We start from the raw sequence: 264,676 nt of genomic DNA, 5'->3' as shown, positions 1-264,676 counted from the left end.
GCTATTTTGGACCTTGTAATTGTTGGCAAATCTTGAATTGTGTGTCACACTTTAATCCCTAATTGTAATGTCAGAATATTTGACTTTTCGGGATTTTTTTATTTTTCCTGCAATCTACTCCTTAGGAAATAAAATATCTGTAATTTATCTTCCTGCTTGATCCTGTATCCTGCACCTCAGGATACAGTTGGCCCTTTTGGATGTCAGGGCACACTGCTGACTCATATGCAGTCATGTTCTATTCCTTTTGTCCCTAAGATGTTGAAGGCATAGAAAACAGATTCCTCTAAGCCAGTAGAGCAGTTATATCCATAATAGATTAAACAGGAAAAAACTTGATAAGCTGAAGGTGTCTTTCAGCATGTTCTTTAGTTAAGCATAAGTTTTGAACTTTAAACTTGGGTTTATTTTTCTGTAGTCATGCTTGAGTGAAGCAGGAGGATGTTCATGGTAGCCTGCTAGAGATGTGTAGAAACATGTCCAAGAAACAGAAGGGATTTGGGTGAAATTACATGTTGATTAAACTGGGGTGAAAATCACTCACGGGAAGCTCAATAGGCTACTTTGCATGTTTACTTTACCAAATCTACATCTTTCATCTTTATCTGTGAAAAACCATCACTGTTTGCTTGAACTCAGTTTGCGCTCCTCGGCTTTTACGTCAATTTTGTTTCAACTTGTAGGTGTCATGGTACACATATTCAGATACAATAACCATACTGTTCTTCCCTTTCTCCATAATAATGGCCCTACCTGTCAAGTTAAACATTTGTGTCATAATGAAAAAATAACTAGCTGGAAAATGACGGACATTTCTGTTTGTTTGGTACCTGTAGTAAGGAAAATGATTCATGCTACGTTAATGAATGCCACTATTTATCTCCTTTAAAGATAAGAGAACAAGAGAAGATTCCCTTTTATACTTTGGGAATTTTTCTTGTGGCTTAGACCTAGACAAGAAGAAAGGGCAGCTGTGAACATTTTTATTTCTGCTCACTGTTGTATGAAGAATGAAGTGAATTGTTAGAGCAGCAGATTTCTCCTGCAGTTTCATGATTTTTGCATTGTCTGTGTGCTGTGCATTATAACACACTCTTCACTTCACTTTGCAGGGATCCGAGCAATTGAAGGATACTCTCCATGGACCTAGCCATCAATTAATTCCTGTTTCAGTTGCCTATTTTAGGAAATAATTATGTTTCATTTTGCAGCTTTGGTACCCTTTTAATTTCTTCACTGTCAAATAAATTACAAGCTTACATATCCGAGGAGGCTGTTTGCTTGTGCAGATGCTTCTACTTGCTGTGTTACGTCCCAGTCTGCATTAGCAGCTTGCATTGACTTTGGGGAGGTTTCAGCAGACAGCAACATGCTGTTTCCGCCTCCTTGCCTGGAGAATAGGAATTACTGCAGATCCCTGGATTGATCAGGAAGAGAAATCTTCTTAATCTCTTCTGAAGTTTGAAACTTTTGGCTTACTGTGTAAATTTCAACCTCATTCTAGGATACTAGGAAAGAATTCTACAGCACCTTTGCTATTCCTTTGAAGTAACAATGCACAGATTCAAATGAAAATAACATTCAAATTCCCCCCCTCCCCCCCCACCTGCAAGAGTATTTAGAGAAAGAACTAATTTGTAGTTATTTTAGAGTAAATTCAGAAGTTAGTTGGTTGCACCCAGGGAAATTAATCAAATGTTTTAATACCTTGCATTTCCCTCTTGACAATTACAGCTTTTTCAGGTAGGTTTGGAATCTTTCCTCTGTGCATTCATGTTTTGAACCTACTATAACTATCACAATCTTCAAGGCAGGTGGCATCTTACTCAAACTCATAACAAGGGCTAATGATTCTAAGTGACTCCCAGGCTGGAGGAGAAGAAACATTTCTGGATATGCAAACTTGTCTGAAACAATGCTCTAAAGTACCTCCTTGGCTGCTATCCATATGTATTTGTATGCTTTCTGACAGCTGCAGACAGGCCACAAACAGAGGGTCAAGGCCCTCTTACTGAAGTGGATAATACTCATAGAAGAGGAGTGATGATTGAAATTTACCTGTCAGGGCTGTCTCAAATATTATTCATATGGCTTAAGTTTTTAGTGTAGTCTGAGCTGAGAGAGGCATTTCAGCCGAAGACTACGTTTAAGCAGTTGCAGGAAGATATCTTTAGTTTTGAAGACAATCCATACTGTGGAGGGTAGAAGAGATGAAAGAAAGTCAAAAGAAAGGAGTCTTTTCCACCTGTGCTTCATCAGCATTCTTTGTGTAGCATTATCTCCATTTTATTCATTATCAAGGAGTGTCTGGGTTTCTTTAAGCCATAAAATATGAGCAGATGATCTCTGACTATGTAATTGTCATAGGCAAACTCTGAAGGAAGTAATACTTCAAAACTTCAATATTTTATAATGCATTTAGAAAGGGAATTTTACTACTTGGACTTCCTTTTAAAGGAAATGCATATCCCTGTGTGTGTGGGCCCACATAAAATCTCTGTATGTGCAGAGATGGGCTGGTGAAGACCATCTGCTTCTTTTTCAACCATGTTTGTTACAGCCTTTCAGATTTTGGCAACAGGATGAACAGGGGCAGGCTTCTGGATTCCCCTGCTGAAGCTTCAACATTTCTGCTTTAATGTTCGTGTTTCGGTGTGTGTGTGTGTGTACAGGCACAACACTGGGGGAGGCCTGGGAGAAACCTGCCCTGATTACATTTGAAGAGAGTAATTGCACCATTGCATCTGTTGCTCAAACACGAGTGCTGAGACAGGTGCAATGATAGCTGGGAGCAAATCCTCTTGGCTAAGAGAGATACCCTGAGGAATCTGTGAAGCAATCTTTGGGTGAGAAAGCAGCCTTCCCTTGTACCTACCTCATTACAGTATTTTGGGGCTGTGGAGGGAGGAGGAGTTGTCTTGTGTGAGAATAATTTGTCCAATGCACTTGAAGAGGTTCTAAACATTTTTCTTTGTTAAATAATAAAAAAGACAACTAACCAAGTAAAATCTGAAATTGTTGCAGAGTACTTAACTTACGGATAAATCTGACAGTCTAGAAAACATGATAGTTGGACTGATTTAGGCACAGGCTAAGCTGTTATCTTTCTCAGTGCTTTTCTAAGTGTGAGTCCAGTTTAATTTTTAGGCTGTCTGATATGGTAATTGTCCTCCTGTGGATGTGCGCTATATATAGCCCAGTAGTGTGTGTCTGTGTATACCATTGAAATTGAAGTAGTCATGGATGGTAATTGCCAATTTAATTTCAGAATTGTGGCATCAATGCCACACAAAATGCCGTCCCTAAAATAACAACAAACAAAACCCCAACCAATCAACCAAAACCCCCCTCCTGATCAGCTGTAAAGCTCCACTGAGACAAGAGTTTGCCTAAATAGTGGCAGAAAGTGACATTAGAAGAGGAAAGCAGTAACTGTGGAGAACTTGGTGACAAAAGAACTCTGGATTCTTGCATACTGAAAGACTGGGAGTGTGGGGAGTGTTTGTTTTGTTTTAGGTTCTTTTCAGTTTTAGATTAATTAAATACAGAAAAATGTGGCGTTGTTATAAGTGACAATTTTTTACCCATAGCAGCCGCAAGTTCTAATTAGAAGCTCTAGAATACATTCTTTTGACTCTGCAAGTTTTAGGGGTTTCTTCTGAAGTTCTTGTGGTATTAAAAATAATTGTTTTCATGTGGTTTACCATTATTTTTGTGGTAATTTAGAATGCTTGGCTGGAGTTTCATAATTGCAATTTTCTTTGCGTGAAGTATGCAACTGCTAGGTAAGTTTTCTGGAGTAGGTGCCCCTGTCACCAACACTAGGAGATGTAAAGATGGCCTTTTTGGAGGCTCTCAATCATGTGAGAACGATATCTAATTTTCTTCTTCCTGAATTTCCTTTTTTTCCCATTTTTTTTCCCAGTTAAAATTAATTTCAATGCACTGAAAAAATTAGTGACCTAGTTAACCAAAACATTTATAAACATAACAATGTTTTTTTAAAAAATGGATTATATCTATGCATAAAAATGTTATCATTAGAATTCTGAAGGACATTCCAAAGATGTTCAATTGCATAAGTTTTGTTTCAGATGTAGGTTTATGTAAATAACAGAGTGTATGCATAAAGATTATTTTGGTACTGACCACCACTTTTAAAGTAAGAGATAATTTAGTAAGAGGTCATTTATGTGTCAGCTGTTTAAATAATTTGAGGAATTTCTTATCTGGCAATGTGTAATCAGGTTTTACAATCCCAGAAAACCTCGACTCACCTCACCGTGAATTCCTAATGATTTGTGTTATGTCTGAAATCCTTATACAAGCAGGCCTTTTCACAATGGAGGCATATTTGGGCTTGAAAGAAATCTTCAACTTTTTTTGAAGCCTGTGAGGAGTCAACTTACCGAGAAAGAGTTAAAATTTTATGAGTTTCTCTCTATCTTTCTTATACTGGTTGTTTCCTTGCTAATATGCAAAGGGAATGTAGATTTCTGAAATAAAAATAGTGCTGGGACTGTCCACAGAGGTGCCAAGAGATTGAAAATATTAGGACAGCAGCTCAAACTACATCTTAAAAGCTGCCTTTGGCTTCCAGCGATAATGTGAAATATCAGTGAGGAAGCTCTTTGTGTTCATGTGTCTCAGGTTTCCTGGGGCTGCCTCACCTCTTTCAAGTAATCAAACTGTGAGAAGACATAAAAAAACAACTGACCACACAGCAGAAAGCTGAAGCATCTCTCAAAAGTTCACTAGCAGTCCTGGCTAAACAGGGAGGTTCCAGCTGGCTGGAATTCAGCAAAAGTGTCACCTATCTACAAAAAAGGGTTGGAAGGAGGATTTGGGGAACTATAGGTCTGTCAGCCTGACCTCAGTGCCAGGGAAGGTGAGGGAGCAGATTGTCCTGAGTGTGATTGTGCAGCGCGTGCAGGGCAACCAGGGGATCAGGCCCAGCCAGCAGGGGCTTGGGAAAGGGAGGTCCTGGTTTACCAGCGTGATCTCCTATGACAAGATGACCTGTTCAGTGGATGAGGGAAAGGCTGTGGATGTTGTTTACCTTGACTTTAGTAAAGCCTTTAACAGCATTTCCCACAGCATCCTCCTGGAGAAGCTGGCTGCTCATGGCTTGGACAGATGTTTACTGGGTAAACAACTGCTGAGCCTGGAGATGGTGGTGACTGGAGTTATATCTGTGCTGTCAAGCATTGGAACAGGCTGTCCTGGGAAGTGATTGAATTGCCATCCCTGGAGGTATTAAAAGACATGTGGATGTGGCACTTAGAGACATGGCTTAATGCTGGACTTGGCAGTAGTAGATTTACATTTGGACTTGATGATTTTGGGGATCTTTTCCAATTAAATGGTTGTATGATCTAGTTCAGCTACTTGGGGACATTTTAAAGATTCCAGAAATTAGAGTGAGAGATATTTTACCAGAAAACTAGTTTTGTTTTCCTTGTGCTGATTTCACAGTGCCCCTGTACTGTATCTTAAATAATAACAATTTTTCCTCCACTATAAATGTGAAGTCTGGATGTTCCTGATATTGAGCTCATTCTGTTTGTGATTGAGATGATCTAGAGGCACTTGGTTCCTGTTTGTTAGACATAGGTTTTGAAATCTCAGCCAGTTTGTGAATCTTACTCTTATGGCAAAAAACTCCACAGCCCTGTTGTCTCCTCCTCTGTAAGCCCAGGCTGCTGTCCCTTCTCAGTCATTAGGTCCACTTCCCACTGGCTCTGGATGATCCTTGCTTCTGCTGTTTCTCCCTGAAGTTATCTCCTTACCAGCCCTGTGACAGAAACTGGTTGATATTTATCTTCACAGTTCTGCAAAAGGAGTAAAGTAGTGGCTTTAAGTAAGAATTGGTGACTATTTTCTATATATACGTGTGTGCTGTTGTATTCATTTGCCAGCCAGAAAACTCTTTGACTGGTTTGTTTTGAGCTAAGTACTGAAAGCCTGTGAAGCAGGGAGAAATATTAAGATTACTTTATTTCCTCCTTTGTAAACTATTCATGTAATCCAGCAGGATTTGCCTCTCCTTCAAAAGAATTCCTTTGTCTATCCATAAACTGGTTTAATTCTTTTAGATTCACTAATGTAGGACTCATTAATACCATAATGCGTTTTACATTTTAGAGCAGGGTGCCTCTGACTGTCGCCGAATCACTTTGTTATGAACTTCACTGACTGATATATAAAATACATTGTTGAAGCTAGCATGGTATATTATTTTCTTTTACTGTTTTAATTTTTTCTTTACCCCTCAAGCCATGCTGTGATTGTAGTGGCCCTTTACATCTGATTTAAAAAAAAAGCTACAGGAATAGCAGACAATAGTTGCTTTTCTGTAGTGGCAGCTGGAGACCAGGTGGGATATCCAAAGCTGTATAAAATAACACAGAGGCTTGCATGTAAACAACAAACTCATCACTAAGTTTCATCACTAATCACAGAGAAAAAACACTGTTAGGTTTGGACTTGCCATTCCTTGTTTCCCTAGAGAATAAACTTGAATGATTTTTGTTATTGAATGTTTGTTTTTTTGACAGGACCTTTGTACTTTCACTGTAAAAGGTAAGAGGTAATTTTGAATGCTGTTCTCAACTGGATGACAAAGCATTTGCTGGAAAACAGCTTGATTTTATTATTGTTCTGGTAGGTTTCAGAACTTTCATAGCAGTGAACTGAATTTCAATGGAATAGAAACAGGAGACACTTTCGTCTTCTCTTTTGATTAAATCTCATCCCAATCTTCAGCATCAACTACTGTTATCTTTAACTTGGAGATTTGGATCATGACTCAAAGAGGAGGAAAGTTCTGTCTAATAAGTCCTGGCACAAAACTAACTGTATACAGATGACTGTTGAGTTTTAATTTTAGGTGCCCAGGAAACTCCAAACTTCAAACATAGTATCACCCCAGATTTCCAAGGACTGCCTGCTCACCAGGTGCTTACCAGATGATTTACTGACACATATGAAAGAAAACACAGAAATTTTTGAAAATCAGGAACTGAAAAACATGTAACTGCTACTAAACTGTATAAGGTATGTGCAAACAGTAAATTAGAAATGTGCTTTGATTTCATATTGAACATGTGCAGCCATGAAGACAATAATCTTCTGTATTGAGTATTTAGAGTAGAAATAAGAGTTAAAATTAAATACTTCTCCTCAGTATAAGTGCATTGCATATTAAATGAATATGAAATATAGATACATTTTCTGTATGATTTTTTTAAATTATTTTCTTAAATTAAAAAAGCCTTCAACCTAGACATAAAAAAGACAAAAATCTCACTAAAAGTATACAGACTTTTTGCAGCATACATCACTTTCCAAAACCTAAGGATAATTATCTAGGTATCTCTTAAATGCTTGCATGTACACAATAAAACATTTCTTTAGTGAATAGTAGGCTGACACTGGGGCAGGAGCACAGCAGGGGAGAAAAGCAAGAGATGCATGTACATGTTGGGGCTGATTGCAACACAGCAGCTTTGTTGTCTTAAACCAAGAACATCATCAAACCAATGCCTTTGATCTTAAACACCAAAGCAAATTAATTGCTATAAAATGCCACACAATGGATTTTTTTCCACTACCATTCCAGCTGATTTGGAATAAGAATTAACAATTAATTAACACTATTGTAATTCAAAGTTAGGTAATTAAGTCTGTAATTAGGTCTGATTTTTAGAACAGAAAAGAATGCAATTTTGACCGTATTCCAAGGAAGATAAATTGTCTTGAGGGGGAGTACCTGCCAGCAATAGATAGAAGATTCTGGAAGGAGACCATGCTAAGAGGGTAATGGATTTCCAAGGAGAGAAACATGCCAGAAACTGGAGATGAATAACAGAAATGGAGGTGCAGGTGACCTGGCTGGCACTGTAGGAAGCAGAGCAGGTCTGGGGAACCAAGGAAGAAGTTTGCTTTAGTGTTGTTCGCTGTCCATTTGTGTATTCCCTATGGGAACACTGTGCTTCAAAGGTTTTCTGCCTTTACCTTCTCCAGCCACGTTATTCAATTCTGTCATTTCAGAGAGTCAAGTTTCTTATCCAGTTATCAACACCTTGTACGACAGATTCTTTTATAAAATTGCTCTTGCTGTTTAGCTGGAAGAAAACATAATCTGGATTTTACACAAAAGACAATCTTTTCAAAATTATTAACAGTAGGGTGGGTATTTGTGAAGGAAAGAGTTTCTCTATAATAGCTAAATTCATGTAATTGTATGTCATCCCTAAGTTAAAGTGATTAACCTCCAGTGGGGGTAATCATTCATTCTTTCTGGAACTTTGGAAATGGTTGCAACTTTCCAGGCTGAATTTCAACAGTGTTTTGTTTATCATTAATCTGCCAGAATTTTAAGCAGCTCTACCCTCATGTTCTGATGTTAAAATATTCTTTAGCACCTATTTCACCAAGCAAGTTCTGTTTAATTTGCTGTAAAATAAGCTCTGTTTTCAGGATTGCACCAAAGGGTGTGGAAAACTGTCTAAATATGCCTGCACTGGGGACAGAAAACAGAATGACGTAGGAGGAAGAGAATTGCTGATACCTAAGACTGTTTAAAAAAATCCACCTACTAACTTACTATATTACCTTCTAACAGCTGGAGTGATGCAGAGAAGGATGTCTGGAAAATGGATCATTTGCAATTAAGTATTGGACATAGATACAGCACTCATAAGTTTTAAAGTTCTAGTATGGAGAGAAAGAAACAGGAATCAAAGCCTGTAATACAACTGTCCCCTAGATTTGGAAGAAACTTAGTTCTTGTTGTGATCTGAATTTTCCACAGGGTTTTTTTAAATCTTCAACTCATAATAGAAAAAAAACCATTTACTATCTTAAGCTTTAAGAATGTCAGGGTTTCCATCCTTGACATTTACATCCTCTGCCAAACCACCAAAGTAACTGTTATCCTTGAAACAGCAGATTAATTTCTATGGCAGTAAATAAGCTAAGGAAAAGACAGCAGTATATTAGAGAAAGAGTCAACACTTCTGTATTGCACTGAGAAAAGTTCCATTGTGCTTTGTAAATAATATGCTCCATCTCTAATGTTTACTACAGTGTTACTGTGTGTCACTGATTCATTATTTGCCGTCTGTTTCTGAGAAAGAAAAGTGTTGCCATTGCTCTTTGTCTCAGCAGCAGAATTGTTATAACATGCCAATCAATGTGTTTCTAACAGCACAAATGCACTTGTTGAAACTGTGAACACCAGCCTCCTCTCTGCAGTTTTCATAGACTCCAGAAAGAACAGAAGCTTTGCTGTGCTGGGTAAACTTGTGGTGGTCAACCACAGCATTGTGACTGATGACTGCAACTAAAACAAGGCAAGAGCTATCAACTCAATCTTCCACTCAGGGGTCATTGAAGTCAGGAGTAGATAGCCAGAACAAGGGGCATGTTTCTGCTGAATGGAACCAGAGAATGGTTCTTTGGTAGTTAATGTTTTATTTGTATGGAAGTAACCATAAGGCCTCTGTTTGCAGATTGCTTTGCAACACTACTTGTCCTACCTGTTCCCAGCCCTTCCAGTTGCAGCAAGCTGTGTGTACCCCCTGTTCTATTTTCCAGACTGCCTCATCTTCTTTTCTTATATCTCTTTCCTTACTTTCTTCCCTTGAGGCAGTTTTCTTCCTTTGCTCTGTTTCAGCATCTGTAAGTATTTCTCTGGATGGGTCTAATGCTTATGTGATGACACAGTACCTCCAGAGGAACCATGGTAAATCATAAATGCAATATTGCTGAAACCCTTAGAGGGATTCAGCAAAAGACATCATCTTTATAAATTTCTGCAGAATAGAACTCTTAAAGAAAACCACCCTTTTTAGGGTGCTAAAATGAATTTCTGAGGCTGTACATTGCCTTGCAACAGCCTCAGGTTGACCACGAAGTCAGTACAGAGAAAAGATGCAGAAAATAATCCTGTTGAGCATATTACTTGCAGCAATGTCCTTACCTGGAGAAATAGCTCCAGAATTATTTAAATTCCTCATGAAGCTTCTCAGATTGCAGAAAGTAATTTGTTAAGAAAAGCAGATTACAGACTTTGGACCCTGTCGGCAGCTTATCTCCTGGAATAGACCCTTTGGGTGTACATATTTATAATTACAGATTTTCAAATAAAAATGTGAAAATGGCAGTCCCAAAGTTCAGGCCTACATTCTCCTTCTCTTAAGCTCATTAGCAGATGGAAGATGAACAATTTTTTTCACCTTGCTGTGGATGCAGCTGCCTTGACAATGGCCAATGGCATCTTCAGGTGTTCTCTTACCTAGCTGACCAAGCAAGTCTGTGGTTATTGTTTCATATTCTCTCCACTACCTTCTTTTCTGAAAACTGGGCCTGTTTGCAGAACTGCAAAGCTCTTTTCATTCAAAGCTCTTGTTTTTTTCCAATGCTGATCCAGGGAATGGTTAGCAGCCTTCCACTGTATTGCAGCTCACCCATGGTACAGTCAAAAGCCTGATGCAATGTTCTGCCTGCTGCTGTGCTGCCAGTTCTGTGGGTTCATCCAAGCCTGTGGGTGACCTTCACCTACAGCAATCTAGACCACTATTTTGTTTACTTTCTTTTGTACCTCCTAGTGTCTGAGTATAGAGGTAAATTAAGTTCTCTGTCGACTCTTCTGAGTGCAGAAATACACAGGTGCAGAGAGCTTAGGTTCACTAGAACAGGAGTTCCAGTCACTTGTTTTGGTCTAGAGATTTAGTCTAGGAGATAACTGTTCACCTCTGCATCCTGTACTCTGCAGTGTGGTATGACAGATGAGCTAAAGTAAAACAGGAACAAGACACATGAGGAATCTATTCAAAGTTATACATAGAGGTGGGGAGAGGGAGGGAATTTTCCAGTGATTACACCCTGGCTCATGAGACTTAATTATCCAAAACAGTCTGATAACTAATGAAATTTGTTTGCATAGCTAACTCCCCTGATTAGTTCTGAGGAGGTGTGTGTCTTTCTTTCCACTTCAGGGAATTTCTTGTGTAAGTTTCTTCTGAAGGTGACAAATACTGTATTTCCCTAACTGCAGCAGGCTCTGAGAAACAAGCTCTGTGTTCATCAACTGAATTTTCAATTTCATATTGTTTGATAGTTTCATCTGCTACAGAAGTTTTTCTCCTTTTCAATACATACCTTGTACAAGTTATTAGCTCACACTTCAGCCTAATAATGTCTTTAAAGTACAGCTTTTTCAGAAGAAACCTATTCAGTTGTGACACCTCTTTCCATAATTTATCTATTCAAATCTCTGGCAATCTCTGAGAATTATCACAACCACTAGTTTAAATGGCAAAACCTCTTTGGAACACCAACCTTTTTGTCCAAACTTAACTGGATTGTCATCTAAATTTGAGTTTGTTTTTAAACAGATCAGTAAATTGTAGTGTTCATGCATGGTGATCTAGACTATAAATTGTTCAATACACAGAGCAGGTGTGTACTCTTGACAACACCAAACTCTACAGGTCAATTAGTGTGAGATCTCTTTAGTAAAGTAATTTTTAGGACCTTCTATTTTGGTGTTTGTTTTGATGCTCTAAACACATTTCTAGAGACTTAATGGAAGAATATTTTTCCGTCTGAAAGTAAAGGCCTCAGGCTAGCATGGCAAACTGAGTGAAATCAAGAAGAAAAAAAGAACATTAATAGTTCCTCTTTATGCTTGTTACGTCTCCTTTGAAAGTAACTATTTGAAATGCTGACTGCAGCCCCATATTAACATGAGGACAGAAATAGAGATGAGTTAATCCTCCCAACTGACTTCATGTCATGCTGGACTAACTGCATTTTAACAAACAGAAGTCATATTTTCAGGATGAAGTGTGCTGCTGCAGTTCACCTACTTTCCAGACATGGACATTTCTAATTCAGACAATGCGACATTTGCTGCTGTCTGTGTGCTTGTATGTTGTGTTTTCTGCTTCCTCAATAGAGCTATGGGATAATAATCAGGAGAGTACACTCTAGTGATATTTTTTTGACTTCTCACCTGAAATTGCCACTAGTTGTGGATATAGAAGGAAAGAGTATTTCATGAAATCTAACAAAACTCAGGAAGGCTTTTTTTTTTTTTTTTTTCATTCTCAAAGGCATAAAGAGGAAGAATCCACTCATCATTAGAACAGGATGCAACGGTCCTCAGACTGGGATCAGAGGTGCATGCAAGGAGGCTTCTCATTCCAGTGAAATCTTGTGGAGTAAATGTTAGCTACACATGAAAAAAGAATAGAGGTTTTTGTCATGTTTTTATTATGATTGTAAAAGTCTTGCCTGATGATCTTTGAATGCAGAAGTTGATGTTTTCTTATCGTCCAGCATCTGAACATTATGAAGGGGAAAATGAGACACACTTGACTTTCAACACTCATCTTTACAGATTTTGAGATAATATGTGCTTCCTTCCGAACACGGGAACCAATTTACTGTTTCTTTCAGAAAGAAGAGACTTTGGTGCATGCTCTTATAAGAGATTTTCCCACATATATTTTGCACACATCTGTCCCAGTACTAACAATTATATTCCTAATTCATGCCCTAGGATTTCTTAGTCTTTTGGGATGTCAAAACTACTGAAATTCTTGGAAGCTAATGAGAGAAGTCTCAGATGAAAAAAGAACATCTGGACATTAAGCATCCTGCAATACATGGACAGTTGAGCTAGAAGTCAGTCTGGTTGTTCAAGGCAGAATTATAGCGGCCGGTAGAAAAGTAATTCTTAAATCTGGCCTTATTTTCTGTGCTTGGAATTCTACTTTTAGTCATTCCTTAAGGTATATGAAAACTTGAAATTCCTGATTAGAAACCCCCTTCTCGAGTTCATTTGCCCTTTCAGTCAGGATTCTGGCTCATTGGGGAGTTTTTAGCATTCATTCTTCTGAAAGGAAATCTGGTATAGATTTGCTCAAGAGTAAGCCTTTGCCTTATTAATTATTACTTCCTCTAAATAAAAATTATCTTACTGTTCAGTTTTGGTCCAACAGTAAAATCAGTATTTCCCATCAATGGTAACAAATCTGATCACACTTTTAACTTTCATGATCTTGGTGAATTTCATAATTGGACTTTCTGAACATATTGAGTAGTGGGAACCAAAATCATTTAAAGGACACAAGCCATAGATCTAATCTCTCTCAAAGCTGAAATTAGATTGTTGGCAGTCACAGCCTTCAGCTGAGACCTCCCTGAATCCTTCCTGGTTTTTATGAGTCTGCTTTGGTCAGATTCTTTGTAGGCATACGTTTATCTCTTGGGTTTGCTGTCTAATGCTGAATCAGTGTTCTGTCATTTTAGGTCCTAGAGAAAAGAAGAGCCAAATATTTTTTCAGAGAAAATAGACATAACCCTTCTGCCTGCAACCTGGTTTTCAGTGGGAAGTGATGTCTCCTGCAAAAGAAAGGTGTAAATATCTATCTTCTTTCTTTCAGTCATAATACTTGATGGGAGAAGGTGGAAGTGTTGTCTTCTAAATGATTGACACCACTTTCTACGGGTGTTTCTTTATTAAGTGTTCTTTATTAAGCATCAGAGAGATAAACATTTGAAAGTGCCAGAGGAATTGCAGCACACTGTGGCTTCACTATCAGTCTGTCTGGGTGTAATAATCCTGGCCAAAGATGACGTGTGTGTCAGTGAAGGAATTTTTCAAATACTGAGTGTGGTGGTTCACAACAAGTGAAGCCAAGGGAAGCCTTGGATTGTGAGGAGCAAGACTGAGATAATAGCAAAGCCTGCGTGTATGGGTTGCATGAGGATGATTATCCCCCTGCCACAATGTTTTCCATGATTATACTAACATAGCTACAATCCACGCAAACGTTGTCCTGCTATAGCAACATGACTCATTTGTTCTTTTAAAGACATTTTTATTACATCAGGGAGAGAATTTTTGGAAATCTGATAATTTTCACTGAGTCATTTAACTGTCTTCTCTTTTCCAGATGTGTCTGGTTATCTTCTGAGTAAGCTTGGAGAATGTGAGGCTGAAAGACTCTTGTTGGGGTCTGTCTGTCTACTGGCAGAAAATACCCTGAGTAAATACCTGGTTTGTATGACGTGCTGGTATTATTCGTGCACATACTAACTAGGAAAGAGAACAATTTAGCAAACCAGTAAATTTTTTTTTGTTCATTTTTTTGTAGTTTTTGAGTTTTTTTTTTTTTTTTTTTTAGTAAATTGAAGAATGCCCTTTAAGGAAGAGGGAACTCCTCTTTCTCAACGGACTTTTCCAGGTTGTTTGTGCTTGGAAAAATAATTTTTAAATTGGTACAGAAATAACTCTGTGACGGAACTCCAAGTACTTCTTTGTGTTATATGAATTACACGTTATGAAAAAGCAACTTCTTATCACAACACATAAATCATAGCTAGTAAGCTTTAAAGAACTTTAAATGTTGATATGATAATATGAAGTTGTCTATTATCATGTTTTCTATTTCAAAATTATTTTTCTTATAACTATACAGTCCAGGGTATTTTCTCTGAAATTTTGGGAAGTTCTTAGCTAAAGTTTTTACCTGATGTCATCAAAAGAATTTGGTTTTATATCTATTTCTATGTATGTATCATTTTATTGGAGAAGTTTATAATAGAAAGTTATCTGTATGAGAGCATATTGATGTGTGTGCTATTTAACAGAAAAGACAGATTTTCTTGTTTATGAAACACTGAGCCCGCAGTAGTCATTTGATATAAATCAGAGTAAACAAACAGATAAACAAATCCCACGGGTAAATTGAAAACAGTCCTGCCTGCATGCTGCCCATATGATTGTGTGTAAATGGACAGTGATATATCATTGTAACTGGAAAATATAAAAATTAGACTAAGACAAGGCTAGGTTTATTTTTTTAAAACAAATATTTTCTTAAAATGGCTGTAAGGATAGGCACCAATTTTTAAATACTGTTGTTGTTTTGTTGTTTCACTGACATAACTATTCTGCAACAAAAAAATTCATGTGCTGAAGAGGAATTCAGCCAGTTCTTGTTGTAATTCTCGGTTTCAGGTAAATCTCAGCCTAAGTACTTGTGGAATGGCTTGTGACTGTCTCGCAGTGGTAAGTGTTACAGTATGGAAAGGGAACAGCAGGGAATTCCCCAGCCTTGGTGTGTGGTAACATAGAAAAACAGATTCCCTTAATATAAATTGTTTTAAAAGTGTCTTCTCCATCTCTAAAAAACTGTGTTATGCGAGCTTGGAGCCAGCAGACCACTGCAGTCTCGGGGTACTCTGATGTGCTGCTGGCACTGTAAACATTCCTATAACTGACTGTGGAGCTACCAAGTAGGAGGTTTGCTCAGGGTCACAGCAGGCAGGAGCAGCTGAATTAATGACTGCTCAGCTATTAAGGCTGCTCTCACAGGATCACCATAACTAGCTTCTGAGAAATAACATGCCTCAGCTTGCTGGGTTGCCTTTAATTTTACTTTCCTGCTTGCAAAGGCAGCTCTTGCTGCAGCAAACAGGAGCGTTTGGGGCTTCAGTTTAATCTCAAAATACACACAAACTTTTAAATTAAATGATTCTTTCAAACTCTTACTTTATTTTATGACCCTTTAAATTTTTTTTTTTTTTCTGTTTGCTTTTACACAAAATCAGAGGAACCAAACCCCTGTGAAACCTGAAACAAGAGTTGCAACTGCTCACAGTTATATGGTGTCTGCCTGGCATTTAACTGCAGGTAGGTCAAGATTAAAAATAACAACAGAGGTCCTAATTAACACATAGGTGCTGTTTTGGCAACCAGGAGCTCTTAAAATATGAATTCACTGGATAAAGCACTCTCAAATCTTGTCTCCCCTGTACTCCAACTTTATATGATAGACGCATCTGCAATTTGTTTTCTGCATTTGTCTGTACCTCCACAGAATTTTGCGTGCAAATCATTTAAGGTTCAATTTTTCTAGGCATTGATTGATCACATTTACCTGGTGTTTGGACATAAAAGAGCAAAGGATGAGTTAAATCACTCTGGGTTTTGTTATGGGGAGGGTACCACAAGCTTTAATCCTTGCTGATGCAAGCCTAAAAGAGGACACAGAAAACACCTGGAAAAAAAATAGCATAGGAAGTGCAGGTACAAAAATGTCTATGCATATGTCTGGGGGTTGGTTTTGTATTTCTTCAAAGTGAACTTTGTTTGAAAATATTTTACTGTGGAAAAAGACCAGTTAGGATCTTTAACACCTGAGAAAACAATCACTTGTTTCCTACATATTTTCTCCTTTTTTTCCACTCAGGGCATCATAAGCTTGTTTTGGAATTTTTTTTATTTTTTTAATCTTTACTGGAACAGGCCAGAAAGAAGCAGTAATTATATAATGCATTACAAAATAAGATACTGTTGAAACCAGAAAAACAGCAAAGCAACCTGCTTGTGGTTTATTTCTTGGGTGAGAAAAACAACTTAGGGTGTGACTGGGAAGAGAAGGTTTATGCCATGGAAGTGTAGCAATCACCACCCATGAATACAGAGCTGTTGAATGATGGACAGTGAATTTTTGGGGTGTAGATGACCAACACTGGAACTAATTTCATTCTCTGCATCCTGCCCATGATTCTGAGAAGGGTCTTCCATGTACTTTGCCCATCTGGCTCTGCATCTGGTTTTAGCCAGGATTAAATCAGCTGCACACAGAATGCTGATGATTAACTTGCTGTGACTCTACAATGGACATTTCTTTGCATTTAAGAACAGGACCCAGAATTCTTACCAGATTTCAAGTCACCATGTTCTTCCTCATTAGATTCTAACATATTTTTGTTGTTTTTCTGAAATAAACAGTTGTCAAAACAATATGCTTTCAATCAGTTGCTGTATTGCAGTGACAAATTTATCCTCAAATGTAGCCTGCAGTTCGAGAGAATTGATGGTGATGGACTGCCAAATAAATAGGAATTGTTGTCCATTATAAGTGCCCATAAAATAAGCATTGACTAGATATTGCTGTGTAAAAAACTTGGTGGATGGAGAAAAATGAAATTGATGTGGTTTGTATTTTACTTGGTAATTTTATTGTTGAGATGTGAATTATGTAGTATATCTGATATGAATGCCAAACAGTATCCTAAGTTAGTTTACTTCATGCCAGTCAAAAGGTAACAGCAAAATCCTGTGCTTTATTAGGTATAAAATAAGACATTAAAATAAAGTTCAGGTCTCTTAAGGAGACAAAACTGGTGGTGCTTGGAACATAGTGATCAGGAAATTAAAAAAAAAAGAAATATTGCTAGAATGGAAAGTAAACCTAATAGGAAAATGAACTTCGCTATTAGAAGCTACTATGTTAATTAAATTTCTGATGAATAATGCTGGATTGGCAGCTTGCAATGCACAGGGATTTTTAATTAAAAAAAGAAATCCTGCTCACTTGAACAGTACTTTAGAAATGCCATTAGATCACTAATATTGAGCTCTATAAGTAGAACAGATTAATAGCTGGATTTCTTGATTCTTGGTACTTGAAAGAATATATGTTGCCAGCTCTTCTTCTCTTCCCTATTAGACTGCCACATTTTGCTCACTTGAGATATTACATTAGATGATCCTCTAACTTCATTTCTTCATTCCTTTAAAACTTCAGATTTTTATACATGCCCTACAGGATTTTTTGTGGAAGTCCTTGTATATGTGAATCATGGAATCTTTACTAATTCATGTTTTCAGTGGTTGTCACCCATATGCAACTTGATTGATCTGCCTTTAGTGGATGCTAATTAAGGGGGAAAATATTTAAAACATCTGCAGAACCTAGGATTTTCCCAGTTTGCTGTAATTTCCCATTGTCAACTTAAAATCATTCTGTTGCAATATGCTGTAGTAACAGACAGCTAATATGCAATCAGATAAAATTTTTATTAATAGTCCAGAGGGCCTTCCTTAGTTTCTCTCTCTGTTTCTCTCTTGGCACATGTGATCTGCTGTCTCTGTCTTCTTGTGACTCCCTAAGATTAAACTTCCTGCTAGTTGTATCAGGGCATTCCCCAGTTGATATGGGATGTTGGAATTGGAAAATACCCACTGTGGAGCAGGAGAAAAAAATCTTCCACAGTGAGGCATGATTTTATTTCTTTGTCAAGGATTCCCTCCCACTGAGCAATACAGGATTCCTCCGGTACTGCTCAGTAGGAGGAAATCCTTGGCAAAGAAATAAACCAGTATATTTACTGGATTAATTTTTTTAAGAGCCCAGATACTGTCGAAAAATACTGCAGCTGAGGTATTAAAGTGGCATTTTCATTTGAATGGGCCTCTGCTGCTCTGTCCTGAAGTGGTGGCTCACAGTGAAATTGGTGTTTGGAGGAGAAAATCACAGCAGAATTTTCTAGGCTTGCTTGGAGATGGGTGTGTGCTGGCAGAGCAGTTCTAGCCCTTTCCCAAGAGGTTATAATTTATTCTAGATGAAAGAAATAAGAAGCTGGTGAGAAATGCTCCAATGTGTAAAAGTGGTGTCCATTCGATTCTATCTTGTTAGTAGAGGTTCTTAAAGGAGCCAGCCAGTTTGATGGGATAGGTTCTCATGCTTAAATGTGAGCTTGGTAAATAATCCAGAAATGCCAGGGAAAATTGAGGATTCTGAGGTGTTCTTTATTCATCTCTCTCCTTAGTAGTCATATGTAAATATGCACATCTCAATTGCTTAGACTCATCACTCTCTCACCCTCTTGCTTATTTCTGTTTTCCCCACTGTCACTGTCTTTAACCTGACAATAGATGACTCAAGGTACCCCACTAAGTATCCCAAGAAACCATTTGAAATTAGCTGGAAAAGGAAATAAGCTGATAATTTCTTTCCCAATAAACTATTCGAAATTAGCTGGAAAAGGAAATAAGCTGATAATTATAGATATGAACTTTGAAGAGAATGTTAAGGCAGTCCCAAAGCCAAACATTCAAGCAGCAGGAAATAGCAGGAGCAGGTTTATCTGTGCTTCAATTTTTAGCTGCTTTATACATCTGATTACAATCCTCTTTTTCAATGTATATCACATGCTTCCTTCACTCTTAACCCCCCCAGGACCCCAGAGATGTTTACTGCATGACATACACAGTGCTACTCACTTAACAAGCATCTTCTCAGTATTTTGCTTATGCCTCGTTTTTCTATGGTTGGTGTTTAGGGTTGTGTCTGATGGCCAAGATGTGCTTTGAGATGACTTGTGCTTTTCTGTAGTGCCTGAATGCTTCAAAAGGAGTTTGTCTTCACAAAGGCCCCTGAGACAAGCAAATCTTATCACCTCCAGGAGGTTTTATGATTAAAAGAAACAATTAGCTTGATTTGAGACAGTGTAGTTCTGACAAATCTGAAACATGCAGGAAATCTTGTTTAAGAATGTGTAGGAGTAAACTGAATTTCATACTTTCAAAGTAGATCTCTCTCAAACTTCACTTGCAGCTGTGAACCAATGAGATTATTTCTTTACTGGAGCTGCAGCTGCAGTTCAGATACTCAGAAATTAACATGCAGACTTCACTTGTTTAAAAAAAAAAAAAAAAAATTAGACCAAGCCACTTCTCTAATTTCAGGCAGAAAATATGAGGCAGAGAGAGGAATTCAGTTTAACCTTTAATTCTCAACCCTGAGCACACCTTTTTCTCCTGCAGGCCCTTAGTCTAACTGCTGTGTACCTCTGAGTCTCTGTGAGGATTATGGATGCTACCACAACAGTAATCACTTTAGAGCTTTCCTGTCTTCCCAGAGTGTTTTGTAGTGTGCATGTGAATAAAGTATTAAGTGTGAAATTGTGAAGGTGGTTTCTTTAGGCATATAAGGAACTGATGCATTAACTGATCTATGAATATACACCAGTGAATGCTGATATTTCCCCATTTTCATAGAATCATAGAAAGGCTTGAGTTGGAAGGGAACTTAAAGATCATCTAATTCTGACATCCAGCTGTGTGCACGGACACCTTTCACTAGACTAGGTTGCTAAAACCCCATCCAACTTTGCCTCAAACACTTCCAGAGATGGGGCATCCACAACTTTTCTGGACAACCTGTTCCAGTGCCTCACCATCTTTTGAATTAAGAACCTGTTCCTAATCTCAATCTCTCCTCTTTTATTTTCAACCATTTTCCTACCACTATCTGCCTGTGTAAAGTGTCACTCCCTATTTTTATAAACCCTCTTTAAGTACCAGAAGGCATCTCAGGGGTCCCCCTGGAACCTTTCCTTCTCCAATTGAGTTTTTATCAGTCCTTGCATTAACAGCTGATGCTTGCAACCAGATCATCACTAGGAGGAAAGTGAGGGAGGGGTATCTGACAGTGAGGCTATACTGTAGAGTGACCATATTTCTGGAGGGCATTTACTGTACATCTAGTGGGACATCATTTCTAGCAGGAGAGAAATAGTATAAGTGTGGACACAGCTGCAATATTTATTTATTTCAACAGAGATGAGCTTTTCTATTCTTTCTGTTCTGTTTACACTGTAATCTCCTTCTTGTTCTCTGTTCTTCCTTCCTGAGTCAGCCCAGGTCTTCTCTCCCTGCCAGGTCTTTCCACATGCCTCTTTTTGCAATCTACTTGCATGTAGGTCAAGTCTTGTCCTCTCCTTAACTCTGGCAGCTTCTTTATTTCCCAGGAGTTTGTGTGGCTGCGTGGATTTTGGCAGATTCAGGGATAGTTGTGTTTAGCCCGTTGCTTGGGCATGGCCTGTGGAGATGGAATATTTGATAATCATGGCTGCAAAGAGCCACTGGGAGTCATGGGAGTATAGGGGAGTCAGCTTCTCTTAGAATTTTAGCAGCACTCAGAGGATTGGAATAAAGTATAATCCTGGTGCAACAACCACTACCATGTAAAACTGTAAAGTATGTGGGTGTTGGAAGAATTGGGGAAAAAAAAGAAGTATGGATATTTGAATAAAACACTAGATTTTTCCAATGTTATGCTCTGAAAAAAATCCCCACCTATTCTGGCTGAAATTTTCCAAACCCTAAAGTTACTTTACACAGCCAACACACAGAAAAAAATTCATTTTAAAATTTAGCAGACCTAAAAATATGATTTTTAAAATAGATATTGTTATATGACTTTAACAAGTAGAGCTATATATATGGTAGCTACTAAGCCACCAGCAAATGGAACTATGCCCCTATCTACAGAAGATTGACCTGGAACCCATGAATAATCTAAAAATATAAGACTATGTTTTATTTTCAATCTCTTAAAATATATTTATTTCAGGATTTTCTTTCTTCACTAGAAGGCAGTTCCCTACATAGCCTGTCTTGTCTCTCCTGCTTTTCTTCCCCTTTCCCTTCTCTAATGAATTGTTTTTCTTGATCTACAGCATTGAAATGAAATTGAGTCCTGCCAGGCATCCTTCAAAAAGAGAGATGTAGGAGGATACTGGAGCTATTAGTAAAACCTCATATATAGAAATTTTCATTCTTTTTTAGCTATGCTTTGTAATTTTTTTAGTGTTTTTATTCTTTGTAATAACGTGACCTAAAAGTACTTCACAAAAATAAAACAACTAGATACTAGATTCTTGAATGGAGGAAGAAAAAGGAAATATTCTTGCAAAGTTCTGAAACATACAGGCAGAGGAAATGAACCAGATTTCATTCCCCTTTGGTAGTTTTTGTTTCAAAGTGGTGGGCAAAGATAAAAAGAGTCTTAGAACTTCTCCAGGTTTCTTAGGATTTCTGTGAGCAGCCAATGTTTCCTTTGGATTGCCTGAAGTACTTTCAAGGGAGTGCTGTACACCCTTGCACCAAATTAAGTCAAATATACAATAGTGCTCATAGTGCATAACTCTGGTATCTGTTGCACAGTTATTGTTACCTAAATGTACTCTAGTGTTAAAAGTCACTGGAAAGATTTTATACTTTCTCCCTTTGATTTTTTCCCCCTTCTCTTATTCTCCGACATTTTTTCTTCTTTTTATTTTTTCTCTCTCTCTTTTCCACAACTCTTTACCTCCTCTTTACTACTCATTTTATTGCTCACGTCAAACCATAGATTATATTATTAAGCTTGTATGTCATTACTTGTAAGTCAAAAGAGTACCTCTTTGTTAAAAAGGAAAAAAAAAAAAGGACAAAAACCCCACTCTCCACCATGTAGAAATTCCCTGTAGAGCTTTTGAAGAATTTCTAATCCCTTCTATCCCATTCACAGAGAGGCACATGTGACATCTGTTTTCATGTCCGTGAAGGAAAAGATGGACTTGTTTGGAAGAAAATAGATTCAAAATGCTATATTCACAGCTGACGACCACACACTTCATGGTGAGTATCTTAGAATGTGACTTCCAGGTCTTGGGTGCACAGTAATAAAACTGCAAGGAAATTCATAACAAAAACTGCTGTGTGAGAAAAGGACAAAGAGGGCCTTTCTAATATTCTCTCTCTTCCAATGGCTCTGCAAAGGAAAATTAATTTCTATTTGTAGTCTTTTTTTCTGAGATTAAGAAACTTGGAACACTTAATCTACAAATCAGCACTGCAGTTGGAGGTTAATGCAAGTCCATAGGCCCTCTTTTTCTGAGTGAAATGGTCTTCATCAAATGCTGCTAAAGCCAGTTTTCTCTCAGTCTTGACTTTTCGTTAAGATACCTAATACTTGTTTGAGCTGTCATTATTATAATTATTTAGAAACTCATGATAAGAACAACCTCTGAGATTTGAAGTGCAGATTTAGAAACCTTGGATAATTGCACAGTAACAAATCGTTTATGATCCTTTATACTGTGTAGGTACCAAACCACCTTTTTTGTACCTTTTTCCATCTCAAGGAGTAGAAAAGAAACTCAAGAAAAAAATCCCCAGTATTTTATTTTCTAGATATATACAAGATACTGTGCTGCATGTTCTTTTCTGTTTAGCTATTGTGGTCCCCCTAAAGCATCATTTTATACATTTTATGATGTATGACACAGAGACATCACAGAAAAAGATCTTTCCTCATCCCCAAAGTTGCACTGTAAGAAACAAAGCATGACCAAAGCTTGAGAGGGAGAAAAAATCAAGCAGTGCTTAAGTCAGTTGTTGTGATAAAGAGTATTACAATTCTATGGCTTCATTCAGTAATGAGACTATAATTTGTAAATATGACAGTGAAAAAAAAATCAGCATTACTTTTAAATAATATGTGTTTGGTAAGGCTCACATAAACTGCAAAAATCCTAGAGTAAGCCATGGCAGCAAAATTATTATTGCCTGGATTTGGAAGGAAAAGTGAAATGACAGCTCAGAGGGAATAGTGATAAGATTCTGCAAAAGCTGAAGCCAAAGAAGGAGAATTTACTATGATGTAGAGAAAGTACTATAAGAATTAATGACCTGAAAAATTTGGAGGAAGTTTAACTATGAGACTGCAAAATTCTTTAAAGTAGACTTAAAACAGAAGACTGGGCACAGGTCTAAAAATTATAGTTCACGAACCAGCCTGAACAGCAGAGCTGGATATTCTATCTGAACCTTATAGACTTCCTGCCACAGTGTTTTTCTGCTAGTAACCTCAACATTTGTACAGAGCTGATATGTTTCCCTTCTGCCTGCTATATTGCTGATCATGAACTGTTCTGTGGTAGGCCATGTGAAAAAAGGGATAAAGACCTAAGGGCTGACCTACTAAAAATAATCTTTAATTCAATACCAGGAGAAATCTCTGCAATGATAATGAGAAATATGAAATTTAAACTGAGGAAGAAATAAAGACTCAGTGGTTCAGTGTTTACCAAGGGCCTAAATCAAGTAAATAACTTTACAATAAAATGCAAAGGAATATGACCAGTGGACAGAAAGTCAGCAAAGGGAATATGCAGATGAAAACAGGGAGCAGTATAGGTACTGAAGAAGCTACATGTCATCTCACAGACTGGGTGTAGTCAGTGAGAAACCAAATATTTATACACCAACACCACAGCATAGTAACGCAGGGGAGGAAGTTGAGCTGGTGGGGGAAGTGAAACTAGACGAGTGGAGGACAAGAGGAACATGGAGTAAGAATCATGTTGGTACCAGTTGTTGGCTCTGAGATGTGTGCCATATGCAAACCCCATTCTTCATACATTGTTAAGGCAGATGGAGAATGCAACACACTCAGAATACGATCAGAAACAAACAAAAACAAAGTAGTGTGGCTTTAGTGGAGTAGGTTTGAATTGAAAGTAAATCTTTTAAAATGCTAAAATACTGTGTGCCCATTCTGAAATATGTATAGATTTTTTTTCAGATTTTTAATGTTAGGAAATACATTTGGATATTGTGGTGATTGGATATTTTTAGGAAATACATTTGCATAATTGATATTTTTACCTTTCTTGATAAGAGTTGGAAAATATGTCCTACTTACTATGATGAGCCTTAGAAATTCTGAGATTTGATAGTTAACACATCTCATCACATACCTGAATTAGAAAAAGGTGATGTAATTTAGCTTGTTTTGGGTGGATAATAAAATATACTGCAAATATACTATATAGAGGAGTTGGTCACAGAATTTACTTGTGACTTGAATTGTGTGACTTGATCTGCTGTAAATTAAGGGAAAGATAGAAGATCTGTGACTAAGGCCTTAAGTTTTGAGAGAGAAAAAGGAATAAATTTCTTGTATGATGAATGGGGGTGAGTTAGTCAAGTTATTTGAGCTGGAAAGCTGAGAATCTTGCATGTAGACAATACCGACCCTTGCTTAATTAGAAAGTCGTGGAACCATCAAGAATTTCTGTGTCATGCCAGGAAAAACTTAAGACACTCTGTACCTAACCAGATTATAGGTACCTCCAGAGAGATAAATAGGGCTGGGAAAGCATGGAAAATGTTCTGCTTGCCAAAAATATCCCATGTCTTAGACATGAGGTATATGGCTACAGGAAGAATCAACAGAAAGCCAGCTGAGACAGACCTTGTTAAGAACAGAGTAGATTTCAAGAGATCTTTTAGCCATATGAACTGAAAAGTTTATAATAAAAATGTTCAATGCAGTGATGATGTGGTCAGGAGTACAGCTATTTCTCTATTATGATTCAAAACCTAAATCAGTGCCCAGTCTTTCACAGTTGGCTGGCATGCAAAAAATTGTGAGGCTGAGTTGCATTGTTTTATTATACAATGGTCATAACATTAAAGACACATATGTTTTCATCAGCAACTACAAAGGAAGGGGTATATTTCCATATCTGTAAGTACATTGGATTAACCTGGAATAGAAAAAAACCTTTAAGAGCAAATTTGAAGGAGGAGATTACTCAAAGATTCAAAATAAGGATGCATTCAAACAATGATTTTGCCAACAAAAAGTTGTGCCACATAAAGATTTATCTCTTTCTCTAGAAAATCAGAGAACTCTTTAGCAGTGGGGAGAATCTGACTTATTTGAATTAAATGCAACATACATAGGACTACATTAGAGGCTATCCATGCAGAAGAGAATGTGTGCAAAATTTGAAGTGGAGAAGAAGCTGGTAAAGGAGAAGAGAGGTAAAGGGGCATCTTGCGAGTGAAGAGTTGGACAGATAATGACAAAGGTCAAAAAATCTGTTGCCATCACAATTACACAGGTAGGCTTGATTGCACTGGGTACTGGAACAATAGAAATGAGATAAAATTCAGCAGTACAGCAGAGAAAAGCACTTAATGGAGAGACTAATCACAAAACAACTCTGAGTTGGCACTGCCACAGGGGTAGCGGGCAATTACAGTGGCTTAGAAGAAAGATTAATTTAGGTGAGAGAATGGACAACTATCAGTTGCTGACAAGATATACAACCCTGGGCAAAGACAAAAGTCTTAGGAGATATCATCCAGAGCATTTCTAGTAATGATGGTGGGTATTTGAACAACTGATGGAAGCTGGAAGACATGCAATTAAGGGCACAACAGATGCTTAAGGGAATGGAGACAATCAGGAGAAATTTGTATTCCTTGGCTTAGAAAGATAAAGAAGAAAAGGGGATATTGATGAGGAAAACCAGTACCAAGAGATGACATATTACACCAAGGAACACATGATCAAACAGATAGAGGTACTTTGTCTGTATGGAATCTGAAAATAAAAACAAGAAGGCTCTGGAAGAGCCCTTCATTGGAAATAGTCCAGAGTACTCATGGGACTTCTAAGATAGAGATCAGAAAAAACACTTTTGTGCCTAGGTGACTGTTTGAACAGGAAATTGCTTTGTGTGAGCTTGGAGAATCTTTCTCAACTTGCAGTCTAAATATGTATTAAATCAATTGTGAATAGTTAGCCTCTGATTCTTCTCTCCAGTTCCCTTAGTCTACAATGCAGAAACTGTTTAGTTCTTCCATATAAACACACTTCTCAGTAAACACTTCCCCAGATTCATCCTTGTTAACACAACGGTGAACTTATTCATAATTTTGGTTGGTTAAGTAGCATCTCCAGTAGTAGGCAAGGAGAAAAAGCTACTCTTTTTTCACCTTTATCAATGCTATGGGGGTCCTGCAGGTAAAAAACCCAAATCCTTTAATTCTGCTTTATTTGAATGGTCTGTCATCATTTTAGATGCTATAAACCACCAAAACACTGTCTCCTCAGAGAACTGCTGTTCTGCTGTGTCTGAGGAATTGCACAGGTCAAAGTTTGAGAAAGGGAGCAACATGCAAATTTCATCCTCCTGAGTTTATTTAAATTACGAGCAAAAAATGCCCTTCTTAAATATTAACTAGGTATTCATTTTATACTACTCTTCTTTTACACATCTCCTTCTCCCCCATTTCATAATTGGAAAGATTGTTTTACTCCTACGAGCAGTCAATGTGTGGCACAGGGTGTCACCATGTATAACTGCGCAGATGGTGACACGACTGGCTTTGCTGCACCAGCAGAGCCATCCTGCCCAGCTGAAGTGCATAGAAATCACGTGCTAAACTCTTGCCTTCCATGGACCAAGCTCTGTCTCACCTCTTCCATGTATTTATCTTGCTAGTGTAGGTATGTAGAATATCATGTGGAGATGTGGTGTTTGGGGCTCCAAGGGCAGCCAGAGTCCTGGTTGGAGAAATCCTGTGAAGTTCACGATTTTAGGAGGTGGCACTTCACTGTTGGCCACACGCGACTGGGCATGAACGGTGGCCTTTTTCCATGAGAGAAACCCTCATTCCCCCAGTGTCTTGGGGTCAGCTCATAGGTGGTGTTTGGGGCTCCAAGGGCAGCCAGAGTTCTTGTTGCTGGCAGCTTTGGTTTGGGAGAAATTCAGCAGTTTGTGATTTTAGGAGGTGGCATCCCACTGCCAGCCACATGTGACTGTGCACAAATGGTGGCCATTTTCCCTTGGGAAAAAAACCTCATTCCCCCAGTGTCTCAGGGTCAGCTCACGGGTGGTATTTGGGGCTCCAAGGGCAGTTTGCCACTCTTAATGTCCGAGTTAATGGCATATCCAGAGTGGCTACATCAGCCAGGAATTTTTATGTGTAAATAGTGCATAAAATGATATATCGTATAGGAAATAATAAAATACATGTACTGTTGATCTAGTAAAGTAAATATTACATTATTGTTCATTATCATTCTTCAGTTCACTTTAGAAAAATCTTGCAGAAGATTTCAGTTTGCAGAGCATTACACTGTCAGGAAGTGGACATGCCACAATTTAGTTTTGCTGTGCTGGATGCTGAATGGGGGAAGCAGTTATGGCAGAAAATGAGAAAGTATTAGAATTCCACAGAACTATCTAATGCCTTCCATGTAGGAAAGTCATAATCAAAGGGAAACACACTAGGATGGTTGTGGAGAGGCTTGAAAAATACAGGATAGATAAAGGGGAGGGAATACAGAACAATGTACTTAGTCTCACCTGCTTTGATATTCCATTTTGTGTATCCTAGCCCAGCAAGGGATTTAATAATTTCACTGGCGATGTCTTAATTTAAATCTTCAAACCCTAAGTTAGAAAAAAATCTTCCTTTTTACAATGCATTTTACTCCTGCAAAAGCAACACATTGCTCATTCCATAAAGAGTATGAATTGCCATAAAAATTGCTTTTTCTCTGTGAAATTGAAAACCCTGAAATTCCTCAGGTTTCAGTGTAATAAATTTTATACAGGAGAAGTAACTAAATTTGTATGTTTAAAAAGAGAAAAGCTGTGTCAGAAATTCAATATTTTTTCATCTGTCTACTGAAAGTTTTCTGGAAACCATTTTAGAGGTTTTGAATGATAAAACTAAGCCATCAACTTTCTGCTCATTGAGAGCAAGCAGTGAAAGAGACACAAAAATAAATTAAATGTTCTTGTGAACATACAAGTTATAATTTCAGTGGGTTTGTGTTTATAAATAGTGCCTAAGTTCTTTGCATGAATCTGCATAGCAATAGGATTCGATCATACTTTCAGCTGCTGCATTCAGACATGTTTATTGGTTTTGTTTCAAAGTGGTTGCTTTATTATTCTGTAGTACAAGTTGTAGTTTAAAATTAACCTTCAGTCACTCTCTCAGGTCCAGAGAGGTTGATAGAACTCATTACTATACATTTTTGATAGAATTTGCCCATATCATCTCTGGCCCATTTATGTCATATGAACCTGTTTCTAAACCTGGTTTTAAATGTGCCTTGGTTAAATGCCATCTGATTATGTTGGTGTAAATTTGGGCTTCTTCATGGACAGTGACTGTTGTCTAGGTCATTTGGCATAGGACAATGAAGCATAATGCACGTTCAGGCTCATCTCTGAGTTGGTATCCTAAAAGACTTTGCATTTCTGGTCTTTTTTAGAAACTTGATTGAAGTTGGAATAGATCTCTTGAGATAATTTAGTCTATCTGCTTTGCTCTCCTAAAATATCTGTGATGGTGTATATTTGTATATAAAGAGACACATGGCATGAAGAGCCAGGCATGAGGCTTAACAAACTAAGAAGTGCCAGTTGGGTGCAGAGCAGTGAGGGTGAGCAAGGCATGCCTTGCTCCTAAAATCCCTCTGCCTGTTGGACTATTGCCTATATCTGGAATGCTTGTACTATTGCTTGTAGTTTCCTACTGGGCACAAACCTAATTGTCCTTCTTTGAGGTCCTGCTTCCCAGGATTGATGGAGCACAAGTGCAGGGTAGAAGACACAGGCAACAGAATGCTTGAAAGAAACTAGTGGTGGAGGTATCACCAAAATACAGCAGAAGAGACTGAGTGCAACATAGAGCTACTTCTACTTCCTGCTGCTTACCAGTGAAATCAGCCTGGAATAACCCAAAAGATGCAGCAGTGGACATGAGCCAGAAGTGATAGAGGTTTCTGGTTTCTAGACTGTGCTCCTGTATAGTTGTTAAGGGAGAACTTTTCTAGTCTTGACCTGTACTCATTTTTAATATCATTTATTTGAAGGAGTTCTGCATGCAAACTTTGCTGCTTCCCCCCCCCGCCCCCCCAAGCTGCAGTAATTTTTGAAAGAGTATTTTGGCATACTATTGAATACTATTTGGAATACTATTCATTGGAATTCGAAGCGTATCTGAGTTTTGGAAGTTTCGCCACTAGTCTAACAGATGTGGAAAGCAATTATTACATGCTAAAATTCTACCCTTAACCTTAACCCTCTGTTGTTTCTGGGTGGGTTTTTGGACAGAGGACAAATTTTTTTTATTTTTATGCAACTGTGGTAAAGAACTTCTGATCTGTTGCCAGAACATTATAGTATGTTCCTCCTCGGGATAGTAATCTTTTAGGTTTTATAGCTTATATTTTTGCATAAACAATTTGTAGTTGCAGAAGTGCACAAGCATAGTCAATTAAAATCTGATTAATATGGGGCAATATAAGTGTGAAACTCAGACAGCTTGTGGTTACAGAAGAGATAATATAGATTGTTAATATAGATTGTACTGTACAAATTGAAATGTGGCATAAAGCCTCATTCTTCCTTTGTCAGCTTCTTAGTAATCTAATCACATTTAATTAGACCTGATAGAGATGGCAACACTTTTCACCAGTAATTTTTAACTAGGAACAAACTCTGCAGTATTTTTTCTATGTTTGAACTAAATAGGAAAATACAGTGTGAAGATTCAGTGTTTCTTGGGTAGCACGTGGGGGGGTCAGTCATGTGGTGAGGGAGAGATTTAGCCTAAGTATTATGGTCCCAATCCACTGAAGGTCAAAAACATGAATTACTTTCTTCCTTGGCAGAGCACCAGTACAATGAACGGTTCTTTCATGCATTTGTGGAGTGAAAGCAAAAAACTACTGAGAGAATGCAGGAACATTCTCTGTCTTCGTTTAGAACATTGTCTGCCATCAGTTAAACCTCAGCTGCATCTTTGTGCTTCATGGAAAAAGTACTTGTTACTTCCCAGGGTGGGAAGGACTGCAGTGACAGAGTTCTGATGATTACACATCTACTGCATTTCTTCATGGAAATCTGGGAGAAAGTGTTGTTCAGGTGTGTCACTATTGTTTTGCCTTCTGTAGGCATTTTTAAGTTTCTTCTAAGATTTTTGATCAATGAACTAGAAACATGAATTCTAGAGCTACATTATCTAGACCTTTGATGTAGAGGTGTGAGAGGAGTGATAGAGCTACACCCCAGATGTCAAGAATCAGCCTCTTCATCTATTAGCTCTAAAAAGCCTTTGGTTGCTATGGCAAGGTAGTTTCCTCAGGAAACCTCACAAGTTCATTGCCTCCTTAGCCTGGTGTTCTTTATAATGGGAGCAAATAGTCTTTATGTCATTCAACTTCTTTTTGCTTGGTTCCTTCTGTTCAGCTTTACAAACCACAGAAATGGGAAGTCCAATATCCGAGAGCAGTTTGTTGATAAGAGTTTTCTGTGAGATCATGTTAAACATAAATACACAGAGTAAAGCAAACCATCTGAATTGTGTCCTCAAATGTGTAAGTTTGACATTTTTTGCAATAAATTTTAGTGAATTCAACAACTGAAGAGAATAAATAAGAAAAGGGGAAGGAAAGGAAAGGGAACTGAAATATAGAAATCAGTCAAAAAGAAAAGTTTTAGTTAAATAAACCCTGCTGCAGTTGAATAGACGAATTGTATGAATGAAGTGGCTTACTTTAGTAGCTGGCAGGAAAAAAGCTGATCTGCATTGCTTTCTCATAAACAGTATTTAAGGACAATTTAATTGAGAACTTGCTGAAGACCTAGCAGATAAAAGCATTAAAGCATTCAAAAATAACTAGAAAATGTTTTTAATATAGATTATCACGATATTTTAATAAAGTTACAGTGTTGATTTTCAGACTGAATTCCCAATCCCTTTGATAAAATTTTAATACAACCTTTGCCAACCTCTTTTCAGTGACTTTGAGTGAAAAGATCTGCTGTATCTTCCACAGGTACCTACTGAATATGGGAGAGAGCTGATACCATCCAGCTCTTATATTAGCGGGTGGTAGAGTGTTTTGACATATAGCAGGAACAGCATAAAAGCACATAGAGTTGAGATCTGAGCCACTTCATTAAAACTTGGGAGAAAATGAATGGAAGAGATCTCACAGATGTAGCACATGTGTGAAACAAAGTCTGACTAAATGAGGTATCAGAAAAAAGTAACTGTAAAAAGAGACCCATTAGAACATAGAAAAGTTTCTAGAGGACTCTTTGTTTTCTTTCCTCACTTGTTATTTAATATTTTCTTCTTTAATGAGTATTAGAATATAAAGCCATTTCCAATAAAGTTTATTGAGAAGAGGATGCACTAAAAAATGGTCAGACAGATCCATTATACAGATTCTATTACAGTTCACATGGTTGGCCTGTACCTTATATTTTAGTACAGCTGCATGTGGTATTTTAGAACTGTGAGCAGAAAACCGTTTACTAGACAGGAAACTGAATCCCACAAACAGCAATGTGCATTTCTCTTTTTTTTATGATTGATGACTAACTGGAAATGTGGTATAATTTTTGCCTTAGACCACACCTACAGCTAAATCATTATTCTCTTTTCAGTTTCTTTTCACTCCTATTGATTTGACAATAGGATCTTCTAAACAAAAAAAAATCACACAGTGGCATTTGAATTGTTTCATCCTTCCAAATGTAAATATTTTGATTTTTTTCCCTTCCTGTTTCAACACTGCATTGTTCCAGACTGATTCAGCTGTTTCAGTTTGCTCAAAGTCTTGCTCAATTAAGTAGAAGCTTTACTTCTAATGCAAAATCCTCACTTTCTTAGAAGTGTGTCTGTAACTTTCCATCTTTAGGGTTGAATCATTAAAATTCTTTTTCCCTGATTGCTTGCAAAAACAAGACCAAAAATGCAGTACCTTTTAAGGACCATCTCCTACTAATTGTGGGAGGTGCTTGTTGCCCTGTTTGACAGGTCCAGGTAGCATTTAAGCTGACCTTTAGACCACATAATGTTTTCTCCAGGAATTGCAGCAGAAACAAAACACTGAAAATGATGGGCAGACTGGGTAAATGAGACAGTAATGTGACCTTGTGGTTTAAAGCCCAGCTGGAAATTAAGCACCCCCCACCCACTGTGGAATGGAGCGGAGAATCAAAAGTAAGGCTTGTAGGTTGAGATGGGAATAGTTTGGTAACTGAAACCAAGGTTAAAAAAAAAATGGGTGATGCACAATACAACTGCTCACCACTCATTGACTGGTGCCAGACCTTGTTCCTGAACCCAAATTGTCCTTCTCGCTCCTCCCTTCATTCCAGGTCACTCTCCCCCCCAGTTTATATGCTGAACAAGACATTCTATGGTATGGAACATCCCTTTGCCCAGTTCAAGTCACCCTTCCTGGCTATGCTCCCTCCCAGTTTCTTTTCCTTTGTGTACCTTCTCATTGGCAGAGCATGAGACACAAATGGACAAAAAAAGTTCTTGACTTCAGATAAATGCAACTTAGCAAAATCCAAGCCTTCAGTGTATTATCAACATTATCATCATTTTGAGTCCAAAATACAGCACTGTACCAGCTACTGAGAAGAAATTAACTCCATCCCAGCTGAAACCAGGACACCTTCCTGCAAAGAAGGTGATGATGTCTTGGGCTACATCAGGCAAAGTATTGCCAGCAGGTCAAGTGAGGCAATCCTTCCCCTCTGCTCAGCACTGGTGAGGCCACAACTGCAGCACTGTGTCCATTAACAGGTCTTGGCTTCATGGAAATTACTCCCTTGTCCCAATATTTAATTCAGTGAAAATACAAGCTTAACAAATTTTGATCAAATATATGTCCTCCCAGACCATCAGATATAATTAATGATGGACAGAAAATCAGCACTGATATATCAAGACTAAGGAGCAATGCATTATGCATTCACTTGACATTGAGTGACATGAAAATAAATAAGATAGCATAAAATAATCTGAAGAAGAAATATAGAAATCCTGGAATTTAGCATGTAAGTAGATTATTTTCATCTGTATTGTTTTAAATTTGAAATAGAAAGATAATAATACTTCTCTGAGATCTGCTGTGAGAGTAACTAAAGAAAGCCTCACACATAGTCTTTTTAATTGGTAATATGGTCTTTCAAATTACTTCAGTTTACCTTACTGAAAGCAAATATGATGTGATTACTACAACTGGTTAAACTCAGAACTTTAATAATGTTCTGGGAAAATGAATGTATCAGTATCATGCACAAGCATTTTTTATATTAAACAAGAGTGCTAAACAAATATCATAGAAAAGCAAAAATGTGGCCATATAAACTATGAGAGCTGCTTTGAAGCAGTAGTTCTGCTGTTGCTGCTCTTTTGGGTAACTGCAGAATCTTTGACTAAAACCTTATAAAGCTTTGATTCTTCAATTTAAGAGCCCAGATGGATGTATATATTAAAAGGGAGTTCATTCTGGGTGGCAGCCACTTCATTTGTGAGACCAAAACCTGTGTGATGGAATTGGTGCAAACATTGGATTTCCCTATAAAACCTATTATTTTTGGCTTTAGCAAATTTTTGTGGGCTTGTTTGTTGTTTTTCCTGAAATGAATATAACAAAGGCTATCTACACCTTCAGTGGATGATATACGAATTTTTAAATCATTACTGACTCTTGTTATTTAGAAAAATACCAGCTAACTCCAAGGACATCTTACTGTGGAAAGACTAGGTTTGTTCCTGAGACTTTTTGAAAAAATGGTTGCATCCTTGGCCATTGAAAATACTTAGTTTCGCTTAATGCAGGCTAGTAGAAAAAATGTATGAAGATTGTTAAATGATCATTTGCATTAGTATTTCTGTAGAAAACACTGTCTGTTTATAAGCCCCTGATCTTCTCTGACCCCGTAGAAATAATTTCCTTCATTACCATAGAGGCAAACCAGCAAAATTCCTGCAAGCACTGCAGTGCATCTTCAGATTTTCTCAGCAAAGTAGTCTATCTATTTTAGCTCATTTTTAAATTTGACATCTCTGCATATGGCCAAAGCAATGTGGCTTAAACAGGCAAATTAATTTGTTGATCCTGGTAAAGAAAAATATTTTCAGTATTCTGAGTTACCCACTTCTTTGCTGGGCTCTATTATGTTTGTCATTCTCTTTGCCACTGTGTAAGAAATCAACTCTCAATGCCTGAAATTTTTTCTCAAATGGTGTGAAATTATTGTCCCTATGTGCACTCCCTCTCAAGCCGATGGGGCCACATACATCAGCACAGAGCACAAAATAATTTATTTCCTCCTCTTTAAAAGTGCTGTGAAGGATTTTTGCAATACTGACCCATCCAGTTATTTCTAATTGCAGTAAAATATAATTTCCTTTCTCTGGCCAATATAAGTAAGAGAGAGCTGATGAATAAATAATTTAACTACATCTCTTCAAATGAGAAAATCCATTTTGGAGGAATGATTTTGTTTTCATCGCACAGATGAATATCTAGGCCTACCCTTTGAAGGAGAAACTATTAGGCTCAACAATAACATTTCTGCACTGATTATCACTGCTTTACTTTCCTGGTTAATTTAATACTTTCTTACATTAAGATCTGAATATTCATGGGAACATAAATGTAAACACATATTCTTATAAATATACAACCAATTCAATTTCTAGGTCAGAATTGCAAACTTCCTTAAAATAGAGTTCTAAGTTGAGAGATCCTTGGGAGGGATTTATATCCACTTTGCTTTAAGTGCTTAGGGAAAGAGATATTTTATGCTCAGATTTTGTGTTTTAAGCCAGAAGAATTGAGGAAATAATAAAAAGCAAGAATGTTGTAAGTAATGGAAAAGGAAAATCTTTAATTCTGGTTGTGATCTCATGGGTGGTGGAAAAGCTGCAATCATTGCTGCTTTGGGAGTACACGTCTTACTCTTGCTAAGTGTGGGGGGAAATAATCTCATCACTTTTCAGTAACTCCTGCTCTGACCATGTGTTCTGTGCAAACACAGTAAATGGGTCTGCCCTGAAGTGCTGTGAGAAAATATAGTGGGGAAAAAAATTGTCTTTCTAAAAAATTATTTTGACCATGGTGATAAGGAAGTATCCTGTTTTATACTATTCAATATTTACGAGTTTCCCAAATCATAAAGATACATTCTTGTGTATATATCTAAAGAAAAGTGAGGGCATGCAAGATGATTTTTTGGTTTAGATTTAGTTAATCAGGAAGATAAAAGGGCAACAGACTGGGCACAAAGTTTCTCTGAACTGGCATGTTAATACAGCTGCTTTATTTTATTTTTTTTTCTCTTTTGACATAATTCGCCTTAATCCAATGAGTAAATTGGAATAAAAAAGAGTTGTCCCATTGTTGAATGAATGGAAGCACAGGCAGGAACCACACTACCTTCTTCTACAAGGTGATATTATGAAAGCTAGCCAAGAGTTATGTTTCAGAGATTCTTTAGAAGGTCAGCAATTGTCTTTCTCTTGAGAATTTCTTTTTCTCTTGAGCACTTTTATTTGTATAATGTGTGCAGTCATCAAGGGTTTCCCAGCAGCAGTTACAAATAAATGAAGCTGCCTGGAGTATGAAATAGGCACTTAATGAGCCAGGATCATGAGCCATTGATGACTGCACAGTAATACAGGAAGTTGCACCCCAGAGGGAATGTGACAGAACATGTCTCTGTATCCAGTACCTGCAATGATGTGCTACCAGTCATTGCAGATATCTGGGGGATTACCACATGCTGAAGTGAGGCTGCTCACTCTCACTCTGTGGGAACACCAGAGAATATGGGTTGCTCACTGTTGAACACATCTTCTCTTAAAAATTTTAAAGAATTTTTCAAAGAGAATTTATATGGACTCAATTTTAACCTAATTTCCTGCCAGAAAGAAAAAAAAAAAGTTTTAACATGAGTTTGGTAAAATCTAACTAAAGACCAAAAAATAATGACACACTGACTTCTAAAATCTAGGCAAGATTGTTGGGTACTTTTTGTGATGGAAGTGATGAGATTACTCTTACTTGTCACGGGGTGAAGAGCAAGGCCTTTTAGGGAGCAGAAAGGGGAAATTCAAAAATCAAAATAATGAGATTTCAGAAGTTCCTTCAGTGAGCTGTTAAGAAAAGCTACTGGACAAGAATGCATATTTTAGACCTCTTAGACAAAAGGAAAAAAAGACCAAACATGTGCTTCTGTGTAGTTTGTATGGCTAGTGTGGCATTATAGATTCTAGTGAGACAGGGACAGGACCCTGAAACACAGGGACATTCTCTGTGCTTCCCACTGCACTAGACATTCAGTTTCTCACAGCAGAAAATTGGAGTAATGTGGTGTTATAAAAGGAAAACTTATTTTACTGTATTTCGAGTCAGTGGCAGAAATAAAGACTAAATCATTGTAATTCCTTGAGGCATGCAGATTGGACCAAGCCACACCTAGGTTCCATCAGGAGTTTAGAAAGCAAGGGGGTCTACTCTTGTGACTCAATGAGATCATCTCCCTTACCTTTTGTATCTTTTGTCTTTGTATAAATCATTCTAAGTCAATGCTAAATCAATTTTCCTTTGTATGTTTCATCGATGTAGTAAGCAATGGATGGGACCTTGCTATCAAGCTTTGTTAGGTTGCATTTTTATAAATTTCTATTAAAATAATTTTTTCTGATACCTTTGATAGTGATTCTTTGAGCAAGTCTAACCCACTCTTCTATGACAAATTGGCATACTTGGCATCCTAATTGGGGAGTAACAACAGATATAGAGAAGTGATTTGGATTAATGCTGGATTCTAATAAAATCCTTCAGGATTTTAATGTATTTTTCTTCTTTCTGCTTTTCTTGTAGTTTTACTCATTAAATATGTGATGGGTTATTCACAAAGTTTCTGGTTTTATATACACTCACAAACATACATAGTGCTAGAAATATATATATATATCTACACATAAACAAGTATACTTGGACAACTGCATGCTACTGTAGAGGTTTCAGCCTTTATTTGCATCCTGAAATAAAAATAGATATGAAGAAACCCGGTATCACAAAAAGGTATTTTTTCCTTTTTCTTTTTAAGGATCATTAATGTGACGGACATTTACAACCACATCAGAAATTGTATTTCTGTTAACGTTTCTCTCCTTTTAAAAGAAATGTTTCCACAGAAGTGAAACACCATTAATCGTTGCCTAGGAATTTAAACAGCATAGTAACTGTGCTGTGAGCAGAGAGACACAGAGCAATTTTTAAACCAACCAATCCTTGAATGCCAGTCTGACCCTTTCTGTAATCTACTTGCATAGCTGAGACTCATGTCTCCCTTAAGAGGATGCTAAGAATTTCTTCAAGTTTAAAGTAAATTGTAACTAAAAACCACCCAAATAAGCAAACAAACAAAAACCTAACTAAAAAAAAACCCAAGAAAACAGCCCAAACCCCATGTAACACATTGTTCTGCAGCTTCTCATCTGATGTGCAATTTATTGACTGTAATTGAGAGAGTTAATTGCAAAATACCTGGAATGTTATTTATGACTTTCCTTTACTCTTCATGTAGCCACTTGCAGAAGAAAGAAATTATTGGACTAAGGTAGAAGTTGAGAAATAAGTATTTATTACTTTGGAAACTGGAGTTTGTTTATAAACCCCACACATGGCTTCTGATTCCAATTCAAAACCTTTTAAAATAATTAAACAAATGTGTTTGATGCCATTAAAAAAATAAAATTAATAAATTAAGTTTTGTTTCTCCAGAATTAAAGTGGGTAGAAGGTGGTTACATGCAAATGATTACTGATTAAGACAACACTGTCTTAATTGCTGACTGGAAATTAGTTCTCTGTCTATATTGTGGCTTTTATCTCCTTCTTAGAGCTTGAGATTTTATGGCTTCTGGTTTCTGAATTCTCTCCAGACTCCTCTTTTCTCTGCTTTGCACAGCTCCTCTGGTTTGCACCTCTTTCCACCTCATAGCAGCCATCAGAGATGCAAATTCACTTGTGTCTTTGATTTAACAGAGAAGGCAAACTAAGATTTATACAAACTCTTGAGACTATAGAATTTTTTTCCCATCTAAAATCTTTCAGGTTTTAGGGTATACATAGGGAGAAAAGTCAACATAGTATTTGGTCTGGCAAAGCAGATTGATTTACTGAGCATAATCCTACCTTTGTAAGTGTTCAGCCTTAGGCATAGGTTTAAATTCCTGAACAAAGCTATACTTTACAACTGAAATTGGGAAAACCAGCTCCTTGACTTCCAGCATAGAAGGGACTAAACTTCTAAGAGTTTAATTTGCATCTTATTCTCCTCTTATTTTTAAGTTTGAGGTCATTGACAGACACTGGTTACCTTTTAGGTTGGTCATAATTTTTTTGAAGATGGGCTGAACATCTGAATTCAGACTGCTTTCCATGCTTGAAGACTGGCTGATTGACAGTACCCAGATCTCAAAATGCTGAAAGGGTTCAAAGTGTCAAAATGGTGTTTGTCTTGGAAAATGCTATTTTTACACTGAGACAGAAAAGGAACCTTTACTCAAACCAAAAATTACTTTTCTACCTCTAAAAAGACAAATCTGTCTTGAAGTTTTTTACGTTCAGGAGCCAAAGCCTAAACATAGATAGGATCAAATTCTGGCTCATTTTGGGACTATTTAGGAATAGGGAAGGCATAGGCTGGAACAAAAAATCCGGTGAATTTGAGTCTCTGCCTGCGGAAAAGAAGGGCTGAGGACAGTATTACTCTGTAAGCCTGTGGTCTATCTCAAGACAAAGAAGCCACCATCATGTGAACTGCTGTAATTCCCCCTTTTTCATGTGAACTTCTGTAATTTCCCCCTTTCCCCCTCTGTTTTCTGTAACTTCTCTTGTGACTCCCAGATTTATAAAGATGCTTCAGTGTTGTTTGTATAATTAGTGTTGCATGGCTGAAACTGTTCATGAATGATCATTGTAAAGAGTCATCTGAAGAACATTTATATAAATACATTTTGCTTCAGATCTCTGTCTCTCTAGACTTCGTATTTTCAGTGACAACATATCTCTTGACAGATCTTTTACTTTTTCCTTACTTCACTACCATACTTATAGCAAGAGATCATTATATATTTCATGTTTCTGAGCTGCAGCTCCGAAGGGATATACTGACCTCAGTAGAATAATGTTAATAAGAAAAGAATGTGTTCAGCCCAGTCCTTATTCCCTTGTTTCAAATCCTGTGTCCCTCTCATTTGTAATTTCTTTTGCTCTGTACCACTCCACTCGCAGGAATTTCTGAAACAAGTCAGAGCTGCACAGTTATTAATTCCAATATTCTTCTAGAACTGCCTGCCATTCTATAAAGCAAATATTATTTGCAAAGTAATAGCTCAGCATGCAAAGTACTGGAGAATGTGTAATAGCACAGTAATGAGAGTATACTTGACCTAGGAGATCACTATATGTCTCTTTGTGAGAACTTCTTTGTACAAATGTTTTTCTTTAAAATGCCTGTGTCTTGAACTCTCCATTCAGTCATGCATCAACCCACGTTTTCTCTTGTGTTAGAAGCAATTACTGAATCTGTGAGGGAGCAGAAATTATTTGATCCTGTGAGGTTCTAATGGCATTGCAGAGCCCAGAGCATAATGCCTTCTTTCCATGACAATGGCACTGATTGGAGTGAAATGTAAATAAGTTGGTGTTTCTGTTGGAGTAAAAAAGTAAGAGATTATTAAAAATGAATCTCATAAATTCATACACAGACTATTCCACAGTCAGTAATTCTACTGATAATATCCCATTCATCAGGGATGTTAAATGGATAACTGAAAAATGTAAGAGCAGGATGTCTGTGAGATGGTTAATAACACAAATAGAGAAGAGATAGGTTAAAATACAAGTGTTCTTTCCCATTAAGAAATTAACCTGTGTTCAAAAAACAGAAGAAGCTACTAGCTGAGTTTTAGTCTGAAATCTGTATGACTGAAAGCACCCCTTGTCTGCAGCAAAGTCCCTAAGGAGTGGCAAATCCTACCATGGTGTGACTAATTCCTAGTACTGGTTGCAGTGACTGTTCAGATGTTCCAAGTATAGCATTTGAGATGTGGGATCCTCTTAAGTGAATCACAGAGTCATAGTTAAAAAGCTCTAGTCATTTCTTCTATTCCTCTGCAAGGGTGAGCATGTTCTCAAAAGTTATTCTACTATGTTGCTGGTCTCACGACAGGACCTTCCTAAAGTTCAGATTAATTTCTTTCCTGTCTGAATTTTACCACTTACTCCAGTTAAGCATCAGGAGAAATTTTTAGTAGTCTTGCTTGGCCAGACTTCCTGCTTGGCAAAGAATTTATTTGGCAAGACCAAAATCTGTTACTGAATAGGCTTTACAATCTGTTGGCTTTAGGCTTTAAGTCTATTACCGATTTTGGGCTCCAGTCAAAATCCATACCACCAAAATCCGAAATCGTGAAGATTCTTGCCAAAGAAAAAGAGTAGGGAGGTGGGGAAAAGCACAGACAGCTCCTTAGATATACTCTTTCTTATCTGGCAGGTCACAAGCTATCTTACAGGTGACTTGTGACTAAATCCTGCAATGAGATGTGTTCTTTAGGTAAGCTCACCTCAAAGCATGATGGACATGACTTCAATTTACAGTAGAAGAGAGTGAAGAGCTGTACCCAGCTGGTACTTCCACATGCTGTAATTACCAGGTATGTAAAGACACGAGTTCCTGAAAGCCATAGATCACTTCCAGAGTGTAGCTGGTCCTAGCTAGTTAGGCTTATCTGCAAGGCTAATTAGCTCATATGCAATGCCAAACTAAGGAGGCTGCAGTGTTTTCAGCTCTGAGGCAGGCTCAGCTGACAGCAGGCTAGAGCTGCTTTTGCTATGCAGATGTGCAAATACATGCTAAGCTGCCTACTCCCTGAAGGAAGGAGGATCTCAGTTCTCACACAAGAGTGTCAAACAAAGCCATCAGCCATAGGTTTAGTTTCTTTCTCTGGCCTAATTTTTCTCTGTTTAAGCAAAATGGAGCAACTTCAATGTGACTGCTCAAGAGACACCCAGAGGACCAAATGTCCACTAGCAGCTGTGGTTGGAATGTTTATAGCAGGTAAAGGCAGCCTCAGCCTCCTTGGGCACCCAGTAAGGCCTTCTGGCTGCTTGTAACTAGCAGTGTGTGCTGTATTTTTACATTTTTATTACTCAGGTTTCTATGAGTGCTTAAGTTAGTTCTCTAAAGCTAGAAAAAGTGTAAAATATTCTGGAACTGCTAAGTTCACCAAGGACTGGGCCGTGTGAACTGTATTTCAGATATATCTGTCTGTACAAAACTGTGTGATTAAGAAGAGAGGAAAAACTAGCTAGACTGGGATTGAAGAACCAAATTTGAATATGGGAGGAGAAGTTAAAAAGGAATCCTTAAATAGTTGAGATAAGCTTTGGTATCCTTCTATTTGTATTTGAACTAGACTCTTGAACATTCATAGCCTATCTCCCATCTGTGCCCCTTGAGATAGGCCTTGTTTAATTCATCACTTAGGGAGTAATATATTTGTCAGAGATCATGTTGATGTTGATGCAGATCTATCCTTCCTGGGCCAGCAAGCAGCGACTCTTCTCCTGTATATGAGAAAGAATCTTTGCAGGAGTGCACTCAACACATTCCATTTTGTCTCAAGACTCTCAGAAAGCTGTTTAGTATGATTCACTTTCTGTGGTATTGTCTAGCAGTTCCTGCTTGCTAGAGAGTAGTGTGTGGAGCTTATTATAGTACCAGATCTATCAGACTAGCAGAACAGCTTTTTATTCCTTCTATTATCTCTGCCTCTCTACCCATTCCCCTAGGGAAAATTTTCATTAAATTATTGCAACAATTATGGAAGGGTTGGTTAGAGAAAACAAAGTGAGGGGAGTAGGAACCTCAGATAAATCTTCATGTGTACAAACTTCTTTATCTTAATGTGTCTTGCAAAGGACAGGAAGACGGAGTTTTGCTGATGAGACTTTGGTTACAATGGACAGCAGATAAACTACAGATTCTCTTGCTAGTTTTCATATCTATTTGTATATCATGGAATCTGGTCTCATACTGTGTATCTCTGAAATATCAGTTGACTCAGACATAGATAATTTCTTGTAAATTCAGTGCAAGTTGGCTGAAACTTTAACATCTGAAGGAGTCTTAATAGCTTTCCAGATCTGACTTGTTCAAAAAGCTGTTCAGACATGACCTGCTTAATTCTTCCAACACTTCAGTAAAATATTTAGACAATATAAGTCATGTTTTAGGTAAACTAATAACTTATAATGTATTTATTGCCAGTTGTATTTCTGCAAACAAAATGTTTGTGAACACATTGCAAATATTGTAGACATGCACTATTCTGAAGAACTGATGAATTCATGAACAAATGTTTTCTTTATCAGTGAAGCACAAATTATTGAAAAAGGAGTTTCCAGGAACCAGAAGATGATATGGAGTTGCTTAGCTATGATGATCATGTCACATGTAAATTGATGATTACTGTGTTTCTATAAATCACTAGCATACTGCAAATTTTGTAATGTACAGTTTTGTAAAACATTGAATTTCTTTTTTTTTTTTTTTTTTTTTTTTTTTTCTGTGTAGAATTTCTGTCTGGCTAATATCTGCTGCTGATAGATACTGTCAAATATCCCTCAAAAGGTAACCCAAAAGGACTGCAACTGAATGCAGGCACATTTTCAAAATCATATTGAAAGTAATATGTTTTCTTAAATTTAGTTAGTTATCATCACTCAATATTATTAAAGAAAAGATAAAGCAAATAAACCAAATTCTGGTCAGTAAAAAAGGTACATTTTCAAACAGAGCTGTGTTGTTCTAGGTATGAATTTCTTGCTAATGAGAGAAATTTAATCCATAACTGAACTTATACCAACTATGTAATAATATCCCAAGTAAGTGTTTATTTTCTAAAATGTTGGCTTTCATTGTTACTTAAGCCAAGTTGTTAAGTAGATAATGAACATACAGTCTGATGTGACAATTCCCAGTTCCAAGAAAAGCTCATTGTCTTGTAATAGCACTCAGCTCCTCCCTTACCTATTTCTATAGCAGAAATTCAGGCACATGGAGATGTGCAAAACCAGAGTTTCTGTCTCACTAGTTTTATGAATTCTATTTTCTGTGTCTCTGCCCCAGCCTTACACAAAACTCCTGCCTTCAGTCACCCAGAATTACCTTCTTTCGCTTGTTTACACTCCACAGGAGGGAACTTCCCTCAGAAGTTGTAGGTTTTTCTACTTGACAATTCCAACACAATTCTACATAAGGTATTATGTAGAGCTCAGAAATAAGGCTCCAAGGGGAAAAACTGGGAGGAGTTTCCTCCCTTATGCATTGTTCATCCAAGGTGGGGACACTAATGTCACCTGGACATGAGACACCTCCTCAGGCTCCCTGTTTTCCAGTTGAGCTCAGGGACACAGCAGTCCTGGCTTTGCCTGGGTATATCCAGGTGGAAAGGATCAAACCATAGCAAACAAGATGCTGCTGTTGCACCAATTCGTTCATTCCTGGCTATGTTTAACCTGCACAACTTACAGGGTTTAGCTGTACACATAACTTACAGCTGATATCTGCACATCCAACAAGGCAAAAGGACTACCCATTTGAGGAAGAAGATGCCACTGCTGTAGCAATATGTTCCTTAAAAGTCTATGAAGGCCAGACTGCCTTGTATGTATTTTACCCAGTGAGTTCAGTGTTACAAAACCTAGCACTGCTATGCCTGTCAGCCTCCTCGCCCGGTTCATCCTATATGTGTGCACACCTGCACCTTCCCTCCTAGAGCCACTCTGGAAACAGCTGGAACACTTGCCTCTGAAAACAAACATGCTTATTATGGTCTAAAATTAAGATGCTTTTCCTTCCCTTCCACCTTTCAAAGGAATCATAAAACTGACTAACAGACAGACAACTGAAATTTAGTAAGTTTCTGTTTATATACAGACAGGGTCTGGTTTTAGTGCTCTTTGTAACTGAAAAAGATAGGCTTAGCTGCTTATTCCCACACTGCTATGTTTAAGACGCAGTCTAAATGTGGATATATTGTATGTGGCTCTGGCAAGAGTGGCACAAACGGATCTGATGTGAACAGAAATTGTTCCAGCTAAAATTCAGGGTTTATATTTGTTAGGTGGGAAAATATTTTATCAGTGGCTATAAATCTGATGTAACCCCTTTATCCTCTCAGAATATATATATATATATATATTATATATATATATATATATATACACACACACACACACACTGGGGAAACACGTAATGCAGTAGGCAGAATTACCATAACAGAGATACTAGGACTGAATTAAACAGTGTTTGCAGCTGCCTTGATTCAAAATTTCTCAAAATCAATGGAAAACCTCCCGTGACTTTGAATGGCTCTAGTCAGGTCTGAATTAGACACAAGAGCCCCTAAGAGTTTATCTATATGTAAAATTTTGGTTATGCAAATATGAAGTGTTTCCTGAGTTTCCTGAACGTTTGCCTTTTGTAAAGCTCACCTGCTCTTCTGAGGCTTTAAATGTTTGATTTATCAATTCCAATATGCTGTATGGAAGTGAGAGTGGATGAGAAAGAATGGGGGGTAAGAAAAAGGAGAAATTAGTGGAGATGACAGACAGAAGTCAGGTAGAAGTCACGAAGCAAAATCAAGTAGAAGAAAATGGAGAGACTTCAGGGAGGAAAGAGTACATACAGGAAATGGCTTAGTATAAGCTTGATTCACCTCTTGTATAACTGCAAACAAAAGAAATAAAAGTGTGAGTACGGAACACTGAGCACAAAGAGGACAGCTCATGCTCACCATTCTGTATTCCACTTTCATTTCTTTTGTTCGGATATATCAGTTCCAAGGACTTCTGGCATAGTGTGTGCTGGGAAGGCCAGCCACGGGAAGGGGGGACAGAGACAGACAGAAATCACCTACAGAGAATATGAGTGTGCCCTTCTCCCCTCAGTTTCCCCTGTATTCCCCCACCCCCAGCTACACAGCCGCCGGTGACTCGGTGGGTCACTAATGCATTCTGTGTCTCTGCAGCAGGCTGGGACAACCGGTGGCCCTGCTGGGGGCAGGTTTCCAGCTCCATCTCCAACAACAACTTAGTAACTGAGGAGGGATGGTGGTGTCAGAGATGTGCCTGGGGACTGGGACTGTGATTTGCTGCCCATGCACTGCTGGCACACGAGGGTCAGCCAGGGACTACGTGCACTGCAGTGGTGCTGGGAACAAGACAAATGATGGGGCCACATGGTCTGACAGAATTCCTTAGAGCCAGCTCGAGCCATGCCAGCTGTGAAGGTTTCTGCCTGTGTTGGATTAGTGAGTTGTTTAGGGATCTGGGGCAAACCAGTAAAACAGGCTGATGAATCCACACTGTAGGTGCCAATCTGGGTTGCTGCCTTTTTTAGGAGTAAACAACTAGGAGCCATTGTTCATCTTCCTAACTCTCTGCAGGACACAGGCTGTAAATTACATCTAGGAACAAAAGCTTGATGGGAGCAGAACCGGGCGCTCAACTTTGCAAGGGAGTGCTTTGCCCTCCAGCCAAAGGAGCAGCTTTTCTTGCTTAGACCAGCACAGGCTCTTCTTATGCCTTCCCATCAGCACTCAGAGCCCAAGAAAAGTGTGCAGTTCGAGATTTGCCACACTGGACCATTTACAACCGTTGCCATTACAAAACCTTTTTTCAGGATTGATAATGAAAATTAAATCTACTCTGAAATTGAATTCAGTCTGAAATGCAGGAAACTAGATTGCAGTCTAGGGACATGGAGGAAATCTTATTAAAAATAGCATATTTTATTGATATTATAGATAAGTGGGTATGAAATCCTCCCTGCTCTCCCAAATCTGATTTTCAGCCAGTCTCAGAGATCACCCGTAGTCTATGCAAAATATACACAGCCATGACCAGAACTACCTAATGACATTTGTGCTTTTAATATTCACTAAGACCAGTTGCTGTTCAACTTCCCGTAACAAACTTGAAATACTCACCAAATTATGCTCAGAATATTATTGTTTTAATTTAAAAAATAGTATTTCTGCTGATAATAGAAAAAATTAAAATTAGGGGCTGTATATTTTTAGAAATTTTAGAGTTTCAGAAGACAAATGCCAGCTATTTTCACAGAAACAAAATTCCATTCTACCCTTCTCTCAATTTCTCCCATTCAATAGTGAAATCAATCTTCATTGATACAGTTTTTTCCATCATAAGTAGAGGTTCATTCAGGTACGTCCATTTTCTTGTCTGTCCACAAAATAAAATCTAAATATTCACTCTAGGGAGAAGCTGCGCCACTGAGTTCAGTAGAATTTTGGACTTTCAGTTAAGCTAGGCCAGAATTTCATCCTCTATGTGAATTCCTGCAAAGAATCCCAACTTTTTATATCACTCTATGCTATGCAGGTTCCTTTTCTAGGGCTCCAACATATGTACTCCCTATTAGGATTTTTATCAACATTAATTAGTGCTGCCTACAGTTCACATATGTGATAAAATCACAAATGAGTTATTTTGGGGCTCCTGTACTATATTTTACCATCACAGAGTCAGTATTCACTGTATCAAAGGCATCACAGAAAAACACTCTTTTAAATGCTGGGGGTTTATCAATTTTCAGTCTTATTGTTTCATTCTCTTTTGAAAACTTAATTCTTTAATCATGTTGCAAATTTTTGGTGCCAGTAGTTTAGCTTCTTGTTGCTAAGGAAGTAAGCAAATTCCAAATCTCAGATATTTAACTCTACTGATAGGCTCAAAAGAGATGCTCTCCTGCATTTCTTCAGCTGAAAATTTGCTTCAGGACTTTTCTGTTCCTATGCAATAAGGTCTTCCCAATCTAAAGGAGAAGTTATGTATTTCTCACAAGGAAATCCCCAAAACAAAACCAAGACAACCCCAAAAACCAGCCCCCCAAAGCCAACAGTTTTCCAGAGTCATACATCCACTTTGACTGAATTTTCTGAGCAACATTATACCCTGCAGCCAAGCTAAATTGGGACTGCTGTCTACGTGAGACTGACATAAGCTGACCATGTTTGTTTGGGAAAGAAGGAAATATTTTTGTGTCATTTTTTGGTTGGAATGCACATGTGTGTCCTAGACATGTAAGCAGGCAGATGGCACAAGGAATGGCCAAGCTCACATGTCACATACAAACAGCTCATTACCTATTTTTTGTGATTTAGCACATGAAATGGTGTTGTGTTATCCATTATTTTTCTTGTGTAGATTTGTCTTTTCCTTTTGCATTAGGTACTAGCACCTCCATGCAGGTGGTCTAAAATCTTAGCCCAATTTTTCAGGGCAACAAGCGAGAGAGAGTCTTTCCAAAGTGGAATACCACCCACCCTTGCTGAACACATGCAGAACTATTGAAAAGACTGAGGTGAATAAGAAGTAATATTTTGGTATCTGGAAAACAGCCTATTCATAATTAGTTGTCAGAAGGGCTGGAATTAGAAATTTCAGATCGTGAAGAGACTAGCAATTTCCACTCCTGATTAAATAAGACTCTGCCTCTATCCCTAAAATGGACGTTTTTCTCCCTTTACCTATACGAAAGAAAACTTTTTTATTTAAATTCTGTATCGTTACGAATACAGGATATTAATGGAGAAGCAATTTATGTTCATTGAAAATAGGACTTAAAATTTCCTGAATTTTAATTAAATATTTAAGTATTCTGTTTCATTCATAGGCTGTGAATTTTAAAAGTAATTTCGCAATTGAAGAAAAAGATAAACTTAGTAAATTTAAAACATTCATTAAGTGTGTGCCAGCATTTTGAAATCCCACTAAACTTTATTCATGAATTTTGATGCCAAAAATATTAGATATAAATGTACAGGATTTTACAGAACTATTTCTCTCTCCACTGAAGACAATAATGTATATAGGAGACTGCTTTTTAATTGTTTCAAAAGCCATTTCTTAGAAAAGTAACATATTCACTAAAGAAAATGTGTTTTATCCATAATTTCAAAGCTGCTGGCTTTGTAATAAAAAAAGATTTCCTGTGTTTAAAGGACAGATTTTTCCATTTAACTTTGTCCCATCAGATATTTTAGACCTGTAGGAAAAGCCTGTTGGAACCTGTTGCTAAGAATTTGGCTGGTTGAGGAAAGGCTAGCTGGCCATCTCTAAGTCAAAAGACAAAAAAAAGGCAAAGTCCTGAAAACCTCTTTATGTGACCTTCTTGTGTCTGTGTCTGGAGAGACCTGTCTGCATTTTTCCATTGTTTGTGTTAACGGAGATTAAATTAATGAGAAAATTCTTTCAAGTGGGAAGATCGACAAAATGGCAATCTGATATGGGACTGTTCATTCCAGATTTGGCAAGGGAAACTGAAATCAGGGCAATTCTGGCTGTCAGTCATCACCATATGCTGGTTGTTATAGGTGAGGAGTGCTGGCTTTGGTGATAACCACTGTTACAATTGTCCAGCTCTGAAGAGAAACCAGTGCATGGAGACACCATGGGAAATCTCCAAGGCATGCAAGAGACAAGCCTTTTGCTTATCTACAGAGGCCTTGAGGTTTTCGCCAGAGGTTTCATGAAGAGCCAAACAAAGCCACACACTGCAATGAACATGTGTCCCTCAGGAACTGAGACCTTGTCTGAACCTCAAAGGTCTCGTATTTTTTCATCCTGTTTCTCTGCTTGGGAATAGGAGGAAAATTTCCTTCTGTACCTTACACCATCAATACAATAAAATATCAGCCTTAGTCCTCAGTGTCACTCACTTCTGGCAATGGCATTATTCATTACTCTTGTTCAGTCATTATTCTTGTTGGAGCAGCCTGTGCAGGGACATCAAGGGTAGAACAGGCTGTGGGAAATTGAATTGCCTCAACTTACCTTCTGCATGATGTTATCCTCCAGCAGTGAACAAAAACATTGCAGAAAGCTTCACTGCAGAGCAGGCATTTTACTTTCTCTTAATTGAACTGCAAAAAGAGAAAATATTGAGATAGGAATAAATAAGCAAAATATTTTTGGGAAATACCCAGGTTGTTAGAGGTTCTTTACCAGGGTTCAGAAACATTAGTGCTTTTATGTTCACTTGCTTTGCAATAATGAAGAGATTTTAAAATGCAGGAGGAAAAGCTTATAACTAACAGGGCATTTCTGAGGTAACTCAGGAGAGATTACACAAATTTTCCTACAAGCACACTAAGTACAACTTTTGACTAGACTTGTGTAAGAGGAGAAGGTTCAGTGGCTCTTTAAAACTCAAGTGCCTGCTTAGTCAGTACTAGCTCTCCTTCCACTCCCCCTTCTTCTGCTGCTCAGTAACTTTTGTTGCAATATGGGTGTGACTTTTGATGGAGCTCCCCCCTCCCAGTTATGTCATACTTCAGTTCCTTTGAATCAGAATAAAAAGTGCAGCAAACTTCAGACTCATTGACTGCAGGCTTAACAAGCGCCGGGGCTTTTCTTCTTTCTGCAGCTTGCAAGGATCTTTGGATTTTGCAAAACAGTTTCAAGAAAACAATGGCCAAGCTCTCCTTATGGGCAACTTTTGGATTATGTTTGCTGAAGCTCTGTCTAGCAGAAACAGGTAAGATTTTAATGAATGAAAACGTTTATGATTGTTAAGTTAATGCTTCAGACAGCAAGTGAGTTTCTGCTAGATAGTTAACAGCTTTCTTGCATCAATATACTTTTATTATTTCAGGTGTTATCAGAGATGTTTTAGGAGGGTAATCTCAGTTGTGCTGGTCTGTACAATCACAGAAAGCTGTGTATTGCTTGTAAAGGGCAATTCCAGATCTATAAAAACTAAATTGCAGAACAGTAAAGAATGAAGTTTAAACTAAGAACAGCACTACATTAGGGAATTGGGGATGGCTCTGGTAAAGCTCAGCTCGACAATGTGACTGCTGTTACGAACGCAGTTTGCTCTCCCAGCTCCGCTTCGGACTGCGGGGGAAAGGGGGGTGGAGGGAAGGGGGTGAGCCCCCCCAGTTTATAGTTGTATTCTGGAGTTTATGTGAGCTGAGCCAACAGCTGAAACAAACTGCATTTGGGCACAGCCTTGCTGAACAGGAGAAAAACTGCAGGGATCTCTGCTGAAATTTGGAGAGCTTTTATAGCAAGCATGCTTGCTCCTGGCTTTCTAAGATCTCCTTGGGGCTAACTGATCAGCTTTTGGAACAAAAGGGGTGAGAAGTGACAAAATTCAGTTTATTGCTTACCTTCCTGCGGCTTGGTTATCTCCTTACAATATTTGTATTTAAAAATTTAAGGTTAATACAGAGAAAATTAAAAAATTATGTCCAAAGTGGCAAAAAGCTTTTGAAATTTCACATGGTACAAGCTCAACCATGTTTTAGAGGAATGAACATACTTTTAGCAGACTCTTACTGTGACTGCAACTGCCTTGAGGCAGTTGTGGTTAGGGATAACAGTTGTGCTTCTATATTGTTTTTTGTACTCATCAGTTCCAGGAGTCTAACAAAACGCATTTCTTTATGGCCATTGTTACCCAAGGGCTCTGTGTGTGTGTGTGTGTGTGTGTGTATGGTAAATATATGTCTCATTTGCCTGAGCAGCAGGGGATACTCCTGTAATGGTTGCAGCGCTGCCAGGCTGTGAATGGGTGTGTCAGAGAGAACAAGTTCCCAGTGCTTCTGTGATAGCTAAAGCAGCCTCATTGCTTTTCTCTCTAAAATCCTGTGTCCATTGTACCAAAATGCTCTTGCTAAGATCAAGTATATAGACAAAGCCTTAAGAGAAAAGACAGGGCTACTGTAGGCAAATAAGGTAGGTCTAAGGTGTTAGTAAATCCTTGTCTTGGTCCACGTCTGTGCACTGTATAAATATTATACCTGCTTGATTGATTTTTACTTCTATGAGCTGCCTGCAGTGTCCTAGAGAGCAGGGTCTGCACTGACTCTGGGGGTAATGTGTTTTATAGTGAGACAGAAAGCTCCATAATAGAGCCTGCAGCAGAGTTACAAAAAGTGTGTCAAACTTCACATATGCCCTCCAGGGAAGTTTCTTTACTGGCTTAGTAAGGTATTAGACTATAGCTACAGTATATTTTAGTTGGTACACAGTACATTCCAGCATGACTTTGTAGTCAGTAATGATTTCAAAACAGCAGTTGATGGTGGTGTTTTCTTTTCTTAGCCAGTGATTTTGCTGTGTATCACAGACTAATGACTATTGCTGCTGGGAAACTCCTGAACTGGTATTTTGGTTCTTTTAGTACAGAATTTTATTGAATTAAAGAGGACCTGGAATTACCCTTAATGTGATTTCAGAAGGAAAAACGAGATACAGAGAAAGCTGAAAAACTTACTCATCTTGATTTCTGTGGTGATGTGACTGTACTGTCACTGATATATTTCTTACTTATGGTGTTGACATGACTTGTCTAATGAGTCTGGATCCCTGAGGATATAGATGCTGACATCTTGGTTAATGATGTTTTTGGAGGAGACTTTCTCCCATGAGCATTTTTTATTTGTAGAAATATTTTTCTCAAAGATTTTCTTGATTAACACAAAGTGAATCCTAGAATTTTGACCCCTAAACTAGAAGAAACTGGGACAGAAGTAGTAGTGGTAAAGATGAAATGGAAAGAGGGAGAATGAGTCTGCCTGTGGGAGGAAGGAGCTTGGCTGTTAGCACTGGAGAGGTTGCCAGAGCCCCATTACAAGGTGAGGCTCTTAGACAAGACTCCTGCAGCTGCTGGTCACAGAGGAAGAGACCTGCCTGCCCCTTGGTTTACACATCTATAGTGTAAATTTGTAAATAAAGCAGTTTGAAGAAGCTCTTTGTGCTAGTTTGTTTTCACTCCATCCTTACAGTGTGTATCTTGGCAGTTTTCCAAAGCTACAAAGTAACTAGACTTTATTAAGAGTTCACTTGAACTTTCCATCCTTGTTTAGTGGAGGGGTTATGGAGCTGCACTGGAAACACACACACAGAGCCAACAAACCATGGCAGGGGATTGTTTTGCAGTCTTTGGATAAATGTTGGAAGATTCCTTAGGTACTGGTGTTCACCACAATGAAGAGCCATTACCTTGAAAATAGGAAGTCGGAGAAAGGCTTAATGAGGACAGATAGCATCGTACAATTGAGGAAGAACTTTTCTAAGTAAATGCTTTTAAAACCACTGGTAGCTCTAGCCAAAGTTAAACAAAATGTTCATCCATGTGTGGTGTATCTTTCCTTCCAGAAGAGTTCCCATGAATTTTATAAGCCTGAATTGAAGATAGTGTGAATATTGCAGTTATTCATCTATCACCTAAACATGCATGAGTTTTGACTGTATCAAGAATGTGCCAGCAGTCAGTGATATCACGACATGCTGATAGACTGATAAACACCAGAGAGAACCATGAGCTCATAACTCCTAAAATAGCTGATGAAAAGATGTGATGATATTTGATAATATTAGTTCTGAGTGTAGTTGACTGATGGTAAAACACGTTGTAGAGAAGCAGAGAAAAAGCAATGTAGACTTCCTTTATAAGGAGAGAGTAAATCAAAGAATTTAAAAGTTTTTTGACATTCCAAACATTGTAAAAATGCTTCTCCATCTGTTTTCTGGTCTTCTTGCATCCCATTTTTGTTCCAGAACTAAGGGATAAATGTTTGAAAATAAAGTCAATATGGAAGATGATAATTCTTCCTTTATATATCACTGTTTGGTCTTTTATTTTCAAGAGAATACTATGTGAGAGAGCAAGGGAAGGAGTTCTGTGAAACTCACCTCTGAAATTGGTTTTCCAGGACCAAGGCTAAATGTACATCGTTATCCATGAAATATAACTTTACAGAGAGGATAACTGTGAAACAAACATGACCCATCACAGTAATCTTGCCTGCTTTGAAAACAATGCAACATTGCACTGGAACAATTAATGATGTTCAAAACACATCATATTTTAGAATCAGCTGGCATCTGGGAGCACACTGATTTAATTTGTCAGCATTAAACTGAATTCTTAAAATAGAGAAACAGAAATTTCCAACTTGCTAGAAAGTAGATCACATCCACAGTGTTTTGCCTTTATCTGACGGGGTTTCTCAAGTGATAAACCTGGCGGTTTGGACCGTTCTCTCTGTGTTATCCATGACTGTAGGTGAGAAGCCAGCTTGGTGTAGTTGCTGGTCATTCTCCAGGAGTCCATCGTCTCTTAACAGACAGTCATCTCTCCCTTCCAGAGAGGTAATAATATTTTCAAAGCTATCAGACACTGTAATTATCAGTGGCCATTATGAGTGCTGCTAATAGTAGTGACAGAGAGGATTGTGTCAGTGCTGTGTGTTTATCAGTTTCCTCCCCGCAGTGCCTCGGCAGTAATATCAGTAGCAGCTGGCTGTGATTTCCCTCCCTTGCTGCAGCTGCCAGAGCTGCCCCCGCCCAAGGGACGGCACAGCAGCTCATCATATGAATAAAGAGTTTGCAGGCAGTAATGTGAAGTGGCAACTGAGAAAAAGAGGGGTTTTCCTTGGAGAATCTTTCCAGTCAGACAGAAAGTTGAGCTAATTGCAATTTAAAGTTCAAGCCTCCATGACTGTTTCCTGCCTAACGAAACCTACAGTCATTTTTTGAGTCTGTGCTTTCAATTAGGAACATAATTGAACTTTCTTTTGCAAGCAATGGCTTTGGGACTTTCCAGTTCCTCTACATGACAACACTGGCAATTTTTATATAACACAGCAATCTTATTTTGGTACAATAACCTTCAATTCTCATATTGTAAAACATTAAAAAAAGCACCCCACCCCCCAAAGAAAAAAAAAACCAAAGCAAAAAAACTGAGTTGAAGAATAACCTACAGTTTTAGCTGTTAAAAACATGAAAACACAAGCAGGGTATGCCAATTCAAAGTAAAATTCACAGAGAAGACCTGAATTCTACTTATATTTGGAGTTTGAAAAATACTTTGCTTCACTTTTTTTTTTCTCTTTTCTGTTGATGATTGATGTAGCTCAGTAGCTGGAAACTCTAAGAGAATGTGTTGTGTCTTAAAAAAAGAAAGATAAAAACCCCTGCCAGACATGCAGCAGCTGTGTTAGAACTTCCATCTCTCTTTCTGCTAATGATACTGTTCCAAAAGCAGTGTGAGAGGGTTGTAAAAGAGGTTGCCAGGGTAAATACTGACAGCTGCCTAGGAAAAGGGCATTAGCCTGCAATCCTCAACTTCACAATTAATGTCTGTTTTACCTGCTTTCGTAAATAAGATGCTCCCTCTGACAGAACATGTAATAGTAAAAAAGAACCTGCCATGGCATAGCTTTTGTTAATTATGTATGTGTCACAGTGACAGCATGTTAGCAAAACAGGTTCTCAGAAGTACATTTCCCTAGGGGTCTTTTTTATTGTTATTTTTGTTAATGGATAGGTGTCTGTAAAGAAGCAGGGTGTGGTGCGTGTGGGTGGTTGTAATGAATAGTTTCTTACAGATTTCCCATACAGAAGTGAGAGGATAACTGAAGCCCAGTGGATATTCCCTGGGCACCCAGACCCCTGTAAGCAGATGTGGGAGAGCACACAGGCAGCAAGCAAGCTGCTGACCAAACTGGTGTCTCAAAGTCGAGCACCAGCCTTAAGCTGGCAGCCTCTCAGAGAGGACAGGGCTTTCCAGCAGGGAGGCGCATCGGCAGGGATTGGGATGATGCGTGCCAGGGCGGCGAGGCTGCGGCTCCGAGCCCACATGCCCACTCAAAACAGACTCAACAGGCTGGAATATGCTCCTGCAGCATGTAAATGCAATAGTTCAGCCGTGCTGCAGGGGTGGTTGTGATGGGAGTGATTTACCTACTCTTTGCCATTGGCCAACTCGCATCTTTGAGACAAGGTGGAGTGTCCCTATCACGAAATGAGGAGATGAGGGAGTGACACAATATGTCACTGCTAAGGACAGCCAGGCCTTCCCAGCTCCACCCTGGTGCTCTGGCTAAAGATGCTGCACAAGGAATAAGGAAAGTTAACCAGGCAGGTTCAAGGGAAAGTAGTATTTCCCAATTATAAAGAAACATGATCCATTAAGAATGAAGACACCGAGGGTGCGGCCTGAACGCATCTTTCACTCACTTCCTTATTTTTCCTCCTCCTGCTTGATTAGCTGTCCTTCATTATTTTCTGTCCTTTCCCTTTTCCATCATTTACGCGTGTGTAAATGTAGGAAAAAAGCTCCTTTTTATAGTGGGTCTTCATATTTATAAGTGTTCCTATATGTTGCTTATGCATTAATTTGACATATAGGAACACTTAGAACATGGAAGTGAAATAACACATATTTTGTTTAAATCAATTTTGCCAGTAGCAGTGCTGTAAAAATCAGATAAAATTTTATTGCTTTGACAGTTTTATCCTGTTTACTTGTGTGTTTGCTACCTACATACACAGACTGAGGACTGTCAGCTTTTTTCAGTTCAATAGCAGTTGTTTCCTGGTAGACAACAGTAAATGTAAAGTAGAGCTTCCTTATAGACTTCTTATTCCATGCTTATCTTTTTATGATTAGAGATGTTTGAAGCAGTTTGCCAAGCGAGAACTGACATCTTTTGCCCTGCTGTCAGAGTTAACACTTCTTTAAGTTCAAAAACTTTAAAATTTATTTAATAATTAGCTTAAGAATAGTGTCTTAAATTAGTCAAGTTTTGCTCCTGTTTGAACAAATACTTCCTAGTGATAAATATCTACTGTCTTATTGAGATTTTGGAGGTACTTGTACTTAAAGCTTGATGCTCTGGGAAAGGCTGTTGGGCTGGAGTGTCCAGTAGACTTTGGAAGATTGGTATTAACAAAATACCACTCTTCCATTGCACTAGTCAGAGTAACTTTGTCTTCTGATGAGGAGCAAAATCTCTTCTAGCACAGAAAATAAAAATATTCTCTTTAAGATTGTGTATTGAGGTCTAAACTTTTAAACTCCTCTTTTCCAGAATGTAACCAAATCATTTTATAGCCCACTGAGAAGAGATACTTGGTGGTTCCAGCTCATCATGAGCAGGCACAGCTAAGGTTTTAGAGAAGCACTTATCCCATTGACATTAAATTCTTGCATTAAAGTAGTAACTGCCAGACATTTTGAGCATGTGAGACACATTCCCATGGTGGCTGCCTAGAGAGAAGTTTCTTTCCTGCTTTTGTGGCTTGCCTCAGTAAAACCCTGCATCCATTTGCTCCCTGTTGTGGTATAAAATATTGCAAAGCTCTTCTAAGAGTGTCTATGATGATTTTTGTGTCTTGTGACATTTCTACAAGATCAGTTCTATTCATTCCTTTTTTTTTTTTCCTTCCCTTTTATACTTATGGCTTAATTTCCTCACTGCTTTTTGAATGGGAAAAGATTACAGTAGTTTTGCTTTATTTTCTCAACATATTTTTGACCTGCCAAGTCTCACACATTATCCAGTAGTGATATTGTTTGTGCTCACACTGAACAGAGCACAGCATTAACTGTTTTTTAAAACAGTGAAGTAGGAGCAATGTTACCACATCATGGAAGAATAAGATCAGCACAATTTTCCAGGTGATTTTTCAGGGCATCTCTAGGCATGTAAACTAGGCAGTGTTTCTGTCTCTGTGTGCTCATGTGGATTAGAAAAAGCCCAATTCTCCAGTATTCCAGGAGGAGACGTATCCTATGAGTAGGTGATTGTTAAAACCAGTGATGGAATCTGAACTTGTTTTCTGATAATGCTTTGATGGGAGTCTATTTTAATTCAGGTAGTACATATAACAAGTAGTTTATGGGGTTTTTTTTCTGGAGCTGGAGATGATTTTTCTTATTTTTTATTTCTTAAGAACTGCTATTACTTATATTCAATCCAGTGGGGACCAGACCTATTGTAAATTAGTGCAGCATAAACAATATATTGCATAAAAAACAGTGCAAGACTGGTAAGATGTTGCAACAGTGCCCTTAAAGAACAGTAGAATTTCTGTCCAAAATTTTGCATTTGCAAATGAATAAACTCTTTAATTAATTTCTTTTGCTGAGCAAAGGAGGAAAAATTTTAAAAGCTCTCTTTGCCTGACTAGGCTACAATTCAAAATAAAATGTAAACAATGTTATTTGCTTCAGTTGCTTCTGTGTTATCACAAACCTATTAGAAAAACAGCATAGCCAGAGCATTGAAAGTGTTGGGCTCAGCAAGGTTTGTCTCCATTAATGACCTACAAAAGTATCTATTGATAACATTTCCTTGATACACATCCAAGACTTCAAAGCTCAAGGTGGACATTAGTAACAAAACCAAATGATCTCTCCTCCATATATCCTTGAGTACCTTAAACATTCAAACATTTTAACTCCAGCACATCTGAGGTGCATTCCTCCTGTTTGTCATCTTCTGGAGTCTCCTGATTATTGTAAAGAAACTTGAATTCTTGAAACAGATTTGACATCTTAGGCTTTCTCAGTGTATCACTTCAGTAATAGATGGTGTTTCTGTTGAAATTTTGTTCTGTTTTGATTTTGGTTTTGGGTTTTTTTGTCCCCTTGCATTGCACAGAGTTCACATAAATATTACTACATTTGGTCAAGAAGGAGTTACCTTATCTGGTGGATTCCATCAACACTGTCAGCAGAACTGGAGTCAGGCTGAATGTATTTAAATTACCCTAGAACTAAAAATTTGAAGTCTAGACATAGTAGTATTTAACAGAGAAAGAATATTCCCAACTAGTGAGAAAGAAGTGAACTGACAAACATGCTGCCAGCAGAAAATAATGATTTGTGATTTTTGTAGCTCATGGGAAGCCCGGTGTTTTTATCTCTACCTCATAGGTAAGACAACAAAGAGACAGCAATGCAGCTGTGAATAGAACATCTTCTCCAAAGTCCCAGCCCCTTGTCCCACCGAGATTAGTGCCTCTTTTGATTCAGTTTCAGAAAACAGGTATGATTTCACATACAGGGCTATTTCAGATGAAAGAAGCATTATGATTAATTGTAATAAAAATGTTCTTGTGCAATATTATTCTACTGGATGGGAAGTGAACAGGACCACAGAGGACCAGAGCATTCTCTGAAAACTGTTACCGTAAAAACAGGAAGCTCTCTTCAGTTACTGTTTGGCAATCCATCACTGAGTCTGGCTGTGCAATCCTTCCTTCAGCCAAGTAATATGTGTGAGAAAATACTCCTTATGAGTAAGAGTAAGTGTTTACCTAATTTTTGAAACACCCAATTTTTTGTAGACCTACATTGAATTTCTTAACAGTATCAGTCTTTTGCCTGGCTTTATTACTCATAGTGCTCAGGTCATGCCATTTTATCAACACAGTCACAATCACATTACTGTTGACTCACAGCAATTGCAAGGCAATGTATTGACACCTTTTTTCCACCCCGATGGAATATAACCACAAGTATATCCACAGTGATAGTCATGGCAACATGACTAACTGAACCTATCTTTTGCTTTTTCACCTACTGGTTTTGGTATCTTGGATTGATTTCCATATTGGGAAGTAGTCCAGTATCTCCCACCCTTCCAGAGAAAGTAGTTTTATGAGTCAGGTGAGTTAGCAGTTTGTTATAGCAAGGTGTGTCTAAGGCAGGTTTTTAGGCTGTTGAAGGAAGACAAGAGGATCTATGCACAATGATTAGTAGCAAATCACCTGGAAAAGTGGTTTCTCACTGCATCAGCTACTTCTGCTATTTCTAAGGCATCACAGAATCACAGTATGGCTTGGGTTGGAAGGGAGTGTAAAGACTACCTCATTCCAACTCCCTGCCATGGGCAGAGATACCACCCTCTAAATGAAGTTCCTCAGGACTCCATCTAACCTGGTCTTGAACACTCCCAGGAGTGGAGCTTCTCTGGGCAACCTGTTCCAGTGCCTCCCACCCTCACAGAAAGGAACTTGTTCCTAACATCAAATCTAAATCTTTTCTCTTTTAGTTTAAAACTGTTTCTCTTGTCTTATCACCATCTGCCTGTGTAAAAAACTCTCCCTCTTTAGAAAAGAAAATCCTTTATGTACTGCAAGGCTGCGGCGAGGCCTCCTTTGTGCCTTCTCTTTGCTGGGTTGAAGAATCCCAGCTCTCTCAGCCTCTCTTTGTAGGAGGTGTGCTCCTGCTCCTCCAGTCATTTTCATGGCCCTCATCTGGACTTGCTCCAACACGTCCATGTCCTTCTGTTGGGCACCCCAGAGCTGGATGCAGCACTCCAGGTGGGATCTTACAAGGGCAGAGTAGAGGGAAAGAATCACTTCTTTGCCCTGCTGGCCACATTCCCTTGGACAGCTCAGGATGCTGTTGGCTTTCTGGGCTGGGAGCACACACTGGTGGCTCATATCCAGCTTTTCATCTGTGACAAATCCCAAGTCCTTATTGTCAGGGTTGCTCTCAATGAGTTTTGCTCCCAGCCTTATGTCCTAGATGGATGCTTTGTCTAGTGCTCTTCATAAACCACTTGATGAATTTTGCTTCAAGTAATATCCTTGGTGGGGGAAAAATACTGTAGTGCTTTATTAATTAGTAACTATCTCAAATTTTGTATTTATTAAGATAGCATATTCCCAAACTGGTTTGAATTGACTCTTGCTCAAAATGAATCCAGTGTCATAGAACTCTCTGTACCTGAACTGAGGTCTGCCACTGTATCATTTACCAATCAAATGTGGATTTAGCTCTGGATCTTTTTGTAAAATCCAGCTCTATCTCATTAAAACAAATTACTGGAATCAGTGAGCATCACAACAAGGTCACGGGCTTCACAATAATTCCAGCAGTTTTGGGAAACAATGGTGCTTCCCTATTTGAGAATGATTACATGCAAGCAATAGTGGATTGTCATCTTCATTGCCTAAATGTATGTAGGATTTCATGTAGTATTTGAAATCACAGAATATCAAGGCCACAGTGCAAGTGCTTCTTTCCCATTCTTCCCTCAAGCAAGAGAATCTTCACTACCTTTTATGAATTGTTAAATTTAAATAAACCTTTTTTAATAGGAAAATATCACTATTCCCACCATATTTGTCATAGTAACAGTGTTGTGTACATACTAATGTTTATTGCAAACTCTAGTTATTAAACATGCCTTTTTATTAAACCAGTTCTAAAAGGTTCATAACTAAGACTGTAAGAATTATTAAAGAAATTTAACTGCTGGTGTAGGTTAAGGTATGAATAACCTGCATACATCTTAGGAAAGTTACTTGCTAGTCAGCATTTTCAGTATACATCTCAAGATTCTTGAAACTCTAGCATATACTGGGTGGATAAAGTCACAAAGAGTCCAGAAAATGGAAATATTTTGCCACCAAAAATTCCAGAAGCTGCCTGCTGACCTAGGCAATCTGGTTACAGGCTTTGGGATCCCTGTCATTCTTGTATTAAGGGGAAAACAAAGGGAGTAGTGGATGTGACAATACTCTCTTCCATCAACAGAAGCTTGCATAAGAACTTTCCCTTTGACTTCTACAGATTATGTCTTACATTGTGAGGCATATTCTGAGCAGCCTTCCTTTTTTCAGTATGTCTACCAGAGTAATGTTATCTTTGTTTTAACTGGCAGAGCTTTTGAAAAGATTCCTGAGGTTCCTTTCTTTGATTGGATAAGTGACAGAGCAGCAATTAGGAATAAGGCCCTTTGGGCTCCAGGCTGGGGATCTGGCTGCTGAGCCACTCTGTGTGTCAAATGTTTTTATCCCAAATAACTAAATTGGTCAAACAGTGAAAATCAGACTTCAGCTATTATTCTCCATCTTTGTTTCATCTCTTTCTTCACCTGGGCTGCATGGAACTGATCCCAACTGATTCTCCTCACAGCCCTTGTTACTCAGCCTTTGGGGTTAGTCTACTCACTGTACAGCCTGGAGCTCTCCTCGTATCAGCAATGACGATTATGTTTTCATCATTTCGAGGGGGGCATATCAGATAACTAATTGCAGACTATGATATCACTGCCTGCAATTTTTCCCCCGAGGTGCTACGCAGCTGTACCACGTTCTACTGGAGTCTGAAAACTTTCAGTTCCCCATTGGGTGAGACTATTACAAAAAGACTAATATTAATGTCAGCAGCAAGGAGGTTTATCATAAGTGATGACACAGTATAGGCTCACTCAGGATGTTTACCAGAGCAACAGTTGCCACACAGATAAAGTATGATTGGAAGATGCATTAGCAGATTCTTTTCTTCCTACAGCAGCTGCTGAGGACTGAAGCATATTTCTTGTACTTACTTGCATTTTGAGTGACTCTGTGAATGCTTGATTTATTAATAGCACTACCCCCACACCCATTGTTTTAAAGCAGTAGCCAGGAGAGCTGTCAGTTAAGAGACTGGAGATTTTTGTCTGTCAGTAAACAGATGAAGAGACAATGACTTTGATGATCAGTAGGCAGAATCATTAGGAACAACAATTTAGAAGAAAGTCAGCAGCGTAGGCTTTGTCCCACATCCCATTTCCAGCGTGCACTCCCAGGAGTAAGACAGAAATGCAAGGAACATTTGCTAATTTTTATTGGAGAAAGGAGAACCACCCACAATGTTGTATCCTGCTCTGGCCTCTGTGCATACTTCCAGCCTTATTTCTTTTTCTCTGCACAGATCCACATCAGCCTTGGACCTCAAGGTTCACATGGCTGTCTCATGACTTTTCATGCAGTGAGCGGCACACAGGAAAGTGAGAAAGCTACACTCTTATTTGCTTTTTTCAGACTGAATTACTAGGTACCCAAATATAACTGGGTAGTAGGAATAGCTTGGGCACAACTTCAAAGAAAGTTCTCACTTTATACCTTTGGATCTATGGAGAGTCATCTTCATTTTCTTGTCACCACACCCAACTACTGAGAATATGTTGTCTCTATTTATAGAAGGAACTCCTTGCAAACATGCCGGTAAATCCCTTTTAGAGTGTTTTCCTGGACATTGCTGTCTTTAAAAATCCAGGTGTGCAGAGAATTTTTCCCTCCCTGAATATCAGCTATCTATTAGGGATATAATTACATTAGGGTTTTTCTCTCCCATTGAAATTTTCAAGGCATAGAACATACTTCTATGCCAAACTGAAATGAAAATATGACTTTTTAAATTTTGAAAAATCCCTGAGGGAAACTTGTCTGTGCTCCTTAAACCACCTACATGTATTGCAGCCATGTATGTAAACATTTAAACCTAACTTTCTTTAGTGATTTTATTTTAATTTGTGCAAATGAATTATTTTAATTTCAGAATTAAGGGTAGTTTCAAACTGAAAAACAAACCTCTTCTTTTGCTTTATTTAAGTATCCACAAAGGATACTTTGAAAACCAAAAATATGGTTTATTGCCTCTAAATCTGGAAATATATCTCCTATAAATAATTGTAGGTTTCACAACTTGGCAATATTCCAAGGAAAGTATTTCATCAGACAGGTTCCAAGGAGCTGTGAAGATTTATTTTCACTGTCACTATCTGGAAAAGCCTTCCTTATGGTGCAGGTAGTCTATTTCTAGATTTGTAGTAGATTTCCCTACTTTCTTTAAAGAATGGTGGTTAGCAGAGCAAGAACATCATAACTGGAAGAACACAAAACCAGCCACACTTAATGATGGTCCATGTGGCTTGATCCTTGGCACTTTTATGTTGGGACAGTAAAGGATTGCTTGCTTCATTCAAATAGATCTTGCAAATTTGACTTCTGAATTTTGATCACTGTGTAGTCATCCCAGTTTTGAGACCTACTTTCCCAGAACAGTTTTCCTTTCCTCATCAAGCCCTGAGGGATTCAAGTATAGGTGTGTTTTAATGATGTCTACACGTGTCTATTAGTGACTGTGGCTGGGATTAATGAATCATTTTACATAACCTAGCAAACAGCTATCCAGTGGTTTTCATCACTGACTTGGGCTTTAGTCCAACTTCTGACATAAAGGTAAAAACCTCTGTATCCTGCTACAGTTGCCTGGGCTGCGAGTTGCTTGAGTGAAGTTTTTTACTAACAGACTCCAAAAAAAAGGTGGAATACTCAGCAAATAATGCCTTCCAGGCCCATGTGTGTTGTAGTGTATTAGGTAATCACTGAACAATATTTTTTGTACATTTAAGTTCTCGCAGATGTCAAAATGGCAGTAATCAGATTAACTTAATGTACTCCTTGACAAAATGTTTTGGATCCTGAAATGTTTAATGAATCTATCCCATATGAAATTTTGTATTCAGAGGCCATTTCCTCAAGTCAGAAATAAAATATGCATTCTCATTTAGGCATGAAGTAGTTTTCATGAGAAACGATTAAAAAACCAGCATAACTAGAGATAGGTCTGAACTGCGAGACAAGATCTGGATCATCCAGACCTCCTCAGATTTTAGGACTCATATGGCCCAATTCATAGATTTGCCTGAAGAGGAATTGTAATTACTAGGATTTTCTTTTAAATGTATTTTAATCTGTTTCCAGTATGTTACTTTTTCCTACTTCATTACCAGCATGAGTTTAAAGCAGGTAGTAATATTCAAAATGTAGGTATCAATGCTAAGCTGGTGGTTGTTCCTGTTCAGAAGTGTCAGTACAAGATTCAACAATCTGTGATTATAAGGAAATGTCTACCTGTGTATATCTGCAAAAAATCAGTTTAATAAATTTAGAACCAAGTTCTTACAGTAAATGTAAATCCTATATTCTATTGAAACTAAGAGAATGCAAACTATACACACTGTCGAACCTCTAGTTCTGTCCCTGCTGTCAGCTCCAGTTTAGCACATCCTGGTGACCTATCAATCATCTTGAACCGCAAACTGAAGAGGAAAATCCCCACGAAAACATCCCCCTAACATTTCCTGGTTGCCATGCAATGCAGCGTGCGGTTTTACCGAGAAGTCTGTTAACATGTACAAGTCTTGCACACGCTTTCGTTCAAGTGGGCAGGCTGTTTGCAAACCTTCCTCTTGGTTTGCTTTGATGTATCTCTGCAGTTGCTGAAAGAGTTGCTTTGCCTTTTTTTTTTTTTTTTCTCATCAAATACAAGACAGTGTCCACCTTGAGAATGAAACCCCCAGGTGTTGTCTCAAAAACAATGAAAAGCAGGGAGTAGTGCATGAGACATCCATATGGTATAACAAAAATCTTCATGGAAAATCAATTCCAGTGGGAAGAGTGAGCATGAGTCAGTGTTACTCATTATACATAAGGGTTGCAGAATCAGGGTGGAAATGGAAATCGCACCTGGTTTCTTACAGTGACAGTTTCTAACAAGCCTCTCCTATAAATTATCAGGGTGTAACTCACACTTCTCTGACAGAACAATGCTCTTTAGTCTGTGTGAGGCGATTCTACCGCACCAGTGGGCTCTAGCTAGCAAATTGTCTGGGGAACCAAAGTTAGTGATGTTGGCTGACAAGTATTAATTGAACCTGGTTTAGATATGTGAATGAGGATAGCAGAGAAAGGTTTCCATGCAGCTGCTTGAGAGAGAGCACGAGAAATCCCAGAAAAGATGGGGAGAAATGGTCTATGTGGAAGTTTATGTTTTCCATGCTCATAAAGCTCAGCACAGAAGGAGCATTCCATGGTTTGTGTCACCCAATTTCATGGTCTAGGTGAGATTGATGATTATGACAATTCAGATATATTAGTACTGTTTGCCTTCTTCAAGGGCTATTATTAAACAGCTGTAGCAAATCATGTGGATGAAGGAAGAAAGGAAAGATTGTGTCCTGTCATGCCCCAAAGCCAGACAGCTCTAAGAGGAGGAAGGAGGGAAAGTTTGCGTGCTGTTGGTGATTTCACTGTGAGTCCATTCTGAGTCAGCCCCTTTGAAGCTTCAAAAATGTTAAAAAGATCAGCAATAGTTATCACGCAGAATGAGTTTTACATTGTCTTGGCTCTTGGAACACAATAAAATTCCATGTTTTGCGTTACTGTGTTAAAGCCAGCCAAGTAACATCAACATAAAATTAATGCATCTGACCTTCCTGACATATAAGAAAAGGTGAAATATGTTTTGATTTAAATTTGACAGTCATGTTTCTTCCTTAATTCAAGATTATAAGCCTCAGCATGGGAAAAAAAATGTAAGGTGTTAAATCAGTTTAGATCCCATTATTTATTTTCGATATGGTATTAATTGGTGTGATCCGAATTTTTTATTAATTCAGTTAAAGTTCTCCATTGTGTGAACTTTGAAATCTGAGACTATACAGTAAAAATGCTGTGTTCCCTGATAGCTCTGGGATCGTATTTTGTCATTTTTAAAACGTGGTAATTACTGCCTTCAAAGAGTAGATGCTGAATTTACGCAATTTGCTTAGACTGTGAAATACCGCATGAGTTTTGGGCACTGCTTTGGTCCTTTTTCCATACTCAGCTCTTCATGAACAGAGTGTCTCTGCTACAGCAGTGGTACTTTTGGAATAGTGGGCGTAGAAGATATCATCAAAGTGAAAACAAAGATGCTGTCTCAGCATCACTTTAGGGCACAGTGCCAATGAATTGGATGGCCTCAAACCCGGTTTGGAGAACTGGATTGCCACATTTTTTGCCTGGGGTTTCCTGGACACCCACGTGATCTCTCATGCTGCACAATCAAGGCTTCCTGTGCGTGCATGCAGTGCAGTGCAGTTGGGCAGCACACGTGCAGTAACCCTGGTACCTCCCAGCAGTGTCCTGGTGTGCTGGGTACACTCAGGCTGAGCATTTCCATGGAAAATGTACACGTGTGTAGACGTGTAGCCCACATGTAGTTCCATTAAGCTTATTTGTGTAAATAAGCCTACTTTTTTAAACAGCAGAAGTCTAAGTAATTGACTCTCTAAGTGGAATCCTGGCTATGACTGAATCTCAGAGTGGTAATGAAGCATAAACTGTAGTGTTTAAAACCAGGAATGGCCTGAGGTTTGATGATAGCTAAATCAACTCTAAACAAAAGTGAACATCACTTTATAATTCAGTGAATCTGGGATTAAATGCAATCAAATGGAACCCAAAGCAAATGTATGTGATATCTACTTTCACAGCAAAAGCTTTTTAGAAATTAGCCTAAAATTATCAGAAAATATGTTGATGCTCCAAGAAAATTTATCTCCAAAATCACTGACCCTGTTACTTTAAAGTAATCAAATACAACTTCATGATCTGATTCCCATATTTAACAATAAATCTTGGGCCTCACAGAGTGTGTTTTAGGAAGAGAGAATCAAGAAGAGAAAACTAAAGAGAAATCTTTTTCTTGTCTGGGTCATTTATGCTTATTGACTGGACAACTTCCAAGACAATGAATATGAAATATTCATTGAATATGAATTATTCATATGAAATATTTGGGTCCAAAGCAGAAGTCACATGTATGGCAGATATGAGAGCAGCTCCATCCCACAGCAGTAGTCAAGGAGTGGCAGAAGGGCCATATTTTTTTTTTAATGACATATGATAATAAAAATATCAAAAACACTAAGAACTGTAATCAGCAAGGCTGTTAAACAACTCTGAAATACAAATTGATTTTGCCTAAATTAAATGTTTTTGTCAGTCAATATACTGGGGAAGGGGGAACAGTTGGAGAAGAGGTATTTTTTCTGTTCTTTTTGTGGAAAGGCTATCCAAATAACAATAATGATTAATTCTGTTGCCTGTGGTAAAAGTATTCAAGATTGGATGCTCAACATTTGAGCTCCTTTGGACAAGAGACCATCAATACTATTGGACTCCTACCTATGCTGTGGTTGTCCTCTCATACATCACCCAGTCTGCATCTAATTGGTTATTTTATCTCCTTGAGTGTTTCCTCTGAGCTATGGAAAGGAAAGTTCCTTGTGGTTTACACTGAGCAGATACCATGTACATAGAATAGTATCAGTTTATGAATGGACAAAAGTAATTACAGAAAGAGTGCCTGCCTTGATTACTACCATTTACTTACTCATCTATCCTATAGAACAAAATGGGCTGTCAAGCAAAAGTTGCATTAGGAAAGTTGCTCATTATTTACAATGTGTCAATGCAAATGTGCATGAATTGCATTTTGAAGAAGAGTTTTTATATGTCATCGTTCTATTCAAATAGATGGTAAGGACACACCCTTTTAATATTGGAAAGGACAGGTCTATTTTTCCCTTTCTTGCTCATGGAATGTCCATTAAAATTAAGATAAAAATGAATCATGCTCCTCTTTGCACTGGAAATAATACTCCTGTGAAGTGTCCTTTGCAGTTGTCGTTCTACTCAGGAGTTGCAACTGCTTTTTTTCTCTTGAGGGAAATGTGGGGCAGAAGCAAATTAATTCACGTTGCTTTGAAGTGTCCTGTTGTTTCCTCATTTCTCTCTATGCACATGATTATTCTTATTTGTGTTGATATTATTGTTATTATTATTAACCCTTTCTTCTGCTCTTTACTGTTAATGGTATGTTAAAAGTCCTAGATACCTCACAAAAACATGTTGTATTGCTAGTTTTGGGAAGGCTGAAGATGTGGCTCATGCCTGAGCCCAAAGAGGGGAAGTATGAAAAAGGTGACTGAAAGTGGTAATGCTTTTTCTGAATGAATTGGTAGCTGTTACTTGCTTGTTTGCTTTGAAAGCATTATACTTGAAAATAAATAATAAAATAAATATTTTCCAGGTCTTCAGTGAAGCATTATATCTTAATTTTTTTTTTCTTTTCCTTTGATAACAGAATTCAATGTAAGTTGCAGATATGGAGGAGTTTTTCATGTTGAAAAAAATGGTCGCTACAGTCTCACACGATCTGAAGCAATTGAACTCTGCAGAGCACTCAACAGTACCTTGGCAACACTAGAGCAGCTGAAGAGAGCTCATGAGCTTGGATTTGAAACTTGCAGGTAAAGAAATTCTTGAAAACACAATATATCATGACGCTGCTAGTATAATAATTACATTTGACTTACTGCAGATGTAAAGATTAGTTAAATAAGTTATATTCTATAATGAATGAAACATCTTTGTGTATGTGTATGTTTACTCCGAGTCCAGTAATAAGTAAGTCCTTGATGCATATAGTTTTTACCATTTATCATTTAAAAAAAAATCATAACCTCTCACAGATAAAATCTAAAGGTAACAAAAGATTGACAGTATAACAAGCTAATTAGGAAGATGTTCAGATCCCAGTGTGTCACTGAACAATTGGTAAGATAAATATGTGAAAAGTAAGGACTCAATATGAGGTCAAAGGCTGAGGATGCAGTGTGTAGAACTCGGTCTTGCCAAGGAACAGTAAAAAGCATCAGGCAGTACTGTGAGGGATGAACTCAACATCCCAGTGATAAAATGACCACAGTGTTAGTGTGTTCTTGTAATCTGTGAATGGAGATGTTTCAGACGACAGCTACAGTTATTAAAAATCCCAAAATCTCGTTGTTGAGTGACCTAATAAACTGCTACAATTAATGATGTACAGGGCAATAAATGTGGATGATGCAGACTCCTTAGTTTTTTAAAAAATAACTAGACCAAGAGACTAGAAGTTACAGAAAACTTTTAATTAAAAAAATTAAGTGTAGAATACTAGTGTAGAAGTAAGAGAGGCTGAACATTCCAATTTTTTCTCAGTGTTTCCTCATAGCAGAGGTGCTTTGTCCCTCTGATCAACTTCATGACCCTCCTCTGGACTTGCTCCAACAGGTCTGTGTCTTTCGTGTGCTGGAGATCCCAAAGCTGGACACAGCACTTCAGGTGGGGTCTCAGCAAAACAGAGCAGAGAGGAAAAATCTCCTCCCTTGACCTGCTGCTTTGGATGCTGCTTTGGGTGCAGTCCAGGATGTGTTTGGCTCTCAGGGCTGCAAGCAGGCACTGCTGGCTCAAGTCCAGTCTCTCATGCAGCAGTACGTCCAGGTTTATCTGGGCAGGCTGTTCTCAATGTGTTTATACCCCAGCTGGTATTGGTACCCTGCTTCCACTGCCTGTGCATTTCCTTCCTGTCCTGTTGTCCCAACACAGCCCTGCAGGTCTCTTGGCATGGTTTCCTGATTTCTTAAACTGGCACCAGGAGCTCTTGCATTATACAGAAGGAATCCTTGAAGACCTGCCATCTCTGTTCTGCATCCTTGTTCCTGAGGGCAGTTTCACAGGAGGGCCTATTGACCACCTCCTTAACTTCCCTAAAATTTGGGGTTTTGACTTTATTCTTCTCCTCACCCACTTCTCTCAGGACTGCAAACTCCACCACTGCATGATCACTGCAGCCCAGGAGATTCATGGTGGCATACCATTATCGAGTTTAAATAAATGTCAGCAGATTTTCAGCTTTTTACAGTCTAACTTAAACAGCAAACATGGAGAAATGGAATTTGTCTTCTAACTGGCGCAGAAAAAATTCAGTGGACATTTCTCAAAAATTTTAAGACTTTCACTCTGGTATTATGAGGAACAGTACTGACATCAATACTGCTTTCAACTCTTGTCTGTTCTGGCATGTTCATTTTGCAAGTGTTGTAGTGGTGGAATATGTGAACAGAGAATTCTTAGAGGATTCTTCCATCAGAGGTGGAAATGTAATTTAGAATTGTACCACATAAAGGCAAGAAACAGTTCTATACTTTGAGGGGAAAGTCCTTCATAACACAGTAGGCATGTTCTTTTTCTGACATTAGCACATGAACATATGCAGCATGCTGAATTGCCCAGCACTACACAATATTTAGAGATCAAATCCTAAATAATGCGTAGGAGTAGAAAATTCTATGCAAGCAATTATGGGTATTCAAATTATGGAAAGTATTTTCTAAAGCTAAAATATAAGGCAATTGAAAGAAGAAGTGGGATTTTATTTTTCTAGGGGGAAGCTGTAATTTGAAATTAATGTTACAATTTTCCCTAATTCACAATTTACCAGAGGACAGATTTGGACATGTAAGCCACATAGATAGGATTTCTTCCTCCCTTCCTTCTGGCCAGCCCTCCCACCCTATTACTTTCATTTGTTGATCCTGTGCTAGATGTAGTCCTTGTCAGTAAGCTTTAGTTCTTATTAAACAGAGAGAAGGAGAGGGAAAATATGCTGCATATAACCATCCAAATGTATGTGAATATGATGAAGCAACAGATCATAACACAAGTGGATCAGTAATGGTTTGTAAAGTGTCAGCATTGTAAGATTATTGGGAGTGTGAGTAAAGTAATTTATGATTTCACCTTCAAGAGAGTTTCAGAATTGCAAGTATCTGCACATTAGACATGAAACTGGAATGATGTTCATAGATAAAAAACTGCAAAGCTGTGACATTTACTCCTCCCTGATAAATCATTCCTCTCAAGAAGTAAATCAAAACCCAAACCAAACCCAAGTTCTTGTTACCGTGCTATCACATCTCCAGTTAAATACATTGGAATCAATCAGGTGTTACAGGACTGCAAAACAATAATAATGTATTGTACCTTATGTAACTGCAGTCTTCACTGAATTATGTGAGCTCTGTGCACAATAATCACACTGTTCAACTGAAAGATACAGTAAGGATTTGTGGATGAATGATTCTTATATTTGAATATTTTACTAGAATGTCAGTCTTTGTAGAAAATGATGTGTGTTGCAATCATTCTTTAAACTTGCTCAGGTACCATAAATTGAGTCCTCAACATTTCTGTGTGAAGTGTCACTGAGCAATGCATTATGTCAAAGCAATGAAAATTTGAATCCTTAAAGAATGGGAATGTAGTGTCAGGTAATGCAAACTCACACTAAACAAAATGTGCACTCACCTCCCTCACTTTCACTCCCTTTCTCTGGAACTGATCCCCTCAGCTAGCTAATAAGATGCATATTTAATTTAGATGGGTTTAAGTCTAGAAATTAAACACAAAATAATGTTGAGTGACAGGAGACTGATGTATCTGCATATGAGAAAGGAACACTTGAATGAAAAAGGAACAGAAAAGCAACAAAACAGTATGAATAAATGCATGCACTTTTTAAAAGTAATGACTTCTTTGTAGCTTCTTAATATTTGAGATGACATCTGCTGGAGTAAGTAATGGTTTATTTACCTTTCTTCACAGGTATGGTTTTGTGGTGGGGCATATTGTTATCCCACGGATCAATCCCTATCATCTTTGTGCAGCAAATAACACTGGCATCTTCAAAATTTCAGCAAATACAACTGCTCGGTATGATGCATACTGTTACAATGCCACAGGTAAGGAGATGATTTTATGATGCGTTTTAGAAACAGATTAACTAAAAATAACATATGTAATCTCCTATTTAAGGTTGGAATGAGGGCTTATATAATAAACACAGCCTGTTTTTCAGCTGAGAAAAAATTAATTTTGTCAGCCTCTAGATATCTATCTGGCATGTGAGCAGTGACCATTTTTTTATCAGTGTGTTTTGAACAAAATTATTTTTTCTGGCCTTGGGACAAACTTTGCAGCTTCAGAACAGTTCATTATAATGGCCTAATGAAGTGAACCACTGCTGCAGCAAATCTGAAAGACATGAGTGTTGTCAGCCATGGTACTCAGCTCTTCTGTTCCTGCAAACACAACCTTTACAGCCAGGAGCAGTTTTTTGTGTTTTAGGAGTGGATGCCACCTGCAGCAGCTCCAAGGCCTGTGCTGGCCATCCCAGGAATCTGCTGCTCTCCTGTTTGCAGATTCATCCACTATTTGCTCAGGCAAATCTCCATGTAGACATGAGGCAGCTGGACAGCAATGTGCATCAGCAGCAGACCACTTTAACCTAAAGTTTTAAACTTTTAAAAAGTTGGCCATAGTATAGTAAATTACCAGGAAAGTGTATATAGATGACAGACGTATATTTGAAAATAAAATCTAAATTAACTTCAAGGATCTTTAATTTCAGTAGATTGTGACATTCATAGTGGAAATAGAGAGTTTTTACAGAAAGCTGTAGGAAAAGTTCATTGATGATTTGAAGGCAGTGATAGTTTTTGATTTTGTTCTTGCCAGTGATATAATGAAAAATCTCTGCATTGGCATAGTATCATGTGAGTTGCCATTGTCTGTCACTCACAGATGATTATTTACAGGTCACTACTATGGTGATGTCCATCCTCTCCAGATCTTTGTAACTCCTCCCAAGTGTTATTCCCTACCAGCAGTATGAGCAGGTAGCTCCTACACCAGCCCCAGGTGAGGGCCTTGAGCCCACAGGAGCCAGCAGTGCTCACCAGAGCAGGGTACACGCTGCCTCTGCACAGTCTTCCATGGCTGGACAGAGTCTTGCCTGCTAAAAAGGGTTAGAGTTGCCACTGCCACAATGACAGGGGTCTGACTGCATTGAAACTGGGTCATAAGGCTGTTTTAATTGGCATTGATTGCAGCAATTTTCTGGAATGGTTATGGAAATGGAGAATCTCATTGTTATCTGACTGAACAATCTTGAAGTGCCCAACCTGGGAAAGTGGTACTTTAGTGAATAACATTTGTTTGGAAATTTGTTTTCAATCCTCCTCATCTGAAGCTGATGTTTTGTCATTATGTACAATTGATGTGATTTTTTAATCCATTTTTTTTCAAACTAATACTTTCTATTTTCCTTCTTTCACAGAAACAGAGGAAAAATCATGTGAACCAGTTGCAAAAATAGATACTTCTTTACTCAGTAATCAGGATGAAATAGGTACTGTACTGATTAAAAAGACCTGCACTTGATCAATTTTTAGTAACTGGTTACCTTATTTTTACATAAAAATCACTACTAATAAAAAAAGACAAGCGAAACACAAGAAAAATAAGTTAAGAGATATTCAATAGAAATTAAAGCAGCTAGTCACTTGTCTTCCCCTAAAGCCTATGGACTTTGGTCTATATCAGGGTACCAAAAATATTTTTATATAGGTATTTGACATTTTTGGCCCCTCAGAGCTGCTAATATCCCTTTGACATAAAGGAATTTGCTTAAGACTGCAACCTTCCTACATCTGATTTGAGCTGTTTGTCACAGCTACAGGAAAAAAGCTACAGGAAAAGCTACAGGAAGCTTTAAAAAAGCTCATAACAATTTTTTTCTTCCAATTCTAAGTTCTGATTAACTTAAAACATGCCAAGATTTTATGTTCAAATCAAGCAGTTTGATAAAAATACATGATGCCTGTCAGGCCCTACAGGTGTGACAAATATATAAACTAGCATATACACATTAGACATATTTTAGTGATGTATTATCTAGGTTAGATAAGAGGGCAAAAATGGGAGAGCTGGTATTAATTCATAGGTGTTACCCTTTATTATAGCTGTGTAGCTCTTTGATATGAGCTGTTTGATTCCTTTCCACAGTCATTGACAACGCAGATGGCTCCAGCTACAACCCAGATGGCACACGCCATACTGGTGGAGAGTCCTCAACCTCAGGGGTGGATGATGAAAATGCAGGGAGTGGATCAACTCATGAGACAACTCCCATGGATGCCTCCATCAGGAGGTCCAGCCCCTCATATTATGGGAGTCCTACTCCAGTATCACAGCTGCCAGATCATACTTCTGGAGGAGGTGAAAAAGAAATTCTTGGAAAAGATTATGGTAAGGGCTGTAGGCTGACAATAATTTCTTGGGGCCCTACCAAATACAATTTCCATATTCTTTTCTAATTATTTTATTTACTCTTTTATGTTGCTTTTGTGGCTGAAATTATCAGAGGTCTGAAAGACTAGCTCTCATTGAGCATTAGGGATACAGATATAAGTCATCCTCTAAATACAGTAAAGCTTTCTGTGTGACTATAGGCTTTTTATCAAATCACCAGTAACTTATCAGTGAAAAATACTACTATTTTGCATCATTATCCTCAATACATACTGAAATTATTTTTTCTTTAAAAAGCAAGAGCATTAGGATTATAAAATGATTTTTCACTGGTGGTACGCTCATGGCATGTTATGCTTGTTTTGACATGTAGCTAGCACTATGAAAGGTAAATCCTAAGATTCTCTTGCTAAGAGAACTAGGATCAGAAACATTCCCCACATTCCCCAAGGTGTGTGTTGTGTATTTCTATTGGTTTCCATTGCAACTGTTACAAGCTCTGCTTGCTTGCATAGTCTAGATTTTTGGACTGAACCTCAGAATATATCTCAGCTGAAGAGAATACGAATAACTTTATTCATTGCTCTAGGATCTCTGTCCTCATGGCACACAGCTACAATGAGGTCTTGTATCACATGAACAGGTGATTGCCAGAAAGTTCATTATCACTGTGATACATTCTCCTCTTTAAATTATCTGTTTGAGTGATATCCTTACTGTGTCAGTAAGGTAAGCTTACGTGGAGTCTGCATCTTTCTTCTCTCTCGGACCAATAAATGAAGGAATGAAGCTAGCAGGATAGAATAGTTGAAATACTAGTGAGTACTATATTGCAACTGAGCTAATGAAATAGTAATGATTTATCCATCACCATACAGATGATGAATATCCATCTGTGTCACCTGGCGACTCCTTGGGGACAGTGGCTGGTGATTTCCATGGAGATGGCGGATGGTACCCTGCAAGTACTAGTAAGATTTATGTTTCATAATAACTACATTTCACATAGATCACATTAAAACTGCTTTCTTCTTCCAGAAGGGCATTCTGGTAAGCAGTGAAGTATACAACACCTCAAAACTTGGAAAGACATTGAAATACACTACTTTCTGGACTGGTTAAGTGGGAAATGAACTGCACTCTCTGAGACAAGTGGAGTAAAATCATTTACAGTATGTTTCCTTTAATGCTTGTACCTGAGCTCGGAAAGATTGTTGTTTTGAGTTTCCCATGGGTGTTTTATCACACCTATTTACTCTATGAGGCATCACAAATTAGTACAACCTATTATCACTTGAAGTCAATTTACTTCTGAGGTAGAAAAGGATATTTTTGTAGATTCGTGATGTTATTCTAATATATTTATGGTTGTGAATGTAGGTAATCCATGTCAATACCATGGCCTTGCTAAGCAAGGCAGTGCTTTATGTGGCAGTTCCAACTGCCAAGCCATTTGTGCACTGCAAAAACTAATTTAATCCTTGCTGTTGGCAATATGCATGAGAAAAAACTGGGGACTGTGGTGGCTCCAAAGTCTTTGAGGACCCAAAAGAACAGCAGCCATTTTATCTTCTTTGTCCTTAAATAGCTTCACTGAGTTGGAAAAACTGCTTGTGATGTTTTTATCAGGTATGTAGTGCACAGCAGCTATAATAAATAAAAAAGCTTTTGAAGTCCTCTTCCACATTTTAAAGTGGAAATAATGTACATATGTTCACACTAGTTCTTATGGTTAAAGTGATAAAGATCTTTGCCTCAGAAAACAAAGTGAACCTAAAGGGAGAACATTTTAATTATACAGAGGAAATCTACAGAGGCATGTTGTAGTAAAGATCAAATTGATAGAAATGAAAGGTTTTTCCCACTGGCTCTTTTCTCTTTTTTTCCCCATCAGGGAAATCCATGAGGAATTTGCTTGATTGTCTATTGGTTGCTGATAGTTGGTCAAATGGTCTAAGTGACTTGGAGAAATGGTGCCCTCGTCACTATATTTATAAATCACAGGGGAGATGAAGAATGACTGTATGCATTACACAGTTAGCAAAAGCTTTGCTAAAAGACAAAAATTATTAAACCCAAGCATGTTTTCTCAGAAGACATGAGGGTTAGTAACATCTTAGTAAGTATGTAGATGGAAAAAGAAATATTATGTTGATTTTACCCCAAATGTTGAAAAAAAATAGAGAATTTTCTGGTGCTTGTTTCCAGTGAAAGCTTTTGTTACAAAAGGTTGCCTGTAAGACGTGGAAGGTGCAGAAAATCCCACCTGGTAATAGTAGGAAGTTTGGTTGACTCCAATGGTGATTTTTCCTTCCTATGAGTTTGCTTTTGTGTGCACGTGTGACTTAGTGTTTCCTTGTATTGGTGTTTCTGTACCCACTGTAAAAATCTGTGCATTGCGTCTGTACAGGAAAGCTTTCTGTTTTCATTTTAATATTTGATTATCAAATGTATTGGTCCTAAATGTGTATGTCCCTTCCTGTTGCTTGTGGTCCTATCTCATGGGCAGGACTGTTTTACTGAGAGAAAACTAGAGATAGTTAAGATCTGAAAAGATCAAAGAAACTATAGAGCAATGTGATAAAATGCGTCAAATACTGATAAATGTGTATTACAGAAGTGATAGCATTGGCATGTTTGTTTACAGGGTTAGGATTGATAACTGGTTCTCTGAAAAAAAAAAAAGATAATAAAAGTAATGCACCTGGGCTTTTTTGATAGCTTTGGCTGTTACTCAGCAACATCACTTTAATGCTGATATGTTTAACTAATTTAGTTTAATTTTACAGTATTAGAAATTAATCAGTAACCTAGCACTCCTTTCAGAAAGAGGTGAAGTATAAGCTGTCCATCTTTCTGAGAAGTCATCAAATATTCAGTAGCACAGGAGAAAGTGACATGGAGAGCAGTCTAAAAAAGAAGATAAAGCCATGCCCCAATGTCTGCTATTCAGCTTGTATAGCAGTACAGGCTCAGTGGAATATCCTGGCCACAATTTAATTTCCCAGAGAAAAGCCCCACAGACAGGGAAGCAGAAAATCAGGAAATAAGAAAAGTATTTGTCGTATATCTTCAGATAGATGGCTCAAAATCTGTCTATATAGTTCTATAGTGTGTTAAAGTGAGAAACAAAATTGGTGGCTCTCCACCTGTACTACAATTCATTTGCAAAATTAAAGATTTTTAAGAAATATCTAGCTTAATCTGAAGAATTCTTTGCTATTGTCTGAAATGAGCAATTGGCATAGCTTCTTGTTCTTCATACACATGTATTATTTCTCTGGATTTGGACATCACTGGAAGCGTTCTCCATCAAGTTAATGGTCCATATTAACACACTATCAGCACTTTACCATTCACCTTCTCTCCTGGACAAAACAGGTTCTACTCTTTCTTGAATATTATCAAATTATGCTTCATCCCTAAGTATGCCATGAATCAGATGTAGGACTCTGAATTGATTAATGAGCTACTTACATGAACAATAACTCTGATTTTTTTCATCCATGTGTGATAGACAGATTTATATCTATTTGCATGCCAATAGCTATTTGGATGCACAGTGGATAAAGGGTTGTAGATTCCTGTAAATTTTCTAAGCAGAAACATCTTTCTATTCAGAAATATCTATCACAAAGATGTAGAACTTATTATTTGATTTGGTGTGTTCTGGGAAAATGTTGTGGATTGTTAATATGATACAAGTAAAGCTGCGCCTCTCTCCCTGTGATATACTAATGCCTACCTGGAAAGTGGTTCTGGTGTAAAACGAGCTGATAGCATCAGGCCAATTGGGAGTGCATGTGCCTTCTGAATGGAATGGCCTCAGTTCTGAGCTCAGGTTCTTGGCAGTATTGGCTTTGTGGATACTTCTTTCATCTTTTGAATTTGTGTCATCTTGGTGTATGTTCCTCATTCTGGACTCTATTTCAAAGACTCTCAACTCTCCTGCTCTCAGAGCCTGTGAGGAACTCATTAACCTTATGGAGCGTGGAGGACTGAAAAGTCCCACAGGGCTTTTTGATGGCTGCTCTCAAGAGAGCATGTTCTTTCCTGGGACTGACACAATGCTTGCATCTTGCTACATATTGGAGGAATGTAATGACACCGTGGGTTCATACATTCGCCCTGCTCTCACATCCATCTCTGGGCATGAGCATGCTCAAGGTGCTGGTGCTGGGGGACTTGACTTTGCAGGAGGAAAAGTTGCTTCTCAAGAAATAATCACAAGATCTTAAATGAGCCATGTCCTAACAGCTCCAGGGCCTCATCATGACAACCTGGAGACGACCACCACCACAGCTTGGTGGAATCCGCTCTTAGATCACTGGTTGTGGTCGAATCTTGGAGAGAAGACACAAGAGCCCACACCAGCAACCAAGGGTAAAGAATGCCATGCTGAGAGGCTGCTTTGATTAGGGGCTGAATTAGCAGAGACCAGGGCAGCAAGGTCCCCAAAGTCTAGGTGGAATGGGGAGTAAATGTGTGGCATTTATCAGTGCTGTTCATTAGACTGTGCTTGACGTACAAAAGGCGAATTCCTGGGCTCTCTCTCACAGACTGTACACATGGTTGCAATAGAGCAGTTGTCCACACTGTCCATGTGCTATGGAGGCATTCTGCCTGTCTGAAAGGGGATGAGTTTGGGAGTCATTATGTAAGGCATGACCTGAGTCTTTCTTTTTTCCTGTTTGGAAGCAGTTTAGGAGCAAACTGTTCCAATGAGAAGTACTTGTAGGAGAGAGGAAGGACAGGTTTTCAAGCCAACACACTCTGCTCTCCCTGCTAGAGGAGGACAGGGCATGGTTAGTGCTGTGAGCATGCAAAGGGTCTCAAAAGGTATCTAAGAGCCTTAGTGGGGCAGCTTCAGCAGGGCCGTGGCAGAGTGGAGAGCCCCTTGTGAGTGAAAAGGCCAGGAGCAGCTATGGCCCTGGGAAGCATGGGGCTGTAAAATCTCTTCTGTGATTGTTAAGCTGCGAGTAGGGGAGGCAGGAAAGCTGAACTGCTGCTAGCAGAAGGCCTTGTGGGTTAAGGCTTCATGGCAGATTTAACATCATCACAGCAGATGTGACCTCCAGTGGCAGTGATTCAGATGATGAAGACTCTTCTGAGGAGGTGATGTACCCCACAGTGTTTCCAGGCTGGGGCAGGAGTGTGGCCAAGGACAAGACTGCTCCAAGTACGAGTAAGAACTTCTGTTGTCTTTGGCTGGCTTCTTCCTTGATTTTCCTATCTTACCTGATGTTCCTTCTCCTTTCCCATACATATATTGTGTGGAAATTGGATGATTTCATCAGCTCTTTTTCAAACACATCTCCCATTTCACAAAAAAAGCCCCATTTAGATTGTGTGGGCTACATAGAGCTAAAAGCACCACCTTCTTGTTTCTTGAATTGTTGTCTTCATTCCCATCTGGTTTCTGGACTTTCCTTGTGACTTCTTGGGACTCAAGGACTGATTTCTCTTTGGAGGGAATTTCCAGCCTCCTACAAGTGACTCAATTATTTCACTTTGCCTGCCAACAACTACTTGGCTTTCCTAGCATGGTGGATGAAAAGACTGTGGATTCCTATAAATTTTCTAAGCAGAAGTCTATTTCCATCTGTAAATGATGGGCATAAGTCTTTGTATCCTGCTATTTGATATGCTATGCTCTGAGAATAGGCTGTGCACTGGTAACGGGATACAAGTAAAGCTGCTCCTCTCTCTCCATGCTGCACTGGTGCCTACTCTGAAAGATGTTTCTGGTATGCAATTAGCTGACAGCCCAAGGTCAAGGGGAGTGCATGTGTCTTTTGAGAGGAAGGGCCTCAGTTCTGAGCTCAGGTTCTTGGCAGTGTTGGCTTCGTGAGGTTGTCAGTAGAAGACCCGTTTGCTTCTCTGGGTGTGCTTATCTCCAGGTGTCCTTTTTTGCCTATCTTGGATACTTCTTTCATCTTTTGTATGCAATCTTACGTCATCTTGGTGCATGTTCCTCATTCTGGACTCTATTTCAAAGACTCTCAACTCTCCTGCTCTCAGAGCCTGTGAGGAACTCATTAACCTTATGGAGCGTGGAGGACTGAAAAGTCCCACAGGGCTTTTTGATGGCTGCTCTCAAGGGAGCATGTTCTTTCCTGGGACTGACACAATGCTTGCATCTTGCTACATATTGGAGGAATGTAATGACACCGTGGGTTCATACATTCGCCCTGCTCTCACATCCATCTCTGGGCATGAGCATGCTCAAGGTGCTGGTGCTGGGGGACTTGACTTTGCAGGAGGAAAAGTTGCTTCTCAAGAAATAATCACAAGATCTTAAATGAGCCATGTCCTAACAGCTCCAGGGCCTCATCATGACAACCTGGAGACGACCACCACCACAGCTTGGTGGAATCCGCTCTTAGATCACTGGTTGTGGTCGAATCTTGGAGAGAAGACACAAGAGCCCACACCAGCAACCAAGGGTAAAGAATGCCATGCTGAGAGGCTGCTTTGATTAGGGGCTGAATTAGCAGAGACCAGGGCAGCAAGGTCCCCAAAGTCTAGGTGGAATGGGGAGTAAATGTGTGGCATTTATCAGTGCTGTTCATTAGACTGTGCTTGACGTACAAAAGGCGAATTCCTGGGCTCTCTCTCACAGACTGTACACATGGTTGCAATAGAGCAGTTGTCCACACTGTCCATGTGCTATGGAGGCATTCTGCCTGTCTGAAAGGGGATGAGTTTGGGAGTCATTATGTAAGGCATGACCTGAGTCTTTCTTTTTTCCTGTTTGGAAGCAGTTTAGGAGCAAACTGTTCCAATGAGAAGTACTTGTAGGAGAGAGGAAGGACAGGTTTTCAAGCCAACACACTCTGCTCTCCCTGCTAGAGGAGGACAGGGCATGGTTAGTGCTGTGAGCATGCAAAGGGTCTCAAAAGGTATCTAAGAGCCTTAGTGGGGCAGCTTCAGCAGGGCCGTGGCAGAGTGGAGAGCCCCTTGTGAGTGAAAAGGCCAGGAGCAGCTATGGCCCTGGGAAGCATGGGGCTGTAAAATCTCTTCTGTGATTGTTAAGCTGCGAGTAGGGGAGGCAGGAAAGCTGAACTGCTGCTAGCAGAAGGCCTTGTGGGTTAAGGCTTCATGGCAGATTTAACATCATCACAGCAGATGTGACCTCCAGTGGCAGTGATTCAGATGATGAAGACTCTTCTGAGGAGGTGATGTACCCCACAGTGTTTCCAGGCTGGGGCAGGAGTGTGGCCAAGGACAAGACTGCTCCAAGTACGAGTAAGAACTTCTGTTGTCTTTGGCTGGTTTCTTCCTTGATTTTCCTATCTTACCTGATGTTCCTTCTCCTTTCCCATACATATATTGTGTGGAAATTGGATGATCTTCTCATCAGCTGTTCCCTTCAGAAATACCTCTTTTGTGACTGGAAAATAATCTCAGGTACATATGATAAAAATAATGTCTCTTATTTCACTCCTTAAAATTAGCATCTCAGCTTCAGGTTTGCATTTTCTCATGATTTTCGAAGACAAAAGAAGTTTATCTTTCATTCTATTAATTTTTTTAAGTGTTAAAAATACATGTTGTATGTAACCTACAGCTATTCAATTGCAGACTTCCTGTTTGTGGGAGATGCTCAGGCATAATTTAAAATGGCCAAACCCCTAGTCCCTTTTTCATTGGGAACTGTCAACAAAACAGTCTCATGTTTGCTACTTTCTGCACACTTCCCATGCAGTCTTCTAACATCATCTCATTTGTTTTATGATCTCAGATGTCTAGGCATCATCCAGTATTACAATTGAGATATTTTATTATACAGCCTTATTTTCCTGATATGAATAGTCCCACAGTGATCATCTGAGAACTCTTTTTTAATTCAAAAGCCATCCGTAGATGAAATGATTTTGTCTGAAAACCAGAATAACACCATATATGAAGGTCAAAGCTAAATGCTATGTTGTCACCGCAGTACACAAACTGCTACTTGGCTTTATGACGAGGGAATGGCCCCAGTCCTGTGGCTTTATTTAGCATAGATATTGCTGTTAATGAATATACTCTAATGCTCTTATTTGTACAAAGATATTAGTCTGTACCATTTCTGTAATTTTATTTAATTTAAGTGCATCTCAATGTGTCTGTTGTCTGTGCTCTTATCTACTCAGCAGTCACTGTTCATAAGCCTTTTTTTTTTTTTTTTTTTTGAAGATAGTGCAGTATTTCTGTTTTTTCAGCAGTGGTTTCCATTTTTAGTAGAAAATGCAAAATCAGGAATTCATCTTGCTTTGGGACTTCTTATTTTTTTTTCCTGTGCTTTGGATAGTTTTGGTGTTCATTTGTCTTTGGGACTCTGCATTGGTAACTTATCCCACAGGTGTACTGCATTCCATACCTTTGATGGCTAGTGGTGTCTGCATGATCCACGGGTGAAGTGTATTCAGTCTGTGGTCATAGACTCTTGTAGAAGTTCTGTTTTATCTTTTTAATTGTATTATAACTTTCTTGACTAATACTGGCTTCCTAGTGGTTTTCAAGGTGCTCTCATTTTTTTGCTGACCGTCACTTTTTTGCTCAGTTGGGGATATTCTAATATGGTTCCTCTTGAGTACTTCTTGAGTACTTAGCAAGCATGCTTTACATGTATTGAGGTATCTGCCATATTCCTTAGGTCCAGCATTATTCTTAAATCATAAGTTTACATTTCTACAACTTCTGTCATGGTTTTTGCATTGTTTCTACTGTACATTATTCTTCTGCTGCTTGTTTTTCCCATTTTTCTCGGGAAACTTTGCATCTGTTGAATGCAAAGAAAAGAACAACTGGTTTGATGTGAAGGGATTGGATAAGAAGAGTAAAGAAACTATAGCTAGACTATGCAAAACCTTCCAATTTTCATCATCTTTATGGCACACACAGAGAGTAGATTTAGAGCACAGTCAGCATCAAATCCTCCATTGTCCCAACAGCTGTGGACTCACAACATGAAACACTTCTGGAAATCACCACCCGAGACCATTGGAACCCCACCTTTACAGATGAAGAGGAGCAGTATCCTAGCTCTGCTAGCAAGGGTAAAGCAATCAAGTATTTCAGATAATACTCAGATTTCTGATATAATTCAGTGAAGTATGATACTTGGGATGCAGCTGTTTGTAATACCCATACCATTAGCCTCAGTTCATTGTAATACCTTCACATAATTTGTACTGGAGCTCTCAGAGGTGGCATCTGTAACATTCATCTGTCACTCCAAGTCTATCTTACGCATCTGAAGTTCACTTCTTGCCACTTTTCCTCACATCTCTGGTATTTTAAAATTTGCACTGCCAGTTATATTCATACATTGATTAATATTACCTCTTTTTTTTGTAAGACAATATATATTTATTAGGTTTAATTTAAGAATAATGAATTGCATTTGCATGAGTGCTCTCTTTACGAATATTTAATTTCCTGAATATGAAGATAAATTCCTTCAGTTTTTCTTCTTGGGAAATAGTGTACTTTCTCTGTCTGGTGACTTATGGAATATATAACACCTCCAGCTCACTCTTTGCATGCTCTAATTAAGGACCTTAGCTTTAATTTTATGTATCACTCATGGAAATGTTTGATACTTAAGGCAAATATATTTCCAACTGAGTTCTTATGCTCAACTTATGTTTATTGATGTATCTTTTCCAAATCTTCATTAGAACATCTTTTATGGTGGTGGTACTTCAACTGATTTCTGACTGCATCTTCTGCTGTGTAAAGAACAGCAAGTTAAAGAGTAAGCAATTCATTTTATTGATAAGAGCTTTAATTATTATTGATTTCAAAATAAGTATGCTTCTCTATATGGTTCTTATATCAACCTATTTATTTAATTCATCCAGTCTCAGAAGAAATCACAATTTCCTTAGAGCCAGCTGTGTACTTGTGCAGTTGAGATAACTCAGAAGAGAAAGATCATCAGTGTTTTACTTTAAAAATCCAGAATACACAAACTCAACAGTTAAGTTAGTATTAATCAATATTAAACAGAGATGCAAGCTGTTGCTTCTATGAGCTCTTCTGCTTCTTGGATATCTTTTATCTTCCACTGGTCATTGGGATCCTTTTTCATTTACTTAAGTCTTCTGCTGCACCTGGGGATGCTTTTGGGTGTAAAGGTGTCTGAAGGACCTTTTTCTTTCATCTTTCATTTCACATGAAATGCAACAACAAGAAAAAGCCAAAATGCAAAAGCCAAACACCTTTGTTATGTAGACCATGGCGGTAAGGATAATATTGATATTTTGATCCTTATTGATTCAATCATCATCTTATCAGCACTAGTTACAAGTGAAAGTGAAAAACATCAAGAACCAACCCGGCATCCACTATTACACAGCATTCATTCTGGAGAGATCAGTCAAGAACAAAATCCTGCAAATACCACTGACAGTATTGAACAACATGAATTTACTACCGCAGGTGAAAATTATTTTGGAAAAGAAACTTCTACAGGTAATATTACAGGTCACATTTTAGTAAATTTTCAGTGTTTTCTAAAGATTAAGTTTTAAGATTTTTTTACTAACATTTTTGCATTCTGAGGCTGTAACACAGGTTCTGTGAATAAACCTCAGCAATTTTGATGTTGTATATATTTTTTTAATTAGTCTATTCTTCAGACTTTTTCCTGGATGTTTCTCTTCTATTTGTCTTGCATGTCAAGACTTTTAATAGGTTAATTCTGTAACTGTCTCCTACGTTTTGTGTTGTGTGTCATGCAGTCACAAGCTTTCACCAAGCTAGCTACTTCTGTTTTGTCTGTAGGAAACAGAGAAGGTTTAAATGGAAAAATAATAATGTGTGCTGCATTTTTCACTCCTTTGGGGACTTCCAAATGGAGTGTTCACTCCCCTGTTGCAAACCATTATTGGACCTGGGAATTTTTTTTCCTAGTTTTTGTTAATGGCAGTTATATCTAAAAAAAAATATCTAAAATGTCTACTCATCTCACTTTTGAACTATGGCAAGATGATACTGGTGATTTAGGGAAGAAAACAAAGTATAATGTAGGCTTCTCTCTTTCATTGGTTGAATGAATTGAAACAAAAAAGATCAAATTATAGAGGTGGGAGCTGAAATTTGATATATTTTAATTTCTGTTCCTGTGAACATACCAAACTTACAAGTTGATGACAGATGTGCTGTATGAAGCACTGCCAACAGTGAATGCACCACAGTCACCATCTGCTCTTGTGGATTATCAAATACAGGTCTGATAATCTGTAATACTACACTACTATAGCAATGTATAATGGCCTAATCTCAATTAAAATTGTAACACACTGTAGCACATTTCTTGCTTATTTTCCCCCCTTATTGCATTGAAGGGATTAGGAAGGTTTATGCTTTTTACAGGATTTGGGTACCGTTTTGCTGCGATTGTCTAATAAAAAGTGCAGGTTGGTTGATATGAATAGTGTTTTTCTAAAAATATACAATATCAAATATTCTCCAGCTGAATGCTGTCTTATTAATTGTGTGAACAATCTGTAGCATGACCTAGAATTCCTCTTTGTCACACTGCCTTGTCTGTTTTTCTGGAGATGCTGCAACTAGTGAAACAGTGAAATTTTGAAAAGAAAAAATTGGATATAGTCAACACACTGAAATTATATAATTAAAATCTTATTGATGGGTCATATCCTTACAGTTATTTATGTCTTTGACATTTTTAATTCTGCATCAGTGAATTTTTGTTTGGTATTCAGCAATACAAAGTCAACAGGAAGATTCAGAGAAATACTTTTGAAAAACAGTAAGACACCTTGATTCTGAAAAGCTTATGCTCAGTTTGAGGAAGGAATTGGTCCTACTTCTGACAGTAGGCAGCTTTTCTAAATATAAACCAAGATGAGAAGCAAATCTACTTTACGTCTCTTTGCCATTAAATGTAGTAGACATGAGAGCAAGGCCTGTCATAGAGACAAGAACTGAAGAGGAGAATAATGTGAGAAATGGAACTTTATATACTGAGTTCATAATTGCTTCACCATCATCATAACAGCTGTGGTCCCCAGCCGTGGGGCCAAACAGAACGACTCAGCACAAGACCCATTCATGTATCCGGGCTGGGATGAGAGAGAGGATTATGCCACACAGCCTGCTGTAACGGATAGAGTTATTCCTTCCAGAGAGAACAGTCATGAAACAGAGTCTTCCACTACAGGTACTAGTAATAATGTCTGTTCTGTGTGTTGCATCACTTCTATCACTCAGATGGCCTCTCCTGGAAAGATATTGCTTGAACTTGTGGACAGGAGTAATTACCGATCTCTTAAAATAATGACAAGCTGTAGAGTGATTAATTTTCTCTGAGCTCTGTCTGAATGGTGGTGAAACAAAAGATTACAATTTCAGCTCCATATAAAACATTTGTTCTTTACTTGCCAACACCACTTATAGGGCTTTTCATTCCTTAGTGAAGTATGGCTGTGAAATTGCATCCAGCTCATGGCATAAGTTATATTATTTGGTGCTGCCAGACTGTCTTTATCATAAAGTCGAATCCACAATTATGTATATTTGTACCTCAAGAGGTTAATCTATTTAATTTGTGGATATTCACCTGACAAAAGAGTGTTCTTTTCATAGATGTTATTGAAATATTTATCCCTCTGGTTCATTCATAGAATAATGAGAGGCAGGAATCTATAAAACTGGCATGACACAGTATCATGATGCATCCTCATATAACACAATATTCATAACATCTAAATAATGTTCTAAAAACATGGTATGATCTCTTCTTCTGGAGGTCTCCCCTCTCCATCTGCCACTGAATCTGTATATGTTGCCAGCATCTTGCTCCAACATGCTGAGCTTAAATATGGAGCTTAAGGGTCTCTCAGAAGCCAGTGACAGTGTGGAGGAGGAAGCAGAGGCTTTCATATCATCTTGACTGTCAGTATTGATACCTGTAATGTGAAACACACTGTAACAGCAAGTGACAATCACAAGGAAGCTGAGACTCTGTAGGTAGCCTGGGATGCAGATCAGGGAATCCTGACTGCTGCCTCTGTGTCTTTCCCTGTCTCCACTGCTCTTGGGAATCTTTTTAATTAAGTAAAAAAGCAGATGAGAATAGCAAATGGATATGTCTTATCAAAACTGTGAGAGAGCAGTGATGATGTACAGGACACAAGGTCTCACTTCTCTGCCCTTTTTGTGGAGAGAAAAGGGTAACAGTGCTTTAAGGGGAACAGGAGGCTTGGATGGGATAGTAATGGGAAGGCCACAACAGCACACACATGGAATTCACAGCTAATAAATAATCTGTTTAAATCATCTGTTATTAAACCATCACAACAGCTGCTGTCTCTCCTGATGGTGACCACCACAAAGAGCCAGCTCAAACACCTCTGCCTTGGGATAATGAATCAGAAATGAGCACTGAAAGCATCATGAATCCCACGAATGCCCCTGGGGATGAAGTTCTCCACAGGACCACAGGCACTATGACCACAGCTGGTAATGACTCTCCTCTGATGGGTACCAGTAAAAATAATGGATTGCACTCATTTCTCACGTCTGGTGTGAAATGAGACATTATTTCTTCTGAAACTGGCTCTTTTCCCTGTCTTTCTCATCTTCAGTGTCTGAATTCTTGTTGTGAAATTGCTGTGCAAATGTTATTATGATTTTGTTGCATGTGAATATCCCAACAAGAATTCCTGTCTGTTTAAGGGTATTTTTTTTTCCTGCGTCTCCTGACTTTGCTCAGCTGTATTTTTAACTGAGATAGCAGTTGCTTTTTGGAGGTGGCTGGTAGTGTAAATGTTAGTTTTTCATATCTGGTCATACCTGGTCTTAATATTTCAACATATTCTCTTAATACTGTAAATTTTTTTTTCTTCTCACTGCATAGTCTACATAGGCTAATAAATTAAAAAAAGGTAGAGATTACTAAAATGAAGAGGGATTAATATGTAAGGTGCATTTTAAAAATGTTTTTGAAGTTAACTTAGCCGTCATCACAGCAGTCACAGCCTCCACTGACATTCTGGCACCAGAAGATATAACCCAGGAAGCATGGGCACCTCATCTTGAGGTAACAGCCACTTCCTCTCCTGATGATGCCCACCACAAAGAGCCAACTCAAACACCTCTGCCTTGGGATGATGAACTGGAACAGGGCACTGGAGGCATCACGAATCCCACAGATACACCCAGAGATGGAGTCCTCCACGAGACCACAACCAGTGTGACCAAAACTGGTAATGACTCTCTTCTGATGGGTACCAGCAAGAATAATGGATCATACTCATTTCTCATGTCTGGTGTGAAATGAGACATTATCTCTGCTGAAGATGCCTCCTTTCACTATCTCTCTCATCCTGGGGATCTTCCTTCTTAGTATGGACTTGCAGTGAAAATTCTGTCACAGGATCTGTGAACAAGGCATAAGGGACTCCTTGCTGGTGCATTTGGTGGTTTCTGTCCTTTGCTGAAGCCTGTTTTTGGGTGATCTCCTTAATGTTCTACAAGACATGCACTTTGGTGATTCTGCATCCCCAGCCTCATCTTCCTTTCTTGTGCATCAATGGGATCAGACTGGATATGCTTTGGCACCATGACTGGTGTGGTGGAGGTGCTCTGGCAGATTAATCCAATGACTTGGTCCTGTGACTCAGCAGCAGCACCATCACTGGGGAGTGGAGTCCCAGTTGTGAGGGCAGGGCATTTGTAAAAGAATTACATCCCTTAAATTCTGCCATCAGTTTCTTACATCTCTTCCCCTGTGTATTGCCAGGCAAGACCAACAAAGGTGAGGCTGCTCACTCCTGAATTACAGGGTCAGGTTGTTGCTGCTGAAGTCTATTCTAAAGGTCTCTCCTTTTCCTCTGTCACTGGGATCTGTATATGTTGCCAGCATCTTGCTCCAACATGCTGAGCATAGATACAGAGCCTAAGAGTGTCTCAGAAGGCAGTGACAATGTGGAAGAAGGAGAGGCCTTCATGTCTTCTCCTTCTGTGCTTTGCATGAGGAAGGTGAAGGTGCTTTCTGGCTTGCTGTGGCCCAGGAAATGACGTGGGTGGTGGTTTTTGTGAGTGCTCCCTGATCTTGGCACCATCATGACAGTTGTAGAGTCTGTGGATGATGCTGACCAAGAGAAAGCAACCGAGGAGCCACCAGCACCTGCCACTTCACCTGGAAGGGAAAGTGTACCAGCAAACACCACAGATGAGTCCCATATCCATGGGATACCTGGAGTTTTTTCAGACATTGAGGACCGTTTTATTCCCTTGCAGACTCCTGTTACTACCAGTAAGAAAAATGAATTATAACCATTTTCATTTATCCATCTAGTTGTTATTGAGGACAATGGCTATTGTCCAAAAATATGTACTAAGCATAATTTTAAATGCTTGTCATATTGTGATTTCCTTTTTGGGTTTTGTTATTGGTTTTAACCTGCTGATAAGGTGTCACAAATGGTATCTCTATCTGGTAAAAGCATTAGCTAAAAGGCTGAAAATTGTGTTAATGAGCTTTTCTTATAGTCCATTATCAGCATGTGGTAACACAACTATTGAAATGAAGAAGTGCAAACTTTCTGCTTGTGCCCATGCATTTGTGATAGCATTTTTTTTTCTTTTTTTTTGCTGGCCACAGATGACAGCTATGTAACCCCTAATTATCTGTCACTTTTCCCCAATCTGTAATGCCTCTACATTAGATGAATATATACAGGAGAAATGTGACACCATTTTTTTTCCTAGATATATGTGCTGTTGGTATCTAACTGATATTTCATTTGTAAACAGCCTTGTTTTTTAAATGGTTGTTCTTCTGATCAAGTTAATGCAGTTAACAGTGTTTGCTTATTATACTCCATATAGCCTTTGGTATTTTTTTCTGTGTGGTCATGTGCTAATAATACAGGAAATGAAGGGACTTTTTCTTATTCCCAAATGTAGTTTCCATACAAATAACCATCCTAACAGTAAGGGTTTTTTTCCAATTCAGCTAATCCAAACACTGTTTTCAGGCACTTTCTTGGAAGTTAGTGGAACCATTCCAGAGTAGAATTTGGCCAATGCTCTGTGGGCATTCATTGCACATAAACAAGATTATGTACCTATATTTTTACAGCATTATACAGAAAACACTTGAAATCTAATTCCCTTAATAATTCATTAATATTAATTAATCTATTATAAAGTAGAACTAGGGCTAATTATTTTTAAAATAATTTTTTATAAACCAGAAAATTCAACTCTAAAAAATTGCCTGGTTATAGTCTTTTGACATAGGCATAGCACTGTAGATGCCAAATATGTATTTGAGAGAACTTTATTTGACAGCTGAAGCTGTTTCTAATAATATCTTCCTACTAAAACTCATTTCTTTAATTTCACAGGCCCTATTCACTTAATTAATCTAAGCTGCCTTCTTAATTTTATGTGCAGACATTACACACTATGAAAAAATGTTTGCTACCTTCCTGTTTTGAGCACATAAAACCTGTAAGAACTAGTTTGAATCTTTTTCAGTGGGAATATCTGCATTGAATCTTTGCATTGTCAGTACCCTGGCAAAAAGCTCAGAAGGCCATTTTCTCAAACTCGTTTTTTTTTTCATTTACCTTCTCTTGATGAGTTTTAAGGACACAGTATGTGGGAATTACTAAGACACTACCATTGTCATCAAGAAGTTTGTTTATTTATTGAAGGGTTCATTCATTTGTAATGTTGCCCAGTACAGGTGAAATGGAATGGAAAAATTAATGATTGTATTGTTAAAGTCCTTCTCTGATCAAATGAATGGTTTGATGAATGGTTTGAAAACCATACCACGTTTTTTCACTTGCTTTTTTTCCAAAACAATGTTTGACCTGTGGTCAGACATCATACTAAGTGTCCAAATGTCTACAGAATAACAGTCCTTCAGTCCACTGAAGGAACACAAAAAATAACTGCCCATAAAGAAAAAAAGTCTAGTATGTTACCAAAATGAATTGTAGAGAGCTTTTGATGATCCCTTCCTGCCACTTGCAAGCACCTCCCCAGAGCCAGAACAGCAGGGAATGTGGCTGATCCCTTCTTCTTCTCAGTGCTCAGGGGAGCAGCAAAAGTAGCAGGTTTCTAAGCACAGAAATTTTAATAAATGTCTGAATGCCTTTCTAAGGGATTTTGTGGAGGAAAAGCTCTGGAATTTTTCAAAAATGAAATAAAACACTTAAAAAAAGTCTGCTGAGATGTAGTGTAGACAAGTGAGTAGGTCCCTTTGGTCAGCATTCTTTGGCAGTAGATCAAGACTCTTCATTGTTGAATTTGGTCTCTGTCCTTTGTTGTGAGATAGCAACAAACAACACTCAGTCAATAAGTTTCTTGTTAATAAAAATAATAAAAAAATCTGGAAAATTCATGAACTGCTTGCTGGCTATACTTCACAGAGGAAATTAAACATGCTTCTCAGTTTTGCATTTGCCAGCTGTTACTAGGAAATGAGATCAGAAATGTTGGACAGAAATTAGTTGTAATGTGTGTTAAAGAAAAATAACTTCACAGCTGATTAGAGTTAGTGTTTAATTTCTTAGAGTCTGGAAGAATTCAGAGAGGTGGAAATCTGTAATATATTTTTTGTAATGATAATGAAGCAGTGGTCCCAAATGAAATTACTGTATCTACAGTCTGCTGATAATTTTCTACTTGGGATACCCTTATGGTAATAGGATGGGCTAGGAATGTAACTGCATAAAAGTTTAAGCAGTATGGACAGCACAGAAAATATAAGAGACTGATTTAAGATCTAAGACCATCTTGGAACCAAATTACACACCTTATTGAAAGGGACAAGAGGATCCACATCTAAGTTTGCAGAGAACAATTTTTCTCATTAGGAAAAATTACTTTTAATTTTTAGAGTCCCACTCTGTAGCTATCAAAGTCACAAGCATTCAGAGAACTATCATTCTATTTTATGACAGCATTAGAGTTTTAGGTGCTTAGTTTTATCCTGGGTCATAATAGAATTGAAATATAGGAGGGAGACAAGAGGGGGAAGCCATGAGTTTTGCTTCTCAAAATATTATAGCTAGCCATAGTTCAGATGAGTGTCATGCTTATAGTCTATGTGATAGTTTTCAGTATAAACACTCATTAATTGCTTCAGCATGGACTTTCTGGAGTATGATTTTTATATTGTTAAAATCACAGTCTTTGCACGTTGCTGTTAAATATTCATCAAGCATATTTGGCCTAATGGGTGGGGCTTTTTGTTCTCTAGGCTCTACCTCTAGTGAGTATGATAACCAAGGACCACACAAAGGACATTATGAATCCACTACTTCCCCTGGAGAGGCCACCACAACGAAAATAGCTTCACAACCCAGGCCGTCCCCTGTACCAGGTGGGTTTTCAAAGTCAAATATTTGAAAAATCCAAATACAGATTTGCCTTCATATGAACTGAAGTAAGATGCGAAAATGAAGGTCGAATACAGCTGTTCAGGTTTTGTTCTGAATCAGATAAAATTCAGCATTTCACATGTAGTCTGAAAATGGAGCATATTGTAACTCATACAATTTTTCAGCAATATTAGGGTGAGAGAAACCATGCATTTGGAGAATGGGATTAAGATTCAATTAACTTTTATGAAGTGAAATTAAATCAGGCAAAACTGAAAAAAGTTATCTGCATAGTATCATATCCATGAGAATGTTCAGCAAAAATAACAGCTGAGATAAGCTCTCCAGAATAGAGCTTGTAGACTAAAACAGAATAAAGAGAAGCCAACACTGTGATACAGCTGCAAAAGAATGCAAATATATTCTGGAACTTATTAGTGGTAAACTCATTTTTAAAACAGAGGAAGTAATTATCCCACTCTACTTAGGCCTAGCAAGTCCAGAGCTGAAACTCAGTGTTCAGTTCAAGGCATTGCATTAGTCATGTGGGAACAAAATGGGGAAGAGCACACAGAAAATTTTGGAAAGGTAACCTTTGAAGCACCTTTTGAAGAACTCATCATTTGCAGGGAAAACTGAAGGGAAATGTAAGAAGAGCATGCTATGAAAAGAATGCCTATCAGTTTTTCACCATGTTGTACTAATTATTAACTCATTAGAAGAGGTAATTTGCTTCAAATGAAATGTAGGAGTCTTGTTAAACAAGGGACAGTCGTTTCAAACAAAGAAGACACAGGACATAGCTCTTGGGAGATGATCCCCATCTGTAATGCTAGTAGAGCTATAGTGGTAGTAGAGAGTAGGCTACTGGGAAGGTTTTAAAACCTGCTTGACTAAAAATGAGCTAAAAGTCATTCTGCTATTGTGCTTGAGATTGTACGTGTATCATGCTAAACTTTTTCTTTTGGAGTAAATCAGTGAAACAGCTCCTCTTCACCTATGCCCACCAAAGTGCTTACAGGTGACAACAGTGATGGGGTATTTAATCTGAGCTGGCCCGTGTATAGCTGAATGATGAAAATGTGTTTGATTTGCACAGAAAGACTTTGTAAACCAAACAAATATTCATGGAAACTAGGAAAAGAGTGTGACAGCTTAAAGGAAGTAGAAGAGATTGTGTTTTAGCAGTTCTGTGAAGTGGCAGAACCACATAAGATACATTCATGTGCTCTCTTCCTCTCCCTCACCTGTCCCTGCAGACTGGCTGATCATCGTTGTAGCTCTCGTGGTGCTTGCACTGATCCTTGCAGTGTGCATTGCTGTTAACAGTCGCAGAAGGTAAGGCCACACCTTTACATTTCCAAAACACACTGCTTTACTTTTTTCTTCCTTGAGAATGTCCAAAGCTTTGTCAAAGAGCAGAGTAGCAAAACACAGGAAAGAGCATCCTCTGCAAAGCTGTGTGGCTTGGAGTGTGGGGACCCAGGTCACCATGTCCAGCACAGGTTACACATCAGCCTTCACACTCACCTGGAACCACTCACATGAAGTCAGCAGCTATGTGAACCATTTGAAATGAAAACTAAATGTAAATGAAAACTAAATGTAAATGAAAACTAACTGTATATAGATCACACAAAATTAATTACCCTCCATCTATTAGTTATTAATGAGAAAATTAATGAGAGCATGGAAGTTGTGAGATAGACAGCAACAACCACAAGATGAGCCAGGAATGATCCTCCACCATTAAAATGTTTTCTGTGTGCATGTGAAGGGCTGCCTGAGACAATCACAGCGATTCTGTGAAAACCTGTTCATCTGTTCCTTCTGAACAAGAGCCAGTATCACAGCTGGCAGTCAGTCACAAGCATATATGCTAACATTGCTCTCAGATCTCTCAATAGCTTTATGTACTCCATTTTACAGATGAGGAAGCTGAGGAGTGAAAAGTAATGCAGTGATCTGTGCAGGGTTAGCTGGGAAATTGGAAAAATCCTAGCCTAAAGGATAGGCTTTAATATTCTTACCTCTTCCTTTTCTCTGGGAGCTATTCTGAGTTTGCTTCCCAATTGTCTTTGACAGCTTTTTGCTACTTGAATGTTAAAATTAAGCTTTCTAACAGAGTAACTATTTGCTACTTGAATGTTGGATTTTAAGTCTTTTTTTATCAGAATGAGCATATAATATGTGGAGATTTTTGTTCAGGAAGAAGTGAGCACATTTTTTCCAAGTCTGTTGGTTGCAGAGCACTCTGAGCTGCTCTTTTAAGAGGCTGTGGAGCTCCACAGCTCCTTGCTGGCATCTTTAGGCATTTTATGGCTGCAGAGCAGGAAATCATTCCCAAGGGTGTGTGTAACATTAGCAGAGTGAACTGAGATACTTCAGATAAAATAACCCTCATCTATGAGTCAGTAGGGATGAAAATATGGTATTTCAGAAGCATAATAGTAAAATTGAACAGCCAAATTAGTAATTCAGGAAAAAAATATCCTTTATTTAAGAAGAAAGCACTTAAAAGTCCAACTTCACAGACACATTGTCCCTCTTAGGCATGCTGGGCTCTGCATATTCAGTTTACACAAGGCTGTTTGAGGACGAGTGGGATGTCCAGCACTGTGTACCCAGAGAGTCATCTAAACAGTAAATCTGACAGCTGTGTTAGTACTTTTTTACTACACTGAAGGATATCCAGCCCAAGATAACCAGCGTGCATCAGCTTTGGACTGGTGACTCTTTAAAAGATTGTGTGTGTGTGTGTTTTAATCCAGAGTTACATATGAAGTTTATTGGGCAGCCCTGCAGTGAGTGTAGCTTTAAAAGCACAGTACCTATTTCCTACCTGGGCATCCCAAGGAGCTCTGCTGCAGAAAGCAGTAAGATTAGTTCTCCATATTTCCTTATTGTTGATTTGCTTCTAAGCTTGACTTGCTAATACAAAGAAAAAAATAGTTCTGTTTAATGAGGTGAGAGCTTGATCCAGATTTTCCACTTGCTTAAGAATTTATGCATTTTCAAAGCTGTGGTCCCAAGCCTGGATTTAGAAGGTGTCCTTATAGTGGGAGTATTTACAAAGTTCATAAATGTGGATATATTCAAATGATAGAAAAAAATTTCTAGCATTCTGGAATGTTATTGCTATATGTAGTAAGAATAAATATGAATTAGATAAGTGAGCTCCTGATAAATTTTATGCATATAATGGTGGACACTTTCAGAAATAAAATATGCAATATGGAGAAACTTTACACTTTATATGGTAGAAGCCTGCACTGGCAGACACAAGTTTAATTTCCAATCACCTTTTCCTAAATATTGACCTTCAGTTTTTTATTATTTTTGTTAAACTCTACTTATAGCGTTTTATTTTTATTTCTTTCTAGATGCGGGCAGAAGAAAAAGCTAGTGATTAACAATGGCAAAGGGGCAGTGGAGGACAGGAAGACAAGTGAATTAAACGGAGATATCAGCAAATCACAAGAAATGGTTCACTTGGTTCATAAAGAACAGTCAAATGACCGAACACAAGCATGTGATGAATTCCTGACTGTTAACGAAACACAAAATCATCACGAGTTTGACATGAAGACTGGAGTGTAATGGTACCACACTGCCAAGCAGATCAGGGCTGGGGAAACCAAAATCATGTGGAACTTGAACAGGAATTCACAGATGCACTGTGCTACTGATGTCTTTTGAACATAAGCATAAGTTCTGTTTCTTTTTAATCACTTTGCAATGATGCCTGAGTTTAAAAATTGACATGTGCTTTCTGAAATACTCCCCCAAGAGTTGCATAATGCTTTCAGTTCCCAGTCCCTTCACAGAGGACTCTCATTGTGTCCTGGATGGTAGGAAGCATATGAGTTTACATCATTACTCCCCAGATGGAAGGTCTTCACTGTGTGGAGCTAAAGAAGTATCCAGTCACTCCATCCTACAGATATTTAAAGTATTAAACATGCCATGGTATAGAAGTAAGTGAGGAAAAATGTCAAGAGTAAAAAAATCAAGTTTAAACCCAAAAGGCATCTTCTACAATGTCTGCAACATCAGAATCCTTCAGAAATGCCTTCCAGCCAGGAATAGCAGTGGGTACATTCAGAATCTGCCAGTATAAACAAAAAGTGACATTTTATAATTATGTGTGGCTTGGTCTGCAATGAGGGAAGCCCAGAAGGACAAAATTTATTTATCTCTATTTTTAAATATCTATGGACATACAGCAGGTCTTCTCGGGAGGGGTAATAAAGGCATGAAAACATGAGCTGAAACATAATAAACTTGTATTCTTTATTATCCTAGCAACCTGTACAATTATCCTTCAGTTTTTGTGATGTTCATTGCTCTTCTCCCCGCTTTATTCATTGGTGCAAGTTTGTGCATGTTTTTAATGAGACTGTTAGTTAAGATAATGAATAAAACAAAATGACCCCAGCTCTACCATATATGCACAAATCAAGCAATTGAGATCACTAGGGAAGCTGACAGTATTTTGTTCCTGAAAATAGGTCTCTATATTGTGCTCCATTTTACTAAGGTGATGCTGAGCTTATTAGTTTTTTCCCCTATAGCTATTATATTATATGAGATTACTGATATTTTAAAAGTCGCTTTTCTATGATCTCACTAATTTCCTCAGAACTATGTTTCATCTACCTTTTTTTTCCATCTGTTTTTTAAAAACACCAAAAAGAAACATTGCTTGCTTTTTGGTACCAGAAGTTCACTTTCTACAGAAAAGATGAAAGCAAATGAAAGGAAACTCTTCCCAGCCATGTAATATAGTAGAGTAGCTGAGCTGCATTGTTACATGCTTTTGTTATGTCCTTTTGTGTCTGTTATGTAAAGTATTTGTATTAAGCTATGATGCTGTGCATTATATTGATATGAATTGTCAGGAAAAACGTTATTTACTACTAGTGGTCTGTGCCATTTTTAAGAAAGCTTATTGTGATGGAGGGAGAATTGTAACTTCTAATTGGACTGCCCCTTGGAAAAGCAGGAAAAACATTGGTCTGTGTGAGCTGTGGGGTGTGGATGGGCTGTAGCAGGGTTATTCAGGAGTTCTGTTCTCTGACCATAGCCCCTGTCTTTGAAAGTGTTCTGCTAAATTATGTTATTTCATGTTCTTCATCTGAAGCAGTTTGGAGGATGAATATTCAGCTGGCTATATACTGACTTTAGCTAGCACTGATCTTTACTGGAACATGAAGCGCAAGACTGTTGATTATATTTCTGAGTCACAGCCCTCCAGCAGTTTCCCATGTCCTTCATGGAAAGGCTCAAGTGCCCTGGTATCTGCTGGCAGATCTCCTCAGGGCAATTTACACCTGGGCAAAAAGTCCCAAGACAAGGTGATGTTTTAAAATCCACATAGGATGTTTTCTGACCTTAAGTCGGTCAGACACTTCATCTGTCAACAGTGCATTGATTTTTTTTTAATGCTTTTAAGCACACATTTTTGTTTGTCATTAGAAATCAAAATGGTCCCTTGAAGGCTGTGTTTAGATTGGTGTTTGGTACTCATTCCACTAAGTATGGAGATCCAGAGAAAGAACTATTCCTCTCTTTAAATCCTAACTGAATGTAGGTCTCAGTGAGAAGGAGTTATTTCATTGTCTTAGAGGCTAAATTTCTCTTTTAAAAAAACAAAAAATTTGTGGCGTGTTATTCATCTCCCCGTTCAGACGTTGAATGAAGAAATCCACAGACTTCTTTGTAATTTATCCTCTAGTTAGTAGCTATAAAAGCACAGACAACACTGGTTGGGTTCTTTGTATATTTTTAAATGGGAGATGCTCAAGAGGCAATGCCATCATTTTATATATGCTGATTCTTTTTAGATTATGTCCTGTGACTTATGTGTAATTGTTTCATTATAGTTTCAAAACTAGACAGCCATTTCATATGTGTAATACAGTACCTATTTTTATTAATCTTGCTTTTATTATGACGGGTTGTTTGTTGTGTGTATGTATTTTTATAGAGAGCACTTGATATATTTGCATATTTATTTAACAGATTAATCAGAATGAAAGAAAATGCCATCTCTAAATTGTAACTAGAAATAGTATTGCTAAAAAAAATATCGGACTTTAAAATAAGCTTCCAAAATAAACCTGATTCCACACTGAGGATAAAATGTAAGTCCAGCTGTTAGTGGGAGAGAAGTATTCAGCCAGAGAGTTGTGTTGAGTACTGTGATCATTTCTTCTGCTTGCAAATTCCAAGCCAGGCTGAGGTGAATGCTGCGTGACCTTGTCTGCTCTGCTGGCCTCCCATGGGCTCCACAGATGTTCTTGGAGTTAGTGATGAACTCAGCTTTCCCCCAGAAGCAGACAACAGCAACAACAACTTGGTTCAGTTTAAGATCAGCCCAGTAACATCTTGATGACCATTCCTGGCTCATTGAAGCAACAGTATTTGGAGAGTGCAGCACCCGTCAAGATCCAGCCCTTCCACCTGGGTGCTGACAGACAAACTGTGTCTTGGTCTGTCCTTGGTGCCTAAGAAGAATGAGAATCACCCCTAAAAATGCTAAGGAGGTCAGACCCTGTGAACAGCTTGTGTTATTGCTTTGTCTTGAAAAGTTTCAAATAAATGTGATCTAGACCAGTGGAAATATTTCTAAAGCAGCAAGCATATTTAAGAGAGGCTCTGTATGTTTTATGGGAATGTAATATTTTCATGAAGCAATGCAGGCTGGTTGTTTCATCTGTATTATGTTGAAGTTCTGAAAAGGAATATTTGATTAAAGCAAAGAAAGGATATACAGCTGTCATGTCTACCTTTGTGGATGTGAAACCCTTTCCACAATACCAGTTCCAAAATTGTACTCTTGCAGTTTTTCACATGATAGAGACGGTTTTCGTGTGTCCCTTGTCAACAACAACAGCCTCTACACTAATTAGTTGGAAGCATGTTGCCTGGAATATTTTAGGAGACAATTGCCAAGTGTCTCTTTAGCACATATCATTCTGGTTAGGGCTGATCCTAATTATTCTTTCTGTAGATGAAGGAAATAAATCCTCTGACAACTGTGTTCTGCCTCCACATACAAAGACGCCAGGGTATTTTGTAAGTCAGCAGTTAATGGATTTATTTTAAGCTATATTAGGCTATTAGACAACAATTATTTCTTAATCTTTATTAAAGAGTTCAAGGGTCTGATGCCTCTGAGTCTCTGAAAGAGCTCTGATTAGTAAAACACCAGCCCTTTTGGTAACCAGTGGTTGTGACTACTTCTCTGTAGAGGGAAAAAGGACAAAAGGTGGCAGGAAAAGGGCACTTCCTTGGGGTGTGGTTCCAGCTATGTGGGAGTGGGTGATAAAATTCCTCTTCCTTAAGGGTGGAAAGAATTGTGCAAAGGTGTTTTGGGCATGGAACTCTGGGGAATTCAGGACAGAGGGTGAACACAATTTCTGGGAAATGATGTAAAGGGAAAGTGAAATTTATAAGAGCTTGAATGAGGATATGGGACTCCAGGCGGCTCTTTAGAGGTGCTGTTTATTTCATCGATTGAAGTCTCAGCAGTCATGGGCTGTGGGTAACAGAGCCAAGCCTAGAGCTGCTAGCATCAGCTTATAGGAAAAACCTGAAGCCAAGTTAGTTCTGGTTACAATGCATTATATAGTTTTCTTTACTAAGCATCTGAATACATAAAACCCAATCAGCATCATACACAATACCTTTACTATTACCTCTAGCCTATCATAACTACTATCATTGTCATATTATGTTACTGTTTAAGCTCAAAGTTGTTTTTCTGTGTTCTTGTAGTGGAAAATTCTTAGATCTTTTTTTCTACTTGGTAAAAGCATGTTTTTGTTTGTCTGTAGTATCTTTTGCTTTTCTTGAGACCTCTTTATGCTTGCTAAAAACATCTTCTTTGTTTGTGGTCAACATATCCTTTGCTCTAGCCATAAAACTTCTTTCCAACTCAACTTTACCTTTGCCTTCTTAGTTGTCCAGTAATGACTGGCTCAGCAATCCTAGCTTTAGACATCCTTTATTCTTCTATATCAGAACTTGCTTTCATTTCTATTTCACTTACAGGTTCCACATTCAGATAGCCTTCTGTTAAACATTCATATCTGTAAAACTTTCCTGTAAACTTTCATCTTTTCCAACATAAATTTCTTTGCTACAACTGGGAAAGTACCTTCAACACCCCCAGGACTCTGGCACTCGAATGTTTCACAACTTTGAGTGGGAAAAAAGAGCCATTTCCTTTGAACCTCCCCCACCTCCAAGTCATCCTCTACATCCACCACCTCATTTGAAGACTGGTTTTGAACTTTCCCCTAGTAGCATATTTCTCACTATTGCTATGCCCTGCTGCATGTGGCATCCCTAATACTAGGGGTAAGCACCTGTGGCAGAGGAGAGGAAAATTTAGCCAAGATAAGCAACAGTGTCTTTTGTACAGCACAGGGACTGCACTTTTTGTCTTCTCTTGCCCCTTTGGAGTAAGGTTAGGAAAGGTAAGATTTCAAAAACATTTCTGAGAGGGACTGATTTGGTTTTTATTTATGCCTTAACATATGTTACACATGAGGTGAAAAATTACTATAGAGGCTGTACATGTGCTGAAAGCCCTAACATGTTCCAGGGGTTAAGGATGCCTGGGAAAAAAATGCCCAGGAAATGGAGCTGTGGGAGCAGCCTTAGCAGATAAAAAGTTACTCTCTGCATCTTCCTTTTTCCCACTCTGGTCAGAACCATATCCTTTCTCTATCAATAAGTGGTTCTCAGGTACAGTATTTGCTGTATTTTCATCTGAGAAGTCTATCAAATGAATCCTCCCCAACTCCTCTTACAGTGGGATGGGACAATTCTACTTCTTGCTTATCTTCCTGTATTGAAAGTGCAATACTGTACAGACCTTCACATTGGTCAAAATGAGCTGCTGCATAGAGGTTTTTTAAACGTTAAAACTGTAGAAGAGAATCCACCATCAAAGCAGCTCTCCTGAACTCAAGACAGTTGATTATTAAAGTGCAGGTAAAGCAGGGCCAGTGAAAGCTGTAAGGCTTTAAACACAGCCTTCTTTCAATTTTGTCTAGATGGTTCCAGAAAGCAATAGAAAGGTTTTGTCTGAGTGACACCTTCAAGGAGTCTAAGACTTTATTAGAAAAAGTCCTTTTTATTAAAAGGAATTTATTAATTTATATCCTACTCTAGAGGCAAAAGAGTTTTGGATGAAAAAGTGGGGGAATGAGACCTGTCTTTATACATTCTCTGCCATGAAAAGGTGTGCATTGAACACTGATGTGAATGTCTTTGGCTTTTCTATTAAAAAAAAAAAAAAAAATGGATCAAAACAATTCCACAAAAACTGTCAAAAAAGAAGATTACTTTTTTTCTCAGAATCAGACATAGTTTTAGCTCGTTTTAACATTCCAGATAGAAGATACAGCTGTAGAAATTTTGTTTTGTTTTGTTCTGTTCTGTTTGGTGGTGGTTTTTTTGCGGAGGTGGCGGGGAAAATTGTCCATGTCTAATACATAATATAGCTTTCCCTTTGTACTAAAATGAAATTCTTAGAAGTAATTTATGGTCCCACTGGAGAGAAAAAAAAAAAAAAAAAAAAAAAAAAGTATGTGCAAATCTACAACAAAACAGGGTTGTTCAAGTCTAAGATGTCATAAATTTAAGTGCATTTATCAGAAAAACCTCCAGCATTTTTTTGAAAATTTAGGAAAAGTCTTACTCAAACATCCACTTAACTTAGAATTTAGGTCAACAGCAGCTTTCTGCTGGTGCTGAAGCTGAGGCACAGCTGAGATTAGGGGTATGTAGGCTGGCAGTGGTAAATCAGCATATGGCTCATAGGCAGTGGAGAGTCTATATCCAGAAACATTCAGGTCTGCTGAGTTTGTCCTGAAGTCCTTATAACTCTCAGAGCAACCCAGAGCAGAAGAGGATGCAATAAGGCATTTTCCACTTCTCTGGAGGCTCTAAATTCTGTACCTGGCATCTGAAAGCCTTGCCTTGGGCAGTTGTGGTAGGCTGGAGTCAGATTTAACACCCGTATTGCCAGTCTCATGTGCAAAGTGCATAAATTGTTTGATACCATTTGGTACCAAATGGTTTTGGTATAGCTGAGTTTTAGCTTTAATTTTAAATTTACTTGTAGTCATTGATGTACATCATCTAGCTTCTGTCAGGACAGAAGGCTTTTCTTCCCTGGGTAAACCTAAAAAAGCCTCCTTAGATAATTTTCAGCAACCACATTTTCCTTTGCATGAATTGAGACTCCACACTTCCTTTTTTCTCCTAAGAAACAGCAATAAACTGTTCTGCCCCATGATGGGAGTTAAAGTCTGAATTTATATCTATATTTTATCAAAGTACATCAGCAAGCATCCTGATCAGAGCTGCTGCTGCAGGTTGCTAGTAGCATCTCACCAGAGCTAGGTTGGGGAGAGTTTTCTGCAGCTAAGTTATCTAAGGTGAGTCCATGGCAGCTGAGCTCCATATATGGGACACAGTGATCTCAGCTGACAACAACACACTAAGGGAGAGAAGAGTCTTCCTGCACATGCTGTGGACTACAGCCATCAATAATACAAACCTCAGAGCAAAGGTTGGGCTCCTTTTACTTTTTGGATCCACAAATTAATCTCTGCTTTGGCCTTGTTCAAGCATTGCCTGTTACCTAGTGTGCAAGTACATGGAGTTTTATCTTTGTGTAAAACTGTTTCACAGTCATCCCTTCAGTTCACCATGTTTTGTTTTCCAGCAGTAGGCCTTCAGATTCACTAGCTTTATAGTTCTTGGGTATTTCCCTGCAGTTCTTTAATGGTTTATTTTCTAGTTAATCTTTCTTTCATTAATCAAGTGAAAGTCTGAAATGAACTCAAGATAGTGATGCTTGTTTGTTCAGCCAGTGACTTAAAAACAAACTTACCCTTTGTTCAAGGCTAACTTCCCCCCTCGCCCATGAAGAGGACAAATACAAAGCCTGCCTATTGTTTACTGCCTGGTCAAAAATGGGAGAAGCATGGTTCAGAAACAGAGCTGAAATGATCCAGTCAATTTAGATAACACCAGTAACCTGGGTGAAATAGTGGAATGAATTTTGAGTTCATTTCCTAACTTGATCCCTCTTCTTGTCCCTTCACTGCATGGGGAGTCAGCTGCCTTTTCTCCCTTGCACATCTGCAGAGCAGCATTTCTCAGGTGTTGTCCAGGGATCACAGCAGAGTGATCCATGCAGCATCTTCAGACACCCCAGTATGAAAGCAGCCAATGGGAGATAGATCTGTTTTACAAATGAGTACATGAAAAGCACACATTTTTAGTTCAGTCATGAGTGAGAATAAAGAGCACAACACTGTGTAAAACAGACCCTATGTCGCTCTTCTAAATGCTCATCCCTGTACTTCAGAAGCCCTACCAAGAGTGTGAGGCCTTGCTCCTCCAGACCTTGTTCCTGTATTTTTGGTGGGCAGCAGTCAGTTTTGTCATTTATCTGTCTCCACAGACACATCTTGTTTATCAGCACAGAACCTGCCTGCCAGAACCACCGCGACCACAAGACTTTATCTTACATACAATCTGTTTTCCTTCCTGCCTTCATTGCAAGCTGCACAAGTGAGACAGCAGGCAGTCACCTGCCCAGACTGGTGTAGTGTTTTCCGTGGATGGTGGGGACAAGGAACTTTGCCGACCTGAGATGTTCTAGAGACACATGGCTTTATTACAAGGGTGGTGGGTAAAGAGGGCCTGCTTTCAACCACCAGCCTCAGCTGAAGTAAAGCCCTAAAAAGAGAATGAGGAGAGAGAGAGAGAGAAGAGAGAGTAGGGGAAAAAGGGGAGAGGCAAGAGAGAGCAAGCGAAGAGAGGAGAGTAGGGTAAAAAGGAGAGAGGCAAGAGGGCAGAGGGGCAGAACAAGAGAGAGCCAGAGAAGAGAAGAGCGATCACCTTGTTACAATACGTTATATCGCTTTTTGTGTTGAATATTCTAATTTACAGTGACCAACCCGTGCAAGATACAAAACCTACAAACTTTGCATGCAGCCTATAAGAACTACTACATTACCATGTCATTTTATATTCTAAACTCTATAGACCACTTTTCTAATCTGTTTTTTCCCTGATGCCTTGACAGGGTGGAAAGGCAACATTCTTGAGTCTTTTGTTTTCCTGTCTTTCAACGCATCTTCAGCTAATCACTGTCTTCCTGCCTCCCCATGCCTACATCTCGAAAATAGCTTTCATTCCTATTTCACTCACAGGTTTTACATCTGCAGTATTTCTTACCATACAATCATATCCATAAGTCCTTCCTGTCCCATCTTTCCCAACAGACTGGGAAGCTGCTTCAGCTTTGGGTGCCAACACAGGGCTCTGCACAGCTTTGGAAGCAAAATTGCAAAGCAAGTGCTTGCTGCAAATAACTCCTTCCAGCCCAATTGAGTGTAATTTTTAATGCTGTTTTCCTCCTGAAGCACTGTACGTTGGGGCCACCTGTTTCTTTCATAATCTTGTCCTGTTCACATGTACTATCTAATACAAAGGAGAAGATTGTTTCTGATCTAACAACCCTGAAGAATTATCTCACTTTTTCTTTCATGCCCGAGAGGAGATACAGAAATATCTCTTAATATGGGTCCATGATTCATAACTCACTGGCTTTTATAGCCCCTTTTAACAGATTCTTTCCTGTAGAGAGGAACACACTCCAGACACAAACAGACTCCTGAAAAAAATCTTTTTCTATAAGGCTACAGACACAGAGAAAAGGGGTACAAGGGGCTTACAAGGGCTTAGAGAATCAGCCTTTGGGGTGTGTATTTTCAGAAAGGTCAGCTTCATATAATTGCAGTACTGGTTCCTGCATGGTTGGTTATTTTAGGTCATTTTACAGAAACACTGCTTTGAAAAAAGCAACATACACAGGTTGGTGTTGAGCCTTTAATTTTAAACTTTTATTCTGATGTGTAACAGAAAAAGAGAAAAGCTGCTTTTATGGGAGGAATTTGATTGTACAGAGTGCATATGAAGTATGTGAGTGATGGAAAAACCTGGAAAAACCTCAGTGAGGAATTTCATGTGAGTAGAATATATTTATTAGCAACACTTGTTGATGAGGCCAGATCAGGACATTTTTGCTCTGGTATCAAAATGGCAGCAGATAGATTTACTTTTTCAGTAAATCAGATTTAATTTTTGCCCAAAGATCCTTCTAGCACCACATGAGGACTTAGTCCGTTACTGACTCAGAGGGCAGACTGCCAGCTGAGGCACTGCCAAAGCCACTTCCTGCCATGCCTGGATTTCTTTGGAAATTTCTCAAGTGGATGATTAAGAAGAAATAAGCCCAGGGTTGTGCACACTGTTAGTGCTCAGAGCTGAGGTTGTGCCTTTATCACACACCGGTAGCTGTGCTATTTCCGTAGCTCCTGCTATTCCGAGCATGCACAAACCTTGGAGCTTTCTCTTCATACTTGGCAACTGCCACTCCACTGGGCCCTGGTGCACTCCATGAGGTCTCTTAATTTATGTGTTAAATACTGTTGATTTCTTTATAAAGAACTCCAGAAGTTCCGCTACAGGCTTTGTTTATTACTTTTTTTTAGAAAGGCTATGAATAAAAGATTTATTTTTTAGCAGCCAGGGGAGGGAAGTAGGTTTCTAAAGCAACTGCAACCACTGATTTGTGTCCTCCTACTCTTCTAACATGTCTTTTCACTTCTCTACGCTTCATTGCCAAGAACTGAAGTTAGTGAATCCTGGCCTTTGTGGGAAATGAGCTCATTTACAGCCAGCATCCTGGAATATTTGGAGGATAAATGAGGGGTGAGATTTCTAACTCTTTAACAAAGTCAGGTCCATCTTCTACCCTACATGTAGTTCTCAGAACAGGCAGACTGCTGTTCATCATCAGACTGCTTTATCTAAACTCCTACACAAAGCATTCCCATATTGAGCCCAGGCTGAAATTAAAACTCACAGATGTAAGACATGAAAATTATGAATCAACATTTATTGATGATATGTACATAAGAGGTACAACACTTAGTGAAATATTATATTCATGACTATTTCCAGTATAGAAAGAATGTCTAGTTTGTTTTATACATGAAAGTTACAGAAATCAGTTCACTCTGTAAGAAAGCATTAAGAGCAAATGACTAACAATCCTTGTAAAGAGGAAAGGATCTGAACTACAAAAATAGAATCAGTCAACAAGGCATTCCAACTACAATATACAAGAACAGAGCCCAGGGTTGGGAGAAATTTTATCATCTGCATTTATTAATTTCTAAACAAACTGTGCTATAGATTCTGTACAGTATGTAATTTCAAAATCTCTGGAACTTTCTGAGTGAAAAGACCAACTTTACCCCTCCTCTTTTTAATCCTTTTTACAATAGAACATTGCAAAACATTCCAGCTCATGCCTGGTCACCTTAAAGAAGGAGTAAGGGATGATGAGGCGGCAGCACAGAGTAACTCCAGTGTGCAATTCATCCTGTAGCATAATGGGACTCACCAAGCAGGACAATTTCTGTGCTTTGGGGCCTAATTTTTATTTCTTTCTGCCTAGAGGGGATGATTATATTTATAAGATCCAGGTCCAGAGTATCTAGGAATGAATCAACTTCTTGTTGATGCAAGGTACTATTTTCTCCTAGATCTGAACTGTAGCTCTGATTTCAGAAGATTTTTTACACTGACTGTGTAGTTGATCTGTCTTTTTTTATGATCAGACATAATTTTGTAAATAACAGGCCTGTACAACAACCACAGTAGTTTCGGAAGCATTTAGTTTGCCATTTATTTTCCAAAAAATGCTAATATCCCTTTTTAACAACGAAAGAAACAGTGCCCCTTTGCCTGTGAGTGTATTCATCTTTCTCAGAGACTATTCCTGCTAAGGGGATGAAGCAGGGGTTCCTACTCGGACTTCTCAGGCACTCTGGAGAGAACTGGCAGCCCCTTGCTGCCTGCAGGCTTGCCCAGTCACAGCAGTGGGACTGCACTGCTTTCCTGGCATCTGTGGTCAAGGAGTGACTGGAAGTGACTCAGAGGGATCCTGTGATGCCGTGATGTGACTAAGGGCTGAATGATGCACTGAGCCAAAAGCAGCCCAGGCATCCAACAGGAATGCAGTTAGATGGACTTCCCCTCATTCATTGTGCCAATTTAAACGGTGACTTACTAAGCTTCTGGTGATAAAGAGTCCAGACATTTCAAGCAAACAAGAAGAAAATAAAACAGAAACTTATCATTCCAGGTGAACATTAATTCTTTATGTCATAACAAATGTATTCACCAGGCAGCAAATTTATGCTGGGAGCACTTTCACTCACTGCCAGGGAACTACACACATGCAGCTTCTAACACACACCATACTGGTTAGATAGTTGAAAACTAAAATTAACATATTTACAATGAGCTGGCTGCATACATGATTCTGAATTTTGTGAAAACTGGGTTTTCCATAAGAATACTTAACTACAGATAAAGTAGTTACTAAGATGTGGAACCTAATCAGTTGAATGGTCAAAAAGAAACAAACTTAGATACAAATGAAAAACAGAAAGTAGAACAAAATTTTAAAACACAGTCTAATTTTCTACTACGGCTCAACACATATAAACCAATTAAATTAATTTAAAGCTACACATACTGTATACACCATTTCACTGAAATTACGTGTTGATAGCTACATTATCTACACTAAGTGCAGAGAGGCACTGGACATCATGCTTCAACAAAATGTCAAAACTGGTATCAATAAGGTTTTACAGCTATTAGTAACTCAGCACTATTCTACCTGTGATTCCTATTAAGTTAATACCTGTTACATCTGATTTAAAATACAATATAGATCAAAATACAAGGGTATATCAACACACTTCCTACATATATATATACCTACTAGAAACTTACGCTCCAAAACCTCAGCAGAATAACATGGCCCCACGGATTTCTGAATAGTTGAAGAGATATTGAGTATCAGTCACACTGGTTTTCTTTGTTTTGAATTACAGTCAAAGAGCTAGTAGGCCATAGAAGATTTTCGTTTGTTTGTTTGTTATATAGCTGCTATGAATATTTATATTATTTTCTTTTTATTCCTCTAAAATCAGTTCCTTATTAATTAAATTGAAATTATTATAGCCACGGCCTTAATGCCAACAGGTATTTGCCTAATGGGAAGAAATTACCAAAATGAGAAGTAACTGTCATTTGGGTCGAAAAATATAGTGGTTATTCTCTTAAAAATACTTAAGAAAACAGGAGGTATTTGTATGGGTGCTACCCAATTATATTGGTCCCATGGTGGTTCTGTTGGTCCTTTTTCAAGAAGGCAAAATTAGGCGGCAAAATCCTGAACTTTTTCCACAGGCTGAACTCACACACACTGTATTGTAGCAAGGTGGATGGGGTACCTTACAACATATTTTTTGCCTACCCAGATCTATTTTCTGTAAACTGCATTCTGAGCTAGTCAGTTATACATTAACAGGTCCTAAGGAAGAACTGCAGGATTTGGCAAAGGTAACATCAGGAAAAATTACAAAAGTGAGGGACCATTGCCCAAGACAGTCAATCTAGAAGATTGCTCAGGTTATTATAGTATTGTTCCATGATGGACTGCAGCATTTAAGGACATCTTGAAATTCCTATTTGCTTTTTGCATTTTGTGCTTTATCTATAATTCATCACCAAACATAACACAAAAATATTTCATTGATCCTAAATGTCATAAGAAAACTGGTTTTGTTCTAAGGTATTGATCACCTTTAAAGGATTATTTCCCTACCTTATATGATCCCATAGAAAACATTCTAAGAAAATATTTGTGTGTCTGTAAATTACAGATACTAGGTAATTTAATTCAGTCTACACTGTAGTTTCCAGAGAACAAGTACAAACCCCTAAAACCTGTATTATTCTTACCTAAATCAGTGTTGAGCACACAATATTTAACACTATAAATACACGTTCAGCTTTTTCTGATGCATTCTGCAAGCGAGAGTTCATAACGGGTCATAGGAAATAAGACATATTTAAGAAAGGAGCAGGATATATAGGATGGAAGCGTATGCAGTTGTCTTTAAGTAGGAAGGACAACCTGTAGTACACAAGAACTCACAAGTCCATACAAAACGCCAATATGGAAATGCTATAACCTACAATACTGACTGCAAAATCAATACGCAAGCACAGTTTGCATACAGTCTTTGAAAAACTGTAGAAAAAGGAATGGAAAAGAATGATACAAAAAATTCCAGCAGACTACACTATTTATGTACAAAGCAATATACAGGTACGAGACAATCCAGGTTGTGTGATGCCGCCTATGACAGCTTCCCTTTGTGCAATGGTGTGTGCCACAGAGCATCATTAAAAGCAGTTGCAAGACTCCTGAAGGTTGAGTGGAAGACTAGAAGGACTGGATGCTCTAGCATTGATCAGCACTGGCTCTGCAGCAGAATGGAGTTAGAAATGGAAGGAGATCAAAGGTTGGGTGAAGGGAGAAACCTCACAAGTCTTCTTGTTTCCCCAAATCTTGCATTAGACTGTTGGTTATTTCCATCCTGGACTAGTAGAGACCTACTCAGTGGCTCAATCATGTGCCCTAGGCTTTTCCCATATCTGGAACCTGGCTTTTTTGTAAGACTCATAGTTGCAACTGCACGACCACTTTATCTGTTAGTTTTGTATCATCAACCCGTTAGTGGGGAGTCACTGGGTTTCCCCTAGACAGGGGAAGATGTCTCTGGGATGGTGGACACCTGTGAGGGACAGCTCTTAAGAACCTTGTGCCAGGGAGGCCACTCAAAAGAGAAGTAAAGGAATTACCAGCCCCTGGGCATCAGCAGCGATCAGAGCAGCAGATTTCCATTGGACATAAAGTATGACCAGGAGGGAAAACTGAGGGAGGCACCCACTGTAGAGCCTGTGCCAGGCACTGCTCCTGGGGGCTTTACCAGCAGTCCTGCCTCAAGTCTGTGTGTTGTCTGGGGGGGACACACAGCCTTGGTGCCCATGCAGGAAGAAAGATTGGCAACTTTGGAAGGAATATGCACTAAATACATTGTTTCAGGAATATCATGAGCAAGAACACATTTTGAAAAACAGCATGGCAAAGCTGAACAATTCATTTACAGCTTGGCTGCCTTCTTTGACACTTCACTACTGTAAATCTTTTGCTCTTTTGAGTACTTGAAACTACACTCTCTATATCATTCTTTAGACAAAGATAACTTAGTAAATATTTTCCCTTCAAAGTCACCAATATTATTGGAGAGAAGAAAATAACTCATCTTTCCAAGAATGCTTTCTGCTGGGAACAGGCGCTTCTCCATAATCTTATACAGGGAATTATAGCTGAGGTGAACTGTCCCAATGGACTATATACTTATCGTAATGGCTAATATGAAAAATATCTTAACCTGTGCCCTTAAAAGTCACAGTAATAAAATCAAGATAGTATTCAGGCTCATAACAGAATAATATTACAGTACATTTTTATAAAGTGCCCTTATTTATCCTTCTGTAAATTAATTCAAATGCAGCAATAAAAAAGAGCTGAATGGAAATTGAAGAGATGTGAGGCAGTTATACCTTTACATCTCCACAAAAGGACTCTTCTGAGCCTGGTACTAAAGCCCAGAGCCTTTTTTAAGATAAAGAGAAAAGTGAATGTTAGAGAGGAGGTTTAATATTGCCTATAGTTATGGGGATTTGTGCAACTGCTGCTGTGTTGCTACAACAAGGCTGCAATAACACAAGTGAAGGCAAGGAAGCAAAGAAAATCCAGGCAAGTCACCAGAATAAATTTGTTCACATGCTGATGTCTCAGCTTCTCAGATGAACAGTCTACTCTTCTGCATGTCTACTGCTGGAAAACTAGTGACCCTGGGAGTGATGGAAAACAAGTTAGAAATCTATATCACTCCTAGTTTTAAAAGTGGCATAAAGTCTGGAATTTCATGTGTTTTGAAAAAGCAATGGAGATCGGCTATATCTCAGAAAAAACCATGGGAAAAAACTGTAATGAGATTGATCCTTATTTTTGTGCTGAGTTCAAATTCAGTGCTGGACTTGTAGCACTGAAACAATTAAGTATAAAAGAAATATCTTGGCAGAAATCTTTTGGATGTGAGAATCAACTTCATTATAAATAGCAGACAAAGACTATTCCCTAGGATTGTGAAATGTCTTATAACTTAACAGAGCCAGGAAGGGACTTGACTTTTCCTGGAACATTGTGACTCCCACAGATTTCAATGGGGCTTTCATGTAGCCAAAGCATTGCAGGCACAGTTTTTACTACTGCAAACGGTTTTTCAAAGACATACTGAGTTTCTCACCAATTCAAATGGAAAGGGCACATATTGTAATAGGACCAAGTGGCTTTTTCTCTACCTATTTGAAGAATCTTTGTGTGTAAGACCCACACACATTTCTTAAAAGGCTGGTGAAGCCATTGTTTTCCAAAGGAAGCAATGAAGAAACAATTTATAGCAAAGTGCTCCACCTCTCCTGCAGTTCTAACATACAGCATGCTTTACTTTCAGTGAACAGATACTATGAGAATGCTGACCCAGTCTCAGCAGCAAAGGCATAAAGCAAATGTGTATGCAATGAACTGAGTCTTTGCCTAGTCTAGACTTTTCCATGTGCCAACGTGCTGCCAGCAATCCAAAGGCCAAAGGATATCACAGTTGCACAGACAAATGACAGAGCACCAAATGCAGAAAACAATGTTAATATAAACTATCCAGAAACCAAATGACTTTTCACTGAGCTTTTTCTTTAACTTTGCCACCCCAGCACAGTGAGCAGATACAAAAAAATTGCCAGATGCCAATAAATGCATTGAGACTCCTAGTGAAAGCAAAAGGAGGCTGGCCTTTCCAGCAATGCCTGCTGAAACACGAACCTTGGATTAGCTGAAGTGGATGGTCCCTGGGTTATTTTCTGTTTATTTAGTTAAGTAGCAACCCAGCCTCGTGGAATGAGCAAATCGAGAAATGAGAGCCAAGAGTGAGTTACATTTTCCCACAGAAATGGAAAGCTTTTTAATGATTTAATACAGTGCTGCACTGGAGTAACACTATATTAAATATTCAGTCAGGCTACAAGCAGAGGAATAGATGAAATCCAACATTTCTCCTTCTCCCACATCCACATTTAAATAGAGAAATACCATCATAATTATATTTTGAAAAATCCCTGAGTTACTGTATCTACAGAATTACCACTTTAAAATCACAGTCTGCCATTCTAATCCTATCAAAAGATCCAAATTTATTCTCCCATTTGTGGGTGGGGTTTCTCTAGCACTGCATTCCTTCTTTCCCTAGTCTACATCCAAAGAAGCACTCTTCAAAGGACATTACATCCCAAGTGGATAACTGTAAGCATATTTGAAGTGTTTCTCAATATGTAATTTTGTGGAGCTGCCTAGTCACATGTCACTGACATTCCTGTTTGTTTCCAACTGCTGAACAGTTTCAAATGACAGCTAAAAGTATATGGACCAGTTTTCTAAAGCTACTTTCAAAGCAAGCAGTGTGGCTGCTCCTAAGAAACTGCTGTGGTGAAGAGGCAGAAAAATCATCTATTAGTGGGTGAGCTGTGCCGTGAAACAGCTCAAGAATGCTAGATATAAATCGGGGTAAATGCTGTGTGTTATTCTTGGATATAACTACCACTCAAGTGACAGCAAATTTCACTTGATGAGAGCCAGCACCCTCACAGCAGGGAACATTTTACAGTACCTACACACCATCCCTAGCATATTTCTGGCACATAACCCAGTGAATGCTACTTGGGAAGCAATAGCTAGACAGAGGTTAACTCTGGATATGCTAATAGCAATGATTGAAGAAAAGAGAATACAACCTGCCTGCCACTTCTCTGAATAACCTACGATTCCATTCTTCACAAGAAAAAAAAAAAATTAAATCCTCAAGATCTTTCAAGAGGCCTTTGGAAAAGGCCTCCTCCTCTAATACATGTTAGAGGCTTACAGAATTCACAGTGGCTCAATATTGGTTAAATTATATAGGCCATTTTGCTTAGGATTTGCTTGGCCATGGCATTCAAGTGATGACAAAAATACAGTGGTAAGAAAAATATTTCATGATAAATGCTGAAATGAGGGATACTCTGACAATGGACTTAATCTTGCACATCATTAATCATGCAAGTAGCCTTGGCTGGCTTAGGTCCGTGTGCAGTTTCAGAGATATTTATATGAATGCAGATGAACAAAAGCAGATTATATTTCTACTTTAATAGCTCTACAGAGCCAAATAACACTCTACAGTTAAACACATTATTCCCCTTTAAACCCATGACAGGTCTGAGCACAGACACTGAATGGCCTATTTCCATAAATGTTGGAACTCTGTTTCTTCCCATTTTTAAATTCACCATATGCTCATATTCTGATTCATTCTGAAAACTTCTGAGAGTTCCCCCCAAAACTGCACAAAGCTTGTTCTGTGAGTAGAACCTTCCAAGATCATGTGGCTCAGCTTTGCTATGGAACATTGCTAACAGTATAATGGTATTCACCAGTATGTTAAAATTGCTAAGTATTAACAAGCACCTTTAAAAAAATTTCACAAGGTGTTTATTCTCACTGCAATTTCTTCTGACAGGTTGAGTCAGATTTAGTATGTTGACCAAACACTGTCTCATTAATTCAGATGCCATGAGCTTGAAGAAACATTTTTCTGACATTAGGGAGTTACATAGTTATTACTCTGCAAAAGAGACAGAGATGTAAATTCAACATATTGGCCTAAATCCTGAAATTCTGGTTTCATTTTCATTCAGTCCTAACCCTTGACAAATTCTCTTAACTTTATATGGAATTTGGTTTAGCAATGAATTCAGGATTTAGCCACTTTCTGAAACATGACATACTTGAAAGATGGCTTTCACTTCACAGCAAATGCTACTGATGATCACATTCAAAAAATCTGTAAGAGTAATGGATTCAGAACTTGTTTGCAGCTCATTACCAAGTACCCAATCATGACATCCATAATCAATCCTAGTGGTACCTTACTTGAGTATCCCATCCATGTGAGAAACCCCTCTGACATCAGTGGAGCAGGGTGAATAGTAAGGTACTACCTACTTTGATTAAAAATGGCACAACTGAGTCCATGCTTTTCTGTATTTTGCACAACAGCCATAGATTTAGTGAAGGAACTACCACACCTGTAATTATACTGCCTTGTATTGTATGGTGCATTGTGGTCACAAAGCAGCACAGCCCCAGCATGAAACAAAGGCTGCACCTGCCCTGGGACATCTGATAAAAACACACTGCATGCACACACAAATCTAAGGTCTTCTCTCGATGCTAAGTTTTAGTTGTACTGATCTAACAAAATGTCTGAGATAATTTATTGACTTCTATGCATTAATCCTGTCCCCAGGTCTAAGCTCAGTTTAAAGTACAACTAGGCACAAAAGTACAGTGCTTGTTATTATCAAAACAAATAGAAATCTTTATGGATGTTTTCAAAAGGTATTTTAGCCATACAGTGATAAACAGATCAGGTATGCCACAAGAGTCACCAAAACGCTTGAAGGCTTACGTGGTGTTATGTTTCTCTTGTATCTGTGACCCTGAGTCCCTGTAGTGAACTGTACTGGCACTTTGATCTTCCCATTTTGCAGCATTTACATTCTCTGTGTCTTGAATGAAAGGGGAAGTGGGTGAGAGCACATTGCACTGCATGGAGCATTCTCCAGGTGCATCATCCAAACAGTAAAACAAGGGAGACAGATGGCTATGGATCATTGCTTGGCAAAGACACTACAATGACTTGATGAGATCTTTGATAAGTTTCAGTTACAAAATTAGGCAGAAACTGTAGATGTTAAATAGAAAAAAAAAAAAAAAAAAGGAGAAATCTTCTTTAATCATGGTATCTTCTGCCACAGCTTCGAGACTTATTAAAGATGCAGCTAGGAATCTCTTCACTTAGTTTTCACGTTTCCAAGGCTCTTCTTCAACAACATTGAAGTCTGCAGATTTGCCATTGGTTGCCAGTGTTACCTGCAAGTAATTATCATCAACAAGCGACTTAAAGGCCAAGGCACTTTGAGAAGAAAAGTAGTGAGCTTTATATGGAGGATTATGATATTTACAGGAATTACATACACTGTCACTTATTATATAAGTAAAATGTATTTATTCAGAATTCACAACACTCCCAAACAGTGAGACTTGTCTTCATTTATTTATTATAATGACTAGAAAACATCAGTAGTAGAAAAATGTTCTGCATTTTCTTAACCTTCACTGCCATTTGTTTTTTGTTTTTTAAATAAATATGTCAGATTTTACCCCTTTCTATCTCTTGTAGATTTCTCTGAATTATTTCAAAAACAGATTTATTTATTTTTTTTTTAATGTAGAAAATCTTATTTTCTTAGTGGAATTCCTCTAGCAAAGCTGCATACCTGATGCAACAACATGAAAAATATGCAAGGCCTGAATATTCACAGATGTGTATCTATACAAACTCACCTACAATTACACCACCTTTAAAGAAATGGAAGAAAAGACATGTTGTGAAAGTATTGTTCATCATACCACTATAAAAATGTAGTGAAAGATTTTGACTATAGTCCAATTAAAAATTCACATTAATGCTAAACTGGTCTCACATGATGTACAGCAAAACCTCACTCTTTCCTGCAAAGAGTGATGCTGGAATTTTTAGGTTTTAAGTATGGCAGAAGACCTATAGAGATCTACCAACTCACGGTGAACACTGGACAATATGTTCCATTCCAGACAGCAGTATAAATGAACCCATGTTTCAAGAAAGGTATCTCCAGCCAAATTATTTTAAAAAATCAAAAAGATAAAATTTCAATTTAATTTTACAAAAATGATGTAGATCTTGATAATGTGAGAGAATCTTTCATTTAATTCTAAACGGATGTCTTACTTTTTCCTAACTTACCTTGTAAGTTAACATCTTCAGCTTCAAATGAAAACTTAAAGACAGAGCTGAAATTCCCCATGCTGGATAAACAGGATGCATGGAAGCATTGGGACATGGAAACATGACAAAATGCACTGATTTTTGAAACAAAGTCAAGCTTTTTCTTAGATTATTGGAAGGGGAAAACATGCAACTACAAGAATGAACAGCTTATTCAGAAATGAAAATCACACAGAGTCATGTGAAATATGATAATAAAAAAATACAAAAATATCATGCAATAACAACCACTCTAACCCCATACAAAGGTAAACTACTTATTAATTATGTACATTGACCATGCAAAATTAAAAACTATTAGTGTTATACATGGTATATATTACAGAAAGTAAATCGAAAGGGCATGCTAGTAGATTAGCTTTTCCATATCCGGACCAGAGTTGCAGTAAGCTTTTCAACCCACCAGTGCATTGGACAGGATAAAGAGATGGCTTTTCAAATTTAACAGCTGGCTGTTTCAAAGCCCCAGATCCTACTCTCTGTTGCCTTTGCAAGTCTAACACTTGGGAGTTGTAGACCACTTCAACGTGATCCAAATGCTTTGCAAGTGCCAGCATATATTCATAGCTCATCAATTAGGTCACAACAACATATCCTTTTGGCAGCTTGCAGACAGACAAGAGAAGTGACCCTCTCTAAGTCAGTCTTAAAGCCTGGCTCTTTTCATGAGTTTAAAAGTGCAAACTGAGACTGTTAGCAGAGCAAACCTAAAACAATTAAAAAGAACAAACAATTCTAGCTCATAAATCACTGGTCCCAAACTTGAATTGAAGGGTGTGCTTTGGATGACATACAGCACCAATAATCCATGTTTTTGAGACAAGCTATTGCCTCAGCTGAGGGAAATGATATGAGAAATTGAAGGAGAAAAGAAACTGCAGCAAGTATTGATTGTATCAACAGGCTACTACTTTTTAACTTGACTTGGATCTCTCTGCAAATCTGAGAAACTGGGAGCAGATTAAATTATCAGTATTCAGTTCCATAAGCATAATCTTAAACCCAGTATTGGCTATTTAACTTAAAAACAGTTTTCAAAAAATTCCAAAGAAAGTTATCCAAAAAGTGTGTGTGCACATGCACTCTATCTTTCTTTCCAAGGAGTTTCTTTTTTTTCTTCACATTTTAATCTTGTATTTCTTATAAAAGGCAAGGACACAAATCAATGACAATTTTCAATTTCGTGTAAGCATGTATTCCCTTCCCATTTCAGATCTTATTTTTTAAATTCTTTAAATGGGAAAAGAGTGGGTCTGAAGAGAAAGGGGAGAGCCATGTCTCTCTCATAAAAAATGTATTATTAAAAAAAAAAATCACTTTATTGAAATCTTGAAAAATTCAGGGAAAAATTGAAGGTAAGATGAATGCTGCTTGGGTTTTCTCCCTGGATTCGGTATTACTTCTTCCCCTGAAAATTCAGGTTTGGCTTGCATTCTCAAGAAATAAGCATTAGGAGAAAAAATAATTCTAAAGAACATTTCCAGCCAGGCTAGACATAAGTGAAAATGACAGTATAGGATTATACTTTCAATATAAATGGTGATCTGCTAATAGACTTAGTGCAGTAATTTGCAGGTAGATACTGGCTCAGCTGTGGCAACTGGATGATAGAAGAGAATCTGCTTGGATAAATGGCTAAGGTAGGCTGAATGGCAAACCCACTGTCTGAAAGATAGTGTACAGCATCAGACTGGAGCATTAATGCAAAAAATAAATGGACGATGAAAATAAAAGGATGATGAAATTCGGAGTTCTACCTTGTTTTTCTTTCTTTTCTCCTCCATTTCAAAAGCTCTCTCTGGATTTTGAACTGCCCCATCCCAGTGGTGGGTTCTGAGTGAACTTTTAACCACTAACCTCCCAAATTGTCTTCACATTCAACTGGTGGGGTTGCTCAAGCTCACTTCACTCCGATCAAGACACCATTATTAGTATTAACATTGCATGTTAGTTACAGCAAGGGTTACAGAGGGAGGGAAGAGAGTGTTTGTGCCTTAGTGCCTCAGGAAGGAACGCTGGCAGAGGAGAAGCAGAAGCATGCTGTGTGAGTGCAGGAGCATTCTCATGCTAAAGCGCATTCAACGTGTCGACCTCTGAACAGCATATCATGAAGGCAGTCAGCAAGTGAAAACACCTGCATCTGAGCTGCAGCCATCCTTCATTTGGGTTGGCAATTAAGTTCTCTGTTGCCACAGAAAATTAGGTAAATGTCCATAGAAGGTGATGCCATATTCTCTGTGTCTTGGCATATTCCATAATACGCTGCATCTTGCCTTTTGATATGTAAACAAAGTACATGATTTTTTCCCATCAAATGACAAGTTTTAAGAAGAGTGCAAAAAACCATCTTTTGAACTGCTCAAACACATTCAAAATGTCTGGGGTTCATGGACCTTGTTGTCACATTGTTATTTGCAGAACAATTTGAAAAATACATGCAGGTTAAAAAATAAGATAAAATAAAGCATGCAGTGCTATATACATGTCTCAATATCCATAAATGTGAAAGGTACCTTGCACTCATCTACCATGACTGAGTTGTGAGCTGCAAAAACACATTGGTTTGAGTTGTTTTCCCTATGATTTTTCATGTCGTCATAGATTGACTGAGTCTTGGTCATTTCAATGTCTTCATGCCCTTTGTGATGGGAATCAATGGTGTCAAGTTCTGCCTTGGAAAGGTGGTAGACAATACCAGCACCAAAAGAATCCCCCACTACATTGACTGACGTTCTCATCCGGTCCCTACAAAAGAAGAAAAGCAGAGGCTGAATGACACGAGGAAGAAAAAGTAGGGCATAACAACCCTGTTTTTGGTACAGTTACTGCATTTGTTTCAGGAAGGTTAAGGTATCATTTGAACAGAGAGATGGGAGCTTTCAAGGGAAGTAGGAGAAGTTTCCTTTCCCAAGGGACTTATTCAGACAGGGGAGGATGTTCAAATTCTCATGTCCCAGCTGCTTATTCTCATGAAGCTTGGCAGAGAATGTATGATAGACCACAGCCAAACTGCAGAGCTGTGCTTGACTGAGATATCCCAATGCCTGCTTCTGGAGCTGGAGGTTTCAGTATCAGGGTGCAGGCTCACACTCTTGCCCTTTGTTTAATCTGAATTCATCAGAGCACTGAACTTAATGCAGCCAGAGAAAAGGATTTTCGTTCTGATGGGCTGTTCTCGTTTCTAACAACAATTAACAAAAGGCCTCTCCCTTTACTCTTAGTGAGGAAACTGTGGGGAACAAAAATGCCTGAAATATCTCCATTGAAGCTTGTCTCCTGGCACCATCTTTACAGATGGCCATCTGTTGGTGTGGCAGCATGCCCACTCACTATGTGTGCCAGAGCTTGGCATATGACGAACCCAAATATAGGTCGTGGCCTATAAAATTATGAGCCTGTGACAGCATTTCACTAAAGAGTGCCCCTTGTTGTGGGAGGGTGCCAACAGAAGCATGCTAACATGCTTCATTACAAAGAAATATGTTTGTTGGCACTTTCTGGACAGGATGCTATTAAACAGATATGCCACCTTTCTCCTGTCCTGTCTTCAGTGTGGCTCTGGCAACAGTGAAGTAACAGTTGTGGATTTTCCCTGACTTCAGAATTCTGCCCCAAACCTGACCACAATTCTGCAAAAATGTGAGCTGGGTCCTGCTATCTTTCCTGCCACAGCCCCCATGTTAAAATCATTTACAATCTCATTTGCCTCTTCATATCTGCACTAAACATAAAACTCCTAAAAACCTTCTGACCAAGGGCTGCAAATTAAACTGACTGAAAGCAACCGAGTCTACCTCTGCCAAATAGGTCAGAGAAGTGATTACACTGATTAATTCTCAGAAGCATATTCATGAAGATTCATTTACACAAAATGGCCAGGTTGAACAGTGTGAACATTTGCCAAGTGACAAAAGCTAGCATGTAAGACTTCATTTCCCAAGACAGTGAATAATTTCAAAACAACCTTTCTAGTATTTCTAGTACTAGATTTGTGTGACATCTTCTTTTTCTGTAGAACATCAAGAAGAAAATATCTAAATACATAAAATCTCAACTGATAAACATCCATTATTCATGCTTATTCATGACCACTTAAACTTTTGAGCTCATTTTAACATCTTTGCTCTACATATCAGTAAAGCTGCCTTTCTCAGCTGTGGAATTATAGTTCCACTCAAGTTTCTCCTCTCCCCCTCAACATTATCATGCTTACATATTTACAGACTTTGTGGTGTAATATCTTTGCTGAAACAGTTAATTTTCTTTTTTTGGCTTCAAAAGAATACCCAGAAGGGAAAAACCTCTACAGTAATTCCCCTGAGAAACAAGCCCAACAACCTATAGGAGGAAAACTTGAAGTTTTGCTTCACACAAATTAAATAATTTATACAGTTCTCATCCAATGCCTGTGAAGACTATTTTAAACCTGGTCAGAGTGGTAGAATAGGAAAATAAGACTTTATGGTGTGATTTTTAATTAAGACCATTAAATACACTGAATCTGGCAATACAACTCTACAAAAAAAAACCACCTGCTTATTTTTTTTGCATGAGTGGCATTAAATTCTGAAAGGATTCACTGATGCCAGATGACAGAGGGATAGTATAGGATGCCAAAAAGCCAAGGTGGAGAGAATACATAAATATAATTGAGGCAGAATTCAAATTCTGAAAGGGTCATTTGAGGAGATGCCCCAGCTCATGCACAAGTACCACTAGCTGAGAGATTGAGAGATTCAGCACTACAAACTGCTCACTGATGCACAATGTGTTACACTGCATGATCCAAAGGAAACCAGGAAATTCCCTACAACAGAAATGGCAAAGTCTCAGCTGTCAGGGATCAAGAGCAAAGTGCCACTGACCTCTTTGGGGGCAAAGAACACCCTCTGAAGAACAAAGACAATTGTACTTACTCTTTTGTTAAAATCGACCAACCATTTACTCCCAGGCAAGTGGGATGATGTAAACAAACATCATCACAAAACAAATATAGAAAACTTGCAGTCTAAACCCTTTTCATGACATTCAGACTTCAACTGGATCGGAATATTCTGAATCTATATCCAAGCCAAGGCTTAGATCAGAGTCAAAATATTCAGACCCAGAGTCAGAACTGAAGCAATCTTTTTCTGAGTTAGTGAATGAAGGTTTAAGTACCGGATCAGCTGCCCAAGCTTGTTTTCCCTAATTCCTCTCTCTTTGCTGCACAATACCACTAATCTGGTACCACTGATATTTGCTAAGCTTGTCAGCTCACATCTGGAGAGTATCCAGTTTGTGGCTCAAGCAAAATAAGCTCATTTTATTCCATCTGTTGGCATATAATTACTGTCCTAATAAATGTCACTGCTGTGTTGTGCTTGGTTTTAAACTGTAAGAAGACTGTAAGAGTTACGAAATCCCGGGAAAGTTGCCTGGTTGAAAGAGCTTACACTGGATATGTAAATGCACGGGAAATAGAAAGACTGAACAACGCAATAGATACTGGAGAGGCTTGAGAAAAAACTGAGATGGAAGCCTTTCAGCTCCAGTTTGAAGGAGAGAGTGCCAAGTTTAAGGATTTGACATAAAGTGATCTTTGTGTTACACAATGACCAAATCACGCAAAACCGGTTTTGGTAAGACCACAGATTCAGATGGTGGCAGTACTGTAAAATCAGCTGATGTTCTGATATTTGATTTTATCAAAAAATGAAAAACTCATCAAGTAAAATATTTTTAAAGCTATTTTTTATCTGAAATTGAAATGTTGTTAAAGGGCTGTTCCAAGTATTTCTACATGGCTGGTTGCATTTACTCATGGACTCCAGAAAAGTGTTTTGAATTGAGTTTTAAGTATTTTACTAACTTTTTCTTCTACATTCTTTTAGAAATACTGCTGTAACGTTATTTAATGTTTGTAAATAAAGAAAATGTGTTTTTATGACAATTTCATTACAGATATTCTTTAGGTCTGGTTTGTGTGTGCAAAAGCTTGCTCAGAAGTTGGCCTGTGGACCTTTTCTTAAAATAGCAATATCAGCAGCATCATTTTTCATAGTTCATTAGAACATTATGGCCACCACAACACAGCCACTGGGAGATGGAAAATGAAGCCATTAGTTGTTGAACATAGATTAATAACTACAGCTCCCTCAACAACAAACAGCAATCTTGATTTTGCAGCACCAGTGGCATGACACAGAGCTTTTCACCTCTTCTTTTATTTTTCTTTCCTTTTACCTTTCAGTTCTGAATCACGCTGCACTGGCACCGGTGACTGGTAGGCCATGAGGATCCAAACCCAACCATTCAGGCTGAAAGTTCTTTTGCCTTCCATTCATTTTGGAAAGACATCTTGAAGTATTTCTTTCAGAATTCCAATCCTTCCTCCTCCTACATTCATCATGGCTACAGCTCCACAGTACAGAAGTTTTTATTTCTTAAGCAAGGTCAGATTAGCCTGTGGGGACAATGCTGCTGAAATGCAACACCCACTAGTGGTTCAGAACTGCTGATAAACTTACAGCTCTGAGGCTTGCTAGTGTAGGAAGAGCTTCTCGGTCCACAGGAATATTTTAAAAATACATTTCCCTAAAAAAACCAAACAAACCACAGGCTCTTTTTGCACACCCTCCTACCAGCTGCAGAAACCTGCCTATTTACCTTACTTGGAGAGCCAAGAAAAAGATATTTAAAATATATTTTTATATAATTCTGCTCTCCTTCTTCCAGCTGCAGATTCCTATACCACTTGCCTGTTTTCAACTATGACATCATAAATATAATAAACCCACTGAATATCACATGCTTCCCTATGCCTGCTGTACCTTCTCCTTTTACCATTCTGCATCATGACATCATGAAATTCAGTTATATATAAATCATATAAGTCGAGTTTTCCCTTTGCCTCCTTGTGCTGTAAATTCTTCTTTTTTCCCTGAAGCAGAAATCAGAGCTGCATGCTATCCTTCAAAATTCTTAGTGACAGATAGACCATGCCAGTAGACCTAAAATACATGTCAGAGGATTAAATTCTTGAATTCTTCTCAATAAGCCAAAAGATAACGACAGGAAATTAAACCTCTATTTTATCTGCACATGTACATTCTCAACTCTGCTATTTCTTCTTTCATAATTTTAGTTGTGTATCTGAAACTGAAAGCTACCAGAAGCAGGCAGCTGAGGCTGTTAGTGTAGGAGAAAACACAGAAATAGTACAGTTATATTTATGTCTCCCTTTCTGGGCACCACAGCTGGAACAACAAAACCAAATATCTTTACTATTTAAAAGGATATTAGGGTAGAGCTGGCTGTTGGCCAGAATATACCAGAATATACTGTGCTGCAGCAGTATGGGATAATATGAAAGTGTCTCTAGAGGCCAGTACAACTTAAGGGCTACTGAGTCACTTTCAGCTCTGCTCAGATGACAGAAGGATATCCCAGCTGTCAAATGAATTTCTCTTCCAGCAAGAGAAAGGATGTGGCCTGGCATAGCCTCTATCTGTATTTACAGCTTCTGTATTCAAGTGTTGAATACCAGTAGCCTCAGAAAACAATGTGTGGGTTAGCTGGTTTTTTGCTGGACAACCTGCAATGGCACTGGAGGACTTTGATCATAAGTTCTTGGAAATGAAAGCCATTCTTTCTAGTTTGAATGATCTGTCTGTAAAATGAAAACAGGGAATTATCTTCTTTATTTCAGTTTTCATTCTTACTTGTCCTTCATGTCTTACAGATCCCTGTCCTGCTCTGGAACAGGCTCTTTTTAAAGGTATTTTAATTTTCTATATACAAAAAGAGACAAACTTTCCCCCCTACATGTACAAAAAATTTGATACTATAAATTCCCAAATCACTCTATAACTTGTTGGCAACATTCTGATGGAAGTTGCATTTTCAGCGTTCATCCTTCATTTTAGACCAGAACTATAATAAACGGAAATATGAAAGCAAAGATTAGAAAACTGCTCGAGTGATGGAAAGGCACCATTAAGAAGAAGATAATACAAAAGTGTGAGCTCACAAGTGTGCCAAGAAGAACCCTTGGCTAATGGAAACTGACTTCAATAGCTCTGTAAGCTTGTAACAGCTGAGAAGCTGCTTTCAGTGTCTCCTACTTCACTGAATTTTCCATTTCGACATGGCTGGTTGCATTTCCTCCTTTGATTTATCTGTAGAGGATACCAGCCCATTTCCTCCTTTGATTTATCTGTAGACGAGAGACTTACAGTTCTTTCATACCAATGGCTGGAAAGCACTGTGGACAAACATTACTTCACTGCCTTTTTTGCACCGAGCAGCAGAGTCAGCACAACTTACAAAAGCCAGTCAACAGCAACAAGCAAACTGATGTCCTGGGTAGGGAGACCCACTGCAGTCAGGATCAGCAGCATAGTGACAAGTCCTGCACTGGGAATGCTGGCAGCTCCAACGCTTGCAAGGGTGGCTGTCAAACTGCAAAAACAAAAACCAAATGGGAGTAGCAGGAAGAGAACACACACTTTATTTGAATACTCGTGACCATTAGGAAGGTCATGTTTTTAATGTGTTCTTCCCATAAAACACAACTATATGATAAATCAAGGTAAGGTCAGGTCATATTTTTCACTCTTGTGTTTCTCTAGAAATATTTATTAGGGGAGGCCAGATCTATGGTGTTTGTTCTAGGAGTTGTAAGAGGGTTGTCTGTAAGTTAGTTATGACATTCAAATCTGTGTTGTGGTGTTTTCTAAACTTGATAAACTCATCCAGGGTTTTGAATCCTGAGTTTTGACTATCCAGACATGTCAAAGTTTGGTGACTATAGGTTGAATTTTCAGGGTGATTCATTTCTGTTTATTTATATTACCTGAAGACTGAATTGTGAGGTAAGGGTTGAGAGAAAGCAGTTATTATTAAAAACACAGAAGAATAAAAGTCTGGTATCCAAAACTCCCAAAATACAAGCTAGTGGCGTACCAAACCTGGATACAAATCACCCTAGATGAAAAAGCAAAATTGATCTGATTGTTTCATAAATCCAAAACTGTGTTTGGTTTTGCCTCTTATATTTTGATGAAGATCAATAGAGTGAATGTCTGAGCTTCAAAGGTTTGTAGAAATACAACACAGATCATAACAAACATCAACATCATTGGGCAGTCCTATAAAGAATGGAAAATAAATTTGTCAGAGAGCAAGTCAAGGGAAGAAAAACAGGGAAGAGAAGAAGAGAGAGAGAAGCAGAGAGAGAGGGAGAGGAGGAGGGTAAATAAAAAGAAAATCAGGTGAGAGGGACCAGTTTGATTAATATTTATGCCTCAATATATGCTATACATAAGATGGGAAACTACTATAGTGTCTGTACACATGCTGAAAGCCTTAACACATCCCAGGTGTTAGAGAGACAGAAAATGGAGGGAGGCTCTGTCTCAGTGGGGACTTTATCTGGAAGCCAGTCAGGGCAGAGAAAAGTTCCACAATTGGGCTGCCCAGGTAAAAATGCCCAGGAAATGGGGCTGTGGGTGGATGGAGCCTTAGCACATAAAAGCAGTGAACTGTGTCACAGCAGGTGCCATTGTCTCTGGGTTTCTTGGAGGGACTGGGGGCTCACCCCACCACTCACACCCAACAAATCTGAAAGTGCTTCCAATACAGAAATAGGAGAGAACATACTCCACAGGAAATACTTGCCCATTAGTCCCAGAACTCATCTGTGAGGATGTTAGCCCAATTTAGAGCTGCCAGATGCTGTCTGGCTGGGTCTGACCCAGGCTGCAGTGTGTTTGTCAGGTGTCTGGGTTAGAGTGCAGCCTGGCTTATTAAACACCCAGATAGGTCCAGCAGGTGTGCAGGCAGGATGCTCTGTTCTGCTGTCAGGCTTTGCATGTGATGCCAGATCCTCAGGCACTTCCAGCCTAAACTGGTAAGGGATTCCTTCCAAGCTCTGTGAGGAAATGCTCCTGCCCGCCTCCCCGCAGCAGTGCTTTCAGACCTGGAGGGGAATGTCCAGAACTAAACAGAACCTGTCTTAGCCACTAAGATCACCCTTTCCCAAAGAACACAGAAAATCAGAGGAATTAAATGACCAGTGTGAAGTAACTAAGGCTGGTAAAAGGGTAATTAAGACTTTATGAGGTTATATCTGAGTCATTTGAAGATTCTCAGTATCACAAAGTGCATATACCAGACAAAACCTAATAACCTTTTCTTCATTTGTATTATCATCTCAAGAGATAGCTTTTATCATATTGCTGTTGCAAAAATGCATGAAGAGGAAAACCAGTGGTTTTATAAATTGACCATAGTTGCTGCTTGCTTTGTAAATGTCAGTCACAAAGCTGGATGCACCATCCTCAAAATTGTGAGATCAGCAAGAGGCAATTGATCAATCCCTCAGAGGAAAAGAAGATGAGTAACTGAGGTTCAAGCCTACCAAATCTCCTAGACAACAGCAGATTCCTGATTTGAATTTCCCTGGTCTCAATTTAGTTTAATATGTGGCATCTCTGAAATGACTGTTTTCGGTTTTAGGAACAAATATGGATCATGCAGGTTTAGCATCTGCCTTCATTAGAAGCAGCCCTGAAAACCTTTTACAAACATGGCTTTACTATTTCAGGAGTCAGGGCAGGAAGTAAAGGAATGGAAAATGTAGGACCAGTATAGCTGGGTAAGAAACATAGAATTAGACATCCCTCTGCAGGAGTTTCTTTAGAGAGCTAAAAAGGTTTAATAAAAGAAAACTGTGTGGGTGAAAATGACAGGAAGAAGACAAACTTGGTAGCCTTCCCTTGTGGTTTCCATTTTAACTATTCAAAATGTTAGACCTGCTGTCTTCATAAAGTTAAAACTCCCTTACAGTAAACAATCTTCAATCACTCTTATCCCTTTTTAATGGATAATTCTTTTGTCCTTACAGATGCTCAGCTTTCTTCTGGATAAGACAATTTGATATCAAAAGACTACAGTTAATATTTGCTGGGTTAAAGATAAAAGGTCTGGGAGTATCCAGACTGTGCCACAGACAATCTCACCCTCAGGATGGGCTACTCTCAGTTCATTATTTTTTTCCTGTTCACCAAAGTAATGGAAAAGGTTCAGGCTAATATAAACACATAGAAAGATCTTTTAGGTACACTTTTTTCTGCTAGAGTATATAAACAAATATGTTCTAGAAAGTTAATGGCCCATACATGAGTTTTCGCATACTCCTAAACTAAAAAAAAAAAAAAAAAAAAAAAAAAAAAAAGCATTTCATTAGACAGATAATGCCTTATATTACAATTGACATTGTTTTGTGTACTGGTTTTGGCTGGAGTAGAGTTAATTTCCTTCACAGTGGCTGGTATGGGGCTGTGTATGATTTGTGCTGAACACAGGGTTGGTAATACAGAGATGTTTTTGTTATTGCTGAGCAGGGCTCACACAGAGCCAAGGCCTTTTCTGCTTTCCATGTTGCCATGCTGGGGAGGAGGCTGGGGGTGCATGGAAGGCTGGGAGGTGACACAGCTGGGACAGGTGAGCCCAAGTGACCAAAGGGATATTCCACACCACATGATATGTTATCAGTGCATAAAGCATGAGGAAGAAGGAGAAAAGGGGAGTTTGGAGTGATGTCCTTTGTCTTCCCAAGTGACTGTCACACATGGTGGGGCCCTCCTTTCTTGGGGATGGCTGAGCACCTGCCCACCCATGGGAGGCAGTGAATTAACTCCTTGGTTTGCTTTGCTTGTGTGCACTGCTTCTGCTTTCCTTGTTGAGCTATTGCTACCTCAGCCCATGAGTTTCCTTTTACCCTTGTGACTGTCTCCCTGATCCTGCACGTGAGGGAGTGAGCAAGTAGCTGTGTGGGGTTTGGTGTCTGCCTGGGGTTAAAGCATGACAATTGTCAACTGCAGAAGTATAAAACACCACCAGAGTACACTAAGGCTGCAAATGATAGAAAACAGATCACCAGAGAATCAAGACTTAAATGTAAAACATTCATTTATGTATCATCATTAGAAATCCATGGATTTCACACTAAATCCAACTGAGACGACTCAGCTGCTGAGAAGCCATCCAACCCAAAGCATTCAATTCACATTTTACAGTCTGTAGAAACAAAGGGCTCTTTTGAACTGACCTCACAGTAACTATCTGGCCTCCATCCAGGTCAATTCCATTCATCTGTGCTATGAAGATGGCAGCCACAGCTTCATAAAGGGCAGTTCCATCCATATTAATAGTTGCTCCCACAGGAAGAACGAACCTTGTTACACGCTTATCAATGCCAAGATTTTCTTCAAGACACCGGAATGTCACGGGTAATGTTCCAGCACTAGGGACAGAAAGCAAAAAACATAAAGACATAATTAAAATAAATATACCACATACACATAACAGAGCAAAAATCAGAAATTCTAATACCATTGTTTACATTTTCTATTTCCACTTTCTGCTGTGATTTAAGCCTTTTTTAGACAATTTTTTAATTAGGCCTATGTTTAGCTAGAAGTGGAATTGAGGCCAAGACATCAACGTGACTTGATGTAGGATGAGAGTTTGAGAGTGTCTGGATGAATTTTTCAGACCCATTGCACATGGTGCAACAGACCCAGAGTCTGCTGCATGAGACTGTCAAACTGCCTCCCTCCCTGGGGGAAGTACCAGGGCATTCCCACCTGGCCTGAACATATAGTAATCCATTGTATTCTATGTTTTTTGAGGGACCTTCACCACCAAGAAGACCTGATGGACAGCATTAATGGGATGCTGGTGGGACCCACAGAGTGGTGATATTTTCTTTAATCTGCCACCCTGTTTCTGTCTTCCCACCTCTTTTCTATTTCTCTCTCTTCCTTCCCTTCTCTCTCTCTCTCTCTCTCTCTCTCATATTTACCATTTAATAAAATCCATACTATTGACTTTGGCATATGGTCTCGTTTAACCCTTAATTTGAGAAGGGGCATTTCTAACAATTTTAAGAACTGGACTGTAACACTGATACACAGACCTCTGAGTGTGATAAACAGACCTCTGAGTGTAGGGACAAATTTTAAATTTCTTTGATTGTGGATTTGCTCTAAATGAAGAAATTGGTATGGCATTAAGGACTGAAAAAGCCAGGCAAAAAATACAACAATGTTGTTCCCTGACATTGGAGAACAGGAAGAAAGGATGTGAAACACAGAAGGAGGATAAGAAAAGATGCAAAAGACGGCTGGAAGAGAACAGCTCTTTGCACAGACACACAGTGCCTTGCTTCTGTGGGAATATTTCAGGTCATTACATTCACTTGCTCAAAATAAAACACTGTTGAAGTGGAAACTCAAACACTTCAATGAACAAAAGCCTTAGGTAAATTGTAATTTATGAAAACTCTTGGCTAGACTAGATCTCCTATAATCCAACATTATTTATCACAGAGCCACAGAATTACTGAGCTTGGAGTGTATCTCTGGCAGTCACTCACCCTGACTACCTTGCTCAAGGCTTGAGCAGCCAGGGCAGGTTTCCCACATTTCCCAGGACTGTGCCCAGACAGGCTTAGTGGATCTCCAGAGATGGAGACTCCACAACTCCTCTGGGTAACCTGTGCCAGCATTCATGCACTGTCACAGTAAATCACAGCAAAAAGAGTTTTCTTGTGCTCAGATGGTACTTCCTGTGTTTCAGCTTGTGCCCACTCCCTCTCCTCCAGCCACTGGGCACCACTGAGAATGGGCATCACTTCATCTTCTCAGCATGTCCCACCAGATATTTATGCACATCAGTGAGGTCCCCCAGAAACTTGTCCATCAAAGGAGAAGCTGTTCAGCAGAGTGGTTTGAGTTGACCCAAAGAGACAGATGAATTACAGTTCTTTCAAGGCATTCTTCAAATCGAGACTGCTCAGTTTTCTGGTGGTCCATTTTGAACCAGGGTTTTTCTTTTCCTCTTTTTAATTAAAATGGAAGACTAAATTTTCTTCAGAAATAAAACATTTATTAAAGGAAAACACTTTAAAATATGGTATTTAACTGAAAAACATTTTCAGCTCAAGATCTACTGGCTACCCCAATGCAAAACACCAATTTCTGAATTATTAAAATTTATTATTGAAAGCTGTGTTACTTACTGACTTTTCTGAGTCTGTTCTGTGCATCAACAACTCTAAAATGCTCAGCATTTCACTGAAGTCCAATTATTTTGCCAAAACTGATTAAAATACAAACTGAGAATTCTTTTTCTTTTCTTTTATGAAACCTAGCAATGCTTTTTTTTTTTTTTTTTTTTTTTTTTTTTTTTTTTTTTCTTGAATGCAATGAGACTTGTCTTAACATGTTCTTAAAATAAATAGAATTATCGTTTTTCCTAGTTGAGGAAACAAGCACAGAATTAACACAATTTGCACAAGGGATTAGGCAAATGGCAGAAAAATAGGTGTCCCAGATGTCTGCAGGTGGCTATACAGCCTCTCCAGAGAATCCTGAAGGCAAGTGGTACATTGATTTATTTAAACACAGTTGTATTAAAAATAGTTTTCATTCAATAGCATAAAATGATTTTGCAAGTGAAGGTTAGAACAGCAGATGTACCATCTGCTAAAAAATAAAAAACACTGGTATTTCTCAGGTGTACCTGGAAGCTGTGCCTAGTGCTGTGATCCATGCCTGGAAAATCCCAGCAAGGAATGAAAATGGGCTTTTCCTTGTTATCACAAAGTAGAGCAGAGGCAGGAAGATCCCTCCATGGATGACAAGACCCACAATCACAGTGACCATGTACATGCCAAGTTGTCTAGCAACTACTTCTAAGTCCTTGATTGCAATGATTTTTCCACAGATGAGGCAAGCAATACCCAACGGGGAATACCTGGAGAAAGAAAACAAGCATAGACAGAACTGATCTTGGCAGAGCAGTCATAAAACAGCCAAACAAAATACAGACTGGAGAAGAGTAGGGAGCTCTCAGGCTCAATACTGAGGTACACATCAAGAATTGATGGAAATTCAAGGGATAGTTTTCACATATTTTTTAAAAATAATGGCCATCTCCAGCAAATTCCCCATCTACCTCATTTTCCATCCTATCAAATGGAATATGCCTTTCCTGAATAGTTTTCAATCCTGAAATAATATTGTACAAGGATCTGATGATGTTACACAGGCTTGTATCATTATAAAGAATGGTGTAAATTTGTTCTTAAAACTTAACTTTTACAACCCATTGTTTATCTGGTTTCAGGAGGTTGCATTATTTACTTCAGTTAAACTATTTGTTGAAATGAACTGTTTATATCTTGAAGGCTGAAAATGTTTCCATTATGTTCTTTCAATAATTCAGACAAATGCTTTTTAATTTATGGATTCTTCATTAATTATGTGGTTTTGTTACTTACAGTAGGGCTTTTTTTTCCTCAATCATTAAAACAATACAAAGACATTCAGAATAAAAGTGCTTCCTGGTTTCTGTTAGAATATCTCATGGTTTCTCAAGCAATGTGCCCAAGGCCTGGAAAGCCTTCAATCACTTCAAATGCAAGGCCAGCTGTTATACCAGTTATCATAAAATGCCACGTTTCAACGAACTTGACAAAATACAGTTCTTATAGAGAGTTACATGGTGTCAGAGCCAGATGTCTGTTTTGTTTTATGCGTCTGTAGCAATACCATGCTCCTGAGAGTCTGTAGGTGCCATGGGAGTTACAGATGTCTGTGCTGAGAAATCATAAAACAAAAGCTAACTCTGCATAAGGAACAGCATTTTTCTTTATAAACACACACTAAAACCCCCTTGCTTCTGGCCTCAACAAATCTTTAAAAATTCTAAACAGAGATGAATAAAAGGAATTCCCAACATCAATTTCCTTTTTTCATGAGAAGAGAAATAAAAAGCACATCAATAAAAATAAATATTTACAGTGAATTTCCTGAAACTTGAAAGATTTCCTGCTGTTGCAACACTGACTACTAGAGAATGTTTATATTGTAGGCAAGGTATTATGTCTTGGGTCTACCAAATGGTGCTAAGTAAGAGTAAATTCTAGCTCCTGGAGGGTAATGGGAATATAGCCACCATCTCTCTATTGAGTGGAGACTGAGAAATATTGAAAGCTTTGTGAATAAAAACAACTTTGGTTTTATGCAGCAAGATCATCTACAGAAAAGCAGAAGCATAACAGGAATGCAAGGTCATTGCCTCAAGTTCTTTCTGTCATTCTGCACATTTCCACACTGTTGTTGCTGTCTGCATCACTCTTGCCTAACAGTGTCCCTCTGAAACACTGAGGGTGCTGAGGACTCGTGGTTCAGGCACCCTGCTGCCTTTCCTGTACTCTGTGTTCATGGAGCCCTAGAGAAGGGGGCAGCCTTGTAACACAAGAAATCCCTCCCAGGGACACCAGGGAATCCCAGGCAGCAATGAGCCAAGATGCACGTGTTACATTGGAGTGGCTATTTCTGCTCTCAAAGACCCAGGAAACACAGCAGCACAATGCCAAACATAGCAATGCATTTTTATATTCTGGAAAACTGGCTTTATGTGAGATAGCCATGCTTGACAAACAAATGGCTCTGGGGAACCACTCAGAAGAAACACTAATAAAAAAAATAAATAAATTCCCCTTTTAGAAGTGTAAACAAGGGCTCAGACTTAATTGAGTAAATTCACCTCCTTAAAGGCAAGTCAGGCCCCATTATTACAAACAGGTACACTTCAAACACAGAGCAGATATCTTCCAGTACCCCATTGCAGCGAGGTTGTAAGACACATTCTGCAGAAACTATGAGTGAAAGGGTTACACATCACTGAAAACTACTGGAATTTTATTTGATGATTAAGTATTTTTACCAAAGAAGACTGTGAATAAGGTGTATCTACAGTATTTTTTTTTTCTTTGTAATTATATCTCCTAGGTAATACCCTGGGATTATGCTAACCTCCTAGGAAGATTGGGATGTTCTTATGTGGGCCATTCTTGCTTGCTTAGGTGTTCTCTTTTATAATGAATTTCCATAGTCAATGTAGCATTTGAAGGCCTTTGCTGTTACATGCACGTGTTGTATTTCAGCACACAAAGAACGGAATCTCTTCAGAAATGTTTCAAACTGGGTCCTAGATAATCCTCACCAAATAGAAATAAGGCTGCTGTGGTTCTAATATACCTGTCAAGACTTTAGAAAGTCAACTATTTAATTACACTGTTTTCTAAAAAACTGACATCACTATATTAAGGTTTTATAAGGGCTGTTTAAAAATTACTTTTTTGTTCTGTGAGTTAGAACTACAAACTTACCACATGATCATGGTTACTAACTTCATTACAATCTCATTCAGGATGTTGAAGAAATCCACCATCATCTTGGCCTGTTCTCCCATTTTCCCCATAGCAATGCCAAAAGCAATAAAGAATCCTATCAAACCTATTGGGAAAAATTGCAAGACAAAAAGAAGGCTTTTAGGAAATTTTTGCACCTAGTCAATGTCTTGATGCTACCTGCAAATCCAGATTTTACAGAAGCATAGAATCACAGGTTAGGTAAATTTGGAAGGGATCACACTGGGTCATTTGGTCCAACCTTCCTGCTCAAGCAGGGCCATCCTAGAGCACATTGCTCAGGATTTCAGAACTATAGTGTATTACATGTCTTGGGGCTTTTTAATATATACTCATGTTTAACTACCATGCTGAAATCAAGAAAATCTTTGATTCTTCAATGTTTTACTAAATTCCAATTTCACAGCCCAATTATGGTTTTGTTGGGTTTTTTGGTCCTGTATTGATCAGATCATCAAAAAATACATAAACAGTAATCTTCTCAGTGCCATTCAGCTTTTAGAAACCTCTCTAGCCCTGGCAAATGGGGAAGGTAACATAGTGCTGCACTGCAACTCTGCTGTTAGAAGAGTTGCTAGAAACCAAAAGGAATTTTCTCAGGCTTTAAAAAAGTGCTTTGACAGACTAATCAGTCCTGGAGTGCAGGGAAAGGCAAAAGTAGCCCTAGAACTTTTGTAAGCCAGGAGTATTCCCATTAAATAAAGAAGGTAGAGGTGAGAGAAGAAGGTGGGTATTGCACTTAACCACAGAATTCCCAATAAGCAGATTAACCCCACTGAAAAGGCAATCAGTGGATATAAAATCATAGCATCCAATATGGGTAACATTTTGTTCCTAAATGTAAATGCTAAGGTGTGAATATCTGGAGTATTGGACTATCAGTGTGAAAAAACTGATGAATCCGTCATGGATTACTTTGGAGCTGTTTCTTCAGTGCTAACCTTTTGCATCCAGAAATTTTCAGTGCCCAGAATTGGATTATTAACTGATACTGAGAGATGGTTTGAATCTTCAGCCATTCTTTGAGGCTAAATTTTCAGTCATGACATGAGTCCAGTATTTAACAAATGTGTAAACTCATCTGGGAAATTCCTATGGAAGAAACTTATTGGGACACAAATACATTCAAGATAAGGGAATATGAGCTGCCAATACCCTGGGAAAAGACAGGCTGTCCCATATCCTCACACTAGGTTTAGCAACAAGATTTTTTTTTCTTCTTTTTTTAATCCAATTTCCTGGATACAAAGTCATTCTTTAGAACCAAGCTATCTTTGTTGAGTCAGTTGAATAGGGAAGCGAAGCATATGCCTGTGTGCTGCAGAGCATAGAGAAATGATGAAAAGCTTTTCAAAGACCAAGTTACTTCCTGGAATTCAGAATCTGCATTAGAAAATGTTAATAGGTAGTTTTGTTCATTAATTCTAAATGAGCTGTTATGTTAGCCATGAGTGTCAGATTGGTTCCTATGTGCAGGAATTCCCCTGGCTTGTACAGCTTATCCAAACTGGATGGCAATTCCCACAACATTTTCATTTCTTCATTCAAAATCAAAACCACACCAAACCAACCCAAAAAACTCAAGAACATTTGGGAGTCATTGGTCAAAACACCACAGCAAATCCCTGAACTAAACTATGTCTTTCTTTTCTGTAGAAACTGTATTCAGCCTTCTAGATCTTTTCTTTTCAGTGACAGAGCCTGCACAAAACAAGCCCAACAGTAAATGTAATGCATCTCTCATGTCAGAACAGCTGTTTCATTTTAATGCATAAGCAGAAGTCCGGGAGAGAAAAAAGCAGGTGAGAGTTTTGGCATTGGCAATAAGCTGCTGCCTCATGCCTGGCACAAAATGCCAACTTGCAGCTCTGAAAGTGGCTCCTCTGCCCACAGATGCTGAAAGGAAAAAGAGCTATGAAGGCAGGCAGGATACAGAGCTCTTGTAGAGCAGGCTGCTTCACAGAAAAACAAGAGCAGCTTATAGATGCTATCATCTCCCTTATATCTAAGCAAAGCAGCCAACCATCTCACCAACAGCTCAGGAAGGTCTGTAGACTCAGCAGCCACTGTGCCAGCAAGAGCTGTTCAGCAGCCATAAGAGGCCATTTGCCCTTCAAAGGTTATGGCCTAGTGGTGAGAGAAAGCAGGGGATTGATACCCCAACATACTGTCCCACTTTGAGGACAACAGCTACAGACAGAGAGGTGTCAGCCTCAGCCTTGTGGACATGCTGTCACAGAGCATCTCAGAGCGTTGGTGTGAGGCTGCAAATTGAGAGCTAATCTGTGACTGACTTCACCCACATGCAGAAAGCAAGGAGTTGAAGGAGGAGCACTCCTCTCTGAGCTGACAAAACAGGGACTCTAGACACAGAAGAGAAAATAGAAGTGGTGTGAAAGCTGTTTGTTTCTCATGTGCCCCCATCCCAGTTGCTTCAGGAAAGGGTGGGAGATAGGCAACGTTTTCCTACCACCTCCACTTGCCGGCTTGTCCAGACAAGATGGCATGATGGCATTTGCAGCTGGTAAAGGTCAGCAGCCAAGATGAAAGGAGGAGGGAGTTGTGACTCAGAAATGTGTCAAGCCTTTCTGGGATTTTTCTTGGGTGGTGTGGTTCACACTCCACCTCTCACTTCAGGCTCTGCCTCAAGCCAAATTAGTTCAGCACACCCAAGACACCTACTGGAAACAACCTAGCTCAGATCCATCAGGGGGTGTGTGAAGCACTGGCTCTTGGAGCTCTCTCCTGTACTGTTTTGCCAATATACATTAGTATTAGCCTAGGTCAGCTTCTTCTAGGATGAAAGGATATTTTGGGTACCTCCTACATGCTTTGCCACTGTACTCCTCCAATTCATAACCACAAAGCTGCCAATCCAGAACAATTCACTTGCTGATTTCTGTGATATCTCAGAGACCAATGGACAGCCAGTAGGTGATAACCTTTGGTGATTATACGGAGAGACTAAATGTGCACTGAAGACCAGATCAGACAACAGCGACTACCTAGCCACAGCAAAAAGCTGTGACATACAGATGATGTACATATTTGACAGGCAGAAAATTTTCTTACCCAGTACATTCATGCCATCCTTAAATTCAAGTCCCTTCTTAATGACCATTTGGGCTTCAGGTGGTGCTGTCTCATTCACCATAGCAATAGCAGAATCAGTGACATTAGGTGGCTCTTCAACAGGTAGTGGTACTAGCACTCTCTTGGTGACAGTTTGGATCTGAAGGCAATAAAATGGCAGAATGAGAATGGAAATAGACTGAATGCATCCACAGGGTAGATAAGAAAGTCTTCACTTGAAAATCCAGGGAACTATATTTTTAAAGGATGGGACATGCATTCCATAGCCTCTTAACCCTTCTTCCAAAACTAAGTCTATTTTTCAACAGTTTCAAGTGCTACAAAGTACTGGCGGTCTTCCTCATGACTGAAGCGTGAAAAGTATGGCAAATGCATGTCTTTTATCACTACAGTTAAACATTTTACAGATGGTTAGTCCCTTTGGCCAGGCAGTTCACAAAGGGTGCTTCCCAGACTCTGTGTTACAGGTTGATACCATTTGTTTAGTACCAAAAGCCGAGTGCCTTAAGATCAGTCATGGCAGCAGCTCTGCAGTAAGGCTTGTTATTCAGCATGGTCTGTCCAGCTCAAGTCATCCCAGTTTGATGGCTAACTTGAATCAAAAAATTCAGGACATTTCCAGCACTTCTCTTACAACTTTTAAGCTCTTGACTGCAAGACCTCGAAATGGAATATATGCAGTCCCCTGAGCTGTCTAATTAAAAGGTTGTGGAGGATTGGAGGATAGATAACAGAAAAATTATCAATGCTGCCAAATACAAATCTGACCACCTAAGGAGAAAAAAAAAAAAAAAAAAAAAAAAAAAAAAAAAAAAAAAAAAAAAAAAAAAATCGACTTCTGAATGCATTTGGACCCCTTCTGGCACATGAAACACAGGGTAAAGGAAAAGCTGGGAAAGAGTGGTAGAAGTAGGCTTGAGGTTACAGCTAGGAAAAAAGGGAGGAAGGAGTGAAAAAAGAGAGATCTGTGATTTGCTGCTTTTAGAAGGGATGTTTTCCTCCCACTTCACATCTTGATTCTTTTTCTGCCTCTTCATGGTCCTGGGACAGGCAAAATAGTTTGGACGTTATGACTGGCTTGCCATGTTTTCCCACCTGCTCCCTACTCCCCTTGCTCCTAGAAACATGTAGCAAGGTAACAGAAACCGTGCATTAGCTTTTCAAAGAACATTTGCATCTCTTTCTTGTTGACATGGACATTGTAGTACTATGGATGATGATCCAGATTTGATGCATATGGTTTAAAGACTTATGGTTTTAAAATACCTTACATCTCTCCTTCTAAAACCTGCTGCCTAAATCTGGAGAGGGGGATATAGACAGAAAACCTACATACCTTTGCATGAGAAACTCTTCAATTGTCCTGAAACTACCTAACATTCTTGCATGCCTACTATTTTTCAGAGTTAAATTTTATCTGAGGGATGTTGTCAAAACAGTGCTTTTTTTTGTGTGAGGTATTCAGAATGTAAGAACTGAGTAATGGAAATGAAACTTAAAATATTAGACTTTTCACCCTCAAAATTCCACTACAGTCACTTAAGTCAAAGGTCCTCAGCAGTCCTTTGCACAAGGCCACAGTCTCTAAAATGCTGAGTCTGACATAAAGCTTAGATTCTGACCACATCTGAGACTAGAAAATGTCGATTTTCTAGTTTAAATGTCAATTTACAGATGGTCCCATAGTTTTTCTGCTGAAACAGCAATTTTGATTATCAATTTAAACTTTCTTGTAGACCATGCTAAAATTCAGGAGAGACTGAAATCTCCTGATAGCCCATGGACCAGATTGCAAATGAACAGTTCCAAATCTGCACAGGAATCTCCTCATTGTGTTTCACCTCGTGGTGATGGAACATACAAAAACCTCCCCCTACACTGCTCAGCACCACTCCTGTGCATCCTTCAGAACCACTCTTTGCAGGATTACTGCAAAACATTTCTTCCTCCTAAGGTTACCTGGAAACTCTGAGTGTCTATGGAGACTGCAAAATGTAGGACAGAAAATGTATGCTGACACCATTAAAGCAGGTAATTTTCCTCCTAAAGAGAGAGAAAAGTGACTCCTTACAGAGGAATTAAAGGCTAACAGAAGCAGAAGTTCCATCTAGTCACACTTCACAAATGAAATGTGGCTTTGTGACAGAGGTTTTCACTGGAAATTAGTCTGGAATCTACTAAAGTCAAACACTAAAAAGCCAAAAAGCTCTTTTTTGAAATTAAATTTAAAAATAAACAGTAAAATTGGTGATCTACAACTAGTGAAGTAACCCAAACTTTGGTATGACTCACACTGAAAAAAATAATACTAATGTTTTTTAAAAACTCTCTCCGACACAGGTAGCGTAATTCTTTTTTCTGATTTTTTTTGTCCCTTTGTCAAGATATTTGACTACTTTCAACTGATAAGAAATTGAATTTTGCTCTCTTCCACAGTTCAAATGAGGGAGAAGAAGAAAAAACCATAAGCACCCTGCTTTCCCTCACTCAATTTTGCAAAAATACATTTCGCATTACATGTGATGTTTAGCCACCAACAGTTTGACCACATGACTGACATTCCCATGGTGATTTGGGAATATTGAGAATGTTCTTTCTCTAAATCCCCAAGGATTATATGTTTTTATGTGGAAGTCCATATAAAAAGTGAAGCAATCTGAGCCTTTTTGGCAGTTTAGGTCACACTCCATCCTTCCACTCTCCCATGGCCTCTTCTCCCTTCCCCCTCTTCTCCTTACTTTTTTCTTTGGCTCTAACCACAGCACCAGCTATCACACTATTTCACATAGGAACAGTTAAGAACAGGTTTGGCAGCAAATCCTGTTTTATTTAAAAAAAATCCCCATCTCCAAAAAAACCCAGTCTGCATTACTTTCAAACAATTCAGTTGGAGGGAAATTTACATACAAGAAATATGCTTGAGCTTATTTTACCTCTTAAAGTCATGCTGTTTTGATTAAGCACTGGTGAAAAGCTTTCAGACAAAATTATTTCCTTACAGAGCAAGCAACACATTGTGCAAGCATCCTTCCTTCCCAGCATGCTCCAAAGCTGGTGAAATGGAGCCACCTGTAGGTGGGTCAGCCCTTTGGATCTATTATCCCCGCCTCATCTGGACTCTAACACAGCAATAGAGGTTATGGGAGGTTGGATTTTGGGGTACATTTTTGGCAACGAGCTGGAATGATGATTGTCCATGTGTTCCAAACAGGGCATTGCAGAACCATCATCTCTGTAACTAACAGCCAAGTTAAAATTCAACCTGGATGAAAAACCAAGTCAGCATTCATGACCACAGATACTGTATGAAAAGCATGGAGAAAATTAAAGTTTACTTAATAAGAGAATTAAAATAAACTTCCTTTTAAAATTTAAACAATAACTACAACATAAACCAAAGCAGCTATAAATAATGTTTTCATTTACCTGCTCAAGACTTCAGACCTCTATCCCTCTTTAAATCATCATTTATCTGATTAACTCAAACAATGGCATTAACTCTACAGAAAACCCTGACAAGTAAAAGATGTAAAGAGTATTACTAAGGAGAAGAAGGACTTACCTGCTGAAAGCATGCTTGAACCAGATTTTCAGGGAACAAGTTTCGGATCAAATCCAAGAAGGCATCCAGACTAGATACTTCATCATTTTTCTTCCCTTGGCCAAGCTGTTTCTTGAGTTTTGGATTCCCTGGATGGATGGCTAAAACCAGAATCACACCCAGCACAGCAGCAATAATAGTGGTGGACATGTAGTAGACCATGGCTCTTGTCCCCAGGCGGCCACTTGCTTTAGCATCTAATCCAGACAGTCCTGCAGGTGTTTAAGATACAAACAAATACATCGACACTCAATATCCAATTCAAGAATTATAAACAAAATCCTTCATAATTTTCAAAGTTTAATGACTACCTATGGGTGCCTACTTTCATCCCAGTGATATTCACACCATGAGACAGATTACTGATGCTTCTCCCTCTAGTTCTTATGTGTGCAGTGTCTACTGCTAATAATTTGAAGAGAAGAATTTAAAACTCCATCTAATTGCAGAGGAAACACTGAAAAATAGAGAAGATCTCTACCATCTTTTGCCCTTGACTTCTGCAAACTGGTCATGGTCTGGCTGACACCATGCTTGAGGCTAGGCTCACTAGTGTCATGCCATTTTATTTGCAAGGTCAAACCCAGAAATTAGATCAAACAGCATATTAAGAAGTTTCTGGTGGTAGTGAGTGCACATGTGTTTGGAAATAAATTTACTGGAGCATACATACTAAAGCCAACCAAGTTATTCAGAAATTTACTCTGAAATACCCAATGCAACTGCAAAATGCTGACAGGATCACACCATTATTCTTCCTACATCACAAAAAGCAAACCAGGTGATACCTGTAAAAAGCATCTGAAAGTATTTATGGCTAATGGGTCTTACCTGTGATTAAACTGGAAATAATTAAAGGGAGGATCAGCATTTTGAGCATCCGCATAAGTATATCTCCTGGGAAGGCTATTAACATGATGATGTCAGGGTCAATAGGTGTTGCTAGACGAAGAAGACCCCCACACACTGCACCCAGGATAACACCTGGAAGAACAAAAAAAGGAGTGGGTGGACATTGGAAGGAACTGCCTGATGTAGAATACTGCACATATCTTTGGAAAAAACTTGATTCTTAGGGCTCACATCTTATTCCTTTTTTTGGTGCACTGCATCCTTTTCCTTATGCTGATGTTCTCAAATCACAAACAAACCCCTTATCATTTATGTGGATAAAGTGATAAAACTTAAATCTCCTACTCAGGATTGAGGCTGTTAAAGCATAGATGAGGGGAAAAAAATGCCACATCTACTTTCATAACATGATCTTTGTGACCAGGTTTTTTATGTTTACATCCATGATGCCTTTTTTTCCTGATAGCAAGCCTAAGTGTAATAAAATCTGACAGCAAAACTTGTGTTGTGATTTGCAGCAACTATGGCTATGAAGTACCTCTTTGATACAATGAAAAATACATGTGTATTTAAAACTTTTTTCTTGGACAGCATCAGGTACACCTTTGAAAGGTGATTCAAGGCAAACACTTCAGCTGTATGGGGTTTTGCAGGCAGGAAATATGGAGATGAAATTTGCAGCTCAAGACCAGTTGCAGCTGGTTTTTCAAACAACAACAAGAGTATGTCTACAAATTTGCTGCATATGGCTGTTGGGCTTTCAGTGAAAAAGAAACAGGCAAAGAGCCACTGAACCACAATAAAATGTCAAACTGTTCCGTATTTGGAAGCTGCTTAAGCCAGAGGCAATATTCAGGATGAGATCATGGAGCATTGGCTTACAGCTACAGAGAGGGAATACAAACCTTAAAACCAGTGAAGTGTAAACTGAGAGATAAAAGAAAATTTTGAAGAGTTTTTGCCTTTTTTTTTTCCCAAATCACTGAGAGAAAAAAGGTGTAACACATTCAGTTCTACTGGATGGCACTGACCTGACTGGCCTTAGGGTTTAAATCACACTCATTTCCAAACCAGATACTTCAGTGGGGTCGATTTGCTCTGTGCTGTGTCAGGAATACCCTGCTCACCTGAACTACACAAGCAGTGCCCAGGGGCATTCTATTTACTCTCTGGCTGTTCAGATTGAACATCTGAAGCCCACAGACAGGGGCTGTGGTGCCACAGGAACAAATACAGATACACACAGAATGTCCAGAGCAGCAGATGTAGCTTACCAAACACAGTAAGAGTCAGGAGCAGATTCCTGTGGAGGGACTGGCAGAACTGCACACATATGTTCCTGGATCTGTGCTCCACTGGATTTAAATGACTTTCATGCATCCGGACTTCTACTTGCTTAGGCATATTGTTGGCACTGGAATAAAAAGTGAAAATCAAGGAGAAGTTATAGCACAAGATGCCAAAAGGGAAAGTCTGGATTACTTCCATCATATATAAGTGGGGAATCTGACGCATATTCCACCACCTCCCACATTTCATAAACACTGCATATTCACTGCTCTGAAGAAGTCTCTGAAATGGCAGTGGTGTGTCCTTCTAAAGGTGTAGCCTTCACAGTATTTTTTGTAGTTATTTCTCAAATGGTAGAGATACAATCAGAATTAATTCACTGGACATATCATCCCAAATGTTTCATGGGCTAAACTACTGGTGTGGAGCTAGAAAACTCAAGTTTCCCCAAAGACCATGACTGTTTACTTAAGTAGGTGAGACAGTTGAAGAACAAAGTTTTTTTATAGCAGGAAAATGTAGATTTTAATACCTTATTTAATTCCAACTGAGGATAATAGTTTAAAAATTAGGATTTACTTGCAAAATGAAGCATTCAATAACATTTTGCCTAATCTTTTGAAAACATTTTATTTCAACATTAACATTTTATTTTAATATAATCAGAATGATGATATCAAGAGAATACTTTTAACTTGGTTGCAATGAGACTTGAACAACTGCCACTGAAAATTGGTCAGAAAATGAAGCATTTCCCAAGAAAACCTTTGGTTTCATTGAATTGGCAGTGGTTAGAGGAAAAAGTTTTTTTACTAACTCTGGTTTATGTTTGAGGAAGTCTGTAGTGGGTTGATGCTGGCTGGATGTCAGGCACCCACCAAAGCTGCTCTCTCACTTCCCTCTGCAGCTGAACAGGGGAGAGAAAATTTAATGAAGGGCTCATGGGTTGAAATACAGACCAGGAGAAATCGTTCATCAAATACCATCATGGGAATAACAGGCTCTACTTGGGAATATAAGTTAAATTACATTGTTTATTACTAACAAAGAGCAGGACAATGAGAAGTAAAGTAAGTCCTTAATAACACCTTCCTGCCACCCCTCCCTCCTACCCCAGAGGTGCAAGGAGATAGGGCATGGAGGGTGTGGTCAGTTCATCACTCGAGGCTTCTCCCACTGCTTAGGGAGAGGAGTCCTTCCCCTGCTTCACCATGGCATCCCTCCCACAGGAGACAGTTCTCTGTGAACTCCTCCAGTGTGGCTCCATCCCACAATCAGCACTCCTGCCAAAACTGCTGCAACGTGAGTCTCTCCCACGGGCACACACTCTCCCCAAAACTGCCGTAGCACAAATCCCACCATAGTGGTGGCAATAGTGCCCCTCAGAGTGTTGCAGTGAGTCCCTCTTACACAGGTGCAGTCCTCCAAGAGCAGGCTGCCTCAGCATGGCAACAGGGGCCCTCTCTCCATGGGTCTCCCATGGGCCTACAGCCCCTTCTCAGGCATCCCCCTTCTCTGGTGTGGGGCTCCTCCATGAGCTGCAAGTGGATCTCTGCATCCCAATGGATCCCCATGGGATGAGGTGAGGCAGGGCCACAGCCTCACCATGGTCTGCACCACTGGCTGTAGAGGAATCTCAGCTCCAGTGGCTGGAGCACCTCCTCCTCCTCCTTCTCCACTGACCTTGGTGTCAGCAGAACAGTTTTTCTCACATGTTCTCACACTCTGGCCACAGTTAAGTCTGTGCAAGAAGTTTTTTTCTTTTTTCTTGAATCTGTTATCACAAAAGCATTACCACCATTCTTGATTGTCCCAGCCTTGGCCAGCAGCATGTCCATCTTCGGAGCTGCCAGGGATTGGCTCGGGGACATGGTGGAAGCTTCCAGCAGCTTCTCACAGAAGCCACCCCTGTGCCCCCCTGCTACCAAAAGCAGGCCACGCAAACCCAATACAAGGCGATACACACATGAGTGCAGGATTGCAAAAGTCACGCCTCTAGTTTTCTCAATAGCTAAAATATTATTAGAAATAGACTCCCTTTTTATATACAAAATATTAAAATGTATTGGGAAAAAAAACACTAAAAATACTATTATGAATCAAACATTTCCTCTAAAAGTTAAGGCTATCTAAATATGAGAAATAGGTAAAGAACAAAATTTTTATTATTTATTTATTATTATATTTTGACATCTGGTATTATGTCAGATTAGGACAAGATTTTAGAAAATCTTCCTCTCTAACCTTAGACTGAGGTTTACAGACCTCGAACGGGTCTGAAAAGAGATATAAACTTTCAGTGTTCTCAGTACTGAGCCATTCCCAACAAACCAAAACTTTTTTTTTTTTTTAATATTGTACAACTTGTTGTCTTTTTAAAGTTTTTCAACAGAAATTTATTAGACTTGCAATAAGAATCCAGTAATTTTGATGGAAATATTTCTACAGTTTTCCCTTTCAAATTGAAATTGCATTTCTTTACAATACTCCTGATGGTTAAAAAAAAGCACCATTTGAAAATGCATTAGAAAATATTCCTTCTTCTATTTTTAAGGGGGATAACTCCTCCAAGTGTTGTAATCTTTACTCTGCGATTTTAAAAATACGTTACAGCACAAATGGTCACAACAAAATGTGCTGCTGACAATGAAATAACAAAGAATACCAGTGCACATTCTGACAGCTCAAATGTGAGGCTTGCCTATTTCTTGAAGATTTATTCATGCAAGAATCAGAGATACACAAGGATTAGCCAGAGGATAATGTGCACAACTTGAGGAATTACAAGAAAGATAAGACAGTGTCTGCAGTTTTCATGCACATGGGCCCCAAAGCCATGAAATCACTGGTGGAAATGCGCCAAGACCCCAAGGGACGTGGGATCCAAACTTTGCAACTGAGAACTACAACTAGTTTCACTTGCAATCCAAACACGAATATATAACTTATTCTGACCTATTATTCACTACAGGTTAATTATATATTCCGCAGAAACTCTGAAATATGGACAGCTGAAACTAATTCAAAAGAAAACCTTGGAGTCTTGCTCACTAGTAAATAATTGGGTGGAACTGAAATGGATCAGTAAACAGAAGTACTTGATGATTGTACTTTGGGCTAATCTTAGTTTGGTTTCCTGGAACCTTTTCCACTTTTCTAAGTTTTACACTCTCCATCTCTTCAAGATTGTAAGTGAAGCTTCTGCATGGGCTGAAATTCTGACGAGTATGGGCTTTTTAAAGAAAAACAAAACAGTAGGAAAATACAGTAACTGTGCACCCATGTTACAAAAAGTGATGACAGATGAATATCAGAACATGAAAAATGGTACCATAAAGGAGTTAGCACTGCTTTTCAACAAGGATATATTTATCACTGGACCAGAGAGGAAGTATTGTTCTGGAGTTTTGACTATGTTGTGGGAGGAGAGGAGGAGAAAAAATAGTGAAATATAAACCTTCCATGAAGGATAAGAGAAGCTTCTTGTGTAGCACATCACAAAATCTGAATTTTGCCACAGAAATTTTCTATCCAAACAGTAGAAGAGGAAAATCTGTTTATCTCAGAGTCATAGAAATTAATTTTTGTCCTATGGACAAAGACATCTTCCTTGTGCTGGTTTCATGCCTCTATTTGCATCTTGTAAATGATACTTAGCTCCAGAAGAATGCAGAAATGTTGCACCTGAAACCTGCAGTCACATGATGAGCTAACTGCAAGAAGTGCCTGTTGCAGTCAATGGAAGATGCACAGATGTGAGTCAGGGCAGAGTATGTGCCATTATGAACCAGACCTCCCTGGATCTGTTCTACTCCTCTGCTGTCTCCCACTGACACTGCATGCTTGCACAGCTTTCTTCACACCCTGACAGCCACAGAGCCACGTTAAAGCATTCAGGAGAGGGACTTAAACACATATAAGGCTTTCCTCTGCTTCACATTTTCATGCTGATGGAAAAAAAAATGAATGCATGATGGAGTGGAGCTTGACTACACCCCAGCTCGTGGGCAGTGCTGTACTCAAGTACAAAGCCAGACGTGTACCAACAACCAGAAGTCCTCCTACACAATTGAAAACCCTTAATTTAATCTCAATGTTAATGGTACCTCTGTACATAGGTAAGAATCACAGAACAGCGAAGAATGCATTTTAGCAGCTGTGATCTCTCAAACATGCAAATTATTACCTTAGTTAAATAAATCATGATTCCATTGTGCTGAGCTTCTATGGTTATTCAAACAAAGGGCCCTTTCTGAATGCTTATCTGAAACCCATCCGACCAAAACATCTTTTAGTCTAACTCCACTGAGGCCAGAACATAAATTAATTCTGCTCATTTTTTTCCCATGTCATTGTGACAAGTAGCCGAACAGCTAAGCTCCAAAGCAGGTCCAGAGAGAACTCCTAAGTACTGAAACCTCAAAGATGGCATTTACTGCTAACTACAGATGCTTAAAAACATTGTCAGGATTTATGAAAAATGAACCAAATATTGGAAAATAAGTAGTCAAGTAGTCACATGAAACAGTAGTTCATACCAAACAGCACATACCAAGAGCCAGACACATGTGGTATCTTTTGGATAATTTAGTGGGATGTTCTGTTTAGCTGTGTCACCTACCCTTCTCCTTTTGAGGCAGCACTTTTCCTTAAAAAAGAGTGAAACTCCTTTGATCCCAGGAAATTTGATTTTTTTTCACCTTAGTACAGTACAGAACTTCCCCAAAGTGAACACAGTCTATATTTTCATCTATTTCAAATATGTTTCACCCTCACAAGGTGATATGTAAATGCATTAATAGAACTTGGCAACAAATTGAATCAAACTTCAATTTTACTCCCTTTTAAGCAAAGAAACAGTCTCTTGCCTGAATAATCAAGAAGTTAGCTACTGTCCCTCATCTTTACAGTGTGCACAAAGTACAAGAAAAAGAATCTGTCCATAAATATTTGAATTTACATTCTCTAAATATTTACAGATATTTTTGCATGTAAGATACACAGTGCTATATGAGATAATCTATTTATCTGAATTTTTTAGGCTGTAGTCTGTTTCTCTTGCTGGTTGCTACACATAAGGTGCCAAAATGCAGGAAAATCATTCATTAAAGCACCATGGTCACTGGTATTTTTTGTTCCTATTTCCTCCAAGCATTTTCCCTAGGTTTTCTTTTAGTTCTCTCCGGAATAGTCTGCTCTCTGTATCTCTTCAACTTCTTTCTTTCTTGTATTCACACTGAAGCTTCTAGGACTAAAAGGCTGAGGAGGACTGTTGACATTTGCTTGGTGTCCAGGCTACCAAACGTAACTCCTTTCCTCACAAAACTTAAGGGTTAATGATTTACACAGTGCTTGAGTGACAATGCCCTTTTATTTTCAGCCAGAGAAAGAACTCTCCATTCTCCCAAATACTCCCCCATCTTGGCATAAACCTAGATTACAGACCAGAGGGAAAAAAATAATCTTTCATTTAAATGAAAAATGTAGGCAAAGACCACAACAAGGCTAGTAAAAACAGATGCTGGGGACAAGGTAAATTAACAGAGACTGTGTTTATTCCATTCAAGGTATTTCGGTTCTGTCAGTTAATCAAGCAAGTATTCTCAGTATAAAAGTCTGCTTTGTTTTGTAGCAATTACTTCAATCGAGGTAGCAAGAGCTATTCTTAAGAAAACAACCTTGGACAGACAGGCTTAAGATTAGGGTTTAAAAACATCTCTGGAGCTACATGTTTGTTGTCAAACCAAGCAGTGGTCTCTTCTGAAGCAATGAGTAAACAGCAGCTATAAAAGTCCAATTGTTCCTAGAAGGACTGGTCTTCATAAGGAAAGAAGAAAAAAAAAAGGAGGCATAGAAAGTTGAATCAGCTTTTTTGACCTCAGAATAAAAAGTGAACTGACTGCAAATCTTGTCTTGCCAATTCTGTAGTAATTAGACAAGTGGTTCAAATGTAGCTGGAGTTGAAAAGCCATGGCAAAAATGGTATGATGAAGTTTGGTGGACAGCAACCTTCATGACTCCTTACTGACAGAGCTCCTCCTCGCAATCAATGGGATTGCATGGGAATAAATGAGAGCTTAATATGCCCTGAAGAATATCTTCTAGCAGAAAATCTAGGATCAGGGTTGTATCTCTCCCCCTTTCCCTGGAGAGACCGTATAACACTGATTATTAAGTATTAAGAATATGCTGTGTTTGTGACAGGGAGAGGGAGTATGGATCTGCTCCCATGATCAGTTTACTCCTGTCTTATATGTAGGAAAGGGCTAGATCAGTCTGGTTGCTAGATAAATCCCTGGTTGCTAGATAAAAGATGAGTGACTAGGAGAATTTACAGAACATCACCAGAATAAAAAGGATTTCACTAGCTGGATGGAAGGAGTCCAAACTGTTTGCCACAACTCTTGTGAAATTAGGGCTCAAGCACGAGCTCACCAAGAAACTTCTAGTTAGAGTTCAATTAGTGTTTTCTGCTGCTTAAATTAATTATATCCCGACAAGAGCTGCTGAGCTTCTCTAGGGAGACAGTCTGGGACTATATAGTCCCAACTGTGCCATGCCATGTGCTATAGTTTGGGTGTTTCATTTCTTATATTAGACGTATTTTTCAAACTCTGCTGGAACTGGTAAAGCTCAGCATATAAAGCCAAAATACGACAGGCCATGCAGGTGAAATATTTTTATTATGGAAAACACACATTAGCTTTGGCATCACTCCTGCTATGTAATTCTCAGTTGTTAAATGTTGCATTATATATCAGTAAAACAATCTGGTCAGGTCTCAGCTTCTGAAAAAAAAAAAAAAAAAAAAAAAAAAAAAAAAAAAAGTGCAAAACCAAACACATAAAACTCCTACAAACAGGAGTAACATAAGCTTCAGTCTGCAGGAGAGTCTGCATTAACAAGGGTTTTAAGCTGCCTGCTGCCACTAAGCCTTTCTATTGAATTTTAACTACATCATGTAGGCTTTTTTCTTCTTATTTGTGAGACATTAATGAATTCTGAGTGGAAATTTACTATGGAGCCTGATTTGGCCTAGGGGCTGGTATTACAAGCAACACCCTGAAGTATGATTTGCCTTTTTGTAGCAGGAAAAAGAACTTTTCTCCCTGGAACAATTTACAGCCCTGTTGTTTCCTCTGAGTTAGCATTTCCTGTACATTCTGTGAGTTTAATATAATCATATGAGCGAGTTTAATCACAAGCATATCTGAACAACCAGGGGATCAGGCCCAGCCAGCATAGTCTTATGAAAGGCAAGTCCTGCTTGATCAACCTGATCTCCTTCTATGACCAACTTGGTGGATGAAAGAAAGGCTGTGGATGTTGTCTACATGCACTTAAGTAAAATCTTTGACAGCAATTCACACAGCATCCTCCTGGAGAAGCTGGCTGCCCATGGCTTGAACGGGTGCAGTTGGCTGGGTTAAAATTTGGCTGAATGGCTGGTCCAGAGATGGTGGTCACTGCAGTTAAATCCAGCTGAGGGCCAATCACCAGTGGTGTTCCCCAAGGCTCAGCGTTGGGGCCAGTCCTGTTTAATATCTTTATCAATAATCTGTATAAGTGTTCCCTCAGTCTGTTCACAAATGACACCAGGCTGGGTGGGAGTGTTGATTTGCTGGAAGGATCTGCAGAGGGATCTGGATCAATGGGCCAAACCAATTGCATGAGGTTCAACAAGACAAAGTGCTGAGACCTGCTCTTGGATCACAACCTCAGAGAGCACGACAGGCTAGGGGGAAAGTGGCTGGAAACCTGCCCAGCAGAAAAGGACCAGGGAGTGCTGGCGAACAGGAGCTGAACATGAGCCAGTGTGTGCCCAGGTGGCCAAGAAGGCCAATGGCATCCTGGCCTGGATGGGCAATAGTGTGGCCAAAGGACTAGGGCAGGGATTGTCCCCCTCTGCTCAGCACTGATTAGGCTATGCCTTGAACTTGGTGCTCAGTTTCAGGCCTCTCACTACAGGAAAGACATTGAGGTGCTGGAATGTGTCCAGAGAAGGGAGGGCAATGGGGCTGGTGAAGGGTCTGGAGCACAAATCTTGTGAGGAGAGGCTGAGGGAGCTGGGGATCTTTAGCCTGGGGAAAAAGAGGCCCAGGGGTGACCTTATCACTCCCCAGAAATGCCTGAAAGGAAGCTGTAGCCAGGTGAGGGTTGGTCTCTTCTCCCAGGCAACTACAAATAAAACATTTTAAATAGTCTCCAGTTGCACCAGTGGAGGTTTGGATTAAAAAAATGGAAAACTTTCCACACCAAAAAGCATTGAAACAGGCTGCCCAGTAAAGTGGTGTAGGCATCACCCCTGAAGTTAGTTAGAGCAGATGTGGTACTTAGGGACAAGGTCTGGTGGAGGAGTTGGAAATGAAGATTTAACAGTTGGACTGAATAATCTTAAAGACCTTTTCCAACCAAAACAGTTCTATGATGCTCCAGTTATATATTCAAATAGCTGATCAGCAGCATCCTTACTGAACTTGAGAACAGTGATCTGCGTGACCTGACTTCTTACTCTGATTTAGTTACCAGTTATATCTCTTTCTTCCGATTTTTTTTGAGTGTTGTTCCATGAGATCATTTAAGAAAACAACTCTTCACGATCTACATAAGTTTGCAATCTTTAAATTTATGCTACATTTGTTTGTGCTTTTAAAACCCTATTAGAATTGTTATGAGGTTGCTACTCATTAAATGCTTCCTTTAACAGTTTCTCCAGCTTTTAAATGTGGCTCAGGAAGCTTAATTGTCCTGTAGAGAGGGCAGTCTATAGGCCACTTGATAGCAGGAACAAAGGAAAGTGAAGTATAATATCACACGATTTTTTTACAAGTGTATGATCCTTTTTTCCATATCTATCCAGGTCTTTTTACAAATATGTATCACTGTGAAAGAGAGACTTTCTTCCCCCCTCAAGGTTTTCTTATGTCTGACTGACTAATGTATTGACTTATTTATTAATTGCAGCAATACATCTGAATAGTAAGAGAGGTAAAGATGATGGATCTGCCAGGCAGGAATTCTTTTCTATTCATAATCACACATCCCGTGTATAGCCACATACATGGCTTTCAATAATCTCTTTAGACAGACCACATGGCATGGATAATGCCTTTTCCTATGCTCAATTTTTCTTATTGACTTGCAGCTTAGATTTCATGGAGCATTTCATAGCATGTTGTGTGGAAAAGAATATAAGTCTCAATGGGAGGTTGTGAACTGAAATTTACTTTTCATGGAACCCTGCACCATGAACCACATGAAGCCAACAGACCACATTGAATCACATGGATTCTGTTAGAAAGCAGATAGGTGTATTTTATACAGACATGTATGTACCTCTATACCTAGAAACTCCTTGGAAGTGTCAGGTGGATAGGGATAAAGCAACCAGGATAACACCTAGGTGTTAGAAATGATGAGAGAGAGAAATTTCTGCAGTAAGTTGCAAAAGAGGAGATGCGTAACACCTTTTAGAGGTGTCCTTCCACATGGCAGCTGTGCAGTGCCTTCAGGACCCTGCAGAGCATTGCCTTCAGGCATCTCTTGCCTAACCTTATGAGAATCTGACTGGAACACCTCAAAGAAAGGAGTATTGCAGTGTATGAATTAACTGACTTTCTGATTTAAGTGTCATGACAAAGCCTGATGGAAAAAGATTAAGCTACAGTTTCCAAGAACAAAGCTAAAGTAGTTATTCAGACCTCACACAGACAAGTGTCCTTGTAGGCTTTCACAGTCCTTGGCAGGATTCAGATTTACTCTGTATTTCAGACTTTAGAGGGGTATCAATTCTACATGCAGGAAGGGCCACCAGTTTGTTTCTTTTTCGAACAAACAAGGTGCATTTCTATCTCCAGGGATTCTATTTTATGCATCATTCAGAGTCTAAAGCAAAAAAAGTGTGGTTTAGACCAGACAATATAATACACCATACAGGTGATAATTTATTTATGTAATAATGCACATGTGGAATATTTGCCAATTTGCTGATAAGGCTTTATAGTGGTGTAACAACCTGGGACTGTGGATGCTTCATCACCCAAGAATTATGTACTGAGGCTGAGATAAAGAATTAAGGATGAATCATATTATCATCATGGCAAATTATACAATAACAGTGTGCTTTGTGCAAAAAGTTATTTCCTTACATCCTCAGAAACTCTGAAACAAGTAAAATCATGACCTTGCATTTGCTTCTACTCGGAGTGTGCCAGGCAACACAAAGAAAAAGGCTATGAAATTACTGGGGATTAGCATAGTTTTCAAGGGCACTGAGCAAAGATTAAGCCAGTGAGAATGTGAGACCAGAAATGTAGCAGCTCCTAGACATGCTAGCTAGGGACAAAAAGCAGTAGAAGAGTGGGAGGGTTTGTATAATTCAGAATAGTCCACAGAAAGAGAGACTGATCAAGGAGCTCTGATTGAGATAGTAAAAATTAATGTCATGACAAGTGGAAACAAAATGCAGTTTCTCCTTTTCTTGAGTAATGGATCTTGAAACACTTTTCTTCCTGAAGTAAATTGTCACAGGTTTGTGACTGCAGGTAGCTACACCAGTGATTTTTGACCACATCATTCATGCAGAACAAGTTTCTAGTGGCCATGTGACTGTCCCCCAGACTTGGCTGAATTAGTGCATTAGAACTCTACAACTAAGCAAGTCTTAACTAAATCTGAACACATTTATTACCATTCATCTAGACCCCATTAGGGATTAAAGGATGCAACCTCAATTGCTTAGTTTATTTTCTCACCAAATCTGTGTATTAACTATTTATTTTAAAAGTATGATATGTATTAATGAGAAGAAAAAATACAAAAAATTAGGAAAACCGTCACTGCCCATCCCATCATGACTGTTGGTCTTGGCATCTACTTTGAAAATTCCCTGTAGTTTTCATACCAGCACAAAAATGTCCATCTACCCATCTAATGCCTCAGGAGTCTTACTCATGCTGTGCTGTAAAATTCCAAGTGATTTCAAAAGAGTTCCAAAGTACCCTCCAGCTAAAAACAGTGACCACAGGTGTTACTGCTTTAACCTGCAAACAAAAGCTCCCTCTCATACCAAAACTTTGCATTTCTTTTCCAATATGCTTTAGAAGCTACATATCCAAAAAAATTGCTTTTCGAAGTACTAAAAGCCCTTTACTTTATGGTTTCTGAGAAGTGACTGAATAGTGCTAAGTTTGCTACGCACATTAAATCACAAGACTATAAAAATCAAGATAAAGAAACCCAACCACCAGAGCTACTCTGACAGCCAGTGGCAAAGGTCTGAGATGGCTGACCTTCCACATTTCCATATTTTCCTCTAAACCCTGCAAAGTGGACAGGTAGATACAAGTTTGACAAGGCTTCAGATAATAAAGAGCAACCAAAAAAAGCACAAAAAGATGCATTCATTTCCATGAGATGTTTGTCAGTGAGCCAGCATGTAACAGTGCATCCAGCACTAATTCTGTTTGAAAACATTCCTCAGTGCTTCCTGTGGGGAAAAGCTCTCTTTCAGAAACTCTTGTGGATAGAGTCAGAAACTACACAAAGAATAACTATTAAGAAGCCTCCAAGAAAACAGTCAAACTTTTATGCAGAAAATGTCAGACTTTGAATTAGTGTATGAAAACTCAAAGTCCCAATTTGCTCCTACATACCCTAATGGATGTTAATCCTCCTCTGAGTACAGATAATGCTCTTTCTCAGCTGTTCTCCAAAATCTGACTTACAGCTCTAAAGCTAGTAATTTACTACTGCAATCTCTGAGTGCCAGAAACCTCTACGAAAGTGCAGAGATCTCATAGCATAACATAAACAGTTTGTATTTGTTCAATATTATCTCACAGGGCCAAAAAAAAAAAAAAAAAAGCATTTTAAGCTTTTTCTCTCACAATATGACATATTTAGCTTAAAATGTATCCCATTCAAGAAATTCCTTGCCATTCTTTTCTCTTATTTCTTTTTTTTCTTTTAGCTTTGCTTACCTAGAATGCCTGCTTCTCTTTTAATTCCACTACACTTTTATTATAGCCAGACATTTAAATTAAATTAAAAGCAATTAAAGATTGCTTTAATCACATCTATTGCTCCAATAAAATTTCTTTGTCCAAACTGCTCATGTTCCTTGAAAAAATCTCAACAAAAAATACCTCAGCTGAGCCCTGAAAAAGTGTAGAAACTTAGTTTTGAAGACATCCTAACTCCCTGTAGTATGTTAAAGAGATTATAGAAATCACGTGTGGCATAGCAGAGTCACTTGGGATACAGTTTAAAAAGAGAGCTCCATGTGCTCCTTGGGGCAGTGTTTGTGATTGCACACAGCAAGCTTTGAAGAGTGCATGCCATCTACTGGAATCAAAAAGACTTCTTACAGAGGAAGTCTTAAAAAGCAGCAATGACTTTCACCCAGTGTAAAGCACCTTCTTTGTCTCGTGTGCCTTTGTAGTGAGGGTTTGGAGCCTTTTTTTCATACTGTGCCTTTAAAATAAATGAAAAATAGTAGTAACCACACTTTGACCACAACCTTGTGAAAGGAAGGAAAAGTTTCCTATTCACATGGACTAGGAATTTATTCTAGTAGCTGCATGAAATGGAATGGACATTCTGATAAATAGATTGCTTGGGTGAGCTGCTTCTACTGTTACTTCTTACCAACATATCAGAGATGTATGTCAGGAAACTTTTTTTTTACCCAGAAAACCCATAGTATTAATGTGGGAACTCATAAATACAAAATAGTTTTCAGAAAGTAGAGTATATTTAGGATTATGGACCTGAAGATGGGTTATTGGTTTGCCTTCTACCTTATACACATGATGCCCTCAGGGCATGCACCACTCCATCAAAGGATCTGCCTGTCTCCCCCAGGTCTGCTTACAATCATTTTATTGATGCAAAAGAGTTCAGAGATTTTAACCAATAGCAGGAACAAGAATTTCTTGGTCATTCCATAATTCTCCATCCTAACAAGGCATTTTCTTGAACACTTTATTTTTCTTGCTTATTTAATATTGTCCACTGTAATGTAGCACCAGTTGGGGTAGCCTCAACTGAAATATTGCAGTTGAGCTTGGTGATGTTTTCTTAGAGAGGTGTTTTCCTTCAACACAGAGCAGTATGGTTACGGTGTAAGTGTTGAAGACAAATCTTTATATCCAAAACTTGTAAGGCTCAACCACAGTTTGCATTTCTGGGAGCTGCTGAAGTTGATTTTCTGCATGATACAACTACTGCCACTGCATAAGGATCCAAGAACTTCTGGGAAAACTAACCTTGGCCAAATTCAAACATGGAAAGTTGAATTTTTCAGTTAGTGGAAACCTAAAATGGTTAATTTTCCAGTTATTCCATGGTGTTTTAATACAAAGAGTGAAGCAGGTAAAACCATAGGAGTAATTTAAGTTTGGGTTTGAAATCTCTGATACTGAGCAGCTCTAGACACCCTAGGACATGACTATAAGACAAGCAGGTAGCACAGGATTTCCTAAAGTACTGTCTTGGCATTCATTGGTTTGTGAGCTGAGGATTTCAAGTGTTATCCAGACATAAACTGTATGACTCCTTCAATACAAAGTTAGAAAAAGGAAGCAGAAGGACATATCACAAGCAATGTTCCCCATTCTACCTTGTGGGATTTTTAATCCAGATTGCTTAAGGAGCAACCAAGCCTGAGACGGCTTTCAGAACTTCTGTAGAACATGCTGTACAATTAGAAAGCTTGCAGACTTTTAGCTTAAATTATACTTACCTACATCTTCAATCATAAACTACAGAATGGTCTTAACTCAAACCACATGCACTATGTCTACATTTTCCATGGTGAATTCCAAAGCATATTATGTAAACATCACATCCAGCAAAATGGTGATGTATGGCCTGGTGTTTCAGTCCAAGGAATAGAAAGTTTATGCCCCATAATGAACTCCCATAAGGTAAATCCTAAGGCTGCTGCTGAGATTTTACTAACATTTCTACTAAAGTTACTTGAATGTTTACCTAAAGTTGGAGCTATGGAAAATCTCATTCACTTTTGAAGGAAATTACTGCCAAGAAATAAAAAAAATCTCACACTACTGAAGGTTTAAGCAACGGATGTCTCCACATGAGTTTGAAACAGGATAGTAAAACTGTGTGAAGCATGACACTCCTCAGCTGTCACTGGCTCGTCCCCAGGCCAACATTAGAGGAAATGCACACAACTGGAGGCTCACTTTACAACATGTCACACCCAAACATGATCTTCTGGTGTTTTAATCTAATGAAAAGAGATCCCCTGGAACAGAGCTGTGTCTTAACTTGGCAGATCCTACACATGTACTTAAAGTTAAGTACATGTTTATCTGGTTGACTGAACTGGTCCCTAACCACTGAACCACAGGAAGATACAGCCCTAGAATTTACTAGGTGACTTCTCATAAAAAATGCCAATTTAAAACAGAGTTTTAAACTGAAAACAACTGATGCTTAAATATCAAATTATAACTAATGGCTGTACATATCCTAGCTTATCTTTTTTTTAATGATGACCAGATATTAGGTTTCTAAGTACTTATGGACATTGAAGCTAAAACTGCTTTGACAGGGCCTAATGGTTATTTTTATTATATGCAGATCATCTAGAAAATTCTAACTATTTAGTTAGGAGGTTTTAGGGAGGCTTTAGCTTATATGGCTTTTATTTATTGCATTTGTATTTATCTGCTTGAAAACTTGAATAGCAAAGGACACTTGAAACAATGATTCATTGCCATTGTCCTGCTGTTTGTAGCCAGCAGCGAGCTGGAGTCCCAGGTGGCTATACTGTTTCTGACTCCTGGCACTCTCACTGGTTGTCAGTACAGTGACCACAGGGATCCTCAGTGCAAGTCAGTGTATGTCTTGATCATTTACATTTACAGCTTCTTCCTCATCAGCAGACTGTTCTCTTAAAAACAAGGGGGTAAAGCAGCCACAAAAGTGAACACACTAAAATACACTGAACTAGCAGTAATGCTGTGGTTGCGTCCATTTAACCAGGTGCTGAAATTATGATGCAAAGTTTTATAGCACTTGTCTGTTGTTTTCAGGTTTGTGAAGAAATTGCTATTAAAAATCCACAGAGTACATGACCTAGCTTTGCCTCCCTGCAAACAATACAGTATATACTACTTTAATTGTTTGTCTTTGGCTACATATTTAGTATACAGATTTAAATGGGAAATTTTTAAACATTGTTTTGCACAACAAACTTAATTGAAGAAGCATTCTCTTCAAATGCTTTTTAAAACTCTACTGCCCTGCCCACGTATCCTGCAGTTACACATCTGTTTAATTTCTGGTATTTTTCTGCCAGATTAACTAACAGGTGACACCAATCAAAGCACAAAGTTTGTACTACTGAAATATTTAAAAAGCCCTGGGAATGAAAAATCTGTGATCATGCATTCATGTTCTTGCCTGAGGCATCACAGAGTGACTGACTTGAAGCTACCTCATATTTTTGTACCATTCTCTTTCCCTCTCTTTCACTGCCCAGCTCAAGTCTCATACACTAACCCTGCTACTTTGTATTTATTTAAAACTATAGGTTTTCATGGTTGCATTTACTGTAATGCAATTAAAGAGGTCAGTCTTGCAGTTCTTGAATCACTTAACTCAGTTTCTTCTGCTGCTAATGCTTCTTTAAGCTGTTGGTGCAGCCCAAATATCGCCCCATTGCTTGGTGAGTGGCCAAAGCAAATGCCTCCTGTGACCTTTTGGCCACTGCATCCTTCTCATGGCATCTGTCAGAGAATGTTTCAGAATACACAAGTGTCCCTTAGGACATTTACACAAGCACTGTGACCATCCCCAAAAATGAGGAGCAAGCTCCTTCAGCTGACAGAAACCAGAAGATTCATCAAAATCAAAGTATTTTCTCTAGAGAAAATATCAAAATACTAACTTCTTGAAGAGGAGCCCTCAGCATCTTCTCTGACTTATTTCTCTCCCTGTCTCATCTCCTTCATCTGTCCCCAGTGCTCTCCTCCACAGCAGCAGGTGGCCATTCCCCATTCCTTGCTGTCCCCCACCAGCTGCCTGCAGAGAAACTCCAGCTGTGCCATGCCGCACACACAGGCAGGCTTCCCAGAACTCAGGTAAAAGTCACCTTCTAGAAGTGTATGAGAGTGACACTTTGAAATATTTCAAGCCAAAAACAATGCATTATTCCCCTTACTATAATTACTACATTTATATTTCTTGACAGGTTCACTTGAACCTTCAAGGGGAAAAAGCACAGTTTGTTTCAATTGCTTGCAGCAAACTCTCCCAATCAGCTGCTGTAAAGATAAATTCCATTGGAACAAATACTGTCTTCAGCTTTCCTGACATGTTATGAAGTTTTACTTCTAGCAGATTTCAGAAGAGTTTTGCCTGGCAATCATGGCACCACCTACAAAGAGAAAGATCTCTTCTCTCTCTTGCTACACAGCAGAAGTCTACTGGAGATGAATGGGGACACCTTTTGCTGGTAAAAAAATTGTGTGTTTTTTCTAAAATAAGCACTTTATGTATTGATGTATAGTATTGGAAGGCAAATTGGGCATAAAGGAAAATTCAGGTTCCTAAGAACTTTGTGGAACTTAAATTTTGTCCCAGACTAATGTAAATTTGGGGACACCCATGAGCTCCTTTACAGTTTTTTCTGTTCTGGGCTTTAATTGACAGGTGGCAATGAAATAATTTTATAAAACACATAATTTTATTTTAACCTTGGATTTATTCCTATTCTGCCTTCTTCTTCATTATTCTGCATTAAACTCTTCATCAAAAGAAGCTTAAAATACTTAATGGAAAAAAAAATCTTCAACTGATACAGGAGGCTGTGGTTCTTTTTTGTAAACCTGAACAGCACAAGGGCTACATTTTGGAAGAAGACTCATCTGAAATGATCCAGGTGTTCTGACATACCCACTTTTAGAGTGACAGGAGCTAGAAAATATGATTTATGCTGAAGGTACACTCCTTGCAGCTGTCTTGACTCCCCACAGCAGTTTGAGAGCTGGTGCAGAGCTGCAGAAGGCAGCAGAGGCTTGGGCAGAGCAGCACGTCACACCACCACCCTTGCCGGTGCCACAACCCCAAGTGACCTACCACCTTGCCTTCACAAGGTCAAGAACCACCATCTCTGGTGAGAACCACAGTTAATGACCTCTGCATGTTTGCCTCTGGTTCTCAGTTTTAGTCATTTGATCACCTCCATGGCAAAGACTAATGCAAAATGTTTTTACACACTTAACTTTTCCATGTATTTCAATACTGCCTTGCTTGCTAGTTTATTAGCACAAATAATGACTCACAGGTGTTTTGCAAGGGATTATTTATAACAGAAAGCATAGGTGTTAGATGAGAAAATACATTTTTCATCTATGGTTAAAAATAAACATGAAACATGAACAATAAGGATGAACAAATCATGGTATAGGCAGGTAAATGTGAAAACATACAACAAGAGAGAAAAGCTATAAAACAAGGTCTTAACCTGCTGTATTCATGTATGAAATTTGACCTTTGAATGAAAATATAGAACCTGTGCATTTTGACTGTATATTTTTAACAAATAAAAATCTTCTCAGCATCTCCTTCTTTTAGTTACTCATCTCTAGAAACATGGAACCTGACTATCCACTCTACTAGCATTGGTAGCTCTAGTATCAAAGGCCACAGGATGCCAGAACCTGTTACACAGTTTCCTGTGTTGTTTATATGAAGAAAAAAACCCAGTATTCTGATTGTCCTCCCTCCTGTCACACATGACTTTGGTTAAAAACAAGTTGGCTTGTTAGTGCACTCACAGAAGTGTGTTAGAGATTGTCTGGTATGATGAAATCCACACCTGCAGTAGCAGAAAATCTACTTTTAAAGCCATGAAATGGAAAATTGGTTTGCTTAATACAGAATGTTTGTGGTACAGACACAGTGAAACATGTTCAATCCAGTATTGTTTTTACCTTCAAATAAGGTTTATCTGCACGTAGCATAAAAGAAGGAGAGGGTTGGGAAAATTCACCAGAATGTTACTACAGTTTTTAATGGTAAAACAACACACTTGGCATCCATTACCCCATAAATGAGTCTTCTATCACTCATTTCAATGTCCCTGGCAACAGCTACTTATTTTGTCTCTCTTCTCATTTCCTGCTTTATATGAAAGAAGTGTTATTGTCATTACAACTGTATCAGATGGACACCCTCTAATTGAAAGGGGATGTCCCTCATTTTATTCATGCGTGTGCCAATGACCACATTTCAACTCCCTTTACTCTTACCTTGGAACATTAAAGGTTAGTCCTCCATGCCTCCCAATGAGCAGCTTTTCTGCTTAAAAGAGTCCAAGATCAAAATAATTCACAGGTTTTTTACAAAGTCACTGAACTAGCATGTTACAGTCTAGACTCACTTACTTCTACTAGAAATAATACATCTTCAGATCATTATTCTGTATAGTAATGTCCCAGATTGTTAATAAGCATCACCTAAAAGAAAGCTCACCTTCATGCTGAATCCTGAACTGTGATTTTCCTCTTTATTAATTAGCTTTTCCTAGTTAAGCAAGGTCAGCACACCTCTTTTTTTGTCTCTCACTTGCCTGCCCTTTTAATCTCCTTATGTTTAATTTATTTTCTGAGCTGCTACCTCTCACACAATGACAGATATGCATTTACACAATTTTTAAGGCCTCAGCCCACTTAGGAATTGCCTTGGGTTCTTTTTCTTTTTCTTTTTCTTTTTCTTTTTCTTTTTCTTTTTCTTTTTCTTTTTCTTTTTTTCTGTCACTTCTACAAAGGAAGAGAGATTTCTTTCTCTTGGTTGTATAGGTATGTATGGGAAGAGAAGACCTGGCTATATGAGTGACCAAAATTAGGAGTACATATAGCTGAGCAATATCTTTCCCCGGGTATAAAGGAATTTATTATGGTGGACATTACCATGTCTCTCAGTTGAGTGCCTATTTACTCCTAATTCAGAGCTTAGTCAAAATTCAGGGCTTGAGAAAAATTCAGCAAAAGTTGGGAACAGATTCCCATTTTAGATATGCTAAAATGAAAGTCTGTGATTACCTAAGGTCCACACATATTTTCCTCTTTGTAAGGGACATTAACATGATTTACTCCTCTCATCAGCAGACACACTGTGTACTTTAGCCCAGGCTATTAAGAAGAATGGAAAACCATCTGGGTACCCCAATTTTACACCACTATGGCAAGACAACAGCAATACCACACTGTGACAGTTTGATAATCCAGCCAGGGGAGTACTGATCTGCTTTAGCTTGAAGCGATTGATTTCCATAGAAGGAAAATAAAGCATGCCCCAAGATAACTGTCTGCACATTCCTTTCTAACACAGATCCTTCAGGCAGCTTAAATATCTGCTATAAAATCAGATTCACAAAATTACCTCAATTTTCTTAAACTTCCTTCATCCCTGGGCCATATTTGTATGACAAATAAATGAAACATCATAGAATTCTGGAAACCCTATGTTTTAGTTTGTGACAGCATCATTAATGCAATTTAATGCTTTTCTTTTTGAATAATAAACCCCTCAGCTGTTCAACACAAATAAAGCAATATATATGTGGTCTTCATGTGCTCTTTGAATAAAATATAAGCAAGAAAAAATCCCAGGAGGTCTATCAAATGCAAACATGCAATACCGAAACAAACGTGTCATCACTACTTGCCAAGATACATAGTCATAACAGCATTTCTCAGTGTGTAGCCTCAGAGAGGAGTTAAACTAGCAGTAGATTTACAATTTCTACTCTTCAGAGTCTTAACTAGGGGTAACATGAATTATTACAAAGGTTGAAGTGTGAATCTTTATGCTAAAGCTAAAAAAGAAAATTACAGATGCTGATTCTGTTTAATCTTGCTAATACAAATACATTATAGATACACATTATGAACATCCATACATATGGTTGCACATAAAATCCATGATTTTTTCCCCTCAAAAGCAAAACCTATTAGAAAACAAAAGTAAAGTAACAGTGGGAAAGTTTTAGCAGTCTTAACACAAAAATGGTTATGTAAAAAAAAGATAGTATTAGAAGTTGTTAAACCAGGTTAACTCAGAAAGAGACATAAAAATGAATGCTAATATGTCCAAACTATACTAATAAGCATGTTTGTCATCTGTAACAAACAAATACAATAACTCAAATTATATACAATACAATAAACAATCTCCCATGTCCACATCTTTGAACATTTTTTTCCCTAGCCAAATCTTTCATTGTTGAGAAATATTGAAGGCATGCAGGTTAAAAAAAATTCTTTAACATAGAAATGTATTTGCAGTTTCTCTAAGAGCTTTTGAAACTCTGCATTTGCAGAATAAAGTGTCATAGGAATATTTTCATGGAAGCATAAGCTAGAAAGCACCATGTAATAGAGCTGCATTCAAGTAGTATTTGACTGAGGACAGGAAAGGTGAAAATGCATTTGCAAGAAAATTATTCAAGACAAAACTACAGTCTGACAGCCAAACTTCCCCACCTCTCCCACAATTTGTACTTGACCCCGACTTTTTGCAGGCAGTTTCTTTCCCACATATCTCTTACATAAAGGTAAAACAAAATAAATACTTCATACGTAACTGAAAGAAAGAACACCGAAAGCATGCTGCTAATTACATAATGGCAACCTGGGTCCTTCAAGTCTGTCTCCAAGCAGCAGTTGTGGAGAAGAGCAAATGGGATTCAACCAAAACCAAAACTTTGGTTTCTCCTGGCCCACCACTGCTTGCCAGAAAGGCAACACAAAAACCCAATTTACCCATTCTATTCCATGACCATTGTGATGGATTATGTGTTTTCTTGTATTAAATGCTGCATCCATTCTGTGTTTACTAGATTTATCCCATAGAATAGTTATGAACTTAAAACCAAATCAAAAATGCCAATAGCAATTCAGATTTTAAAATTAAATGCATATTTCTAAATCTACCGTGTTAAACCTCATGTAAGTCCAGCAACTTGAAATTCGTACAGAAGATTGTGCTGGACGCAAACAATCAGAGTTTAAAAAAACAGTGTTCAATATTTCTATTCACTGTTTACTTTTGTCTACCTCCATGGCTCCAGCAGCCCAACCCACAGTCTGTGGGTTTGGCTCTTTTGAATATGAAATGCTTCTTATTTCCCTTCAGTGTAGAATGGGAAAAAAATCTTGACAATAGAAACATTCACACTTCTCAACACAGAAGTTGTGAAATGACAGCTAGTGTTGTGAAAGTGACCCTTAGCATAAAGCTTGAAGTGGAATTTGATCAGAACATCAACTTCCCCCCACGTGTCTTTTGCCAGTTGCCAAGGAAGTCAGCATGGCTCCAGCCAGTGGTATAAAGAAAACGTATATGTGAAGAAAAGAGAATTAATAACCAAACATTTCTTGTTTGTTGACATTTTCAATGATCAAATATGTAGCCTTGTCGCATTAGCCTGCATGGGATGCTATTGGGGCAGGAGAGCTTGTTCCTAAAATCCTTTGCCAGAGGAGATGTAGTGTAGTGATGAGAAAAGTCTTACAGAAAGGCCTTACAGAAGCCCTGCAATTGTACTGCCCTGGAATCATGCAAAATCTGTTTTTCTCTGCAGCCAGTTTTCCTCCCTCTGGTGGCCTGGGCAGTGAGACACCTGCTGTGCCAGACAAGAGAACAGAGGTATGAGCAGCAGCAACTCACTTGTGCCCTCTCTTCCCTTTCTGCTCACCTAGAAGCAGGCAAAAAGCAGCTTTTAAAAAATTACTGAGGCATGATCCTGAAACTATGCCTAATGATAAGGAGACACATTCAGCTGAGGAGTTTTAGCACATTTGAAGCAGGAAAAGTAACATCTGGCTAGCAAGGGCTTCAGCATTTGTATAGATCTGAAGGAAGATTGGAAGTCTGGTCTGATCCTACCTTGCCTATAAGTCTCACAGTGCTCATGTATTTAATTCTTCCTGTTCCTTGCTTGGGATTTTCTACCTTAGTGTCTCTATGGTCTGAAATAACATTCATTTTTTTACTGCAATCAGTCATGAAAAGGTGATGGCGGTGGTGTCAATTATTTTTTTAAACAGCTGAATCTGCTGTACTTATGCCAAGCAATCTGTAACCAAAGTGATATATGAAATGTGGGATAAAGACTCCAAATGAGGGATTATTAATAAAGTAATACAGAAGTAAGAAAACAAACACCACAAACAACTTGAATGAACACCACCTTTGTTCTTTGTAAAGGTATGTGGATGCCCTTACACCAGTTTCGTAACTTTGCATTCTGACATAAAAGGAGCGTACACAAGGAAAACAGAAAGAAATTTTAATGGGAGCTATTAACTTCTAAAGATAAGGGGAGAACCTCATAACGAAAGACACCTTCTCTTATGTAACTTGAATGTACAAGGGGGAAAAAAAACTCCCCTAAAGCAAACTTCCCTGGGTACACCCAAACCTCAAAACCTTGAGGGGCACAAAGCAAGTACTATTGCGCAATTAAAAGTGCTGCAGAGTACAAAATGTTTTCAGTGATGGAGTAGCTTTGGTTTAGCTCCTGTTTTAATGCTTCAGGAGGTGCATCTGTGACTGGCACTCAGGATAAATGTTAGCAGACAGCAAACAACATGCCCTCACTGTGGTCACTCTCTGTGCTTAGCTTCTGGTTTCTGCAGATTCTTCTCTTGTTTAGTTACTCATGGAGAAACAGGTACAACCTTGATTCACACTTCAAAACTAACAACAGAAAAAACAAACATGAAGGGAAAAACAACTGCTGTTTGAAAACAGTTTGCTAGCACCTCTGAAACCTCTGAGTTGGTGCAAACTACTTCAAGTGTGAGTCTGCCCTAATCCAGAGCAGGTGAGCTCTAGAACTGACATATTTTGCTCCTACAGACCTTTATGGGTTCACTCAAAGGACGAAGAGATGACAAGAAAGATGGTTTTTACAAGGATGCTTTTGCACTGTTATCTACTTTACACACTTCTGCTCATGCCCATAGCATAGTTTCACCTCTGGTCTCAAAGAAAAAAGAAACCTTGAAAGATCTTCCTTATGCTCAGCCATTACAGACTGAACTCAGCAGGTGGAGACTCAAATTCTTGGGCAGTGAGCTATATGTAGCTTCCTAATCCTGAGGCCTGTATATAAGACACAGTTTCATGGTCCCATGTGCTTGTCTGAAATGACAATGTTAAAGGCTTTAGATAAAGAGCCTGTCTGGTTACTCAGCCTGACCCAAACTGCCTTAAAGGTCATTCAACTATCAATGGGTACATCCCTTTTTAGCAGGTGCCTCAGGAGCCCTTTTCCACAGCCAATAAAATGGGTACAGACAGAAAAAGTAACTGAATACCACAATGCTCAGAATTGATGATTGTCAGGAAAACTGCATGAGATTTAGGGCATTTGATACATGTTAAAATACTATAGGAGTGTAAGAGATTCAGATTATGCCATCCTTGGCTAGGATGGGCTAGGCCCCTCCAGGCCCCATCACAGCACTGCATTACCCAGACATTGATTTGCCTTCTGAGCCAGATGCATGAAAATGATCAGATTATATTTTGATGAAAAATCTAAAGCTATAGTTTCACAAGGTCTCTTTTTTTCAAGCGGCAGCTTCTTCAAAGGAGGCAGAAAGGAACTAGAAGGAAGGCCCCCATGATTCCGCCAGGTGTAGAAGGCAGCTCAGCACATACCCTCCTACAGGTGTGAACAGAGCATGTTTCCCTTGGATACAGCTCTCCAGAACTGCACAATCATCTAGAGCTGTAGGGCTCGAACATGAGAGGTTTGCTAAATGTTAGACAAGTTGAGACAAAACCCAGATCTCTGCTGTTCTTCTAAGACTCCATACTTTTGAACCTGAGCCAAACCATACTAAAGTTAATGGGGGATTCCTATTTCTTCTAGTGATTTTCAGAGAAAGCACTCAAACCTCAGGGCTGCCTGATAGGAGGATGTGGGCTCCTGGCTCTGAAAATACTGAGTTACATGCCAGGAAAGATTCACCTGAGTAGGAAGAAGGAGCTACCCCATTCCTGCTTTTGTAGATGTAAATCTCATTCATTACATGTCCAAAGAGGTAAACTGACTAAACTGGTAGGAGCAGCAATTCTATTCCTGTCAAGCATAAAATTATTCCCTACAGCCTCACAGATACTAATCCACACTTTTCCTCTCTGAGACATATTTTCCAAAGACTTATATTACAATCCCCAGCTCAGTTTTCTCTTCCTCAGATATGAAGATTTCAAGTAAGAAAAAATCAGAATAATTTGGTATTGATATGCTCTAGGGGGGAGCTTGAAACCTTTTATTTTACCCTAGCAATTAGTGTCTACAATGCCATCAAAGAATATTTCCATCTCCGAACATTTGTTACTGGGGCATGGAAATAATTTGCTATACAAATTCCTCTTGGGGATACTGAAAATAGTGTTCAATGTCTTAGGAAAAAAAAAGGTTCTATACAATACTGTCAAACAAATAACTAATTACTTCCTTAAGCTGAATACTTTCTGGCTTTTTGGGAATGTATAGCTTAACTTCAAATGAAGAAGCAGATTTAATTTTAAAGCATGCAATATTAACATGAGCTGAAATAAACCCAAAAGAACCATTGGTCCCTTCATTTCACGGAGCATTCTTGCAAACAAAACAATCAGAGGCCACAAACACTGAAGAAATCCTATTTAGTTGTTATACATGTAGTGTGCAGGTTATTCAAAACATTTGCCTTTAGAAATATTTTTCACCATAGCTTTTTGCGGCTTTGTTCTTTCTTTCTAGATTTCCCAGCCTGGGTTTGAAAAACAAACAGGATTTCTGCACTTGTTTGTTTCTTTTTCCTTAAAAAATACAAAATTCATGAGAATCTGGGAAAAACCTTTTAAAATACATATATATAGTTGTAAGTTTGAAAATCCCATTAAAAAAAACAATCCAGAAAAAATCTAAGTTCCATGTTCTACACAAACATGCTTTTAAGGCACAACTACAATGGCTGTAGGAAAAAAGAGGATTTGCATTCCTGATCATATCCTCTTCCCTCTAATGTTAGTGGCAGCTCTGCCCATCAGCCCAGCCTTTTTAAATCTAGCCAAAGGAAAAAACAAAACAAAACAACAAAAAACAAAAACCACACAAAAGCTCACTACTGATGAACCCTGTGAAAAAATGTCAACCATCCAGAAAGAGATTGTGCAGCAGACTTGATAGGAGGGCTGATCTTGAAACTAGAAACATAGGCAGGAATTTTATTACATCTGGCAAGTCTTTCAAAAGCCTAACTGAAGCCAGTTCATTGTAGGCATCACCAACTGCCTTACAGGAGACAAGATAGCTGCTAATAGATACAGATATACACTACTGTTCTTTTATCAGTGTTTTCCCTCTGCTGTGAATTTAAATCAGGATGTAAGTGCTATTGGCAACTATTAGGGCAATTAGACACATCTAAGGGAAAAGTTAAATGGAATAAGCCATTTCAGCTTTATTGGCAATAGTGGAGATAAACCAGTTAATGATTAATTAGTTCACCAGCGTTTTGAAGATCTATAACTCCTTTAGACTTGTCCTTGACTCTGTCAGGAGCTCCCTTTTACTTTGGTGATTTGCCAAACTTCCCTGTACCTTCATTCACCTGCCAGTGCAGTAAATAAATTGAATGCCTCCTACAACAGCATTGTTAAGATGCTGAAACGTGTCTGAGGCCACTACAGAATGACACTGGTTCTACTGCTGTTTTACTTTAGCTTCAACATGGAACTCTGATTGAAGGGGTGCAAGAGGAGCTGCAGAGGAGGCCAGCAGCACACACTCTGGGGAACAATGCCAGACCCCATCAGTGCAATGATTCAAACTGGCCAGTGCCACACCAAATGCTGAGACTCACAGCAGAGCCTCAAGGCTTCTGCCACATTCTTCTCATGGACAATCTCCTGAGCCTGGAAATGACACAAATAACAGCCTCAGTCTTTATCTTGGGCAGGTGGTAGTAGACAAGGTACCTGTTTCAGTAGTCCCTACCTAGCCCAGAGCTCTCTCCAGACTGTTTTCCAACTACTGACCACTACAACATTCAAGGTCCTTGCATAGCATCCCTTTATGATTCTAGCTGTACAAACTAAAAAGCAGTCTGTTTTTTAATTTTACCTTCCTCTTCCTCCCAGCAGTCTTCCAGAAGGCAAATCAGCTTGAAGTACACCTTATTCATTTCAAGCACAGGTATGGTCTCTGCAAACTTGTATCCAAATTCTTTTATGCTACACACCTTTCGACTTGAGAGGGAAAACATTAAAGGCATATATGGAAAATGCTTTATCAATATATGCTGGTGGGAATTTCTGATGTTTCTTAAGAATAGATTTCCATTTTTCACCTTCTTTCTGAGCTTGCTGTATTCAAATTGACATGGGCATCAGCTCTAGATAACGTTAATTTTACAAAGTTAATATTGGGACTCACATTCCTTATATCTCAAAGATCATCAACATGGGAAGGTCATGCAAGATAAGCAAGTATATGTGTCAGTACACCCTTAATTTGCACAATTGTGTAGATGTGGCCTTCTCTAGGTGCTCTCTTCCAAAGCAGAACCCTAGACACAATACTGAGAAGTTAGTGCCAACCTTGATGTAATTCTTAGTAACTTTATTCCATAACAACCCACCCAGCACCTTCTGTTTCAAGCTGCTTGATCCCAGCCACCCCAACAAAAATCAGAAATTATTTTCAGGAACTATGTTACAAGGACAGGAATACATAGGCGTTTGCCATAGAAAAGACATTTAAATTTCTCTCATGCATTTTAAAATGTTTAAAAATATTGACCTTAGAAAAATTACCTGACCCTCAGGTTTCTTACATCAGTGTTAGAGAAGTCTGATTTTGCTAAGCCTTAGGCTGGCATCAGAAATTCATCCTGGAGTCAAATGAGATGTGTAGTGAGAACATGGACCATCAGTTCACTGGATTCACTCCTGGGATTGTAATAATGAACATTAAATGAAAATTAAAGCACTCTTAGGCCAGAGTTACCACAGGCTTTATTCCCTCTATTTAAACTTTGTTATACCACTCAGCTTAAGAGAGTTAAAACAGCATAAAACTAAAGTGATCAACAGCGCAGCATTTTGCTGCTTGCTTAATTAGATTACTTAGCTGCCAAGGATAATCACCTCAACATTCTCCTCTCATGCTTCACCACAGACTTAATAAATCACTGCCCTTCTATTGTAGGATTCTAGACAGTTTTCATCAAAAACCAGGGTACTTTAATCCAGACAATGTACTAAACTTTTATTTACTTCAAATTACACTTCCCAAATGGTGTCTTTACAGAGGGAAAACAAAGAGGAAACTAAAAGAGTCTAGCAAATTAAATCCCATTTGTGGTTAAGCAGAATAACAAAAATGAAACTTCTTAGAAAATCAGAATATGCCACTTACACTTGCAAAAGCTTAAATGCAGTTAAACTCTGCCACCCTCTTCACAATGAAAATCACCATGTTTCACTCAAGACTCTTCTCAAAATGCAGCCATATTATTATGATGTAGAAAGGCAAATAAAGTAAGATTCTTCTAGAAAGAGAACAACATCATTGGCCTTACTGTCCTAATAACAACACTCCCTTAGGTGAGCATGCAGAACACTTCCTGACCCACTGAACAATGCAATTCAACCCATCTGACAAAGTTCCTCACTTTTCATTTTTCTCTCTCAGAATACTGGCTGTAACCTCATTTAGTCCAAAGGAGCAGACTCATAAACACTGTAACAGAGTTCAATGCTGCTGGTGACCAAAGACATCTTGACACCTTTCAGTAAGAAGAAAAATAAGTTCCAGTTGTGAGCTGGGAGTTAAAGTAGGCTCCCTGAAGAGATGTTAAGGCAAAGCTCTCAGCAAACAAGAGCTCTTTTCAAAATGCCCCACAAGAGAGGCCCTAAGTCTAACCTGCTGGTGAAATGGAAAGAGGGTTGCTGAATATAGCAACCCATCATGAAAATACCGTATTATAAACCCAAGTGACTGATAGCTTTATTCAGATTGGAACAAAAATCAGTTTTATTCTGTGGTTGTACTGCATCTCTCTTGTAAACTTTGATATAACAAAGGTAACTCTTCCCATTAAAAGTTAGGTATTTAAATTAAGATAGAACACCAAGTGAGGATCAGAAAAGCATTCCATTATAGGCTGCTCTGTGAGACAGAAGCTGTTTTTTATCTGTGTCTGTAGTAGATCAAAGGAAAAAAAAAACTTAATGTCTAGTGCGGAGGCTAAGGTTAGGTGTTATGAAAACATCTTCTTCTACTCAGCAGAAGTAAACTCTGGAGGCTGGGGGTGCTCTTTGCTAACCCTCTAGTTTAAAGAAAAAACAGTCAGAGATGGAGAGGGCCTTAATACATAGGCAGATAGTGAAAAGACAAGAGGGAATAGTTTTAAACTAGCAGAGGAGGGATTTAGATTAAATGTTAGGAAGAAACTTCTTACTGTGAGGATGGTGAGGCACTGGAACAGGTTGCCCAGAGAAGTTGTGGATTCCCTGTCCCTGGAAGAGCTGAAGGCCACGTTGGATGGAGCCTCGAGCAACCCCGTCTAGCAAATGGCTTCCCTGCCCATGTCAGGGGGATTGGAGCAAGAGGATCTTTAAGGTCCCTTCCAACCCAAACTACTCTTTGCTTCTGTGATCAAAGGGCCTTGATTATTTGATTGCATTTAATCTCCTACTAATTATCAGTCTGCCTCAGACAGTGAAAGTGTTTTACAGTTTATGCTGGGAAGAGGAGTCATGCTGCTCTCTGTGAACCAGGTTTGATGTGCTAAGTCCCTAACAGTGGTGTCTGGGTTGTTTGGAATCTAAAACGCCCTGTCATTTTTCAAATAACAAGGCATTTTTAAGGACCAAGAATTTCAGTGATGTTTATTAGCAGGAAGATTTCAACTGATAGCTTTGTACACGTGTTTCTTTAATAGCATGATGTCATTTAGTAATTTAAAATAATTCCAGATTCCTGATTTCTTCAAAAACCCAGGATCCACAGTCCATCTAGTGCAGATGTATTAAAATTCCTATTTGTTATATCTCAAAATAAGACAGCAGTTTCTTTGCTTTATGATTGTGATTCCATATTGTTTTAAGCACTGGTGTCTATTTGTAGTCCCAGTACCTATTCATGGATAAAAGCACGACAGTTTATTTTTAGTGAACTTTTTTTCCAAGTAGTTTTATTTTAAAGCCTGACTAATCTTTGCTGCACCACAGACTAGGCTGATCTCTTGATAAATCTCTGCTTAGATTGGTGGCTGAGCAAGACGACACCAAGTGCTTTTTCAGCTAATCCTCTTTTATATCTACCTTTAGAGGAGGGTAAGCAAGACACCGAAAGAACCACAGAGCATGCAACACTTCCCTGGGATCCTAGTGCAGCCTGGCAAAGATGGGGCAGCCACATGCATTTAGTTGTCTTCTCTTTCTTACCCCAGTCTTTTCATCTACCACATCATCTACAATGGATGACTTTGTTAGCTCTGTCTGCAATTACTGACTGCATCTCAAAGAGAGAGGAAAACATGAACCAGATTTACTTGCCCAGATTTTCTCACTTTTATCTTACTTACAATCTCTCTAAATAGGATGTTGGAAAAAAAACTGAGGAAGAAAAGCTGAGGGAGAAACAAGTTCAATTAATAGAATGGTGCATTTGGGATACATATTATTGTGGAGTTTTATTATATAATAAAAACAATGCCAAAGCCACCAACAGTTTTAGAAATCTTTCTCTTGGAGTCTGTGACTGGCAATTACACAGTCTGAGCCTGTAAGACAGAGATGCACAGACACACAGAGAGACCTCTTTTGTGTTCACAGCCTTGTAGCTGCTAATTCTGAATGCCCCCTTCCCTTGTACTGGGAAACATGATGCTATGAGTATTGCAGGTGGCATAAAGGTAAGGGTCACTTGGACATCATGTAATAAAAATAGGGGGGATTTCTCTGCTGTGAGGCAGGTCCCAGAGGCAGAAATACACATGTATGCACAGCAGACATATGGCTACAAGAAAAAACTATTTCACACACTAAAGAGGCATGAGAAGGACAAACAGTTGACTCCATCTGTCTTGGAAGTGACAACTTAGACCTTGGATTAATCCCAGCTGGGTAGAGGTAAAGATCCAAATATGTTTTCCTAATCTGTGCTGGAGTAATGGCCATGTGGAAAACAGGGTAGCTCTGGCAGGCACCTCCCCATTTCACCATGTCTCAGGGCACAGACCATAGTCTGATTTTCTTCAGTAAGAAAAAAACCTTGGCTTCAGCTTCCTGATGTGCTCTGCAGACAGGAAGAATGTAGTCTTTATTCTTCCAAGTAATCTCACAGGGACTGCTTGTAAGAGGAGGCATTGCAAAACCAGGCTTGAACTCTTCTGCCCCATGCTTAAGTAATTTCCTTTCTACTTCACAGAGGGAACTAAGATACAAGTACAAGAAAACACTGAATCATTCAGGTTCTGGTGAAATGACACCTAGATGTACTATTCAGCTTGAGATGTTTATTGAACTCTGGGCAGCGAAATGCCTTGAATGTGCAAGTAAAAGTCTCTATAAATATTTGACTAAATCTTATAAACCATACTCCAGCTGTAGCATTTTTGCCTTTCTTGGGGCATGAATTTTAGTTCTTAAATCCCCTGGCCAATCCTCCTAGTGCTTCTGCAGGGAAATCAGCTGAATGGGGTAGGGCTTAACACATGGTAACCTTCAGGGAGCCCGGTGTAGCCATCAGCTGTCTACAAGGGATGGCTAAACTGGCTGCAGGACACAGGAAAATATACAAGTGTTAGGGATGGGTGGAGACTAGCAAAAAGCAGCATTGCTCTTGTTACAGTCTGAACTTCTTCTCTATTTTTAACTCAGTCATGAAGAAATGACTATGTCCAAATCAGTATGTGTTTATTACAGACAGCCCCTGTGGGCTGAGTGGTAATCAACACAGAGCAAAAAAATACATATCATCCCCAAACCTTGTGGATTTTCATGAAGATTTACTGATTTTTATTTTTATTTCTTCTGTTTATCCTTTTCTTTCCCTTTTCTCTTTTTTAAAAATTTCTTTGCTTTTTCCAACCTGAAAAAACATTATTTATAACATTTCCATTTCAAGTCACAAGCAAGAGGGAGTTGCCTTGAATATTCCTGAATCACAATTTTATCTGGGTTTACTGAACAGCTAAAACATCTGCTAAGGACAATCCCACTGCTAATGTTATGGCCCCACACATTCCCCACAGGCCATCTCCTGCCCACCCCACTATCCAGTTTTCAGTGGATTGCATTTCAGGGTCACTCCTTGGCCTTAGTAAAGAGATCATTTCCAGCCATGGACTGCACCCCATATGGGGAAGGAATAGTTTCTTTGCTGCTAATAGGTGGCTTTGAGGCAGTGGTGCAGATAAGACAGTGATGAAGAAACTGAAGATAAGCAACTGCTTATCCTCTCCATTGTGCACACTGAATGTGTTAAGTGTGGTGGAAGGTCTCAAAACCCTAGGGACAACAGAATCCCACTGTAGAAGAAAAAGTAGGGCTAGATATTTTTCAATTTGACCTTTCTTCTCTCAAATAAAACTCTAAACCAGATGTCTAGCAGGTTATCTCGACACTTCCTGAGCAATTCAGGTGGTATGCCTTGTGATGTCAGAGTCACTTGTCCAGCTGGCTCATTAAAATTTTAAGGAATTTATCTTCCACCTCTTCCCCTAAAAATGTCCAAAACTGTCTAACGAATCTTGTCATTAATACAAAAATACATGCATACATTTGGATTTTATTCAGTAAATTCAAGTTCATTTTTCCTTTTTTTAAAAAAAAAATCCGAGTATTCCTGGTCATACCTCACAAGGACCAAGGAAAATAATTTCTTTCCTTTCTTCACAAATATTTGTCTCAACCTGCAGCATTATATCTCAGCTCAGAACCCAGCAGTAGAATATCTTCAGATAAGCACAGGCTACCTCCTTAAAACATTAAAGGAGTAATTTCTCCTTCCCATGGCAGTAATGGTAAAAACTAGCTCTTCTTCTCCCTCTAATTCTCTCAGCCTAGGACAGAAAACTGACTTCTAACAAAAACCTGACAAAGAGCAGGAGTCTGTGCTTTGAACTACAGGTTTTCCCAAGAAACTCACTGTGCTGCCACTCATTTGAGTTCAGCTGATTGGCCTGATCTGTTCCCAGCTTTGCTGAACAGCTGAAGTCTTCCATTCCCTCTGAAATGGGATCCCACATTTACCTCCACAGAGTTGCAGCGAAGCATGATCTGACTTGCACAGTTGGCAAGAAAGTTGCCTACTCTTCAGTTTATTGCTTTTCCTAGAAATAGAAGAATTTCTTTGGATAAGCACAGGCAACTTACTAGTAACTTTAATATTGCTATTTTTCCTTCCCATGACAGTAACAGTAGCTTCTCCCTCTAATTTTGTAGCCTAGGACAGAAAATTTATTTCTAACAGAAACCTGACAAAGAGAAGGAGTTTGTGCTTTGAACTATAAGTTTATCCAAGAAACTTGCTGTGCTGCCACTCATTAATGCCAGCTGGTTGGCCTGATCTGCTCCTATCTTTGTTGAACAGATGAGTTCCCTTACTGTCTCTGAGATGGGATCACACGTTTACCTCTATAGAGTTGCAATGAAGCATGATCTGACTTGAACAGTTGGCAAGAAAATTGCCTACTCTTCAGTTTATTGCCTTTTCCTAGAAATGATCAATGCCACCTGTCAGGTGTCTCAGCAAAGTGAAGCATCCGACACCACTGACTTTTTGGTTTCATCTTTTTTTCCCAAAGGACTCATTAAGGACTTGTGATGGACAGACAGGCAGATACAGCTCTTGTCTCTTTGGCTGATGAGGCTATAGTATCTGTTCTAGACCATCAGATATGGATTTCAAGCCTTGCATATAAAACCTGTCTTTGGTCTCATTCCTGCATATCAAAGCCTAGATGGAGAGTCAAGAAAAGACAAGAAGAGCTGTGGAAAATCTGTGCTAATAAAGATCACAACAATAATTATCAGCCTACAGTGATGTCTGAGTATGCCAGAAATCACAATATGAAAACTTGGAGTAAGATTTTGATTAAGCTGCATAGCCCTACAGCAAACTCTGAATTTGACCCAAAGGCACAAATTCCTGTTCATGAGGCACAAGGGTGATGCACAGCACCCTACCTCAGCTACACACGTGGGATGGAAAGGTCTCCTATCTGGAGTCACCAACCAAATCCCTTAGTGAGTAAAGAGTAAAGGCAAATCTGAATAACCAAATAAACCTGACTGTACATAAATGAGAAAAATGGGTAAGATCACACCAATAAATGGTTTTAAAGAAGTAAGGACCCATAACAGCAGTTATTCAGAGCCTTTTGGAAAAATAAGCATTGTGAAAACAAATTCTGTAAGCTTAAAATAATTGTCTGACCCTCTGGAGAATAGCTGCTGCCCATGCCAATCCCAGCCAGAACAGAAGTACACCTTGATCTTGCTATTAAAGGTGGAAAAAACTGTCCTCAAATCATGCCACTGGCATATTTCATTTCCAAGTGAATTGTCCCCTTATCTGCATGTTGATTTTCATACTAAGCCCTAAAAAGAATTTCCAGGAAATTATATAAAAGAAAATGTTTGAAGTATGTTTGGGAGAGGGCATATCTGAGCAAGTAAAACCCACTATGGAAACACTTAATAAATAGTGCAAAACCAGAATTTCAGAGCTCATCGATATAACTTTCATTTTCTTATAATATTAGAACACTACAATCTTTCCTTACATATGTATTGGTCAAAAAATAGTTTGTGGAATATTGAATGTACAAAAACCCCCTTAAAATTTTCCGCAATACTTTTACAACCATGACAATTCTGCATAGAAAAGCTGTATCAAAAACTAGCAGGCATCCAAATATTCCCATAAATTCTCATTTTTACAGTTACCACCTAATTTTAATTTTAAATAGTATTTTTCTTAATGGCAGGAGGTATCTTGTATGAAAAAAATTAAACCAACTGAATTTTGCATCGGAATTTTGAAGTTCAGAGGAAGAAATTTACTTTTTTAAACATAAACCATTCTGTCTCTTAATGGTTAGAAAAACTTTTAGAGCTGCTTAAAGCTTGAGAGTAGGAGACAAAGCTCCCAGACAAAGCATATAAAGAAAAAATATCTTATAGCTTACATAATGTACTATGAAATCCCAGTGCTACCAAACTTCTGCACTATTTTCTCATTAAAACACATGACACTACAGTGATCAGGAACAGAATTTAGCATTTTCTGCTGCTGAAGATCACTAATAATTTGAACAGTGTATGTCTTGACAAAGGGCAGGTAGATGTGTGTGCACTGCAGCTGAGGTTACTCCATAAAACACACATCCTGCAACTACCTGAACTTTGGATTGTCTTTATAAATTGCAGGCAAGCAGAAGGTCACATCTCTGCTGATATAAGCTGACAGAACTGCACTGAAGTCAGTAGAGTGATGATCAGTGGATAGAAGCAATAAATATATCTCACTGTCTGCAAAGTCATCTGCCTGAGAGAAAGTAACAAGAAATACTCTTTGTTTCCATTTTCTCTCTCACTGCACTTCCTGGAAAAGCCTTGTTTGGTTTCATGTTAACAGTGTAACAGGATCTGCTTCTCCTAGTGAAGGACCGGTTGTATATGGACACAAATGCACTCACACAACCACCTCCAATGCTGAGTTAGTGACAGTTAGAAGACAGCTTCAGTCTGTGTCCTTTGGCCAGAAAAGTCCCTGTCACATTTTTGCACAGCTCCTTCAGTTCCCTGGAGCAAAAATGCAAGTCAGAAGGAATGGTGACAGGTACATGGTTTGCTTCATGGTGCTGACCATGATTTCAGAAGGACTCTTTTGTAGTTTAGGCCATTTTTACCAGCTTGAAGTGATTATTATTTATAACAACACATAATTCACTGCTGCATGAGTCGCACACATGTTGTCAGCCTTGCTTCTCTAATAGAGCCACTCCCCTATGATGGATGGAGCAACAGCACAGTATAATATCGCAATGTCTTTTATTTTGGGAGAGGCAGAGTTAATTTTACGTAGTGGAGGGTGTTGGTGTTGCAACTGAGTGGAACTGGATGCCTAAGGGAGGGGAATTGGGATCATTCTTGGACTCAGTCCAGCCTGACTTGGCTGTGACTGAAACGCACAACCACGAACGGCAGTTTTGTGATATATGTAAAAGGAGTGATTGCAGTTCCTATGAAGCAGTCCCATAAACCACAGAAACATCACTTGTGGCAGACAAAACAGGGAGAAGCTAAAGGATAAATGTCTGTTGGGACTGGATTCACTCCCTGCAAGAGGCAAGATGAGATTTTTCAAGCATATGCAAATCAGACATTGTACATTGCACATTTGGAGGTCTCTTTAAAAGACTGTACTGAAGTAGCACTGAGACCTTCTTACCCATGGAGAAATATCAACCCAAACCCATTCTTCTGGGTGGCTCATTTAGCATCCTTCATGAGCACTGAATTCACATTGACCTAGAAACAACAAGCATGCCAACACAAAGTAAAGCTGTCAGGAAACTATGGTTCAGTTTAAAATCCAAGGCTAAGAAAGAAACAAAACTCAGAGAAACCACATATGACTAAAGATTTAAAAGGCTAATGAAGAGTAAAGAGAAGCTTGGCAGGCAGGTATTTCTGATGAGCTGTGAATCAGATAGTAGGAAGAAGAGAGCAACAGGTAGGTGAGGTTAATTCATAATCTCTTATATTGCACTAGAATATGACAATCCACATTAAAAGTCTTAAGTACACTACGGTATCTAATTGTCTAGACAGAATTTTCGTTTGGCAGGTTGGCCTTTAGGTTCAGGTTCTTGTCTGAAATCCTGACAGAGATCAGATCTCAGGTCAGCACAAGCACATCCTTCCTGCTCCGCCAGACAAGGTGCTCTGGGGTCAGCCTGCAGAGGGGCTGCTGCACCTCGGCCCTAACTCCAGGGCTCAACAGCATAAGACAAGCAGAAACAGACTGCCCCTGCTCAGGCTGACCAGAATGGTTACCATGACACCACACACAGGCTAATTTGACAGACAAGACACTGGGCTAATGCAGCAGCACAACTCTCCTGACTGGAATTGCCCTACGTTCCTCCAGCCCAGAGCAGAGGCAGAGCAATCTCAGCACAGCAAGGGGTTGAAAGATCTGCATCTTGAGGCTAATTGTATGAAGAGGCAATAGCTAAGTTTCAGCTCTCTAAATCCATTTCTGTCCAAGCCAACCTCTTTCTGTATCTCAAGCATCCACCTATACATCCCAATCCGCATTTTACCAGCACGTTACTCTAAAAGTAGCAGCATTAAGCAAACATGGAGGAACACTGACTGGTCTTTCTCCACTTCTTAAAAAATGTGATTAGCTGAGTTTGATGATATGAACCACCTTTCTATTCTGCTTTGGGAAGCAAACAATGTCATATGTCATACTTTCTATTATAAAGCAGATCGGAGTATTTGGAATTCCATCTTTTTAATACAGTGTATTTTTGCACTTCATCTGCTAACAGAATTGAATTCCAGGTTTGTATTTTCACAAGAAAAAAAAATGTCACTCCACAACTGCAACTTAAAAGTTGTATTATCAGCATATTACTAAATGGAGTTTCATTAGCCTATTTACTGTATTTCATTACAGAAATAAAACTCCACTTACCATATGCGAGCACTTTCCTCACAGCCTCACTAAGGAAGCATCTATTTGGCTTGTTTTGGTTTTCTCAAGTCATATTTTTTAGTGTTAATTACACCCTCCCATACAGCCCTTTGAGTCCTTGTGGTTACCTATTATCTGTATGGCAGCATTTACTGTTAACAAAATGCTCTGTGAAGGGAAAACTGGGAAATACCACATAAATGTTACTGAGCTTTACCTGTTTTGGTTTTGTTTTTTTTCCACTGAACCACAAGAAATCATGCACTACTTGTTTTTTAAGTGTCCTTCTCCTTTTACATCCACAGTGCGAGGGAACTTTGCCACAGAGGGAACAAGGCAAAGTGTGAAACACTCAAAGAAAGGCCCGTGGCTCTGACACTGTATTTCTAAGACAAGTATGAGTCAAATTCATTTCATGCACACCATCCAGTGGTTTTATTAGCTGCCAGGCTCGAACTTGCAGAGTGTCTCATGTACTGCTAGCTGGTAGTCAGAAACAGGCAGAGTCAAAATCAATTCTTCAACCCCACCTCCTGGCCTCATCTGGGCAGTCCCATTTAGGACCAAGCTGAGGAAAACAAAGCTGCTGAAACTCACAGTGCACAGAAAGAAGATGAGATCTTTTTGAGGGAGGCAGCAAAGCCTTTCCAATTCTAAAGGCTTGCCTGCACTGGTAATCCACTGTGGTGCAGGCAAAGGTAGCATGCTGGGTCTCCTATACTTTCAAGGTATACTCAGTTACTTTCCCCTTGCTTTGGGGTAATCGTATCTGTGTGAGGATTTACTGCAGAGTAGCTCATGCACAGCCCATTAGCAAAAAACTTGCTTCACAGTAGGCAAGCCCATACACTTCCAGACAGATTGAAGGACTTCTAAAGAAAGACTTTCAGGTAGCAGGTAATCAGCAAAGCATTAGTATTTACATGTGACACATATCACGTATTCTATGAAAGTCTGGGCTTGAGCAAGAAGAACAGCATGTTCCACTGACAATGCTTTTTTGCTGCCAGCCACACTGGCAATAGTCTCACTGAAGGAAGCGTAAGCCTGAAATGAAATTTTCCACTATTACAACTGATGAGAAATGATTGCCACAACATGGGCAAATAGCCAGAGCAATCTGTACTGGCAAACCCAAATAAACGATGCAAAGCTGGGCAAGAGAGCTGCAATCAATTAAATGTGCATCACCTTCCTCACATTCCTTTGTAATTAATTTTTATTTACTCTTGCAAAGAGTAAAGATCTAAAAAGTAACCAACAGACAGAATACCTACCTAGCAGCTATTAAAAGAAATACTTGTTTAGCACTGTAAAAATGTGCTTTGTTCCTCACTTCCTTTTCAATTAAAACCTGACACTTGTATAATGAATTAGTTCTAGCAACTATCAAGTCTGATTCTAGTTCAGGTGACCAACTATTGCCAACAGTCTGAAAAAAAAAATTACATAGAGGCTTATAGTGTGAACAGAAGAGAGCAGGTAGCCAGCCAGCCAACCAGCTGTTAAATCCTATTGTAGTTTTTGTCAGGGGTCACTAGTTAATCAGTTCCAAAAATTGAGACCAAGAAATTTTCAGGTCTGAGGGGTGCTAAAATGTCTGGGCAAACTTGTGGGACACTGCATATGAACAATGATGTGAGAGTGGATATTTGCACTCACAGTCACTGAGAACACACACTCACATGGGACAGTCTGTTTATGAGTCTGCAAAGAACCACCAAGGAGTGCAGTGCAGGGAGGGTCTTCAGAAGAAGGTCTGTCCATACAGGCACTAAACACACTGTACAAAACTTCCACCTCATATGTGAATGAGTGATTTTATAAGAGTACTTGATTTAAGGCTAAATTTTGGAGTATTTTCTGTTCCACATACATAATCTGGGTATTTCAAACAGTGTAATTCTTGGACAGAAGGATACTCATCTGAGAACAAAAAGCTAAAGATACAGCTCAGCCACTCCTCTACCACTTTCTCCAAACTCTGGACAAAAGAAATGTTGAGGAGAAAATACAAGATAAGGATGTCTAGTACACTCATTAGCCATTAAAAACAATCTCAAAGTTTTGAAAATTAAAACACCTGCTAGAATATTCTAATTTATACTGGGATGAGACTGTGAAAGTCAACTTCCACAGTGCCCAAATACTTCTTTTACCCTTGAACCATGATGAAGAGAATTTCACAATAAAACTTTAAAAAAGTTGTTTTGAGGTCAGTAATACCCAGACACACAAATCAATGATAGCTAGGTCCTATTCACTTTAATGTAAGTTTTGCAATATATCAAATGAGACAATTTACAACTCTGCCATATTTGTTAGTTATGTCCTAGAGACATCTGATAATTTAGTGACAGACTTGGGACATAACAGTAACAGCATGTTAGAATGTGTTTCTTTTGGTATGTGTCTGTCTGTAAAACTTCTTCCGTGTCTCAGTAGATATGAGGGAATCTTCTTTAAATAAGACCATTCACAATAATTGTTTATAGCCAATTTCAAGAAAACACACTATTCTGTTTTTCTACTCTTTGTCATGTAAAAAAGATTTTTCTAGGGTATGATCTTGCTTACTCAACAGATATAATAACTTTTCTGTCTCCTGCTACTCGGTCCTACTAGACAGAATCTAAATGCATGTCATAAGCGCAAGTTATTAGGAAGAAACTGTATGTTGAAACATGAGACATTATTCCAGGAAACTGTTAAAGCTTCAGACAGGTTTTGACTTTCCTGTTCCTGAGTACTCTTTTGTAATAGTCCACAAAACAAATAGTGATGGAAGACTAGCAAAATGCAATAACCCAATCACCTGCCAAACTTTCCATTCCCGCTTTTGATGTACATTTGGCACTAGTGCATTTCCTATCACTGGGAAATGTCCTGTCTATCTTTCAGGTACGTGCTCTTGATGTTTAAATGCCTAGATTTAGAAATCAGCCACTGTTAATAAACCCATCAGTTCACAACAGTGATTATAAAGAGCAGTTCTGAGAAAGGCAGTTTGCCTCTAAAAATCAGTCATGATTTTCAGGTTTACAGATAATTTAAGCTTCAGCTTGGAAAACAAACAAACAAACAAAAACCAAACAAACAAAAACCTCCAAACTAAAAAAAAACCCAAAAACTGAAAGAAAGCAAAAGGAGAATCTAAGCTTTCCCAAACAATTCAACAAATGTGAAGACAACATGGTATTTTTGTAAGAGGAGGGAAACCACTGCAGGTCCACACAAAGAAGTTGACCCCTTATCTGGTCTCCATCTGCTCTAGTCAAGCAGAGCAAAGGCACTACCAGCATCACCTGGAATGAAAAATATGGGAAACAGAGAGTTTTGCATTGCCTGACTGGCGACGGCGACAATTTTCCTACCCATAGCTGCAGATTCTGGTGTGACAGGGAGCAAACTTCCCACCTTAACTCTCCATCTATAAAAATGAGAGTACATTACTTCTCCAAAGCTGTCTCTGATTTCTTTGTTACCATAGGAAGATAAATTAGGAGATATTATTCTTCCTGTACCTGTCATTTTAGCCACAGAAGCACATCTGGAGCCTACTGTTATCACAGCACAACTAATAAACAGACTGGAGAAATAACACCTCTGTGTAGCCACTCTTGATATATCATGGATGAGAAGGGAGGTTGACCAAACTATCATCTTTCTTGATGGCAGAGAGAGTATAAATAGAGGGTAAGTGGCTAGAATTTAAAATCCTCCTTTGCTTTCCTTTCCCTCCTCCTTGGAAATAATGAAGAAACAGTCTATGGCAGTTATTGTGATGGTGTCCAAAATTATGAAAACACTTCCAGGATGGTGTATGGTCAGTGAGTAACCCAGGGCAATTACCAGGCATTAACACACAGGCAAAAGATGGTAATTAATGTGTGCCCCTCTTTTTAGTTCTCAACCTTGCAGCCACATCTGACCTCCAGGCACCAAGTGCTGTTTCTGCAGCTTCAGTTTGACATTTGATGTGTCTGTCCAACCCATGCCCCATTCTGTCAGGGTCCTTTCATCAGCACTGACCAGCTTCCAAGGGATGGTGTTTAGTGCTCCCTTTATGGAAATAAAGCCAGTGGTTTTGATGTAAGAGCTCTAGCCTTTTCTTCTCATCTCCAGCACTCAGCAGGCTATGGCTGTCAGAAGCAGCCTAGCAATCTCAGACATGTGCTGACTGCTTAAATCCTCCTGAATTTGCACGAGGAGGAGGGATATGTCAGCTCTTACACTGATTCAGGCATCACAGTGATTTTGTACCTTCAGTGCAGAGCCTGAATAGAAAATATTATGAACTGTTACCACCCAGTGGAATTAAACTGTCACTTAACACTTTTCAAGTTCATTGTATCAATCCTTACACTGTTGTTCCATCAATTTGTCAAGGAAGTCTAAGCAGTGAACAAGTTTTATATGCAGGTTGAACAGCATGACATACAGCAGAAAATCATTTGTACTTATCAAAACAAAGGGCAAATCCAGACTGAGTGATGCAGACACACAGGAAAACTTGACAAATTAAGTATTACTGATTTTTGTGGTTTTATTGTTAGGGACTACATATGCTGGCTTCACAGGGTATTTTGGAAGCAAGTTAAAAATTGACAGAAACAAAGACACAGGTATTCGAGCTTTTCTAAGACTACATCTTTAGTACTCTCTCAATTATAATGCATTCTTTTCTCCTGTCTTGGACAATACATACAGTTTAACTAACAACTGATATTTTGAATTAGAAACATTTATCTGTAGGTTAGTGAATAAATAACTCCTACAAATTGAGTTGGTTTTGGACTCCATCTTACTCCTGCCATCACCACAGCACTACATCAAAGGGCTATAACAACTGAGAGTGTCTTTTTTTAGATACAAAAATGCATCACACAAAGAGTTCTGGTGATAAACACTGCCACACCTTTGCTGCAGCAGCTTGCTGGAGCTCTGTAAGAGAGTGCAATTGTCCAGAGCAGACAACTGTCTTTCTACTGCAAATGTATGTAACACTTAACACATGGCTAGGCTCTGAGCCCCAGTCTAGGCTTTTGGACACTGCCAGCACAATGACAAAAGGCTCGAGTGGATTGGTCTCCTAAGATGCAGAGGATTCCAAAACACGCACAACTGCAAAACTGAAATACCTGAACTCAACAATGTACCTCCTTTGTGGACAGGCAAAACAATGTAAGTATTTAAGAGCACTTGGTAACACAATACCTCCATCTAAACCAGGAAGCTGTTCAGAATCCAGGTGGCCAGAATGGGATTCCTTCAGTGTGAATTTAGCTACATATATTCTTGTTTTATGTTTCACAAAATCCTTAACTGCAACTGATAGTAACACTATCATTATTAAATATTATTGAGGAAAAAAAGAAGTGTCCTGGCAAAAATAATCACCATAAATACCAATCAACATATTGGGATTTCCCCTTTGCACTATGATCTTTAGTCTACTGCCCGGCTGCCAAAAAAAATTAGTCTTACACAACCACACTGACCCTGTGTGTTTCCTGCTGCCCAGTAAGTCTTTCCACCTACTCACTGATTTCAAGCCACACAATTAGAGGATCAACATTCAAAAGACACTGCAGTCTCAGTTACCGAGTGAGAGTGAAGCCCTCCCTCCTAGACCTCCCTGAGAGAGGCTGCAGTGGGAGTTCAAGCTTTATTTGGTTTGCAAGGGTGCCACCGTGTGACACAAACTCGTCACCAGAAAAGGTGACAGGAATGTCCTCCTCAAGGCACTCCAGCAATGCACTTAAGAGAAGGTGACTGCTGTGAGGCCTTTCTGCCCTAAATGTTGAGCCCATTACAGTATCTTTCAGAAGATCCTCCCCAGGTTGCCCTTGGAAAGGGTTATTGGGAACCCCTTTCAGCAGATCACCAGGGAACAGATGCCCGCATATGGGGCAGGAACAAAAGCAAGAAGAAAAGCAACAGCTAATACTGGAAGCAGCAGAAGGCTTCCTACTAAAGTACTTTGGTATTACAGTGAGAGGAGTTTTGTATGTTTTTGCCCTACTCAGCTGTGAAGGTTCCTCTAAGCACTTTTTATGTCAATAGAAATAGTATTTCCTGACAGTTTCCAGCATGGGACACTGCAAAATGCCTGTTCTAAGGTCTTCTGAAATGTCAGGTGAGAGATTCTGATCTGTTTTCCACTACCTGACCTACATTCTGTAATATAAATAGCAACCAGGTGTTAATTAATTCCCATATGCATGTGTGTTATGTGGATGACGTGTTTATACACACGTGCGCTTTTTGGGACAAATCTTTTCTCAGTTACCACAGCAAAAGTAGGTCTTATACAGATAAGGACCAGATGCCTAATTAATGAGAGAGTTTTCTGCCTCAAAGGAAGTGTATTTAACCATATATACTGGAGATGCTGCCTCTGCCATTATATGTGGCCCAAAACCCTCCGCACACTCGGCATGAATTTGCAACAGAAGCCTCCACACTCTGTGTGATTGGAGACCACGGTTTACCTCCAGCCATGCTTTGCCCTTCAGCAGCCTGTGCTGCTCATGGCCAGTAGGACAACTATGTCCATTAGTGACTTACACAGGCAATGACTCAAAGGCCATGGCAGCACCTCAGCTTGTGGCTGCAGAAGCGATGCTGCTAGCAGGCACATCAGCAGCCAGGAGATGATGAGAGCCTGCCAGGAACACCTTGCCCACCAGGGAACACTTACCTGAGGCCTATCAGTGACCAGCTGAGGGTAAACTTAAATTAGTAATTTAGTCCAAAGTGAGCTTCTGCAGTGAACTTCCTGAAGTTGCCCACCTGCTGTGCTCTGGTTCATGTTAAGGAGCTGAATTACATTTGGATTAAGCTATACCAGGAATGTACTCTACCAGCACACCTAAGGCCCTCCACATAGTAACAAGCACAGTGTGGACTTAGCACGTCTGGCTATCTCTGTTGGGTTGGATTATTATTTATGCATACATAGCCTGAATCCAATCTCAGGAAAAATCAGTACATGGCTGAGTGTATTACAGGATGGTGTGCCAGCAGTACATGGCACCATAGCCATAGCCAAGGACTAGGATATGAAGATACTACACAGAGATAGCTGTATACCATGTATTTATCATGCACAGAATCTCAGAACAGTGAAAGTTGGAAGGGACCTCTGAAGAGCCTCTAGTCCACTCTCATATCCCTAGCTACACATTACATATGTGTTGTCACTTATTCAATTAAGGATTCCATGGCCCCAGGCAGTTGGTGGGTTGTAAAACCCACAAATGCTGGCCTTAATTTTTGTACTCATAAATAATGCTGATCTTTTTTTTTCCCTGCCTTGAGAAACACGCTTCGAGGCTCTGTATGGGCTGACCCTGGGATACAAAGGGTACCTGTGTCTGCCTGTGTGCTAGCCTGGCAGATCCATACTAGAGCTCTCCTGCACTCAAGATAATTAGCTGGACTAAGAGGCTGTCATTAGCCTGGACAGAACACCAGACTAATACAGTTACACCACTTTCAAGATCTAAACTGGTCCCTGGTCACGTTGCTCCTCCATATTGGAAACATGTACCAGAAGTGTTTGTCAACCCCTCTAAGAGGGTGCTGCATCAGACACAGCTGTCTAAAGGAGCAGGAATGAGCAGGTTTGTTCCCTGCACCTGCCAGACAGCCTTTGTGAATGATGTGCAGTGTCAGAAGCTTAGCAGTGCATGTGACTTGTTTAGCGGTGATCTCTGTCATTGTCCCTGCAAGAAATCAAATCTCCAAGATCCAAACTTCATTCAGCTGCTGGATAAATGACAGTACATAAAGTACAATGAACAGTTGGAAAGGCAAACACCAGGGGTTTCTGCCTCAAGGGAGATGAAGTCCACCATCTGGAGACCACATGGTATGGCTTGAGGAGGCCACATGTCAATCAGAAGTGCAGTCATTCCCAGATGTGAAGCACAAATTTGGCAGCAGGGCTAAGTGAGACTAACTTGAATCATACAGAGATGTGAACTAGCAGGTGATGCAACTCCCCTTAGACCCATTTACCTGTTTTCTTTGGGATAAATGAATTCATTTACACTTTTGAAAAGTATCAGTTTGAATGTAGATTTTACTTTTAACCCTTTGTAAGTGTTCTAGTACCAAACTGACCATTTTCTCACTCACATAGATTTTACATTTGGATATATCTCTGGCTATTCTCAATATGCCATAGAGATAATAGATTAAATTTAAGCTTGCCCCAAAATACCTACTTCAGAGGGGCTGTCCATTATTCTCTTATTAGGGATGTAGTTGATAGTGAGCTATCAGAGAATAAGAAAAAGTTCAATTCATGGATGGGGCTCAAGGACCTTGACTTTGGGAGTGGAGCAGCATCCTGCTCACTGAACATTCAGGCAGGCGGCCTCTATGCCTCAATATGGATACCAGTACTAAAAACCAAGGCTGCAAAACTGCTGTTGTGAAAATCAACATTGCAAAATATACTTGCAGGGTGTGACATTGACAGAAAAAAAAAAAAAAAAAAAAAAAAAAAGGCGGCTCAAAACTTCCTGGAAATTTTGGAAGCAACATCACTGAACCAGCTGAAAACAGAATCAGATACGCCTTTTTATGCAGCCTGCAGAAAAGGAGGATGAAGGGGGACTTTACTGCTCTCTAAAACTCTCTAAGAGATTGTTGGCACCTTGAAAAACACAGACAAATATTGTCTTAGTCTACTCAAAACAGTGAAACCTTTTCCTTTATATTGGAGGCCCCACCATTTTAATGTTCTTAACTGAAGCTGAAACTAAGAATTTATTTTTGAAAAGTAAAAATTAAATCATTTTCATTTTTAGAATCTCATGCTATCTTCTTTTCTTTAAAATGCTTCAATGAATTTGATTTCTCAGACATAGCAGCAAATATGATATACTACATTTTCTTAAACTCCACACTGTTCTCCTAAAGAAGCCTGTAATTAGCAGGAGTATTCCTTAATTCTTTTATGCCTTGGTCCTTTTTTAGTTCTTCCTTGTAAGAATCCTCAGTTTGGAATTGCTTACATACAATCAAAGACGTTGCATATAAAAGTTAGAAAACATGACAAGCTTTGAACTTAGTCTGTTTTCTTTCCTAAGGACTGAAACGTATTGTAGTTAATTGTCTTAAAACTTTAAGCACACTGAGAGCCTTTAAATTAATACAGAAGTAGGATTAAGTATATAAAAGCACACTTATTTTTTATTGCTTGTATGCCTCTGGTAATAGCATTTTAAAGTAACGAGCTGGAGGCTAAAATTGGGTGAAACATTGTACTGAGTTGGCGAAAGAGGAGTTTCATTAGTGGATGGACTATTACAGAGATGATGGATTTGACAGATCCAGCCAGTGTGTTCAAGAAATCCTACAATTAATTGCTCTAAATAGCAGGCATTGTAACACATTCCGCTGGAGAAGGGAATTAAATGGCACAGAAAATGGAAAAGTACTACACGAGAAGGTATTGAAGAAGAAGGACTGCTGGTTAGCCCTGAGCCTTCACCCCACACCCCTCACACTCAACACACTGCTTGGGTATGGAGACAGCTCTTCACAGAGACAGCCCAACACTGCAGGCTCTTGTTAGTGTGGGAACCATGTCCACACAGAGTCCCAGCACTCCCACTGTCACCTACACCACGAAGGAACCCAGATGCCAACCACAATGCCTCTGAAAGAGGACAGAGTTTTAATGTTAGTCTTTTTAAACTGAAAAACTGTGACCCTTTAAACACTGTTTACAAATGAACAGTTTTTAGCAGTCTTCACTGGGGCAGACTGTATGTCAAGGGGAAACACGAAAATGAAGGAGAGACAATTAAATGCAAGAATCTTCTAGCACAGCAATACAGTACTGCTTTGTATGCTGACTTCTCAGTGCATTGTATACAAACATCTACATGTATGTCCATGGAGAAGGCTGTACATATAGATTTATCTCACAGAAACCTACGGTAAGATAAGGCTTTTGAAAACTTTAGTAATGTTTTAAGGAAGCACAATCTCCCTTCAGGCTTCATATATCTAATCCAATAATATAACCTGCTATTTCCAAAAAGTTCAAAATAAATAAGCACCTGTAGACTTTATAGGAAACATATTAATCCATGTGTGTCTATAAAATGATATATGCATAAAAATGGAGTTACTGTCTAGGTGACAAATTCTTTTTGAAAGGGTATCTTAAGGCCAGACTGAAGGTTGGGGCTATGAGAACTATTGTGTTGTTTAAGGATCATGAGTTATCTTCTGTAAAGCATAACTGTCTTTTTTACTGAAATTGATGAGAGATTTGCAATTGACAACAGTGAAATGAGGTCAGAGACACAACTGATATGACTAATTACCAAGCTACATTCACTCCATCTGTCCCACAAAATGTCTAAGAGCGAGCGTAGAGTAAAACATCTCCATCCTATGCTGATGCTCATCAAATCCTGCACAAAAACAAGTGAGAGCACTTGGAAGATTTCATCCTCTGAAGTATCTAAACATTTGTGCCAGAATAATTCCGTAAGTTTCCATGTAGAGAAATTTTGTGGGTAAATCACAGAATAAGAACTCAGATGACAAGAAATGTGTGGGTGTGCTTGTATATATTGTGGCAGATCCTGAAAACCCACTCTCCTATGTAGGTGCCTGAACCCTACGATGAAATGCCACATTAGTTTTCCTGACTCACCTAGGTGTTTCATGTTGTCTCCAGGCTAGCTGCATAATACATGCTGGCAATCTCACTTTCAGGCTTTGTCTTGACAATCCAGCAAACTGCTTATGACTCCTGCTCCAAGATCCAAAACCATCACAGCTGCATGACTAAAAAAATAATCCTGCGTAGTAAATGAATTCCTAATGTTTAAATTTGTTCAAAAAAATGTTGACAGGTTAACGTGTATTCACAGAGCTTTATGCCAGTAAGGTATTTATTATTTGTGCCTCCTGTGTTTACTTATGTTGACTAATAACCATCTCTCTACAGCTAGTATAAAACCTATTTGGGTTCCACAGCTCCATTGCTCCATTTGGAGAAATCAAATCATATGCTCTCTGGTGTGGACCAAACTTTTATTGTTTGGTGATCTGGTAGCGCACACAAACAGTACTCCTGATGTTGCTATTGCAGTTTCAGACAGTGCAATTGCCAATGAAGATAGGAATATCTATAGAAAAATGTAGAAACAACCAAGTTTGGAGAGGAGGAATTGACCTCAGATGAGGGTTTTTGTTTGTTTCCTTCTAAGTAAGATATTGACAGAGTCAAATGCTGAGGCAAGGATCTCTGTACCTGCCATGCAGTTTATTTGCTACTGTGAACAGAATGGGAGCACTGCATTTGTGCCATTTCATATTACATGAACATCATTTATATTGTGTACATAGAACTGAGAAGCATTATTTCACTAATCAAACCATGATGGTAAGCAATTACCCAGACTTCTGCCTATTCAAACATAGTGATGTTTCATACTCTTCCACTTCACTGATTTATTTTGTAGCAGGGTGCATACACACACAATACACAGATGTGCCCGTTAACTGTGCACCACAAATCTGAACAGGCAACATCTCTGTGCTTTCCATAAACCTTCAGAACTGAGACCAATGGAAGTGGAAGAGCCCACATCAGTATATTAACCTCTGCAAAATACGGTGATCGCACCCAAGGTGCCCACTGGGAATGGCCACTGGCACACGCTGACTCCCTAACCATGCCCATGCACTGGGAGAAGAAGGCTGCCCACACAAAGGCACAGGGCTGACCTGCACACAGGGCTGAGCTCCTGGCTCACACACCTGCTCTGACTCCGTTTAAGTTGCTTCCATAGATGCAGTGATAGTGTCTCCTAGTGGCTATATTCCTGAAGGAGCAGACTCTAATCCAAACTTCACACCTGAAACTCCCGCTCTTTAGAGGCATACAAAATACAAACACATCTCTAGATTTTTAGAGTATCTAAATCAGCCCTTTGGAAGGGGTTTTTTTTGAAAAATACAAAACCAGAAAAACAGTAGCAAGGTACTCTATTCTTTCCCTTTAGTAAGACTAAAGAGAGAGATAAGAGCCATAATAAAACCATGTGAAGCAAGGACTTTGCTCAGAGGTCTGAAGGCAAGCATGGGCATCAACCGATCAGAGTCAATTTCATGTAACCTTTAGGTCCTATCAAGACCCTGTAAAAGCAAAAGAAATGCTGAAATGGTCTGCTTTGGTAAATCTCCACAGATCAACCCACCACGTACTGAGCCCTACACCAGACACCACAGTCTGTAGGTATGGACGCACATCGTGGGATCTTTGAACCACGCTAAGCACTCATGAAAGGTGATGCCAGCACAGATCAGAAGGCCGGGTCTCCCAGCAGCATCCTGCCTGCAGTCATGGCCAGCAGAGGACGTTTAAACAGATCATAAAAACAAGAAACCTTGAACTGTATCCATACTTGGCGCTAGCCCTTCCTCCTTGAACAGGCTATTTTCCATTTTCGAGACCAGCTAAACACCAAAAATCCAACTTAGTAATGAGATCTGTATCAGGGAATTTCATGAAAGAAAGACTAAACCTTCAATATAGAGACAGCATAAACCAAAACCCCACTAGCTGGAACTACAGTAAGGTAGACCCAGAGGGCACATGAGTCTGATTTTGCCAGGTTGTTGAACGTTTCCTTTCTCATTTTCTTCCAGTTGAAGTTTCCCATTGTTAACCATCCTCTTGGAACAGAAAGATTTGTGCAGCAAATTTCCATACATGGATAAGCTTAACCAAATAAAATATTGAAAGAAAAAGAAAAGAATAACTGGAAAGGCACAGGCAAGGAAATCTTTCCTACCAAATCCCATCTGCCAGTGACAACTAACTCTTAACAATGGAGCACAGATTTACCTTCCTCTGTATATATATCAGGGCCTTTTGTTGTTCTTTAAACATCCTGTCACACACCTGACATTCTCACTTTGAAGATTTTACATAAGCTTCCCTGTTAGAAGAGTAGTAAGTCACTACAAAAATTACTATAGTTGGACCAGTTTTAACATGACAAAATAAAACCTTTATATACTTCTGATCTCAAGTAACATATCTAGCTGAACATCCCAAGAAAGACTAGATGTAAATATGGAGTGCATCCCTTTTTTCCCACCTCCAGCAGGTCCTTCTCCATTGTACCTGTGTGTGCCTGATATAGTGCCCATTGCTGAAAGCAGAGCAGTGTTTCTGCCACCATCCTCACATTGTGCCATCACCAGGGGAAAGCAATCCTTGAACAAGGTCCAGTCAATATTCACTTTCCCTGATGATCCTTTTGGTGCCTCAGTTTGCTGACCTTTACGCCAGAGTGAAAGCTAATTTCAACCCTCATCTTTTCACTTGAGGGGAGAGAAAGATGAAAATTCAGTTTAGGAAAAGGTTCTTACTGGTAAACACAGATTGACAATTGAAATGCTTCCCACTCAACTTCTTTTTCCACACCTCCTTCAGCTGTCACAGACTGCTAACTGAATCATACCAAACAACAATTTCAGTTTGTCTAAGTCTAGGTAAATTTCCTACAGAGTTTGAAAACAAGGCCTAAACTTTTAGGTTCTTTTCTCACCCTGACAATTTTGCTCTGTTCTGTAAGAAAAACAAAAGCATGCATCTACTGAAGCCTTTCTGGTTTTGGCACTCTGATCTTTTGTAGCCCGCCTATTCAAATTCTTTTAAAAGCACCTCTCTTTCTCCACACATTTAAAACCTCCTTTCATCCAAAGTTGACAGATCTCTCTAACACAGCCACCTCTTACTAAACTCCTGTACAATTGATCCCACCTTCCACCTCTGGTCCAAAACAAGCACAGACCTCTACAGCTACTTCATGTGGGAACACAAACACCAGATGACCGCACCACTCAGAGGAGAGTGATAGTTGGGGTAGTCCAAGGATACAGAAGGGAAAGAGCTGCAACCCTACGCTGTCCTTCCATCTCTGAGCTTCTTCCTCATGGCTCTGATCATTTGTTGACAGTATCTAGTTGGATAGAGGAAAAGCTACATAGGGCAGATTAAACTGCTGGGCTGCCACCAAAACAAAAATGTACAAATTCAGTAAAGAAATTCCCTGCAAAGGTAAGGCAATAAGCAAATGGTAAATTAATTATTTCTGCCACAGTCCTGTGATAAGCCCAAGAGCCTTACATATTTGTCCTCTGTTAGACTGGAAGATTGTCCTTTTACCAAAGCAACACAAACCAGAACTTTCAAATCTTTCATTCCTCCCAAGCCAACTGCTTGGGGACTGCTGCACAGACAGCCAGTTTCTTCTTCTGGCCAGGTAATGGGACACTTGTGTGCACACCCTCCCAGACATGTGTCGGGTTATTTAAATCAGCTCAGCAAGTCTTTTAGCCTGAGAGACACAAAGGCAATATAAACAGAGCTTCCTTTTGCACTCTGTCCTTAGAGAGTCCTATCCTGAGCAGATCATGCTGATACAACATGACAACATCCAGGGATAAAGGGGAGGCTCACACTAAACGCAGTCTAATACTAGGCAGTGTTATAAGAGGGCAAGCAGAGATCAGTGAAATCTTTTCTTTTCTTTCCTACTACCAGCAAGTCTGTAAACTGAACAAGCCCCCTGCCCCACTGGAGAGTGATGAAGTGGGTGACTCCTGCAATCCTGGCATGGGTAGGGACAACGGTTTCCTTCCAAGGGACACTTATCAGAGAGGAACTGTGTTTGCTTTTCTTTAAAGCCTCTTGTAGAACCCTTTGCCCTTCCCAGCATTTCTCTTGCTAGAACTTTAACGCATTTGGCACACAACTGCAAAATTGCACAACTCCTCAAGAAGTTGGATTTGTTTATTGCCTTTTGAAGGGATGGCTGTGGGGGACAGGTTTTCGATTATTTTTAAAATTATAATATTAATTATTATTGTTATTATTATTAACACTACTATTATATTTAGGAAGAAGGTTCCCCTTCCCTATTGAGTGAACCATTCAATCGTACTCTTCTTTCAGGCAGGTGGTTTAAGCTTGATCTGCCCTCCAGGGGTTAAATAAAGATGTGATGGGAAGGAAAACCAAGACCTTTCCAGCGGCTCATATTTGAAATTTTTTCCCTCGCTCTCTTCTATATGTGGACCGTCTGCTTCTCGTTTGCTCCTGCTCCCTAATTATTCTGTTAGGGAATGGCGAGGGGCAAGGATTAACAATGAAGCAGATGACAGGAAACTGTTACCAAAAGAACAATGCCGGGCATCTCCCCCATCCTCCCGTTCCTCCCACCCAAGAGACGGTCCCCCTCACCCTTCTGTCGATGCCATGGCTCCGAAAAACCCCCTGTCTTCTCAAGGGTCCGAGAGATTAATTTGGACTGCAGGGCGCGAAGGAGGTTGTCTCTTTGGTATAACCCTCGCTCACGTCTGGGGAAGGAGCAGGCAATTCCTTGTAATCCTGGGGGCTCGCAGGGCGAGGATCCGGCAGCTGGGCTCTCCCTCACCCCGCCGTCCCAGCGCAGGCTCTCGGTGCCCCGGGGACCGGCAGCGGCCGGCGGGGCGAGGAGGCGCTGGCACCTGGGCTCGGTCCCGGCGCCCTGCCCTGGCCGCGGGAGCTGTGCGTGTGTGCGCGGCCGGGCTCTGCGCTGGAGCTGGGGGGCGACTTCACATCGGCGCGGCGCTGGCTGAGGCTGGATTGGAAGGTTTAGCCCTCGAGCCGTGGATTTGCAGTCAATCCCTCTCTATTTTAGGCACGGGCTGACATCACGAGCCGTTGTTACTCCTATAAATCCCCCCCAACAGCTCCTTGGCAGCGGCGGGGGGGCGGCGAGCCCCTGGCAGGGGGAGGGCCGGGCCCGCAGACCGCGACCTGCCCCGTTCTCCGCGGCCGCCACCGCCCCCGGGGCAGGCTCGGGGCTGCGGGGAGCGGCGGGGAGCCGCGACACACACACACACACACAGAGCCCCGCTCGGCTGTCCGCACGTGTCCCGGGGAGCGGGCCGGCGCTCGGGCAGCAGCGGATCCCGCAGCCCGGCCCAGGGGCACCTGCCCCGCCGCGCCGAGGCGGCAGCAGCCTCTCGGGAGGCCCGGCCCCTGTGGCACGGTGCGGTCCCGTCCCCCGGGCCGGCCGGGCTCGCTGGCCGAGGGGCCGAGGGGCCGCGGTAACGGGACCGCCGCCCGCAGGGAGCGCAGGGCGCGGCGCGGGGCGGTGCTGCCCCCTGCCGGCAGGTGCGCGCGGCGCGGCCCCGGGCCCCACCTGCCGCCGGCGGCCCCGCAGGCCCGGCCCGGCCCGGCCCCTCACAGCCCCGCCGCGGGCCCGGGAGCCGCCGCCGTCCCGCTTGTGGCTGCGGCCTCTCCCCACGCCTCGCCCGGGCCCGCCCCCGCCCCTACCTGCGCCGCCCCGCCCCCGGCGGACCCGGGCCCGGGGGTCGCTGAGGGCGTTTCTCAGCGCAGGGCAGGGTGTTTCTGTCCTGTCCTGTACCCGCACAGGGGCTGGGACACAGAAGGCCCGTGTCACGCCCAGACACTGCCGCACACCTTCGCTCCGTCCCCTCAGCTGGGGCTCTGCCCGCCAGCCTCAGTGCTGCCTCTCCATCCAACCTGGTGTCCCGTTTCACAGGGAACAAACATTTCTGCCACAGCCCGTTCTCTTTGCCCCGAGGAGGTGGCAGGGAAAGCCATGCGGAAGGCCCTGACACGATACGGAGCTGGGAGGCCGCAGGGATTGCACAGCTGAGCAAAGCCTGCCTGACCCTCGCACCACTCCCACTCCCCCAGGATGCTTTTCCTGCAGCCAAGCCAATTCCAGTCACTTGCCCTTAAAAAATGGCAGGATGCAGCCTATCACGCAATCCCCAGTCCTAATCAAATACACATTTTTTTTCTTGTAATCTTACCATGGACGTAGGCTTTCAATGGAAATACTTTACAAGGGCAATTCTGTGAGAGTAACTGAGGGTGCCTGTTTCAATCCTGAAAAGAGCTTGTACTTCAGTATGTCCATTTCCTTTCACTGCTATTTTTCAGCTAAGCACCCTGGCTTTTGGATGTAATTTAATGCAGCCCCAAAAACATACAAAGGAAAAACATACACTCGTTGGAGTGAATAAGAATGCAGAGAGTGTTTTGCTCTTTTCTTTCCATGGCAATATCCTTATGGCCTTTCCAGAATGCACAGCTCGCTCTTTTTCCTTGGAGGGAAAACGAGCTGCTATCCATGTTGTGCTATTTCACACCCTTTCTCCAACAGATGGCACAGATCCTCACCTGTTTAGAAAGAGATGTTTGAAATAGTTCTGCATCTTAAAAATAGAGCCAAGCTATCAAAGAGATTAATAATTTCAGGTCACATGTTACTTTTTTTCAAACACTTATCCCTATTTTTTCCACCTTATTGGCATTAGATGCTAACCCCCACATGGTTCTGCTCAGTCTCTAAATAGGAAACTCCATAAGCCTGGCAGAAAGGATGGACAAGCTGGCTTGTAATTCCTGGGAATACTCAATGTGGTACAGGTGCTTGGATATGTTGATATGACTGCTCACTTGTACATGTGAATACAGCCAGAGAAATAAAACATTATGTGGGCATTTAGAGATAGCCAGATTTGAATCTAGGATTTAAACATGATTGAGGTCCAGAAATAGAAGCAAATATTGCAACCTCATCCTCCTCCTGTAAAGGACAGTGCTAAATCTGAATCCTGGGGTTGAGAGGTGTCTGGCTTTTTTCTTGCTTCTGCCTTCTTTGAAGAACATCATGGCTGTATACAGAAGGAGTTGAATAGTGCCGTGCATGCACAGCTATAGCAACCTCCTGAGATTTTAATTCCATGAATTCCTACAAGTTTCTCTTCAAGAATGTACTTTTGTGTGATATACAGCTAGTGAACAGCTATATTGTTGCTGTCCAAGCCCAGAAACTTTCAGCTGATTTGAAGACAAATGGGGATGGGATTCAACACTGAGGAGCAGTTAGAGGATCAATAAATACTAAAATATGGTTGATCTTTAGTAAAAGGAGAAGAGTGAGGTCTAAGGCTGGACTTAAAACAGACTTTTGCAGATCTGTTTGGACTGGACAAATCTTAAAGGGGGGAAAAAGCATTTGGGACCTCGTCTCTCAGATGTAGCAGCAGAAAGCAATAATGCTATGGAAAGCAATGCAGTTGTGGTGTCATAACTGAGAAGATAACCAGCTCACAGGTCTTTATAACTTCTGTTTACCATTAAATAATACAATAATTATTTAGAATGTAGAAACTATCATTTTATGTAATCATGAAAGAGCTTTCTCATTTCACTTCCTTGTCAATAGTGTTAGGAGGAAACACATGTTGACTTTCTGCAAGTTTGTGCTTCTCCAAAACTGACACCTAATTTGCTCTAACCCATTCTGTCAGCAGGGGAGTACCACACATTCATTGGCATGTGTTCCTCCCGGCAGAGGAATGGAACACATCATGTTTTTCACATTTAATTCAGGATTTTTGTTGCTGTTGTTGCCATGCAGTTTGTCGGCCAAGCATAATCTCCTGGCAGGAGAAGACAGACAAACAAGATAAAGAGAAGCAATAAACTTTGATTGTAGCCTTTAAACTTTTTGATTTAAGCAACATCATGTGGTCCTATTGCCAGTGAAAACAAGAAAACTGCAAAAGCATAACACAGTAAGTATTTCTGCCAAGAAAATAAAAAAGAAATTACATGGAATGATGTCCAATACTAATTGTCCTTTTAGCGGCAGTTTCCAGATTCAAAAGTGGGTAAAAACTACTGAACGCTAAGAAACTCTTAATGAGATTTTACAGCATCAGAGAATCAGAGCTGAAATCAGACTTGCTAACTTCAAATTGCCACAGCCATGTAATACTGAAGACAACTTCAGGATCTGAGTCCTTCTTGGTAAGAGCACAAAATCTTTTCATCAGATTGCCAGACTTCACATCCAGCTACTACTGGAAGCTGGTTTGGGCACTGTAATAATTTGAAGGTCCTAAAAACTCCAGAGTGTCATGTATGACTTACCAAGAAATCATTATTGATGGAAGACAATCATTACTGTCTCTTGTCCCCAACTTTTATAGGATTAATTCCTAGTCTTTAGCCATGACTGAATAGAGAATAGAGAATGATTTAGTGAAACAGCAGTGACTAAGGACCGTGAAGACACCTAGATGTCTCCCTGGACAACATGCCCACTGGGAGAATCTTACCTTCTGATATCAAACAGTTCAGCCTCAGTTCAAGAAAAGTGCCTGCTAAGTGTAAGACCTGGACATTATTCTTTATCCTGAAGAGCTACAGAGGAGTAGTTTTACCGCAAATGTATGGGAACTAATGGGAACTGAAAGTTTTCCTGAGGTTTTCATAGTTCTCTGAAATAACCCACTTGGAAAAAAAGTACTTAAAATACATTTCGTGTTTTCATCTATTTAGAATACAAGGTGAAAGGGAACTCCTCTGTACATTTCATTGTAGTGATTCATGTACAATAGCAGCACTGGCTGTATTAAGAAGAAAGATCTTGTTATTTATATAATCTTTGAATTTTCTGCTGATTCTGCCTTTTAGTGGTCCTGAAGAGTCCCAATTGAGAGTGACACACAAAGAGACAAGGGCAGTAGAGAGTTCCTAGAATGTGACACAGATAAAGCAACAATGGACCTAAATAATGTCAGACATGAGTATATAGGTTAAAAAAACAAAACATGGTTTATTTAAATGTGTAAAGTACTTGGGAGGGAAGAAGATTACATTGTACTATGGCAATACAGACAGCACATACCACAACAAGCTCATCTGTCGTAATGAATTCAGGCTACTGTTTCCAGACTCTTAATCCACTCAGTCACACAGATCTTTGGGAGAGACTCATCATCAATTTCTCCAGGGAACTGCACACTACAGATTAATTTCAGACAGAATTTACTTCCTGTTCCTGCATATTAGACTCAGGAGCAGAGCATTGTCCTCCCACCAGGGGAGACAGACAAAATATGGAAAAACTTCTCATGCACTAAGACCCTCTGTCATGGGTTAAGTGAAAGTAGCCTGATGACATATCTGATCCTAGGACGAATTACCAGGCTGTCTGCCTTAACCTTATCCCAGATGTGTCTCATCACTGGGATGAGAAGCCTAAAGTAGCAGAGACTGAGAGAGATATTATATTATAAAATGCCATTTCCAGACTCAGATTTTTATTTCATGTTCTTCTCAATCCAGTCTTTGAAGGGAAGAGCTTTGGTGTAGCCACTGTAGAGTTCTAAGCTGCAAGTTTTATCATAACCCCAGCTCACTAATCCCATGAGGTGCCACCTCAGCTCAGGAGATGCTTTTCCTGGCAAAGTTATGGCAGCAATCCCACCAGTCTCAGCAGGGCAGATATTGGAAAAGGTTGTGTGGTCTTGTTTGGCACAAAACATACTGTCAGTGATGCTGACTTGTATCCCATTATCCTCATACTGTTGCTCACACAACAGTGAATCCACCATCTGAACCACTCCCATGCGGATTGTGTCATTCTTGTATCCGGGATCTTTAATGTCAGCCAGTACCTTCCAGCCAGTAACCATTATCTTTAAATCCTCTGTGGATGAAGTCAAATCATGAGCAGATGACAAGCAAATGGGTTGAACACGACTGCTGATCCTGGCTTTGTCCAAGAGTTTTATGACAGCTATATCAGAATCAAGTAATATAGGGTCATAATTGGGATGCACTATGATGGCAGAAATCTGGAGAGGAAACAGAGTAGGAAGAATTGCAGGGTTAACAGCAATGGCAGGTCAGCAACACTCTTTCCATGCTACTAAAATACAATTTAGTTCATCTTGCAATACTTCTCTACCCTCACCTAAGGTGTTCTTTCACTCAAATGAGAAACATGCACAGACCGAGCATCTTCTGACCTTTTTTTTTCTTTTTTTTTTCTCGCCTTTTTTTTTTTTTCCTGCTTGGATTTCAGTAAAGTTTTTTATTGCATGAAACACTTCTTACTCAAAAGCAGTCAAGGACATTTTTTAGCAAAATGGGGAGTTAATATGCAGTTCAAGTTTTTCTACTGTGTACTGAAAAGGTTTTACCTGCCATGACATCTTCAGCCTGTGGAATTTGGATGGGGTGGGGCTTTGCACTAAAATGTTACTTTCTGATTGAAATGCACCTGACCTCCCACCAAAAAAGACTACTAGCAATACATTACATAATATTGGGGCCAAACGTTTACTGCTTGTTTCCTTAATGAAATGCTACAAGAACAGATAGGATTCCTATAAGGAAATACTGTAAAAAAAAGGATTATATTTTCTTACAGGAAATGAATGAAAAATATGGGATTAGAGAAAGAAACTAAAAAGGGGTCAGGAGGAAAAGAATTCAGTTAATTATGATAGTTTGGATAAAATCCATTAATTAACTCAGACACGCCCCCCCCCCCCCCCCCCCCCACTTCCCCCGAAAAAGAGACACACATACCCAAAATTGCTGTATTTCACATTTTGACTTCAGCCTTTCTAGTTCTGCTTGAAAAAAGCAAATCACTCTGGTGAGCCCAAGGTGCTATTTTTGGAGCTAGAGTCAGGCATAAACTTCTTTTCAGTTTAGAGCTGTTCGGCCTCGGGGCTGAGAAGTGAAATGTGCTCATGGCATCAAACCAGGATTTAGAGCACAAGTGTTTCCCTCATAAATTATGCTAATCAATTTTGACAGCAGCTGGCATCTCTTCTACTTTTTTACTGGCAGTATCACTCAAGACATTATGGCCCACAGAACCTGAGGTATTTTCTTCATTAGAGGTGAATGCATGAGTTGGATGGCTTCGAGGAATTCAATGAACTACAGAACATGCCCTTCTTGTGCCATGGGAGAATCAGAACCAGAATCATTAGGTTGGAAGAGACCTCCAGGATCATCAAGTCTAACCCAACCCTAACCTCAACTAAACCATTGCACCAAGTGCCATATCTAGTCTTTACTTAAGGACATCCAGAGATGGTGAATCCACCACCTCCCCAGGTAGACCATTCCAATACTTTATTACCCTTTCTGTAAAAAACTTTTTCCTGATATCCAGCCTATATTTCCCTTGGCGCAGCTTAAGACTATGTCCTCTTGTTCTGTCCGTTGCTGCCTGAAGAAAGAGACCAACCCCCACTTGACTACAGCCACTTTTCAGGAAGCTGTAGAAAGTGATAAGGTCACCTCTGAGTCTTCTCCAGACCAAACAGTTGCAGCTCCCTGAGTCGTTCCTCATAGGGCTTGTGCTCCATGGCACTTGAGTCTCTACATATGCATTTCAAAGACCAACACGTGAGAGAGTGTACTGCCCAAAGGGTGACCTTTTTTTCCCCATACAAGACAGATGTGATCAGCATCTACCTGGGTTCATCATTTTTCACTCCTGTTGGGCTCACTCACCCTCAGGTTCTGGATGGTCTTTTCATCCCTGTCATCGTCTCTGTAGAACTTGCCCAGAACCACCTTGAGCTCAGCTGTCTTGAGCACGATGGTCTTGCCCAGGTCAGTGACGCAGTGGGCGGCCACCACCACGGTGCGCTCGTTGACCAGGGCCCCACTGCAGATCAGGATCCAGGCCCCTTTCCGAAGGCTGTTCTCCTTTACCCCGCTGGCCGTGCGATAGATGGCTGCCTGCCACGGCCACCTCGTGGAGCTCACTGCCTTCTTGAGGGTGATGTTTTCTGCTTTGCCACAGACTGAGGAAACATGAAGCAAAAAGTAGGTAACGCCTTCTCCCCAAAAGAATCTGAGCTTTACTCTTGAGTCCTTCTTAGAATGTGCCAAAAGAAACTGAACTGCAGTGATGAATATGAAGGACAGTTGTCTAATTAGCCTCTGTCTCTAACCTCCAGAATTACAAGAGTATTTGATATAGCTTTTTCAAAAAATATTCAAGTTTGTCATTATTATGTGAATTCCTGGGTAAAGTAGGAATGTGGATTTAGCACTTGAGCAGGTGAATTTTCACAACAACCTTATTGAGTTGCACTATAATAAGGTGACTGCAGAAGGAAATGGAAAGAACACCTCTGATTCTTGTTTATCATAAAGCCATCACTGCACTAAAATTCACCCCAGGCAGTCACAGTGTATTTTTGAGACCTCTCCTGGCACAAATCTTTGAACAGGTCAATTCATGCCTGTAATAATAGACCTGCCTTGCTACAAGAATGTTGAAGCAAATGCATCTAAATCAACAGTCATCCTGGGGAAAAGAAAAAGCTCTGCCTTGTTCTAGGAATATATTATACACACTTGGACTTGGGGTAGTATGTTATACACACTTGGACTTGGGGTAAAATCCCCTATATGATGAAAGTTTTACTTCAGTTGAAAGAGTTACATTGTATGGTTGCATTTTTTAGTCTCCCTTAGGAGACTTTTTCTTCCTGGTATGTAGTGTGTACATGTCCGTAGTGAATGTGATACTTTTCAAAATACGTGATATGATCTCAAAGTAAAACCACAAACAAGAACAATAAAAATTTGTTTGTTGTTAAGATCTACTTTTCACAGTTTTCTTGATGTCATTAGTGGGGTTTACCAAATCTTGTGACGTTCTTACCCTAACTTACTTTGTGCACTAGCTCCAGATTAGATTTTATCTAGACTTACAGTTTGCAAAATGAACCCTTCCTTAGCAGGGTTCATTAAAAGAAGAGGCTCTTTAAAATTGCAGACTCTCCCTTCTATTGCTTAAACTTTGATAGTTTTGTCAGCTGTGTGCCAAAGTATGCAAATGAAAGAAAAATCCCATTTCTAGTAAATAACACAGAAAAACATGAACTGGTAGTAGGAAAGCTATTTCAAATCAGGAGAAAGACTTACTATACCTTTTGCTCAATAAAAGAGTAGAAAAAATAATGGCAAATTACAATGCTGAAAGCCTGATCACTTTACCATCAACTGCACAAGTTCTAATGGTGGATAAAAAGACACATATACCCTTCAAGCTTTATTGCTCCTTTCTCCCAGCTGGAAGTATAGGCAGCCTACACTGCTGTGACTCCCTAAATATCTGAGATGAATACACATCCTGTTTCCTCATTCACCCAAGAGATATGCACTTTTTTTTTTTTTTTTTTTTCCCCTTGGAGACTCACTTGGAATGCACACAGGGGCTCTCCCACTCCATTTTCCTGTCTTCAGGCAAGTCCTCCTGCTGCTGCCCAGGCGGCGGTAGAAAGGAGAAACACACTCGTACTGGAGCTGAGTGTGCAAGTGCTGGTAGCCTGGGGGCAGTTCTCCAAATGGCAGTGCTGGTTTCTTGGTTGGATAGATTTGAAGCTTTTGCTTGCTGAATGCAGAAGAGTAAAGTTGATGCAAAGGTGTTTCTCTGTTTCAAGGCACAAAGAACACAACAATTATAGTATTATAAAAGCAATCATTACAATAACTTTATTATGTGTTAAGTATCATTTAAAATCGTATGAAGTTTGCTCATGAAAGAATAAGGAAAAATATAATTCCAGCATAGTTTAGCAATACTCCAATTTACATCCCAGCTATTGTATTTACATATATCTGCACATTTATATAATTACACATATGTTTATACATATCCTATTTGTGTCTCTTTTTTCAATTTACAGTTTCTGAATTGAAATCTGTGGCCTCTGAATGTGGAAGTTTTTTTTCCATTCACAAAAGGACCGAGAAACCATTATTTAAATAAAGAAATTACACCTGAATTTGGCATTGTCATAATTAATTCTCTGTAGAGGGGAGCTAGGCACATCTTTTCTCCAGCGAATATTTTAATAGACAGTATTAGGAATTGATTCAGATTAAATGATGTTGCTAAAGTTGCTTGATTTAGCAATTAACAGAGATAATTGCCTTACCACAGAGATTTCATAATTTCATAATCGCTAAGCTTCCACTTAGAAATTGTTCTGATTAGCTGAAACAGGGCACATAATTAAGAAATAAACATATGCACCAGCATAGATATGGACCATAAGCTTGACTACAGTTATACTTAAATTTTTATCATATAGACTGTGTCTCTTGCTTTCATGCTTAAAAGCTCAAATCTTAAAAAAAATCCCTTTTTTATGCCTGAAAAATTCAGCAGGAAATTAATTTCTCCTTGAGATTCCTGGTACTGCCTACATCCAGAAAATACTTTTTTTTTTCTCATGATGATTTCATTTTTTATCACAGAGAGACACAGACACCTCCATCATACCCAATCTGTGAGGCGATATGTAACAGGAAAGTAAAGTTACAAAGAACAAGAGCAATGGCAAGTCTCTTGCATTTTGGAAGAAGGATGAGAGCTGCTGTGATCATATTTAGTCTACCAGGGTACCATTCCGAACTCACAGGTGCCTTGCAATATTGCACAGTCTAGACTTTACCTCACTATTGACCTATTAAATGGAGATTCTACTTCAAGAGATTACAAACAGTCCACAAACATGAGATGCCATCATCTCATGGCATGTTATGGATGGGAGGGCATGTATGTTCTCCCAATACAGCTGGTGTTCATATCTGAAACATAAAAGACCTGTATTCAAAAGTTAATAGAGAAATTTAAGCAAGAAAAATCCCCTAATGGCTACGAAAGGCTCATGTCAGCTTCTCAGGGCCATCTCTACAATCATACATCACAGACCTGCAGAGTGGCTGAGTTATTGGAAGTGTATGCTCGCCCTGTTCCTCAAATCTTTAGGTATCTGCTGCTGGCTTTTGCCAGGGACAGGATATGACTTGAGCTGGACCTTTATTCTGTCCTGATATGACTGTTCTTAAGACCAAAGATGAGGACAGTTCTTGCACTGAATCTAAAATTAAATTAGTCATGTACTTCAAAAATAACCTTGAAATGAGAAATTACTACTTGGATGAAAATGAACCTGAACATTGCAACATAACTAATTCAGACTGGGTTTATTTCAAGAAATCATCAGAAGGGTAAGCCCAGGAAGGGTCTGATCTTTCATTCCTTCCTCCCCTCCTGCTCTACTTCCTCCTCTCCCTCATGCCCAGCCTATATAAATTGTGCAATATTGCTTTGGATGTTGAAATTTACTGGGAGCATATTGCATTGCCACACTCTTCTCTCCTTGTGCTCTCCCTGTGCACTAAGATGGCACATGTTCATATTTTAACACACATCATTAGCCCCAAGGAACTGTTCTTAAACTGTTCTCATAGTCTGTCACAAGCTTGCAAGCAGAATTCCAGCATCATCCTGTAGTTTGTCCGTCTCTATCTGTGCATTTCTTCCTGGCTGCCTCCAGCAACTGGCAACCAGTGCTTAATCAGACTTCCCCTCCCAGCAGCTCTCATTGCCCAATTATCAGTGGATTTTTAGGAATCGCTGCTCAGGCACACTAAATACATGGAGTGAAAAGGAGAGGAGGGGAAAAGCAATCACATTTTTTCTTTAAACTATAGTTGAGATATTACATTCTCACCTTGACTGAACCTGCATTGGAAGCACTTTCTGTCTCACCAGGTCAGAGATCTTTGGCTCTCTGCAGGCTAGAAAAAATATAACGTTGCACAGTACTTTTTTCACATTCACAGCTCAAGTGCTATGGTTCATACACATTTCCAACCTTTCCTCTCACTAACTACAGTGGACTGGATTAAGAAAAGAGGCAGTTAAGTTATATGCATTAAAATAAAGATAGATCCTGAAACCTAAAGCCTTGGAAAAATACTTCTTCACAGTTCACAAGATCTACACTTTTACAACAGTGGAAGGTACTGAACTACTCTGCACTGGCACTTTCAGGCACAGAAAAAGATTCTTCCATCATTCAGTGTGTCTGAATGCCACACTTGCATCACTGCAACCTCTTCCAGTAATGGAATTGTATATAAAAATACTTTGTTTCCATCTGTGTAGCCCAACACAGCTAATCCCAGTAACTCAGCATACAGAGAAAGGCTCTGCAGGACGTTATGGATTTCTAAGAATCTGTTTGTGCACTTATGGAAGGAATTGGAGGCTCTGATTCAAAGGAACACTTCAGAGTTACCTGAATATGCATAAGAAAGGAGAGCTAAGATTTCTAGTTTTGCATATTCAGTTTACTTACTTTAAGATTAGGATAAAATATTCAAGTTCAAATAACTCTGCCAAGGTCTCCTTCCTGCTGCCCTGAGTGAAGAAAAGGAATCTTGCAGGATGGATTTTATCTGTGTGCCTGAGTGCTTGTTCTCTGTCTAATTTAACAATATCTAGTTCTTTGTGACTGATATATCTGTTTATCATTATGTCAGTATCACAGTAAGCATCAATAAAGATGCTTTCCACAGATGATTATATGTTTCAGGGAGAGATTATTTTCATCTAAAACAACAGAATAAAGCAAATTCCCCTGGGGACAGACATATTTCCTTATATTATCATCATTTCAGTTTTTTAAAAAATCCATATGTCAAGAAATTGCTTTCATAAAATGAATTTAGCAGTTCCCCAGCCCAAATTCATTCATTCATTCATTCATTCATTCATTCATTCATTCACTCAGGATTTCACAATACATACTCAGTAGAATAGCTCCAGGTCAAGAGTATAGGATTTAATGATGTGATTCAGTGTTTTGATGAATACATCAAAATACATCATATCTTCAAGGCTGCAATGTACAGGCTCTGCCTTTTGAAGTAATTTCTGGTCCCATTGTTTTAAAAGGATTGTGAAAGGACAGTTATTCCCTATGACAGCAACTATTGTTAACGGTCTCATGAGACAATTATTTTATTCTATTTCAATTCCCTCCTGATCTTCTTTGATTTTGATCTTATGCAGATTCAGTCCTAGAATGAGGACAGTTAGGGAACATTCCTTTCTCTGTTTAAAGATGGAATCTCCTGGAATCATTGGCACCTTCTCTGTCTGAGTATAGCAGCCAGCAGAGCTGGCAACTACAACACTGGGTATCAGGTATCAGCCAGACAGCTTACTATTAGCAAATATGGTTGTTTGTCGACTGCAAATGATATTAAACACAATCCAGTAAAACCATATCAGCTTGTGTGAGTTGTGGTAAAAAAGTTAGTAAACTACCTTTTATGCAGATTGGTTGCTTCCCTGACCATTCTCCATCGTCTTGGCAGGTCCTTTGTTCATTGCCACTAAGAACATATGAGTTGTTACAAAAGAAAGCAATGACTGTGCCAATTTTTGCATAGCGTCCGTTCAAGAGCCCAGTGTCTTCCACTACTCTTCTGTAGCCATTGAGTGGGCCACCAGGATCTGAGCAGTTTTTTTCTTCTAGAACTAATGATAGGGGAAAAAAGTTGGTAACCATTTTATCAGATTCACTACATTGTTTTCACCCATCAAATTGCTTGGCATTTCATTCAGATGTTACTAAACAATCTACACTTTAATAAAGACATCTTTTCAAGACCCATCTGGGATCCCTGTCTTTGAAAATGTCAAATATTAAAGAAGAAATTATAATATAGAGATATCTGTTTATAATACACACTTTAGTCTCAGTGAAAGCATAAGATTCTCAAATTAGTAAAAATTCTCAACTTGTTAAAACCTTAAGAAGTAGCTGACAATCCTGAAAAAAGAACCTTGACTTTCCATGATGTTAATGTCCTATTAATATTAACAAGGCTTCTTCAATAGCATAAAAGGCTGCACTTAAACTATTTGCAGGAAACAGGCCCTTGGCATTCTTTTCCTTTTACTGTATTTTCAATACTTCATTGCACTTGGATAATAAAACTAGACTACTTAATTTTGCTTTTATGTTTGGTTACATTTTGTTTTCTTAGCACTGAGAGAGATATCTCAATAATCCAGGGAAATTCACGAATTGAAAGAAAACACATGTACATGTTTACTGACAATAAAAGTTTAATATGAAAAGCTTACTCATGCTATATTCTGCCTATAAAATCTCTTTTAGTTCCTCCTTCCCAGCATTTTCCACTTCTTTTTAATTCTTGTTGTGTTTTTGGTTCTTTTGGGTTTTTTTTTCTCAATAAACTTCGATCTTTGGCCTAAATCTAGAGGACAGTATTCACTATGTGATGCTAGAAGATTATTTTTTCCTTTAACTCCTCTGCTCATTCTATTTAGCACCTGACAAGGTACTTTTTTTTCCCCTTTGTATTTCACCTCGGTTTTCTTGTCAGGACAACAGTAACATGCAATTCTGTTTCATTTCTCTGCCTGGTGTCTCAGTGCATGATAACCAGTGAACATCTAGTTCAGACAGCTGGTGTTGGTGCTGGTCACAGAGGGCCTGGAGGACTGGGACATATCAATTGACCCCAAATTACCTCTTCATATCATTGCTTCAGACTCAGCTGCCTGCTGAGCCTCAGTTCACAAAAGCACCAACATATAACAAAGCCCTCGGACATTTATTTAAATTGCTGTGAAATCAGCACAGTTACAGTGCAAAGGTATGGCCCTGTCCTGTCACAAAGTCATACCTTGTGCCACCAGACAAAGCCCAGCTCAGCAGAGCATGTGCACACACAGCCAGCCATAGCAATGCCACTTCAGTGAGGAGCACATGCTTTTAACACTGAGTATAGCATTCAAACTGTCTGTATTTCAGTGTTTTCTATACAAGCATTGGGGTTTAGCATATGTTGAAGGCTCTAGATGTACTTAAATACTTTTCTATGAGGTATAGTCAGTAAAAAATGATTTCTGAACTTCCTCTCCACCAGGAGAAAGGGAAAAGCAGAGCCCTGTCTCCTTTTCATTTGGCTCCATTTTCCTTCTGTGTACCTCACAGGCTCTCTCATTTGTGAACCATAAGTGACTGATAACTTGATAGCAGCAAAGGACTACAGAGAATCCCCCACAGAATAATGGTTTATTTGCAAGTTGCCTTCTGCACTGATGGCTGGCCTGGAGGCATCATCTGATCAGCAGAGTGGGTGTTTCCAAATGTGAGCAAAAGCTTGACCACGTAAGTCACTTAAGGCCTTCTCTTATTTCAGTACTTTGACAGTAATTGTCTTCTTCCTTAGGCTCAGGGTTATGACCTTTTTGATTTATTAAAAACAAAGAGAAAACATCTGGGAAGGAGAGACCTAGCACTTCAGTGACTGCCAAATCTAGAGACAGCTCTTTCTATAGATCTTTTGCCAGGGCCATCATGCAGCAGGGACTTGGCATGGTCCTGACATTACATTAACTGCGATTGGAGACTTTTCTCTAGATAGAAGAATACTTGAATACTTATTGCTTGCTCTTTCAAATGAACTTATATACAACTGTTTTACAGCACTCCCCCCAAAATTTACATTGTTTGACATAACACACTTATAAAACATTTTATCAATTGAACCAAATTATTATGGAATATGGAAATGAAATCGTGCAATGCAAATCAGCTAAAGGAAATTTAAAGTCTCTTTGGATGACAGGAAGGAATTTTACAGCTGAACCAATGTGAATGGTAGCCATGCCACCCTGCACAGTCAGAATTAATCGAAGTTTCTTTATTACCAATTTTTGTCTAGGATGAGAATTGAAATACGAGTCTAGTGTTCACACAGTAAGCTCCAATCACCTCCACAGAGTGCACCAGGCTGCTATGGAGAAACTGTCAGACACACAGAGTAACAGAAGTAGCTATTCATTGTTGCACTTAGTCCCTCACTTGGCTTTGGTCCTAGACATTTTCTCTCTATATGTAAGAAGGATACATGCCTAAAGACTGTGAGGTTATTAGTTTTCAGTAAAGTGATGTTTCAGTCAGATCTTTATATAAAAAAGTCTTGCAGGCTGGGGCTCCAGTAGAGTAAAAATAAGAATTCCTACTGCTTCTTGAAGACAGGAAGACAAAAGGACGTTACGTCACAGACCTACCAAATTTCAAGTGAGATTTAAATAGTCTAGTTTCATGAGAATACATTCGCCAAAATACTTGATAAGAATTAAAACTTAAAGTGACCTTACCACATTCAGGATGATGTGCTGACCAAATCCCATCAAGCTGACAGTAGGCAACACGGCTGCCTTTTAAGCTGTAACCTGCGTTGCACTTGAAGTAAACCCGGGCCCCGTATTTAAAGTCATCTCCTTCCACAATACCATGAGCGGGAGCACCTGGAGTCCTACACATCACCACTGACAGTTCAGATATTTCAAAAAAATCCACTTTATTACAAAAACAGGACTTTGTTAGGATGATTCTTTACTTAGAACATAGAAAAACCAATTACAATGGACACAGGAGTCAAAATTACAAGATCATCAGTATATGCTGATCTTTAGAAAGTTGTTTAGATGTCAGCTCTACACACACTTACATCCATTTTTCAAAACCTATCTAGATCCATTTGGTTCAATAGGATTACTTTGAAATGTCATATGATCATGTTCATAATTTGAATCATTAGGGCTCATTTGCTCAGAATATTAGTACTTGAAATATTTTCCATCTTAACAAGGGTTTTGAATTAACTACCATGCTTGGTCAAGAAAAAAATCTAGATCCTTAAAAGCCTTATACTGAATTTCTTTCAAATGCCTCTTTACATTTTATATAGATTTTTAGATAACATCTCAGAAATTATAAAGCATAATTATTTGTGTAAATCAAACATTAACATAATTACATTAAAAAGGAACCTTGATATTTACTAAACTGGGATATTTACCCTTTCCACAGGATCTTTTCTCTTGGGAAAATACAGATGATGCCCTCTATAACTATTGCAAGTAGTAAATATGAAATTAAGCATCAAAAGCAAGATTTCTCTGACAGCATCAAACTAATCATGTTAAGATCCAGCACAGAGATCTGTCCAGTTGTGGTAAACAGTAGATTTGAAGGAAGGACTATGAAAACAGAACAAACATATACAATACTTTCCTGGCATAATCTGTCAGCATTCAAAAGTCAAGAATGACTCAAGAACTACCTGAACTACAACAGAAAGCTCAAGAACTACCTGAACTACAATGGTATTTTTTTTGGTATAACATACCCTGCTGATATTTTTTTTAACATTTATTTGTCTCAGTGTTTTCTAAACTCAACTACATACTTGGTGTCCACAATATCCTGCATCAATGAGGTCTACAGACTAATGCAAAAAATGAACTGCCTTCTTTAGTTTTGTTTCTAGCCTGCCACTTGATAATTTTATTTGATGCTGTTTTTTTTGTTTTTTTTTTTTTTTTTTTTTTGTTTGTTTGTTTGTTTGTTTGTTTGTTTTTTTTTTTTTTTGTTATGAGAGGCAGAGAATGTCCATGCTTTAACCTTCTTCAAGTCACTTTTTACACTTTTTAAGGCCAGTTTCCTGTATGTAGAAATTACATATGTACTTCTGTGGCTAATGTAGGAAACACATGGTTTATTATCTACACAGTTACCCATCTCTTTGTGTCTGGCTTTGCCTGGGCCATTTATTGTGAAAAACTGCATGGGAGAGGATTCAGTGCAAGACATAGATCTGCATATGTGTTTTACCTGTCAACTGTGATACTCTGCTGACAAAAGATAGATCAGTGCTAAAGAGATCATCCCTACTTTATGCTTTTAGAATCTGACTTTTCTGCTTTGCCTCATAGCCAGTTACTTGCTAACATGCAGCCAAATTTTGATGCTTAAAACTTTCAGAGGAAAACTTTTCTAAGGCCTCTGCCCTGTAACCCTTACACAGAGCACACATAAATGTATTTATATAAATCCATTTATATGGATTGTGGACCACCCAATGATTAACATAAAGAAGACATCAAACAACAAGTTGGAAGAATCATTTGTGCACCAGTGAGAAAAGGACTTGGCAAGAAAAAATGTCTAACAATTAAGCATTGGAGAGGGGCCTGGACTATAATGCTCTTAATCAAATCACATCCAGTTAGGGGAGGTCAGCATTTCCTCTTGGCTCCAAGTATTCTTCATCAGTGTCATCATTAGCAAAAGAATAGTGATAAAAAGATTTAAAAATTAATTCCTAGCCCTTGATGTTTCTTATGTGAAACATACACACACACATATATATACAAATATAGGTGGATATGTGTATACATAAGCACGTAGATAAATGAAACATAAATAATGTGAACATAAAATTTCTAGGTGTTTTAATTCTCAGAACACTCATCTTCTCACTCATGATCTGTGTATTTCCAGTCACTCCCTCCATAACTTTCTCTGAGCAGCAATCCATTTCCCTACATTTATATTTCTCTCTTTTAATGTTAAGTCACACTCAGCTTGATGAACGAGAAAACTAGATGAACCATCTAGAGGTGTGTACCTCTCAGACTTCTACTTTTCTCATAAATACAGGTTTTTTGTTTTGCTTATGGCCCACTTGAGCTCTGCAGAATAAATATTTTGGTACTTTGGTCTTCTAGGTCCATCCTGGAAAAAAATGTCACCAAGCTACACTTGCTAACTAACTGTAAGTATCTGTTCTTGTTCAGTCCCTAAGTACCTAAAAGATTTAGTTTCTCATCCTTTTGATTTGTTTGTTGCCAGACTTTCTTTTGATTCTCTGTGCCCCTGTGAGCCAGCTGGAACAACTCTGGTTTTATTTATGATGTAAATCCAGTATTTCATACACAAATTCATTTAGTACTGAACCATGGCCTAGAGCAGAAGGTCATGAGATCTAATCACAGCTAAAAAAAAAGTGGTCACAGGTTGCTTCATCTGCTGCATGTGACAAATGAGAGCACCCCTTTCATCACAGGGATGTTACAAGCATTAGCTCATACCCACTTGTGTCACAGAGCCATTGTAGGGTTTGTCTGATGGCAAACACCTTAGCATTATTAATAGATGTGTCCCTTTGTTACCCAACTCCTTTAGCTACTGGTTGTCTGTTCTCTTGCAACAGGGGGATGAATTTGCCACTGGAGACAGAGCCACTCCATTAATTTTTTTCTATGGATCATTTTATAAGCTCATTCTTTCTCTCTACAAATTAAATGTGGGTTTGAATCTTAAGATGTTCCCTGCATTTCAGTCCTACTGCTGAGCTCTCTGTTTTCAACGATATTATCTAGTCTGAGTTTCATACAGTTACTCCAGTACCTGCTTCTACTGCCTTGGTTTGAGCTCTATAGGGTTCTTCTTTTTCAGTTTGGCTTGCCTTTTATCCTTTTCAACTAAGGTGTTTCAGGGAGCTCTTTTGCACATTTTTCCCTTTACTTGTGAACACTTCAGGCAATGGAGTTGTGAAGAGTTATTATGAAGGGAATTCTAGCCTCCATGTGTTTCATCCAAGTCTATCTTATTTTTTGTGGATAGCTTCCCATCAAGAGTGAATTTGACTGGTTCTTACATCTTTCAGAATGAGCAGTGTATTCCACTGAATTTTCAGACAGTCTTCTTTGTTTGAGATATTTTATTGAAGTCTTTCAACACTCTCTCGTGGTGTATGACTAAATCCAACTCTCCAACAGGCATTTCTCAGAAGTCAAAAAGAAAGGACAAGAACATTTTTTTGTAAATGTCATTCACACCTAGCTCTGCCCCCTGGATACACATTAGTCATAAAATCCAACCACATGATCTGACCCACTTCTCTTCAGTTTCCAAGCTTTCTAAGGTATTTGATAGGATTTCAGATTCCCTTGCTTAGGCAGGATGGACCTTATCCTGCCATCTACTGAGTATTTCTGAATATCAGTCCTCCTTCTGTGCATGATCCAGCAGAGAGAGCTGGATCCCCCTCACAGCTCTCACTCACCTCCAGCCATCCCTATCACAGCTTGCATTCACCCCCAGCTGTACCTGTGTCTAGTCTACCCTGACTGCTACAGCACAGGCAGAGATATGAGCTGTTTGGACAGCACTTCCTTGGGAAGCAGGTGGTGGGCTGCCCAGGAGCACTCCATGAGCTTGAACCATTCCTAGGCCACTAGTTAGACTGGTCTGCTCCACATGGAAAAAAAAAAAAAAAAAAAAAAAAAAAAAGCCACACCCAGAAAAACCCAAACCAAACAAAATTCCTACTGCCCTGTGACTCTGGCTTCCTGCCTTTGGGGCAAGTTGGACATGGGTCAAGTGCTCAATCTCTCCACCTTTTTCTTGGACCAAACCAAACCCACCAAGAACCCAGAAAATGGACTAGATGTCTACAGAATTCTACTGTGAGGTGCTAATGGACAGCCAAATATGAAAGACATTCATTCAGGTTCTGTCAAAAAACATCTGAGCAGCCCAGAGGCTCCATAAGGATCAATCAGGCTGATCCCATTCTTCCTGCCAGGATGTCATCAGATCTACAAAGATCCTGGTGAATTTATATCTAGAAAGATAAAACTAATGTTAGGGGAAAATAATGCTGAGAATGATTAAGAGCTAAAAATGACCATCCTGCTCATACAAAAGTTAAGAACTGTAATTATTGAAAAGGTAAAAGATACATTAAAATGTTTAAAGGAGGACAAAGAAGTATATTCAAGTGAGATAAAATTAGGAACAGGATAATTCTTACTCAAAAAAACATTTATAAAAGTCTCTTGACAAATGTTGGAAAGGCATAGTAGGATGTAAGTAGAAATTATATGACTCTCACCATCTGAAAACAAACTCCAGCTAAAAAAAATAGAACAGATATTGTAGGGAACCGCGCAACACCGCAAACACATCATGAGCACAGAGATTTTAGTTTGTTTTCATTTTTTCCTTATTTTGCTACACAGTGTTGTTCCTGGGAAGTTCCACTATTAATCTATACAGGCATGTAGGTAACCTTTGCCACTGTAGGGTTTGAGGTGACTTTTGGCTTGATACAGCTCTGTACAGTTCATAAGAGAGCAAAGTAGGAAGGTATATGAGAGGGTGATACAGGCTCCTCTGGCAGAAATGCTCAAGTGTGACAGCCCAGCTGTCAGATAATAAAAAACAGAGCTGCCTCAAGTGTTTATATCACAAACTCACACATTCCTGATAAAACTTATTGTACTTCTCGCCTCTTACTTTGGTGTCTTGGGAAAAAGAAAACAATTTCTGTCCCATATGAAACATTAAAATGCCTTCACATTTCATGGATAACTTTCCTCAAACTGAGAAAAACTTGACTTGAGAAACAGTAAGTTCCTGAATTTTTAAGTAAAATGTTCTATTATTAATAATAACAGTACAAATTCCTTTCCCTTTTAAATTATATGTAAGAGACATTCCTCAGATCAGAATTATCTGCCATTTAGAAATAGTCTTCGGGCTCATTTATCACCAGTGAGACAAATTACATGATCTCTTGAGCTACACTTTTCTCTCTCCAATATCCTTTAAATCCTGCCTGATGAAATTATCATTTGCTTTTGTCCCAGAGACTCTTCATTAAATGAATACTATTTTTTTCTGCTGCCTTCCTCTCACCCACTTTGTTAAATAATATATACCCCTTATACGTATAATTTATTATCTCTATATTCTGCACAACCTTTCAATAATATATTGCATGCCTGAAATAAATCTCATTTCTCATTCTTGGTACTAATAAAAGGTTTATATTTCCCTTTTTGGCCCTCCCTGAAATTAGGTGCAAGAGTTTATATGGAATTTTGTTCTTAATTTGCTTACAAATATTTTTAATATTGCTACTTGCATATTCCCAAGTCAGAGTTTGGCTTTCAGGCTGACCCATGCTAATGTACATAGCACATTTTGCCTGTGTAGTATAGCTCTGAACATTTTTTATAGCATCATTGTATGGTTTGGGTTGGAAGGCATCTTAAAGATCATGTAGTTCCAACCTCCCTGCCATGGGCAGGAAACCTTCCACTAGACCAGGTTTCTCAGAGCCCTGTTCAGCCTGGCCTTGAACAATTCCAAGGATGGGACATCCACAGCTTCTCTGCTCAGTCTGTGCCAGTGCCTCACCACCCTCACAGAAAAGAATTCCTTCTTGATATCTAACCTGAATCTACTTTCCTTCTGCTTAAAGCCATTCTCCTTGTCCTATCACTATGTGCCCTTATGAAAAGTCTCTCTCCAGATCTCTTGTAGCCCCCTGCAGGTACTGGAAAGCTGCTGTAAGATTTTCCCAGAGCCTTTTCTTCTCCAGGCTGAACAACCCCAGCTCTCTCAGCCTGTTCTCACAGGAAAGGTTCTCCAGCCCTCTGATCATCTTCCTGGCCCTCTTCTGGACTTGTTCCAACAGGTCTACATCCTTCTTGTGTTGGAGGCCACAGAGCTCTTCTAGGTGCTTGTAATGTTCCTTTTGCATAAGCTGTGCTGGTGTGCTCAGTGGAGGCCAAACACTGAAAATGGTCACAGAAACTGCACTTGGTAACCAGCAGGGGAATAAAAGCAGCTTCTGCAGTTACAAATCCTAGCATCTTTCTGCAGAAAAAGAGAGTTATGGACTTACGTATGAATCCCTGGGGCCACCATGCTACCCAAACCAGTCTAATGACTGTCAGAGAAAGCCTGATAGACTGAAACTGAAGAAATTTAAATAACTATCTTCAAAAAGAGGACATTTTGTCTGGAGGAAGACTAAATTACATTCTGTTCCCCAGTGAGTGCTGTCATTACCCTGCATGCTGCTAAAAGTCAAAGCAGACCCTGAGCCAGAAAAACGCCTGCACAGGGATCCTGAGCACCAGGATTTTGGATCTGAGCTTTGGATTTTCACAGTTTCACAGTCCTCTGGAGCCAGAGGACCTAGATGCCTGAGAAAAGTGGCTCCAGAATCCTGTAGCTGGAGGGAGCGCAACATGCTGAGTTTGTGGAAGTGACCTTTTTTTCATCTCTGTGATTAAGAATACAAAAATTAAAGGAAAAATTCAGCAGAAAACACAAATTTCTTTCAAATTTACTGCTATGAAACCATTCTAACTGAAAACCCCCAGCCAGCTCCACCTACATGCACTTCATACAGCTCACTGATATTTGCAAAGGCTGCCTACAGCCTGCTTAAGTCAATAGTGGTAAATCCTGCCATGTTTGCCCTTTTGACTGTAAGTCTGATTAGATCGAATTCTTTTCCTTGGCTTAAGTTTTGTTTAGAGGGCAAGCTTGATTACCTGAGTATCATCACATAACAATAATATCTGTTTTTCCAAAAATTTTTATAACGTTAGCATATCTGCATTTTGCTGCTGGGGAAGCCACAGCATGGAGTTATCAAGTGACTAACCTGAAGGCAAGCAGTGAGTGACTGGCAGAGCTAGGAACAGTCCTGTTATCTCTTGACATTCTTACTATGTTTACACTTAAACTGACCTGACTTTGTGCAGAAATCAGCAGTAATTATTGTACCAATTACTAATCTACATACTATTCTCAGCAGCAGGGTTTTGTCCAAAGGTGATGGAGCCATATGGGAGCAGATAGTTTAGACTGTCTGAACACAAAGCATGTGAGTTAATGAGGGATGCAGCCATGAACACTCAGCAGCTAGAGCTGGGTGTTGTGATACCCTTTGCAAAGCCCCAGGTGTAAAGAGCTCTTCTCAATTCAGATTTTCAGACTCTGTAGTCATCACTCATAACAGAGTTTATTTCCTACTCTTGGCCCACGAGCTTTGCCGGTCCATGTAAATCTGTGATACCATTTATTTCTATGCTTATCTCTTCTCTCCCCAGCATACATCCACAAGGTGAGGATGCCCCAGGTTCTCACAAGGTTTGCTGGCAGAGAAGAACTGCCATGGAGGAGGACCCAGATGGTTCTCCAGAGACATTCTCCTTTTGCAGCTTGCCATAGCAGCCAGAGATGGTTAATGCCTAACACATAAGCCCACAGAGACTAACTTTAGCCAAAAGCATAAGGACATTGGCTGTCAAAATATTTTTAGAATGGCTGTACCCTCCAAGAGGGAATGAGGTGAGGGATTCCTGGAGGCCATGGCTCTGAGTGCTCACATCTGCTTTCCTACTGCTTCTCATAAGCAGTGTACAGGGCTTTCAAACCAGCATATGAGTTTGGCAATGGATTTGATAAAATAATCTGCATTGGGAGGTGTCAGGCCATTCTGCCATCCTGAGGCAGCGTGGCTCTGCACTCTTGTCTGCTCATGAAAGACCTTCTTCTATTAGGTCACATACATTATGAGGCAGGAACCCTGACTCCAGAATGATTCTTTAGGAGTCCCATTTTTCTTGTCTGGCTCCTGTCTGCCTTCAAGGTTCTCTGCATGCTGGGATCATGGGCATACCATATTTCTGGTGATAGCAACATAGGATTCTTTAGGTCCTGTAGTGCCTCATAGAGCAAACTGTGTGAACTGTGATGGGAATGTCCTCTCTGTGACACTGCTCACACTCTCTCTGAGCCTACAATTGTTTCAGCACAGGCTTTGTTTCTACAAAAGGAGCTCAACTCACAGTGAGCTCAGGAAAGCTCAACTCACACTCAGGAAAGAGCCTGGCATCTTCTGATGCTGTTCTAAAGAACAACTCTCAGCTCAACATCTCCTGAATAAATGGAGCAAACAGTGCAGGATCCAGCATAAGGAAACTAACATTCTTTCACCACCTCCCTGAATGTCCCACCTCTCCTACACTGGAGAGCACTGATGACTAAGAAGCCACACGAAGGAACCCAGCTGTTCTGCTCCAGATTCTGGCAAGAGCTGGATGTGAATGGGAGCCAGAGAGGCTCGATGGCATTAGCTTTGCAATGTGATCTTCATTCTTCCCCACAGCAGGAACAGACTGCTGGGAGCTGAACAGCTTTGGAGGACAGGTGGTCTTGGTCAGGACTCTGAAAAAAATGCTTTCTGGGGGTGGTGTGTGTTTACACGGGCTGTGTCTGAGTGGGCTGGTGATGACTAGAATGCTCGCTTGTCTTCTTTGATTCCACCCAAAACTTTTACTTTTTGGAGCTGACAGGCTCTGCACTTGAGGTGAAAAAAGAATGGGGCTGCAACTTTTAGAAAGAAATTAGAAGGAGGTGAACAAGGAAAGCCAAGAGTGCTAAGGTTTGGATTGATTTTTTTTTTTTTTTTTTTTTAAAGCAGGACTCTCATAGCAGAGAGCAAATGCTTGGAAACACACAGTAGATCCTGTACAGGAAAGGACATGGAAACTAATGTGATAAAAAGGTGTTTACAGTGATGGTAGTGTTTTCTGAACAGCTACAGCCACATATCAAAGGAGCTCTGCTCTACTTGGTCATGCCTATCACCACAGACTCAGCAATGGGTGGGTGAGGCTCTAGGCAGGGGTCTCAGAGGTACCCCAAGCCTCAGTGTTACCACAAGCACTTAGCCAAGGCTAAGCTCCACAAAAGTGCTTATGTCATGGTGATTGCAATAGCTAAAAGACAGGAACTTGGCTTTCAGGATCAAATACAAGTGCTGAAGGAGTAACAATTTTTCCCCAAAAGTAGCTTCCATTTAAGTTGCTGGCAAGGGACTTTTTTTTATAAGCTATCTCTGCTTTCAGTCACTTGTGTTTCAAAAGAGAGGAAACACTCTAACCTCCTTCATGTCTCTTGTGATGACCCAGGACACGTCCTCCCAGCTCCATGCCCAGCTTCAACCACAGCTCATGCAGAAGTGCTGGGACAAGCTATTTATTACAAAAGTCTTTGGCCTTAATTTATCCCCCATAAAAGAGTCCTGGAAGTTCAAATCACCTCTCGTTGCATTTTGCCAGTCCTCACAGTAATCTTGGAAATATCAAAGGAAATCATAACAAGAGCAGCTGATCAACCAGCTCCAAGAACCAGAGAGTAGGTTTCCAGTCCTGCTCTCTGAGCCTCTTTGCTTTTGCAGTAGTTCCACCAGCTAGGAATAATTACACAAAATTATGACGTAATCCCTACTGAAATCCAAATCTTTTCATTCCCTTCCAGCCAATTGGAAGTTGCCCCTGATGTTTTCTAGCTCCCTGCCTCTGTGAATGAGACCGTATCCATGAGAAAATATGCTTGGATCACTCACTGTGATTTATTCATCCGGAGGCAATTTGGAGGCTGTTGCTTACAATTAGCCACTTGATCTTTATCAGCATTGTTCTTAGCCCTTAGAAAGCTGTGTCTCTGGATACAACCTTTCCGGTACTTGGATGGCCTATTTAATTATACAACTGGACCTGTTTGTGCATGGGATACTGGAGTGAATTAAATCCTAACAATCCTCAACATTAATTTTCTCTATCAGTAGCAAGAACTAATATTTATCATAAGTTGCCTAATGTGTCCCTTGGAAAAAATCACAATATCCTCCTGCAGGGGAGAGCACGGTCTGCTCAGAGGGAAGATTATAGGGCAAGAAAGAAGGGATATGCTCATTATCATATCAAATTACAAATGAGAGAGTAAATAATCCTGAGGTGTTTCATTGTGGAGATGATATCTTTCCAAATAAACAGGGACAAGCCCAGGCAATACTGGATGAAAAAGGCACTCCAAACAAATGCATACTGCTGTGAAAAAATGTTTCTGCATTCGCATTAGCTGAAGCAAGGGAACAATATTTAATGATATAGATTCATCCTGGCATAGCTGACAGACTATTTCATTCAGCCTTTTGCAGGGATCTGAGCTGAATTTCATACAGGAAGGAAGACCTGGCATTGCCCATTTTAGAAGAAGAGATGGAAATTACCAAGTGTTGAGATGAGAGTATAGGGAAAAGAAAATGAAGGGAACTGAAAAGCAGAAGAGTACTAAGGAAGTAGCAGGGCAATTTGATTGGCTGTGAAATGCAGTTTCTGAGCTCTTGAAGAAACCAAAGTGGAAAGTGGGAGTTATAAGAAAGAACAAGTGGGATTCTGCCTGGTCAATTTTGTCATCATTCCTGCCTCCTGGGGCCATTCTGCCTTGGCAGTGTTTTGCATCACCAGCAAACAGTGTGGAAGACAATGAAGTGATTCCCATGAAGGGAAGTGTGCAAGGTAGCTGCCTCAGAGATGTTTGAGTGTAAAATCCTCAAGGAGGAACAAAGCCTTTTAATGAACCTGGGGGGAAGGGAAAGAACAAATCTGTAAACATTGAAGAATGCTGATTATTTCAGCAAATTTTCAAAGTAGTTTTAAGGTTACCCCAAAGCACTGCAAGAGCTGCAGTCCGTATGCTTGCACCCCAGAAGTACACACTGTATTAGGAGTCTTCAGAAAGGACTGAACAGAAGGGTAGAAGGGGGAAGAAAGAAAAAGAAAAGTTGTATTTTGGGAGAGTTTCTGCAATTGAAGCTTACGACGACGTGTTTTCAGGCCATAGAGACTGGAGAGAGGCCAGGCAGGAACAATTATGACCTATTTTGTACTTTTCTTAGGGGTGTGCTTTGCATTTAATCCATCACTATATTCTGGAGAGGTAGGATTGGTGTTGGTATCTATTGCATGGTGTGGATGGTTTTGGAGTTTGGGGGTCTCCTTTATGTCTTTGGTGCTGTTTATGGTTTATTTGGGTGGAATGTCAGTGGATTCTGTTTATTCTTTGTCTTTAGTGGCAGATCCTTTTCAGAGGCTTGGAAGGATTGGTTATTATGGTGTGGGACTTGTTTTAGTTCTTGGAGGTTGTTATTGGGGGAGTTTACTGAATGCTGATAGTTTGGGGAGGCTGCTGTTGATAGTGGGATATGTTTTCTGTTCAGTCAGATTTTAGTGGTGTAGCTGTGTTTTATTCTTGTGGGCTGGGGATGGTTTTGGTGGAGGCTGTTACTAACTTTATTTGTTGTTTTGGAACTTGTGCGGGGGTTATCTGACAGGGTGATTCAAGCAGTTTAAGGGTAGAAATCAGAGAAGAGTTTAATGTAAAATACCAGCTGTGGGAGTTGGAGATAAAGGTTTCAGCCCTTTTTATTTTTGAGGTAATTTGTGGAATTCTAAGAGGTGTAGCCTTTACTCATTGGTTCAGAAGACCAATGTTTTTTTCGAAACTATTAGAGTTTTTTTAGAAGATGAGTATTTTGTTTTTCTAGGGCTCCAGTAATGGGAAAGAGGATTAGGAGGGTGATGAAGTAGGTGAGGGAGGCTAGATGGCCAACGATGATGAGTGGTTGATACAGGCAGAGATCCCAAATCTGTAATCTACTCTGTGCCCTTCTCTCAGTTCTTCTAGCTCCAAAAAACCCAAAAGTTGCATCTCCTCACACTCAGCTCGGAGGCAGAAAGCATCTCCATCAGCAACTTAACAACTGTCTTCCAGCCCCCCTACTCTGTAACCTTTGCAAAAGGTGAGGGTGAGCTTGAAGTGTGCCAGTGATGCAGAGGGTTTTGGACTGCAGGGAGTCATTCTGTGCTGAAGAGCTGATATATGCCATACAGTAGAGGAGGTTTTTCAGAAAAACTCAGCCTCCTAAGTGATTCAGTAGTGAAATGACAGGCAAAAGTATCTTTGTCCCATCCAGTGTGGCAAAAATACCTGAGCTGTAGCTGACCTGTTGTCCTGACACTGATTCATCCTTCCACATGGCAAGTCATACTAGAGAGAATCATATGGATGGTTTTATCTCTAAGATGTCTTAGCAGGCTGAGGAAAAACTTCAGTATTGTTTTAGGGTGGGCAAGTAGAGATTGCCTATGAATATATTTAATGTAGTTTAGAAATACACTTCTTTTCCTATGGGAGGCCTATCCTTGGATAGAGTACATTTACAAAGAGACAATTTCTTGTTTATTTAGATGTTGGCTATGCCTGGGGCTATGCTCAGGGCAGAGTATCATGGGGTTTTACCAGATATGTTTCACTTTCTGAAAAACTAAAAGAATTGTCTGGTTAATTGACATTGAGGAAATAACAAAGAGACAAGAGGAGTTGTCAGTAAAGCAGATGTTCTGTCTCTTTCAGCCTTGCTGTCAGTGACACTGACTCACTGGAGTTTCAAGACACTCTAAAAGTATTAAGAGATCAAACACAGTTAAGTGGTATGAGCACCTTCCTCCCAGAGAGTGCATGACTTACCCACTCCAACAGTCTTAGTAATGGAACCAAGAGTAAGGCCAGTCCAAGGGACCAGTTTTTTGCAGGTTGATTTACAAGCAGCTGAGGTATAGTGACTGCTTCAGATGTTTGTAGCAATATCCATCCTCAGCCATCAACATCATTTTTCTCCTAGGAGTTTCTGTGCTCCAATGAGGCATCTTGGCTGTTTGTGTAACACGAGCTGCACAGCTTTAGCTTATTGCTCAGTGAATTAAGATAAATCAGAATTGATGTTAGGTTATCTTAAAGCACCACACATAGTGTTTGGTGGTTTGGCAGTTTTTCTGTGAGCAGTTCCAATATCCTTCTAACCAAGGGAGAAATCTCCAGGAAATATACTGAGGTGAAAACTGGGAGCAGAAATCTCTACCTCCATCTCGACCCAAGCCCTTCAAATTCCTGCACTAGGCACTAACCAATATAAATTGCCTTGAAAACACATGATTCTCCTGGAAAGGAGTGTACTGCAGGGCAGTGAGTATGTTGTGAGGCAGGATGGGGAAGCACAGATAACATCCTAGCAAACATCTACTCAGCATCACAATATTGTTCTGATCAGCTCAGTAAAACAAGAGAGGGCATTATGCCACCAGAACTGAACTCTGAAGTGACTTACTAAAAACCTCTCCATATTATGTTGCCTCTCAGAGGCAGTTCCAGGAAGGTTCTGGAAAACAGCCACCACTGAGACCATTCTGTGGTCACACTATAGAGCTGCTGCATGACAGGCTAAAGGTGGTGCTGTGTTCAGCTTCAGCCTGTAGCCCCTAACAGATCTTCAAAACCTGAAAATTGCCACACTGAGTGAAACATTTTTGTGTGGGTCTCAAGGCAGGTGAGCCCTTGGACTGTGACAGTGAAAAAAGGCCACTAGCCTCTGCTCCTTAGCTGCTCCAGGTATATATGTCCTTCAACAGCAGGAGCAGGCTTTTTATTTCCCATCCTATATATATATGCCAATAGCAAGGATAGTGGAAATATGGTGGAGAAGGAGTGGCATTAATCTCATCACTTTGACATAGCCACCCAAAAAAAGTGACCTTGACACAAGGAAGAAAAAACTCTGTCCCTTTACAAAAATCTGTAACAAGCCCTTTTCCACTTGAAAATTCAAGCAAAACCCAACAAACAACCAAAACGCCATTTCCCAGGAGCAGGGAAATGAAGAGTCATATTTCTAATATTTCTATTTGGAACATCTTCCCTAGCTGGAATAGGACTGATTTCCTGGACAACGTTGCAAGAAAGGACTCAGGGGCATTTATTTAATTATACCTGAAGTTCTCCATTGTAATCATGCAGTGTAGGTAAGGTGTAACATGTGAGCTGCAAATGGCTCAGTGATTATACACTGATATAATGTAAAATTATGCACTTACACAGCGATTATGGCACTCCTCGAAATCTATTACTGAGAATCTTTTTGAAAAAATTTAAAAAAAAACCTCTCCAAGCACTCTGTTAGAAAACTCTGCATTACATATTCAAGGTTAGGTAAGAAAACTAGGTTCAATGCCCAGAACCTCTCCCCAGTGCCTCCTCCTAAGCTCTGCTGGGTTTCAAACTCTGTTTAGCTTATGCCAAGCACTGACAGCTGGGCTCCCTTCTCCCACAGCAGAACAGGGGGTGGGGTGTGGTTGGTGGGATGTTAATGCTTCCTCCCTATCTTAGATGTCAGTCGCTCTGATAGGATGAGTGCATCCCTCAGAACCAGCCCAAGTCACAGATGTATGGGGCCAAAAAGGATGGAAGTGGATCATATCAGCAGTGGGGAAAGGCCTGAAAGCTATATTCAGAGGCCTGTTGGCACACAGTAAGGCCAGCCCTAGCAACATCAAAGGCTACAGCAAGGAGTTAGTTTATACAGTTTTGTCAGTTGGATTAGACTCTTCATTAGGATGCAGAACAAACCTCTCCTACTTGGCAGACAGGAGCGAGAAACAGAATAAAAATGGAAATCAGATCTCAGCCCTGAATTCCCCATTCAGAGAAGCTCTTCTTATTTGCGTAGGAACTCCAGTTTGCCTGGCTTTGTTTGAAATGAAGGTAACAGGAAATTTCTGGGCAGGATGAGGTCAAGGTCTCTTGCTTTGGGGCCAGCAAGCCCTGGGAGGACTCTTGAGTCAGAACAGCCCGTCCTAGGAGGAGGACAAGCAGAGGGCAAGAGCATTTGCTATGGGGTACCAGCAATTTTGTCTCTACAGCTGCATCCTCAGCAGGCAAACTCAACGGGGAGACTTTGGAAAAGACCATTCTTAGTTTGAGTTGAACAAGCAGTTGTCACACTGCACAGAGTCATGGACAGTCTGACATTGGAGTGGATGGTTTTTAGCAGGCAGGTAGTGCACTAGTCAGCTTGTTAGTTTTCCCCTGCCTCTCTTGATGAAATTTCTGGTTTGTCTCAGTGTATTTGTATGCTAGGAGAACAAGATTATCTGATTTTGTGGGTTCCTAATGCCTCTGACAGCATTAGAATATACAAAGGTCAAAGAGAAAAGCCTGAGTTGGCTCTCAATCATGTCAGCATGGTTAGGGGTCACTGGGAGGGGTATGGAGGTATACTGCAAATTCACTTTAAGATCAGAAAGAAGCACCAGTATTTAAAACAGGAATTAGCTCTCTCTACCTACTCTATAATGATAGCAAAGCATGTTTATTTGTAAGAAGGTATTTTTTGCAATCCTTGGGATTTGTCTTCATTGTGTTTTGGGTCAGAACTTAGAAGGTTAGCATTTGTTTTACAATTTCATATACCTTTTTTTTTAATAGTCTCTGGAGTGAAATCAGACATAATTATATAAAATATTTCTTGCCCTGAAACAGGACTGACTGAAATATATTAGCAGGTGTCAGAAAGATAAATGCCTACGTTTCACTTCATACTGTTGAAGCCTTTAAATCACCATTATTAGCCCTCCAAATTGTAAACAAAATGTTAATTTCTTGGCTGCTATAGTAGAAGATAAAAGAGATTGCTAGTTTTAAGTAACCTGTTACCTTGGATTATTTTATTAATATTGCAAATTGTAAGTGACAGAGCAATTAGGGTTAAATATGACCCCAGGAAAGCAGCTTGACCAATGTTGATCATCCTGCTAAATAGATGGAATTTAATTTAATGGAGGAAACAATAGGTTCCCTGTGGTTTATCTCATTAAGGTGATTTCCATAATTCCAGTGGTGATTCCCACATCTTTAAAATTAACCTTGGTAACAGACAAAAAGATAGAGCTGCATTGGAATGGTAAGGGATGAAATAAAAACTGATTCTGTCATGAAATACCCATTGCTAAATTTCTTTAATTTGGCCTTAACTTGTTCCTCAATGAGATAATCCCGCAGTCTCTCTTCATCTGAACTATGTCCCTTGGATTTCTTTTAAACCCTCATATCTCTCTGGGTACCTTCTGTTGCACCACCTCAGAGCTTCTACATGCACTTAACATTAAGGGGCTCTAATTTTCTTCTCTCTTATACCTATTTTTCATCCATTAACTTTAATGGGATTGCACCTGACTTACTCCAAGAAAACCAGACTGAAAAAAAGTCAGTCTTATAGTGTCCAAAGTCATATCCAAAAGTGACTATTTTATGACCGTTTTCTGCAGAAATACATTTCCCTTGGCTCTACCTCACAAGCCAGTCTTTTGCTGAAAGACCTAACAGAAAGATTCTGAAGAAGACACAATCTCTCTTTAATATTTAAACTAAAATGCTGTTCAGGAAACTACGACGAGCTTTTGAAGAATTATAACCATAGATATTTTTCCTAGTTCTTCTTTTTGTTCTTAAAAAAACAAATCAAACTTTAATTTTCTGACTTTTCTCCCCATACATTGAAAAATACTCAGGATGCATTTTGGCAAAACTGAAGGAAGTATCGTAAAAAAAAAATTTACTTGAAGCCAGAGAGAAAAAAGGTTTGCCGTGATGTTTTCCAATTGTGAGGTTTGCTATTCACATAGAAGGCAGCAATATAGGTGCTGGAAAACAATATTATGCCTTGCATGAGCAAAAAGCAAACATACAGCCACAAACATCATAAAGTAACAGAATTTTATCCACTGAAATTGTTCTTTCACAAATCAAACTACAAGATTACCGTCAAGTTAAAAATCTTACTCTATATATGTTTAAGTGTCTCCTTTCTTTCATCTTGTTAGTACCTGTACCTTCCATTGCTTACAGTGACAGAAATATCATCCTATTGTTTTTCAACTATCTCCTCTGTTGTTTGCTGTGTGAGTTGCACGGGTGAAGTTTCTACACTGGAATTACAAAAGAAAGTCAGTAAAAGAATATGAGCTTCATTCCTTGCCTTGCCTGTACTGTAGAGCCTGCCAAAAGTCGGGCTGAGGTTTGCTGGAAATGTAATTATTTGAAATTTAGGTTGGTTCTGAATCAGACAGGAATCTTTCCTTCTTTTTTTTTTTTTTTTTTTTTTTTTTTTTTTTTTTTCCTCACTCCTTTCTAAAGGAGCAGAACTAATCTGGCTGAACAGTTGCAAAGAGCTCAGGAGTTTCTAGTCCCTAAATGACCTGCTAAACAACTACTCACAGGAAAAAAGCTGTTAGAAGAAGAACCAGACACACTTAGTCCACTTGGTCAGGAACTTCCAATTTTTAGCAACCTCTTCCCTACAGAAAACATACCAGGAATCTGTGCAATCTGTTCAGAAACAACTTTTTTTAGGTTTACAGAAAATATGAAACTGTCTCTCCTCATGTCTGAGCTACTTCTAGATCTGTAGAAATTAAAAGGTCTTTTACCTCAAAATGATTCATCAAAGGTGGTATCATGTCACTGTGATTTAACTCCCCAGATGAAATAAAAGAAATTCCAGGAGATAAATCCACTCCTAACAATGGCATACACAGGAGGAGGACTTTGAAGAGAGGTTTGGTGTATACTGGTTCCTCTGACATAGAACTGAAAACTCTGCTAGCAGGCAAGGCATTGTGTGCCTTATGGCCAGAGGAATGCCACAGCAGGATACAGTAAGCCATGTTTTCTGTCTTGGGCCAAATATGATCCCGAGTGGATTTCACCACTATCACTGATATCCTCTGGGATCAGCTCTAGCTCAGTGACTTTAAGTATTGCAGAATGCTCCTTTCAGTTAGTATAGATGACACAGCTTTTATCATGGCATATATTGCAAAATTCTTACTCCCTCATGTTCTTTTGAGCCCTGTTATAGAACTATTTTCTCATGTATGAAGAAATAAATCACTGGAACAGACAATTGATTTGAATCCAGTTATTTTACAATTCACTTGTCAGAACAAAACCAGGTGTATGACTATGAGGACTACCAACACAGATATGAACAGAATCTACCCTTTTTCATTTGTTTTGATCCCAAGTCTCTCTCATTCATGGTGCCAGAATTGTACTTCCCAGGTGACTGTGAGGAAAGATGAGTTTCCTATGACTAAGTCAGTCTAGAGCATTAAGCACAGGGCTCAGCTGGGGTATGTGTTTTCAGCAGGGAACAGCTGATGCACAGAGTGGAAAGCAGCACGCAAGGATACCTCTGTCTGATAAGGCTAATTCTTTACAAAGATTTCTTGTGTGCAGTTTCCCAGCTCTGAGTCTATTTCACTGTTTTACACATTGGCATAAAGCTCCAGAATGACTGAGTGGCAATCTTCATGAACTGCAAGAAACATGTCTTAAAAAACGCCACAAAAGACTCCATGTGTTCTCTGGCTCTATGACTGACCAAACCTACACACCAACGACACTCTTTAAAATTAATGCATCGGTGACAACCCTAGAGGCTGCTCATGCACACAGTGCCTGTACTCACAGTTTTCACAGCGACTCCCTGTATAGCCAGCCAGACAGGCACACTTGAAGGTGCTGCTTTTGTCTAGAATGCACGTCCCATCATGAAGACATGGAGATGAAGAACAAGCTGTAAAAGCAAGAATGTTCATGGTCTCTCATACGATGGGGAACCTATCTGTTTTTCCTCATGGTGGTTGTGTCTTGGGGTAAATTACATATTTTGGTTAGAAGTTAGAAAGACACAGTAAAGGGCCTGATGTGTGTCAAAAAGTCTTCTGCTCTTACCTACTAGAGGAGGGATCTAATAGGAATAACCAGTTCTTTTCCCATCATACATTACTTTTACCATTTTCCTTTAACTGCAGTCAAGTGGGGAGAAAGATTTATGGAACAAAAATAATTTACATCAAGTTCAATTCATGTTTAGAGCTTAAACTAAATCAAAGAAGTTTAACAGCAACCTACATTTTTCCTGCCATTCAACCCAGAGTTTAGGGATATGTTCTGGGATCCATGGTTTTTGTGGGTTTTTTGTGTCTTGGATCTTGTTGGTTTAGATTTTGGGAGTTGCTTTGTCCCTGGGAAACTCATGCATACAACAATCTAATAGTGATATACATCAAACTGTATATACCAGCATAACTTAATATCAGAATGTGTAACTGTGCATTATATACCAGCAAGTTCCGTTGTGTAATAACACACACATGCATTTTTTGGTACCTGTTCTAAGAGGAGATGAGTGAACAGAACTATCGTGGTTTAACCCCAGCTAGCAGCTAAGTACCATGCAGCCACTCACCCATTCCACCACCTCTGGTGGGGAGAAGAAATGAGAAAGAAAAAGTAAACCTCATCAGTTGAGATATGAACAGTTTAATAATTAAAATAAAAATGATGATAACAATAATAATAGGAATAATAATTACATTGAAAGGTAGAGAGAGAGGGAGAGGGAGAGAGAGAAATAATGCTGGAAAGAAAAAAACTGTCTATCCACAAACACAGTTGTTCACCACACCACTGACTGAAGCCCAGCCCCTGCCCAAGCAGCAAAACATGCTCCCAACTAACTCCCTCCAATTTATATGCTGAGCATGATATTCTGTGGTATGGAATATCCCTTTGGCCAATTTTGGTCAGCTGCTCTGGCCATGCTCCCTCCCAGCTTCTTGTGCAACTCCTCCTTGCGCTTCTTGTGCAACTCCTCCTTGTGCTTCTTGTGCAACTGGCAAAGCAGGAGAAACTGCAAAAGTCCTTGATTTAGAGTAAGCACTACTTAGCAATCACTAAAAAATGAGTGTGTTATCATACAAAATCCAAGTCACAATATGGCTCCCCGAGGGACACCACTTGTCACTGATGTCCACTGGGGCATTGAGCTGTTGGCCACCACCCTCTAGATCTGACCATCCAATCAGCTGCTCATCCACCGAACAGTTCACCCATCAAATCCATCTCTCTCCAGTTTAGCCAGAAGGATGTTGTGGCCATGCCCAAAGGCCTTATGAAAATCCACAGACATGACTTCTGTAGCCCTTCCCTTGTGAACTGTTGTAGTCCCTTCACTGTAGAAAGCCACTAGATTGGTCAGGCAGGAGTTGCCCTAGGTGAAGCTGTTCTGGCTGTCCTGAATCATGTGCCTGTCCTCCATGTGCCTTAGCACAGCTTTTAGAAGGATCTGTTCCCATGAGCTTCCCATGTACAGAGGTGAGGCTGACAGGTCAGTTTCTGGAGTTCTCCTTTCTGTCCCTCTTTAAAAACGAGTGTATTTTTATCTCTTTTCCAGTCACCAGGGACTTCACCTAACTGCCATGACTTTTCAAATACCAGGAAAAGTGACTTGGCAACTACATCAGCCAATTCCCTCAGGACTCTGGGATGTATTTCATCAGGTCCCATAGACTCATGTATGTTGAGGTTCCTCAGGAGATCACAACACTGATCTTCTCTTACAGTGGGAAGGACTTTGCTGCCCTAAGCCTTGCCTTGCAGTCCCTCTGCAGGAGCAGTGTAGGAAGAGAGCTTGCCAGTGATGACTGAGTCAAAAGGGACAGGATCTGGCCCTGCCTGCAGCCAGAGCTGGATGGCTCCATGTTTATGTGTCAGCCCTGCCTGGGTCATCATCTCCTTCCTGGTGTGTGCAGAGGACACAGCTCCTGCCGAGGGGATACCAGAGCTGTGTTCCATCCCAGGGGGTGCGGACCCTGCCTGGGCTCAGCTCTGCAGCTGCAGCAGGACCTTGCTCTCCATGTGCTCCCAAGGTGCCATGAACTGCTGCACACCCTGGCTGCACCCTGGGCTGCTCTGAAAGGCATGGGGGTGCAGAGGGCTGCTTATTCTGGCAATGTGCAGATCTCCTCAGCACCTCCCACAAGCTCTCAGGTGTCTCCCATCTCAGGAAAAGCCCCCATGTGCCAGGATCTGTCACTGCCACCATATGGACCAACCTCAGAGCAGCTTCTCTCAGAGAAGTTTCTTATTATCCAGATGGCATGAGGTAAGAAATATATAGATGCCACATATGGATTTCTCTGGAGGTTTCATGTGGTGATGCAAGAGCAATTTATACATGGCTGAGCAATGAATATCTTCCCTGTCTCATTGAAGATTAAGGCCTGACTAAGGACAGTAATTAATTCGTTAAAACACATATGTGGAAATTGTACTGTATACAACTAATGTAAAATAGCACTGAGAAAGGGAAGGAGAAGCAGAAGATTCCTTACAGACTGATATTTTGTAGTCACTGGTTGAAACTAGTGAACATCTATCTTTTTCTTTGTTCCAGCTTTGTCTCCTGATTCTGGAAAAGTAAGCATGTCAAGTGAACAAGGGTAAGTGTCAAATACTGTCTTTAAAAATGCCTGATACTAAAAACCACTAAATATTTTTTCTGTTTTAAGGAGTCTTGATTTCCTGGCTTAAGTCAAACAACAAGGGACAATACTACAAAAGTTTAAAGACACTATGTCGTGTCAGTACCTTGGGTGTATAGAAAGGAAAGCATTATTGAAAGTCAGTAACTGGCTTTCATCTAACTGGATCCAGCATATGTCTAATCCTTAAGAGACTCTGATAGCTCCCCATCTGGCCTCCCATGCTTCTCATCTGAATTCTGTTGAGTGACTTCTAGTCACTCATGCCAATTACTGGTTCCCATTTCACACTTGGCAAGGGATGGGACCTAGCACTTGCCTCCAGACTAGGCAGCGCAGCAGGTTGTGTGGTTTCATCCTTTAATAACTATACATACAATGACCTTTCCTAAAGGTCACAGGCTTTGCAGCTTATTTTGTATCAATCAAAACCTTTCTGGAATTTGAACCAGTGATCTCTGTGCAGTGAGTGCCCCAGCTTCAGCAAACTATGGCTTCTAAGCCAGTACAGAGCTCACAGGAAGCGGAGGCAGAAAAAGAAGGAATTCACTTTTGACATACTTCTTCAGTCCTTTCCACTACACCACTAAGGTGCTGGGGACACCAGATCACCTTCATGTCCTAGTCCACATCCTGTAAGCACCTCTGTTGCTGCTGCTCTCACCTGCAGCACAGGGAATTGCTTTAGTAAGCCCCATGAAATCTGTTCTGGGTACCTTGGCTCTTCCACAGTGCTGTGCACAGAGGGAAATTTCAGGGAGAATGCTTCAGTTTTCAGTGTGCTGCCAGAGCTTTCGGTCCTGTGCTGCCCCTGCTTTCAATTCTATGCTGCCCCATGCACACTGTATTCTTCCCTTAAATGGTCCTGCTGGCCAGGTTAGTGCTTCACATAAAAAGACACTGGGAGTGTTTGAAAAGCCTTTCACTGCACTACACATTAGACCAGAACAGCCTCATAATAAAGTGCACAAATAGAGCTCCTCACAAACTCTGAGAAGCCCTTTACAATGTGCTCTGTGTGGATTACCACACTTGCAGCCTCACAGCCTCAGAATAATTACCACTCAAAATGGGGCGGAAATAAAGTGCTCAACAATATTCAAATACCGAGTGTTCCCTGCTGGGCAGAGAAAACAGAACCAATTCAGCTTGCACCATATGGAAAATGTTAGTTCCCTGAGTGTAGGCAGCCCTTATGCAACATAGCCCACGCCACACTCGTTTGTTCTATATCACCTCTCCTGCTGTAAGCCCAGGCAAACTATCAATAGCTAACTGCTCCTGCTAACAGGTACTAAAGGTGACATTTGAAGAACAGGGCAGGCTGAGAAATGGCATAGGTGCTACATCCAGAAGTATGAACATTTCAGATTTCTAGTTACACCTCTGATCATTGTTAAGAGCTAGGTTTGTGTATTTATATCACGGTTATATAAAATAACTAAATTTCCTGAGCCAGATATACCCTGGATGACCTCATGAAATGTGGGTCACCAGGGTGTACAGGCAAGTTATGGTGAGTCATAGATCCTGCAGGGTTTATCTACGGCAAAGCAGCACAGTCTGATTAACCTTCTGTGCCAGGAGTACTGTAGATAGATTTGACCAAAATTCCTTACATAGCTAAACAAGAAAGATCCAGGATGAGCATGGAGGCTGCTGCAAATACAGTGGCAAAATGAGGAGCCAGCTGAACTTTCAGTGCTATTTTGAAACTATGGAAAGCAATGTAGGGGACTGAAGCACCGAGCAGTAACTAAACCAGTAATTCTGGAGCCATGCTTCTGTCATTTATAACACTGAGATCATCACAGAATGGGGAACACCTTTTCATTTTTTTTTTCTTAATGAAAATAATTCATTCTTTGTACACACTTGGGGATTTTTTGTTTGTTTTGGTCTTGGTTGGTTGGGGGTTTTTTTAATTCCTAATGGTAGATGAGCCAACACAAGAGTTCTGTCAGTGCATTTTCACTGAGCTATCTATGAGACTTTGCGTCAGGTTTTTTGCTGCTTGAAACAGTGATTCTGCTCCTGCAAAACAGCATTGAGCAATTCTGCCATTGCAGATACACGTGTCCCTTCTTCTACTTCCTCTCTGCTCTTAATTCTTTGATTCAAACAGAAAAGTCACACAAAACAGCAGCTTTTCTCTGCTGGCTGATGTGCTTGTTCTTCACACAAGTAGAAGGAATTCAGTCTTTTTTAGAAGAGCCTCACATTCACATGCCATCTGACAGCTTTTGAATCTTCCCCACACTGACTTTATGTAAGTTGCTGTTGGCAACACAGCATGAAAGTTTTTAATGAAGCAAAACAGGGAAATAGATTAGTGAAATTGAATTAATGAGAATGAGTGGTATGTTCCACTTTTAGATGGTGTTACCTGTAATTTCTTCAAAGACAGCATGAAATCCATCAAAGTTCTTGGATCCATCAGACTGGAAGAGGACGTGAAGTGAAGACCCAGTGCTTCGGATGGGAGGTGGCCTCTCATTTCCACAGAATTTCTTTATTATTCGACTGTCCAAATTGTCCCCATCACGGATCTCCACATAGTCATACTGGCACGTATAGTCAAACTCCAGGCTCAGCATGGAAAATCTTGGGGAAACAAGGACAAAGAGTCAGACTGCTTACCTATGTACCCTGAATACTATTTATTTGGGCATTTAGGTACTTAGGTCCTACACCCTCAGTGAATCAACAAGTCTCTAACCACACAAAGACCCCACACTCATCAAATTTTTCATCACAACGTCTAGAAACCAGCTCCACTCTATACAGTTGTTCCATGAGAACATTCAAGTGTCAGAACAGTGAAGTCTAAATTGAAGTCATACAGTTTATACATGTGCATCAGGTCCCTAACCATAATACAATGTCAGAACTTTTATCCAGGGTCAGGCACTGCAGGGGGCATATTTCTATTGTCCTTGTTCGCTAACAATTGTTCTATTTGCTCTAAATAAAGTTCTAAGTACTGAAAGTTACAGTATCAAATAACTGTAAGGTTCAAAAGCTATTTACATTGTGATGTTAAGAAGTCACCAATTAGAGAAACAAGGAAAGCTTGGGGATGTAATAGAAACAGAAACAGCCAGAGAAACAGAATCAAAATACTACAGCACGTTTTGCATTAGAAAGCAAAATGGTAGTAAATCCCCAATGTGTGGCACTTGCCCGTCTTTTGAGAGCAGAAATAAGGCACAGGAATTAGTGCAGAAGGGAAATACTTAAAGCCTTTTCCCACAATGTCTGTCCTTTCCTAGCTTCGATCCAGCCACTGTGCAAGGCTTTTGTTCATTAACAGCCATGCTATATGCTGCTATTGGAATTCAAGTGGGCACAGAGCCAAAGCACCCCACCAGAATACGAACAAGAAACAGAGGGAGCAACACCAAGTGCCTCTGGAGAATGTGCAATGGTCAGGGGGCTGGGCTCAGCCTTGGTACAGCAGGAAAAGGAGAAGTGGGCCTGGGAGAGGCCATGCTGCTAACTGTTCAGCAGGATATTTTATAAATTAAACTCATTATGTACTCGATCTTCCAGAAGATTCCTAACGCTGCAGATGTGTATTTAGGATTAAACTGTAGCTCCCACATTGCCTATTCCAGTGTAGACCTACTGGTTTGCAAAGACTGCATTTTCACACCAAAGAGGTGAGATGAATTTTGGATCTGCTCCTGGGCCTCACAGTCTGAAGGAAAGAGAATTCTGGAGCCTGTTTCATACTCTTCTCATCTTGAGACTCAGGCCCCCATGTTCCCCATGGAGGCCTCCATGTTCCTACACCTTCCTTTGACAACTCATGAGTTGACTTAAGACACCTCCTGACTCAGTCACCTTTGCTCAGGTCATATGGCTGATTTTTAAACATCAGGAGTGTGCTACCTACAGAGAAATGACTGAGCAGCTGTAGGAAGCTACACCAATGGAGCAGAGCCCCTCATTTTTTAAAATAATCTGATGGAATGTAGAAGAAAAAAAAAAAAAAGACATCTGCTTTAAATATGCATTAGAGAGACATAATTCAACTTTGCTTTGCATAAAATGCATGAGTTGAATTCTAGTTCTGTCAGGTCTGTCAGAGACATCCTTGCAGGTATCAGGTTATACACTACATTTTCAAAACATTCTTTCACTGGTGAAACATACCCCAGGGATCTACCCTTATGGAAGTTACAGAGCAATACAAATTAACCCATTCATCTTTGTCATACTTATCAGGCTACAGTTTATCCTGACCCAAACCAGAAAAAATATTTTCTAGTTTTTAGAACTGGTACATTTCTGATTAAAATTAAGTATGTGTGCAAGTACAGAAGGAAAGTTTCTGGAATGCCCACCATGTACTGGGAGCAGTATTATTTATAGATGTAAAGGTAAACTGTGACTTGATGTGTGTCCCTGAACAAAAAATATCAAGACATATGCACAAAGAATGAAAGAACCATACACAGAATACTGGTTTTAATTGTTCGCTTTCTCTGTTTTCAAAAATTATGAAAACAGAGTGGAAAATGTAAAAGGCATAAGGGTTCTGATTTGCATTTTATTTAACTTGGCAAAGAAGCAGATACACTGTACTGACGACATGGGATCCTGTGATTAAGACTCAGAATTGGCAGGTCAGGAAACCTGCCAAAGCTCTTAAAAACCTCTTGGCTACAGCCCAGCTGACAGGACCCTTTACAGACCGTGAGGTCTATTGCTGTTTAAACCACAGGTACACACAATTCAATGGACCTCGGTTTCCTCAACAGTGAAACTGTAATTATATCATAATTCTCCTGGATATTATAAAACTAAGCATGTTAATTTTGTGCTGCAGGTCATCAGATACACAATGGAATTAAAAGTATTATCTTGACTTCATCTGCAGTGGGCATATATTGGCCAACCCCTCTGGGGAAAGCTTCTAGCCAAAGGACATATTTAAAACTGAGGCACTAAAGAAAAGAATTGAAAGTTATGAGCTACTTCTGCTGTGATATGACATCCTTGACATGGCTCAGGCTGAGGGAGCCTATACATCACAACCCCAAAAAACCCCCACATCTGGCAAAAAAAGCAGAGAAAACAAACTACCACCATAACATGGACACTATTTATCAAAACAGCTGTACTGAGCCAACCCCCGAAGGACTGCATGGCACAGCTTAAAGCAAGGGAAGATTTATCTGTGCTCCTGGGAGTTTTACTCTTCCTGCCCTATGTAAGCAAAGACAACCACTTTGTTCGCCTTGTGTATTACACTGTCCCCATCCCTGCCCTTGCAAGCCAGGGTGGCAGCAAACAGGATTTGTGCACAGAGAGAATGAAAAGAGGAGTTCTTTTGTTGGCAGTGGTGCTGATTCAGCACAGTGTTGGCTGTGCATTACAGCTCTAAGCAGTTACCACCCACAGAGGGGATCAGCATGTTTATATGGAAATACAGTGAAGGAAACGTGGATGGCAGCCCCGGGAGGCAGGCTCTGTTGGTTAGCTCAGGTGAACCTGCCCTTCTGTGTAAGAATAGCCTAAAGGTGAAGTTTCAGGTTAAATGTATATGTTTTCCACAATATCTAACTGCTGAAGTATCTCAATGAACAGCTCTGAGTTGGTGCACCTTGAAGACATCAACTGACTCAGAACACACTACAGGGTTACCTTCTGTGAGGATCCCCTGTTCTATCTTTGCCATTTAGGTTTCCTCTATGCCTCCTGCAGGCATGGTTAAGTGTGGACATTCAGGAGAGCTCCTGATCTTTCCCTAGGAGTGCTATGTCATCTGCTGAGATTTCTAGGCATTCAGACATTAGGCTCATCATCAGGCTAGGCAAAGGGCTTTGGATTCTCCAACATAACCCAGCTCAGATAAATTAGATTCTGACAACAGAAGGTAGTTCAGCCTTCCCTCTTGAAGACCTTCACAGTTGAAATGTAACATTATTTCACATCAAGGTGATACCTAGTATTATGTTTATTTGATTGCAGGAAGAGTGGATGTAGGGAGGAAGAGAAAGGTGCTCTTGTGTTAAAGTTTTCCATCTTCTGTAAAAGATGTAAAAAACTTCAGTAAAGTTGAACACTGAACTGTGAACCATACTGAGAACTGTATGGCTCTCATGTGACACATCCTCCTAGTCTGCATGTGGGTGGCCCTCAGCATCTAGAATGGAAATCTGATTTCTCCAGAGTTAATACATCTGTTAACTACAGCACTCCCTATTCTACTGCTTTGAAAACAGATTAAGAGTCTCCTTAGTGCACCCTCAGCAAGTTCTGCTCTTCAATATAGTGTCCTTTGTTAAAATGACCTTTGGTCCCTTTCTTGCACCTTCTGCCCGATGCCATCTGGCTGCTAACACTTCACCCAGAGACAGATGCATTCAATAGTTATGTGCATGCACAAGTTCCATTTCCACTCTCACATCCATCCCCACAACAGTGAAGAGAGGGAGACACCTGTAGCTCTTGAAGCACTGTTTAAGCCTCACAGTTGACAAGGCCCTTTTCAGAAATGTAGAAAAATATCCCCTCCCTAAGCTTGTTGTGCAAATCATACACCTCACCTTCAATATCTCTTAAAAAGAAGGCAGATACAACCCATGCTAACTCACACTGATGCAAAGTTACATCACATGAACACAAAACTCCTCCTTACAGCATTGTTCTTGTATCTTCTACACAATGTTATCCAGGCAGTGATAGATCTCAACTGCACAACAGGCTTGCACTTGCAGGTCTGAAGAAAGTGCATTAGTGTGGGAAGACCACAAGCTCTTTTTTCCAACTGATTTGTTACTCTTCCTCCCATTAAGCGTCTCTTTGAACATATAGAAACATATAGGAACACATGTTTAAACATATTTTAACTGTTTGTGTATCTAGTATAGTTCTTTTGCCTGGGCTCCAAAGTTGGTGAGATATTGATGTGAAGGGTTAAGCTATTCACTATATCATCTAGTGTGTTTGCCATCCCCTGCCATGCTTCCTGCTGCACGTGAGCACCCTGCTGTGCACATTTGAAAACGTTATTAATTACCCAACAAGACGCTCTTCTGCACTAGGCAGGAACAGTGAGCTTGAGTCACTAGGGGTTGGTTAACAGGTCTAAGCATACACAGCATAGAAGAGCAATGACAGGACAACAGGGCACAGGCTGTATGAGTGGAAGTTTAGGCTAGACATGAGGAAAAAAATTAATCACAGAAAGAGTGAGAAGGCACTGGAATAGGCTGCTCAGGGATGTGGTGGAGTCACTCTCCCTGAAGGTGTTTAAAAAAACATGTGGCACTGAGTGACATGGTTTAGCTGATAATGTGGTGTTAGATCATAGGTTGGACTTGATATTTTCAAAGGTCTTTTCCAACCTAGTTAATTCTGTGATTCTGTGGCTTGCAATCACAACCAATCACATCCTCCAGGCATAAGAATGGTGAGAGGAATAACTGAGGCTGATAGAAAACAGTGTTGGTGAAAAGAGTGAAAAAAAAAGAGAGGGGGAAAATGAAAGCTAAATGCAAGGCAGGACTTATGGGCAACTCTTTCCTTGCATAAGACATCATACTAAAACATTCCTACATCTTTTCTTCAAAGAATGTCTTAGTTCAGCCTGGTACAGTGTTCAGAAAATACTGGGTGCTTTGCTGTCAAGGTCTTGAAAACACCTCTACAGAAACACATTTTGTGCAACGCCTGAGAAACTCTCCTCAGCATCCATCTGTCCTAAATGGGAATTGAAAGCACGGCACTGATTTATCCAGTGCCTGCCCATCACAAGCCAGACCAGGGGAAAGAGCTGTGGTACCAAATGCAAAGTGGTTACAATACCTTCACTGCCCCAGGGCTCACAGCTGCTGACCCTCATTGACTCTTGGCTACCCACATGACCCAATGTCCACCTGAAATCAGTGCTGGCTAAAAGTCAGCAGGACCCACCTTAACTCAATGTTAAATCCAGCTTGAACATGGATAGTCCATTCACATCGTGCATTCAGTGGGTAACCCTCCAGCAAAATCTGACCTCTAGAAGCCCGAAGAACCTGCCCACACCCTGGGGAGAAAAAGAAGAAAAAAAAAAATTGTGTGAAGGACCATCAAGAGACATTTGAAGAAAATATATGTAGAAATAACACCAGAAGGAGAGAATGGGATGGCTTAGGAAAATACTCTCTTTCTCACAAGGCAGTGTATAAAATATTGGGACACCCACACAATGGTTGTAAAGACAACCATTACTATACTGGAGTATTGTCTAGACTAAGAGTACTCCCGGGAAAGTTGGAGTTGATTGCTTCTCCCTGGTTTGCAATGTAGCCCCACGAAATGGTTACTTGCAGCTTTTGCCTCTCTTTTAATTAGCCCGCCCACCCACCTGGCTGATGCTCTGGCTCAGAACAGTTTTGATGGAGCCCATGCTGACATTTGCAACCACTAAAGCTGAGGAAGCTGGTGGGAAAGTGACAAAACTACAATAAACACTTGAATCAGCTCAAGTGAGCAAAAGGATGTTGCACCCGACATCATGGTTGCCAGTCCTTCATAAGGAGACTCTGGGAGGAAAAAGAGCTGATGTATTCCTAGAGGATATGTTTGTCCTCAGGATTCACTACATCATCCTTGCATGTTAATGCCACCATGCCAATAAAGATATATAAACATCACAGCTCCTCTATCATCAGTGTGACACTGATGAGTCAGTGTCACACATATAGAATGTACAGCCCTTATCCTTTCTTTCAGGTTCATTCTTATCCTTCCTCTAGTCTTGTTTCACGCTGCCTGTGCTGCTCTAATTTTTTCACCATATTATGGAATGTACTTCAGCACCAACAGGATAAGATTAAGTGCTGCAGTCATTTGTGCCCAATCTAAGAAAACCATCAGAGGACAATGAGCTGAACAAACAGTAGACAAGGTCACAGTGGGGGAACAATATCTTTTCATGACTATCCTGCAGCTGTCCCTAGGCATCTGTCCAGGGATAGTTGTCCTAATTCCTCATCTTGAATGCTGAACATTTTTAGCCCAGAGTTTTCTCTCACCTTCAGTAACCTCTCCCTCTTCCCCAGCTGTAAAATATGGCTAATGATATTTTCCTCTGTGGAAGATGAAAAGTTGTTTAGTGATTTTTGCAGAGCTTATTGTGATCTGCACATGCATATCCTAGCAAAATGCACAGTTAAATCACTATGTACCAGACAGAGCTAATTTTTCAGTTCCTACTTTCTTGACTACGTCTTTTTGAGTGGAGTCTTGCACATGGCTACATTCCCTGGTAAGCCTTCTGTTGTTTTGCTGGAATATGAGGCTGTGTCTGTAAGCCAAAAATTGCAATTCAGTCTAACAGTGTCACCTAACCAGGAGAGTCTACACAATGCAGATGAGGATAAGTAAAAAGTCAAATGACCCAAAAGACCTCCGCAGCAATTCTCTCACTTCTTTTTACCTCTTCAGTCCAACAGAAAGGTCTGCTGTTTCCCTCTGTTTCCCTAGAGAAACCCTAAGCTTTTAACCAGTAACCCAGGATGAATGTTTCCTACTGAAACAGAGGGTTTTAACACTTGCCTCCGGGCCCTTCCTCCCCTAGGGAGAAAGGGTGACAGTGACCTGATTTGGTGAAGTACTGAGCATCTGTGGTTTCCATTGATCATAGTGTCTGGAAATCAATCCTGCTGCATCTGGTCTATGGGGAAACATGAAGACTTCAGGTCAATTCCTCCTCTTTCTTCTTAAGAAAGTGTTGCTCAAATGAAATACCCTTTGTTCATTTACCCTCGGTTACCCTTAATTAAGCAGGACCCAAGGAAACAGAAATCTTGCTCAGAAGAGTTCCTCAAAAGTGTTTCATCCTCTTCTGTGGCTCGCTCAGTTCCCTCTGTAAAAGGCGAGGATTAATGAGTGTGCCCAGCAAGCACATTAGGATTCAACGAGTAGAGCAGGATCTGCTGTGGTGAAAATGATAATGCTCCTTCCCACAGCAAGAAACGGGCCCTTGTGCTGCCATTGGCTCCTGCCTCAAAAACAACCTGAGACAAAGCTGCTAGAAATCTTCAGAGGGTTTGACAGGGGGCTTGGACCACCTCAAAGAAAGTTTCCCTTTCGTCCTGAAGGGCTTTTGAGTTTTCTATGCCTTTAAGAAAGGAAAGCCAAAGAACTGGTGCAAAGAGATACTTGTATGCACGGCATACTAAACACACTTCTCTGTTTGCCATGGTACAGCCTGAACTCTCTGAACACTGGCGCCGAGGAAGTAGGTTTGGCCAGCAAAGCAGGTGGTCCAGAGACTAAATAGGAGCCATTCAGTGACCCTCTCCAAAAGAAGGTTCTCAGGTTTGCTCCCACCCTTCTCTGCACGAAGCACCTTTGCGATCACATCAAATCTGTGCTCTTAAATCTCCAGCACTTCTAGCAGAAGCTAGGCTGATTCCCAGACCAACAGTTCAATCATATGTTGATCAAAAGGAGCCTTTTCTCTTCCTATTCTAAATCTGCGGGAGACCTGGAAAACTCTCAAATATAATTTACATCATAAACACAAATGCTGGCAAATACTGCCTCATTTACAAAAAAATAAACCACTTTGGCAGAGTATCAACATCCTTGTTCCGTTCCTGTTCTTGAAAAAAAGGCAGCTTTCAGGGCCACAGTAAGATTTCCTCCAAGGCTTGTTACTAACAGAGAATAAAAAAATTCAGGAGACCTCTGAGTTGTAGCCCCCAGAGACCTGTGGGTCGACGGAGGGAGAGGTCCTGAGACGACCTCTGGTAAGAACTCATTATCTTCTGTTTGAGTGCTGCTGTTAGAGGTGGGGCTCCTTCAAAGGTCAAGGTGACTGAACAGAGGAGAAAGACAGTAGAAAGGTTACTGCTATGCAGAAACAGGCTGATAGGAGAAGGCAACTGTCACTAGTCACAACTTGCTGCTTCCTGTTGGTTGCTGGTCACCAGTATTATGTGAAACAGTAATGCTCAGAAAGTTTCAAAACCTACAAGTACTCTTGTCTGGCACACGGTGAAAGTTTCAAAACCTACAAGTACTCTTGTCTGGCACAGAGTTCGCATTTGGACAGCAGAGCTGAGAACAGCTTTGAGAAAACACCACTTTCTCCCCTGCTTTGATGGAGCATATGCCTTGAAGTGACATTATAACCTGGGGATGGCAAAAGCTGTTGGAGTGCAGGGTACAGAGGAAAGGGCTCCACAGGGTTGGTTTCCTTCTGGTTTTAGGGCCTGATGTGCCTTTTAGGTCATGATGATTCAATCCAGGTCCCATTAGGAAACATCCCAGTTAAATCTAGTCAGTGTGTTTATTTCCCAATAACACTCCTTTGGCCTACCCTATGCAATTTATCTTTTTACCAAATGATCTGGTATCCTTGGTAGGTTTTCAGCCATGCGCAGACATTACAGACCAGACAGACCTCCGGGCCACCCCATGGTACTTCTCCCTTGACACAGCCCTCCATCATCACTACTTCTGCTGGCAGCTCCCACAAATCTCTCCCGGGGTCTCTGGGGAACGCACTCAGCCCCTTGAGCGCCGCCGGGGGCTGGGCCTGATTGTTCTCCCGGAGGTGCCAGACCCGCCATGCAGCTCCCCCCGCCGCGTACAGTGTTGAACAGGCAGTGATGCTGCCCGCAGATGCTCTGCACGCCCTGCACTCCGCTCCTGGCGCCTTCCCGCGGGATGACCGGGGCCCCGGCCGCCCCCTACCGCCCGTGAGGCGCCGCTGCCGCCGGGGGCTGAGGGCGGCCGGGGCGTGCAGGGCCCGCCGGGCTGGGCCGTGCAGTGCCCGGGGCGCCGCCTCAGCCCGGCCCGGCCCGGCCCGGCAGCGCGGGGATGCGGCCCGAGGGGTGCTGGCCCTCTCAGCACGGCGGCAGCGCCCGCCGGCCCCGCCAGAGGGAGACAGAGCCCGGCGCTCCCTCAGCGCGGCCCCGCCGGGAGCTGCCGCCCGGGAGGCCGCGCCGTGCCCCGGCAGCTCCGGCATTGGCCGTGGAAGGGGGCAGGTTACATCCCGTCATGGCCGTGGTGGCGCGTCTCTGTAATGCTGGGATCTCTTGGCCCTCTGCCTCTCCCAGGGCTGGCTGCAAAGTGGCAGCCGTGATGCCGTTTGCAGGTACCAAAGAGAGATGGCTCCTCCCGGGCTCTCCCAGCTGGGATGTGCCTGCAGCCAGTGCCTGCTGGCATTCCAAGGCGACTTGCTGGCCACATTCCAGACCCAAAGCCACATCACTGTGAGCCCGCAGTCCAGCGTCCATCATGGTTATAGGCTGCTTTCCAGACAGGCAGTTCTCTGCATGCCTGAGCCTACCATCAAGGCCAAAATTGAGGTAGCCATGAGAGCCACAAAAGGGGAACTCAGGATATGCTGGGGTTACAACTATGCTCTGTGTCCCCGCTTTAAAAGTGGAAGAGGCAACAGCCCTATCTAGCCTTCCTACCTTTCCTCTCAAGTACCACAGAACCACATGAAAGAGATCACAGCCTCAGTGTCACACTGCTTCCCTTAAAAGAGCCAAGTAATAAGAAAAACACCATAAGACAAAGCTGTCTAAAATTTCAGTACTGCAAAAATGTCCAAATAGACCTCTGTGTGAAGGTGTATTTTCTTCAATACAAGTGGGAAAAATAAACTGAAATATACTGTAGGCAACCAATATATTCAGGCAGATGGAGGCAAAATTAGACGAGTTAATGACTAGTTCTTGCCTCTGCTTTTAAAGAAAATTCCAGAGAAACTCTAGCTTCTAGGACCTAGAGAAAATGGGACCTCAAAGTGTTCTCAGAAATCACACCACAATCTGCAAGGGACTCAGTTGATGAACTTCCAAAGCATCCAGGCTGAGTTAGCTCTGTTGGTGAAACATGTTGATTCCCCACATTCTGCTGTTTGAAGCAATGATTTTATTTTATATATTTTCACCTCCTGAATGATCATGGGCAGTGTTGTTAAGCAAGTAAAATTGTTGCTTTAAAATCAACAACTACGAGGGTACAAGCCTAAGGTGTGTAGCACAATGGACAGAACAGGATAGGGAAAGCAGCCCGTGCTTTTATCCCTTCCAGTGAAATATGAACAAAGAGACAGTCAATAAAAATTGAAAGAGAGCTAAGTCTTCACTGGTGGGAAATTGGTGAAGGAAATACCAGTCTTAAACACTATACAATTAGCTGATGGAATTCATTATTGAAAGACAGAATTGGTATTAACAGCTTAGCAAAACTAAAAATCAGGAGGTTTTGTACACTGTCAGGAGCAAAAGTTTTAGATATTGCTACCAGGGCCTGAAACACTCGTTGTGACATAATCAGAAGTTGCAAGACAGTGTTTTCTAGAGGCGCCTTGAAGTGTGTTGAAGATGTGTTGGTAGAGGAAGGAAACACTGGGATATCTTTGGGGCTGGCAGGAGTTGAAGGAGGACTGAGGGTAAGCTCTTTGATAAAGCTGTTGCCCCTGTAAATGTTTATGCTTATGCTCTGGGGCTGTGATGATGTGCTTCCAAGAAATGCAGATTACAGGAATTTCCAGAGTCACGGTAGTCAAAATTTTAAAATAAACCAAACTCAAACACACATTTAGTAGGGTTTTAACCCACCATGACATGAGGCTTAGTCCAATTCCTCTCAAACAAGCACTGGGAGTGAAGTTTTTGTCCTAATAGTAGATCTGCTTACTGCCTGGTTGTGTTTGCCTTCTCCTGCTTGTGCCCTTTGCAAGAGTCACTGTACAGGAATAGCTGCAAAGGCACAGCATGGCCCTGGCTCTGTCCCACTATTCCCTGTCCCTGGCATTCCTCCCTGCCCGTGCAGGACACTTACTCATGCAGTCCCCTCCGTACCAGCCAGCTCTGCACTCTGCACAGTAGATTCCCTTGATGTAGAAGTCATCAAGTGTCCCTCCCCAGGAGCCATTGCGACAAGACTTGCAGTTCTCAAAGATGGTGCAGCCTAAAAAAAGAGCCATTGTGTTAAATGAAAGCCAAGGTGAATTGTCCTGCAGGAAGAGGAGCAGCCTCTGTGGTTTTTTCCACAGAAAATGCCAATGAAGCTAATGACTGCAGAGGTGCTGACAGCTTTCCGCTGGGAACCATACCCAACCTCCACGCCCTAGGCAGCTCAGACTCTGAGATTTGGAACCAAACTCCCAGTATGACTTGCCCAAACCTCTAAATCTTATTGCTCTAACTGTAAACACCTCTCTCAAGAGTTTGAATGTGTGTGCTGATGCCACTTGGGCCCAGCCTAAATGGATCTGATGACTTCTAAGCTGGTCCTAGCTCCTCCTGCTCTCTCCTCCTCTCACCTTTCACTTTTCTTTTTCCTTCTTGTTTTCGGGACTTCCAAGTTGTCTCTCCTTTCTTTCTTTGGGGATGCAAATCAACCAAGAATACCATCAAAACACCCCTGGTGTGAAGCCAGCTATAGTGTCACCCTTTGGCAGCTTCCAAGCCTGCCCAAGACATCCTGAGGACAACACTGCTAGTAGGAAGTGTCGGGGATTTTTGGCCAGTGATATTACCTGCTTTGGGGGAACCTTGTCGAGTGTCTTGCTGTTGTCAGCTGAGTGGCAGATGAAGTTCTGGAGGAAATACAGGACAATCCTATGCCTCAGTGAGATATGCTTGCTCACCATTGCCCTGCCCATCATCTGCCATGATGCCTTGGCCAAAGATTTAGTGTGAACACAGCACAGGCACAAACATACCTGGGTGGATTAAACAGGAGTCACACTCGTTCTCCTCATTCCTGCAGCAGGGAATGGTGTAGCCCACTCTTTGTTTCTGTCCTGGGCAGATGCACTCAATTTGGTCATATTCGCAGCATTCCCGACACATGATATTCCACTCGGCTCCTGGGCAGTTTTCATTGATCACTGTGTACTCTGCAGAGAACAGAGAGGAGGACACATGGAAATAATTCATTATCTGATGAGGACGGCACTGGAAGGATCTACTATCCAGTGGTTTGTCAGATCATGGATGGCATGAGGCTGGCCAAGGTCTTCAGCACAGAAAAACCCAAACTATGCAGTAACATGCACCTAAAAAGCCAGCATGGTGTCTAAAGAACATGCAGGACTTTTGCAGTGCCAGCCAGAGGAAGCAAACAGACCAGACAGAAGGAATACATTCACTTTCTCTGCAAGACCTTCCCACTTCTTTGGTGAGAAAAATAGCTTTAGAAAACCACAGAGAATGACATCACATGAGAAAGTTTCTTCAGATTGCAGGAATGATTTAAAGTATCACATATAGTATAGATTATTTAAACTAGGATAGCATGTTTTGGTTGTATTTCTGCTTGTGAGTTTGCTATTCTTGAAAACTAGGGGGCCCACCAGGAAAGGTCACTTTTAAAGCTGGATTTTAGGTGGTTTCACTCCCTATTTTCATCCATAAGCACATGTTGTTACATTTGACTCCACTGCCACAGGAAACAAGATTTTTTTTATTTTTAAAGGTTCATTCCTCTGGCATTTCTAATATGGTAACGTCTTTCTATTATTTAGCATAACCTCATATAATTTCTAAGCTATGCTGGAAGTACCCTTTTAAGAAACGACCTCAGACTCAGGACTGCCACAGTAAGTGCAGATCCTGTCTTTCCCCACCAGTGTGCTGTCTAAATTCTACAAAGAGAGATCTAAGGACTGCACAGAGCTGTCAGCGTGCCTTCTAAGCAGCTGACAGCCCTGATGACTGCTTTCATGAAGTTTGATAGTAAAAAGAGAGAGCAGACTAGAAAGATGAGACATGAAGGAAACTTAATGAGACTAGCTCTTTTTTTTTTTCTTCTATCCTCCTTTTTTTTTTTTTTTTTTTTTTTTTTTTTTTTTTTTTTTTTTTTTGTAGTTAGGTAACAACCTTTCTCCTTGTGTATTAAATTCTGTGTAACAGGGTTGCCTTGTCATGGAAAAATCTCTGAAGGTGAAACACTCCCATCTATGCCTGTACCTGCTTCCCTTCTCACACAACTTTTTTTGTATCATTGTCGCTGATAACCTAATTACTGTGCTTGCTGGAGCTCCCTACCATTGAGCCTTGCTGCTCTGTCTCACTTGACTCTCCATGACCTCATGAAGCCTGGTTCCTGGAAGCTTATCTTCTCCCCTAATGATTTTTTACCGACTCCATGAAAAAGGGACCACCAAATTGTTTCTTCTTTTTTTCCCCCCCTTTAGCTAGGAAATGAAATGCAGCCCTTTGTGCTCCTTAGAACTGAGCCTTTCCCTTGTGCTTGGTGTACCAACCAGGGAGAATCCACTGCTGCTCTAAGTTTAGGAATGAGGCTGCTGTTTGTGGTGAAACCTTTCCATCCCCCCTCTCTGCCCCTGTAATCATTCCAAAAAGAAAAAGCTGTTCCTGCCATCCAGTAAGGTTCTGTAGTTCTTTATCCCAGTAGTGGAATCTTGCATTGAAATAATCTTAGTGTTCAGCAGTTATAGACCTGTTTGCCTGTAGATCTTGACATGCTTTACAAAGTTCTCTTGCCAGATAGGAAAATGAAGCACAAGGGAGGTGAAGTGACTTTGCTCAAGGTCCCAGGGAAAAACAATACTAGAGTCGGGAATTAAACTCGTGCCTTCTAATTTCCAGAATGGCAGTCAATCAACCAGGCCAAGCTGGGGCTTCTTAACCTATGGCTATTATTCCCTTTTAATTAAGCCTTTTATCTGCAAATTGTATCTGATTCAGATTCCAGGGAAAATTAATTACACGCGTCTAATTATCTCTGTAGAGCTGGCACTCAGTTTGATACAACTCACCATACAAGACAGACAATAGCTGTGTCTCTGGTGTATGGAGCGGGGGTCTCACTCCTTCCTGAAGCAGTACTCTACAAAGTCTGACTAATAAAAAACTATCCAACACTCAGAGCTTTTGTAAAGTGTCCTTCCAATTCTCATTTTTTAACTCAAGATAGAAATCTAATTTATCTCAAGATTGCTAAACCCTATCAATAAAGTGGATATATTGTCCAAGAGAGGTTTTTTTGTCTGTAAAATGATCCAAATATTCACAGGCAAAGTTACATTGGGGTGACAAAGGAATGTCTCCATCCGTGCAGGACCTCAAATCCTGGCAAGATAAGGCTGTGAGCAGCACAACTTAACTTTCACGTTAGCACCAAGAGATGGGCTGCTGGACCATGTGACATCCAGAGGTCCCTTTTAACCTAAATTATTCTTCCCTAAAATATTACACATGTATTTGTATGTCGGTAGAAAGTGTGAATACGTGCACATGCATATTTGTTTTTATATGTAAAGCTTGTGTACACGACAGAGCCAAAAAGCAGAGGCCATGCTTATTCTTGGTGGATCAAATGTGTGTATTTGTAGAATAATTTGACCTTGAGGTAATATTTAGTGTTAAGAAGGGAGCAGCAGATCTTGGCTCTTCAAAAATTGAAAAATATACCTGCTGCCACCTAGAAATGCTGTTTGCTCACTTCTTTTGTCTCAACTTAGACAATGAAAATAAACTGTCTTTTGACTTACTGACAATTTAAATCGCTTTCAGGTTCTCAGTTTCTGCAGTTTGGGCAATTTATATAGCCTTGACAAGGAAATATGTGGATTTGAGGGTTTTTTTAAGTGGCTCTTCTAGGATTTTCTTCACAGAAATCATGGAATCTATTATTTTGACATTCTGTACAAGCTATTCTTTAAAGAAATATGATTGAAGAGTTTCTGCATCCCTTTAATAATAGCAGTATCCCTTTTGTTTTATCTCTGGGCTACCGAAAAAAAAAAAAGGCAAATACAACCTTTGCCTCAGAAGTTTAAGAGGGATACGCAGAGAGTCACTTATGTGTGTAATCAATGTTTGTTTGTGTGGCTGAGCTCAGCCTGTGCTCCAGGGAGGCAGAGGCATAACCCTGCTCCCCCCTTGTGTGTTTGGGAATGGGCAGCCACGGGCAGCTCCCACACACATACTTGGCCATTATTACCCAAAAACAGACGAGAACGAGGCAGAGAAAAGTGGGGGAAGATTTATTGACTGAGTAAAATACTGAAAGCCAAAGCCTTGGCCAGCTGTGGCAGAGATAATTATGGGGTGGTTTGTGAGCTTTACTTTGATAATCTTCCAAAGCAGGCAGTCTGACTTGCAGGCAGTGACTGTGTCTTTGATTTTGGGACAGGCCGGAAGAAACTGCTTGACAACCCATGCAAAATATTTAGCTGCAATGAACAAACAAGACTCTGGACAGGCAAATAAACAGTGGATTAATTTATGAGATTTTAATGATGGAAGAAAAGCCCATTAAACCTAGGCATAAACAGCTCACATGGAAGCAGCTCAAGACCATGGAAACCAAGCAAGAAATATCTGTATTGGGAAAGCACACAAACATCCAGGGCGTGTGCTGGAGGGAAGACCTTGGCTCAGGAGCCTGGCACAGCCTAGCACAACACTTCACCTGATGCTTTGGGTCCAGCCTGTGCAGGACTGTGAGGTGGGAGATCAATATTTTCAGGTTCAGATGGCAGCACATTCATGCTTGCTACCTACATCTGCAGCTAGCAAGACCTCCTAATCTCTACAGCATGTCAGATCCTAGAGGCTGTCAGTGATGGATTTTGTAGGACACCAGTTGGAGGCAATGCTCCCAGACAATGTCCTCCTTGAGGGCAGTGTCAGTCCAACAACAATTCACCTCAGTGATGCTGCTGCCTCCCCTCATCTCCAGGGCTGAGATCAGGCTTAAAGCTTTGAGGATTCAAGAACAGATTCACAAGCACATTGTTGCCTCAGGGGTGGGTCAGGCCACTCATCATGGTAAAACGTCAACTTCAGCTGACTAATCTTTTGCCATAGTGTATTTGTATATCACAGATACCTCACTAGATGGAAAGGGATTTCTGCTCCAAAGATCTGTGAGCGGGGAAAACTGTGTAGCTAAGAACTGAGGTGAATGGAAGCAAGCCCAATTATAGCAATTATCTCTTGTGTCTTCCACTTCTGTGGAAGAATGAGAATTTTTTTATAGTACTGTCACTTTAAACTGATATAAGCCCATGCTGCTGCTGAGATGGGACATTTTTCTCCCTCCTCTCTCTGACTTCCTATTCCCATCCCTGTATTTGTGCTGACAGTAGTTGCTATGTGGAGGGATCAGACAAGTGATTGAGCAAAAACCAGTTTGCCCTATCTGTCCTTGGAGGGATATTCCTATGCTACAAGTCCATTCTCCAAATATTTTCCTTCCGTGCCTCAATTTATACATCAGTACATTGATAAACACTACATAAGCTCAAAGAAATATTACTTCAAATTGCTTTGAAAAGTGCTGTTTGCAGTAACAGTGCTGTGTAAGACTGGATACAAACAGAGAGATACATCTCTAGAATTTGAGTCCATAGAGGATGACTTTTTCAAAGTGATTATTTAACCGGTTTGTGTTCCACAGATGAGAACATGCCCCTTTGTATTTGATTTCATCTTAATTTTTCAACATGCTGCTCAACAACAACTACTGTCTTCCACTGAAGAAACAAGCAGTTGAATTTGAAGGAGTAATCTCTTCAATTTCTTGTTAGTAGGGAATGTTTAGCTATGTAATAATTCTGAAAGTATTCTCTTATCTGAAAGGATTCTTTAACTTCTCATTAAAGAAAAGACAGCTTCAACAGAGAGGAAACCTAGTAGAAGCTTACACTTTCTTTAGGTCTGTCTCATTTTTCTGTTCCTTTCTTACTTGGCTCTACTGCCTTTTTACAGATATGCAAGCTGGCCCTCACCCCACAGCGATCAGGTGTGTGGACACTGACAACAGGAAATGCTCTCAGTGCAACACTGTCTGAAACTGTGGCTCCATTGTGATGAATAGTAAAATTGTCCATTTGATTTCAGTGAGGCCAAAAGGGAGATACCTTGGAAGGGAAGAGGGATGGTTCCTTTAAGAGACTTTTACTGGGGCTCTTGGAAAATTATGTACCCCAAACCTTTAATAATCAAGGAAACTGCAGGTCTTTATTGCTAACCTTTTTGCCTAAGATAAACTACTGTGCAAATGATGTCTATTTGTCTATTTGATGTGTTGAGAGGATGAAAGGGATAGTGCTGTCTCTAAAACCACTTGCTTCTCTTTAGAAATTATGTACCTATTACTCTTTTCAGCAGCTGGGCTAATTAAAAAAGGAGCTAAAATACAACTCTGTTTTAGTTTTACTCAGTGTGCTTACTTTATGGTCACAGACCTTTGCTGAATAATTAGACTGCTACTTCTACAGACTCCGTTAGCATCCTTTTCTGCCAGTAGTGTGTGCTTTCACACAGTGGCAAGTGGGGAGAGGCAAAACAAAGGATTTCTATTAAAAAGAAAAAAATCAAAGCCAGTGGGAGAACACAGGAGGAAATCTACAATACTAAGTGGAATCTGTCCACTTAATAAATGCACACTAATCCAACTGTGTTTTTTAAATACCCCTCTCCTTTAGTTTCTTCTCAGTATTTATGACCTGGCATTTGTGATCTTATTATTGACACTGTGGCCTTGTGGCTTCATTTGAAAAAAGCTGTGGCAGGAAGAAATAGCCAGGTTAAGGCTCTTCAGAGGTTGCCACATTACCCTTCAGGCTTCAGTTCTTTCTGGGACGAAGGATCTTATTCTGGGGAAAAAAATTATACTAATATGATCAGGAAGAGAATTTGTTTTCTCTGTGCTGCAAGACAAGGAGCAGGAATAGGTCATGAATGTAGAACTTTTTAGTACGTGACAGCATTGATGATGTTAGACTTCTGCAATAGGGGAGAATGTTTGGAAATCTGCGGAGAAGAAGCAGCTGCAGGATTGAAATTCATGACCACATAACATGAGAATGTGCTTGTGTCCTAAACGTAGAAGAGTGGTGCTGGACCTGTCTTGAGGATTTGCCTCTCCTAATGGTGTGAAACCTGCAACATGTTGACAACTTAATATTGCCCAGGTGGAAATAGTCCACACAGACAGCAGCAACCCTCCTCAAATGTTAGTCTTTACAGCTAAGCTCTAGTGCTGTGCAGTCCAGCCCTGACCAAGGACTGAAGAAGCCCTCAGCCTGCCAGGCCTCTGTCCCTGCTGATCCCTTGCCTCCCTGCCCTGTGACCTTCCTTGCAGTTTGCCCCTCACCACGGCCCTGCTCTTGCAGGAGGGAGAGGGGCATCCACGTGCCCAAGGAAGGTCCTGCTGCTGACAACTGCATCGTCCACTGGTGGTCAGGGTCCTTCAGGGCTGGTGGAGAGAAAATTCCTGGGCATTGGCAGGCTTGCAGGGACTGCTGGGAGCTACTTGAAGAGGCCTCAGGGTCAGAAGTGACTAACCCCGTGCTTTTTTTCCAAAATACAAAGCAAATCTCTTTCCCTTTGTCCATGCTAGGAACCTAAACATGTGAACTGAAGTAACCCATTTGCTAAGATTGAATGCATCTGGATGTGTCTGAGTGCATCTGGCCTTCACTTCTCTAGACAGAGGCTGGAGGGGGAGGGGAAGAGAGGTTGGGAAGGGTTTAGATAGGCAGAAGCACACAAAAACACACATATATTATTAAGGAAACATGAGTCACTTGCGCTCCAAGTTTATTCCAAAAAATAAATTCCCAGACCGCCCTGACTCCTGCCCCCAGCTCTCGAGGCAGGCCCTGTGCAACTGGGTGTGATAAATACGGATAAAAATTGGATACATCTGTGGGGAGGAGACAAAACTCTATTTTCCAACCTGCCCTGACATGTTAAGGCCACTGCACTTCTGAGTCGCTCCCCTGTCTCTGAGAGCCCCTCCTGGGGTGGCTGGAGGGGAGCTCCTGGCCCCTCATGCTGCCAGCTCTGTGCCAGGCAAGTGCCACCAGCTGCTCCACCACCAGGGCAGGGCAGAGCAGGGCAGGGACAAGGGGGACAGCTGACATCCATGTGTCCCACAGGCTCTCCTCACACTGCTCCTGGTGTGTGAGAAGTGGGTGTTGGGGGAACCAGCACTCTCCCTCCAAAGCTCATAGCCCTTGTGTCCCACTGGCCATTGTTGTCCTTGCTCCTGCCTCCCCTTGTCGCTGCTGCTGAGGGGGCGCAGCGCTGGATTACTCTGCGGATCAGATTCTTGCCATGAGAGAGATGTGCCCACCCAGCTGCCTGACAGCCACAGCCTGTGCCCAGGGATGGTCTGCCACTAGCTCTGTGCCACTCCAGCACATGGCACATGCCATGGAGCCACCTTGCCTGGCCAGTGTGCAAGATGGCACATGTCTGAGGGACAGGCCACTACAGGGACAGGACAGTGCATGTGGCACAGAGGTGGGGACAAGCTCTCTGTGGTTGTGACCTGAGAGAAGCTTTGGCAGGAGGCCAGCCTCCCAGGATGGCTGCAGGTGCTGGTGGCCAGCCTGGTGGGCAGATGACCCTGGTCCTGACCTGTGTCTTGAGGGGTCAGCAGGGGAGGGCACTGCAGGGGCAGACCCTCTGCTGCAGCCCCTGCTGAGGGGGCCTCTGAAGCACCATCCTTGACACCAGTTCTTTACAGTCATTGAGATCTGACAGATCTGACAGCTCCCCTGGTAAGAGGAGTCAGCAGTGCCGAAATATGCAGCAGCTTCAAAGGTGGGTGACTTGAGGGCATCTCACCTCCCAGTCCTTAGGGCTGCAGCTCCCAAGGAAGCAGCCCGTGATGCTGACAACTGGCTGCTGCAAGCAGGTCTGGACACCTCCAGGTGTAAACAGCCCAGGTTCGTGGCCATAACTACAGCAAATTTGCACTCAACAGTAAATGCTTTTTGCACAACCTTATCAAGATAATGCATGCTGGTTCAGCAGAAACTGGGATGGGGCTTGAGTATAAAAAAGATCGTTCTGCTTTAACAAGGCTTCCCCTTCGAAAGAATAATATTGGCAGAACTAAATCCCAGATTGGAAACAATGTGTGGGTTTTGTTTTCTTTTTTTCCTTTTTTCTCCCTTGCCTTCATTCTTGGTGTTGGGGCTGGAGAGGAAAATCTCTGTCTTGCCAAACTAAACAAATTACGCTTTACAATTCAGAAACTTAAATGCCTCTTTTTATCATCATTTCCGTAGCACTGAGTGTTGAGAAAATAAAAGGAGTAATAAGCAAAGTGATTGCATACCTTTTTCTTAATGGCCATTGGCAAACAAATTCAGCCAGTTGTTTCTCTTTAAGGCTATTAAGTTTGCCTGAAAATCATTCCTGGGTAAACCTACACACACACACACACACTCCATGCTGACAAGAAAAAAAGTACATAAAGCAGAGCCCCTTCTTTCTATTATTGCTGTCCCTGCAGATCTCCCTGATTCCCATGACAGCACATGAGATCAAACCCCTTTGACCACACTGAAGGAAAGGGACTCATTCGACCATGCCGGGAACACACATGCTCTCTTACAGTACCTCTTGGCAAGCAGGAGATGAGCAGGAGCTGGAGAAGAGTGAGTCCTACAAGTGTCCAGGGTGCTCGCTCCATGCTGCCCAGGCCGGTGCAGCGGTGTGACTGCTCGGGAAGGGAAAGCAGGCAAACAGCTTTTACTGGGACCTCACCAGCTCCAGGCTGCGAGGGATCTCGGATTTCAGACCTCAGCACGCTCCCATCCTCACCAGAGGGGAACTACCTTCAAGAGACTTCTCAGGCGTCCAGAAGCACACGTCACCCCAAACCTCTCCAACTGCTGCCTTAACCCTTTCTGGACTCTGGCAACAGATCCCTTTTGTGATGGCTTTATTGGCTCAGTGCTCAGAACAGGGGGAGCAGCTTTCCTTATGTAAAGAAAGATGTTTTAAAGCGGAGAGAAAGACAAATGCAGATATCTCTCTCTCTGAGCCATCCCGGTTGCTGCGGGCGAGCTGAAGTTACAGACATCTCCAGGAGGAGGCACTTTGTCCTTGCTCCCGTTGGGCTTGTGGGGGCTGATGTATCCCTGGGGGTGGAAGGGCTGGGTGTGGGGTGGGTGCAGAGAGGGATTCCTGTCCCACACTCCCGCGATTGGGCAGCCTGGCCAAGTGACATGGTGCACTTTACGACGTGCTTAAAATAGCTGTGCATTTTTATGGTGGGGCAGATGAATGAATGAGGCTCAGTAAAAGTTCACTCCACAGTGGATGAAAACCACAACACACAAAAGGAATCCCTTGGCATACGTGTGCTTGTGCTAGTCAAAACCTTTTTACTGACCATTTCTGCCAGGAAATGCAATTTTGGCAAAATTAAAATGTTTTGTCAGAACATGTTGATATTGAGGAAGTGTTTAATCCAAACAAAGGGGACCATTTAGTTTGGATTTTATCTTCGTGTCATATTTTGTTTTGCCTTTTCTATTAGCACATGCTACCGACTTTTTTCTGGTCTCCAACCCATATTTCAGAGCAGAATACTTAATTTTCTCTAAATTTTTTCTTGAACAAAAATTTAATACTTTCCAAAGGACTTTTTTTTTTTTAACCTCTAAATCAGACTTTCTCAATTTGATTTTTATAGCAAGAATTCAAAATTTACATATATTATGAGGGGGGAAATTGAAGAATTGGCATTTGCTTTGGAGTAGGAAATCAAGTAACCTGAAAAGCTTTAATAAATACCTACAACAGTTTGTAAAACTCAGTCATGTTGAGCAGCCTCAAAAATTTGAAAGCCATTGCCAATGGAAGCCTTGAGTAGTTCAGTGCAGTGCAAAAACCCCCTACACTTTCAGGTGGTCTTTCATGGGGTGAATTCCTTTGACCAGACATCTCTCTAGTTTAGGCTTGTCTGTCTGCCAACCTCTTGACTTTACACTGTGAACAGTCTTTTCAGGGTTTGTGCACCTTCCATGTAAAACAGTGCCAAAGTATTTTTTTCCAAATCTTAACACTGATACAAACCTACCATTGAGAATACCAATAGAGGAAGACCTGAGATGAGTGCCAAGATTTTAACCATTATGGCTCATAATCCTTGCTGAGCCAGCCTGGCTGCTGCCCTGGGTTCTTTGCAGCTCAGGAGGAGGTCACCAAAGCTCTCCAAATCCCACTGGGCCTTATTGTGGCTCAGTTACTGTGTTCTCCTGGAGCCCCTGATGGACATCTCTTGTCCCAGGGTCCTGGAACTCTGCCTTGGTGGTGGTCCTTTGCTCCTCTTCTGATTATTCATATACACTCTCTAAACTCCTTCCTAATTTCAGCTTTGGGTTCCTCCAACAAGTCATTGCTGTCAGTGGCAGGAGGAAAAAAACTGAGGAAAAAAAATGAAGCTCCCAAGAGTAAATGAAAACAGTGAAAATGGGAAGCTCTTACATCTTCAGAAAGAAACAATAAGCTATTTTAAAGCCTGTGGAATCATGATTAGTTTATTTCTAGCCATTCTTTCCAGTAAGCAATTAAATTATTTAGGCTAGTAAGATCCTTTTGGACTGCAAGTTGACTTACAGATGTCTGAGGCTTAGATATCTCTGAGGGGGAGGCTCATGGGGATGTAAGCCAAAATCTGGGTTTGGTGTGTAAAGTGAATGGAAATCACAGAGCACTCAATGAGGCTGGACACAGGGAAATAGAGTTTTAAGGCCATACATAGAGGACTTAATACTTGGTTTTGTAAAGGCCAGAACCACTGGGGAAAATATATCCACAAGGGCCACAACTATTCATTTGAGTCAATTCCTGTGACACATTCAACAGGTAGAAAAGGAGTAGATGAAATTGTGTCTTTGCAGGAATCAGCTCTGCAGGGACACCTGCTGTTTTAGGGTGGAAAAGTGGTCCTTCTGTACTAAGGAGGTGTGAACTAAAGGGTTAACTGGTAGATGTATGACATCTTTTTTTCCTTTTTTTGTCCCTGAGAGAATGTAATTATGCCACCAGAAGATATAACCTCACTCAGCCTTACTCTACAGTGCTTAACTTAGCTTGGCAGCTTGAAAAATCAGTTTAGTTGGTGGATCCACTGTCTCCTTAGAGAATGGCTCAGCAGCCAAACAAGAGAATTCAGTCATGAGCCCACAAGTTTGCATGTGGCCTATTTACACGGGTTGTCTGTTGAATTGTAGCTTTAGTCCCAGGAATTACTCTGGGCAACTTACACAGTGCTCCTGAATGTACTTCTTGCATTCATCCTATTAAGAGGCAGAGACCAAACCAGGCACAGTCCACCAGCCAAATATTTCAGGTTGTATGTAATCCCCCATGAAAGAAAGCTAAAAGCTCTTAACCATGTGTCTGTGCTGCTGAGGAATCTCATTGTAGCATTTGGCTTCAGTGTTTGTATCTGCCTTACTGTTGAATGTAAAGGTTTGGAAAGTACATTCCACTGAAACTGAATTGTAAAACAGAGTGCTGCAAAAACTGATAGAGTTATTGAGTATTAATAATAACTTTCAAGTACCTAGCAATCCATTTCAATCTAGAGTAAAATAAGGCCTTTAATAATTGACCACAGATGAATAATTAATGTGCAATTAATACCACTAGCCCATGTTTCTAATAATTTGCCATGAAATCTGAAAAACAGTCTGCGGTCTAACCTGAAAAAACAGGAAGAATTATTTTATATTGGGGAAAAGTGACATGCAGGGATATGAGCTGAGGCACATATCCTGAAAAACAGTGGCAGGTCCAGAGTGGAACACAAAAACTTCATCCCATTTGGTACTTGTAGCTCTGGACTGTCCTGCTTGGGAGGACTCAGTGAACAATAAAGGGTAGATATATAGTTCTGAATAAATTCAGTTTGGTCTTGAAATAAAAATTATTGCTTTTCAGTCTCTAAAATTTTACTGAACTTTTTATTTCCCCTCAAACTGTGGAAATCTCTTGTTTCTGTTACTGGAACATTGCCAGAAAAATTTCTGCTTTTGTGACTTCTGCTCAGACGATTCTGTCCCTAATGTTCTTGATCATCGTCCAGAGCTCCAGAGGTTCTGCTAGGAGGAAATCTGTGATTTTCAGTGTTACTCACTTCTGCTACTACAGATTAGATGCCTTCACAGGACTTCCTTCTTACAAGAACATTTGGAGCCCATTTCTTTTTTTATGGGCAATATTCCCACTTAACTAGAGGACTCTTCTGCCAAAGAAAGAGTTTGAGTCATCTGGGCTCAAACACGCTCCCAAGAAGGTTGTTGGAATTAGATCTTGAACTTTAGTGACTGCCCAATAATACCTATCCCACTCAAACAGTATATGAAGAAACCACTGGAAAGACGTCATAAAAGAAAATGGACCCATTGAGAGGGTGGAAAAGATTTGTATCTCAGAGGGAAATTAAGTTCAGATGAAACTCAGATCTGGCATTTTAGGAGTAACAGCAAGAGAGGTTAATGAAAGATTAGCACTAATATTTTGCTTCTCTCTTCGAAGCACTGTTGTCCAATGGGGAGAGTCCTTTTAGAGGAAAGATTAAAAAGTGTTTGCTTTTAAAATAAAGCTTTTAAACTAAATTCCAAACTAACTGGAATATCTGAGGAACATTTTATAAATTCCTAGGATTATCAAGAGTATACTTTGCCCTTTGGGCTTCAAGTTCTGCTGAACTTGTGCAATGCAAATATCCAGTATTCATGAATTACATTGGAATTGTGGCAGCCTACCCACACAGGCACCTATAGATAAGGGCCCTTTGTTTGGCTTTTTCTTGCCTGAGCTCTGCAAAATATTCCCATCTCTCTATGGGGTGTTAATCCTGTGACTGAAGCATTACAGTCCAGGAGAGCTAACTGGGTGTGAATAAAAGTGGCCAAAAGACCAAGGAGCAGCAGTGCCAGCACACAATACAGCCCTTGACCTAATGGGACATGTAAAGACAATGATAATGCTTTGTTAGACAGCATTTATATGTGATAATGTATTTGTTAGAAAGATTTTTGTCAGGAAAATTGAAACAGTTTAAAGTTTACAAATCCAAATATATTTCTGGACAGGTCAGCAGCAAAATATGGCTAGAAAAATATGACTGCTTAATGGCACCTACCAAGCAATATGCTTTTTCCAGTTATTATTACATGTCTTTGTCTGGATGGTTTTTTTCAGTGATCCTTCTGTGTTTCACTTTTGTATGCAGTCTGTGATAATCTTCACCATAGCAACGTGTAAGAAAAGAAAGAGGTGGAAGATTTGGCCTGAAATTAAAACTAGCCAGTAGACAATTCTATGTAACAATCAGTCAGGCACTGATATTACTGTCTAAGGGGATAATCATAAAGGGCTGCAATTATTTATTTCTCTATATGGAAATTAACAGCTTGCAGATTCAGTCATTCTTGTGATACACATTTTTAGTTTGAAGGTTAACAAATAAGGCTTTCTAGGTTAATGGAAAAAACTTTTAGTCTGTATAGCAAATTCAAATTGATCACTGGAACATCAGAGACCAGAAGATTAGGAATTGTTTTGATTTTATTCAAGTTGGACTTATGTTTTGTCATCTTGGGTACACGTGAATCAGGATGGAAGCCAAGAAAAGGTTTTGGGACAGTAACCTAGATATCTTCCACCCAGAAGGTCAACTGCAGCATAAATTCCAGTCAGATTAATGTATGCAGGAAACAAAGGTCAGAAAAATGTATGTGGGAAATAACTGGTGGAAAGTCAGCTTTTCAGAGGTGCTCAATACCTGATTTTTCAAACTGTAAATGTAAAAGTACAGCAGTTCTGGAAATACAATTCACACAAGCTGTAACTGTATTGTAGCTAGGTAATGGAGAGAATGGAGTGATGTAGCACTTGAGCAGTGCTGTCTAACAAATTAAGAGCTTAGTGTGAAGTACTGCTTTTTTGTCATCTCCTTTTCCCCTTTCATTGATCCTCATAAAAACTGAAATTAAGGCTCAGTTTCTCTGTCCCTGTAGGTCAAATTTGCCAAAATGTCCTTAGGAAGGTTCTGTGAAAACATCCATCTGAGAAAAACAGGGAAATTCTAATAACAAGGAGTAACAAAACCATTCACTTTTTATGCAGTTGTTTTATATGTCATACAAGTAAATAATCAGGAAATGTACAGTAACACATCATTTATTTTCCTGATGCAACATTTGGGAGTTCTGCTGTTCATCATTTAACACCATCTTACACTAATCAGTTCTCAGATTTTTTGTACTTCTCCCTTGGTTAATTTGACTGACTTTGACAAAATGGGAGAGAGTGAAATAAGATGACAAAGATGATAAAAATATATATATAATGATTCAGAAAGAAAGAACAAGATTACTCCAACTAATAGATGAAGTGGCTCAGATCTTTCAGACCAGTAGTCTGTTCTGAGAACAGTTGGACAAGGTCACCAGAGGATTGCAAAATTTGATCTTGTGTTATAAAAATATATACTGTTCAAAATCCCAGAGCAGTGTGCAGTCATGTCATCAATTTTTATTAAAAAAAAAAAATCATCACTGTCTTCAGCTACTGCAAAACCAAGGGCTGAGAAGCAGGTTGCTGAAAAATATAATTTTATCCATTTTTTTTGTCTTTAACAAGCACTGATGTGCCAAGTTGACAGTCCTGGTGATCCTGCTCCCACACAGTTATCCTCCATGTCATCCTTGTCATCTTTGAACTCTGGTGTGCCAGACCACAACTGCTGTTTCACATAAAAACTTAGAAAAAATTTCGTAACAGTTTTTCTTTTATTATTTTTAGGCAATGATATTGGGATATGAATTGGATCATACGTTGTTTAATACTGTCCCTCAGTATTTAACCTGTGCATAATTCTGAAGCACAAATCCCACCCACTGCCCTTGCATAATTCTTTGGGGAAAATTTGATTTGCATCTGTGAAGTCACAAACCGTGGCACTTTTCAGGAATGCATTCTCAGCAAGTTTAGGATATGTTTGTATCAGGAAATTCCCCTCTGTATGTTGAGTACCACAGAAAAATGGGGAGGTTTAGAGGACTTACAAGATGTTGTTTCTCAAGTAAAAATACTCTTTATACAAAAAGTGTGAGCTAAAACATTTATTTAAGTTAATAGAAGGTCTTGTGTAGCTCATAAGATGTCTGTTTAAAATATCCATTAAGATACCACACAGTGCTGATCACAATGGTATTTTAAGCTCTGACCTTGTAAAGACTTAAACATATGCCTAACTTTGGTTACATCAGTAGTATAATTGAATTCAGTGGGTCTAAATGACTCTTTTAAGTTTTTGAAGCCTAAAACCACCAGTGCATAGCCATGACTGAGGCTGAGAGAAGTGACAATGCCAAGGGTGACATGGAAAGTTTTCTGCCCAAGTCCTGGGATGGCTGGGCTTCCCTCACCTGCAGAGATGTGAAGCATTGCTATCAGTACTGCCATTGCTGCCCTTGGCCCTCATTTGGCAGTGTGCTGCCTGCTTTGTACAAGAAATAAAAAAGAAATAGATTCCATCAGGCCTGATTTGTCTCTGGGATTACCAGCAGACTTAGCATCAGAACACTCCTTCAGAGACACTGGAAGAATGACAGGAATTTCTAATTTCTAAATCCTTTGACATACATTGTTAATAAGTGTATCAGAGTTTTTAGCAAGTATTTATGTAGAAGCCTCCAGGATTAGAAATCAACACCTCTGGTTTGCTTTAAAGATTGAAAAAACTCAGCTGAAACAAAAGATTTTTTCCACACCGTTGTTGCTCCCCTTGGATTTTAGCATTCAATGGCGTGCAAGTTGATAGAGAGGGTATTGATTTTTACTACTTTGAACATTTCTCTCTAGAAAAGGAGCAATAAAAAGGAGTAGAAAAGAAATAATAGCAATTCTTGTTTTCTCCAGCAGGGCTTTGATCTTACAAGTTTGAGTAGTAAAATAAAGGAATAGTCTATTCCATTGCACTTTGTCCTGCTTGAAAATCCACCTTTCTCCATCTTTGTTATTAATTCTGTATCCTGAAGCTACAGTGAGAGCACACGCCTCATGACAGATTTAAACTTCCTATATGACACCTTCACAAACTTCTATCACACTATAACACACCAAAAAAAAAAAAAAAAAAAAAAAAAAAAAAAAAAAAAAAAAAAAAGTCTGCTTTTTTCTAAAAAAAAATTCCACACAGAAATATCTGCTTCAAGTAATTTAAACAAACTACTCCAGGAAGGACCTTACAAGGGCCTGTCTTGAATCCAGAAGAGAAATTTTAGTTTATGCTGCAAGATTATTGACTACAATGGGGGAGCTGTTCCTATATATATAGTTCTGTCCATAATAGCACTGTTTATATTCAGTCAGTGTTTTCTGTGTGAAGAATCTCTCGGCCATTGACATTTGGTTTAGATTTCTTTTCATGTATTTTTAATCAAAGGAAAACTTGATCCAAAGCCAGGCAGATTGTGCTGGTTTGGGTTGCCATTCATCATGAAGCACAATATTGTCTGCTTCTGCAAAGTGCGTGTGCCAGAAGGGTGGCCTTTGGTGCCAGCCCTGCTCTGCTGTTCTAGCAAAGTGAAGCTGCTTTACTGTGTGTTCTATCATTTTATCAAGGAAAATAAGCCACGTGGGCCTCGCTGTAAACAAATAAATGGAACAATAAGATGCATATGAAAGAGATCTGCATATTCCCACCTAACTGGAGTATATTTGGTATTATCCTCTTCCTCCCTGTGATCACAATGAAGGTGGACCCCCCTGCTTTCTTTTACAGTTTTTCTCTTTGAAGTATGACTTATCAACTGCAAAAAGAAGAAACATACATTAAAATGTCTTAATAAACAGTACTCAAAAGTAAGTCGGTGAGACTTTTTTTTTTGCTGTGTGTAGGCACAGAGTAAAGATTTTAATCATTTTAAGATTCCTTTATAAGGTCACAGTGCTCAGTGTGATTAACTAGATATGAAATTTGGCAGGCAATACATTCATAATATGATCTAATCATGTTTGGTAGTGCGGGGAGGGAAAGAAAGAAATTGGCTGAGAGAAGATTGCTTAAAAGTTGGCAACCTTGCAAATACTGTAACTTCTCTATGGAAATCTCATCAGAATGATGAGCCAGCCATCTTTTCCAAGCTTGTGCAGAAATTTTCCTTTCAAAATATTTGTGCCCAAGAGATAATGGATGACTTCTATTACTGGATGGCTCCTGCAGTGCATTTTCAGGACTAACCTGAAGTATCCCCTGCTATTTCATTATTGGACCACAAAGTGCTCTGCCAAAAAGCCTCACTCCTCAATCCTTCCCTTTTTTTCAGGCCTAGGGCTCATAGATCTGCTGGAATACTGTCACATAAATGCAGCCAGGCCAGACAAGATTAAGTATCCTCTTTGTATAGCATTCTGCCTCCAGAAATTACCAGATAATTCCTTATTACTTCAACAGATAAAACCAGTAAACTCATTGGGATAACCTTTCTAGCTCACAGTTCTATCTTATTCTCTATTAATAAAGGCCAACTCAGCTCCTGAAGTGTTTTTGCTTTAGTAATTATGCTTCTTATCTCTTGCTCTCTCTATATATGTTTCGTTCCTCTTTTAAATGTGTTAAGATTTTGCTCCCAGAAATGTGTGGTGGAATTGATCAATTATCTAACTTACTTTGCACCAAGAAAAACTTATCTAGCCAGATTTTTACTTTGCAGAAAGAAAAACTTACCTAGTCAGGTTTGAACTTCCCGCATTGTCTTTCATTAAATTGCCCTTTGGTTCCCAAAAACCAAGACAAACAGTTAAACCATACCTCTCTAACATTTTCTTGACTCACCAGGTTGCTATTTTTTGTTAAGACAACTCTCACCAGCTTTTTAATTGCCACCAATAGACAAGTTTAGTATTCTTTACCCTGCCTCTCTCCTTTTCCTCTCCATCCTTTAGTTCCACAATATCCATTTGAAATGCAGTGATTGGGATGAGGTGAGTATCCCACAGGGCTCATTCCACTGATTAGATCAAAGCATTGCATCACTCTCTTGATCATCCTCTCCTCTGTCCATACTTGCTGGTGTGCTGGAATGCAGCTGCCACTGTAGCCACCACCTCTTCAGCCTGCCCAGAGCAGGATCCAGCTCATTTTCCCATTCTTTCTTCCTATCTCTCAGAGTTTTGACCCATAAACTTTGGTTCTGAGCAGTGTTTGTTTAAATTTATTTCTGCCCTTCTATAAGGCACCTCAGAAGAGGCTGCTGGGAAGTCTGAGCTATGACAACCACCCATCCTCTACCCACTGCTTTACTCACCTGCAAATTCAGTTTTTTTGTCTTGCAATGCCTCTTACTATTCTGAACCTAGAGATCCTCCCAGCACCAGCACAGTTGCCACTGTCCTCATCTGCTGC

At 39.8% G+C, this 264,676-nt stretch overlaps 3 protein-coding genes across 4 annotated transcripts; 1 reads left to right on the top strand and 2 right to left on the bottom strand.

The window, feature by feature from the left end:
* Positions 1-49,736: 49,736 nt before the first annotated feature.
* CD44 (CD44 molecule (IN blood group)) lies at positions 49,737-98,894 on the top strand. The gene is made up of 19 exons (XM_083863333.1): positions 49,737-49,916; positions 67,941-68,106; positions 71,282-71,418; positions 72,795-72,866; positions 73,523-73,765; positions 74,647-74,739; positions 78,026-78,151; positions 78,831-78,953; positions 80,089-80,214; positions 80,894-81,016; positions 82,708-82,812; positions 84,056-84,232; positions 85,785-85,946; positions 87,089-87,247; positions 87,736-87,993; positions 88,860-89,045; positions 92,010-92,132; positions 93,390-93,468; positions 95,514-98,894. Exons 1-19 carry the CDS (start codon positions 49,850-49,852, stop codon positions 95,728-95,730), a joined length of 2,742 nt encoding a protein of 913 aa, XP_083719459.1. The 5' UTR covers positions 49,737-49,849; the 3' UTR covers positions 95,731-98,894.
* A 15,676-nt stretch (positions 98,895-114,570) lies between these two features.
* SLC1A2 (solute carrier family 1 member 2) lies at positions 114,571-194,337 on the bottom strand. Its single transcript, XM_083862575.1, has 11 exons — positions 194,314-194,337; positions 142,237-142,376; positions 140,942-141,094; positions 140,072-140,322; positions 136,489-136,648; positions 133,375-133,501; positions 130,719-130,952; positions 128,242-128,436; positions 124,455-124,589; positions 118,661-118,892; positions 114,571-115,189 (listed from the first exon to the last, which is right to left on the bottom strand). The coding sequence occupies exons 1-11, from the start codon at positions 194,328-194,330 to the stop codon at positions 115,115-115,117; spliced, it is 1,719 nt and encodes a 572-aa protein (XP_083718701.1). The 5' UTR covers positions 194,331-194,337; the 3' UTR covers positions 114,571-115,114.
* Positions 194,338-198,722: 4,385 nt separating this feature from the next.
* PAMR1 (peptidase domain containing associated with muscle regeneration 1) lies at positions 198,723-255,078 on the bottom strand. 2 transcript variants are annotated; one of them, XM_083864454.1, is made up of 12 exons: positions 254,863-255,078; positions 246,192-246,368; positions 245,306-245,434; positions 239,423-239,537; positions 233,883-234,100; positions 228,637-228,744; positions 209,930-210,130; positions 207,056-207,268; positions 205,452-205,518; positions 203,127-203,359; positions 201,424-201,719; positions 198,723-199,742 (listed from the first exon to the last, which is right to left on the bottom strand). In XM_083864454.1, exons 1-12 carry the CDS (start codon positions 254,933-254,935, stop codon positions 199,206-199,208), a joined length of 2,367 nt encoding a protein of 788 aa, XP_083720580.1. In that variant the 5' UTR covers positions 254,936-255,078; the 3' UTR covers positions 198,723-199,205. The 2 variants fall into 2 exon arrangements, with proteins under 2 accessions (XP_083720580.1, XP_083720581.1); XM_083864455.1 differs by having other exon boundaries at positions 209,930-210,100.
* Positions 255,079-264,676: the final 9,598 nt, after the last annotated feature.

The sequence above is a fragment of the Zosterops lateralis genome (assembly GCF_965231275.1).
Source record: "Zosterops lateralis genome assembly, chromosome: 6".
NCBI classification, from domain to species: domain Eukaryota; kingdom Metazoa; phylum Chordata; class Aves; order Passeriformes; family Zosteropidae; genus Zosterops; species Zosterops lateralis.
The sequence above is the reverse complement of the archived record's forward strand: the minus strand, read 5'-3'. Positions and strand labels throughout refer to the sequence as shown.

Bases quoted from the DNA above. Each gene is read 5' to 3' on its own strand.
- SLC1A2 (XM_083862575.1), bottom strand. The intron at 130,953-133,374 runs GTAAGTTTGTAG...TTCTTTCTCCAG, and splicing joins TTAGTAACCATGATCATGTG to GTATTCCCCGTTGGGTATTG. The intron at 115,190-118,660 runs GTACCTTTCACA...AATTACTTGCAG, and splicing joins TCATGGTAGATGAGTGCAAG to GTAACACTGGCAACCAATGG.
- CD44 (XM_083863333.1), top strand. From the start codon at position 49,850: ATGGCCAAGCTCTCCTTATGGGCAACTTTTGGATTATGTTTGCTGAAG. The intron at 81,017-82,707 runs GTAAGAACTTCT...TTGTCCCAACAG, and splicing joins CAAGACTGCTCCAAGTACGA to CTGTGGACTCACAACATGAA. The intron at 87,994-88,859 runs GTAATGACTCTC...CCATCATGACAG, and splicing joins AACCAGTGTGACCAAAACTG to TTGTAGAGTCTGTGGATGAT.
- PAMR1 (XM_083864454.1), bottom strand. From the start codon at position 254,935: ATGGAGCGAGCACCCTGGACACTTGTAGGACTCACTCTTCTCCAGCTC. The intron at 246,369-254,862 runs GTACTGTAAGAG...TGTTCTCTGCAG, and splicing joins CATCTCCTGCTTGCCAAGAG to AGTACACAGTGATCAATGAA. The intron at 203,360-205,451 runs GTGAGAATGTAA...GCCTTGAAACAG, and splicing joins CCAATGCAGGTTCAGTCAAG to AGAAACACCTTTGCATCAAC.